Source organism: Polypterus senegalus, chromosome 1 (assembly GCF_016835505.1).
Source record: "Polypterus senegalus isolate Bchr_013 chromosome 1, ASM1683550v1, whole genome shotgun sequence".
NCBI classification, from domain to species: Eukaryota; Metazoa; Chordata; class Cladistia; order Polypteriformes; family Polypteridae; genus Polypterus; species Polypterus senegalus.
The window spans coordinates 3,081,759-3,370,116 of NC_053154.1; the positions used below are offsets into that span (position 1 = coordinate 3,081,759).

Consider the following 288,358-nt stretch of genomic DNA (forward strand, 5'->3'; position numbering starts at 1 on the left):
TCAATCAATCAACATTTATTTATATAGCACATATTCATACAAAAAAATGTAGCTCAAAGTGCTTTACAAAATGAATAGAAAAATAGAAGACACAATAACAAATAAACATAAATCAACATTAATTAACATCGAATAAGAGTAAGGTCCGATGGCCAGGGTGGACAGAAAAAACAAAAAAAAACTCCAAAAGCTGGAGAAAAAAAAATAAAATCTGTAGGGGTTCCAGACCACGAGACCACCCAGTCCCCTCTGGGCAATCTACTTAACATAAATCAAACAGTCCTCTTTGTATTTAGGGTTTTCATGGAAGGACCTGATGATGATGGTCACGTAGACTTCTGGCTTTCAGTCCATCAATGTTGGTGCATCATGATGCTTTGAGTAGGTGGTGGTGGCGCAGGCCACTGGACAAAGAAACCGGAAAAAGAAACAGAAGAGAGAGTAGGGGTCAGTACGGATTTTAGAGCCACTGTGAATAGTTATTATGAAGAATTGAACATACAGAGTATCAGGATTAAGTTAAAGTGAGGTTATGAGAAGGCCATGTTAAAGTAATGTGTTTTCAGCAGTGTTTTAAACTGCTCTACTGTATCAGCCTGGTGAATTCCTATCGGCAGGCTATTCCAGATTTTAGGTACATAACAGCAGAAGGCCGCCTGCCCGCCTCACCACTTCTTTTAAGTTTAGCTTTTGGAATTGTAAGGAGACACTCATTTGAGGATCTGAGGTTACGATTTGGAATATAACGTGTCAGACATTCCGATATATAAGATGGGGCAGATTATTTAAGGCTTTATAAACCATAAGCAGAATTTTAAAGTCAATCCTGAATGACACAGGTAACCAGTGTAGTGACATTAAAACTGGAGAGATGTCCTCGGATTTTCTTTTCCTAGTTAGGATTCTAGCAGCTGCATTCTGCACTCGTTGTCACTAATTTATGTCTTTTTTTGGTAGTCCTGAGAGGAGTGCGTTACAGTAATCTAGTCGACTGAAAACAAAAGCGTGAATTAATTTCTCTGCATCTTTCAATGATATAAGAGGTATGCAGCGTGTAAAACAGTTTGCTATGGTGCACGAGTTGTAACCGAAAAGTCGTTTCTTATTGACTGATTACTTCATTGTGCTTTAACCTCAGTTGTAAAGGATTGTTTTAAGGATCCCATGGGATACCCCTCGCAAACCGTTTCACACGCTGCATATGGCGATTCACCTCCGCGAGAAACACGCCTCTATGAACAGCCAACGTAGCTCGGAGGTACATGACATTAACCGGACCTGCACTGCATGTGGCCTCTACGACAGACGAACATAAATGACGCCTGAGTTGGTGGGCGTGGCCCTGCGAGTTGTTGTCGTATCCAATGGTCTTGGAGTTGGTGGGCGTGGCTCCTTCCTGCGTGCGCCATAGGTGTCTCACTTGTCGGCGGCTTAGTGAATCCACGCCCCTTCCGGCGTGCTTTCCATGGTTGTCTTGCCTTAGTGAATTATATATATATAGATATACACACAGTAGACCCCCGCCATGTCGCGGTTCAGGGTTCGCGGACTCAGTCGTTGGCAGATTTTTTTCTTAGAACCTAACTATTAATTGTTAGCAGAAAGCGCAAATATCCCCCGCAATTTTTTATGTCTTTTTTTGTGGCAATACTGTGCTGTAGAGAGAACAGGAAGCAACCGCGGTTTGGGATGGTGAAAGTAGCCAATCCGAGAGCGTTACGCATTTCTCCTGGTTGCTGATTGATTGCTGCTTTGTGACGCGTCTCCAGCGGAGTGTCCTCGTGTTTTCCATTTTGTTCTTCTTAAACGCACAAGATGTCGCCGAATCGCCCTGCACCTTCTAAGGCTTCTGGAACTGAGCCTAAGCACCAGAAGAAGTTTGAAACACTCCAGGAGAAGGTTGGACTACTGGATTTCCCCCGGGAACTTAAAAGTTATGCTGCAGTAGCGCGCCACTATGGCAATAATGAAAGCACCGTACGCTACATAAAGAGCAGCGATCTGGAGTACCGTATCTGTAAGTTTCTGTGATAGTGCCAACCTGGTAACGACCGTAAGGAATAAAAATATCTTCAGGATGGAATCTGCCTTGGCACTGTGGATCACCGACTGCAGGAAGAAGAATATCCCCTTGGACGGTAACATCATCCGTGAGAAAGCATGGAAATTGTACCAGCAGTTTGCTACAGGAGACAATGCGACAACTTCCTATCACAATGTCCCTGAAACCCATAAAGAAAAGCCAGCAGGAAACCCCACCAAAAGAAGACCCTTACAAAGATACGACTCCTCCTGAAGAGCCTGAAGAAGAGTTTTAAATCCTCTGCATCGTACTGCACATCATCATCATCATCCTCCTCCAAATCATTCATCATTGGTGAGTACCCGTACATTTGACTGTATTTTAATTAAATGGAATTATTATGTATTTACTCTACTTATAACAAAGAGAACTCGCTGGCATGAATTACAGTACGTATAGCGGTAACATCGGTATTTTACAGTCTAGCACCGCGGGAGTCATAGCAGTACAGTACTGCACAGTATACGGGTTTACCTTTACATTCTGTTTTTAGGTCATGTATTAAGGTATTAAGCTGAGTTTGCAACAAAATTAAAGTGCTTTGGGGGCAGGCATACTGTATTTAGGGTTGAAACTATAAAAATAGGCATTTTTGAACCACATCTAAAAGTCGCGGTTTTTCACAATTCACACCCCGCGAATTTTGGGGGTGTACTGTATAGGCTCTATTGTAGGCACGGAGCTGGACAGTTTGACATCCGTGGCGGAGCGACGGGCGCTGAGCAGACAGACTCCTGTCAATCATGGAGAATCCACTGAACAGGATCATCTCCAGACAGAGGAGCAGCTTCAGCGACAGACTGAGGAGACCCCACACTATGTGACTCGGGGGGGTAAACGTTAACATTATGCAAAGTTATTGTCTGTTATACCTTCATTGTTATCACTCTTTAATTTAATATTGTTCTTTATCAGTATACTGCTGCTGGAGTTTGTGAATTTCCCCTTGGGATTAATAAAGTATCATCTATCTATCTATCTGAAAGTTAGGTGATAACCGTGCAGCGCTCTGCCGTTAGTCTCTTTGAAGCCGAGCTCAAATGAAGATGGACGCTCCACCCTTGCTGTACGCCGCACCACAGGGAGGTTTCTGTGGGCAGAGGGGGTGAAACCTGCGTCATGCCATTCACCAGAGGATGTCGGCTCGGTATGGAAGTGAAAACAGCAAGTCAATGGAAACTTTATGAAGAGGAGAAAGAGCAAGTGTCACCACCGCAGCTCGCTCTGGTCGAGCATTGACATCGCGCACACAAGCCCACATCGACATGGCGGATGCCTTCATTGGAGAAGACCGACAGATATCGTTGCCCACTGTGGCTGCACATTTGGATGTCAGCTATGGATCTGCACACCCTGTGGTGTGTGATAACTTGGGGTACCATAAACGTTTCACAAGATGGATACCCAAACGGCTTACTGATCTGCGTCAAGCCAACATCCTTCAGTGAATTTCGGCAGGTTTCACCCCCTCTACCCAAAGAAATCTGACAGTGGCGCGTTGTTCACCAGTGGTGCCATCCTGCAGCTGAGTGAGTGTCCGTGATCCTTTGATCCTGCAGCGTGTGCGTCCACACTACTCGGAAGCCATCATACACGGGTTGTACTGTGTCAGCTTCTGCCCACTCTGGTAACCACTGTGAAATAAAGAGCCTCGACACAAAACAAAGGTTTGGGGGACCCACCCGTGTACTTGACCTTGGCTGCAAAATAAGGCAAAGTGTTCAGCACGACAACGTACAGTTCAACACAGGAGGGGAGTGGGGCTTTTATAGGGAGGTTTGCAGAAGTGACGTCGTCCTCGGGGGCCGGGACAGGAAGTGACGTCGTCGTATTCAGGTAAGATTCCCTGTGTCTTACTGCGGAGCTCAACGCCTTACAGTGGCTGCAGCCAGATGCTCTTGTCTGTGGGGCCAAAATAAAAGTGTTGAATGCAGCCCGCCACCCCCTTTCGGTCCCATGCACACGTGTGTGACGCCGCGTTGTTCTCGAGCTCACTTTGGAGCCCATGACGTCACTGGCGGCCTGTGGTCGGTTGACCGCGCATAGCGAGAGAAAGTGAAAGAGAAAATGCGAGCAGCGGCGCCTTAGCTCAGACCGCAGCTGCTTTGTGAATTCACTTTACTGGCACCTTTTATTGCTTTGTTTCCGTAGCGGCCCAATTTAGTTTTGAGAGAAGGGCGTCGCTGCCATGTCGAGAACTTGGGGGTCGTTTAGCACTTTTTGTGCAGCGCTTTGTTTCTGCAGGATGGTCTGCGGTGTTACTTGCATTTCACAGCCACTCTGACATTAACAAAGCAAAACAAAAGACAGAAAAGTAAATGGAAGACACCAGTGAACAAACAGCGAAGGGCCTGCAGGGAACAAAAAGGAAAAATCAAAAGGAGATGGGAGGCGGACAAATACGAGTCTGCGCTATTATTTAACATGCCAGTCAACATCCATGTTCTTATCAAGAGCAGGGGTGCGGGTAAGCTGGCACCTGTCTCAGCTGTCACTAAGTGCGAAGGCAGGAACAGCAGCCGGATGCCATCCCATTGGAGGGGGAACACAGTCAGGTGACCGTCAGGGACTGTGGGAGGAAACCCCTGCAGAAATGTGGGGAACGTGCAGACCCCAACACAGACAGCACCTGCAACTTGACACCGCTGTGCCACCTGCTTGGTAATGCTGTGACAGCACCGACCTGGGGAGGATGCCTAAAGAATTGTTGTGGCACAAAATTAGACAAAAAAGAATTATTACATTTTTAAAGAACTTCTGTAAAAAGCCACGTTTATCCCTTTGGGACAAATAAAGTTCTGTCTATCTGTTATATGGTGCCTTGTCTGTCTATCATATAGCGCCTTTCCTACTTTTCAGTCTGTCTGTTATCTAAGTGACGCATCACCACAGTCGCGAAAGCATTTTTTTCATTAGCTTTCGAGTTTTTCGTTTTAGTGAACTTTCGTTTTCATGTCGCCTTTTTCCGTTTCAGTTCAGTGCGCTCACCCCGTATCGCCAGCAGAGGGCGGCAAAGCTCTTCAAAGCTGCAACCGGTGACGTCCGTCGCTTTTCATTGCGCTGACATTTTTGTAGTCGAGAGGGCGCTGCGATGTCCAACTCCCGGAGAGGGATTTCTGTTTTTAGTGCTTGGCACTGTGTAATAGATCAATAGATATGCAAGATACTATATAAAAGATAGACAAATAGGTAGATATGAAAGGCACTATATAATAGATAGACAGATAGATGTGAAATGCGCTATATGATAGATAGATATCTAAGGCACAATATAATAGATCGACAGATAGATATGAAAGGCACTATATAATAGATTAAAAGGCACTATATAATAGATATATATGAAAGGCACTATATAATGAACAAATATATACATTTAAGTTCATTGAACACATGCACTGTATTAAGAAATTTAATGCAGGAAATTAAATCATAAAGAAGTTGTAATTTTCTTCCAGCTGGTGGCAGCAATGAATCCGTATAAATCATCCCAGTCTTCGCATAACGCTAGTCGGAAAAAAGTTGCATTTATTTTTTCAGACAGTCAGTCATTGTCCAACCCGCTATATCCTAACATAGGGTCACGGGGGTCTGCTGGAGCCAATCCCAGCCAACACAGGGCGCAAGGCAGGAACAAACCCCTAAAGACAATTTAGGATAGCCAATGCACCTAACCTGCATGTCTTTGGACTGTTGGAGGAAACCCAAGCAGACATGGGGAGAACATGCAAACTCCACGCAGGGAGGAGCATTTTTTTCCACCATTGTCAAAATCGTTTGGTGTTTTTTTTATTCTATTTGAAGGATGCTGAATCCAAACCTGGCAAGAGAATTGTTCTAACACATCCAGTTTTTAAGAAAGGAAGACTTAAAATGAAAAAAACAACACTTTTAAATTAATTATTTATACTGGAGGAAACTTTAAACTACAGATATAACTGTTTTCAGTGTCATTATTACTTGGTGGCTTTGTCCCGGTCTAATTCTCAGAAGGCGTTTCTAAGTGTCTGCTCACATCAACTCACTTCACTTACCACTATAACGCTCTCCATTTGAGCGATGCTCCGTCACCCCACGTTTATATGAGACCGCTGCCATGTCCCTGAGGAAATCAATCCAAACCTGGCAAAGCAGCTCCCTAGCAAGTAGCGCGGTGCTTCTGGATGCCTCTTGCATGTGCAGCCTCCCGTCCCCTCACCTAAGATGGCGGCGGGTAAAGCGCAGATCTAGTTTTGTAGATGTCGATGGTGTTCCGCGGCGGCGCGCCTGTGTAAAACCCGCCTGGCATTAAGTGGGCGGGGCCGCAACATGGCTGCGGAGACTGAGGTTCAGCTGATGATGAGCGTCGGGCTGATCGGTGAGAAGACGAGCAGGAAGTCCTCCGTCGTTACTTTCATTTTGTTGTTGTTCTTACTCGTTTTGTGAGGGTTCGAGCAACTTGAGCTCTGAGCTGTCGGACTGGCCTTTCGTACGCGGCTCCTTCCCGCCAAGTAAACCTTCTTTCAGGCTGACCGGTGGCCTCCGTTTGAGGGTGCGACTTGCAACAGGGGGAAGTAATGGGGGATTGAAGGTTTCAGTGATGGAAACTCATTTTGTATGTTTCATAACGGACAATTAAACGAGTGCGGTGAGGACGTTGGCCGTGTGGGTGGAGAGATGGCCCTTTGACCGGGAAGTGCCGCAAAGACCGGAGAGTCTCAAGTTCAGCCCCGCAGGCGTCCCGCCGTTAGTTGCCGGTTTAATCTTTTGAAGTCCTTGTTTAATTAGGTGGTCTTTTTCTGTCTGATTCTACATTTTGAAAAGTGCTGGTCCAGTAGTTGTGGTGTTACTGGACCAGCAGTAGTGTCAGGTTTTATAAGACGTTTAGAAAAGTTTCTATCACTGGGAAAGTTTAAAGTTCTTAACTCTCTTTTTTATTTTGGTCTTAATTAACCTTTTTGTGGTGTTTGCTCTTTTATCGTATTTCGGTTTTTAATCACAAATTGCTGTCTTTTTTTACTCCTCTATTTTTTCTCAAAGTGTGGCATGGTGGCACAGTGATTAGTGCTGCTGTTGCTCAGATCCAGTGTGGCATTCATGTGGAGTCTGCTTGTTCTCCTCATAACTGTGTGGGTTTTCTCCCGGGTGCTCCATTTTTCATTCCATGTCACCAAAGACAGTCAGATTTGGTCACCTGGTCACTCTAATTGAACCTTTTATGATCACGTGTGCGTAAAGAGGCCCAGCCAGTGCTTAATTTGTCAGATCTGATACCTCTGAATTTGAGTCTTCTGTTCTCCAGCAACTCTGAAATATTAAAAAAAAGTTTAAAATAAAAAAAATTGTAGCAATGAACTTTGTCACCAGGAAGTAAGCTGCCTTTTTACAGGAGCTCTTTAAATAAATAAATAGATGGATGGATAGACAAACACTTTTGCCTGAACACACACAGCAGAAAATTTAAAAAGAAAGGAAATTCCTGTCTTGGCAGTCCCAGTCCCAGTGAGGTGCTTTACTGGCGTATTGCTGTTGGTATGAAGGAGCCCAAGTCGTGTTTCTTGACACACTTCTACTGAATGATTGAAAGTCCTCAGTGTTGGTGTGTCATCGAGAGGATGTGCAGTATTGTTCATAATGGCACTCAGTTTTGTCTTCATGATCTCCTCCATTACTAACTCCAGGGGATCAAAAATTGTGTCCCATACCTAAGATTGCCATTTTAATTAGTTTATTTGGTGGGCTTCCCTTGAAGTGATGTTAGTGGACCAGCACACCATTTTCTTCTTCTTTCCTCCTGTTAGTGGTCACCACAGCAGATCATCTGTTTCCATATCATCTAGTCCTTGTCATCTTGCTCTGTCACACCCACCACCTGCATGTCTTCTCTCAGCACATCCATAGACCTTCTTTTAGTGCTTCCTCTCCTCTTACCTGGCAGCTCCATCCTTAACATCCTTCTCCCAATATACCCCTCATCCCTCTAAACCAACACAGTCTCGCCTCTCTGACTTTGTCTCCAAACCGTCCCACCTGAGCTGACCCTCTAATGTCCTCATTTCTAATCCTGTCCATCCTCGTCACACCCATCTTGAACTCTGTCACCTCCAGCTGTGTCTCCTGTGCCACCGTCTCCAGCCCATATAACATAGCTGGTCTATCTACCGTCCTGCTTGCTGTCACTAATCACTCCTGACACTCTTCTCCACCCTGCTTGCTCTCTCTTCTTCACTTCTCTTCCACACTCCCCGTTACTCTGTACTGTTGATCCCAAGTATTTAAACTCCTCCACCTTTGCCATCTCTGCTCACCTCTCATCCTCACCACTCCACTGACCTCCCTCTCATTCACACAAATGTATTCTGTCGTGGTGGTCCTACTGACCTTCATTCCTCTCCTGTCATATCTCCACCTCTCCAGGGTCTCCTCAGCCTGCCCCCTACTCTCACTACAGACCACAATGTCACCCGTAAACATCACCACAGCATCCAAAACTGCACTGGCCATCACAAGAGTTGTAGAAGATGTGAAGCATTGTTCATCATGACTGTCCACTTTGCTTTCATCTCCAGGGGGTCCAGAGCACATCCTGTAACTGATCCTGCTGTTTTAATTGTCTTGTTAATTTGGTGGTCCTCTCTTGAAGTGAGGTCCCCAGCCCAGCACACCCCACCGGCCATCACAGAGCTGTAGAAGATGTGAAGGATGTCACTTCCCAAATGAAAGGAGCACAGTCTCCTAAGAGAAAGGCGCCTGCTCTGCCCTTTCTTACATAATCCCACCGTGTTATGAGGCCAGTCCACTCTGTCATTGTTGTGGACCCCTAAGTACTTGTGAGATTTAGCACCTCCACACCGACTCCCTGAATTGTGACCGGACACAGAGGCTCTTTGTTGTGGTGAAAGTCAATCAGCAGTTCTTTGTTTTTGTGGGTGTTAAGTTGAAGGCAATTCTCAAAGTTCTCCCCCCTGACTCCTCTCCTTTATCTCAATAGCCCCCCATAAGTGCACAATCATCTGAGACTTTTTGTAAGTGGCCTGACCTGCTGTTCTGTTTCTAGTCAGAGGTGTACAGAGTGAAGCACAACGGCCTGTTCTTGTGGTGCTCACACACGGCCATCTTAACAGCAGTGTAGGCCCCCACCCGGGCCAAGCAGTGCACTGGGACCACTCTGCAAGTCACGACAGCCATAGATTAGCGGGGGTCCCCCAGGTAACTGCGCAGCGTGCCCAGTGTGTTAAGACGGCCCTGTGTTTACACAGTCCTCGAGTGTCCCAAGCTGCGGTCTGGGTGACAGAAAGTCCTTGTCATTGAGGAGACTCCCTTTGATGATTTCTGTGTGTGGACACTCGTTCATTTCACCGGGTTGGCCCCTTGCCGTCACGGACCCCTGGGAACACACCCAGATCCGCCCCTGAGAGTTTGTTACCACAGGCTTTATTAAACTGGAGCCCAGTTTATGTTACACAGGCTGATGGGAAACACTGACTGACCTAAACTGTCACGTGTTGACGTGGTTGAGGTGCATCAGGTGTAGGTGTGGGGTCTGAAAGAATAAAGGAGCAGGAGTGAGGCACTGGAAGACAGTGAAAGGCCCAATAGGAGTGAGCAGGTCCGAGTGTGGACAGCAGAGCACTCTGGGATTGAAGATAACCAAGTAGACTAATTCATGTGTGCGAGGACAGGACTGGCTCCGTCTCTTTGAAAGGCCAGTGACTTGCGTTAACCTTTAGAGGACTCCGCTCGGGCACCCCATCCCACTTGCAGACAAGCCCCTAGGAGCCCCCACACGTCATAGTGGACTGCCATGCCAATGTGACCTGGACAAGCTTCAGCTTCCTGCCAACCTGACTTGCATGACGTGAGTTTGAGAGAATACAAGGCATACGTCAAATTTTGCAAAAATATTTAGAGGCAAAACACCGGGTTCACCTCTCTTTTCATGTTTTATCGTTCTACAATGTTGAATCAATGGATTTATTTATTGCATTTATTACATTTATTAAAATCAAGTAACATTCCATACAAGCAAGTCAAGTTTTACAGATCTAGTTTTGAAACAAATCGACGCTCTCAAAACAATGGATTTAATTTGTCGTATTGGACACTCATCAACAGACAAAGACGCTGTGATGTCCATGTGACAACTGACCTAAATCAACACAAAATAATTGACGACGTTAGCGTCACGTGGGTGTTTAGTAGTTGTCAGCCATGACAGCCTTGTGTGCTCGGGCAACCCACCAACCCGTTAGTGCTGCCATCTTCTCCACTCTTAAGCTCTGTCTGGTGACGTCGTGATCCTGAGTGACCAGCTTTGGTCAAGTCCGGCCACCAGCCTCCACTGGACTGACATCTGGACTCGGCCACGCCAGGGGGTCAGATTTACAAAGCTGGCATACATACAAACAGGGGCCTCAGTTGTGCGTATGGAACGTTTCTTGCAAACATAATTTTAATTTAATTTAATTCAGATAACATTTAATTATTCAGAGAGCTGTAATATCACGACTGTAATGGATTCTGTGTCCTGTCAGAGGAAGAGAAAGCCCCAAAGTACAAACAAAGCATTTAATGTGCTACTTTAGTTACGATGGGATTTGAGAAACTAGTAAATGAAACGATTGTAAGATGACGTTTATGATGCTCTAATGACACAATAAACTACGTGATTAAAGTGAAATTTAGAGATTAAAGTTGACGCTTCATGCTGCTTTTCCCACTGTGTGCCTATTTTTTTTCTCTGTACCCTAATAAGCTTTCAGATGAGACTCGGACTCTGGGCTACGACTCGCCTCTTCACGCCGACTTTGATATGTGACTACTTTTTTATTTCAGGCACCGTGCGACTCTGTGAACTTGAGCTTTCGAGTTTCTCCGACACGCTTTGTCACTCCATCAACTTGCTTTTGTTGTTTATGTCACTGTTTACGTTTTCCTTTGCCTCCACTTGGTATTCGCTGAAATTCTTCTATTTTCCCCCGTGCTTTTGCCATTGTCTTTTCACAGAAGGCTGAGCTTAAGGGCTATTTTTATTGATTTACATATTCAAGGAGGCGTAATTCTGGCAGAAGTTGGGGTGGGACAGCAGGCGCGTGCACGAGCGTTACTCTTCACGCTGACTGGGATTTACGGAGCGAAAGAACATAGAAGTTGGCGTACGCACAGATTTATGCATCTGGATTTTTTTGTATGTAAGCACATTTCCAATTTTGTCCGTACGCCATGTTATAGTGTGAGTTCTATGCACGGCGTTATACATGAATCCCCTGTCTTTGTCCTGGTGGACTTCCGTATTTGATGGCCAACTTGAAGTTGGAGCTTCTTCCTGGTGCAGCAGCCATTCAGGCCATGGCAATGAAGCACTGAGGTCTACATGGTGAATGTTGATACTTTGGTACTGGATGCCCCCAGCTCGTCTGCCAGTTCCTTTGAAGTTGTCTTAAGGTCAAGTGTTGGACTGGCATTCAAATTCTGAGTTTGGTGATTTTACTAGCATTCAACAACAGCAAAATCAACATTTATTTCTAGAGCACATTTTCATACAAATGCTGTAGCTCAAAGTGCTTTACATGATGAAGAAAGAAAAATGTATAAAAAAGTAGGCAATACTAAATAACAAAGAATAAAGTAAGGTCCAATGGCTGAGAGGACAGAAGAAACAACAACAACAAAAAAAAAAAAACTACAGAGGGCTGAAAAAATAAAACAAAATCTGCAGGGGTTCCGAGACCACCTGGCCCCCCTAAAATAAATGATCTCAATCAGTCCTCCTGGTTTTCAGTCTTCATGTGGAAGAATTAGATGATGCTGGTCATGTGGACCTCTGGCCTTCAGTCCATCAATGTAAAGACATCACAGATCACACCACAGAAAACCAGAAAGAGAACAGCAGAGAAAATAGGGGTTAGTACAGATTGTGGAGCCATGGAAAAAATTAAAATTAAATGAATATACAGAATATCAGGGTTACACTAAAATGAAGCTATGCGAGAAAGCCATGTTCAAGTAATGGGTGTTTAGCAGTTTTTTAAAGAGCTCCACCGTATCAGCCTGGTGAATTTCTATCAGTAAACTCGTATTCCATATTTTAGGTGCACAACAGCAGAAGGTCGCCTGCCCGCCTCGCCACTTCTTTTAAGTTTGGCTGTTAGAATTCTAAGCAGACCCTCATTTGAAGATCTAAGGTTACGATTTGGAGTTTAAGGTGAGAGGCATTCAGAGATATAGGATGGAGCAGATGATTGAAGGCTTTGTGAACCATCGGCAGTGTTTATAATACAAGTCAATTCTAAATGGCACCGGTAACCAGTGTAGTGACGCTCAGACTGGGGTGATGTGCTCGGATTTTCTTTTCCTAGTTAAGATTGTAGCAGCTCCATTCTGCACTCGTTGCAAGTGATTTATGTCTTTTTTTGGGTGGTCCTGAGAGGAGTGCATTACAGTAATCTAGTCGACTGAAAACAAACGCGTGAACTCATTTCTCAGCATCTTGCAATGTTATAAGAGGTCTAACTTTTGTGAACAAAGTGGAAAAATGCCGTCCTAGTGATCTAATTAATATGTGATTTAAAATTCAGGTCCGAGTCAATAGTTAGCCCTCAATTCTTTACCTCTGTCATGGATCCTAATGGATCAAGTTTATTTTTAATACCCTCCCTCATTATATCCGTTTTTGCCAATCACTAAAATTTCTGTTTTCTCCTTATTTATTTTGAGAAAATTCCTACTCATCCACTCAAACACAAGTAAGACATTGTGGTCAGTGAACCAAGAGAGTCAGGGTCATCAGGCGCTATTGATAAATACAGGTGTGTGTCGTCAGCAGGGCTGTGGTGGATGATGTTATGCCCCGAGATGATCTGACCTCATGGTAGCATGGACATTGAAAAGAGCAGCGGACCCAGAAGAGACCCTTGTGGACCACCATATAAAATACCAGGGGTGTTTGAAGTGAAATTACCACAACTAATAACGCATTTTCTACCTGTTAATTAAGGCTCAGTTCAGACCTCCAAAGCAAATAACGGTTAACTCCAAAACCTGCCATCTTACTCCAGCTTTGGTGATGAGCAGTGCCACTGCACCGCACACATTCTGCATCCCTCTTGATAGCCACGAAGTCCTGATTGTGTCAAAGAAATCATTGCCCAGTGAAGCCATGGTCATGTCGAAATCCAAAAATGCTGATTCTGTTCTATTGTACAATTTGGGTTTCTTGGTACTTTTCCAATGCCGTTTTTACCGTGCAATCCTCCTTGAGGTTCAGGTGAACTTTTTGCAACAAAGTTTGCTCATCCCTAGGAGTTCATTTGAGCCTTCTTTCTAAACAACGCAGTGTTTGTGTGGTCCCTCGCTATTTGTATTTTTGTGCGGTTGTTTGGTCAGAAGTCTTCAGTTGTTTCAAAATAGTTCCTAAGGAGCTCCACCATTTGTGTATTTCTTTTTTTTGAGTTCTTGGCTGAGTTGCTTCAATTTTTTCAGAGGCAGCAAGGCACTGGCAGTAAGTGTGGACCCTCAAATACAGATACTGGTACATTCTTAGTGAACTCAATTAAGACAGTCAGAGACTTCTGTGACATTTATTGCAAATATCATCATGTTATATAAAAAAGGGTGACAGGGCAGATGAGAGCAACTACAGGCCAGTAAGCTTAACGGGCATCACAGGAAAATTAATGGAAGGAATTATTAAGGATAAGATTGAGCAACACATGGCAAGAACAGGAGTTATTAGGAACAGACAGCCTGGGGTCAGAAGAGGGAGGTCGTGTTTTACTAACAGGCTGGAATTCTATGAGGAGGAAACAAAAGGATACGACCAGAGAGGAGCAGATGAGATTATTTATCTGGACTTTCAGAAGGCATTTGATGAGGTGCCACATGAGAGGGTGGGCATCAAACTAAAAGAAGTGGCAGTTCAGGGTGTGGTGGGTGCAGAATTGGCTCAGAGACAGGAAGCAGAGGGTGATGGTGTGAGGAACTGGCTGATGTTAAGAGTGGTGACCAGCAGGGGGCAGTGATAGGGCAGCTGCTATTTTTAATATCTATAAATGATTTAGATAGGAATATAAGGAACACGCTGGTCGAGTTAGCAGATGATACCAAGATAGGTGGATTAGCAGATAATTTGTAATCCGTTATATCATCTCAGAAGGACTTGGACAGCAGACAGGTTTGGGCAGATTTGTGGCAGATAACATTTAATGTCAGTAAATGTAAAGAATTACACACAGGAAGTAAAAATGTGAGGTTTGAATACACAATGGGGGTCAGAAAATCGAGAGTCCACCTTTTGAGATGGATTTAGGAATCATAGTGGACTCTAAGCTATCAACCTCCAGACAGTGTTGAGAAGCCATTAAGAAGGCTAACAGACTGTTAGGGTTATATAGCGCCTTGATGTGTGGAGTACAAGTCACAGGAGATTCTGCTCAGGCTTTATAACGGTGCGTTATGTGATGATCTTCATGTCCTCGTGCACCGTTCATGTCACATCATGGCTCCAGTCTCACGCTGATCTCTTTTCTGCCTTAGAGAAAGACACCAATGGCGACTCCCTGTGGGTCTGGTGCTACCCCTCCGTAAGTGCCGAGCTGCGAGAGCTGCTGCTACGCAAGTGCTGCCTGACTGACAAGAAGGGGGCGCTGCACACCTTTGTGTTCGGCCAGTTCCGAAGGCTCTGGTACTACATCACTACGGCCGAGGCGCAGGACCAGGCCACTTTGAAAAAGGTGAGCGATGCCAGGGAGATGGTGGGTGTGCGTGTTAGTGTCCCCCTAGGTAGCATTGGTTTCTGATGGAGAGGTGGGTTGGGGGTTTCACCTCTTAGAGATGTGGGGTCAATAAATAATTGAACAACACTGGTAATAAATACCTAAATAATGCAAAGTATGTCGTTACAAAAGGCTTACATACAAATAACATTTATAAAAGGCTCACTCACAAAAATGGCATAAACCGTTTCAGTTTAATCCCGGTATCTTAATTATTCCAGTAAGTAGGACATTCTGAGCACTGTGGCTTAGTCTGCATTATCATTTCAATTATCGAGCAGTCGAGTTCAGTTCTATTGTGTCTGCTCTTTCTTTGCATGACCTCTTGGAACGGGTTGACAATAAAACAATACCAAGAAAAAGACCAACACAGCATGCCAGATACACTAAAGAGCCAAAGCATGATAACCTGCCTGGTACGCTGTTGGTCCTTCATGTGCCAGTCCACGTAGGCATGGACTCTACAAGACCACTGAAAGTGTCCTGTGGTGCCTGGCACCACGACATTAGCAGCAGATCTTCTGAGCTCCTGTAACTTGTGTGGTGACTTGGCTTCATTTCAGACTTGTTGTTCCAACACATCTCACAGATCTTTGAGTGGATCAACATCTGGGGAACTAGGAGGCCAGGGGGACACCTTGAACTCTTTTTTTAATTTTTTTATTTCGGTACTTGTGTACTTCTTTTTATTTTTTTTTATTTTTATTGATTTTATTGTCATCATTCCATACAGATTTTTACAAAAAATAGGATTGAAAACAAAAAACCCAACCCCCACCCCTGAGAAAGAGAGCATGGCCAACAGAGTAAAACTTAAAGCTGGTCAAAATACATAAATACTGTTGATAGATACCTTATTAATCCCAAGGGGAAATTCACAAACTCCAGCAGCAGCAAACTAATAAAGAACAATATTAAATTAAAGAGTGATAACAATGCAGGTATAACAATAACTTTGTATAATATTAACGTTTACCCCCCCGGGTGAATTTGAAGAGTCACATAGTGTGGGGTCTCCTCAGTCTGTCAGTGGAGCAGGACAGTGACAGCAGTCTGTCTGTCGCTGAAGCTGCTCCTCTGTCTGGAGATGATCCTGTTTAGTGGATTCTCCATGATTGACAGGAGTCTGCTCAGTGCCCGTCGCTCTGCCACGGATGTCAAACTGCCCAGCTCCGTGCCTACAATAGAGCCTGCCTCCCTCACCAGTTTGTCCAGGCGTGAGGCGTCCCTCTTCTTTATGCTGCCTCCTCAGCACACCACCGCGTAGAAGAGGGCGCTCGCCACAACCGTCTGGTAGAACATCTTCAGCATCTTATTACAGATGTTGAAGGACGCCAGCCTTCTAAGGAAGTATAGTCGGCTCTGTCCTCGCTTGCACAGATCATCAGTATTGGCAGTCCAGTCCAATTTATCATCCAGCTGCACTCCCAGATATTTATAGGTCTGCACCCTCTGAACAGTCACCTCTGATGATCACGGGGTCCATGAGGGGCCTGGGCCTCCTAAAATCCACCACTAACCTTACAGTTGTGCTTGAAAGTTTGTGAACCCTTTAGAATTTTCTATATTTCTGTATAAATATGACCTAAAACATCATCAGACTTTCACTCAAGTCCTAAAAGTAGATAAAGAGAAACCAGTTAAACAAATGAGACAAAAATATTATACTTGGTCATTTATTTATTGAGGAAAATGATTGAATATTACATATTTGTGAGTCGCAGAAGTATGTGAACCTCTCCTTTCAGTATCTGCTGTGACCTCCTAAACGTTTCCGGTAACTTCTGATCATTCCTGCACACCGGCTTGGAGGAATTTTCGCCCATTCCTCCGTACAGAACAGCTTCAACTCTGGGATGTTGGTGGGTTTCCTCACATGAACTGCTCTCTTCAGGTCCTTCCACAACATTTCGATTGGATTAAGGTCAGTACTTTGACTTGGCCATTCCAGAACATTCACTTTATTCTTCTTTAACCATTCTTTGGTAGAACGACTTGTGTGCTTAGGGTCGTTGTCTTGCTGCATGACCCACCTTCTCTTGAGTGATTCAGTTCATGGTCAGATGTCCTGACATTTTCCTTTAGAATTCTTTGATATCATTCAGAATTCATTGTTCCATCAATGAAGGCAAGCCGTCCTGGCCCAGATGCAGCAAAACAGGCCCAAACCCTGATACTCCCACCACCATGTTTCACAGATGGGATAAGGTTCTTCTGCTGGAATGCAGTGTTTTCCTTTCTCCAAACATAACGCTTTTCATTTAAACCAAAAAGTTCTATTTTGGTCTCATCCGTCCACAAAACTTTCTTCCAATAGCCTTCTGGTTTGTCCACGTGATCTTCAGCAAACTGCAGACGAGCAGCAATGTTTCTTTTGGAGAGCAGTGGCTTTCTCCTTGCAACCCTGCCATGCACACCATTGTTGTTCAGTGTTCTCCTGATGGTGGACTCATGAACATGAACATTAGCCAATGTGAGAGAGGCCTTGAGTTGGGGTCCTTTGTGACCTCGCCGACTATTACACGTGTGCCTTGCTCTTGGAGTGGTGGAGTCCAAACTCTTTAGAGATGGTTTTGTAACCTTTTCCAGCCTGATCATCAACAACTCTTTTTGTGAGGTCCTCAGAAATCTCCTTTGTTTGTGCCATGATACACTTCCACAGACATGTGTTGTGAAGAGCAGACTTTGATAGATCCTGTTCTTTAAATCACACAGGGTGCCCACTCACACCTGATTGGCATCCCATTGGTTGAAAACACCTGACACCTCACCTTCGAACTAACTGATCATCCGTGAGGTTCACATACTTTAGCCACTCACCAATATGGAGTATTCGGTCATTTTCCTCAATAAATAAATGACTAAGTATAATATTTTTGTCTCACTTGTTTAACTGGTTTCTCTTTATCTACTTTTAGGACTTGAGTGACAATCTGATGATGTTTTAGGTCATATATGAGCAGAAATATGAAAAATTCTAAAGGGTTCACAAACTTTCAAGCACAACTGTACATCTCAAAGTGAGCCTGGAAACGGGTGGACGCAACATTTTTGTTCATACATGAGGCCCCTGGTAGTCCCCAAGTGGACAGCTTAGCATTTTCTTTTGGATTATTGTTGTGCTCACTTATTTAGTACATCATATTCACATAAGTCCAGACCGCCTGCTGCTTTTTCCAGTCTGTCCGGTCGTATCTGATGTACTACGTCCAGCATTGAATATTTTGAAATGGCAGGTGTGATCCTCTTCTCTGCAGTACCCAAACACGCCATAGCTCGCCACGAGAGGTGATAGTTCTTTCAACTTAAAAGGTGATGGAGGCTGGCCAGTTCATTTCCATCATACGTTTTCCTGACTGTAGATCTTTGCCCCTGCCACCCTCGGGCGTGTTGTTCCTCCGATACGGTGTTAGATCGCTTCTTTGATGGTAGTGATTGCAGTGCCACCAGCTGAGTACAGGAATGTTTAATATGTCCCACTTTACGTTCCTCAAAGTCTCTCTTATTCTGAAATGTTGTGCACATAAGGTAGCCTTCGGATCTTTAGTGCCTACCAGGTGTGCACAGCTTGTCTGCTAGGCAATTAAGACAAGCCGAAGCTCAAGTCAGCGATGACAGCAGCATTTTTAAAAATCCATAATAAATGTATATTGTCACACACGTGCGACTAGGAGGCAGGAGTACAGTAAAACCTTGGATTGCGAGTAACTTGGTCTGCGAGTGTTTTGCAAGACAAGCAAACATTTTTAATAAATTTGAACTTGATAAACGAGCGAGGTCTTGCGATACGAGTAGTCCGTATATGCTTCGCCTGCCGAGCGTCACGTGATCACAACTGAGCCGACGGTGGTTCTCTCTTCATGGGATTGTGGGTAATCGTCTCCCATGCTCGGTCTCAGTCGGCGTGTCTCACTCATATAGTCAACATCCGTACGAGTGGACACTGTTTACTATAGCATGGTGACCACTTGTGTGCGTGCATAAAGCATTTTTTTAATTTTGTGTGCAAGCGATATGCAATGTCACATTTCCGCGAAATCCTCAAAAGGAGGCAAAAGCAACTGTCAGTGAGCCAACAGACAGCAGGAATTCCGTTAGTTAGGATGAAAGTCGTCCTGCACAATAACCCTCCTCCTCCTCTTCTCCCTCACTCCAGCCACAATTCTTTTCAAAGTAAAAGTGTCCGCTAATTAGTTTGATGTATTTTTACTTTATATTTTGTATTCGTCATTTTTATATGAATATTTTTGGGTTGTGGAGCAGATCATCTGAGCTTCCATTATTTCTTATGGGGACATTCGCTTTGATATATGAGTGCTTTGGATTACAAGCATGTTACCAGAACGAGTTCTCGCAAACCAAGGCACCACTGTAATTGTAATACCACCACCGACCAGGGGGCGGCAGAGTGTGCGGACTGTCTTTCTCAGTAACTTGCAGACCATTCCTGGGAAATCCCGACAGGTTCCGGCACCCTCGATGATGTCATTTCCAGTCCTGTCGACATCACTTCTGGGTCCGGCCCCAAAGCTGATGTCACTACCGGTTCCAGCCCTAATGATGACGTCACTTCCTGAATGGGCCTTTAAAGCTGCCATCTTTCTTGTCATTGATCAGTTCTGTTTTGGACATAGTCTTGTGAACATCTCTGTTCAACAATTTCAACTTTAGCAGCCAGGATGCATTATAAGGGTGGCTGCCCCTCACCTTTATCATGTCTTCTGGTATTCTTTATCACCTTGTGTGTCAAGGTACTGGTATTCGTAAAGTTCAGTTCTGGATTCTTTTTGGTGGCATAACACTGGACCTCCTATTCAAATACTCTGGGGGTCAGAAGTTATTAGGTTTCCAAATACTTCTGAAGATGTTGTTCATGATAGGCTTAAAATGAAAAGGTGCCAATGATGTTGGCCACATCTTAAGAACATGGCCGTGGAAAGATGAGGGGCTGACAAAGAGTTCTGGTTGCTGATGCTCTTGTCTCATGAAATTGCCTAATTGTTGTTCTCCTCCTCTCTGAACAGGTCACTCATTTTTCCGTCGTCCTTACTGCTAAAGATTTCAATCCTGAGAAGTATGCTGCCTTTGGCCACATCTTGTGCAGGTACCGTCTCTCAGTCTTTCTCTTTTGGGCTACTGCTCATGCTTCTCGTTACTTAATCAATGACGTGTTTTATACAGTACCTTGGGATTGGAACTGCGGATGACATAGATTTGCCAATCTGGGTGGTAGTTTCTGCCAGGCCTTGCCCACAGCCTGAGTTTGTAGCAGTCTGATTGATGAATTCTGATCTTGGTGTCTCCTTCACTCACTTCACCCTGTGTGCGCTTTCATGCCTTTGTCTGTTTGTGCCAATGTTTGTGCCATCAGGCTGCCACTCAAATGTCTTACTTACGCGTGTAAACCTGCATCATTAACAGCTCTTCTTTAAAATGTATCTCTAATCTAAGTTGCATGTGTTTATTATAAATACGTTCTTAGGTAAGGAAGACCGAAGATTTGAGGTCAGGGAGTCAACTCACTTATGTTGGCACTGGGAGAATGTGTAGAGAATGCAGTGAAATGTTCATCAACACGCGACACCATATGTCCATATGAATTTCACTGCACTCTTTTCAAAAAAATGACAACAAGCCTGTTTATTAGGCCTGATGTTGCCTTTGCAGAATGATTTCAGTAGATAGATAGATAGATAGATAGATAGATACTTTATTAATCCCAAGGGGAAATTCACATCCATGTCCAGGGAACGAGTCCACATAAAAGAAAGTGATAGGAGTGATCAGTAAAATCGAGAAAAAGGTAGAAAGATAAAGTCGTACACGGAGCTGCTGGAAAGGCTGCCACTCACGGCGGCGCCTGAGAATGAGAGGATGATTACAATTATTTAAAATAAGTTTGCAACACTTGGCACAGTCCACAAGTGGCCTGGCACTTAAGTCTAAGAGCGGAAGTGTCAACTGATTGAAACAAATTCAGTAGAGTGGAACTGCAGTCTGCAACATCTACGTCATCCCCTGTGACACACTCGCTCACTCAATGAATGGCATCATTCTCGACTTGTCCATTCCAAGGCATTTGTGGTGTGTGCTAATTAACTCTTTCAGGGCTCTTGTCGACTTTTGTCAAAAAGAAGAATGGTAATCAGCTGTAAACTGTGACAAAACCAACTGTTATGTTTTAGTTGGACTCTCGTTGTCTGAAGGAACATTAGATTCTTTGGTCTGACCGAGAGTTCCTGCGCTTTTGTGAGTAGCAAGGCACAAGCAACGGCAAAAATGGGACTAACATCTGGCGAGAGATCAAAGCGAATGCGTAAAACGAAATGCTCCGCAGTCGACATTTTGCATGTTATCACTGAACTGGACTATGACTTGTTGGACTCTGATTTTGATACAAGTGATTGAAAACGAATGTGAACTTCCAGCTTCAGCCGATTGGTCCCCAGCTAATCGTGGTACTGACAATGTTCACCAGGTAGAACTGCCACTTAACAATGATAAGAAGTAGAAACCACATTGCAATGCACTGTGACTGTGGCCACTGCTGCTGCTGCCGCCCTCCCAGCCACACAAAGACAGTGTGAACGATAGGGGGCGCTCTCGCTCCCTTGAACCCCTGTCCACGACTCCAGACACCAGGTAAAAGTCCTCAAGTTGACTTTATTTTGTCGCCACAGTGTACAAAGCACACTCTCCACCACAATACTCATATAAATCACAATAATTATCAATAAACCAATCCTCCAGCTCCCAGACGCGTTGCCACCCTTCCACCCAGCTCAGCTCATTGTCTGTGAGTTCCCATAGTCCTTTTATACTCCCTGACCCGGAGGTGTTTCTGCCCAACAGTCCACAAGTCCTTATTCCTTCCGGGTCAGGGTAAATAGTCCTTTTCTTCAACCCGGAAGTCCGTCGCTCTTCCTATGACGAACCTCCGGGTCACAGGGCACGAAGAAGCCCTCGGTCCTCCCTGCAGCTCCCTCCTGTCGCCCCCACGGCTGGTCTTCTGGGGACCTCCATGCTGCAAGGAGGGCTCCACCTGGCGGCTTGGGGGTATTGGCCAGGATAAATGGCCGGCCATCCTTCACAACAGTCTGGCTGCAAACCAGCTGGACATTCTTGGCAAACTGGCAGCCACAGCATGCAGCAACAGACGTTTTATGTTGATTTCTGTGTGAAACCGTTGCTTTTCAGAAACTGATTTTTGGAAAAAATATTCAGCCCTCAAAGAGTTAAAGGCACTATAACCCCGAAGAAGGTGAATGAGGTCATTTGTGGGTATCTATAGATCGCCTACTCCAAGTTAACTTGTATTTAAAATTAGCAGTCATCATGTTAACGACTTCAGGTAGATAGATGATTGGTTGTTCTGATTTATATTTCAGTCACTTATCTCCCCTCAGGGAATTCTTTACGGTATTTATCACCCTCTGTCATGTCCGCCACTTGCCCCGTATGGAATAGAATTGTTCTCACAGGATATCTTGAATGCCTCTGATTCTTTTGTCTTGCAGGATGTATCTGAGACATGGCAGTCCCGTGAAGATGCTGGAGGGCTACATCACCGTCCTCACCAAGGGCATCTGCCAAAGTGAAGAGAACGGCTCCTTCCTGGTTAAGGACTACGATGTCAGGAAGGCTTATTTAGCAGGTTCAATCAGAGGTAAGTCTGGCTGTTCCCTGGATGTGTGAGGAAAGAAGGAGCCAACTAAAGTCAAACCAGTTATAACAGACTGTCCACTGTGGAAGAGAACATTCGTCTTCCACACCCCCCCCTTTTTTTAGCAAACAAAAATATTTGATCAGGGGAGAGTTGAGTAGGAAAGGGTAGGAGAGGAGGATGGAGTGGAGCGGGCGGAGGAGTGTGGGGTGGCTGTGCTGATCTGAAGCATTTTTTCTTTGTGTAAAAAGTAAGCCTTTGCCATTGAGGCAGTAAAATACTTGGATACAATGTATCTTATCAAGGGAACAATACAGCAAGCTACAAGCAGGAGAACGATTAAAGCAACCGTAAGAGAGATGAAAACTGATTTAAGCCATTGGCCCCAGGACCCAAAAATGGACATAAACCATTTGTCCCAAGGATTAGAAATGCCAGAATTAGTAGCTAGTTCATGTCAAATCAGCTAAAGCACGGGTGATTGATCCATCAGGAGCTGTATTATTATCACCAAACATAGCACAAACGCCTCCTTTCTCAGCCAAGAGCATATCTAAAGCCAAACTGGACCCCACCCAACAGACAGGGTTCAGAAGAGCCCTGACGCTGTCATGTACATTTGATTGTCTGTTTTTCTGAAACTCTTCTCACCGTGACCCTGAAAATAAAGCTGCTTTGTATCCGCACCTGCTGTCGGGTTTGAGTTTTCGTCCACATCACTCAAAAGAGAAAATCTTTGGGGGTGCAGAAAGTTTGACGGCTGGACTGACCAGATGGTCTCAATGATGTCAGCAGCCAGAAGTGTACTTCAAACACACAGAGAAATGGAAAACTCCATTTCCCATTAGCCCTTTGGCTACTTGACATTTTTTTTTTCAATATACTTTTTTATTAATATTTGATTTGAGATTCGAATATTAGAAAATTTGGACAGGAACAGGCCATTCAGCCCAACAAAGCTCGCCAGTCCTGTCCCCTTAATTCTTCCAAAATAACATCAAGTCGAGTTTGATAAGTCCCTAATGTCCTTACTGTCTACCACACTACTTGGCCACTTGAGGCGCTTTTCCACTGCATAGTACGGCACAGCACGGTTCAGTACAGCTCACCTTGGTTCGGCTCAGTTCGGCTCGGTTTGCGTTTCGACTGCAGTTTAGTACCGCTTTAGAGTGGGCGGGATTATTCACGTGTCGTTAGAGTTGCGCCGCCTCTACTGCCGTGACACCGTGGAACTTTTACAACAACACGCAGACAACGACAACACTTTAGCTCGACGACGCGCAAGGGTAAGCATCTAAAAAAAGCACATCGCTAGCTAACTTTTATCACTGTTGCAAAGCATAAAATGAACTTAACTGCCAGTGTAACATTAAAATGCTGATTCTGTAGATTACAGATCTTCCACATTTTGCAAAAAAGTCGCCGCAACAGACCATCTGTTTGGACATTTAACCGTGCTTCAGAGTGGTGGGATGTGATTGTTCCCGGTTTTACAAACACTCAGTGGCTCCAGCGATGGAGAGACGGGACACAAACTTCCGCGTGTGTGTACCTTTAAAGAAAAGAATAGCCAGTGACGCAGTAATGACGATTTTCTCCGGCGAATCAGTGACCAGCAGAGTTTACACGTCACGTTTTGGTAACGAATCGGCGCGCTTGGAACCTCGGCTGAGGTGGTACTAAAAAAAGGACCAGGTACCAGGTACTGTTCCCAGTGGAAAACCCCCCAAAAGTGAGCTGAACTGAACCGTGTCGTGCCGTACTATGCAGTGGAAAAGCGCCATTAGTCCACTTGGTGTCTGTGGTTCTCTGTGTGAAGAGAAACTTCCTCATGTTTTTGTGAAATTTTCCAACGGTGTTCTCGATGAACTCATTTTAAAGTCACCGTCTTTATCCACTGGACTGATTCCGATTCCCTTCATTATTTTAAACACTTCAGTCAGGTCTCCTCTTCTAAATCTCCCTCTATTTGAAAGTTCAGCTCCTTCAGCCTCTCCCTTTGCTGAGCCATCAGCTGCCCACACGACTTTTGCTCTTTGGTTCCCTTTTTCGTGGTTCCTCCTTTTTGCCTTATGATTTTTGTTTCGATTGTCACTCAGATTTTTTTTAAATTGCTCTTGTGGGCTCCTCTAGTGAGTTAGGCTTACCTTTTAATTTGTTATTTTAGTAGTTGGTGTTTAGTTTTATTAAACTGAAATGTTAAGATTTCAGATTATTTCTTCTCTTTAATTAATGTGATGATTAAACACTTAATTGCTTTGCTCTTTGAGTTTTGGCGGTTCACCTGCCTCTTTTTGGGCTTTGTTGTTTTTAGGCCTCTGGCTTTTTGAGAGTTTAGCTCTTATTCCTTTTGTGAGAGTTTTAGACTTTGGCTCACTGGAGCTTCGTAACGCCACCCGTTTTTTGGACCCCACTACTGTTGGCACTTTCTGTCCTCCATTTATCATTTCTTCACTGCCCGATGTTTCTTTCATGTCTTGACTCCTGCCCCTAGCAGGTAAACCAAGCAGTAAGTGCTATAGTGACTGGTGCCAGCGGGCATTACTCACCTACGTCTCTTGTTCCAGATGTCGTCAATCAGTTTGGAATGGAAACTGTCATCCTGTACACTGCTCTGATGCTGAAGAGGAGGATCGTCGTCCACCATCCCAGGCTTGAAGCCCTACTGGAGTTCACACGGTGAGGAGGTTTCGCCACACAGTAGCGTAAGGGTGTTTTGATTTGCTCATCAGATTTAGGCAGTGTGGTCTAGTGGATTGGGTGTGCGACTGTAAACCACTGTGCTTTTGGTTTTATCCCCAGCAGTAATTCTCTATGTAACCCTTGTGAAAACAAGAATGGAAGCAACTCCTCAAAGTGATGGAGCTCCAGTCAGAGACCTACTGTAACCTCCTCTGGCGAGAGCTTAAGGCAAAAATAAGTTGACACAACAGCAGCTGGTTTGATAATTAATGGTGAAACTTGGTTTGTTGTAATCTGAGTGGACGGCAAATTGCGAAAAGGTATTGAGGCCTCTCTCAGACTTCTAAAACGGACCAGGACCTTCCCAAGGCAGCCTGACCCCAAACTGGGGTCAAACTGGCCAATTTTAGCCTCTTCTGGCCTAAAAAGGGGTTTGTCTTCAAAAGTTCAAAATATACTTTGATTCCCAAATTATATAAAGCACATATAAAGGGAGAAGATGGTCGTAAACCTCCGACTTGATATGCACAGGCATACTAAGAATCTTTGTAAATGAGTTTATTTATATAAACAAAAGAACAACAAAAAAATGGCTAAAAGGCGAAAGGGAAAAGGATTTGCCCAAGAAGGCTGTCTATGGCAAACAAGTCAAAATCCGAGAACACAGACAAATCAAAAGTCACAAGGAAAAGCAGACACTGCAGATGTCAATGGCTCCACTCTCGACTCCAGACTTTAGCAGTGACGTCAGGGGTGGTCCTGCTTGTTAGGGGTTACAGGCACAAAAGAACATGGAACCACAACACGTAGATTGTAAGTAATAACTAAACAGAGCAATGTTTACAAAAAATCCATAATTACAATAAAGTTCTGAAAAATAATTACAAATAAGCAAAGAAGGAACTGAAAAGGAAACTAAACATAAGCCACTGATGTGAATCCTGACCACCCTGACCCACTAGTGAAAGCTTGGCCTAAATAAACAGATCGGGTCAGAGACAGACTTGTATGACAAAATCCTAAAATGAACTTGTGATGGTATAACTGCCAATTCGGGAAATTTAAAGATTTAAAGAGTTGTTCTGTGAGCATTTCCATGTCAGACCACGGCAGAGGGAGCGGAACTTCTGAACTGTCATTTTTATCTTTAGGCCTCTGACAAATGTAGAACAGGAAGCTGATCTTTTGAGCATTCCGGAGTAACTAACCTAAAGGAAGTGGTACACCATCGCAGAAGGGGAAGTCCAGCGTGGGCACTGGGGCACCAAATAATTCTTCTATTAACACAGAGGGATTTGTAATATGGCAGTTGGATCTTGAGGACAGAGAGGAAGCTCTGAATCTGTGTCATCACTGCTTGACAGCTGTCAGAATATTATTTTTCTATCGCGTAACCTTCTGCATTTCATCTTTTTAATTTTGCATTTTATTTTGCTGCATTTAATAAATACATCTAGTCTAGATTCTTATATCTTTCTGGACTCATAGGTTCTGGTGTGTGTGCAGATGCCACCCTAGGGGTTTCATTGAAGGGTTAAGTTAGGGATGTTAAGTACATGGCTTTGAGACAACGGCCTACTAAAGGTAACCAACCAAACTTGTTAAAGTCTCAAAATCCAACAGGTGCTGGCACCAGAGAGATGGAACTGCGGGGTGAACCTTAAAGGGCCCTGAGGGGACCATTGCCTCCTCCATATCTCTCACCCCTTCACCTGAGAAAGAGTGCCAGATAACTCTATCCAGCCGCTCCCTGGTTGAAATGAGTTCTTTTGTAATTATAACCTGAAACTATCTCTTGTATATATTTCTCTTCTGGTTCGTCCTGCTTCCTCCTACATGAAGTAACATCGCCCTCTATTGGAGAGTCCCTGCAGTTTCACAGATTGAGTTCATTTTCAAGTCAGCACCCATACACGTTACGCAGCAGTGCTCTCTAATGGCCTTTTACGGTTACTGCATTGGTAGAACTATTAACCAGTTTCTCCTGGCTTTATTACAAATCCTATCTCTTATATATATATATATATATATATATATATATATATATATATATATATATATATATATATATATATATATATACTGCTCAAAAGAATTAAAGGAACACTTTTAATCAGAGTATAGCATAAAGTCAATGAAACTTATGGGATATTAATCTGGTCAGTTAAGTAGCAGAGGGGTTGTTAATCAGTTTCAGCTGCTGTGGTGTTAATGAAATTAACAACAGATGCACTAGAGGGGCAACAATGAGATGACCCCAAAACAGGAATGGTTTAACAGGTGGAGGCCACTGACATTTTTCCCTCCTCATCTTTTCTGACTGTTTCTTCACTAGTTTTGCATTTGGCTACAGTCAGTGTCACTACTGGTAGCATGAGGCGATACCTGGACCCTACAGAGGTTGCACAGGTAGTCCAACTTTTCCAGGATGGCACATCAATACGTGTCATTGCCAGAAGGTTTGCTGTGTCTCCCTGCACAGTCTCAAGGGCATGGAGGAGATTCTAGGAGACAAGCAGTTACTCTAGGAGAGCTGGAGAGGGCCATAGAAGGTCCATAACCCATCAGCAGGACCAGTATCTGCTCCTTTGGGCAAGGAGGAACAGGATGAGCACTGCCAGAGCCCTACAAAATGACCTCCAGCAGGCCACTGGTGTGAATGTCTCTGACCAAACAACCAGAAAGACTTCATGAGGGTGACCCAAGGGCCCCATGTCCTCTAATGGGCCCTGAGCTCACTGCCCAGCAGCATGCAGCTCGATTGGCATTCGCCATAGAATACCAGAATTGGCAGATGCACCACTGGTGCCCTGTGCTTTTACAGATGAGAGCAGGTTCACCCTGAGCACGTGACAGAAGTGAAAGGGTCTGGAGAAGCCATGGAGAACATTATGCTGCCTGTAACATCATTCAGCATGAGCAGTTTGGTGGTGGGTTAATGATTGTCTGGGGAGGCATATCCATGGAGGGTCACACAGACCACTACAGGCTTGACAAAGGCACCTTGGCTGCCATTAGGTATCAGGATGAAATCCTTGGACCCATTGTCAGACCCTATGCTGGTACAGTGGCTCCTGGTGCACGACAATTCCTGGCCTCATGTGGTGAGAGTATGCAGGCAGTTCCTGGAGGATGAAGGAATTGATACCATTGACTGGCCACCACACTTTCCTGACCTAAATCCAATAGAACACCTCTGGGACATTATGTTTTGGTCCATCCAATGCCACCAGGTTGCACCTCAGACTGTCCAGGAGCTCAGTGATGCCCTGGTCCAGATCTGGGAGGAGATCCCCCACAACACCATCTGTCATCTCATTAGAAGCATGCACCGATGTTGTCAGGCATGTATACAAGAACACAGGGGCCATGCAAAGTGCTGCGTACAATTTGGAGTTGCTGCAATTAAATTTTGGCAAAATGGACTAGCCTGCCACATCCTTTTTTCACTCTGATTTTTGGGGCGTCTTTGAATTCAGGGCTCTGTAGGTTGATCAGTTTCATTTCCATCAAACGATGTGGCATCCTTTCGTTCCTAACACATTACCCAGTCTATATCAGTATAGATATCCAGGAGGATTTCTTTTTCCCATTGAGATCTGATGTGTTTTCAAAGTGTTCCTTTAATTTTTTTGAGCAGTTTATTTCTCTTCTGGTTCGTCCTGCTTCCTCTTCAAAACCGGTCCCCTTCACATGCAGCCCACACGGCATTTCTCGATTCCTATTCCTCTTCTTCCAAACCCTTCCCCACGCTGCGTGCGGTCTCCCATACACCCACACGCTGCTTTTCTCAATTCCCATTCCTCCTTCAGACTACCGCATTCCCCACTCCTCTCTCATGACCCCATTGACCTTTCACCTCGGCCATGTGTGCACCTGGGAGTCTTTTCTGTAGCCTGCTACACAAAGGTACTTGGTACCCTTGGCATTGGTTTCGCTCCTTGCGATTTTCGTTATACTGCGACGGTTGTTTCCTAAGCCTGTTATAAAATGAACAACAGTATCTTCTATGTCGACGGGTTTTTGTACAACGTCATCTCTATTACGGGATCCGGCAAACTGCCTGTTCCTATCAGTGTGTTATTTCTTGACACAAATCGTCTCCAGCAAAACACCTATTCACAACTGCGTCTTTCAAGAAGTATTTCTTTCTTCTTGATTTCTGAATTCCTTTCTTACCGTTTTCCATTCCCATTCTTACACCACGTATGCTATGACGGGTGTCGGCTATAATATAAAAAGCTGATATCCCTCCCTTAGTGATACGGCGGTAAGAAATCACATAGGAGAAATAACTCCGCTTTCTTTAATGACAGTTTATGCGGCATAACAGATGAGGAAGCCATGAAAAGACTATCACCGAAGTAGGTGCCCGATGTATGCAGTCTGCAATTTTCGTTGTTGCGTTGGAAGAAGTTTCTGGATTGGATAACGGTATCTCCCTTCTGTCTGTCAGCTTCGAAGGTGTGCCGGGCAATGTGCCAAGGCTTTATATTCTTTCTCCATGTGTCAGGCCCCCACTTAGGTAAATCATGCCATTCCAAACAAGGAAAAGAAGATCCAATGTCACTGTGACTCTGACATGCAGAGATAGTACAATGCCCATTTTGCAGTTGTCCTTAACTTGTCTTGTCTTAGCATGCCTAGCAGTTCTAAATGATGAGCCCCTGTACTCAATCTAACTTTGTGTTAGCTTTACATACAATTTTTGCACAGAGCACAATGGCATATTAAACTAATATTCTGATTACAATAACCTGGGTATCCCTCCAGGCCCAAGTCTAGACACCACCCTGGCTGTAACATAGCAGCTGTAGGCTTCCCTCACTTTACTAAGCTAATTTCTATAAACCCCATCATAAGGTGAAGTTTTATAACTACAGAAAGTCCTCAGACCCCTTTCACATTTTGTTATGTATTAGTCTTTAATTAATTCATTTTTTCCCTTTATCAAGCAACATTTAATTCCCAGAATGACAAAGCGAAACAAGATTTTAGAAATTTTTGGAAATTTATTATAAATAACAAAACTGAAATTTCCCATTGGCACAAGAATCAGTAATTGTTGAAGCCCCTTTGGTAGCGATCACGACCTGGAGTCTTGCTGGGTCTGACGTGACAAAGCTTTGCTTTCTGCCGTTCTTCTCTTCAGATGCTGTTATTCTCTGTCAGGTTAGATGGAGACCATCGGTGGGCAGCTGTTGTCAGGTCTCTCCAGAAATGTTCTGTTTGGTTCAAGTCTGAGCTCTGGCTGAGCCACTCAAGGACATTCCCAGACAGGCTGACCATCAGCCACTCGTGTTTTGTCTTTGATTAGTCCTGTTGGAAGTTGAGCCTTTGGCCCGCACGGAGGTCCAGAGTGCACTGGAACAGGTCTTTATGAAGTATACTTGTGCACTTTGATCCATTCAGCTTTCCCTCAAACCTGACTAGTCTACCAGCCCGATGATGCCAACACCATGCCTCACCGTTGGAATGAGACAGACTTGACGCTTTGAATTTAGGACAAAGAAATTCAAACTTGATTTCATCAGAATAGAGAATGTTGTTTCACAAGCGTACTTTAGGTGCCTTTGTGCTAACTCCATGTGTTGTTGTCTTGTAGCGGACTAAAACCCAGCAAAGATTCACACCATCGATAAGACGCTGCTTTATTTATTTTTTTATTTGGGGAATCCTAGGAACGCACTCAACCTTGGCCCGACTCACACACACGCACACACACACTCCCTCACAGAGACAAAAAGCAAACAGTAGTAAAACTGAAATGGCAGAATGTATTAAACAATGATAAACAAAATATAACTATTGTGGAAAGATAGACACGGGACACACAGAAGTCCAAAACACGCACACACACACACGTTTCTTTTCTTCCTTTAGCTCAATGCACACAGTGCACAAACCCCACAATGCTTTATTCTTTTTCCTTTGTTTATTCTTCTGCCGCCTCCACTCCTCTCCTCACGTGCTTCGTCCTCTGCCTCCCAACTCCGGCTCCCTGAATGGAGTGAGGCGATCTCTTTTATACTTCACCCGGATGTGCTCCTTGATTATCTTCTGGCAGCGCTGCACACCAAGGCTCCGGAGCTGTCCAGGCTCAAACCAGGGGGGCTGCCCTCTCGTGTCCAGGGGGAGGTATTGCTGTTGAACTGTCCTTTCCTCAGAAGGGCGTCCCGGCCATGTGTCACACTATACAAACTACAAAGATCCCACCCCAGTTCCCTTACGGAGATAATACAATAAACACAAATTCAACAATAACAAACCACCAAACGAAAACCTCACACGATGAGGTCCATGAATAACGGCAACTGATGAAATGAAATGATGGAGGTCGATAGTCCAGAGAACAGCACGCTGTATGTGAATGTAACGGTCAGTCCAGCAGGGATTTCCTGATGTGATGATGACGTGTGGTGGGATCAGGAGCAATCCTTTCTTCACAGGATGACAACAAATCCTTAGACAGCAGGAAGACACTAGACAGTCCACACGCCCAAATCAGGAGACAATTTGAGGACAAGACAATCCACAGGTAGCAAACAGGCAGGCACCTCTGCACAACTGGCCCCCTTTTAAATGTCACATCAGCCTCCTTGTGCCCAGCAGCCCCTGCACAACTCAGCTGACGACCAATTAGAAGTTTCATTTGCCAGTAGCACCACTACTGTCTGGCCACTCTACCGTACAGCCCAGATTGGTGGAGTGTTACTTTGATGTTTGTTGTTCTTGAACAGAAGTTTCTCCCATCTTGACACGGCTTCTCTGGAGCTCTTCCACAGTCACCTCTGTTACCAAGGCCCTTTTTCACCTAGAAAGAGTTGTGGTCATCCCACATTTCTTCCATGATTGAATTATGTAGGCCACAGCAGCACTGCCGACATTTCTTTGTAGCCTTCACCAGATCTGTGCCTCGACACAATCCTATCCCTGAGCTGTTCAGGCGATTCCCTCGACCTCGTGGCCTGTTGTTTTTCCTCAACTGTGGGACCTTCTGTAGGCTGATGTGTGCCTTTCCTAATCAGTCCAGTGAGCACAGTCAGACTCCAAACAAGGCGTCTCAACAAAGAGCAATGAAATGGGATGCACCTGAGCCAAGGCAAAGGGTCTGAATACTTGTGCCAATGGCATATTTTAATCTTTTTTATTTCTAAAAAGCTGAAATTCCCAGCATTACCTGGGAGGAAAATAGTGTTTTTTTTATTGTTTGAGAAAAATATAATAAAAACAACCACAGCTTTAAAAATATAAATAAATGAACAAACACTGAAGACTCACAAATGTGCTTGTCGTGCGGTCTTATATGTATGTTATCATCCAGTTGACGCAAACTCTTTAATTTCAAAAGCAACAGGCGGGCGTGGTGGTGGCGCTCAAACATACAGAATGCTGGTAGTCACCTCAGGTTCGCCCTCTGGTGGTGGTTTCGAGTGTCAACTTGATGATGACATACTGTGAAATAAGGCGCTAATTAGGTGCCTGACCCGGCACAGATTCACTCTGAGGCACGTGTCAAACCCAAAACACTTTTATTTTTCTTCACCTGTGGGGCACGTCTTTCCCGTGAACCCCACAGGCATAACACAGTCTAAGCACTTAATCCAAACAACCAATCCATCTTCTGGCACCACCACTCCTCTCAGGCAACCTCGTCCTCTTCTTCCCGATTCTGGCCCTGAGTGGTGGTTGCCGGCCCTTTTTATAGCCCACCCGGAAGTGCTCCAGGTGCTTGATCACCTGCATCTGATTGCACCTCTGGGCAGGGCTGTAGAGTTGTCCAGTTGGGCTGTGGAATCCATGGAGCACCCTCTGGCGGCCACCCCTACCCCCAACCGGTCTGTTGAGGACCATCTCCCTGCGGGAGGTTGAGGCATCACTGGCATCCAGGGAGGCTTCCACCAAGCGGTGGTTGCTCCCCTGGAACATATGCAGCAGGGGCATCCCGGCCGGGGATAGAACCTGGCCACCTGCCACAATACATACAAGGCCACAAGATCACAATCACCCCCCACCCTACCCAGAAGGGGCTGGGTTGGAGGTGATTTCACCCTACCGTACTTTTAGTCAACCAATTGAGAAACGTGTGTACCAAGTTTCATGAAAATTGCTCCAGCCGTTCGGAAGTGACGCTGGGACAGACAGACATACATACATACACGCACACACATATACATTGACTTTGTGTATATATATATATATATATATGTATATATATATATATATATATATATATAGATAAAATCCTGTTTTTGCTTTGTCATTCTGGAGTATTGATTGTTGCTTGATAAAGGAAAAAATTAATTAAAATGATTTTAGAAAAAATGGAACAAAATGTGGGGGGAGGGAGTAAAGAGGTCTAACATACTTTCTGAAATGACAGCCATTTTTGTTCAAATGACACTAAGGTACGTGGCAGTTAGTTCAGTGATAGAATTAGTCATCCAAACAAACCCTTCATTAAGTGTTGTTTAATAAATTGGTTTCCCTGTGCACAATCAAACGGATGGACTTTCGATCTTTCTTAGGCTTTTCCATCTCCTTCATAATCTTTTTGGGAGCTGTGATGCTCAGGATAACATAAGAAGACATTTGAGCAATCTGACTGACCCACAGCACCTGAACACTCAAGTGCACCTCACTGGCGCTTGTGGGCCCAGCAGAGCACCGATTGGCAGCCTGTCACGAGGTCGATCTCTGCTGACTGACTGAAGGACTGGCGCTGGGTCTGCACGTCGCCAACCTCCTGATGGGGTCCCTTCTGCAGGCTGCAGTGACTTGCACTTGGAATCCGGGGTCTGATGAAAATAGCAAAACAATGGACTCCATTGAATGAATAGAAATGACAAAAGTGTGCTGCTGTTTCCATTGCTCATTGATAATTTATAGTTTACGGAGTCCAAACCTCGAGTCAAGTAGACAGGAATGGAGAACTGCAGTGTTTGCCGCACCCACCAAACAGTGAACAACCCGCATTGAGATCCGAGTGAAGTCGTGCAACGGGTGACGCCTCAACACCACACTGAAGAGGGTGAATTTTTTTTTTTAGACAGTGGCTGGAGTGCCAATCCTGCCACCAACCCCTAAGTTGTCCCTGTAGGGTGGAGGGCCTACTTGCAGGGCTGTGGATGTAAATTAACGTCATAAACAGGACAAGACAATTGCAGGGTAAGGGCTTTGCTCAAGGGCTCAACAGAGTAGAGTCACTTCTGCTGTTTACAAGATTTGAACCGGCAACCTTCTGATTACCGGCGCAGATCCCTAGCCTCAGAGCCACCACTCCGCCCAGGGTATAGCAGTCATGAAATGATGAAGTGGGCAGAAGGTTCCAGGAGTTTCTGATTTATTACTGTTAGGACAAATGACTTCCAAAATTCCTGAATATTCCCTGCCTTTGCTGGTGCACAGTGAGAACACACCTGAGTCCCTTCACTAATATTCTCAGGCGCCACCACGAGTGCCAGCCTTTCCAGCAGCTCCTTGTACGATTTTTTTCTCTACCTTTTTCTCTATTTTACTGATTAGTAAGTGAGTGAGTGAGTATCTATCTATCTATCTATCTATCTATCTATCTATCTATCTATCTATCTATCTATCTATCTATCTATCTATCTATCTATCTATCTATCTATCTATCTATCTATCTATTATATAGTGCCTTTCATATCTATCTATCTATCTATTTATCTATCTATCTATCATCATATAGTGTCGTTCTATCTATCTATTGTGAACCCGGTCCGGACACAGACAGGCGGACATGTTGTTCTTCAGACCACCACACGTTTATTTACAAATATTTACAAGTATAATGGGTCACACAGACCCCAGTCACGTGCACAAAACCCCAAATTAGTCCTGGCCACACAATGCCTTGTCTTCGGGTCGCCTCTACAGCTCTCCTGAGCTTCGTCCTCCTGACTCCAGCCTCGAATGAAGGGAGACGGCCCCTTTTATACATGACCCGGATGAGCTCCAGGTGCTTCCAACACTCCCCCATTGGCCACGCCCTAGCGTGGCAGAAGTGTTGGCTGTTCTCCCGGCAGCTCTCCGGGTATCCTCCAAAGTCTTCCCCCCAGCACTTCCTGGGGTAACAGGTCCCCAAGGCATTGGGGCGCCTCCTGGCGGTGACCACGGGCCCCTACAGGGTGGAGCTTCCATGCCCTGTACCCGTTGCCCCCAGACCAACCAGGAAGGCCACCCCCACGTGATCCAGGGTGGGCGCAGACCCACATCCGGTCCCTCATGGCATCCCGGCTGGGTCATGGCCCCTGGCATCCCTGACACTATCTATCTATCTATCTATCTATCTATCTATCTATCTATCTATCTATCATTTTTGGTAACCTTTTCACCATTCTCATTTACTCTCACTCTTACGTTGCACCCTGATTTGCTCTGCAGGTCCCTTCCCACTCTAGTATGGCATCGGAAAGACTGGTCGATTCTTCATCCATATGTACATCTCAATGACTGTGAACTGGACGCCTTGAAGGTTTGCACAGGTAATATTATAATAATAATTCTTATTATTCTTTACACTTCTATACTACTTTTCTCATCAGTGCTTCAGTGAGTGGGGAGCCACTTCAACCACCACTAATGTGTAGCATCCACCTGGATGATGTGACGGCAGCCATTATTGCGCCAGTACGCTTACCACACAGTAGCTGTTAGCTGGTGAGGTGGTGAGAGAGAGCGCCAATCAGAGACAGGGGATGATTAGTGGGCCAGAATGACTAGGCTGTGGTGGGCAATTTAGCCTGGACATCAGGATACACCCTACTGTGTAACTATGAAGGTTGCCCAGGGATCTTTCTCACCACAGACAGTCTTGACCTGGGTTTTACGTCTCATCTGAAGGACAGCACCATTTCAACAGCACAGTGTCCCCATCACTGTACTGGGGCATTGGGCACCACATTCAGACCACAGGCTTTGCCACCTCCTGCTTGCCTCACTAACACCTCTTCCAGCAGCAAGTCAAGCTGTTCCAAGATGGTCTCCTATCCAAGTACTGGCCGGCTTAGCTTCAGGTGGATGACCTGATCTGAAGTGCAGGTGGTATGGCTGCTGGCTATCCTGAACGAGCTCACTCGGTCCTACATGGCACCCTTGATGGCTTCAGTTCATGTCTGTCTCACAGTGTAGCCATGACAGGCCTGCAACCCCTCAGATCATGAAATCTTAGGGTTAGCCTTCACCTTCAAAGTCTTTTACTCAGACTTTTGTTTAAATAACCCTGAAGCTGTACTGGGTCGACTATGAAGTTGTGGTAACTGTTATGGGCATAAATGATGAGGCCAAACCATACGCCACAAATCAGTCAGTCAGTCACTTAGCATTTCACAGGCATTGATTTCACTTTGCCATAGGGCGACTAATACAGCTGTAGATTTCAATTGTACTGATTTCAAAACTGTTCACTGTGCTCATAAGGAGCCCTTAAGGTTTGGTCCGCCATAATCGCAGTACTTGGGGTTATTGAAAGTGAGTTTGTGAAACCTCATTGGTGAGTCGACTGCTTTTTCATTTCTGAATGATTCATTCTTTTTTGAGTGGCCCTTTTTAGGAAATCATACAAATCAGTTTGCAAGGCCGAACAAATCGATTCAGTGGAGCACAATGGGAGTACTGAACTGAATGTGTATCTGCGTGATGCATCAATACTAAAAGTTTGACTTTGGTATCAATGCCAGCTTTCAGTCCTCAGTACCAATACCAGGACAGTTCTAAAGCAAATAACAGATAAATCTGAAACTCCCTGGCGCGCCGCGCTATCGCACCACACCACTCGCCACCTCCCTCTTGGTAGCTGTTAAAGTCTCAATCACTTTGAAAAATTAAGTGGGGGAGAGTCTCGGTGAAGTTCAGATCGTGTTGTTTTGCTTCATAAAGTCTACTTAATGAACATTTTTTCCAGAAGTCCAATAGCGGGTGTCAGGTGAGGGTTTCTCCAAGGCCAATAACCCGATGTCTGTAATTGACATTTGGATTTACATGGCATTTCAGAAACCAGGATTCAGGTTATTGAAGCTCATGTAAACACGCCTACAGTACCAACAGAAATCGCACAACCCATCACCACTAGCGTCATACCCTTAAACAAAGCTTGGGATTGGCAGCCTCCACACAAACACCCAAACTGACGATGTTTGACTGTGGGCAGAAAGCACTCGGCACGTGAAAGAGGAGGTACAGATGGGTTTACAGGCTTAGAGAGTCACTATTGTCCCATCATCCAACACACTGGCATGTCCCCTTGTGCCAAAGAGTGTACTTTCATTTAGTGAAGTCTACCAAATGGCCATTTTTACACCGCGGCAATAGCGATAGTCAAGGGGAGGGTTGTAAGGAATTGCTGGTACAAATTTGGGTTTTTTGCGTACTTTTCCAATGCCAGCTCAGCCCTAGTGATGCCATCAGCATTTTTGATTTCGCTGATGCTGGTGGATGTTTACAGCACATGGATAAGAAAGAACTTGTCTGATTCGTGGGTCTCGACTTACTTCTCTTAAGATTCTTTTGAATTCAAAGAATATCAGTGTCGACGATCGAGAACTCTTGTCACTGATGATTCTCTCATTCATCGTAAAAGTACAATAGATTAACAACACATGTATTGTATGGTTTGTTATTGGAATTGTTTGAAACCAAATGTCTAAACAATATTAACGCTTTGAGGGCTGAATATTTTTTTCCAAAAAACAGTTTTCTGAAAAGCAATGGTTTCACACAGAAATCAACATAAAACGCCCGTTGCTGTATGCTGTGGCTGCCAGTTTGCCAAGAATGTGTGGCAGGCTTGCTGCCAGGTTGTCTTCGCTGTGGCGGTCACCGTCGCAGTGCATTGCAATCTGGTTTGTACCCCTTATCATTGTTAAGTGGCAGTCATCCCTAGCAAACATTGTCAGTACCACTGTTAGCCGGGGACCAATCAGCTGAAGCTGGAACCTCACATTCGTTTTCGATCACTTGTATCAAAATCGGAGTTCGACAAGTCATAGTCCAGTTCAGAGACATTAGGCAAAACGTCATCCACTGAGTATTTTGCTTTACGCATCCACTTTGGTCTCTCGTCAGGTTTGCTGTTGTTTGCACCTTGGTACTCACACGAGCGCAGGAAATCTCAGTCAAACCAATGACGCTAACTTTCCTTCTAGCAACGAGAGTCCAACTAAAACATAACAGCTGGTTTTGTCACAGTTTACAGTCGATTACCATGGTCAAATCCTCCTTTTCACAAAAGTCAAAATCAGCCCTGAAAGAGTTAAAACCAATATGTTTTCATTCTTTTGCACACTCAACAAGTTATTCCCACAAAACTGAACTTTATCAAAATTTGATTGTAATTTCTAACAATGACTTCCTTTCAACTTTAGTACACACCTTTTCACAACTCGTTGACTGAAGTGGGCATCTATCGTTTAATGATTATTTTGAGCTTGAACTGAATCATTACCTGAGAACGAGTCTTACGATTCTCTTATAATTTGATTCGCGAATGAATCATCACACGTGAACAAGAAGCATAATTCTCCTTTACTTGTGATTCTCTAACCTAGTTTTTCACATGCCAGTGTGTTTGCGACCCACCGTGTACCCTTTCTGTCAATGTAGCGTGTCAGTGTGTTCTGGTGGAGTGGGGTGGTCCCCTTTGGTGAATCGTGCGCAATCGTCAACCCCTGGGCTATCAGCAGAGCATTAGATAAGTCAAGTGTGATTTTCAGTGCTTTTCCAAGTATGACTGTCAGAGTGGAGGTTGGGACAGGTGGTCCTGGCTCAGCCACAATCCACCTGTAATGTTGCCAATGTGAGTCAAGTGCAGTCGCTAGACTGGTAGATGGGGTTTTGTTCGGGCTTGGTTGCGATCCACCTGCGATACTGCTGCTGTAAATCAAGCACGATCATCAGTGTTTGGAGGGTGGGGGGGACGCCATGGCCCACAGATTGGGAAATGCTGCTCTAACACATCATCTCTTATATATATTTCTCTTCTGGTTCATCCTGCTTCCACCTCAAAACCGGTCCCGCCCACACATAGCCGACACGGCATTTCTCGATTCCTATTCGTCCTCTTCCAAACCCTTCCCCACGCTGCCTGTGGCCTCCCATACACCTTGCTATTTCTGTTATACTGCAACGGTTGTTTCCTAAGCCTTTGTTATAAAATCAACGGCAGTATCTTCTCTGTTGACGGGTTCTTGTACAACGTCATCTCTATTCCACGATCCGGCAACTGTCTGTTCCTATCAGTGGGTTATTTCTTGACACAAACAGTTGAAGAAGGCAATGCACTCTCACTACGACATAGGGCGGTAGATTTCGTTGCATCACATTGGGACAGATTTGGAGACGTTCTTCCTGTTGTTCTTTCCAACAGAAATCAAATTATCACAACAAGTCAGGAGTACTATCAATACATGGCAACATCTAGAGTTTATGGTGGTGAAGCTGAAATTCAAGCTCTTTCAGAGATTCTCCATGCTACCATTGTCATTTACTTAAAACACGACCCAACATCTCACCTTGCATTTACAATTCTGGAAATACTCTGTTCATTTACCTTCTGTACTCAGGACAACTGGACAATGGCTGCTATGAAGCCCTCCTACCGATTCCGATCATGTCTCCACAGCAGCATATAATGAGTGATAACACCAACACATCAGTCCTCAGTCATTCTTCTCTTCCACTACAGTTTCGTCTCACCAAATCTCTCCACTATATGTTAACACTTCTACCTCTCTAGAATATGGGCAGTTGTATGTTTTTGACACAGCGCAAGCTACTGCAGTACGCTTACAAAATAAAGCAAACTCTGCATGCAGCGAAAATGTACTTCTCCAGCTAGATTCCGTGCTCAGAACCTTCAACCCCTTCGCTAAATCATACAAACACATGCATGAAATCACTCGGTCCAATCCAACAGCATCTGTACGAATGGTTTTCGAGGAAAACCCTGGGCAGGATTTACGACAATACAATGCCCCGACATGTCACACCGATGTTGCAGCGATTTTCGTTGCAAAAGATGGCATACTGCCTGCCGGAAGGGACATTTGCATCTATCACGGAAGCAACTCCTGTAAACAGATTTCCACACTCAATATGAATTGCGATCCTATGGTTTACCCACTTTTATTCCCTTACGGAGACATTGGCTGGCACAAAAGATTTACAACATGTTCCCGATTAAAGAACCGCCAACTGAGTTAGGCTTACTCAATGCCAGTTTTACGCGTACAGATTATCAATATGGAATGCATTTAGTATTTTGCACTCCAGTGGCAAACTATTCCTACAGTACGTCGTAGATGCGTATGTTAAAACAGAGGGCGCGCGTCTCAACTATCTCAGATTACATCAACAAGATCTGCGCGTGGAACAATACAAAGGACTATCAGACGCACTGCGAGCAAACGCTGAAAATAACAACATACGTGTAAGCAAAATGATCATATTACCCTCCACACTTCCAGGAAGTCCAAGATACATGCAACAAAACTATTGTTGTACTATTGTTGTACGTGGCATTTCCTAGGGTTAGATCTTTCGACTCATTATCTGTCGTCTCCAGCAAAACACCTATTCACAACTGCGTCTTTCAAGAAGTATTTACTTTCTTCTTGATTTCTGAATTCCTTTCTCACCATTTTCCGTTCCTATTCTTACACCGCGTATGATATGGCGGGCGTCGGCTAGTCTTATTATAATTGGGTATCTTAAACGTGTTCTCGTGGGTTGCAGTGGTAGCATTTGTCACACATGTGCGCTTCGGAGGCAGTCAACAAGCCCTAAGGTGAGCGATCTACTAACAGGTGAGGGTTTGTATCAGGGTACTAATGCCTCTCTCTCTGACCTTGTAGAATTAAAAAAAGAAAAATAATAGAATCATACCTGCAATAAACAATACTATCGAGACTAAGACATCAACCACTTCTTCATGCGTGATAACTCTTCTGCCTGCTGGCGATGATGTCACTTCCGGCTCCTGGTGATGACGTCACTTCTGGTCCTCCTTTGAGGACGTCACTTCCCATTTAATCATTTCCTGCAGCCATTTTGTCTCGTATATATAAAGCCACCATTACCCATCATTTTCTGTCGAATGTTTGAATATTTTTCATTTATTTTGACCAGTGATATTGCAACAAGGCAGTATATACGGGGCTATTCCCCAACTCTTTAAAGTTGTCTTGCAACGTTATTTATCACACACTGTTGCCTTGCAGTAAGGACACCAGGGTTTGTATCCAATGTCCTCCCTGCATGGTGTTAGCATGTCCTCCAAGTGTCTCAGTGGGTTTCCTCCCACAGCCCAAAGACATACAGGTTAGGTGAATTGGCGATAATAAGTTGGCCCCTGGTGTGTGTTTGGTGCATGCTGCATACATAGATAGATAGATAGATACATAGATAGATAGATGTGAAAGGCACTATATAATAGATAGATAGATAGATAGATAGATAGATAGATACATAGATAGATAGATGTGAAAGGCACTATATAATAGATAGATAGATACTTTATTAATCCCAAGGTGAAATTCCCATACTCCAGCAGCAGCATACTGATAAAGAACAATATTAAATTAAAGAGTGATAACAATGAAGGTATAACAGACAATAACTTTGTATAATGTTAACGTTTACCCCCCGAGTCGCATAGTGTGGGGTCTCCTCAGTCTGTCAGTGGAGCAGGACGGTGACAGCAGTCTGTCGCTGAAGCTGCTCCTCTGTCTGGAGATGATCCTGTTCAGTGGATTCTCCATGATTGACAGGAGTCTGCTCAGCGCCCGTCGTTCTGCCACGGATGTCAAACTGCCCAGCTCCGTGCCTACAATAGAGCCTGCCTTCCTGTCTCTCTTCCTTATGCTGCCTCCCCAGCACACCACCGCGTAGAAGAGGGCGCTCGCCACAACCATCTGATAGCACATGTGCAACACGAGTGTGCTTGTCCCCCCCGTCCCCATGACCCTGGTCTGGAGTAAGTAGGTTAGAAAATGACATGAAATGAAATACGTTATCATGCTTTGTATACTGAAACAGGGCAATGGTTTATGAATTCTCATCATGTTACATATATAATGAATTGTATATATACAAAATAATGTATGAAGTATTAAATTATATACTTGTGATGCAATCAGAGGGGGAACATCTCCATCATTGGACTTGCCATATGAGCTGTCCTCGAGTCCTGTTTATGAATCAAACGAATTGATTCACTTAAATGGGTGGTTCAAAAAATCAAATCCATGCAACAAATTGAAATGGCCATCATTATCATTAAGCATCTCCAATATGCACAAATAAGAGGCCTACGTCCAGATTGGTCAGGACTTTTAATTTGTACCTGTGCATCGCTCTCAGATTGTGTGAAGAGTCGCTGTAGCCAATGAACGAGCTATGACTGGGCAAGACTGACCAATGAATGAGGGGAGGCGGGTCTTCAGTTCAAAAGCTCAATTTTATTTAAAGGCACTCTGCTACTGTGTTTTATTTAACAACATGTTTGTCATATTACGTGTGTTTGGGACATTGTGCACAAAGCTGGATACCTGAAATTTGGATTAGGGGATTACTTTTTTCCAAGTTTTCATATTGATGTTTATGGTGTAAGCCAGGTCCCTAACAAAGTCCATTATATCAGGAATTTTCTTATCTTCGTTCTTCATGAACACATGAGACTGACTCAATGAGGGATAATGCGGTCATTTTTAGGTGGAGTATTCCTTTTAAGGCCTCATCCACAGGTGTGAGCCCAGAGGTTGGGTACCGCAGGGTGAACTTTAAGGGCCTTAAGGTCACCATATCTTTCACCCCCATGCCTGTTAACCTTGGTGTCCAGACAGGCCTGTAGCTGCTCTAGCTGTCCTGAAGTGTTGAGTGGCTGTTGAACATGTGATATACATGGCCACCGTAACCTAAAATATTAGGGGTTTCACTTGTAAATGATTTAAAAGATTGTGGCTGACCCGAGAATTCATGAACTTGAGCAGTTGCTCATGTGGCACTCCGTTGGGACAAACATTTTGTGGACTGCTGACTTTTAAAGCTGCTGCCATTTTCCTTTGTTCCTTGCGCTTATCCTTTATTATGCGGGTCTTTGGATGTTTACTTCATTTTCTTCATATGATAGAAGTTTGTTTTTACCCAGGATATATTGCAGGATTCACAGACCCTGAGATCGGGAACAGGTCAGAGCTGTACGATGTGTATGTGAATCTGCCGGAAAGTGAAATCGTCGTCTCCCAGTTTGCAAAAGGTATGCTGATGGTGACGCCTTGGCTTTGATTTGCCAGCCTCAGCCTCTTGGGCACCTTTCACATTGTGTGTCCTCTTTCTCCTCAGATGCGATGGCAATGGGCAAATTACATAAGGATGTGGGACAGCTGATCATTCAGGCCGCAGCGGATCCTGACAGATCTGACAGCCAAGTTGTCAAGGTAATTGAAAAGACAGGACGGTAAGCTCAGCTCCATGCTCTCCATTGTCTGTTCTCTCCTCTCGGCCTCGGCCTGATGTTTTCAGGGCAATTTAACCTGTACAGCCATAACCGATCTCTAAATAACAGTGGAAAGGGGTCGGGAACATTACAAACATTTGAACGGGAGCAGGCCTTTCAGCCCAACAAAGCTCACCAATCCTGTCCACCTAATTTCTCCAAAGTAACGTCAACTTGAGAGCTGCAGGTCCATAAAGTCCTGCTGTCCACTACACTACTTGGTCATTTATTCCACGTGTCTGTGATTCTTTTCGTGAAGACAAACTTTCTAACGTTTGTGTGAAATGTTCCCGTAACGACTTTCCACTTGTATCGTGATATTCTTGTTGATTTGAAGTAACAGCTGGGATCCACTGGACTAAATCCTTTCATAATTTTATTCACTTCACTCATGTCACCTCTCTGTCTCCGTTTGCTTAAAGGATAAGTTTGGTATTTTTCAAGTCCAAGTTATTTCTTCACAAACATGGTGTATGAGCATTAGCCACACAAAACTGTGTTCCAAACGCCAGCATTTTCTGTAAATTTAAAACAATTTCTTGCCTGCACTGGCATTTTACATTGGAATTAAGGGGGCACAAAACAAACGCCTTAACTCTTAACCGAATACGTCCATTTTTAATGCTAAAACAGTTGTCGAGTATTGACCCCCGTCATGTGATCAAACACACATTGTAAAATAGAACAATCAAACAAAACCAAATATATAAACTGCTCATAAAAATGAAAGGAACACATCAGATCTCAATGGGGAAACAACTCCTGCTGGCTCTCTCTACTGCTATGGACTGATATGGTGATGTGTGAGGAACGACAGGATGGAAATGAAAAGGATCAACCAACAGAGAGACACCCCGAAAATCAAAGGGAACAAAATGATACAGCGGCAGGCAGGCAAGTCAATTGGGCCAAAATTTTATTGCAGCAACTCCAAATCATACTCAGTAGTTTGTATGACAACCCCAATGTTCTAATGAGACAACGGATGGTGTCCTGGGGGATCTCCTGCCAGATCTGGACCAGGGCATCACTGAGCTCCTGGTCAGGCTGAGGCGTCAGATGGACCCAAACATAATGTCCCACCCAGAGGTGTTAGGCGAGTGAGCTTGGGGGCGGGGGGTGCAGTAAATGGGATCATCCTCTCGCCACATGAGGCCGGGCATTGTCATACACCAGGAGGAACCAGCATAGGCTCTGACAATGGAGCCAAGGATTTCATCCCGATACCTAATGGCAGTCAAGGTGCCGTTGTCTAGCCTGTAGATGTCTGTGTGTCCCTCCATGGATATGCCTCCCCAGATATACCATCACTGACCACCCACCAAAGCGGTCATGCTGAACGATATTACAGGCAGCATTAATGTTCTCCACGGCTTCTCCAGACGTCTGTCACATGTGCTCAGGGTGAACCTGCTCTCATCTGTGAAAAGCACAGGGTACCAGTGGTGGACCTGCCAATTCTGGTATTCTATGGCAAATGCCAATTGAGCTCCACGGTGCCCACTAGTGGACGTCGGGACCTCAGGCCACCTGCATGAAGTCTGTTTCTGATTGTTTGGTCAGAGACATTCACACCTGCCTGCTGGAGGTAATTTTGTAGGCTCTGCCAGTGCTCATCCTGTTCCTCCTTGCCCAAAGGAGCAGATTCTGGTCCTGCTGATGGGTTAAGGACCTTCTATGGCCCTGTCCAGCTATCCTAGAGGAACTGCCTGCCTATCTTCTGGAATCTCCTCCATGCCCATGAGACTGTACTGGGAGACACAGCACATATGACTAGGGCGCTGCTGCGAGTGGCAGCCTTTCCAGCAGCTTCGTGTACAACTTTATTTTTCTACCTTTTTTCTTTATTTTACTGATCACTCCTACCACTTTCTTTTATGTGGACTCGTTCCCTGGACATTTTCTACTACTTTTACTACTTGTGAATTTCCACTTGGAATTAATAAAGTGTCTGCCTGCCTGCCTGCCTGCCTACCTACCTACCTACCCTACCCTACTCTACCCTACCTACCTACCTAGCAAACCTTCTGGCAATGACACATATTGATGTGCCATCCTGGAGAAATTGGACTACCTATGCCAGCTCTGTAGGGTCCAGGTATGGCCTCATGCTACCAGTAGTGTCACTGACCATAGCCAAATGCAAAACGAGTGACAAAACAGATGAGGAGGGACAAATGTCAATGGGCTCCCTCCACCTGTTTTGGGGGTCGTCTCATTGTTGCCCCCCCTCTAGTGCACCAAAGCAGCTGAAACTGATGCACAAGCCCCTCTGCTACTTCACTGAGCAGATCAACAGCCCACAAGTGTCATTGACCTGATGCTGTACTCATTCAAAAGGGTTCCTTTCATTTTTTGAGCAGTTTATAAAGTATTATGAAAATTCAGCCATTTTTAAAGAAAACCAGCTGTACGCTTATAGCCAGAGGTTTAAAGTGAGTTTTATTTCACCTCACATTATTTTCCTTAAAACAGGTAGCTGAGGCCATGCAGACCAGCTGACAGAGAGAAAGCTTTACTGCCATGTGAGCAGATTGACAGGGAGAACTGAGATGGGAAGAGACAAGTGGAGGCGACTCAGGCGGGCTATTAAAAGAGAGGAGGCGTACCTCGTGGTCTGACGGTCAGTTTAAGGTCAACAGTCACTGTGTGCGAAGTAAATCTGAACAATGCCAGCCAAAGATTGTATCCCATGTTAGGAAACTGCATGTTCTTATCTTGGAACCAAAGACTGAGAGAAAAGTATAAAAGCCCATCTACAGACAGATGGAAGACCTCGCGCCTGCCTGTACCTAAGAACCGTGTCTCCCTCGCCCTCTTAACACTGTCTGCTCCGCCTCCACTTTAAGACGCACAGGGGGCTTTTAAGTAATCCACACCAGTTGAGGACACCTGTGCAAATTGTTTGTTTCAATGTGCGAGGGTCCATTTACTTGAATTGCTGCAGAACATCTGTAGCTTGTAACCCATTAGTTGTCCCCTGATGAAGGCTTTTTGCTGGGTCTTTGCAAACCTGAACTTGATTTTTAAACCTCTTACCCTTTCACCATTTTAGGTCATTCATTACATTTCAGCTGATTACATCTGAAGAAAAACTGAGGTGTTCTAAAACTTTTGACCGGTAGTGTAATAATTCTATTTATTAATACATGGAGATTCTAATGGGTTATGATGTGTGGCACACGTAATAATGAAACGATAGAAACGAAATAAACACCCTGCCTACCTTGATAGATGTGTAAACGATCCAATCACATTTGGTGTTGGAAATGGTCACCTCCTTCTTGCAAACACGCATCAACACGGCGCTCCATATTGGCAAAGGTATCTGCGAGCATTGTAGGGGGTGACGGCAGTAATTTCCTGTTCAGCGTTTCACTGTAATTGTTCACGTGTATGAGGCCTGTTCTTGTACACGTTTCCTTTCAGTGCTCCCCAAAGGAACAAATCTAGAGGTGACAATAGTCCCTTTGAAATGACCCAATTGCCAAAAAAGATTTAATTTATGCCATGCTGCGAGCTGACGTGTGACAGGTTGCCCCTTCTTGCTGGAAATAACCTTCACTGATCGCACGTTCATCCAGTCAAATAGAGTGGCACACTTCACTCGTGCGTACATTTATTAAGGAATACTGTGATCTTTATTTCGTTTGGATTTCTTCATTATTAAGCCAGTAATGCATCATAAGTCGGGGCTCTGCCCATTAGAAACCCCCCAGTATAATAGACCTTTGGTTTAGTAAATGCTGCAATCTCTCTGCTGGGCTCACCGGGATACCTCAGCACTTGTTGTCCTCCTCATTAACCTTTCAACGCCGCCCACCGTTTGGTTTCATCTCCAACAAGAAAATCAACTCTTTGTGCCATCTGCTTGATTTTTAGTTTGCTTTACTTCTGTAATTACGTGACAATTCACGCATGCAAATAATAGCAGGGTGTTGTACCGTGTTAGCCATTATGAATGTAGTGAGAGCTCAAGCCAAAGACCCCTTTTATTGGCTAGTTTAGAGCCCGTCATCAGACATATTCCGAGTTTTAATGTTGCTCGTCAACTGTGCCCCTCATGTCGGCCTTCTCGTCCATCCGCCATGTTCGATTGCGTCATCTAGGTCAAGGGTTGCCAAGTCCAGTCCGGGAGGGCTGCAGGTTTTCATTCTAACCCTTTTCTTAATGAGCTAATTAACTTCTTTTGAACTCATTTGAACTGATTTGCTCTTGAAGACTCCGACCCCTTAATTGTTTCTTCTTACTTAATTAGCAGCCAAACAATAATGAGATACAAAAATGAGCCGAAACAACTGGTGTCCATCATACAATACCTGAAAATAAAGAAAGGCGAAGGTCTCAGGAATGTCGATCTGCTCAGGTCCACAAAATAGTTTAACAAAACTCTTAGGAAGAGAAAATCCACAATTTCAGAAATGTCTGCTAATGCACCACGAGAGCAGCAACAAGCCATGAAATTAAAGAACGAGTTTAATTAACGACAAGAATCGGCACCTCATTAAGCAGCTGGCTGGAGTTTGAGGCCCTGACTGAGTTGGTCTTCTGTTGGCTCCCTCACTTCAAGTTTCACTTCTTGTCTGAGAGAAGAAGTTCAGTCAGCAGGAGGACGGACTTGGATGCTGCCTTCCGCTGAGCAAAGTACTGTGGGTAGCAGGAAGAAAGAGAAAGCAGGGTTGTTTTCACTGTCTAAGTATTTGCACTTCACAAAGTTAGAGAGTTCCTTAGAAATAGCGTGCGACAAGTGAAGTAACACAAGTTCTGTTGATTTGTTTTTCGTTTGTGTCATAATAGTTACGCTTGGAATTTCATTAACACTAGTGATGAGTGAGCATGCTTGGCCGAACATGTGTTCGGCTCGAGCATCGCTATGCTCGGAGCATGGCGCCACTCGAACAAGCACCACATGTGCTCATGCGCCATGCTCGAGTCTCCGCCCCGCACGTTCCGCGGGTTGGAGACAGTTAATCAAGGGGCAGGTAAGTACTGCCCTCACTGTAATGCCAGTAGCCATGTCAGGCGGGTGCTAAACAGCATGCACTCGCATATAACGTTTTAGAGCGTCAGCTCACCTGCAGGCACTCTCATATCATGTTTTAGAGCAGTGAAAGGCAACCTTTTTCGAGTTGTGGCGCACTAACTCCAAAAATTTTCTTTTGCGGTGAACCTAAGGGACTGCCCATAAATAAAGTCGTGACGACACAATCTACAGACAATCCCCAATAAAAACAGTACATTTTACAAGTTTGAAAGACATTTTATTAATGAAGGAATCAAAGGAAAAATCTTAAATTTAATTAATGTGAACGTTGAGGTTGTTTTTCAGCACATATGAGATTGATGCGAGGATCAACTTTCGAAAGACAGACGCGCATTTCCTTGTCGATCATCGCATTTCTTAGACTTCATTTCCGTAAGTGTTCCGTTATCTGTTTTTCCAACATAATTTTTTTTTTAAACATTATCTTTTTAATCAACCAAAAGTTCAAAAACACTAGTAATTATAAATATTTTACAAAAGTTTTCGCGGCACCCCTGGAAAATTGCGCACCGGTTGCCCGACAATGTTTTAGAGCGTCACCTCACCTGCAGGCACTGGCATATAATGTTTTACAGCATCATTTTTCCTGTAAAATTGATTTTTTGGGGGGTTTTGGGGCGTGTTTTTCTCAGTCTGTAAAAGTGGCGTACAACTCAGACAAACTGGTTCCCAGCTGTGACTTGGGAGTCCAAGATGCATCCAGACATCGTCCCCATGCTGTTCCCAGTCCATTTGGGTGGTGTTTCTGTCACTTTCTGACCTTTTCCAATGGGCCAGGCACCCTCCCCTCTTCAGAGCAGGGGGTGCCTGGTTGTCTCCCATTGATTTACATTATACGCACACGAACATCGCGATGTGTTCGGACCGAACACTTTGGTGCTCGCTCATCACTAATTAACACTAAACGTTTCTCAATAGTGCCTTTAGTTATAAGGTCCCACCTAGTGGCCAACTTCAGTATTGTAACTTTAAGATTAATATTCATGTAAGATTTGCGATGTGATTTTTCTTTATGTGTAGTTTGAGAACTAAGAATAGATCTACTTTATTTTTTATTGTAAACCACACACCCACACTGTTATATGTACCGCTTTTTTGATTTGGATTTGAAATCTACCTTCCAAGTGTTTTTATGGACACTCTACTACGAATGCCAACTATTCCTGCACAACCAGAAGAAGTCCTTTAGTTGTTTCTCTATTTCACTTCTGTTTGGGTGCCATTTAAGGAAAGAAATGAAGCAATTCAGGGGAACAAATCTTAAAAAAGCAAATCAATTAAAATGAATTCACAAGAGGTTAATTAGCAGCACAAACAGGGCACTCATTAAATAAAAGGGTAAGAATTAAAACCTGCAGCCACGGTGGTCCTCCAGGAGCAGAGTTGTCGACCCCTGATCTCGGTGATGCATAGCACGCATAACGAGAAAGATTACAATGTGCAAGCTTTCAAGTCAACTCGGGCCCAGCATCTCGCCTGAAGAAAGGAGCCTGAGCCGCATATTGTAATCTTTGTTGTTAGCCAGTAAAAGGGGGCACTTGGCTTGACTTCTCACCACAGGCAAATAGAAAATGTAATCCTTACCGTGAGAATAATAGTACCAGGAATATGTGATAAAAAGATTATTTCCAGATCCCTTTTGTTGTCACAAACATGCGTCAGAAACGTAGAAGGCAAGTTTTCTTTTACTGAAAATCCAAGAGGACATTTTCGCTAAGTTTTTAGTGGTGCTTCATGTCCCGTTGCTTCCATTGTAAAGTGCCAGTGTGGGCAAGATCTTTTTTTTGTATTTAATATATAGCAAGTGCTGGACTTTGGAATAGAATTTCGCGTGGCAAATACATAAATATCATGTTTGTGAAGAAATAACCATACTGATCCTTTAAAGTGGTCATCTCCTTCAAGTTATCTTAGTCCTGAGCCAGCTGGTTGCTCTTCTCAGTCACTTTGTGTCTGCCATGCAACTTTTTGTAGCCGCTGACTTGAATTTCATTCTTATGCCTTTTTTTTTTAGTTTTCTTTTCGACTTTTTTTTGTATTAACTGTTCTCTTTTGTATTCAACTACCGTATATACTCGCGTATAAGAAAAATCGATCACAAAATCAGACCCCGACTTGTACGCCTGTTCAAAAATGCGACACTTCAGGTTTTTTTTTTTATTTTTTACATCTTCTTACCTCCTCCAATCTCACATTAGTTTCTCAGACGCATCACATTTTGTTACCAATTTCTTTCGCTACTTCAATGACGTTTAATTTAAAACCAGCTTCATATTTTCTTCTGATCGAACGCTCCATCGTAGATAAGATGTGAGATGTGAGATACAAAAAACAGAGCAAACGTCGCTTCAGAATAGTTGGGGTATCACCGTGTGGTCCCGTAGGCACAATACGCTGTGGTGACTCTCTCAGTTGGGCGGCCGTTAGCATATCATCATCTCTTGGACCATTAGCATGAGTTTCTCACATTCGACTTATACGACTGACATTATAAAATACCAGAAATTAAACGGTAAAATCAAGCCCCAACTTATCCGAGGGAGAACTTTTCTGCGAGTATATACGGTATTTTTAATATTTTTGGAATTTTGAGTTTTTGAAGTGGTGGACATTTCTGGGCTCTTTTGAATTTTCTTTAATTTCAATGGCAAAAAATGTTCTTTTAAGTTTTATCTTCTTGGGCCTTTTAAGAGTTGTTAGGCCTTTTGCTGTTTTGACTTGTCAGGCTTCTGGCCATTTTTATTTTTTTTACTTTTAAGGCCTTTGGCTTATTTCTTGTGAATTGTGGGCCTGGCTCATAGCACATGTCTTGTAAAGTCCATCTGAAGGGCCAGCTTGTTGGATAAAAGACAAGAGGGAGCGGTGCAGCGTTTTTCATCTCAGGGTGTCCACCCCAAGTTTCACCAATGATTATCTGGCCTTTGGCCTACAAGCTTCCCAGATGGCTACAGCTGATGATAAGAACTCCACCTTGTAGGCTGCAGATAAGGAGCAGTTACTGCTGGGCCATCTAATTCTATTCAGAGAGTTCATTTTCACTCCTTTCATTTCAGTCTGATGATGTGTTGCTGATGGACAAAGCAGGGCACGTTCCCAGCTGGAGGCCTGGCATGGCCTGCAGCACTCCTTCAACAGTAGGGACGTTGTGATAAAGTTTGTGCGTTTCTTCTTTCCTTCTTTAGGATCTCGCAGCAAAAACGAGAGAAATCCTGAGCACCCTGACATCGCTGGCTGAATGTGCTGGATCAAAAATCACCCTCGAGCATTTGCGGCAGCGACGATTTCCACCCGCGACCGAGACTTTCCTTTACCACTTAGCGGCTGCGGAGCAAATGCTGGAGATCTGACTGCTGATTGGCCTTGTGGTAGCCCAGGTTAAGCAGCTCACGTGTAATCGTTTGGCCTCCTCCTGCCTGGATACCCATATGTTTGGTTTTTTTTTTGCACTTACAATACTAACCAGTGTCCATGATTCAGACTGTGTGGCACCAGAAAGGCTCAATGTATTGACGTGCACAGCACAGTGGCTGGTTTGCCCACCGTTGTCCCTGTCCTGGCCTTAAGTCAAGGATGTCTGGTTTGAGATCTGCCATCCAGGCCTGGTGATGCACTTATTCAAGCCCAATAAACCACAGAGGTTTGTATAATAATAATAAATATATTTACACGGCAGATTTCATACATTGAATGTAGTTTTCCAAAAGTTATACTTATTCTTAAAAATAATGTATAATGAATAATTTTTATTTTAAGATTACTAATCTTGTGCTGGACAGCTGGCTGTTAAGATTTTTTAGAGGATTAGCACAGTTTTGATGAAAACAGACCATTCAGCTCAACAAAGCTCACCAGTCCTACGTGCCTCAGCCGTACGTCCTCGAGTGACCAGAGGGCAGGGTCAGAAGAGTTTTGGGACCAGAAGATAGTGGGGTCAGGCCTGGGAGGAAAAACCAGGAAGTCAAAAAGTTATCCAAATAGCAAAGCCAAAAAAACGCTGAACCAGAATCGTAATAATCTGTGAGCAGACAGCCGATCCGGTGAAGCACACACTCCAGGGCCTGCACTGAACCGTTTCACTGCCGTGTTCAGTCAAAGGGAGAACGGCCGCCTCCACCGAGACGTGAAATCAGCATTTAGATCAGTGATTCCTAACCTTATTTGAATCACGGACCCCTTTAAGAATCAGATGGAAGCTATGGACCCCCTTCCCCAGAAATATTCACATGAACACAACTTTGCATGCAATGAATATCATGGACTTTATTGATCGACAGTTGATTGTCTCGTATGTATACACAGAGTATTATTAAACTTTAAAGTAGACAATCTAAAAACAAAAAAGTAATAATTGACACTCATTGTAATTATGAAATAACAATCCTATTGTGCAAATGAAAGCAGATCTACTGCTCTACTACATTAATCATTAAATACGGGGGTCTTCCCAGACTGTCTTAAGACTGCTGTAGTTAAACCCCTACTCAAGAAAAATAATCTTGACCCCTCTGCTTTTGAAAATTTCAGACTCATCTCTAACCTGCCTTTCTTAAGTAAAATTCTAGAGAAGGCAGTCATTATGCAGTTAAATGATCACCTCAATAAACCTGCTATTCTTGATAAATTTCAGTCGGGTTTTACAACAAATCACAGCACAGAAACTGCACTCGTTAAAGTAGTAAATGACTTGCGGGTAAATGCAGACAGAGGCTATTTATCTGTTCTCATCCTCTTAGATCTGAGTGCTGCATTTGATACCATTGATCACAATATTCTTAGAAATCGCCTTAGTCAATGGGTGGGCCTCTCTGGCAGGGTCTTAAATTGGTTTGAATCCTACCTGACAGGGAGAAAATTCTTTGTTAGTTGTGGTAATCACATCTCAAAGTCACATGATATCCGATATGGTGGTCCACAAGGCTCTATCAGGGTCCGCTGCTCTTCTCAATCTACATGCTTCCGTTAGGTCAGATTATCTCAGGGCACAACGTGAGCTACCACAGCTATGCTGATGACACACAGCTGTACTTATCAATAGCACCTGATGACCCCGACTCTCTCGATACACTAACAGAATGTCTGACTTGTATCTCAGAATGGATGAATAGTAACTTTCTCAAGCTAAATAAAGAGAAAACTGAAATCTTAGTGATTGGCAATAATGGATTCAATGAGGCTATTAGAAATAAACTGGATACATTAGGATTAAAAGTCAAGACGGAAGTAAAAAACTTAGGGATAACTGTTGACTGTAACCTGAATTTTAAATCGCATATTAATCAGATCTCTAGGACAGCATTTATTCACTTAAGAAACATAGCAAAAGTTAGACCTCTTATATCATTGAAAGATGCTGAGAAAAAAATATATATATATATATATATATATATATATATATATATATATATATATATATATTTGCAGCTGGAGATCCACAAAGGGAGAAAATAAATCACATATCATAAAGTAGTTTTTATTCCTGAGCTTTCAGCCCCTGCCAAGGGCCTTCATCAGAGGATAATGATTAGACTTCAAGAATCAAAGGCAATATATAGCAAAAATTACGTGGAGGTTGGGGGGCTAATTCAGTGTGATCGGGGAGGGTATTGGTTGTAAAGTTTTATTTATTATGAACATGTTCTTCTTAAGTTTGCATATGCTGGGTTTATGTCCAAATGTCTGTTGATGGCGTTCTCATTTGTTCTATATTATTTGTTATATATATATATATATATATATATATATATATATATATATTTATATACAGTGAACCCTCGTTTATCGCAGTTAATCCGTTCCAGACTCTACTGTGATAAATGAATTTTCGCAAAGTAGGATAAATCGAATGTTTTTGCAGTTAGAGTATAGAAAACCTGTTTACGACCTTCTAAATACGTTTTTTAACATTATTAGAGCCCTCTGGACATGAAATAACTCACTTTAGTCACCATTACACTCGTATTACCCAATATATTAGACAAAATAAGAGAAAATAAGATGTTACAAATATCATATTATTACTAGGCTCACCCGCCTTTTAAGGCGACCGACTTTTATCCTCAATTTGTGTTCGCTCCATGTGTACATCAGGCATGTAAGTGTAGGGAATGAGAACATCAAAGTGCCCATTCATAACATCTCCCGAAAACCTACGTTTATTTTTTACCCCCTCGAGTGCCTGTCCAAAGTCGTACAATGTCAGCCCGAATCTGTACCGCTAAAGACGGAGTTTCATGCACTAAATAAGCTATAGATGAGAATAAGCAAGCACCATCTCCCCTGACATTTACTACGCGGTGAGGCATTTGTACTCCATCAACATTCATTATTTCCAGAGACAGAATTTTTCCAGCACATCGTGCACAAAAGCAAGGGAACGATGAGAGCACCAGAACTTTGCTCACATCATGTCGCTTCGTACCGCAAGTAGTAAGTCTGTGATAAGCGGAATACTGCTACACTTTGCACTCATGGGATGGAAGAACAATTCCGACCCCTTTTATATAGTAGATTATTGTACTGTACATTTAATTACACACACACACAGTTCTTACACACAACCACTAACCTATGAAGGCACAACCTCAGTAGGAGAGTCTTCAGGTGGTGCAGTATCTTCAGCAGGTGCGTCGTTGTCTTCTTTCGCTGAAGGAGTACTAGGAGTAGGCAGTGGGTGTCTGGGTGCGCGACTGAAGAACATCTTGATAGGCAGTTGCTGGCGCTGTCTTTTCATATGCGTGAGGAGGCTTTTGAAGGGTATTGCCATCTTTGATCATATCCAAGAGTTTCACCTTCTCCTAGATAGTAAGCATCTTCCTCCGGTGCTTAGTTTTATTGTCAGAAGGCAGCAGAAGCAGAAGAAAAAGCAGCATGTTTAGGAGCCATCGTAGGGCTTAGATAAAAGTTCTCAGAAAGCGCATACGTAGTGACGTAAGCATGTATGAGAAAAAAAAGTGAAGCCGCGAAAGTCGAAGCGTGATATAGCGAGGGATCACTGTATGTATATATATATTGTGACAGATTAAGGGTAAGCTCACACCCTTGTACCCTCAGACACTACGTCAGACACCAGATAAAAGTCCAAATAATTATTTATTATAATAATTATGTGCACAAAGCACGCTCCTCTCCACAATACTCAATAACAATAATCAATAAACCAATCCTCCACTCCCAGATGCTTAGCCACCCTTCCACCCAACTCAGCTCGCCGTCTGTGAGCTCCCACAGTCCTTTTATATCCCCCGACCCGGAAGTGTTCCCAATCCAACAGCCCACAAGTCCTTATTCCTTCCGGGTCAGGATACACAATGCTTTTTCTCACCCCGGAAGCCTGTCACTCTTCCTATGCCGAACGTCCGGGTCATAGGGCACAAAGAACTCTTCGGTCCTCCCTGCAGCTCCCTCTCGTGGCCCCCATGGCATCCAGCAGGGCGGTGCATAAAAACTCCATTGTCCGTGATGCCCTGCTGGTCTTCTGGGGACCTCCATGCTGCAAGGAGGGCTCCACCTGGCGGCTTGGGGGTATTGGCCGGGATAAACAGCCGGCCATCCTCCACATATATATATATATATATATATATATATATATATATATATACAAAACCAACACCTGCCAGTCTGCTTTCACGAGAGAACTTCTTCACAGATTTAGATTGGGCCGTTTTCTAGAATTTGCTTGAACATTCCGGCTGATTTTGCGACTTCTCCCATCGCACTAAGTATCATAGTTTGCTTGCAGGAGTGATATATTTGTGCTAATCCGACAGGCAGGCTGCGGGCCGAGGGGAGGAGGAGGAGGTGGCGGCGGCGAGACCTCAGGAGTACGGACCCAGGCGGGACCCTCCTCACTCACGCGTCAGCCTCTGGGTATCTTATATCTGCTTAGTTAGTGAACGAGAAACTACTTAACGGATTTAGATCAGGTTTTTTTTTCTTTCTAGAATTTGCTTGAACATTCCGGCTGACTATGTGAAGTCTCTCATTGCGCTACGAATGATATATTTGTGATATATTTGTGCCAATCCATGACAGAGGCTGCGGGCCGAGGGGAGGAGGAAGCATGATGTCAGGAGTAAGGAGCCAGGCGAGACCCTCCGCACTCACGCGTCAGCCTCTGAGTATCTTACATCCGCTTAGTTAGTGAAGTAGAAGCTACTTAACGGTTGTAGATCTGTTTTTTTTCTGGAATTTGCCTGAACATTCTGGTTGATTTTGCGACTTCTCTCATCATGCCAAGTATCATAGTTCACTTGTGGTACCAATTTATTTGCGCAAATCCGAGAGAGACGCAGCGTGCGGGGCGGTGGGGCCCTCCTCACTTACACGCCAGCCTCGGGACATAACCTTAATTCTGCTTAGTTAGCAAACGAGAGAACTACTTCATGGATTTAGAACTTTTTTGTTTTCTATTCTAGAATTTGCTTGAACATTCCGGTTGATTTTTTGACTTCCCTCATCGCACTAAGACTCCTAGTTTGCTTGCAGGATCGATATATTCACACTAATCCGAGACAGAGGCTTCAGGCCGAGGGGAGGGGGAAGTGTGATGTCAGGAGTGGGGCGGGGCCCTCCTCGCTGTCCTGTTTTACTACTATGTGGGCAGGGCCGTGGGGTCATGGTGATTAGTGAATATAAATGTTCATTTTAATCTGACCCTCATGGACCCCCCCTCAGACCTCAGGTTAAGAACCCCTGGCTCACATTGTAGTGCGATGCTTTGCCTGGGCCTTACGCACACAGATTTGTTTTGAAGACCTGTGAAGTCGTTCCACAAATGCCTGAATCGTGAGCGCGCTCACTGAGTCCGACTAAGCCTCAGTCCAAATTATCACAAATACGTTTGAAAATGCCATTGTCCCTTCAGAAATGTCCCAGCCACGCTCACGTTTTCAGATCGTTTTGTAAAACTTTGTCACCCACTCTCAAATGCCCAAATCGTGACAGTCTTTCCTTTTGTGCGTTTGCGGGTTGTAAGCCAAGAGCACCATCTGTTTCCAGAGCAAACCTGACATGAACTGAAATGTCAAAAGAATGATGAAAGAAACAAAATGGCCGTGTTTGTGTGGCTGGGTTGATGAAGCACAGGAGCCTTTAAAGGTTACAAACAAGCAGTGTGGACCCAACAATTCACACAGAATACGAGGGATGGAGGGGTCAAGCTAAAGTTAGAAAATGGAACGAACCTTCACAACTGATCAGGTCATAATGGAGTCTTCACCCTTCTCAATGCACTGGACGTGCCAGCAGGATAAAAGCTTTTGTCTGGTCCTCGCCTCCAGTCGTGCACCACTTTCTTCACATCGTCATCCATCTTGAACTGATGACCACCCAGATGGTTTTTTAGCGGTCCAAAAAAGGTGGAAATCACACGGTGCCAAATCTGGCGAATAAGGAGGATGTGGCAATACCTCAAACTTCAGTTTCTAAAGACAAGCCTGAGTGTGACAGGAGGGTGGGCATCGTCTTACAGCAAAAGGATTCCTTGAGACAGCAGATTGAATAGCAGGCTTCACAGTGGCCTGCAGCAAGTCCCAGTAACTTGCACTAGTGACTGGAGTACCCCCTCGGGGTTTGACAGTAACTCGGGTGCACGAGGGGCGGCGAGGACAAGACAAAACCTTTTATTCTGCTGGCACTTCCAGTGCATTGAGAAGGCTGGAGACTCCATTGAGAAATGACCTGATCAGTTTTGTGAAGGTTTGCTCGATTTTCGAACTTTAGCTTGACTCCTCTTCGTAGAATTTCTGGTCAAAATGAAAGTTCTGGTTTGTATAAAAAAATTTTGCAAAACGCCATTTGTGTAATTCCTGCCATTGACACAGAAAGAGAGCTCCTCATTCCCAGTCTGGAGCTAATTTCCCATGCGTCCTTCAGTCATTTAATATTACTGAATAAAGTTCTCTCCTGTCACGTGTAGACTGAGCCATCGGCCGTGTGTTGTAGTTGTTTTGGTAGTACGATGCCCGCTTGCTGATCACAATCATAAAGATACGCCTGACCGTTGGTCCGTTCCTCCACAACGCTCGGAGTGTTCACATGCTCGGCCTCATCTGCACTAATCTGCTGTGAATGCCACTGTTATGCTGTTCCTGCCTTCCCTGGGTCCTTGTCACATTTTGTTCTTTTGGTAATCGTACTCTTCTCTATGAAGTGCCTTAGTTCTCTTGATTACTTTCGATCCTTAAGAACAGATTTACCTTCCGTTATGCACCTCATTGATTACATTGACGTTTTGTTTCTCAATGTGTGGCACAGTTCAGTGAATAGGCCATCAAGATGTTGCTCTATGTTGCCAGGGGTGTGTTTTTGCATGATGCAACTTGTGACGTCATCATTGCAACACGTCAAATACCGGAGCAGCGTGTACGTCCTTATCTGTGTTTTTATTAAAACAAACTCCTTTCAAGGTGTCGTCTACTTTGTTTGGATTTTCTTGCACGTCCTTTTCGACTACAAGGGTTGCCAAGTGATTTTCGGCTTCTCCCTTCACGGTTATGTCTTTTACTTTGATCCCCCTGTTTTCATTTGCTGGTCTCAGTCCTCTCTTTATCTCCCGTGTTTGGCTCAGCTAGAACCAAATTGAGAAACAGGAAGTGGTGGTTGCTAGGTAACAGCAAGGGACAGGCTCCCCGTGTAGTGTGCTTTGGCGTGGAGAAAAGCAGCAATGTGCATGTATGCTGGTGTGTATTTGTTTGGAAATGTGCAGCATGGAGGGCACCCGATTTTGCCACCATCCTCTTTTCCATAACAGCTTCCATTGTGTCCAGGGCTCACCCTTTCCTGATAACTTTGTTCCTTAGGAGGTTGCAGTGCAGAACACCACACAGGCTCCTGTGGACTGGTAGAACATTTCCAGCAGCGTGCTGCGCACATCAGAAGACCCGAGTCTTCTCAGCAAGTCCAGTCTACTCTGACCCTTCTATCCAGTCCAGTTTGCTGGTCCTTGTAGCTCTGCACCACTTCCACGTCCTCCTCCTGAATGGTGACTGGTCTCAATGGCCTCTTGGCATACCAGAAGCCCACCACCAGCTCTTTTGCCTTGCTGATGCCGAGTTGCAGGTTGTTGTCCCTGCACCACAACCTTCCTGTTCACTGACTCATCTCCATTATTAATGCAGGCTTTGATGGAGGATTCATCTGAAAATTTGTACAGGTGGCAAGCGCTGGTATTGTGTTGGCAGTCTGTCATGTGGAGGGTGAAGACGAAGCGAGGCAGGGTGGCTCTCTGAGGTGCTCCTGTATTACACTCCACCATTTCTGACACACAATCCCTCAGCCTCACAAACCGCTGCCTGCTGATCTAGCCTTCCATGAGCTAGAAGACTGTGGGGGCTTCAAGATTCAAAGGCTTCAGCTTTTTCCCCCCAGTCAATGAGGCAGAATGCTGTTAAGAACACTGGAAAAGTCCAAAAAGATGAGCCATTGTGACTATCAATACATTACAGTTGAACCAACATCTGTGCGGAGACTCAGGCTAGGATGAAATAAACAGCCAAGAACAGGCAGTCGGTCATTTTCTAACCCACTTATTCCTACACAGGGTCGTGGGGGTGCTGGTAGTGCTAGTACAGGGTGCCAGTCCAGAACAGAGGGCTATAATTCAACCAATGACAATTCTGATGGACAAAATATTGCACCAATGAGGAGGAGTGGATTTTGTAGTCCAATCACGAGAGGGTATCCATTCATTAATTCAACAACTAGCTGTACTCATCTGTCTGGACATTCTGAGGAAGCTCTTACACCCTCCAAAATGACAAGTTGCACCCTCTGAAACTAAGAAACTGATGAGCTGCTCCCTCCCCTGGAAGCTGCAAGATGACCAGCTCTTCTCTTAGTGGAACACAAAGCTGAGATCCAGTCTGCCGAGCAAAGTAACTGTGCCAGTGGGCCTAGAAGACGGAGGAGCAGCCATTACTTCGACCAGGGGACTTCAGCATGTAAACTCTTGTGTCGGTCTGGGAGGAGCCTCTTGAACCTGGATGGCCGACAGTCGTAACCGAGTTGAGCCTGGCAAATGAGGACACGTGCATCCAAACAAAGGGTAGGTGCAAACAGTGTCCATGGCTGTTGAAGTGAGCTGCTACAAGAACATCTCTGTTGCCATACCTGTGGAAGTTCATTCTTTGGCGGAGTGTTTGTCCAGTTTCTCCCACATAGAGTGCAGTGTCGGACATTTCATACCGAGAATTAGGGAGACCACATTAGATGGTCTGCAAATGTTGTTCTAGTCGGCAGTGTGGTACATCTATTATTATTTGTCAGTCAGTCAGTCAGTCATTATCCAACCCGCTATATCCTAACACAGGGTCACGGGGGTCTGCTGGAGCCAATCCCAGCCAACACAGGGTGCAAGGTAGGAACAAACTCCGGGCAGGGCGCCAGCCCACCGCAGGTATTGTTAAATTTTTTACATTTAAGATGTCTCACTTACAGCTTTTCCAATGCTGTGTCCATATAAACGCAGGGAACTCCGGTCTCTGTATTCCATCTCGCCTGAAGAAGGGGCCTGAGTTTCCTCAAAAGCTTGCATATTGTAATCTTTCTAGTTGGCCAATAAAAGGGCTCATTTAGTTTAACTTCTCACGACATCCATAATGGCTAACACGGTACAACAACCTAGCAGTGCATTCCAGCATGACAAATGTATCCCCCCTGTGAAAGATGGTGGCACTAGTATCGGGCCTCAGGCCTGTTTTGCTGCGTCTGGGCCAGGACGGCTTGTCATTGTGGACAGGAAAGTGGATTGTGAATTACATCGGCGAATTCTAAAGGGAAATCTTTCTAGTTCGCCAATAAAAGGGGCCATTTTGCTTAACTTCTCACTTCATGCTGGAATGCTGTGTTTTTCTTTCTCCAAACGTAACGCTTTTCATTTGAACCAAAAAGTTCTACTGGGGTCTCAACTGTCCATAAATCATTAACTCCTTCAGGCCTGTGCACATGCTCTTCAGCAAACGCTAGACGCGAAGCAATGTAAGTGGTGGCTTTCATTTGCATCCCCGTCACGCACACCACTGTTGTTGAGTGTTCTCCTGAACATGAACGTTAACCACCGTGAGAGAGGCTTTGAGATGCTTAGAAGGTACCCTTGGTGGACAATCACATGCCTTGCCTTTGGAGTGATCTTTGGTGGTCGCCCACTTCTGGGGGGAGAGTCACATTAGTCTTAAACGTCTTCCATTTGTACGCTGACTGTGGATCGGTGTAGTTAGAGATGGTCTTGTGGCCTGTCTCTGCATGACGAGCTCTTTACCTGAGGTCCTCTGAGGTGTCCGTGGCGTGATACACTGACACTGCACAAACGTGTCTGAGGATGAAGGCCGTGATAGGACCCCAAACGGGGGGCCATTCACACCTGATTGCCATCCCACTGATTTACAGCACCGGACTTGAATCTCACCTTCAGGTCTCCTGCTAGGCTCACAAATATGACATACTGAGGGATTTTCCTCAATAAAGAAATGACTAAACATGACATTTTGGTCTCATTTTTTATTTATTTTTTTTTAAGATGGGTTCTCCATATCTACTTGTAGGACTCTGATGATGGTTTAAGTCAAATTTATGCAGGAATGTGGAAAATTCTGAAGGGGTCACAAACTTTGAAGCACCACTGTATATTCAGTTGTCGTATTTCTATAATCCGTTGTGTTTATCAATAAACTCTATTATTCTGTTTCTTAAAATGAGTGGGCGTGATATAAATCTACAGCCTGGAGACCCCATAGCACAGAGAGATAAGGTAAGTTATTCCCTTGAATTATTTAATCAGTAACCAGTGTGGCCAAGGGCAAGGGCGATAATGAATTAACCAAAGTTAAATCTCTTCAGATTCCGACAACATTCCGCATGTAACCCTGCGGTTACACGTTTTTCTCGGCCATCACGACAAACTACATGGTGTAAGTAACATATTACAGAATATCATTTTGGGTCGAAGTATCTCTACATAGAAAAGGCAAAGCCCCCACTGACTCCTCACAGATTCTCCCACTTTCCATATTGGTGGGAAGCAGAACTCTCACCTGCTCATTCCTTGCAGTGTATTTACAAAAGTTAGGTATGTCCGGGTGACGGGTGTACCCCCTAAACTGTGTATATAGATAGGGAAACCCCTCCTCAGTATTTCTGCGACTTCCAATAAATGTAGGAAGCCCAAATTTCCCATCATCCCTTACACTGCACTTACAAACGTGAAGTATGTTTCATTTTGCGCCATGCCCCGTAACAAACTTTCCAAAATAACGTCTTCTTTTTGGCGGTTCTCACCATTATGCCATAAGGAACTTTCTGAACTGACCTCTCCTTTTAGCAGTTTCATTCCTTATTTCCGTTAACTGATGATTTATTTCACGACAGAAACGCACAAGGGCTGTCCCCATTCCCCCTTCCTTTTTCCGCACACATACCCCCCGTGGTTGGCTCCCTGCCTGTATACATTAATGCCATCCCGCGCTCAGGTGCCGCCTCACTCACTTCCTTACTTTCCTCAGCTGTTCATCGTGCTCCCTGCTCCCTTCTTCTTCACTCCACCGCTTCAAGCCTGTTATTGTTGGCCTTGCAGCCTCTGCATACTCTACTTTTAAAGGTCGGCGCACCAATTACTGTATGTTACTATGAAAACTGTAACGGTACCAGTCTTTGGATCAAATCTCTGTACCAGAACCTCACTGAGGTGACTGTCTTCACTGGCACTGACTCAGGAGAGACCCTCTCATACCCTCTGAGCTCCCGTTCCAATTCAAACGCCTCCAATTTCCAGTAAGGGTCTTCTTCACTGTGACAATAAATACGTCACAGGGCCAGACTCTAAAAAAAGGTTAGGGTGAGGGTGACTTGGCACAAGATGGCTTCTCACACGGCCGACTGTACGTTACACGCTCAAGAGTGAGCTCAGCAGACCAGCAGCCTGGTCATTTTACAGCCTGAGGGCAGAAAGAGAGCCTTACATCCTAAAAATGGGCATTTCTCATACACGACATTTACAATCCTAAATGAAACTCTTTACAATCATCAGATTCACTCTCAGTACTAAAATAAGCCCACGACAATTACATTGACGATCCTGTTACGTTACTTTTCAAATGTTTCCTTTTCTTCAACACACCACGTCTCTGCTGCGAAGCGCGGGTATTTTGCTAGTACAAGATAAACAAATCTGAACAATGACACTCTTCAAATTTCAGGGCTAGCGCCTCCAACTTGTAATGAAGTGGTAAAGCGCCGCAGAGCAAGAGTAACAAATGGTGAACAAAAACAAGGACACAAGCGTTTCCCACGGCAGGCAGAACCCAATGACACCTTAAATATACTGTAGGGAGTTTCTAACGCGTTGGCCTTTCCCAGACGATGTCGCTGTGAGTCAGATAGCAGGTCAACCTCAAATCGCCCTCGGACCCCTTCCTGCGATACCGATAGGTTAAATAATATGACTCTCACAATATGAACAAAACGACGGTGAGAAACAGACACGGTGAAAATAACTATGAAATCAATCTCATAAAAAACTTTACAAACGTAAATGGCAGCAACCAAATTTGTGAACGCACCTCCCATCCCACACACCCCAACTAATACAGTATGTGAATAACTTAAACGAAAGAAAACCCCTCGACATTGACAAACCCCAAAGTCCAGGCAGTTTTCAGACACGTATGATAATTTCTCTCCATTTTCCTTGTTCTCTTTTCCCCAGAGTCCTCAAACACGCTGCCCCAGGTAAGCAAGGCTCGCTCTTGGCTCTCTCACAGTAATTTCTCCTGACGTTTCTACTTCACAGTGGGTCGGCTGGTAAAATCTTCGAGGTGGCCACCTCTGTAGGCGGGTGAGGCGATCCTGTCTGTGGCCGTGGATAGTCAACATTTGGTCTTGTTGTCCCGTTTTAGCAGTTGGTGGTGTTGTCTTTCATTTTTTCTTTCCTTTCGCGGCCTCTCAACTGTATCCTGGTGCCCCTTCTCCATAAAACCCCCTGGAAACTACAGCAACAGATCACGTCCCCCCACCAAAGGTCCTCCTTACGACCGTCTGTCCAATATGCCTGATTTTATTCCCTCGCCACCTCAAAATTAAGGGTGCCCGGACAGCAACCGAGCTTAAATTGTGGACAGCAAAGAGACAAAAGCAAATCAGCGTTTATGTGGCAGTGCCACAAGTTTGCCCAAAAAAGTACAGCGCAATGCCTGAGGTAGTCAAAATGACACCCCGGAAAGTGGGAGACTGTGTCGGAGCGAGGGGCTGAAGTACGTACCATTGAAACCTGAGTTTGGTCCCTTTGGAGATATTTGAGAGTCAGAGAATGGGTATACGCCGCCACACAATGTGGGGGGCACCTGTGGGGCAGAGTTTACAATGGTCAAGAATGGATACAAATGCAGATAGCAGGGGAAAGAGTGCCAGGTGGATAAAAAACGTGTTTTATGTTGAGACTTTCTCGTATACGATGTACAGGGAAAGAATTGTAATCGTCCAAAAGTTCGATGTCAAGAGTTTGATGAATCTCGATGTTTTAGATCTCCCTGACTTTCTCATTTATGAAGTATAGGGAAAGTATTGGAATCATCCAGAAATTCCATTTTGATGAATCTCGATGTTTTAGACCTCCCTGAGTCCGACAATACCATCTTTGGAATTACGTCTGTCTGTGTGAGTAAACACGATAACCTGAGTACACTTTCACTTGGGTCATACGAGTATGAGGTACAAAACACAGATTCCTATCAACGTTTGGGCTCTTTCCCTTAACCAGAAGTGGTACTTGACCCTTTATTCACACATCTGCAGAGTCCGATTTATTCAACTTTTATAATAATCGTTCAATATATTATTCATTTGATTTGATTTATTGTTGATGGTTCTTTAATGTACGTAATATACAAATACAATCATTGGTTTGTGGTTTACTCATCCCCGTATCTGAGGAAACGAGAAAGTCGAGGGGAGAGCACTTCTGATTGTTCTTTTGTTAAAGAAGCCCCCCCAGAAAAGTAACTCAGGACAGCCAATGTTTGTTCTCACGGACGACAATCAAAAATAGTGCAGTTGGGGAAGAAAACCGCATACCTGCCAACACTGAGCGGGCCGATCAAGAAATGATTGTTGAACTATTGTATGTAAAGGCCATGTCACCTTAGACGACTTTTGTCCCCAAGTCCCAGGATGCACTCGGTTGCTCTCCTTTGCACAGCTTCAAATGGTACTACGTATTTGGTGTACTGTGGTGACCAGAACTGCACACAACACTCCAGATGTGGTGCCACTAGTGCATTACATACAGTAGTCTGAGCATCACGTCTCTTGACTTTTATTCAATAATGTTTATAATTCAACCTATCATTTGTTACTTTCTCGTATACAAAGTATAGGGAAAGTATTGTAATCGTCCAAAAATTTGATTTCGAGACTTTGATGAATCTCGACGTTTTAGAGTCCAAAAATGCTATTATTGGAATTATGTCTGTGTGTCTGTCTGTCTGTGTGTAAACACGATAACTTGAGAATGGTTTCACTTCGGTCAACCAAATTTTGCATACAAGTATTAGGTACAAAATGTAGATTTCTATCAACTTTTGGGCTATTTCCGCTAAGCGGAAGTGGTACCCATGATAGCCGATGTTTGTTCTCATGGGCGACAATCAAAAATAGTCCAGTTGGGGAAGAAAACAGCATACCTGCCAACACTGAGCGGGCCAATCTAGAAAGATTTTTTCCTCCTTCCTCCAGTTGAACTACTGTATGTGACGGCCGAGTCACCTTAGACGACTTTTCCAGTGATTTTCATTTTTGTAATCTTTGCAAGTCAGAGCAGTCAGTGGTGCGTCCCAGTCCAGTTTCCAGCCCACCGTGCCCACGATTGATTTTGTTTTTAGCCGTAACAGGTGGGCTGTGCGTGCATGAGAGCTGACGACCAATCAGTGCTCATCAGGAAGTAGAATGTAAAAAATGAAGCAGTGGGGAATTAGGAACACAGGAGCTGTGGACCTCACAAACAGAAGAGATGCTCGTCCTTCTCATGTCTCGTGTTTTATGTTCCACGACAGAAAGGATAACAAAAAGGGCAGAGACTGCGTCTGAACGCGCCACAGCTGTTAGTCCTTCGTGCAGCAGCAGCTCCATCAGGCACTATTGGCTCTCCTAAAAAGGGGAATGTGCTGGAAGGCTGGCACTCAGTCAGTAGGTCGGACTTGGCCAGCAATTTTCAGTTTTGTAAACGTGACATCAGTAACTCGATAATTCAGCAAGCCTGACACACCCCATGGTTGGAGGTTACGTCATGAGACGTCAACTTTAAGTGGGATCTTCTTGTAGAATGGCTTGTGTGTAGTTCAGCGTGCTGCCCTTAAACTAATCTACTGTGTAATAAAACCTTAAAGTCCCTCGGGGCCAGCTGATCGGTCCGTTTGGCTTTGGTGACGTGAAGAAAGAGGAAGTGCGAGTGTTGAGACGCACGAGGAGGAGTAAAGGCGCCCACCGAGAGACGTGCAAACCGAATCGGCCGCGGGTATCGCCTCGTGCTACCAGGAGTGACAAGGAGGACACCAGCAGAACTAGAAGAGAATCAGTCAGGAAGGATAAGGAGAGACAGCAACTGTCTGGTGCCACCATGCCCTTTTTGGGGGTTGTCTTTGCCGTTGCCCCTCCAGTTGTCACCTGTTGTCACTTTCATTTGCACCAAAGCAGGTGACGCTGATTCACAATCGCTTGTGCCTCCTGTCTGGACTGACTGACTGACTGAAGATATCCCTGAAGCTTCACTGACTTGGTGTTTGACTGTCCTGATGAAGTGTTCCCCTTCATTTTTATGAGCTGTGCATTTTTTCATTTCTCTATGCCCTGTCTTTGACAGGTGCCATGGCTAGTTGCTTATTAAAAGACATAGAAGACCGCCTTGATGTCAAAATCCCACCTAATTCACTAACAGCTGTGTTTGGTGGGCTTAAAGTGCAGAAGGACAAACAAACTGTCATGGCCTTTACTTCAGTATTGGCACGTAGACGTGTCTCGCTCAACTGGGTGAATCCTAACACACCTCAGTTAAGTCAGCGGGTAACTGATGTTACATCCATCCATCATGCAACCCGCTATGTCCTAACTACAGGGTCACGGGGTCTGCTGGAGCCAATCCTAACCAACACAGGGCGCAAGGCAGGAAACAAATCCCAGGCAGGGTGCCAACCCACTGCAGGGCACACACACACACACACCAAGCACACAAGCCAGGGACAATTTAGGACCACCAATGCACTAAACCTGCATGTTTTTGGACTGTGGGAGGAAACCCACGCAAACTCCACGCAGGGAGGACCCAGGAAGTGAACCCAGACGGGTCTCCTTACTGCGAGGCAGCAGCGCTACCCACTGCGCCACTGTGCCACCCTCTGTTGTTATATATTATCTAAAACTGGGAAGAAATCAAATTCTCACTTGGAGGATCTGATCAATAACTTTTTAGAATAAGTATTTATACTGGGGGCAGAGACTCCTTTCTCTCTTTACTACTCTTCCTCTCTTTCTCAATTTCTCATGGTTTGAATTTAGTTTTGTTAAGTTTTGACTTGAATGTATGGAATATTATAGGTTTTTAATAAATTCAATAAAAAATAAAACTTGCAGCCTCTTGTTCTGTGGCCTGTGCAAAATGCTACGGATGACTGGGACTCATTTGAACCCCCTCTTCAGTTCCTTGGCTTTTATTTTCTCCATGTGTTAGCTGTTTGAGTGATAGGGTTGTTATTTGGAGCTACTGGAAGTCTCAGAAGTGACAGCTGAACCCAAGGATGCCACCTGAGTCCTCCTGACCAGTCCGTGGAGCCAAACAGGGCCGCGCTGAACTTAGTGGTGTGCGCGGCTCTTCGGGGATGTCGACTGTGTTCATATTACGGTCGAGTGCTATGCGCTAATATACAGCGTAATGTTACACATCAACATCGCAGTAAGAGTTGCAGGTCACCAAAGTACACAAAGCTGGGCTAGCAGGTCTGCAAAGCTCGTAGGCCAGCGACTGCCATGTGCATTTACACTTTGTCCACCCCTTTATGTAGCAGTTTCCCTTTTCCATTGTGCATCACCTTTCGTGTACTTTGTTCCGATTAATTTCAAACCAGATTGACCAAATTTTTTTTTTTATTATTATTATTACATTTTACTGACATTAAACCAAAAAACAGAGCTCGCAACAAAATTAACAATATTAGTAACACTAAAAACACTGGCAGTTAAAAAAATAAAATAAAATAGTTAAAGTCACAGAATACCAATAAATGACATCGGGCTAACGGAGTTGTAAAAATATCCATTGGACGTTATTCCACGAATGAGTGTAATTATATTTTAGCAGTTTATTTTTAAAATCTGTAATGCAGATGAATAATTACTCAAGCCATTTAGAATGTTTGTTAAATAAGATGTAACTTTCAGACGCTTACATTTACGGGAATAAAAAGACCTAAACGATGCTCACTCTGTTGGAGCAACCTCAACCGACTACGACCAAAGAGCCCGCCCGTGCTATGCGTGCGTCGTGACGCACAGGCTGCGTGACCCCGCGTGGGTATCACGTGCTCCGGTCCTTTAGCCCGGATCTCGGCCAAGCGGGTTGCCTGTGGCCGTCGCGTGTTGGTGATGCTTCACTAAATCGCATTGCCGTCCCCTTGAAGATTTTTTCTTTTTCCAAAGCTGAGTAGTAAACTCCATCGCCGCGATGCCTGCGTATTTCCAGCGCCCCGAGAACGCTCTCAAGCGGGCGAACGGTGAGTGCAGAGGACGGTGTCCGTGTGTGTGCGCGCGCGCTCGCGAGGGGCCTGCGGAAGCCATGCTTGTCGAAGCCGGGAAGTCGGCGGGCTCGAGGAGGGCGCCTCATGACGAAGCGCGAACAGGCGCGGGGCCTTTGTACCCTCGATCGAGTGTCCACTTCGCTCGGCCGAGCCTCAGTTAAAGTGATATCGACTTGGAGGACATGTGCACGGCTCGGAAAAAGCGTGCGGCCCCAAGCCGCGGTGTCGTGCTGCTTTTGTGGTTGACACGCTTCACAATATGGACGAATCGCAAGTCCGGCGGGGCGGCAGACTGACACTGCAGTTGTCACTAAATGTGACTTTTTTTGCATTGTGTCGTTGTGTTTTCGAACATAGAGTGGTGCGCATCTCTTCCTTTATAACGTGTTATCAGATTTAATCATCAGCACGGTTATATGTTGTAACCATATGCCAGTTATAAACGGACATTTTCTTTTTAAACAGCTGTAACCTTTCCTTATCGCTCCCAGTCCCTTAATCGGTCACATTGTCAAGCCATTTCTTTGCAGTTTGTGCTTGACTTTCCTGAGACGTGCAGCTTTTGTCTCGGCGTGACAAATTCTTTCTTTTAACGCTTCATTTTCCCTTCTTGCAGAATTTCTGGAGGTGGGCAAGAAGCAGCCTGCCCTTGATGTTCTTTATGACGTGATAAAGAGTAAAAAACATCGAACATGGCAGAAGATCCACGAACCGATTATGCTGAAGTATCTGGAGCTCTGTGTGGATCTTCGCAAGAGCCACCTGGCCAAAGAGGGCCTCTACCAGTACAAGAACATCTGCCAGCAGGTCAGTTTGAATGAGAGAGAGAAAAAAAAAAAAAAAAAACTAAATTAAGAGTTGTTCGCCATGGGCAAAGTGCTGTTTGCTGCCCACTGTCAATTAAAATGTAACGTTTTCTGCAGTTGACTCCTATGCAGGATCTCATGAAATGCTGACCAGATGTCAGTCCCATAAATGAACCCCAATGTGGGCATTCCTGCCGGTTCCTAACGTGTTTTGTCCTCCATTTTAGAGATGACGAATTGCTCCATTTAGTAGCATATGCCCAGTTTACTCTTTATAGTTTATCAATAGAGAGAGACAATACCTTGTTCTCTGCCAAGAGAAAACTCAAACTTTATAGTGTGTGTATACGTATGAGTGTTTGTGAGATATATATATAGAGAGAGAGAGATAGTTGAAATAGTTTTACTGTCAAATAATGCAAAGAGTACGAGACATGTGTTTCGCCCTAATCTTTGGCTCATCAGCCGTATATAGAGATAGATATAGAGATATAGGGCAAATCAAATTATGTTAGCATTTAAATGGCGGAAACAATCGTGTTTGCCATCACGTTCAATACATGGACCATATGTGGCACATTAATTGTCCATAAAAATTGTATATAAGTGTATATATCTATATAGCAGAACCATTAGTGTTAACATAATTTTGACTCGCCCTGTATATAGATATACAGCAAGTCCCTCTTAACTGGCCTCACGTCAACCGGCCGACGGGTAAACCGGCCTGTTAAATAAAGTATCCGAGTTGTTCTTTATATGTATGCACTTCATTCTTTCCTGGAAGGTGAGAGGTATTTTAAAACCAGCAAACAACAAAACAGTGTTCAAATTAAATAAAGTGCAGTGTATCAAAAATCTTCTTTAAATAAATAATCCATTAAAACGAGTGAATTAGTGGAGGTTAAAATCCATTAGTAAAAAAACAAGTCCTTTAAAAACAACTCAACGAGGCTAAAACAATGGCTGAAAGCTGTCTTTTTAAATCCAAAGCACGGTGCCTCCTCCTTTCTACCTGGCGGTTCCCCTGCTTCTCCCATCGGGCTTCACATCAGGGAGTCGCTGGTGCGGTAGCCCTCTGATCCCTGGCTGCGTCGGGTTCCATCCGGACGGAGACTTGGGTTCTTTCCACAGTGCCCAGGGCGCTCACGCTGGGGCTAAACCAGCCCAAAGCCTCCACGACTGCCGCTGCCTTTCGACGGCCAGTCGTCTTCGTTACCGGTCACTCCGTGATCGCTCAGCTGGAGTGACTGCTTTCTTCAGCATCACGAATGATCGGCCACACATTTCATGCCCCCTTGCTAAGCCGCGAGTGTGGCGATTATTTAAAAAGTGGCCTTTTTGACTTGAGCTTTGGACCCGCCACACCACACTGTCCAGTTGTTGTACAAGGAAAAAAAACCCGTGTGCGAAATCGTGGGTGAAGCCTTGTGGGTATTGTTTCTTCAGGAATGTCAAAGAGGTACGCGTACATACCATAGAAATATTTTTCTAAATGAAAGTAGGTATGCGTCGGATTAACCGGCCATTGGTCCAGTCCCGAGGTGGCCAGTTAAGAGGGATTGTACTGTATATAGATATAGAGAGTGTGTAAAATGAAAATGACCTTCCCAGAACGTCTGATCTGAATAGTTGAGGTATAAGAAGTGCATTTAAGACTGAAGCCAGGAAACATTATTTTACACACACAATTGTGTGAATCTGGAACAAACTACCAAGACATGGAGTTGAAGCAGATATCCTGACAGCCTATAAGAAGCAAATCAAGAACAACCACCCGTTAATATAATGTATAAGCGGCAGGGCGACTTTGAAGCAGGTTATTGCTTCAAACAAACATTTTCGTTGTGTTTGGAAATAAACACTTTGACTATTTAACACAGATTTTAACAAAACCAGCATTGCCACAAATGTGAGAATATACAAACATATTAATACAATAAACGAGGAAGCATCCATATGTCTTAAGTCTTAAAGGAAAATCCCAGGATTGGGGTGTAATGGCTGGCAAGTAGATGGATACCTGCCTGAGCATTCTTCTTGACGCGTTTCGTGAAATCTTTACGAATTCAGAGCCAAGCCGCTAGGTGTGTACAATTAGGTAAATCACGTTTACAGATTTCAGTAACCAAGACCATATAACTAACATTCATTTATAGGCAAAGTAATAGAAAAATGTATTAAATACTGCGACTACGGCTTGTATCACAAAATTGCAAGGAATTGATGGATGCCAACGTCTGAAACTAAGACTAAAGAAACAAATTGATGAGAGTTAATAAGGATACACACTAAAACACAACTTGAAAAATGAAAATAGGAAGAAGGCCCACCTCATTAAAGTGTTCAGCGCATGGGTTAACAAACCGCTTCATTGGGTGTCGCCCCGTGTGCTGCATGAGAGGGGTTGTGATGCCAGATTGCTTCAAATTATTGGGCTGTTGTGCAATTCATGGAACTACTTTCATGTCAGAAATATCAGGCAGCCGCGTGTTAGTGTGATCAGTCTCACAAGCAGAGTTTTGATGTCGCCGGGCATATATTGTGCAGTTTGGGGCACTTTTTAAAATTGCAAACTGATTTTAGATAGATACTTTATTAATCCCAAGGGGAAATTCACATAATCCAGCAGCAGCATACTGATACAAAAAACAATATTAAATTAAATAATAATAAAAATGCATGTAAAAGCAGACAATAACTTTGAGTAATGTTAGCATTTACTCCCCCAGTGGAATTGAAGAGTCGCATAGTGTGGGGTCTCCTCAGTCTGTCAGTGGAGCAGAACGGTGACAGCAGTCTGTCACTAAAGCTGCTCCTCTGCCTGGAGATGATCCTGTTCAGTGGATGCAGTGGATTCTTCATGATTGACAGGAGTTTGCTTAGTGCCCGTCGCTCTGCCACAGATGTTAAACTCTCCAACTTTACTCCTACAATAGAGCCTGCCTTCCTCACCAGTTTGTCCAGGCGTGAGGCGTCCTTCATCTTTATGCTTCCTCCCCAACACACCACCGCGTAGAAGAGGGCACTTGCCACAACCGTCTGGTAGAACATCTGCAGCATCTTATTGCAGATGTTGAGGGACGCCAACCTTCTAAGGAAGTATAGTCATCTCTGTCCTCTCTTACACAGACCATCAGTATTGGCAGTCCAGTCTAGTTTGTCATCCAGCTGCACTCCCAGGTATTTATAGGTCTGCACCCTCTGCACAGTCACCTCTGATGATCACAGGGTCCATGAGGGGCCTGGTCCTTCTAAAATCCACTACCAGCTCCTTGGTTTTGCTGGTGTTCAGTTGTAGGTGGTTTGAGTCGCACCATTTAACAAAGTCTTTGATTAGCTTCCTGTACTCCTCCTCCTGCCCACTCCTGATGCAGCCCACCATAGCAGTGTCATCAGCAAACGTTTGCACGTGGCAGGACTCCGAGTTGTATTAGAAGTCTGATGTATGTTGGCTGAACACGACCGGAGAGTCCAGTCCCCTGTGGCGCTCCTGTGCTGCTGACCACAATGTCAGACCTGCAGTTCCTGAGATGCACATACTGAGGTCTGTCTGTAAGATAGTCTACGATCCATGCCGCCAGGTGTGAATCTACTGCCATCTCAGTCAGCTTGTCCCTGAGGAGCAGAGGTTGGGTGGTGTTGAAGGCGCTAGAGGAGTCCAGAAACATAATTCTAACAGCACCAGTGCCTCTGTCCAGGTGGGAGAGGGATCGGTGTAGCATGTAGATGATGGCATCCTCCGCTCCCACCTTGTCCTGGTATGTGAACTGCAGAGGGTCGAAGGCATGGTGGACCTGTGGCCTCAGGTGGTGAAGCAGAAGCCACTCCATGGTCTTCATCAGATGTGACGTCAGATCAACAGGCCGGAAGTCATTCAGCTCACTAGGACGTGATACCTTTAGGACAGGAGTGATACAAGATGTTTTCCAAAGCCTCGGGACTCTCCCCTGTTCCAGGCTCAAGTTGAAGATGCGCTGTAGAGGACTCCCAGCTCCAGCGCACAGGCCTTCAGCAGTTGTGGCGATACACCATATGGACCCGCTGCTTTGCTGGCACGAAGTCTCTTCAGCTCTCTGCTCACATGGGCTGCTGTAATTGTGGGTGGGGATGTCTCACCTATGCTGGCATCAGCAGAAGGATGGTTGGAGGGTGCAGTACTCCGAGGTGAGAGTGGGTAAGGGTGATCAAACCTGTTAAAGAAGTTGTTCATCTGGTTTGCTCTCTCCACGTCTGTCTTGATGGTGGCACCCCGCTTCGAGCTGCAGCCAGTGATAATCTTCATCCCATCCCACACTTCCTTCATGCTGTTATTTTGCAGCTTCTGCCCCAGCTTTCTCCTGTACTGCTCTTTCGCCACCCTGAGCTGGACTCGGAGTTCCTTCTGCACGCTCTTGAGCTCATGCTGATCACTGCCTTTAAAAGCCCCTTTCTTCTGGTTCAAAAGGCCCTTCATGTCACTTGTAATCCATGGCTTGTTGTTAGCCTAGCAGCGTACTGTTCTTACTGGAACTACAATGTCCATACAGAAGTTGATGTAGTCAGTAGTGAAGTCAACAGCCTCTTCAATGTTCTCACTATGTGACCCCAGCATTTTTTAAGTCAGCCTAAATTACATCTTCATCAGTCATCTTATGTGTGGTATGAGAGGGATTGTGATGCCCAGTGGCATCTTGTGATTGTGCTCTCATACGACTGGATGAATGTTACCGTCACATTTCTTGACTGCAGTGAGTGTGAGCATTGCACCAGTAACGGCAGACTTGGCCAAAAGGTCACACTCCCCGTTCATATCGCCTGTCTACACCAGTCAGCCACAACATTTAAAGCACTGAGAGGTAAAGTGAAAAACATCGGTTATCTCCTTTCAGTGGCACCTGTCAAGAGCTGAGGTATGTGAGGCAGTAAGTGAACAGTCAGTTCACAAGATGAGGTGTTGGAAGCAGGAAAAATGGGACAGTTGTAAGGATCTGGATGACTTTGACAAGTCCCAAATTGTGATGGTTAGATGATTTGGTCAAAGCGTCTCCAAAATGGCAGGTCTTGGGCAGTGGTTAATAATTACTAACAGTGGGCCGAGGAGGAGCAACCGGCGAACTGGCGATGGGGTCATGAATGCTCTTTGATGCATCTGGGGATTGAAGGCAATCCTGTCTGGTCTGATCCCACAGAAGAGCTACTGTAGCACAAATTGCAGAAAAATGTAATGCTGGCCATGAGAGCGAGGTGTCCGAACACAGCTTATTGTAGCTTGCTGTATGTGGGCCTGCGTGCACTTGCTGGCCCCCGTCCATTGCTGAAAGCTCCTACGTTGGTCACCTCAGCGTCAGAACTGAACCATGGAGCATTGGAAGAAGGTGTCCTGATCTGATGATGTTTTCACGTCGGATCATGTGGACGTCCGGGTGCGTGTGTGTCTTTTACCTGGGGAAGAGATGGCAGCAGGGTGCACTAAGGGAAGAAGACAAGTGATGTTCTGGGGAAAAGTTTGCTGGGAAATCGTAGTTTCTTAGTACCATCTACCCAAAGATTGTTTTAGACTAGTTACAGTCGTTCATGGCAACAATATTCTCTGATGGCGGTGAACTCTTTTAGAAGAAAAACACGCCCTGGCACATTGTAAACACTGTTCAAGAATAGTTTGAGAATCACGACCAAAGTGTTAACTTGGCCTCCAGATTCCTCACACCTCAATGCAATTGAGCATCTGTGGTATGTACTGGAGAAACGAGTCTCATCCATGGAGGCCCCACCTTACAACTTAGAAGACTTAAAGTACCTGTTGCTACCGTCTTTGTGCCAGATACCACAGGACACCGCCAGAGGCCTTGTGGAGTTCATGTGCTGCCAGAACAGCTCTAATGAGCTGAGGCAAGAGACAGGTGGATTTAATGTTGTGGCTGAGAAGTGTATATTATACCATGAAAAGAAACGAACACCGTGATTAAAAATGATGGGTCAGCCAGATGAGTCGTTGGGTTTGACTTTGAAGAGAAAAATAACAGCAGTGAGAAGTTATTGGTGTTGTATTTCAGCTATTGCCATTATCATGCTCGTTTTTTAACTTTTTGATTTCAAATACTGGTCATATCGCAATACCCTTACTTTGTAGTTGTATCGTAGGAAACGTTTACTGGAAGAACCTGAAATAAACACATACACGATAAATTACATTGGTTTGCGGACAGTCCTTCCAGTTCTCTCTGTAGAATACACAGATTGTGTTGTCGGCACCTTCCAAACTGTCCGTCTGTTTGGTTACGTCTTTTTACCCCATGGTGTTTTTGTTTTTGTACGGGTAAAGCTTTATTGAAATATGCTATTGGGTAAAACTGTCCATCAGGACCATGTGAACACGTACTCGGAGCGCCAATGCTGTGGCATGTCCGTTAGATTGAAGTGCTCATGTGGCTACAGCACACAATCATCTGGTGACTCGTATCATGCAGTGAGAGTAACCGCTCGTCTACGATTACTAAAAGACACAGTGTACGCCCAGACAAAGGGTTAGGTTTTAGTGAGGTACGTTGAAGCTGTCAGTAACGGGCCTCATTGGTTTTGATATTAAGTATTAGTTTTTTGATAGTTGTCTTGTGAGGTGGTGAGATTGTCTTCCTAGTTATCATTGTTGGTCAGATTTGCTACAAATCACAGTGCAGTATTGGCATGAAACTCTTAAATTAGATCTGCCCTATTATAAAATGGATTTTTCTATACAGTGATCCCTCCTCGATCGCTGGGGTTGCGTTCCAGAACCCCTCACGAAAGGTGAAAATCGGCCAAGTAAAAACCATATGTTTATATGGTTATTTTTATGTGCAGTGGAACCTCGGTTCATGAACGTCTCTGAACAATTACAAATAGGGTTACCGCCAAAAACTTTTGCATCTGTTCCCAACCACACTCTTGTGTGACGAACAAGCCAGTTTCTCTTCTGGTTTGTATGTGCCGATGATTTCCGCACGTGTTCAGTCTGTCTGTTGTCTGTGCAGTGAGCGAGCGAGAGAGAGAGGGCGGGCTGGCCACGGAAGGCCAAGAAGGCAGATAAAGAAGGCACCGGGCTTGTTTTTAAAGAGACTGAGTCGAGCATTGTCTGTTCAAGGTTTTCTCAGTGTTATTCAATGTTTTTACATTTAGTTTACTATTACACTCTGAATTCTATGGTACAATTAACTATTTTTGTGCTTAAAAATCTTTAAAAAAAATATATTTACATACACCTTGTTCGGTCCAGAACGGATTAATTGTATTTACATACAATCCTATGGGGGAAATTACTTTGGGTTGCGATCAGAGTTTTGGAATGAGTTACGGTCGTGACCCGAGGTTCCACTGTATTTATAAATAAAACTGATATCACATATGCTACAGCCATTATGATAGACAGGCCACCAGCAATAAATATGTGCAGTGCCAGAAAAATTGTATAAATTGTGTGTACAGTTACACTAAAGGTACCCTCATATACTAAGTACATAGAACATTAGTTCTGGGTACTCGCCAACAATGACACGAGGACTTGTCTGATAACGATGACATAAATCTTACTTGACAACAAAGGAGAGCGTTAGAGCTCTTCTTAAAGGAGCCTCTTCAGGCGACTGTGTAGCACCGCGGTGTAGCTGTTCCCTTCCTTCAACGTATCCAAATCTTTTACCTTGTTGGCAATCATTAGCATCTTCCGTTGTCGCTTGGGCAGTAGCAGGAGCAGATTGTTTTGGAGCCATAACGAAGGGCTTGACTAGACACAAAGAAACACAAAAGAGCACAAATGTTAACTCTTTACACAGCGAAACACGTTGATGCTGAATGAGCGAGACGAGATGCTGGCTAACGCAAAGCAGAATTGAATGCTGCTCTCCATCACTGAGCCAATCCACACCCAGAAACCTATCAGCATGCTCTGATTGGGTAGCTTCTCAGCCATCCGCCAATAGCGTCCCTTGTAAGAAATTAACTGGACAAACCAACTAAGGACGCATGTACCAGAAGTAAAAAGACCCATTGTCCGCAGATATCCGCGAAGATCCAAAAAATCCACAATATATATTTAGATATACTTACATATAAAATCCACAGTAGAGTGAAGCTGCAATAGTCGAAGTGCGATATAGTGAGGGATTACTGTAATTACTTTTACTCATTCAAACACTACATCCTAAGTTGTTCACTTCCATCTTTTGAACAAAAAAGTGACTCTGCATGCATCATAGGAAAAAAAAATGTACTTTGTTTCATTGTGGTTTGTCTCGAGCGCACATTTTGCTTTTTCCTCATCATGCGTGCAGACAACATGCCTCCGAAAGCACCTAATGCCGAGTGTTGATTGGTATTGTGAGCTTGCAGTGTACTGTGTGCATGCTGGAGAACAATGGCATAGATGTCACAGGCTTTAAAAACATAAAAGACCCTGCTTTAATATCGTGAACAGTGTAAGTGGTTTATTTTCAGATTTATTGCATTCCATTTTGCCCACAAGCATTGCTTTAAATGGAGCCAGATTACTGACGGTACTCCTTTTAGTCAGTGTCTTGTTCCTTCTCCTAATTTATTACCCTTGGAGGTCAAAGTGCGTGTATATTAGTAGATGATGTCAAAGGGAAGGGGATCCCCATGAAGTATTGAGCGCTGCTGGTGCCAGGCCACTTCAGGCACTGCCCACAAGACCAATGAAGCACCACCATGCCACCACTTGTCCTAATCTCGCTGCATAGGTTTGGTAAACTGTATAGACTTCAGTTGTGCCACAATACAGTTCTGGATGCACAGGTTAGCAAAACGGGTGGGGAATGAAAAATATTTTTGACATTGCTGTGTTGGCTGGGATTGGCTCCCAGCAGACCCCCGTGACCCTGTAGTTTGGATATAGCGGGTTAGGTAATGAATGGATTGATGGATGATAAGCTGCATTAGCCTGCCGATCAGTCACCCACTTTATGAGCTGACATTTCATTATATTGACAAGCTGCCACGGGGGGACCTTTTAAAATGGGCAAACCAGACTAAGGCTCCAAAGAATTCCAACTTGTGTGGTCATTTTAAGGACAGCGAACTACCTAAAAGAGCAATGTGAAGAGCGACAATCCGTGGGCACTCGGAGTCTATGAGCACCACAGCAGTACATTATCTGCGCTCTTCCTATTCAGTCTGTGCGCCCTGGTGCTAAACTCGGGGAATATGAGTGCCTGACAGCTTTTTTGTGGGTACACAAGCCTAACCACTAAAAGAAAAAAAGGCTGCAGTTTGGCAATTTGAGGAAATTGCTGCCAGTTGGCGATGTCGCTAACCTTCAGCTCAGCCCTAAGACCTGCGTCACTTCTTTACTACGTTAAAAGTTAAGCTTGCAGCACACATAATGCGTTAGGATATTCTAGAGTTGTATATTGCAGCCGCATCAGCAAATTCCAGAGATGTACCCAGGGTAGGGGATATGGAATTGCCTCTGTGTGTTGCCCCTAGGAGTGTGTGATACAGTATTTATCGCCCACGATAATGTCTTAATTGTTATTTTAACGACGTGCAAGCTGAAACTATCGATTTTATGTCCATCACTTTGCCAAAAACAATGAAAAACACACCTCGAGATTCCCCACATTCACTGTCTCATGTAACCTAACGGACTAAACTCCTGCTCAAAGTGTGCAGCTGCCTAACAATGAATAAGCAAACAGCAGGGAATGAAACAGCCTCTCAGTTGACGTTGTTCGATTTAACTTTAAGACGCAGCTCATCCTCACTCACGTTTTGGGTGGTTTGACTTTGAAAAGACTGATGTTGCTTAAAAGGCAGCAATCTGTAAACTTAATCGGAAATTGGTTGCCGTTAAAGACAGCTTGACAATAACTTTTTCACCATCTGCAAACTAACTTCTGCACAGGTTATGAAGAATATGAAAAGCTTGAGGAGTCGGCCCTCCAGGATAGGTCTAAATCACCCAAGGTACGGGCACAAAAACACACTTGAGCCAAATCACTCTGCAGAAAAGTGCTGTACGATGAGAAAAATGGTGGATGGCATGACATGGCTGCGAGAAGAACGCATGGTTTACATTACAATAGAGAGCTGAGCTAACGTCCGTGCACTATGGATTAACAACTGGAAGAGGCTTCAGTAATTTGGTTCCTCTAAAAAATGCCATTTAAGTGAAATTGACCTAACACAGAAACCCTGTAGGTGTCTGGTACCCCCCCCAAAAAATCTGTTTGGACAAATTATTAACCTGTTCAAACAAATTACAGAATTTGTTAGAATGGATTATTTTTATTCCCTTAAGAAGTATATGCCTATTGGGTGTGTTTTTATTTTGCAAGCCATCTTGGTTAGGCGTCCTCAGTTTTCTTTCATTATTTGAAACACTCACACATATCCCTGCCTCCTTGTCTCGCTCCATCTCGTCCCTATGGCTGTAGAAGTTGGATGAGGGGATGACACAAGGGAGGAAGGAAAAAAGGAAAGAAAGTCTTTTGGCAGCTACTGAAAAAAAACACACCCAGGAATTCCGAGAAGGCGAGTCTCTGCAGTGCACAGTGCCATTGAGAAAGAGACGAAGACGAGACCTGAGGTAGACGGTCATGTAAATGCTCTTGAGTGGTGGAAAACGCAACAGGTCCCAAACATTTCCCAAAGTTGGGGAAACTTCCAAAAAAGTGCGTGTGTGTATCCCAGACTTAAACAGTCCTTCTGAGTGGGCCTTCAGCACCGGAGGAAATGTAGTAACAGGTAGCCGTGCTGCTCTGAAGCCTCCTGCTGTGGACATGCTGGCCTTTCTGTCACACGACTTGAAGTTTCCTCAGTAAAATTTTGCAATTGTTTTGTCTTTTCTGATATTTTTTACTCGGTAGTGGATGGAACTTGAAGTTAGTAATTTGTTTAAAAATGTTATAGGTTTGGGTTTACTGTATCTTTGTGCAATATGACGGCACTTGGTTACAAATGCTATACTGTATTATTTTTCCTGCGCAGTATTTGACAGAACTTTGGATTTTTACATTACAGGGCAGGCTGTAAGATTTTCGTTCTTGCTTGTATGTTACACAGTTCACCTTGCAGCAGAGCAGTTTGTTTATCCGGACTGTAATGTTCAGACCCTGTATTTCTGTTAGGATTTTTTTCTTATTCCCTTTGGATTCCAATCTTGTCTCTCTATTATAAACAAAAAATCCTGGAGAGAAACAGTAGGGCGACGAGACGTGATCTTCACCTTAAGATCATGGAAGACACTTAAAAGGCCCGCGAGACTAGAGAGATTGGCCACGGAGCGTCTCACGGGGACCTTAAACATGAGACTTTGTGCCAGGACCATCTCGCCATGACGTAGAACATGAGATTCTTACAAGACACGCCCTACTTGCACATAAATAAGAGCGCGGGCAGCCACACACTCAGTCGTGTAAAGGCTTTGAGCAGACACAGATCCAGGGCTCTCCGCGCATATAAAGCGTAGAAGGACAATACGTTATAAATGAAATGTCGACGACTAAGAGAAGAAGAAAGCAACACGGAGAAAAGACTAAAAAGTGTTGAAGTGAATAAAAAAAGAATAATCGAGGTGCAAGCTCAGAAAATAAGGAAAGTAATTATGAGCTTGAAACAAGTGGAATTGGAAAAAAAAGCAGGCTCAGAATTAAAAGACAAAGTAGAATTTCATAAAGACGTTCACAAACGTTGGCGCTAAACACAGGTTAGAGATTAGGAAAACAGTAAAATTCAAAAGACTCAAAAAAAAATAGTGGGCGTGATATACACCTGTGGAGAAAGTTAAAGAATATGAAAGTAGGAAAATTAGAAAATATAAAAAAAGAAAGTAAAGATCACAGGAGCGCAAACAAATGGAAATTATTACTGGAAAAAGGGAAAATAATCAACACGAACCAGGTGTCATTAAAAAAAAAAAAGCAGGATAAAGCGAGGTCAGAAATAAAAGACAAAGAGCAGAAAACAGTCAAACATCATAAAGAGGTTTAAAAACAAAGAGGGCCAAACACCTGCAGAGCAGGTTAGAGAAAATGAAAAGTGGAATTCAAAAGACTCGTAGAAACACACGCAGAGCGAGAGACAGAATATGAAAGTAGAAAAAAACGACAAAACAAAGAAAGTAAAGATCACATTAGCACAAGGAAAGAGAAATAACAAAAAGGCGAATAGAGATCGAATACATGGACACCGGTGATCTGTCAGAAGTATAGAAATATTGTGAGGCTTTGAAGTTTAAGTGAGAGAATTTCAAAAACAGAGTTTACCTCACATGCTTTTATCGGTTACTTTGTATTAAAAATGATTTACTGCTGATGATGATGAAGATCGTGTTGTCTGTGCTGAAATTCCAAACGGAGACACCTGTCCTGAATTAGGGTACAAAGTCATCAAACACGCGTCTCACTGAGCTCATTAAAAAGATTCAGCACGTTGGGACTCCAAAGATTCCAAATGTTGTTTTTACAGAAGTTCTGAAATAAAAGCGACACTAATGAAGTAGCAACAATTCAAAGAAAACAGAAACTCTTAAAAGTGTGTATCCGGAACAACAAACACGGGGGTTGGCGAGCGAAGCCCCCCAGTCTACATTAAGGTTAAGCATCTCTTTAAAATGCCCCCATCAGAGTAGTTTTGTTGGTCTTGTGTAAATCCTGTAGGCCACTTGCACTGTTTGAGCTCAGTAATACTTTGACTGTTTGTGTTATTTTACTTCTATTTTTACTCAATAAAACCCGTTTTACTTAACTGTTGCTTCCTTTAATCTCATTAGTGAGCGCCTATTAACAAGACCAAGCTAGATCAATAAGACTTTTACAAACGCGTTATTAAAGGGTGCAAAATGTTATCTAATCATCATTATCCTCAAAGTCCCAGAAAATAATGAGAGATCATTTTTTGCAAATGTCGCACAGCCCTAGTTGCTCCTTGGCCCTCCTAATTTGAAGGTACTGGCTGTGTACACTTATCTAAGTTTTTAGTTTTGGGTTTAACCAAATACTTTCTGATAATCTACATTATGAGAGTTTTTCTGATAATTTTCCTTGCAGTCTGAATGAATGGAAATTACATAAACTTTATGCGAAACCAGCAGCAGAAAATCCCACTGTGTATTGCTGCCTGAGTGCCGTAAATGATAATATTGAAATGACAAATGACTGGCGTACAAAGCAAGCTACTGAATGTACTGTACTGTATGCATCACATTAAATACATGGACATAGAAAATGAAAATGACTGAATGAAATGTTGATTTCAGGCTGAGGAGTAGTAAAGGGTGCTATTCTGGGAACAACTATCAGTTCTTCCAGAATTTATTTTGGTGTGAGGCTATTGACCGACTATTGTCATCTGCGTTAACCACCGGCAGCAGCCAGAGCTGATGTGCATTTGTTTGTATGGAGTTTGCTCCACGTGAATAGATACATCGAGGCAGGATGCAAAATGCAACGTTAATAATGCACACAAAGCAGTAGTAAGCTAGGATGTAGAACGTATATAATGATTGATACGCAGATACCAGACTTCCTCATTGGCCCAGTAAAACTCTCACATCAACAAATAGATTCTGTAATCCATCTGCATGATATTTTATTGTGAAACAACCACGTCAGACAAGTGAGTATTGAGTGCTCTGAGTGATGCTTCGATTTCAGCTTTTTAGTTTGTGCATTCAAATTGATGACATTATTAGTGCACCTGTGACCCCACAATGGCCTCTGTGAAGTACATTTGGGAGAGTGGCGGCGTAAATGAATGAAGCAAACAGTGTGCGGTTAAGCCTGTGTCACTTCCAGGCCTGCATATGTTTGCTAAAACCTTGGACTTGTAACTGCAGACTTTATTCAAACCCAAGTATTTGTATGTACTGTTCCGTGGTTTGTGCTCAGTGTAGACGTGCCTTCATTTATTTTGTTTGAAAGTGTGCTTCACTGTACTTATTTGTACAATAGGTGAACATCAAATCCCTGGAGGATGTGGTCAGAGCCTACCTGAAGTTGGCTGAGGAGAAGACAGAAATGGCAAAAGAGGAGTCTCAGCAGATGGTACTGGACATCGAGGATCTGGATAACATTCAGACACCAGAGAGGTAGGTTTATGGTGATTACGTCTGTGCCAAACTACATTTTGTTTACAAATGTGTCCTTTAAGATCCAAGTTCTTTTAAAAAATACTCGGTCCAATTCAATTCAGTTTAATTTTGTACAGCGCAGTTTACAGGGCGCTGGCTGTACTTGTAATATTATATTGACCCACTGCATGCCTAACCTACCTGGATTGGGGTCTCTCTTTGAATTTCCTTTCCCTTTTAGAGAGTCAAGGCTGGGGGGCAATCAAAAGGTAAGGCCTGATAAAGCCCTTGTGTGATTTTCGGCCTATACAAAAATAAAATGGATTGGATTGCTGGCTCAGAGTGCTGTAACAGGTTTATAGGTAACATAAAATAGAAATTTTAAAACTTACTAACTTACACCTAAAGACACAGATTTGCATTAACAGACAGGAAAGCAATGCAATTCAAAACTGATTGCACGTAAATGAAACCTAACAGTATTTCTCCATTATTTCAGATGTTGAACTATGAAATTTATTATGTGAGAGTAGGGGTTAATCTGCCTGTTTTTATACATTGGCTTGTACAGTTCATAAAAACCCTTTCTTGTGTAGCTTACATTTTATATTCAGTCACACGAAGAGCAAAGCCACAGGTTCCAAGTGAAATAGTAGGTTTTTTTTTTCTTTTACCGTATGAATCAGTTAAGTTATAGGATTAATATCACATTTTTCTCCAGAACTAAACAACATTAATTTCTATAGCATATTTTCATATAAATAATGTAGCTCAAAGTGCTTTACATGATGAAGAAAGAGAAAAAAGGACAAAGTAAGAATTAAAATAAGAGATCACTAACATAGAACAAAAAAAAACAAACAAAAAAAACAACTCTAGACGGCTGGAGAAAAAATAAAATCTGCAGGGATTCCAGACCGTGAGACCACCCAGCCCAGTCTAGGCATTCTACCTATCATAAATGTCCTCAATCAGTCCTCATGGAAGGACTTGATGATGACGGTCACGTGGACTTCTGACCTTTAATCCATCAGTGTAGGGACATCACGGTGCTTTGATTAGATGGTGGTGGTGCAGGTCACCACTCCAGAAAACTGGAAAAAGAACAGAAGAGAGAGTAGGGATCAGTATGGATTTTGGAGCCACCATGAATAGTAATGATAATTAATTGAACATACAGAGTATCAAGATTAAACTAAAATGGAGTTATGAGAAGGCCATGTTAAAGTATTGTGTGTTTAGCAGTTTTTTTAAACTGCTCCACTGTATTAGCCTGGCGAATTCCTATTGGCAGGCTATTCCAGATTTTAGGTGCATAACAGCAGAAGGCCGCCCGCCTCACCACGTCTTTTAAGTTTGGTTCTTGGAATTCTAAGCAGACCCTCGTGTGAGGATCTAAGGTTACGATTTGGAGTGTAAGGTGTAAGACATTCCCATATACAAGATGGAGCAGATTATTTAAGGCATAAGCATTATAAGCAGTATTTTAAAGTCAATTCTGAGTGACACAGGTAACCAATGTAGTGACATCAGAACTGGGGTGATGTGCTTGGATTTTCTTTCCCTGGTTAGGATTCTAGCAGCTCCATTCTGCACTTGTTGCAATTGATTTATGTCTTTTTTGGGTAGTCCTGAGAGGAGTGCGTTACAGTAATCTAGTCGACTGAAAACAAAAGCGTGAACTAATTTCTCCGCATCTTTCAGTGATATAAGAGGTCTAACTTTTGTTATTTCTTAAGTGAATAAAATGCTGTCCTAGTGATCTGATTTAATATGTGATTTAAAATTCAAGTCAGAGTCAATAGTTACCCCTAAATTCTTTGCCTCTGTCTTGACATTTAATCCTAATGCATCAACTTTATTTCTAATAACCTCATTAAATCCATTATTGCCAATCATTACAATTTCATTTTTCTCTTTATTTAGCTTGAGAAAATGACTACTCATTCATTCAGAAATGCAAGTAAGACATTGTGTTAGTGAATCAGCAGAGTTGGGGTCATCAGGCGTTCTTGATAAATACAGCTGCGTGTCATCAGCATAGCTGTGGTAGCTCACGCTATGCCCCGAGATAATCTGACCTAACGGAAGCATGTAGATCGAAAAGAGCAGCGGACCCAGGATAGAGCCTTGTGGAACACCATATCGAATATCAGGTGTCTAACTAGACTAAAGGACAGGCTTAAGTCGTATTTGAATTGTGGGGAGTCCTGTTAGATCACAGGGTCTTCTCCTGCTTTTGGACATTTCATTTACATAACCTGTTACTTCATTAAGAGACTGATATTTGGGCTACACTTGTGCATCTCCGTTCTTGGTGTTTATAATGTTAACCTCATGACACTGATGCACACTGCTTAAGCTGTTAAATCTTTTGTTTAACATTAACTAGTTTAATTTTATGAATTGAGTGCATGCCAACTGACATTACTTCATAAGTGGCCTTGTGCAACTTTGCACTGTGCCCTTTCTAAACAAGGCTTGACAGCATGGCACATGTGAGTAAAATGTGAATATTATAGACGAGCGTTGAAAGTAGAAAGTGGCTTATGAGGAATTACATAACCTGCCTGATAAAAGGATTCGTGGGCAAACTTTATTTAAAGTGTTTGTTGAAAATCAACATTTAAAGAATAGCTGTGACGTATCATCATCGTCGACTGGTTCGTGTGGTGCTCATATTGATTTTGTTAGTGCTTGTCTGTTTTTCAGTTACTGAAAATAAAGCTAAATGAACAAACTGAGTATATGCATATGCTAAGATTAATATAACTAATTTATGATAGTCCTATCTCTGTCTTACTAAATTATTGAATTTTATTGGCATTCTTTAAATATAAATGCCAGTTACTGGCTACATGGTCATAAGTCAAAGTGCATAGTTTTAACAAAAAGTGTCCTGGCTTAGGCTACTGGCCATAATGTGTATGCGATCTTAATTGCTTTTTCTATTTCTAGTGTCCTCCTAAGTGCTGTCAGTGGAGAAGATACCCAAGATCGAACAGATCGCCTGCTGCTGACTCCTTGGGTCAAATTTCTGTGGGAATCTTACAGGCAGTGCTTGGATTTGCTCCGCAACAACTCGAAAGTGGAGCGTCTCTATCATGATATTGCACAGCAAGGTAAAAGGCCAATGTGGTGCATTTAAAAAAAAAAAAAAAACTTCTCTTTGGTTGATTATTTAAGTCCCTACAGCAGTAAAAACTCTTTATTGTGTTCTGCCATTTTTCAGTTTTTGATAACACTTTTTTTTTTTTTAATCTTTGTAAAGCCTTTAGATTCTGCTTACAGTACACACGAAAGGCAGAATTTCGAAAACTCTGTGACAACCTAAGGATGCATTTGGGCCAGATTCAGCGTCACCACAACCAGAGCACTGCCATTAACTTGAATAATCCAGAGAGCCAGTCCATGCATTTGGAGACCAGGCTGGTTCAGTTGGACAGTGCTATTAGCATGGAGCTTTGGCAGGTGAGTAAATTCACAGCTGACTGGCATGGGTACCAAAATGGAAAATTTCCAAATGCAACAATAGCATGCATGATGTGAAGAAATCTTTTATCAACATCAACATCATTTACTTACATACCACACTAGAGCGGTGTGCCCCTCTTGCCACCTGTGGTGACCCAATCCCCCCTCGTTAGCTCACTTTGATTGCATTCAGTCCACAGGTATATTCTCACGTGGTCAAAACTCTGGCCCTGAGATTTATCTATAGTTCTAATAAATGCCAGAACTATTGGAGATTGTCTTCTGTACAAGATGAATGGAGATCTACTCGCTGGAGTATTGCCAGTATTTAACTTAATGTGCGGACGGAGTACCGCATCTCCTGCATGATCACCACTCATGATTTTGACAACCGTTGAATGTTAATGCAGTTTTACATTTTGTATACATGTGCCATTACATAGGCTTTATTTAATAATAACAATAACTCTCTACCTCCGTATAGCACTTTCCTCACTACTCATAGTGCGTTCCATGCAGGGATCACCAGGGATGAGGGCCCGTGATGTCCTTACTGCAATGCAAGGCAGCAGTGCTACCACTACGCCACCGTTTGTCAGCTGCTAACACACACACACACACATACATACATATATATATATATATATATATATATATATATATATATATATATATATATATATATATATATATATATATATATATATATATATATATATATATATATATAGTACACCCCCAAAATTCTCGGGGTTACGTTCCTAGAGCACCTGTGAAATGTGAAAAACCGCAAATATTTTGGATGTAGTTAAAAAAAAAAAAGCCTATTTTTATAGTTTAAACCCTAAATATGCTCTGAAAACACTAATTTAATTTCAAACTCCACTTAATACATTACCTAAAAAAAGAATTTACAAAATGAAACGAGGTGTCCTTTGTGCCAGTGATGCGTGTACTTCTGTAACAGATGATCTTTTTCTGTTTTGAACACAGTCGACAGGGAAGCTGCTGTGTATAATCTGAGGGTAGCTTTTGGTCACATCTGTGTCGAGCTACAATGTCCTCCTGCTTAAGCTCTCTTAGAACCTCTGTAACCTTTTTAATTAATATACTGTACACACAAGCTGCTTTATATCCACTTTGCTTCTCATGTTTTCTCAGGAAGTGTGCAAAATTATTTGTGTCTAAATGTCCCTGTTTAGAAATGGATACTATTAAGATTTTACTTGTTAACTCTTGAATCTGTCTAATGTGCTTCAAAATATAGCGACTGTTTTCTATTGAGTTTTTTTTACACTCTGCTATAGGAAGCCTTTAAGGCAGTTGAGGATATCCATGGATTGTTCGCTCTTTCTAAGAAGCCTCCCAAGCCTCAGCTTATGGCAAACTATTATAACAAAGTGTCCACCGTGTTTTGGAAGTCGGGCAATGCTCTCTTTCATTCCTGTACCTTGCATCGTCTCTACCACCTGTCCAGGGACATGAGAAAGAATCTGACTCAGGAAGAAATGCAGAGGTACGGTGAGAACTGAACGTGATGAAGGGATTTGTGTTGGCATAAAGAGAGAGTGCATCTTGAAAACCAAGTTAAAAAAAAGTTTTCAGTGTTAAATGTAAGATTATTGTAGTTTTACACTTGTAAGCTTTCTTAATTTACCATTTTTTATTGTTCTAGTATTCAAATAACTTGTTAAACTTATGATCTAGAAGAATTTGTGCGAGTATGTATTGATCCACTTTGCATTTATCTGTCTTTTTTTTTTTTTTTAAAGAATGTCTACTCGTGTGCTTCTGGCCACACTGTCCATTCCCATCACTCCTGAGCGTACTGATATTGCTCGTCTTTTGGATATGGATGGCATCATTGTTGAAAAGCACAGGCGTTTAGCTACCCTTTTGGGTTTGCAGTCCCCTCCTACCCGTCAGTCTCTTATTAATGATATGGTAAGAGAACTGTAATGTTAACTTCTAACTTATTTCATTAAACAGAAACATAGTTAATTAGACAGATGGCTATCATCTTCTTCTGTCGGCTGCTTCTTCCAGGGGTCGCCACAGCGGATCATGTTCTTCTATATCTTCTCTGTCACACCCACCACCTTCATGTATTCTGTCACCACATCCATAAACCTCCTCTTAGGCCTTCCTCTATTCCATTTGACTGGCAGCCGGCACCTCTATCCTTAACATCCATCTCTCAATATACCCAGCTTCTCTTCTCTGCACATGTCTAAGCCAATGCAATCAAATCAAAATCTTTATTGTCCTTGTAGCAATGAGACGTTGTACAATGAAATTTAGGTGAAATTTTCCAATGCAAAAATAAAATATATCTATATCTATATCTATATATATATATATCTATATCTCTATATATATATATCTATATCTATATATATATATATATATATATATATATATATATATATATATATATATCTATATATCTATATATCTATATCTATATCTCTATATCTCTATATATATATATATCTATATATATCTATATCTATATATATATCTATATCTATATATCTATATCTCTATATATCTATATATATATCTATATCTATATATATCTATATATATATCTATATATATCTATATATATATATCTATCTATCTCTATCTCTCTATCTCTATCTCTCTATCTCTCTATCTATCCTCTCTGACTTTGTCTTCCAACCTGAGCTGACCCTCTAATGTCCTCATTTCTAGTCCTGTCCATCCTCGTGACACTCAATGCACATCTTAACATCTTTAACTCTGCCACCTCCAGCTCTGTCTCCTGTGCCACCATCCCCAGCCCATATAACACAGCTGGTCTTGCTACCATCCTGTAGACCTTCCTTTTCACTCTTGCTGATATCCGTCTGTCACAAATCACTCCTGACACTCTTCTCCACCCTGCCTGCTCTCTCTTCTTCACTTCTCTTCCACACTCCCCATACTCTGTACTGATGATCCCAAGTATTTAAACTCATTCACCTTCGCCAGCTCTACTTCTTGCATCCTCACCACTTCTCTGACCTCCCTCTCATTCACACACATGTATTCTGTCCTGGTGGTCTTACTGATCTCTACCTCTCCAGAAGTAGTCGTTATAAAAACAGATTATTATCTAGTCTCATTATTGATTTAATTTGTATCTGTCCTGCTGTTGCCAGTTTGGCTCTCTTTTCTTGTAATCATTTTACAGATGTGTTGTTTCAGTTCTATTAAGCAGATTTTGGCAATCACAGAATGTTTGCCGAGTTAAGAACAGGATCTTGAATTAGTACTGTTTCTGAAAATGTCATTAAGGAATGTTGTGTGCCTTTTACCAATTGGGCTTTGTCGTCTTCCAATTTAGGTTCGTTATAATTTGCTGCAGTACACTGTCCCGGAGGTGAAGGAGTTGTATAATTGGCTGGAAGTGGAATTTCACCCTTTGAAGCTGTGTGGCAGAGTAACAAAGGTAAAATAAAATTGTAGTCTAAATGGAAGCTAATTATAGATTACTGGGGTGTCTGATTCTCTGTAATTTGTTAATTGGAGCTAACAATTAAGTTGCTTTTATAAAGGTAAATGTTTTTTTTTTTTTTTGTCGTCCTTCAGACTGGCAGAAAGGAAAGGTGTTACCACCCTGACGTAGCCCACTTTGAGTAATCATTAGTTGTGTTTTAATATCCTGTCTTTGACTAAAGTACAGACAGCAGACAGTGTCCTTTGGTGGAGTTTATTACCCAACTTAAATTCTTTTTGCTTAGTTTCAACAAAGCCAGCAGATTTCTCACACTGGACCTGAATAGATGAATTGAGCAGGTCTGCTCTGCACTGCCATAATCTTACAGGACTTTTCACAGGACATTCCAGGGCACAGCTATATGTTCTGAAAATAGCAAGCAGATAATTGGCAAACCCTCTTAATACTACAATTCTCTGTGCAAAGACAAAGAAATGGTACTCACTTCTGCTGTAAGGATTGGTCTTAAAGGAACTTGAACTCACTGGGAGGAAACCAGGGCTGGGCGTTAAAATGATAAAGATGATTATTGTGAAGACCTTCACTCAATAGAAATATGAGACGGTCTATAGAAACTTGATAGCACGCACTCCATCCATGTTTTGATAGACAACATGAAAAGCCAATGATAATGAGAATAGTGCCGCGCCGAACCAATCATATGGCTGAAATAGAGTTACAGCCACATCGGGTTAGGTTGACACAGTCTTGTACTCTCCTTCCTAAATGCAATTTTGAGAAGGCTGCATGCGGGGCAGTATTTGCATGCGTCTTAATTGCTTAGACAAATGAAATAATGAATTCTATATATATTTATAGAACTAATATCATTCAGTTTTAATTTTATTTCCCAGACTCTAGCTCCTGTCCCAACATGGGAGTTGACTGCCTGCTCCTGCCTGCAGTACTGAAAACCAGTCCTTTGTTAACTTTTGAAAGCTGCTTGAGTTTGTTCTGAGGGTTTATACAGGATGTGCTTTTGTCTGTTTATCTGAGGGTTTTTTCTCAACCATTTAAAACCGCTTGAATCTGTGCATATTAAAGGATACAGTGAAGAGGTGGTTTTTTGAGATTTTATTTTGTATTAATACCTATGTTATTTATTTGGAACTGACCAAAGAATTTACTTTGAAATCTTTTTACTGGTCAGAAATGAGTGTCTTTGTTTTGTATTATCTTTTGTAGTCATTTGGAATTGACCAAAGAATATAGTTGTGCAGTTGTGTAAGACTTGAAGGTTTTGACTGGTCAGAAGATGTATGGACATATGTAACAGTACATTTGTCATGTTCAACTTCTCACAGTTAATAAGTAATATTTAAAATAAAATTAATCTTCTGATGTCTTCACACTTAGGAGTAAAAAGAAACCTTTAAGTGTGACAAAAATAGTGATTTGATTTATATCGTGATGCGTATCAATTTCGACTGATATGGAAAAAGACAATTGTGATAAGATTTTTTTCCCATACTGCTCAGCCCTGGAGGCCACTCTCAGACATTCTTGCTTTCAGTGCCGTAAAAAATACTTCTGAAAAGACGACTTAGAAGTTCGAGTATAATGTCCGTGCAGAAGTTCGAGTATAATGTCCGTGCTTTCAACAGCTCAAGGTGGTCTGATGTAACAAAACACAGGGATATTGTACTTTGCAGTTAATTATTGAACAATATTCAATTGGCGCACTCATTCCCTAGGGTGGAAGTCTTAAGTATTTCTGGCTTCAATGCCTGGTGATTCCCCATTTGGTTGAAACAGCGTCTAAAAATGTAAAATTGCTCAGGTGTTTGAGATTGTTCTTCCCTTGTAATAATTATGTTCAGGTTAGCATCATTCTTGGTTCAAGTGGTCTCACTTTCTATTGAGTTTTGTACCTGATGGAGCTTAGGGTTGTCTGTATGACAGCAGAGTAGCCTTAAACCACAATGCTTCAGTATGCATTAAACGCGGTGTCTCATTCAGACACTGTTGTTTGTTTTTCTCCTGCTTTCCCCTTTGCCAGCTTTCTGTTACTCTTCAGAGCTCATTCCAGAAGTCTTGTTCTGTGTTTCTAGCTTCTCTGAGAGCAGATCTTTATTCTGTCCTGTCATGCAGTCCAGGCTTGTACATTTCTTTTGGACAGTTGATCGTGTTGGTTGATTCCCTATTTGTAGACAGTTTTAAATCCCTAAACACCCTCCATACTTACTGGCCTTAAAAGAGAACTGCCCAAATCATTCTTTGCTTTTTTTGTATATGAACCGATTCGGCACTGCTGAATGAAAAGCCATGTCTCACTTTTAGCTACACCACAGCCCCAAGTTCTGTTAAAGTGAAAATGCATATTTCTCTGTGGAGAACTCGCACTATGATCACCTTGGTTTGTATAAGCCACATGAAGGCGACTATGCCAGTCCACGCATTTTGAAAGAGCATTTTTAATAAAATGTCACATACAGAACCACATGACTCGTAACCTCTCCCAGATTTGTCACCTAAAATGTTGTATTTGGGCGGACACGGAAAAGGCTTTAACAGTAAGGTTTGCTCAGATTTGTCAACACCAATGTATGATTGGCAGTGAAAAACACCCATAATTTGTGTTGATTTGGTTGCCCCTGATGCTGTGTATAAATCAGGATGTTTTTGTAGGTTTCCTAATCAAGTTACTCATCAGCAGAGTAACTGTAGTAAGAGAGGATCTCCATTTGAGACCCCCAAAAGACTGTTGCCAGACACCTGAGACATAGCAGTGTAGTAAGAAATCAAGAAACATAACGGAGTACAGTTTGTTCTTTCCTTACAAATGTACCATTAACACTGCTTTAAGTGACCTGTAAGAGTCGCCTCAGACTGGACACAGACAATGTGCTTGTGGTTCTAAGGCCAGTACTAAACTCGTATAATAGCTGGGATTAATGAATTTGTCAATAGAAACTAAACTGTTTGGACGAAGATGCATCTTTTTCCATATTGGATAATCGACTGTATAATAAAACACTAAGGTATGTGCATCCAGTTCCACTGAGCAGTCTGATTGGTCAGTTTGGCTTTGGTGACACAACAAAAGAGGAAGTGTGAGATGTACAAGAAGGAGTAAAGGCACACGCTGAGAGTCTGGAAAGTATAAAAAGAAAGACGAACAATATCAAATCACACAAAGTAAGAAAGGCGCATCGAAAATAACAAGAGTCTGAGCAGCGGGCTTTACAGGAACAGGCATGAGAGGGGGAGCGTCAATGAAGAGAGGTCCATACATGCAAATACGGAGGAAAGGCGCTGAAGATACATGTAGGGCAAGAGAGAGCAAATATTTCTAACTTGTTGTTACCTGTCTGTGTCGGCTGACATGGCTAGTAAAGAGTAATAAAGAGTAAAACCAGACCTGAGCTGCTAGAAAGAAAAAGTGAGGTTATTGTAAATGCAAGGGAGCTTAGTAAATTAAGGCTAAAGGTGAACCATCTTGTTGGCTACAAAAAGAGACACATGCGGTAGTAATTAATATTGGGACCCTTGAGTTTCACCAAGATCTCCCCCCAGTTTTAGGGTTTGTTTTCTTTGTTTGTCCTTATTATACTACTATACTGTCCTTGTGGTATTTTCTTTGTTGAAACCAGCATTTTTTTACATTTTTTTATTTTGTTTAAGTTAAAGAAAGACGGGCAAAATAGTGACTCTGGACACACCTGCTGAATTTGAAGTTAGTTCTTGGGTTAACTAAGTGAGGATTCTTTTTTTAACAGCTACAAATACAGGTAAAGTTCTGTTACAACGAACTCCCAGGGGCCTAAAAAATATTTCGTTGTAACGAAAATTTTATTGTAATTGAGATTCTGTATTTGTTACCATAGTGATTTCTTTAACTTATGCCCAGGCATTTGCAATCACTTCAATAGCTTCTTTCATGTTAATTTTAATCTCCTCCTGCCTACAAGTTATGCTGACAAGAATTTTTCTCAGCATTTCCTTGCCATAATACACTTTCAGGGTACGAATGATGCCCATATCCAAGGGCTGAAGCACTGCTGTGCAATTGGGTGGGAGGAATTCAACACGAACATTATCTAAATGTGGAATCATGTTGTGGGCAGCACAGTTATCAGTCAGGAGCCAAATCATCCTTTTCTTCTGCTTTATATTGTGAGGTTTCTGAACAATTTTGGGATTCCCCCCCACTCAACGTGAACGACACGCTAAAGTGCGTCCCGAAGCGCGATTGCAGCCTCTGTGGAAGATTGTTTGTCCATTGCTGTGGCAGGGCTATTACAGGCTCACAGTGCTACAGTGAAGCACCACAGAAGCAAATCCTAAAAGAACAGGGTCGCACTACAAGTCCCCGTCTTGCACCCCAAAACATGAGGCTTAGTCTCAGTACTTTAGCAAAACCAGCTTTATTCAGCTTGAAACAGGAACGACACAGTTATTTATTGTAGTGTGATCTGCCACTCTGCTATACACAGACATAGCAGTCAGGCAGGGAGGGTCGTGGCCAGGTCAGTGACCAAGTAATCCTGTTATCTGCATTTACAATGTCTGTACTCCTGACATTGCATCGCCCATCCAGATGTTTTCTGTTTACCTCGGTGGAGTGACACGTAGCATAGCTGTGAGCCTGCTATTGCCCCGTACAGACGCGGAGGTCGCACTTCAGGACACTCTTCGGCTTGTTTTCTAGTTAGGGGAGGTCCCAAGAGAATTTACAAACCTCAGATTTTCTTGAATGAGTGCTGCACTAATAGGAATGTCTCTTGAACGAGCATCACTGAACCACATAAAAACTGCTTTTTCGAGGTCTTCATATGCAGCAGTTCACATACGTTTGCAACCTGAGATTTTTCTTCTTTTTTTGCTCAGTCTTTCAAGAAAGTTGACCATGTCGATGGTGAAATTCCGACTTCACTGGCAACGCCTTTTTTCCTTTTGCCACAAATGAGACCCGCTAAAAATGTGTTTTTTTTTCTCTCTCTAATATGAACTGTTATTGTTTTTTCATGTCTGCCGTTTCAATAGGAGGGTGACAATGAGTTAAATTTCAATGGATGTTTTTCAAATGTTGATGAGTGATAAGCAAAAGGGTATCACTGAAAACTGCAGGAAACAAAAAAGGCAAAAAAACAGCATTAGGAAAGTTCAAAGAAAGAAAAAACAAATGACAGCGTTTGTGTTTGGGAGCATTGTGCACAACTGAGCTACGGCCACAGAACTAACTGCTCTGCGGATGATTCATTCAGGCATTTCAAGGGCACTTTGTTGTAATGAAAGTATCTGCCGAATGGACTTCGTAGTAACGAGATTTCTATAGACTCGCGTCATATGGGGAAACTGTCGGGACCATAAAAATACTTCGTTGCAATGAAAATTTTGTTGTAAAGATGTTCGTTGTAATGGAATGTTACCTGTATATTCTGTCAGTGCGTCTGTGGGTTTTTTTTTTTTTTTTAACCCTTCATATTCTGGTATCTTTTAAAATGCTAATTTGCATTCCCAGTTTTCATCAACTTTGATGGCCCATTTCTTCCAGCACTCTAATCATTCTTACATAGTCTGGGGAATTTAGTAGCTGCGATAAAAGCCAGTTCAGAGTTAACTGTTCCATGTTATTTCATGCAGTGCAGCTCCATTCTCTTCTCTTCCACGCCTACAGCCTTGTTACTACAGAACTTTTTGACCAAGACTACTTCAGTCATTTTTATTTTTGGTCCCCATCTCCTTTTCTTACCAACTGTCACGGCTTTTTATTATTTTTATTTTTTTTTTTTTGGATGAGTTTGCACCATTCCGCCAGATCCAATGACCCACAAGAAAGCAGTCAGAGAGGGTCTCTTAATGATGTTTCTCATTGCAGGTGTCCGCTTACAGGACCTCGTCATTAGCTAGTGGTTTCCATAAACCCAGCACTCTTAGAAGCTGTCTAAATGGCGACAGTGTGGTCGGGTGCATCCTCTTTGCTTTAGTTCTTCTTGATGCTTCTAGAACTTGATTGCAGTCCACCTGTGGCCAGTTGAATTAACTGAACATTTTTTTAGAATGGCCCACATGTACCTGTGGTATAGAGGGTCCCACAATTCACACTTCAGGTCAGGATAAAAACCAGTCCATGATGTTTGTGTCCTTGATGTACTCCTGAGTAAAGAATAGAAAGATGATTCATTTCTCAATAGTGGTGGAGTTTACAGGGCCGTTATTGCGGCTCGCACAGAAAACACGTGCAACATTTTAATGGAGGTGTGGCAATAATGGAAATGGCGTTTTTATCTTTGACTACACAGAAAATTGAAAATATTCAAATTCTAGTGAATGTTATTGTGAATATTAGGAATGCAGGGTTTTTGAAGTGAAACTGTTATTTTTGTTTTAAAATAGGTTTTGAACTGGGTGAAGGACCAGACTGAAAAGGAACCTGAGCTGCAGCAGTATGTGCCTCATTTACAGAACAACACCATCCTCCGTTTACTCCAGCAGGCAAGTTCTTGAAATATCAGGGATTAAGATTCAAGTGCTAAAAAACTGTTAGTTTGTCATTTGTATTTTGTTTCATATTTGTTAATATGTCAATGTCTCTTAACCCAAGGATCATATCATAGTAAACTGACTTGGTTTGGGCAGAATTGGACTTTAAAGTGCTTCTAAATGTCTGTAAAGTTACCTTTTTAGTTTAAGTACCAATAAGCAGCATTTGTGGATTAAATGACATATTGCCGTTGATGTAAAAATCTGTCTGTCTTTTAGGTTTTTTAGTTCTAGGGTGTTGTACCGTATTTGCCATTATGGATGTAGTGAGACGTCAAGCAAAATGACCCTTTTATTGGCTAACTATGAAGATTACAGTATGCAAGTCTGAGGCAGTTCAGGCTCCTTCTTCATGCGAGATGTTAGAAGGGCCCCGCGTTGCCTTGAATGCTTGCATGTTGTAATCTTTTTAGTTGGCCAATAAAAGGGGTCATTTTGTTTGACGTCTCCCTTCTAGTCTTTGCAAACAAATGTAATGCATTAGTCATTGATAGCTATTATCAGGTGCCTTAAGTTGCACAGGTGTGTAAACACACATTTAAATGAAAAGTCACCCCTTTGACCCACACTGAAAGATTTAACTGGCATTATTGACATGAAACATAAACGCCAGGCTAAAACTGTGTATGAGACCGGGCCCTCGCTCAATTGTAAGACATCTTCAGACGGGTTTTTATAATAAAACCTCACAGTTTGGGGAGGAGGCTCAGATTGAAGATGACATGGATAGAAATGGTAGCATGTTCCAGTACAAGAATGGTTTTTAACACCCAAGGATGGTTCTGAAGGGCCTACTCCCCAAACTCACTAAACCTTTGTGATAACTGAAAAGAAAGATTTGTTAAGATGAGGATTGTTTGTGGTGGGCCTGGTCACACAGATTTGGACAACTGCTTTCGAAGAGGAATGTCTGTGCTGCCTTAAACCTCAAATTCAGTTCCACTTATTTTTGTGTAAAGGCCCTTTCACCAAATACAGGCTCAGTGTGCTGTAGCAGTTTTATATTGAAAAATGCCATTACAGACTTCACTAATGAGAAGTCAAGCAAAATGACACCTTTTAGTGGCTAACTGAACAGATTACAATATGTAGCTTCTCAAGGCAGTGCAGGCCCCCTTCTTCAGGCTGGGCCTTAGGTGCCTTGAAAGCGTGCATATTGTAATCTGTTCAGTTAGCCACTAAAAGGTGTCATTTTGCTTGACTTCTCATTGTATCCATAATGGCTAACACAGTACAACACCCTACTACTACAAACTTTACTAATTAGATAATGCATACACATAGGTGTAGAATAAGAACACAGAGTAAAACAAAGCAGTTCTAAACTGATTAATGTAAATGGGACCAAACAAAAGTGTGTCCATTCATATTATTAATAGTTGAGGTCTGTCTATCTGACAAAGGAGGAGAGGAAAACAAACCCTAGTCATGAGCCTCACTGGTGAAAATGCATACTGTATCTGGTGGGCCTGTGTCAGACACTGGTAAAGTCCTGAAGACCATTGCCAAATGGTCGCCCACCCCTCCTGGGGCATTCTGCAGTGTAAGGCTTTTCTGGGCTGTCTTAAAAAGACAACAGAATCTTTCATCCTTTTGTTTCAAGGTTCCTAGTATCTCAGGGGGGTCTTCACCCAAGGATAACAAATAAGAAGTAGTGCAGTGATACCGAGTGCCCAAGCAGGATGAAGAGATAGTAGCACTTTATTTGGCAAGATAAGAAACGGCATAGAGGAAAGTTAGAAATGGTTAATAAACATTGACATGCTTGTATTTTTATGCAAATCATTACCAGAAATGTAATGTGCATAGCTAATCAGTGGTTCTAATTAGGTTATGCTCAACTAAAGTGGCGAGTTCCCAGCCTGGAGACCGAAGGGGCATCCCTTATATAAACAGGCAGATTGTTCCACGGCTTTGGGTCCCTGAAGCTAAAAGCTGGACCTCCCACTGTTTTTGTTAATCCATGAAATGCTTAGTAACTTGGCACCTTGATCTTATTGTTTGCTCCATCTGTATTCTCTCACTGTCTGTTGATTACCTGCAAGTTGTTCTTTAGTATGTAATTAATTCATTTGCCTGCGGTGACATCTTGAATAAAGCGGCTGAAAAGAAGCTCACTGGCTCCAGAACATGCAGTACCTCTTAAAATTGTGCAGAACTCCTACGTTAAAGAAATCTGTATACTCGCTGCCGGTCCTCATTTCTCTTGGCTTTATTAAATCAAGGAAGACGGGTGCTGTAGGTGTTCCTTTAAAAGACGGTGGGTTGTTTCTGTGTAGCATTACGTGAGGTACCCTACAAACAACATGTGGCGCTTGAAGTGTTTACCCCTCTGATTTTGTATTTATGTGTGTATTTCTTGTTACTTGGTACCCAGGTGGCTCAGATATACCAGAGTATAGAGTTTAGCCGTTTGGCTTCCCTTGTCCCTTTTGTGGATGCTTTCCAGTTAGAGCGGTCAATTGTTGATGCAGCAAGACACTGTGATCTTCAGGTAAGAAAATTTAAGCTTGGTTTCTAAGATTGAATTGTTCTTTAAATTGTTTCTGTTCTAAACCAGCGTCTAACGTGGGGAAAAGAGTGCGGCCTGCTCTCGGATATGAAGTGGAAAATGTATAAATATGTTAATTAGTGTAGAGTGTTCTTGTATGTTTTTTTTTTTTTTAAACTCGCTTATCTTTATTTTGCACTTCTAGGTGCGTATCGATCACACATCTCGAACACTGAGTTTTGGGTCTGATCTGAACTATTCCACCAAGGAGGATTCCCCCGTTGGCCCCTTCCTTCAGAACATGCCTTCTGAGCAGATAAGAAACCAGCTAACCGCTATATCTTCGGCCCTGTCTAAAGCCATTGACATTATCAAACCAACAAGTATACTGGTAAGGTTGACGTTACATTCCATACATTACAAGCCAAATTCGTCTTATTCCGGTAGTCATTCTCAGCTTTCTCTCATGCAGTCACTTTGTACATTAGGCAGATGGTGTGCTATGCTAATATACAGAAATTTCACTACATTACTTTGTTTGGAGAAGAGTGAAAAATTTCTGTTTTGTAGTTCTGCAATCAGGAATTCTTCATGTTTAATGTCCAGACTTCTAGAAAATGTGTGTGGGGTGGTATTTGAGTCAGTGGTGGTCTTTGTCAGAGCCTTCATGCTCCTTTGTTTTAGATGGCGTCAGGCGCCTTGGCCATATATTTAGCTCTGTCTAATTGGTTTCTATACTATTGCATGCACTTTATAGTTTAATGAAATTTGAGCTGGAGTAACTTGGTGTCCAAGTTAATTTGTCTTCATGTGCTGTCAGCAGTAGAACATTAGGACACTCTAGACGAGAACAGTCCATTCAGCCTATCAAAGCTTGCAAGTCCTCTCCACTTATTTCTTCCAACAAAACATCAAGTCGAGTTTGAAAGTCCCTAACGTCTTACTGTCTGCCACACTACTTGGTCACTTATTCCAAGTGTCTGTGGTTCTTTGTATGAAGAACAACTTCCTCATGTTTGTGTGAAATTTCCCCTTCACAAGTTTACAACTGTGCCCCCGTGTTCTTGATGAACTCTTTTTAAAGTCACCGTTTTGATCCACTGGACTGATGCCCTTCATCATTTTAAACCCTTCAGTCAGGTCTCCTCATCTCCTTAAGGCTCAGTTCTTTTAATCTTCCCTCATCACTTGTCCCCTGTAGCCCCCAGTAATCAGACTAGTCGCTCTTCTCTGGACCTTCTCTTGTGCTGTTATGTCCTTTTTGTAGTCTGGAGACCCAAACTGCACCCAGGACTCCAGATGAGGCCTCACCAGTTTGTTATAAAGCTTGAGCAGAAGCTCCGGTGACTTGTACTCCACATATCAAGGCACTATACAACCTGACACTCTTTTAGCCTTCTTAATGGCTTCTGAACACTGTCGGGAAGTCGATAGCTTAGAGTCCATTATGACTCCTAAGTCCTTCTCATAAGGTGAGAGTAGTTTGGAGTTTAAGTTGGTAAAAATGACTTTACAGCAGGTGTAGGGTAGGGACACACCAGGATGTTTTGCATGTGGACAATACTGACAGTAGGGCACACCAGTCGTGAGAGTGTTGGCACTCTCCTCTTCTGCACGTACACAAAGGGTTAAACCATTGCTGACAGCATATGCTCGGGACAAAAGCCGTCCTAACCAAAAAGCACATTTAGAGTTCATTTCAATCGGAGACTCATCCATTGTGACTTGCACCACTGCATGCTTCGAAGTTCTGTTTTTACTGAAGAGAAGAGACTTTATCTGGGTTGCTTTGTGAAGACTGAGGCAAAATGCAAACTCCTGAAGGTAGAAGTGCATCTCAGCAATGTGGGCTGTAGTCCATAGACTAGCTTCATGTAAAGATACAGAGTGAGGGGATGGAGTTTCACCCAGTATGCCTCAGAAGCACAATAAGGGTCATAGTGCAAAACTGACATGAAAACCATGTTTGGGAGATACTGGAACTGAAGGCCGGCCTAAATACGCACATTTTCATTGTCTCTTTCTCTGCCTATGAGGATGGAGACATTTCTTGTGTGCTAGAGCAACAGTGAAGGTTAATTAGCAGTACTGGTGCACTTTAATGCCTTTGCTGCCAGTCATCTTCGTACATTGTAATTTATTTCTTTCAAGCGGTGATTGTTTCAGGAAATACAATTTTTGATTTGTTTCGTTATTATTTTTGAAGTGGTGTCTGTTTTCCATTTGAATATGAGTGCTTCATGCTAATACTCAGGTAAATGGGTTCCTCAGTTTTCATTAAATTCACATTTTTCCCCAGATTATTGTTGGATTACTGTCACTTTCTCATAGTATGACTTCTTCCTTTTGCAGCAAGAGCGAGATGAGCGCCATCAACAGGCAATCACAGCCTATTTAAAAAACTCCAGAAAGGAACACCTTCGAATCCTTGCTCGCAGACAAACCATCGAGGAGCGTAAGGAACGCCTTGAAAGCCTCAATATCCAGAGAGAGAAAGAGGAATTGGAACAGAGAGAGGCAGAGCTGCAGAAAGTACGCAAGGCCGAGGAGGAGCGACTGCGTCTTGAGGCGAAAGAGCGGGAGAAGGAACGCATTATGCAGGAGCACGAGCAAATCAAGAAGAAGACCGTGCGAGAGCGCCTTGAGCAAATTAAAAAGACAGAACTGGGAGCCAAGGCCTTCAAGGATATTGACATTGAGGTACGGACATGGCTGTGTTTCCTTTTTGGAGGCGTCGTGTAGCTGACATTTGTTTTGTGCACAGCTTTCCATTTAAGTCCATTGCTTTAGTCTCAGATTCCACAGTCCTCTGAAGTTCACACTCAACAATGAATCCTACTTCAGGTCATCTACCATTAAAGGGGAAACCCATGAAGGTCCAATGATGGATCCGTCTTTGGATACTAAGAAAGGGGGTGAGGGGAAGGAGGGAGACTAAAATCCAGATCGTCGCAGTAGTGACCTGAACTAGTCAACCCTGTGCTAAATCTGGAATCTTGGCTTTTTTTTTTTTTATTTTATTCAAATCAAGTAACATTCCATACAAATAACTCCAGTTCCCGTCAAAATGGCTGCTATGAAAAAGGCCCATTAGTGATATGAAAGCCTGTGATGCCACCTATAAGTAATGATATCTTCTCGGCAGTGACCAGATTTTCCGGAGATGTTCATGACATCGGCTAGCTTTAGTAAAAAAATAAACCAATTTTAAAATGTATTTTTTTCACTGTTCAATTTTTAATGTTATAATTGCTCATAACATGATGATTTTTCATTCTGGGGATAACCTAATATTTACCCAAAATACAGAGCTGGAAAGGAGCTTTAAAACGATATGAGGACCATTTCTGTGCATCTTAAATTTAGAGAAATCTAGCCAGTCAACGTCATAATAATCCCCTGCCCCATTAAATTCAAACTTTGTTAGCTCAAGTCTCCCTTTTAATTGATCCAAGACGTGTGCAATTTCAATTCCATGGGTTACTCATATGACCAAATCAGCAGCGGTGACGATGAGGTCCAAAAGTGTGATGATTTGACATAGAATTACCCAGGTGGATCATTTCAAAATGTGGTGGTCCTGTAACTAAAGGGTCTGCCTTCTTCACTAATATGTTACATCATTTTAAGCAGGCCTGCATTATGAGATCGCAGTGTACACCTCCGAGTGGAAACATTAAGATCTTTATGAGGAAAGTCTATTGAATGAGTGAAAAAAATAAAAAAGAGACGGCAACAAATATTGAAAAATCTAATTATAAGCCAAAATAGTTAAACAAAAAATATCTGTGTGACCACCTCGCACTTGTTTGTTTGATGCGCCCCACGTTTGACTTTTCATTGTGCGATCCTGTGCTCCGCGTTGAGCAGGCTTAGGCTCTGCCTGCTGTATTCTGTTGCCTGTGCACCCTCAGCTGTATGTATTGTGATCGGAGAATGCCGTGGGCTTTAGTGGCATTGTAATCACGCAGCGAACCAAGCTTTATGAAAGTCCAGCGCCTCCTTGCTAACTTTGTCCGGGCGCTGACCTTGCTTTGCAGTCGACTTATTTACATTTGTGATTTCCGCAGCCAGTAGGTGGTGTGTGGATGACAAAGGAGTCCTGTTTGGCAGCATATTTTATGCTGCTTGTATTTATTAACTTAACAGTAGTAACGCAGTGTAGATTCTTATGCTTTTCAGCACACGGCTTCAGATAAGATGTCGAGTAACATACAATGATTACCTCTTGTACACAAACAGATGTTAAAATTACACCTCATATCTTTTTAGTACATACTGTAGCTTACTGTAGTTGCTTTTCGTGGAATAAATGGACTTGCTTTTCAGTCTCTTTCAGTTTTAGAAATTTGTTTTGAACTGGATTAAACTAAATTTCATGTTTTTAAGAGTATTGCCGCTTTTATTGTTTTTATCATTTACCAAATAGTGTTTTTTTTTTTTTATAAATTCAGGGCAGATCAGCAACACTCATCCACTGTTCTGTGTCAAAAATCCGTTACTTACCAAGTATAATTTGGTTTAATTGTTAAGCACTATCGGTGAATGTTTGTGTTTTTAAATCGCATCTACTAATGGAGACCTTGATGGCGAAAACAAGTTGGTTCTTGCATTAAAATGTGAGGAACAACCAATCAGACTGCAGACGTGAATTAAGGGAGCACTCAATTTACTGAAAATAAACGAGCCGAGTGTAAAGTCCGACAGTCCAACTGGACTCTCTTACCTGTATAGCAGTCCATGTGCCAGTACAAGTGATAAAGTGTAATGGTTACTGACTGAAGTGTCTCAAGGTGTGCTCCTTGTGCTCACTGTCTTAGGATCTTGAAGAGCTGGATCCTGACTTCATTATGGCTAAACAAGTGGAGCAGCTGGAGAAAGAAAAGAAGGAGCTACAGGAGCGACTGAAGAACCAGGAGAAGAAGGTGAGAAATACAAAACCCTGTCTGGAAAGGGAGATCTGATCTGCAGCGGCACTGCTGTCTGCACATTGCATTGTCTCATTCTCTGTTTGTGAGAGTGTAGATATTTCTGATGTGCCACATAATCCTTGGAGGTTAATTAGCAGTGAAAGCTGTGTGGTGCGTTTACTGCCAGTCTCCTTCATACAGTTCATATTTTAAGAAGTTACACCACTTTCCCACAATGCAATCAAATGACCTGCTCAGTCTAATTTAGCATGTCAGTCACCTTCTGTGCTTGACAAACATACTAGCAGTTATAATTTCTAGGCCCTAAAAGTATCTTTTTAAATAAAGGACACAAGGGTGACAATCGCAGCATGCAGTCTACGCTGCACTTGATCCTTTTAGCAGCGGATGTTAATAAGTTCTTAGTAGCTGTTTATTGAAAATGCAAGTAGGCGCAGAAGGTGTCTTCACAGAGAAACATTAATATTTCCTGAAATTGTAGGAGTTAAACTGAAACACGTTTGTTACCTTGTCCTCTTGCTTCATCTTGCCATATGAATAGGAAGGAAGTGCAAGCTATCTTGTCATTTAGTGCTTTGCTTTGCACCTGTTAAGTTTTAAAGAATCAAAACGTCTTCCGACAGGTGTTAGCGTTAATAGTCAGAAGCCACTCCGGTTATCATTTTAAGTTATTGATTGATTGATAGATGGGACTTTATTTGTACCCAAGGGGAAATTTGGCTTTTTACAGAAGTAGTTTAAGTACTTAAAGTAGACAGGTAAATAAATAAATAAACACTCTGGTCTGAACAAAGAAGAAAATTTAATAGAAAAAAATGTTCTGACTTGGCCATCCCAGTCATGCGCTAAACAGCTGTACTGCCATTTGTATAAAGGACCCCCCAGTCGTGTTTCTTGACGCACTTCTGCTGAATAATTTGTTGGCTGAAAGTCCTTAGTGTTGGTCTGTCACAGAGAGGATGGGCAGTGTTGTTCATAATGGCACTCGGTTTTGTTTTAATTCTCTCCTTTGCCATGACCTCCAGGGGTCCGGAGTGTGCCCCATAACTGAGCCTTGCCCTTTTAATTAGCTTGTTGAGTCGGTGGGCCTCTCTTGATTGGTTGTTAACCATGAAGTACTGTAGCATTAACAGTATGCAGCCACTGATTGGTTCTTCTCTCTAATTCATGCCGTTTCCTGTTTCTTCTCAAACTAATTGGTCCACATAGATTGACTATTTCGAAAGAGCTAAGAGACTGGAAGAGATACCTCTGATTAAAAAGGCTTACGAAGAGCAAAGAGTGAAAGACATGGAGTTGTGGGAGCTGCAGGAGGAGGAACGGGTAAGGCCATTTTCTTTACTTACATGCAGGCTTTTATAGTGTTTTATATTCATTTTTGGTATTTGTGAGAAAGCCAATATGTGTGATTTCCAGAACAGTACCTGCAAGGGGTCTTCAGTATATTTTGGAGTGTTGTGTTAATTCTGAAGAAGTACACACTTTTGAACTTTTGCTTGTAACTTTAAATAGACATATTTTAGGATAACTTTTCCCAGCTAGCACATACAGACGTATCTGAATAAACGCTGCTGTGAAGGAAGCAGCTCTCCTGCAGATATCTGGTATAGAAAGCTGAAGTGGGCTACAATGATTTCTTTATAGAGACTATTAAAAGTAGAGTCAGTTTTGTCACGTATGCATAACACAGTAAAATTGTTTCTTGCATGTTTCCTTTGGAACAGTTGACAAAAATACACTTCCCAGAAAAACAAAGGGCATATTGTGTGAATAATTTATTTATATGTTCAATGTTGTGTGTGGGCCTTCTTCAGTAAGACATCTCTCAAAAGAACAAGACCAGTCATTGCATCATTGCCTTGTGAAATTCATCCTTACACACACTTCAGGGTTGAACACAAGCCCTCCTCTCTATCTCTCACGCACACACACAATAATGTTTTGACATGTAATGTGTTCACCTACAGGGGAATAAAACTGTAAAAAAAAAAAAGGATAGTGCAGCCCTTTAGAGTTGATGAAAAACAAACAAAAGAGAACTGGGGAAATTCTGAAGGTCTGGAAAATGGCAAATATTATCCCCTCATATAAAAAGAGTGACAGGGCAGATACAAACAACTATAGACCAGTAAGCTTAACATGCGTCACAGGAAAATTAATGGAAGGAATTATTAAGGATAAGCTTGAGCAGCACATGGCAAGGACAGGAGTTATTCTGAACAGTCAGTGTGGGGTCAGAAGAGGGAGGTCGTGTTTTACTAACAGGCTGGAATTCAATGAGGAGGAAACAAAAGGATACGACCAGAGAGGAGCAAATGAGATTATTGATGTTGACTTTCAGAGAGCATCTGATGAGGTGCCACATGAGAGGGTGGGCATCAAACTAAAAGAAATGGCAGTTTGTAGATGGGTGCAGGATTGGCTCAGAACCTCCTGTTGGCGTGAGAAAACTCATCAGAATTGGCTGATGTTCAGAGTGGTGACCAGCAGGGGGCAGTGCTGGGGCTGCTGCTATTTTTAATAAATTATATATATATGTAATATGGAAATGCAAAGGAATATACAAAAAATGTTTGCAGGTGATACCAAGGTGTGTGTATTAGAAGATAATCGAGAACCCTCACAGGTGGCACAGTGGTAGTGCTGCTGCTTTGCAGTAAGGAAAATGTGGAAGACAGTGGGTTCACTTCCCGGTTCCTCCTTGTGTGGATAGCGCTTTGAGTACTGAGAAAAGCGCTATATAAATGTAATTTATTATTATTATTATTATTAACCTGTCAAATCATCACAGAAGGACATAGACAGCATGCAGGCTTGGGCAGATTTGTGGACGATGAAATTTAATGTCAGTAAATATAAAGAATTACACATAGGAAGTAAAAATGTGAGGTTTGAATACACAATGAAGGTCTGAAAATTGAGAGTCCACCTCATGAGAAGGATTTAGGAGTCGTAGTGAACTCTAAGATATCAACTGCCAGAAAGTGTTGAGAAGCCATTAAGAAGACTAACAGAATGTCAGGTGTTATAGCGCCTTGATGTGTGCAGTACGAGTCACAGGAGGATCTTCTCAAGCTTTATAACACACTGGTGAGGCCTCATCTGGAGTCCTGGGTGCAGTTTGGGTCTCCAGGCTACAAAAAGGACATAACAGCACAAGAGAAGGTCCAGAGAAGAGCGATGAGGCTGATTCAGGGCTACAGGGGATGAGTTATCAGGAAAGATTAAAAGAGCTGAGCCTTAAGGAGAAGAAGAGGAGACCTGAGTGAAGTGTTTAAAATGATGAAGTGAATTAGTCCAGTGGATCAAGACTTGTATTTTAAAATGAGTTCATCAAGAACATGGGGACATCGTTTGTTAAGGGTGAACTTTGCACAGACATTAAGAATTTTTTCTGTCCCTTAAGCCTTTCTCGTACTCTCTTTTTTTTTCTGTCCCATTTTTTAGTTTTTACTTTATTAGTCCTCTCCACATTCCTAAGACATGGTGGTTAGACATCACTTAGACCACTTTGGTATAAGATGTAAGCGTCACAAACTGTTTGTTTGTTTTTATGTGCTGCTGCTGCTTATTATGAGGTATAGTGAGAGTTTGGATGGTAATTTTTGTGCTGTTGGAGGCTGCTTATTATTATTTTTTTAATTACCATCTTCTCCTTTCAGCTAATCTGTGCTATTTTTTGCTTATCCTAGTTTGAATCTTTACATACAGGTACTGGTCATAAAATTAGAATATCATGACAAAGTTGATTTATTTCAGTAATTCCATTCAAAAAGTGAAACTTGTATATTAGATTCATTCATTACACACAGACTGATGTATTTCAAGTGTTTATTTCTTTTAATTTTGATGATTATAACTGACAACTAATGAAAGTCCCAAATTCAGTATCTCAGAAAATTTGAATATCAATTAAGACCAATGCAAAAAAATGATTTTTAGAAATGTTGGCCAACTGAAAGGTATGAACATGAAAAGTATGAGTGGGTACTGCACTCAATATTTAGTTGGCCTGGATTACTGCAGCAATGTGGCGTGGCATGGAGTCGCTCAGTCTGTGGCACTGCTTAGGTGTTATGAGAGCCCATGTTGCTCTGATAGCCTTCAGCTCTTCTGAATTGTTGGCTCTGGCGTATTGCATCTTCCTCTTCACAATACCCCATAGATTTTTGCTGGCCAATCAAGAACAGGGATACCATGGTCCTTAAACCAGGTACTGGTAGCTTTGGCACTGTGTGCAGGTGCCAGGTCCTGTTGAAAAATGAAATCTGCATCTCCATAAAGTTAGTCAGCAGCAGGAAGCATGAAGTGCTCTAAAACTTCCTGGTAGACGGCTGTGTTGACCTTGGACCTCAGAAAACACAATGGACCAACACCAGCAGATGACATGGCACCCCAAACCATCACTGACTGTGGAAACTTTACACTGGACCTCAAGCAACGTGGATTCTGTGCCTCTCCTCTCTTCCTCCAGACTCTGGGACCTTGATTTTCAAAGGAAATGCAAAATTGACTTTCATCAGAGAACATAACTTTGGACCACTCAGCAGCAGTCCAGCGGAGACGCTTCTGACGCTGTCTCTTGTTCAAGAGTGGCTTGACACGAGGAATGCGACAGCTGAAGTCCATGTCTTCCATACGTCTGTGTGTGGTGGTTCTTGAATCACTGACTCCAGCTGCAGGCCACTCTTTGTGAATCTCCACCACAGTTTTGTTTCACAATCCTCTCCCAGGTACAAGCGGTTATCTCTATTGCTTGTCCACTTTTTTTTCTACCACATCTTGTCCTTCCCTTCGCCTCTCTATTAATGTGCTTGGACACAGAGCTCTGTGAACAGCCAGCCTCTTTAGCGATGACCTTTTGTGTCTTGTCCTCCTTGTGCCAGGTGTCAATGGTCGTCTTTTGGACAACTGTCAAGTCAGCAGTCTTCTTCATGATTGTATAGCCTACAGAACTCGACTGAGAGACCATTTAAAGGCTTTTGAGTTAATTAGCTGATTAGAGTGAGTGTGGCACCGGGTGTCTTCAATATTGAACCTGTTCACAATATTCGAATTTTCCGAGATACTGAATTTGGGACTTTCACTTATTGTCAGTTATAATCATCAAAATTAAAAGAAGTAAACATTTGAAATACATCAGTCTGTGTGTAATGAATGAGTCTAATGTACAAGTTTCACTTTTTGAATGGAATTACTGAAATAAATCAACTTTGTCATGATATTCAAATTTTATGACCGACACTTGTAATTCATTGCAAAAAATAAATTAGCTACTTAGGCTGGTGCTGCAGCCCAGGAACTTGTAGCCTCACATTATCAGATGTTTTCCTGCCATAGAAATTTGTTTTCAGGCACCAATGAGTTCATGTACGATGTAAGTCCTGGGATACTGTCGGTCCCTGGCCACTTCTGTATGTTGTGTTCTCACCACACAACACGATCTGTAACCTGAATGCAAAATATGTGTCATGTAAAGTGAGCCGTGTTCAGAAGTTCACTGGGGACCCCCAAGACTTTATTGCTTTGATGTGATGCATGGCACAGTGCACCAGGGTGGCGACTATGAAAACTGATGCAGTGCAATCTGGTGTTGGCAGTCATTGCTCATAAACGTTTGTGGCCTCATGTAGGGGATCATTGCTTTGATGCTGCGCATAACACAGCGCATCAGGGAGGAGGCTAAGAAGATTGAGGCGGTGTGAAGCCTAGCGCTCCATCTCCACCAATGCATCTACAACGCCCAAACTACTAACAGATTTGTAAGAAGGCATCGGTGTTTGTTGTCAAACAGTCGGCACAATTTATCACCCAAGTCTCACCCACGATAATTCTTGGTTGAGTAAAAAGTACTCACCCTGGAGCAGGAGCTACAAATGGCCTGATTTTCCTGTGGTGGGAATACTCCAAAGGTTTCAAAAAGTCCCTGGGTCCTGACAAAAAAGTTCTCTTTGAAAGCACCCAATGCTAGCTAGGTTTACGTGGGCACTCCTGTAGTGTTAAAACTAATGGCAACTGTTCAGTTTTCTAAAACTCTCTAGAGATCACATTCTCTTCAGTTCCTAAACAGAAGCCTTTGTTTTCTTAGTTCTCTATATAATTGTTTTCATTGATTGATTGATTGATTTTCCAGCAGGTTCACTTTTACATTTTTACTTTATTTCTAATTTGCAGTTTTAATTAAACGTAATTATTAACCAGACTTTGAATTGATTGCTACAGTAATTTTGATCAAAAAGAGCCGTTTTCATTCACTCTGATTTTTGTCCGTGTAGATCAACATCATGAAAGTGGAACGAGAAAAAGCTTTGGAGCACAAACAGAGACTCTCAAGAATGCTGGAAGATAAAGAATACTTCTTGTCAAAAATTAAAGCTGCTCGCCGCTCTGTTTATGAGGTGAGTACAATTGGGTGCATGGTCTGGTAAATAAAGAACTGTACAGTAATCGAGTGAAGGTCTACTTTCTTACATTTAAAGATGACTTTCAGGAGTGTCAAACAGGTCCACCAGAAGTCTCCTCTCATATGATGAGTCGTGCTCTAGAATACTGTTGACATGTTGAGTCATAGTGTCGTGTGCAGAACACAGTGAAATTCAAACACATCTTCACTCAGCAGTGCCATGATAAATAAGAAGGTTTAAAATTACAAGTCCGCTTACCCGACGCACCCCAGTTGTGCCCTCAGTTCCTGGGGATTTGGGGGGGTGGCTGAGAAGTCTAATATAGTTTACTTGCATTATTGAAAAGAACATCTGACATAACTACATACATGTCTTTAAATGTCAATTAGCATTTAAACTTAAAGAGCTAAGAGAGTTTAAAATTGAAGTAATGGCTGCCAAAAATGGGGCTTTACAGCCACAGCAGGTGGAGTGGTGGCTCTGAGGTGAGGGATCTGCACTGGCAGTCAGAAGGTTGCCGGTTCGAATCCCATAAATGCCAAAAGGGCCTCTGCTCTGTTGGGCCCTTGAGGAAGATCCTTAACCTGCAGTTGCTGAGCGGTTTGAGTAGTGAGAAAAGCGATATAGAAATGCAAAAAATTATTAATTATTATGTGAATAATAAATTAAAAAACTGGACATTTCAAGCAGTAAAAGCCATTTGTAACACTAGTTTTATTTTTCTATCACTTCAATGGTACCTTCATTAAAATAAAATATCCATTGTATCAAACACATTGGCATTTCTGGGTGATTTCAGACTTGGAACGCTGGTGTATCCCAGGCTGTATGGTGACGCTGAATCGAGTCATTGCCAAGGCTGTCTTGTAAATGTGGCAAAGCCAGAACACAGTTGCTGTCTGCTAAGCGTAGAGCTGTTTTGACTATTTGTGTTTTGCATTCCACATCTGCTTGTATTTTATATGAGCCACACACAGGTTTGTGCAGGCAGCAGCACTTTTGGATAAACTTTGTTAATCCTTGAGGGGAGATTGCCTTTTTGCATGTCCTTTTGGGGTTCAGAACAGAGTCTCAGCCATTGTACAGTGACTCTGGAGCAATTTTCATGCTTAAGACTCACTTTTCAGACTCGACACACACTTAAAAATATTTGTGGCAGGCACCCGTATATTATCCCTGGCTGCAGTGGGTTTTGAAATTGAGACGGAAGTGTGTCTGATGGAGTCCAAACAAGAACTGAGGCTATTTGAAGAGGATGGCAGTTTTAAATTTCCTGACAGGAAGTGACATAGGGGAGCCAGAAGTGATGGGTTTCTGGGCCGTCTCCAGGGTTGATTCAGGCAGGTTTTTCCATTTTTGGTCTGTACAGATAGATAGATAGATAGATACTTTATTAATCCCAAGGGGAAATTCACATAATCCAGCAGCAGTATACTGATACAAAGAAACAATATTAAATTAAATAGTAATAAAAATGAAAAGAATTAAAATAAAATGAATGTTCGCATTTACTCCCCCGGGTGGAATTGAAGAGTCGCATAGTGTGGGGGAGGAACGATCTCTTTAGTCTGTCAGTGGAACAGGACGGTGACAAAAGTCTGTGACTGAAGCTACTCCTCTGTCTGGAGATGACACAGACAAGAGAAGAAGGTTTAGCGCACCCCGCCACCCCTTGGCCTGGCGTGGAATTAACTTCACTTGGTCCATACAGCTCCCTCCTATTCGCACGTGTGTGACATGGCCTTACTCAAGTGTCCAGTTCTGGGGCTTCACAATGTATGCAAAGCTTTAAACCAAGTATGAGCTGTTTTAATAAAACTCCAGTTCGAAAAAAACTCCTAATGTAGTCTGTAGTAGGCCTTTTGGTTACTGTTGTTGGTAATAATTTGTGGATAAAATAAACTCCACACATAAATTTAGTACAAAAAGCCCAAACTGAGGGACACAAATACAGTCGATTATACCTGTGTAGTAATTTTCATTTTACGTAATGAATGAAAAATTATCAGTTTATGAAAAATAAGTGTCCATGTCACAAGTATTGGAGCGATGAGACATTTGATGATATTGTGAATTTGTTCTTAAAGATAATAGAAAAATCTCAACTTTTTGTGTGCTAAATTTCACATTTTATATGAATATGTTGGCCGCGACGTTGAAGTTTACAGTTCTGAGCCCCCTTTCTGGATATTTTGTCTCTGATTAAACTAGGGATTTTTGAACCACCTTATTACAACATGGCAAGGTGTTGGTAATTAGAGCTGCGCAGCGTAAAAGTGTAAGTAGGAAATGTGAGGTGTGTCACCTTTAGATAGATAGATACTTTATTAATCCCCAAGGGGAAATTCACATACTCCAACAACAGCATACTGATGAAAAACAATATTAATTAAAGAGCAATTTAAAATGCAGTGCAAGGTGGCGAGTGCCAGGCAGGTGTAACAGACAATAACTTTGTATAATATTAACGTTTAAAGAGTGGAATTGAAGAGTCGCATAGTGTGGGGTCTCCTCAGTCTGTCACTGAAGCTGCTCCTCTGTCTGGAGGTGATCCTGTTCAGTGGATTCTCCATGATTGACAGGAGTCTGCTCAGCGCCCGTCGCTCTGCCACGGATGTCAAACTGTCCAGCTCCGTGCCTACAATAGAGCCTGCCTTCCTCACCAGTTTGTCCCTCTTCTTTATGCTGCCTCCCCAGCACACCACTGCGTAGAAGAGGGCGCTCGCCACAACCGTCTGGTAGAACATCTGCAGCATCTTATTGCAGATGTTGTAGGACGCCAGCCTTTTAATGAAGTATAGTCGGCTCTGTCCTCTCTTACACAGAGCATCAGTATTGGCAGTCCAGTTTATCATCCAGCTGCACTCCCAGGTATTTATAGTTCTGCACCCTCAGCACAGTCACCTCTGATGATCACGGGGTCCATGAGGGGCCTGGTCCTCCTAAAATCCACCACCAGCTCCTTGTTCTTGCTGGTGTTCAGTTGTAGGTGGAGAGTAAAGGGCTGTTGTTTTTCTAATTTATTTGCCTCTTTCATGGTCATTCATGAGTGCTTTTATGTTTTCAGGAAAAACTCAAACAGTTCCAAGAAAGGCTGATTGAAGAGAGAAAGAGGCGTTTGGAAGAACGTAAAAAACAAAGAAAGGAGGACAGACGCAATGCATATTATAGAGAAAAGGAGGAAGAAGCCCAGCGTCTGCACGAAGAGCAGCTAAAAAGAGGTAACCCCAGGAGATGTGTGCGTGTGTCATAACCGTGTGGTCACGTCTTCACAGAACTCATCTGGTTGAGGTGTTTGCTTTTATATATAGAGAGAGAGGAGAAGGAGCGCGTTGAGCGTGAGCAGCGCGAAGAGGAAGAGCGAATTTATCAGGAACGCCTGCGAAAGCTGGAGGAGCAGGAGAGGAAACAGCGTGCCCGCCAGCTTGAGATTGAGGAACGAGAGCGCCGCAAAGAGGAAGAGAGGAGAGTACCAGATGATAAACCCTTCTCAAAGGTGAATAGCCCACTTTAGCCCACTAATATCCTCCACTATTTCAGCTCACTGTCTCATTGTGTTTGCTGGGCATATTTCATTTAAGAAAATGACAGATTTTTTTTTTTTTCTTTTTTTTTTTGTTTTTACTTTAATGCCAAATTGAGCTGTAAATTAAGGTTCAGTGTTTTGTCCTGCGAATTGCACTTGATTTGTAGCACTGAGGGATTTAGTTTATTTTGTTTCAAAGGCCAGAACTTAAACCTGAAACTGAGTGCCAGTTCTTATTCCCATTGCCCAGATCAGGTGCTAGCTGCTGATATTAAGTGAGCAGGGTAAACGCCTAGAATGGCACCTGAGTTTGGATACTACCCTTAAATTATGTACCTTCGATGGTAGACCATGCCATTTCACCCAGCTCTCATCTTGTCGAATGGCTGAGGAATACGACTATCCCAGCTTGGGCCGCCAGCCCAGCCCCACACTGTGGCACAGGTGCCAGTTCTGATCAGTGGTGTGAGAGGACAGTCAGTTGACAGTGAAATTAAGTAAGTCTGGCTGTGGATATAAAAAGATAGACACCCAAAATAAAAATAAGTTGGCTCACACTCTGTTTTTCAGGTATTGATAGTCTGCCATGGTCACTGATTTCACAGATACTGTCCAGCATGTAGCGTTAGAACACCACGGGTGTCAATCTCCAGGCCAGGAGGGCCACAGTGGCTGCAGGTTTTCATTCCGACTCTTTTCCTAATCAGTTTTCACTGCTAATTAACTCCTTTCCCTTCATTTTAATAGCCCCCTGTTTTTAAGGATTCAGTCCTCTGAATTGAATCGTTTCTTCATTAAGTGAGAGCCAAACAGAAATGAGATTTGAAACAAGCTGACGGATGACCTGCTAAACTGGGATTTCAAACTCCAACCAATTGCCAATTCCTGCTGTTAATTAAACCCGCAGCTTGTTGCTGCTCTCATTCTGCAACAGCAGACATTTCCAAAGCCGTTGATTTTCTGTTTTTTCTAAGAACACCTTCAAAACGTTTTGGTGACTTCCGACTTCAATCTTAATGAGACCTTCACCTTTCTTTATTTTCAGATACTGTGTGATGGCCACAGGTGAGCTGATCGTGTGGCAGCTCGTTTTGGGTCTCATTGTGTGGCTGCTAATTTAGGAAAAAGAGACAACTAAAGGGTCTGAGTCAAGTTAATTAAAACTAAGGCAAAAGAAGTTAGTTAGTAGAAAAAGCTGGTCACTAATTAAGAAGATGGCTAGAATGAAAACCCGCTGCCACCTTCAACACCCCAGCGTTACAAGGTTAGAAAATTCAAGGTGATCCTAGCAGTACAATGGCACAGGATTGGCTCCAGTTTCCAGTTAGAATGAGCTCAGAACTTTGAGAGTGACGATGACCTTTAAAGGTTGGATCTGAAAGCTAAGCTGAGCTGCCAATCTGGTTTGGGTAGCTTTGCTCCTTTTTTGCCTTGTTTAATGCACATGAAAGAGAGAGACGGTGTTGCGTTGCTGAGAAATCTGCGCTGGTGCAGGATGAGCGTGATGTACCCTCAAAGTCGCGGGAATCTTACTGGACTCTGCAGCTGGTTACCATGTTTGTCCTGCGTCCCACCTTGTATTGGAAATGCTGCAGCACTACATTTACAAAGGGCCTTGACTTGTGAGCTTTATGACCTTACGACTACTACAGTGTCTTGTGGGCAAATGACAGGTTTTGCCGCGCCATAGGCTGTGACTCATTCACTTCGATATCAGTTTATTACCAGCAGTGGTTTTGACTACGTTCAGTTACACGTCTGATATTCAAATGGTCAATCTTCTTCTTCTTCTTTCGGCTGTTCCCGTTAGGGGTCACCACAGCCGGTCATCTTGTTCCATATCTTCTTGCCCTCATCATCCTGCTCTGTCACACCCATCACCTGCATGTCTTCACTCTCAACACATCCATAAACCTCCTCTTAGGCCTTCCTCTTATCTCACAGCTCTATCCTTAGCACCCTTCTCCCATTATACTCGGCATCTCACCAAACCAGCGCAATCTTGCCTCTCTAAGTTTGTCTCCAAACTGTCCAACTTGAGCTGACCCTCTAATGTACTCTTAATTCACGCAAAAGTACTTAAACTACAAAGACTGCTGCTTTATAGCGTTCTCAGTATGGAGTGGAGGCCGTGTGTCATGGACAGATGCGTGGATGACTCACTTTTGATGTGAAATAGTGGGTCGTGTAGGTACAGTGCCCTCTATAACGTTTGGGACAGAAACTCATTTCTCCTTGATCAGGTTATAAGTCAAGTTACAAATCCAACAATTCACACCTGTGATTAAAGTGCGCACTGCAGACGTTCATTTAAGGGAATTTGCACACATTGTGGTCACACAACACTTTTTCTTCATGGTTACACCCCCTAGTTTCAGGCACCATAATGCTTAGGACAGTTGGAGTCCCAGGTGATTTGTGATTCCTCAGGTGTGTTTCATGGCTTCATAAGATACCTTGCTGCTTCTGCCCTTTGGAGCCTGCAGTTTCCATTGTTCAACATTGGGATAATAGCTGTCCCACTGAGCTACATTTACATTGTCCTCACAGGTGGCGCAGTGGTAGTGCTGCTGCTTTGCAGTAAGGAGACTGTGGAAGATTGTGGGTTCGCTTCCCGGTTCCTCCCTGTGTGGATAGCGCTTTGAGTACTGAGAATCGCGCTATATAAATGTAATGAATTATTATTATTATGTAGTCACGCTGTGCCAGATGACTGGAGCCAACATGTGTAGCAGGAACAAGTGGACAGCTCACGGCGTGTTACATTTCTAAACCAATCCAATGCCATATGAAGGCAGTGCGATTTTTGAACTGCAAAGACCTGTGGTGCTCTCATTAATTGGATCTTCTGATTACGATAAACTGCTATGTTTGTTAAAAATATGAATCGCAAAATGGGCATCCAAAGTAAAGGATGTTTGATGCCCCATCCAAAGGAGATGAAAAGGATTGCAAGCATGAGAGCGGCCACACGAAATACAGATTCCAGTAGTCAGTCTGCCCAACGACAGCAGTAGATACACAGATGAGACTGCACAGCAGCCACCAGCTCACAACACATCAAAATGAACAACTGAAGGAAGCTGGAAATGCAAAGATGCCAATGCAGACATTATGGTGTAATTAAGAGCTGGTTGTTGACATTCAAATGTAAATACAAATGGATGTTCTTTGATTTTTGTGACGGAGCTGAAGCTGCTGGCTCATCATACCTTTAAGAAGATGAATGACGCGCTCTTCAAAGTCAAAGGTTCAGTTGTAGTAAACGGTTTATAGACAAGTCTACTGTCCCACAGATTCCCACTTAAAATAAGTTGCTGATTCTTTACAACAGTTGTTTGCATCAGCCATTTATTGTCTTTGCAGCACTGTAGGCTGCTTATTAATCTTGGAAAGGATTCACTGATTTGGTTAATGTTTTAGGACTGCTAAGTAAAAGGTTTATCATTAAGGCTGGGAACGAATTCATGAGGACAGCAGCAGCTTACTCTGCCACGTGTTTATTAATGCCATTTGTCATCGGAGGTTTTCTTGAGCTCCTGCTAAACTGGCTGTAGGTACCGTTGAGCTGTAACCTATGTGCCTGTATTTGGTGACAGTGACCCGGAGCTACAGGGATTAGAAACTTGGCAGAATTATCATGTTATCTTAGCTTTTTTCTGTTTTATTTAAATATCAAAAGAGTATGCATAAAACTGAGCAGTGCTCTCAGAAATGTTCGCTTTTGTTAAAAACAGTTATTTATGTGCAGAGTTGTGTATACCACCAAACTGGGCTTCATTCTGTACATCTGCCTCTAAGTCTTGGCATGCTGGTACTTCTCCTGCTTATGTGTACTCACCTTTACAGAGAAAAATATTAATAATTAATGACAAGCCATTGACCTGAGAGAACTGCAGCAAGGCTGAGGGTGCTATGTACCGTATGGCACTGAGCACTTCTGTTTGGTTACCTGTTCTGTTTTGTGACTGGAGGTGTTCCTTTATATTTAATGAGCCTTTCTGCTATTGGCTAGGAGACCACTCCGCGGTGGCCTGACAGAGATGACGGTGGCTGGAGAAAGAAAACTGAAGGTGGGGACTCTGACTGGCGTCGGCCTGGCATGGAAAGGTATGGCATGAGCAGAGTTTTAGACCATTTTCATTGTTTTTTGACCAAAAAGGGATGCATTTTTAATTTATATTTAAAGTGCCTCTTGGTTTACACCTTGAGACAGCTGATACTTTCAAGTCAAAATGAAGGACACTTTTACTTTAGAAGGGTTTTTGGTTTATATCACCTGCTTGGTCTACGGTTTAGCATTCACATTTCTGTTGCACCCTCACAGTAAATAAATCTTGTGATTAAAGTTATTACACACAGCCAGGCAGTCTTTGTTTTTCCCCTGAACAGTAAGTTGCTGTAGTGCATATGCATTTGTGGTATTTTTGGGTTTATCATGAAAGAAAAGTTTTGAAAAACTCTAAATGCTTCTGCTGTATTTAAGGGCAATATTCACAGCTGCCCTTGATTCTTCATTTGCACCACCATGTCCTTATATTGATGCATCTCAAAAAAAAAAAAAAAGAATTTGGTTTTATACAGTCCTGTTGATACACAGGGTGCCCCGAAAATCTGTTCTTTTGAAATGATTAGGGATAGTGTTTTAGATATTTTTTTGTTAACACTACAATTACCAGAGCCTACGAAAAAACTCGTAGATCCGGCCCACCTTAAATCCGTTCACACCTCTCCGTCAGCGTCTTTTGTCCTGTAAATGTGCCGATAAAGGCAAGCAGCCTGCTATTCCATTCTGCCCACTGCCGCAAAATGTGCACAAAGTTCTCCCAGTTCAGGCTTTGATTGATTATCTTGGAGTGAAGTGCTGGAGTTTTAGAGTGGAAATAATAGCTTATTTGGAACAAATGCATTTCATGTGTGTGCCGTTTCTACAGTGATCTGTGTAAACACAATGTTAAAACAGAAACATTTTTCATATTTTAGTAGTAAACTGGGCTGACCCGCCTTTTAAGTTGACCACTTCTTAAGGCAATTCAATATGTAGATCAATTTGATATTTTACACAAACTCATTAATTTGGTTATATTGCATTTGAGCGGTATTACTTTAATACTCGTAGTTTCTGTTATTTTTGTGATGAAATGTAAACTTATTTTATATATTGAGGTCGCCCTTTTGAACCCCCCCTGATATTTACTACGCGGTGAGGCATTTGTACTCCATCAACATTAATTATTTCCAGAGACATAATTTTGTCTATTTTTCCAGCGCATCATGCACAAAAGCAAGGGAACGATGGGAGCACCAGAACTCTGCTCACATCATGTCGCTTCGTACCGCAAGCCTCAAGTAGTAAGTCTGTGATAAGCGGAATATCGCTACGCTTTCCACTCACGGGACGGAAGGACAATCCCGACCGCTTTTATATAGAAAGAAAGAAGAAGAAGATATCGCACAGTCTGGAGTAGAAAATCATCTTTTACCTGGAAAAACGAAACTACAAATCCTATCGTGCATTGCAAAATGGATGGAGCGTGTGTGAAACTCCGCGCCTGCGTAGCTCTCACGGGACAGAAGGACAATCCCGACCGCTTTTATATAGAAGGATGACAAAATGTAGGCATAAACTATAGAATGTGTGAAACCTGAAGTCCAAAGATTAAATAAACACTTTCACAGTTCAAGGACGATACAACAGCTTTTGTGGTGTGGCGCTAAGATTTGCTGACTTGTGATCAAGAGTCCCCGGTTTGATCCTGATGGCCTCCTAGATTTGTCGTTTTCAGTAGTGAGCTGCTCTTATTGTTCATATTATTATACAGTACACACATACACTTGGTTTGTGTCTGTAACGCATTGAGTACATTTATAGGACTTGTAAAAGTTACCTTTTTACCTGTCACTTTTTTTTTTTTTGTCACTCACGATCACCATACATACTCTCGCCCTCCCCACCCAGGGATCTGACGCTGTTAGTTTTTATTTGAAACTCGGAGTAACTGTAGATGTGAGTGGTGTTTTGAGGCAATGGATCTGGACATTCTCTGATCTGGAGGAATAAAAGCCGACACACAGACGCTGGTGAATCTGCCGCCTTCGTATCTCACCATCGCTTGATTTTTTTTTTTTTTATTCAGTTTTATTGAGTGTTCCTGCTCACGCTGAATTAGTATGCACCTTATGGTCCATGATGTCAAAAAAAAAAAGAGACGTAGGTTTATATGATATTTGGAATTTTTCATTTTATGGCCTCATAGTACATTTTGGAAAACATGTCGGCTTTTTTACAAAGAAGGCATTCATGTTAAATTAATTGATTTTCATTCAGTTGTGCCTTTCTGTATCAAATATTAAAATACAAATAAAAATATTCTGCCCTTTCAGTTGTCACAGAGCGGAATCATGTGCTTTGCTGGACTCATGTGAATGTAACCAAGTTGTGACTGTGTGTGTCACGTACGAGTGCAGTAAAAATTTGGCCAGAATTATTATCCGAAGCAGCTACTTTTATTAATTAAAAACATTTTGGAGTTAGCATCTCAAGTGTCTGCTGTTAATGCGGCCCTTGATAGTTAAAGGTTTACGGCCCGTCCCACCAATCAAAAGACAGTACTCGTTAGAACCCGCCCTCTTAACTTTAATGATTGACAGTGACAGTTTTCATTCCATGGCTTGTTTCATATTGCATGTACAGTATGTCACAAAAATTAAGAAATTAGCAACAAAAATGTTTCATGAGAGATTCAGTTTATTCTCACATTTCATATTATGTATTAATTGTCCCATTTTGCCGCACTTTTATTTACTTGAGTATTCAGTTATTTTTGCCCAGATTCTTCTTTTTCTTCCGGCTGCTTCTGTTAGGGTTCACCACAGCGGATCATCTTGTTCCATATCTTCCTGTCCTCGTCATCTTGCTCCTTCACACCTACCACCTGCATGTCCTCTCTCAGCACATCCATAAACCTCTTAGGCCTTCCTCTTCCCTGGCAGCTCAATCCTTAGCATCCTTCTCCCAACATACCCAGCATCTCTCCTCTGCACATGTCCAAATCGACGCAGTCTCGCCTCTCTGACTTTGTCCAGAATATTCTTTCATATTTGCAAGGGGAAGAAAAAAGTGTCACTTCATGTGCATTTCTCATCTGAGTGTTCTGTCCTTCTTGAGACTGAGATGAATGTTCAATCACCTCATTCTTTGGGAGCTCCTGCACTGATATTCTGCGACACGATGAGTATTTTTTCCTCAACTAGTTCCTGATATCACCTTAAGTGAAATGCAGGGGGTGACTAATTGCCAGATTGTTTAGATTGCAAGTTAAGTGTAGTAAGAGACCCCATGAGCAGTATAGAGCAGGGTCATTCTCAAAGCCACTTGATGTGAAGAACACTTGAGTAAAGAAAAAGAGCACCACACAAGTAACTTAAGTAAAAATCCCTTGGAAAATTCTTATCAGTTTATGAACTGCCATATTTTTCACTCCGTAAGATGCACCTAAAACAAGAATAAAGATATTCTGAACCAAATGGTGTACTAATATTATATATATTTAATAAAATATAGCAGAATAATATTTCAACCTTGTAAAATCAACAGCGGTATTAAAAACCATCATCACTGTCATTAACAAATGAGGAGAGACTTTAAGGTTCAAGCGCTCTAGTTTTCTGCAAACCCCAAGAACTCCTCATTGCTAGTGTCAGAATTTATGAAGCTCAGTTGCTCACAGTCACTTTGCAGCAGCGTGTGCCTATCATCACGCGGCATAACCTGTCCAAAGCCATCAGGGGACGAAGCACGTTTGGACCAATGCTCCCTAAAGTTATATCACCAGTCCAGTCCCATTTCTATTTGTAAGGCCACAAAGCCCTTCAGCTCATCTTTTGTTCTGGGTTTCCACAATTTCATTCATTACATTTATTTTCCATTGAAAAGCAAGAATGCGGTGCAAGCATAGCCCACAATTCAAAAAATTGCTCTGCGTACTTGTTTGTCTCGTCTGGCGATAGCTAAAAGGCACCCTCAGGATAGAACAGCCTGCAGTAGTCCAGCGGCTGGTAATTTGTCGAGTCCAACAGCAAGCCATGCTGTCTTGTGAAGTCTGGTAGCCAGTTTGGCTCCCACGGATCAATGTCTGAGTATTCCTCCCACATGAACCTTATCGTAGGTGCATCGGCTGCGTGAATGCGCTCAGCTGGGGCGGCGTCGGCTGGTGTCTGATCAGCTGATGCCAGTTCCTCACTCACTTGCTCTATCTCCTGATCACTGTCAATTAAATCAGATTGTAAAAAATTAGAGTTCGACTCCGCTGTAATTGTGCAAAACATCGTCTGCTGAGTATTTTCTTTTCTGCACTCGCATCGCTCCCTCGTGAGATGTCATCTTGCCTTCGTTTACATTTATTTACATTTCGTAACTCCCGCACACACAAAGATTAGATGCCGTGTCAATGAGTAACATTCCTCCAAGCAGAAAAGGAAAGCCTGTAACGTAACGGTCGCCATTAACAGCTGATTGTCACCCTCTACCCCTGGATGCCAGCTTTTGTCAGGTAATACACATCACGGTCTGTGACGCAATATTTGCTCCATAAGAAAAATACGGTAATTAATGTCAAGACGATGGGTCCCCCAGTGCTTTTACTTACCCCAGTGTTCCCCAGTGATCAGGAGTACTGGCTGGCCTGCCCGCCCACACACTGTTAGGTAGAATGCCCAGAGGGGACTGGGCGGTATCATGGTCTGGAATCCCTACAGATTTTATTTTTTCTCCAGCCGTCTGGAGTTTTTGTTTTTCTGTCCCCTGGCCATTGAACCTTACTCTTATTCGATGTTAATGTTGATTTATTTTTTTATAATTATGTCTTTCATTTTTCTATTCTTTAATATGTAAAGCACTTTGAGCTACTGTTTGTATGAAAATGTGCTATAAAAATAAATGTTGTTGTTGTTTTCCCTCATTGCTTGTGTGGTAGGTGCAGACACCCATGACACGTTGTAGTCAAGTCCTGGAAAACACTTTTCTTCTACACGTTTTAACATGGAACTTACTGAAATGTTTGCATTAATGTGTTCGTTTATGTGATTACATTTACAGAAATGTTCACTCCTGGAGTTCTGTGTATTTTTTTTTCTTTTCCTATAATACTTTGAAAGAATTCAACATGATTTTGTGAAGGCTGTATAGTTTTAGTTTGAATATTTATTCAATTTATTTGTGTGTTTTGTTTCTGTTCACATTAAAAAGCTCCAACTAATTAGTATTTTTACTTGTGTTTGCTTAGTAAAGAATGGCGACAAGATGGTGGTGAAGAAGAAAAGCCAATCCAAGATGAAGACCAGGATGCAGGTCTTAAGCGTAGTGCTGATGAAAAACTACCAAAACGAGGCTTTGATGAGGACCGTGGCCCCAGACGAGGCTTTGATGAGGACCGTCCACCAAGGCGGGGCTTTGACGAAGACCGCGGCCCTAGGAGAGGCTTTGATGAAGACCGTACACCGAGGCGGGGCTTCGATGATGACCGCGGCCCCAGGAGAGCCTTCGACGACGACCGCGGCCCCAGGAGAGCCTTTGACGACGACCGCGGCCCCAGGAGAGCCTTTGACGATGACCGCGGCCCGAGACGGGGCTTTGATGATGACCGTGGCCCCAGGAGAGGCTTTGATGAAGACCGTACGCCGAGACGGGGCTTTGACGAAGACCGCGGCCCCAGGAGAGGCTTTGACGAAGACTCCGGCACAAGAAGGGGTGAGGAGGATGAGAAAGGATCTAGACGTGGGGAAGATTCCAGAGCAAGTCCTTGGAAACCACTTGGTAAACCAGGTATGGTAAAAATAAGCAACTTTTTCCCCATATTCTAATTTTTTTTCTCATTTGTTTTATTTTCTTTAAATTTGACACCGAGTTCAGACTAATATACCAATCTTAACTGTAATTTAGTCTGCTCATCAGCCTGTTGTATTCTATCTTTTTGTAACTGTGGTGATCTTATTAATGAGGTGATTATCAACGTGACATAAATCAAGAGAAGGTTAACTTCAGGGCTAATCTTTGCTTTACTTGACAAACCACCTTGATTCTCTGTAGGGGATTAATTGCCATGTGAAATTAACATAAAATGTGCATGTGAGGGGTCTCGATGAAATTCATTTAAGTTTAGCCTGTTTGTACTCCTGGTAGTGGAGTCTACCTGGATGGCAGTCCTCCCTTCCACAGGGCACAACTTGCCAAATTGTATCCTCAAACAGTTAATCAGCACATCAAAACCTGAAATTCTGGAATTTCACATGGAAGAATTGAGGCATATCCCTTATAGTACCTTTGGATGTAACACACTGTGATTGGCCAATTTGTGACAGTCTTTGTGTTTATGTTGGGAGAGGACAACGTCTTTAAAAGTATACTAGCTGTACCCGGCGGACAGACTTTACAAATCAATAGATGTTGGCACTCAATCTCTGGCAATCAGCAGCTACCCTCTAAAACACGTAGCTCTGATCTCTCTCTCTCTCTCTCTCTCTCTCTCTCTCACAAAAACGTCAAACGGTACTCCTTTACAATCTCTAGATGATAATGTCTGTTGAGCAAACAGGTATCACTAGTTAAGCAGAGGTGAGGAGCACTCCAACACGTGGCGAGACGTACACCATCTCGAACAGAGGCTGACGAATGAACGAGGAAGGCCCCGCCCCCTGCTCGTGGCCCACAGCTACTCTTGGATTTGCATAAATTAATGGGTACGGCTAGTGAACTCTGGTTCTTAGCACAATGAGAAAAGTCGCAAAATCAACCGGAAAGTTGAAGGAAATTATAGATCTAAATCCGTTAAGTAATTCTCTCATGAAAAGCAGACAGACCTACAGACAGAATGCACCTCGACCACAAAATTTTTAAATCTGTGACAGAAGTGAAAGGGTCTGGAGAAGCCATGGAGAACATTATGCTGCCTGTAACATCATCAGCATGAGCAGTTTGGTGGTGGGTTAATGATTGTCTAGGGAGGCATATCCGTGGAGGGTCACACAGACCGCTACAGGCTTGACAAAGGCACCTTGGCTGCCATTAGGTATCAGGATGAAATCCTTGGACCCATTGTCAGACCCTATGCTGGTACAGTGGCTCCTGGTGCACGACAATTCCTGGCCTCATGTGGTGAGAGTATGCAGGCAGTTCCTGGAGGATGTAGGAATTGATACCATTGACTGGCCACCACACTTTCCTGACCTAAATCCAATAGACCACCTCTGGGACATTATGTTTTGGTCCATCCAATGCCACCAGGTTGCACCTCAGACTGTCCAGGAGCTCAGTGATGCCCTGGTCCAGATCTGGGAGGAGATCCCCCACAACACCATCTGTCATCTCATTAGAAGCATGCACCGATGTTGTCAGGCATGTATACAAGAACACAGGGGCCATACAAAGTGCTGCGTACAATTTGAGTTGCTGCAATTCAATTTGGGCAAAATGGACTAGCCTGCCACATCATTTTTTCACTCTGATTTTTGGGGCGTCTTTGAATTCAGGGCTCTGTAGGTTGATCATTTTCATTTTCATCAAACGATGTGGCATCCTTTCGTTCCTAACACATTACCCAGTCTATATCAGTATAGATATCCAGGAGGATTTCTTATTCTCATTGAGATCTGATGTGTTTTCAAAGTGTTCCTTTCATTTTTTGAGCAGTTTTTATAGTAATCCCTCGCTTCAACACTTGCGGCTTCACTCTTGCGTATTTTATATGTAAGCGTAATACAAAAAATCACAGATTTTTTGCTGCTTCGCGGATTTCTGGACAGTGGGTCTTTTTATTTCTGGTACAGACTTCCTCAGGGAAAGGGCGCTATTGGCGGATGGCTGAGAAGCTACCCAGTCAGAGCACATGGTTAAGTTCCTGGGTGCTGATTGGCTCAGCGATGGAGCACAGAATTCAATTCCGCTTTGCGTTAACCAAGACATCTTATCTTGCTCATTCAGCATCAACGTGTTTCGTTACACTGCAAGTGGGCAGTGAGAGTGGAGATAAAGACGCTACATAGATTGTATACAACAGGCAAAAATAGCGACCACTTGATGACAGTATTAGCTATTATGAATGAAAGCATGAATTAATCAACAGAAATAACCGCAATCGACATTTTAAACTTAACGATTTATTTAACAAAAAAAAAAGAAAAACGCCTAGCATGCAGAAAGCCGGCGCTTGCAGGCAGGCAGAGTGGCGAAGGTTAAAAAGGAAAAAAAAAAAATAATCACTTTCTCCCCAGCGGTGAATCGAACTCTGGTCTCGGAGGCACGTGGGCCTGCTGCGCTCTGAGACAGCAAATCTTTCCGCTACGGCACAGAAGCTGTTGTATTGTTCTTGAACCTTTTGTGAACGTGTGTATTTGATTTTTGGACTTCAGGCTTCACACATTCTATAGTTTATGCCTACATTTTGTATCATTTATTATTAAAATATGAAAAAGTTTCTGTTTTATCAATGCGTTTGCACAGATTACTGTAGAAACGGAGCATACATGAAATGCATGTGTTCCAAATAACGATCTATTAGTTCCACTCTAAAACTCCAGCAGTTCATTCCCAGATAATCAAACAAGGCACGAGCTAGGAGAAGCTTGTGAACGTTCTGTAACGGGGCTTGGGGTGGATTGGTTGAATAGCCAGTCTGCTTGCTGCTCGTCTTAATCGGCACATTTAGAAGACAAAAGATGCTGGCGGAGAGGTGTGAACGGTTTTATGGTGGGCCAGATTTGCGAGTTTTTTCGTAGATCTGCTAATTCTAGTGTTAAGGACAGATGTGGGGTGGCCACCAGATTTAAGTCCATGTGACCTTTTTCTTTGGGGTTACCTAAAGGAAAAGGCTTTCAAACATCGTCCTTGATCTCTTGAGGATTTTGAAGGAAAGGAACAGACAGGAAATCAATGTCATTCTGCCTGAGATGACCCAGAGAGTGATGGAGAACGTCCTGGAACATCTTCAGCAAAGAAATGTATTGCCATCAACGGCCACCATTTGTCTGATGTGATTTTTAAAACCCATTTTAAACAAAACTGTTTTTATGTACTTTTCAGAAATATATATAATTTGTTTTTATACCCCTTCAAAATGTGGGAGATCTTTATGCCTCATGCTATATTTCTGTAAAGCGACAACATTTAGCATTCAGTGCGTGGGTGTCATGAACCATCAAGCCTTCCCTGAAATGAGACTTCCTCCCATAATATTAATGATCAGAGCAAGTTTACTTTAAAATGAGTTCATCAAGATCATAAGAAACACAGTTGGAAGCTTGTTAAGGGTAAATTTCGCACAAACATGACAGCTTTTGTCTTCACGCAGACACATGGAATAAGTAGGGCGGGAGACAGCAGGAAATTAGGGACCTTTAAAACTCGATATGGTGTTACTTTAGATCAGTTAAGTGCAAATGACCGGCGAACTTTTTTGGGCTAAATGGCCTGTTCTTGTCCAGATTGTTCTAATGTTCTAAAAAGTTCCTACTCACAAACAAATTTCAAAGGGCACCCATGAAAATTCAAGCTATTGTGGTGCTTCCTTGTGTAGCGTTATGGTCTGAGAGGCTGGGACCTTTTGTTGTTAAAATTGTAACGAGTTACCGTCTGCTCATTAAGAAGTCCTTTTGTAACGGCTGCTACATATTTTATGTGCTTTGTTTCTGCCCCTTGTTACCCTTCGAGTTTATGTCCTAGGGATTGAGTATTTTAAGGATATCTCTTTAAGGAGAACAGGAAGCCAAACCACACCTGTGAGCCCTTGCATAAACGCTGTGGTGTGTGTCGTAAGCGGAAGATCCTACTGAAAAAAGGACAAGGAGGCACGCATTTTGATAAAGGAGAGGAGAAACGGCTGGGAAAGAAGATTAGAAAGGGAGTGATCCGTAAGGCACGAAATGCTCCGTATCTAGATCGCTTCGTGTGCGCGCAAAAAACGACTGCTGGCTGACCAAGGGAGGACATTGGTGTGCACGCCGTTGCCTTTTATTTGTGATGCTTCCATTGAGGGACGTTAACGCCATTACACCTGGGTGAGACGGACCGGTGAGAATGCACACTTTATATCGGTAGAGGGCAAACGTGACAGTGGTATATTTGAGCAGGGTGCTGGATTTAATAGCAAGACACCGAGCCCAGCTGGATCCAAAGCCAAAAAAAGGTTTGATCTAAAAGGCACTGGGGAATGCGTATGGGGTGCGTGTTTGATTTATTTATTTATATATATATATATATATATATATTTTTTTTTTTGGTCTCATTTCCTTTTCTGCTTTGATGTTTTTCTGGGTAGTGCATTATAAAGGGTGGGTTCGGGGTTTGGTCATATTAGTTAGTATCAGTTTTGTGGAATAGGTCTATAGTTTGGTTGGGTTTTCATAATACGCTATATACTCTTGTTTGTTTAATCAACATAATTGGTCTGGTGGTTATTTTTCACAATACATAAAGGACACCTCCATCAAAGGAAATCAAATTAGGGCTACGGTTCTGTCTGTTTCCATACCTGATATAATTAGTCTCTTACTAAGAGTAGGAGGCTCTCGTGTGTGTTGGGCTCCTCATCTTAGGTTTGGAGGAACTCGCTGCACTTTAGCGTCATCACTTAAAATGTATGTCCGTATAACTTAGTTTACAGTGCCGCTATCTTCAGTCTTGGATGACCCGTTTGCAGATTATAAGGACCTTTCAGCAGGATTGCTAGAGCCTCACCATTTCAGAATTTAGAGAGCTTGGATTTTCTTTCCTAGCTAAGATTCTGGAAGCTCCGTTCTGCACTCTTTGTAACTCGTTGTCTTTTTTTGGGTGGTCCTGAGAGGAGTGCGTTACAGTAATCTAGTCGACTGAAAGCAGAAGCTTGAACTCATGTCTCAGCATCTTGCAGTGTTATAAGAGGTCTAACTTTTGCTAAATTAAGTGAAAAAATGCTGGCCTAGTAATCTGATTAATATGTGATTTAAAATTGAGGCCAGAGTCAATAGTTACCCCTAAATTCTTTACCGGTGTCTTAATGGATCAAATTTATTTTTAATACCCTCATTATATACATTTTTGCCAATCACTAAAATTTCTGTTTTCTCCTTATTTGAGAAAATTCCTACTTATCCAAACATAAGAAAGACTTTGGGGTCAGTGAGACAAGAGAGTCGGGGTCATCCGGCGCTATTGATGAATACAATTGTGTGTCTTAGCATAGCTGTGGTGGATCACGTTATGCCTTGAGATGACCTAATGCCTGGGTACAGTAACTTCAGCCATTTGCTTTCTGGTTGGTATCGCATACCGCAGTTTCACAACCTTTTATCATTTGTCGAAACCCTCATTTTCAACAACAGTGTAAGGTCTCATGTCTTCACAGATAAAAACTGCTATAGATTCTGATATTTGTTTGGATGTGTGACAAGTTAAATGGAAGCTTGGAAGTACCCGCTCTCTCCAGTGCAGAGTGTTTAGGCTCTCCTTGTTTGGATGTCAACTAAGGTTACGTCTCTGGGATAAGTTGTTTCTCCGATTTAAGTGCTGTTATAACACAAAAACTTTGAGCTGCACAGATTACCTTTGCTTTTATCAACTTGTGGTTCTTCACATTGTTTAAATCCATAATAAGTGCGCACATCTAATTTAAGTGTCGAAGGTGCCAATTCCAGTTGAGGAGCACACACCATTTTGGGCGAGGTAGTAAAGTGCTTTTTCTGTACAATGAATTTTTAGAAACCCTGCCAGTAGTCATTTCCTGTGTGCTTTAAACACTGTGTGGGGTGGGGGGAGGTAAATGTGGTTGGTTATTGCCTGAAGACCACCATATGAGATAGTAAAAGACTACTCCTTTATTTAGAGACAAAGTGACTTACGTTAACATTTACGTGTTTGGTTCAGGCTCTGTAACATGCTGTAGAGTTCTGCCTTGGATGGCTCAGCGTAGCCTGTGCTTGTTGTTCCCACAGGTCTTCTGTGTCGAGTCCACATAGTTGTCTCTTCTAGCCGGGCTCCTTACGGCTACAGAGTAGATCGTGATAAGAGCATACAACGATTGCCAGGGATTTTAAAGCTGGCTAAACATTGCATTGTGCTTTTTGTTTTCTTTCATGCAGGTGGCTGGCGAGAGCGAGAAAAGGCTCGTGAAGAAAGCTGGGGTCCCCCACGTGACATGGGCGGCTCAGAAGATGCGGACCGCAGTCAAGGAGGAGAAGAGGATGAAGACAATGATCGTTTCAGAGAGCGGCGGGCACCAAGGTGAGAGCCCAGTGGAGTTGTTCAGATTTAAGTTTAATTTACTGTGGTATTTCATGTTGTAATTCTACCAATTCAGTTATTGTGGCTTTGTTTTCCAGTCCCACTTTGGGTGGCGCTTGTGTCGGCGCCTGAGGCCACCGGTTTTTCAGTCCTTTATACCTTCAGCTCTTTGCTTAACTGGCTGGACTTTTTTTTTTTTTCATTATTTCCTACTCTTAACCTGCATTAAAAAAAAACAGGTTTACATTCATAAGAAATTTACAATTGTTTGTATTTTTTCTATATTTTAAAATTATGAAAACTCTCATTGCTTTCTACGAAGTTATAAAAGACAAGGTGTATGTAATATAAATATGTATGTAAGTGAGGGCTGGCCTCGGTACGGTAGGCTGGTGCAGGAAAGGCGGGTGAGATAAAAGTCTGAAAGGCAGTAGATGCCATGAGATGTCTGGCCGCGGGAGGTGCCCTTCCAGGTGGTAGAGAAGTAGGAAATCACTCCAGACGTAGCCTGTGCTCAGAAAGGACTTGAATTCCTATTGCTGTGGTCTGCAAACAAAGTGAAATACATACGCTAAGTCACAACGTTAGGGTGACTCCAGATCTAATTATGCAATTTTCATTACGCTATATATAACTTATTAAGTTTATTACATAGAAAATCTCCCGAAAAATCCCAGACCATCGAGAAGTGTGCGACCTGATGACATGAAGAATCGTCTTCGTGCCGAACTGGAATCGTCCCTGCATAAATCAAAGTCATCCAGACAATCTGGATCTGCATTAGATCTGGACCACCCTGTAGACATTTTAACTACTCTGCTTCAACCTCTTTATATTAAATTATCTACAACAGGAGTGGCGAACTCCAGGCCTCAAGTGCCATAGTGGCTGCAGGTTTTCGTTCTTACCATCTTCTTAATTAGTGACCAGTTTTTGCTGCTGATTACTTCTTTTAATTCACTTGGCTCAGGCCCCATAGTTGTCTTTTTCTTTAATTAGCAGCCAAACAATAATGAGACACAAAACAAGCCACCACATGACCAGCTCACCTGTGCCCATCGCACAGTATATGAAATTAAAGAGAGGTGAGGGTCTTGGTCAGGTTGATCTCTTCTTCTTCTTCTTCTTTCAGCTGCTCCCATTAGGGGGTTGCCACAGCAGATCATCTAAACAAATGTGGTCCGCATGTTGATTTGGCAAAATTTTTCACCGGATGCCCTTCCTGATATAACCCTCCCCATTTATCTGGGCTTGGGACCGGCAAGAAGAAACACACTGGTTTGTGCATCCCCTGTGGCTGCGTTGTAAGGCTGATCTCTCAGGTCACCAAAACATTTTGACATTGGTGCTCTTAGAAAGAACAGAAAAACAACAATTTTGGAAATGTCTGCTGTGGCAGAATGAGAGCAGCAACAAGCCATGGAATTAAATAACGGGTTTAATTAACAGCAAGAGTGGGCTTCTCTTTAAGAAAGTGACTGGAGTGAAATTGGTTGGAGTTTGAAGCCCCAGTTTAGCTGGTCATCTGTTAGGTCATCTCATATCTCATTTCTGCTTGGCCGTCATTTAATGAAGAAAGGAGTCAATTCAGAGGGCTTAAACTCTTCTAACAGTGCTATTAAAGTGATGGGGAAAAAGTTAATTAGCTGTGAAAACTGATTAGGAAAGGGGTGAGAATGAGAACCTGCGGCCCTATAGGCATGGATTTCGCCACCCCTGATCTAGAATAAACTTACTTTTCCACAAGGAAGCACAGCATTAATGGCTCAGGTTGCAATGGAAAAGGACAAACACTTCTTACAACGTGCAGTAAGTAAAATGGAAAAATAACAAATCATAAATTTTCACATGGAAGTATGTAAGAAAAAAAGTTCCACAAGTGCTTTCTAATGTTCTGCCATTGGAAATCACCATTTAACCTGGCTAAGGACTTTTCTGACAGTGTACTATATATATATATATATATATATATAATATAGTAAATCTGGGAAGGTGGCTGATTCAAATCCTGTTACTGCCAGTAGGGATCCTACTCTGTTGGGCCCTTGAGCAAGGCCCTTAGCCTGAAAAATTGCTCCACGGGTGCTATACAACGGCTGAGCCTGCAATCTGACCTCCACATTTTTGATAGTTTCTCATCAGGGATTAAGAAATCCATCCATCCATTATCTGACCCACCATATCCTAACACTGAGTCCTGGGAATCTGCTGGAGCCAATCCCAGCCAACACAGGGTGCAAGGCAGGAACAAGTCCCGGGCAGGGTGCCAGCCCACCACAGAACGAACACACACACACACACACACACACACACACACACACACACACTAAGGGACAATTTAGAAACACCAGTGCACCTAACCTGCATGTCTTTGGACTTTGGGAGGTAACCTACGCAGACACAGGGAGAACATGCAAACTCCACGCAGGGAGGACCTGGGAAGTGAATCCAGGTCTCCTAACTACAGCGTTACCACTGCGCCACCATGCTACCATAGGATTAAGAAATTGTATATATATAAAAAAAAAAAAAAAGAGATGAACAGTAGGATTAGTTAGAGGAAACCAAGTCCTAGTCCGTCAGGAGACTGTGCAGGGGCCACTGCTCTTTGAATATACACAAACGACCTGACAGGAATGTAATCAATCAGCTGGTTACGTTTATTAAACTAAATGGAAACGCACAGGATGGAGAATAAGCTGTTAGTGAAGAACTTGGACAGCTGTAATACCGGCTTGGAGAGACTTGTGCCAGGTGGAGTTTAATGGAAACTATACACGTAGGTCTGAGATTTGTAAGCACACTTCATGGAAAGGACCTGGGAGTGTTGGTGGTGGTCTGAGTAGCGTCTTCATCAAGGTAGTGAGAGCACTGAAGGGATCAAGAAGGCTAACAGCACCTTTGGTTACATGTTACAATGTGTGGACTACAAGGCAATGGAGGTTATGCTGAGAGGCCTCACCTGGAGTTCTGGTCTCCGTATCACAAAAAAAAGATATAGTAGTGCTAGAGGAGGTCCAGAGAAGAGCAACTTAGGGCGATTCCAGTGCTAAGACTGAAGGAGTTGAACTGTTAAACCAAATGGAGATTAAGAGGTGACTCGATTGAAAGAATTCACGCTGTTACTTTAAAATACATAGGGACACTGTGGGAAACTTGTTAAGTGCAATGTTACAAGAGAGAGCACCACAGACACACAGAATAAAATAATCACGTGGTGTGATGGGGAGCAGGAAGAGTTTAGGGACCCTGAAATGTCCACTTGGTGAATTGGATGGATAAGCGTGTTGGTCTGAATGGCCCGTTCTCTTCACGGTTTCTCTGATGTTTTAAATACAGTCTGCCTCCGGGATGGAGGTTGAACGCCCCTCTATTTGGCTTTTCACCGACTTCCCACCTGGGTATCCATTGTGGCTGTGAGATTTCACAATCCTTGCATCATTCTTCAATTTCCTTGATCTCATTGTTTGAGTTGTCCTGTTGCCATTCTACAGTTGTGAGAAATGCTGATAGTTGTAGTTTTCGTAGAACTTAAATTAACTAAATTTGCTCCTTTCTGTGCAGTTGCCTCTCTTATTTATATCTAACTGTTGACAGCACTGAATGTTCAATGGGAGCCATTACTTGAGTGGCATTTTCAAGGAGTATTTCTGTGGTCTGCACAGCCCATTGCTACTCTACAGCATTTGGACGCAATATTGGGAGAAAACCCTTTGGAAAAGGGACAATGATAAAGAATGTGGCAAATAAAAAATAAGCATTTAAAGCTATGGGTGAAAAACGATTCAAAATTTCTTTTGAAATAAATATGGAATTTGTATACCGAATAAATAAACGCGGAGTTCAGTTAAAGTTAATAACAGCATGCTGGGAGTAAAAATGTGTAACCCCCCAGGAGTGAACTGATTTAAGGAGATTGAGAAGAGTGATTTGGTTAAAGTGACTGTCAAAGGTGCGGTGTGTGCTGGCTGAGATTGTCACCGTTCTGTCATCGAACTGTTGAGCTACAATAGTGTTGTATCACGCGCGGCCCAAACTCGGACTGTGCTCTGTGTCACTAAAAAAATGATATTCGCTTGAGTGAGGGGCTTTAGTGTAAAGCTGGTTTAATGCCACAGAGGCACTTTTAGGGGTCACCATCTTACCTGACGAATACTCTCTTCCTGGGTACGTCCTGAGACCACAATGTCACCTTTGTGATTACAGCTAAAAGTGCAGACTAGAATTAAACATTATGTTGTATTATGTGACTAATCTTGGTGCCCCGATGCGAAGTGATATGGCCACTTGACGTTATTCCTTCAGGCGCTTTGTTTCAAACCCACCGCTTTTGCCAGAACTGCATACTTCACTCCAATTTTTGTTGCTCTTATTGCTGGAATGTTCTATTAGATCAGCAAGATGTTTGCTTTTTAAGTGTTACTGAAAATGTCCTTTGTAGACACTTGGATACATTTCAGGTCTTTAGTTGAGTGGTTTGAGTAACCTCATCTGTCTTTTCAGTTCTCCATTCCATTTAATTCAAATGATTAAACGTATCCTTCTTTTGAACAATCCACTTTAATTTTGCCCCTAACTCTATAGGGAGGAAGTTGGCAGTGCCTGGCGACGAAGTGGAACTGGGGAAACCAGCAGCTGGCGAGACGCTCCTCGGAAGGATGACTGGGACCGTGGTGACCGTGAAAGACGTGACGATCGTGACCGACGCGAGACAAGAGACAGACGAGATGACCGTGAAAGAAGAGCTCCGCCAAGAGACAGTCGGGAAGAGGGTAAGTTCTGGAAAGAAAATGGCTGCTGCTTGTGAAGCCTATATGAGGCCTTTCAGAGAGACTGATGTGTGCTGATTGCCGGCCTACCTTGAGTACAGTAAGAGGGGTTTTGTTTTCCGCCCCTCTGTTTCAGTAGCTCAGTGCAATAGAAACTATAAATAGCCCTGTTATTTATTTCCCAGTGTTACTGCCTTATATTTGTGGGTGTGTGTATTATACAGAGCATCCGGAAAGTATTCACAGCGCATCATCACGTTTTTTCACATTTTGTTATGTTACAGCCTTATTCCAAAATGGATTAAATTCATTTTTTTCCTCAGAATTCTACACACAACACCCCATAATGACAATGTGAAAAACAATGTTTACTTGAGGTTTTTGCAAATTTATTAAAAATAAAAAAACTGAGAAAGCACATGTCCATAAGTATTAGCAGCCTTTGCCATGAAGCTCCAAATTGAGCTCAGGTGCATCCTGTTTCCCCTGATCATCCTTGAGATGTTTCTGCAGCTTCATTGGAGTCCACCTGTGGTAAATTCAGTTGATGTGACATGATTTGGAAAGGCACACACCTGTCTATAGAAGGTCCCACAGTTGACAGTTCAGGTCAGAGCACAAACCAAGCATGAAGTCAAAGGAATTGTCTGTAGACCTCCGAGACAGGATTGTCTCCAGGCACAAATCTGGGGAAGGTTACAGAAACATTTCTGCTGCTTTGAAGGTCTCAATGAGCACAGTGACCGTCATCCGTAAGTGGAAGAAGTTCGAAACCACCAGGACTCTTCCTACAGCTGTCCGGCCATCTGAAATGAGCGATCGGGGGAGAAGGGTCTTAGTCAGGGAGGTGACCAAGAACCCGATGGTCACTCTGTCAGAGCTCCAGAGGTCCTCTGTGGAGAGAGGAGAACCTTCCAGAAGGACAACCATCTCTGCAGCAATCCACCAATCAGGCCTGTATGGTAGAGTGGCCAGACGGAAGCCACTCCTTAGTAAAAGGCACATGGCAGCCCGCCTGGAGTTTTGCCAAAAGGCACCTGAAGGACTCTCAGACCAGGAGAAACAAAATTCTCTGGTCTGATGAGACAAAGATTGAACTTTTGGTGTGAATGCCAGACGTCACGTTTGGAGGAAACCAGGCACCACTCATCACCAGGCCAATACCATCCCTACAGTGAAGCATGGTGGTGGCAGCATCATGCTGTGGGGATGGAACTGGGAGACTAGTCAGGATAAAGGGAAAGATGACTGCAGCAATGTACAGAGACCATCCTGGATGAAAACCTGCTCCACAGCGCTCTTGACCTCAGACTGGGGCAACGGCTCATCTTTCAGCAGGACAACGACCCTAAGCACACAGCCAAGATATCAAAGGAGTGACTTCAGGACAACTCTGTGAATGTCTTTGAGTGGCCCAGACTTGAATCTGATTGAACATCTCTGAAGAGATCTTAAAATGGCTGTGCACCAACACTTCTCATCCAACTTGATGGAGCTTGAGAGGTGCTGCAAAGAGGAATGGGCCAAACTGGCCAAGGATAGGTGTGCCAAGCTTGTGGCATCATATTCAAAAAGACTTGAGGCTGGAATTGCTGCCAACGGTGCATCAAAGGAGTATTGAGCACAGGCTGTGAATACTTATGGACATGGGATTTCTCAGTTTTTTTATTTTGAATAAATTTGCACAAACCTCAAACGTTTTTCACGTTGTCATTATGGGGTGTTGTGTGTAGAACTCTGAGGAAAGAAATGAATTTAATCCATTTTGGAATAAGGCTGTAAAATAACAAAATATGGAAAAAGTGATGAAGCGCTGTGAATACTTTCCGGATGCACTGTATATGTGTATAATTTACGGTTGTGCTCAGAATAATAGCAGTGTATTAAAAAAAAAAAATTGAATATCATATTCTTATCATAGCTTTTATTTCCATACACACACTTGCATTGGGAACGCTGCACATTCTATTTCAAATCAAAACATGAAGAAAAATGAATCAGTTGTCTTATTTCTTTACAGAAAGTGAAGAAAAAAACTAGCAGTGTCTGCATTCTTCTTTACAAACTCAAACACTCACCGACTCGCTCGACTGATACTGAGTTGTGTGAGTAAGCACTGTTCCTGAGACCTGCTGCACATGTGTGTTGCACGGAGTCGACCGACTTCTGGCACCTGCCAACAGCCCAGGATGATTGGACTCCATTCCGCAAGTCTTCTGCATTTCTTGGTTTTGCCTCAGAAACAGCATTTTTGATGTCACCCCACAAGATTAAGGTCCGGCCACTCCATAACATCAATGTTGTTGGTCTGGAACCAAGATGTTGCTCGTTTACTGGTGTGTTTGGGGTCATTGTCTTGTTGGGCATAAGGCAACACGACCTCTTCAAGTATTTTGAGGTATTCAGACTGATCAGTGATCCTTGGTATGCGAGGAATAGGCCCGACACCATAGTATGAGAAACATCCCCATATTACGATATGTGCACCACCCTGCTTCACTTGTCTTCACAGTGTACTGTGGCTTGAATTCAGTATTTGGGGGTCGTCTGCAGCGCCTCGACCCATAAAGATATTGCTTTCATCAGTCCACAAAATGTTGGGCCAGTTCTGTTTAGTGTGTTCTTTGGCAAATTGTCACCTCTTCAGCACGTGTTGGGTTTTTTTTTTTTTCTCCCTTTTCCCCAGCAATGGGATTTTGCCAGGCTTCTTGCCAATAGCTTGGCTTCACATAGGTGTCTTCTAATCGTAACACAGGTACTCGCATATAACGTTTAGGCCAGTGTTTCCCAAACTCGGTCCTGGGGAATCCCTGTGGATTGTTCCCTTTTGGGCCTAAACATGCACCAAGATCAAAAACGGCACTTGGTGACGACTTTCCAAAGAGAAAGCACAGGCTTTGACAAGGGGGCTGACGGTTTGCTGTGCTGGTAAAGATGATCAGCCAGGAGAAGCGCACTGCTGGTCTACTTTTAAAATGGCTGTATTTCACAAAAATGTTGTGCTGTTTGCTTTCCTCCCATTCTTGTGCAGTTTTAGACTGTGTGTACAATTTCAAGATGCGGACCAATACCTGATAACTCTGTTGTCTGGGAAAAATGGACTACCACCTCATGACTCTGTAGGAATGTGTTCTTTATTATCTTAAATTGTTAAAAATATAAAATACATTCATGAGCATCTGTTCAGAATTTTTTCAGAACGCATCTGTTCAGAATTTTTTCAGAACTTGACAATCTGATCCAGTTAGGCCTGTGACCCACCTTTTTATTTTACTTGCGGCTTTATCCTTTACAAAGAACCATTTCAGACGGGACTGTCTAGTCGCAGTGCTCTGTCAGCCGGCTTGTGTGTTAAGCAGACTGTGTGATGTGCTCCATTAACTTCTGTTTGTGTTCTGATACGGTTTAGTTTCCAAAGAATTAATTAGTTAATGAAGTACAACCTGCTTGTGCAGCTCAATTTGGAGAGTGACCAGTGAGGGTCTCCATCTTCACAGACACTTGCTGGGGTCCATATTGTCCCATCATCACTGGCCAGATACACACAACATGATGACTTTAGTTTTTTTTTTAAGCCTGTTTTCATTTTTGTTTTTTCGCTAATAAACCTCCTAATGAATGTTCTATGGATGTTTGTTTTGTATGTTTTGTTTGACACAATAACTTTGTGTATTGTGTTGATTTTAACCTTTTTTTAATCCTGTGGATTTGTTCAGTGATTGAATTAATGGTAACACTTTACATTGTGTCCCTAATTACACTGTAACTACTGTGTAATTACCTGTATTAGTACAGTGTAACTATGAGTTATTACTCCGTACTTACTGTGTAATAAAAAGTAACGCTAGAGCTGATTACTCAGGTGTCATTGTTATTCCACAGTTTATGGCGGTGCGAGGAACCTCATCAGAACTGGCTGATAAGAGTAGTGACCAGCAGGGGGCAGTGCAGGGGCCGCTGCTATTTTTAATATAAATAAATCATTTAGATAGAAATATAAGGAACAAGTTTGCAGATGATACCCGGATAGGTGGATTAGCAGATAATTTGGAATCCGTTATATCATCACAGAAGAGCTTGGGCAGCATACAGGCTTGGGCGGATTTGTGGACGATGAAATTTAATGTCAGTAAATGTAAAGTATTACACATAGGAAGTAAAAATATTAGGTTTGAATACACAATGGGGGTCAGAAAATCGAGAGTCCACCTCATAAGAAGGATTTAGGAGTCGTAGTGGACTCTAAGCTATCAACTGCCAGACAGTGTTAAGAAGCCATTAAGAAGGCTAACAGAATGTCAGGTTGTATAGCGCCTTGACGTGTGGAGTACAAGTCACAGGAGGTTCTGCTCAGGCTTTATAACACACTGGTGAGGCCTCATCTGGAGTCCTGGGTGCAGTTTGTGTCTCCATAAGGACACAGCAGCACAAGAGAAGGTCCAGAGAAGAGCAACTCGGCTAATTCAGGGCTACAGGGGATGAGTGATGAGGAAAGATTAAAAGAGCTGAGCCTTAAGGAGATGAAGAGGAGACCTAAATGAAGTGTTTAAAATGATGAAGGGCATCAGTCCAGTGGATCAAAACGGTGACTTTAAAAAGAGTTCATCAAGAACACGGGGACACAGCTGGAAACTTGCTGAGGGTAAATTTCACACAAACATGAGGGAGTTTTTCTTTACACAAAGAACGATAGACACTTGGAATAAGAGACCAAGTAGTGTGGTAGACAGTAAGACGTTAGGGACTTTCACAACTCGACTTGATGTTTTCTTGGAAGAAATAAGTGGATGGGACTGGCGAGCTTTGATGGGCTGAATGGCCTGTTCTCGTCCAGAGTGTTTAAATGTTTATATAATTACAATGTAACAATTTATCACTGATCCAAAAAGCAAGTGTACTTACATAGTTACATCGTATCTGTACTTTCAAAATGTAATAAAAACATCCGGGTATGTAACTACAACTGTGTAACAGATGTTTCATGGTCTGGGCAATTTTACTGGAGAGTTGCTGGTTTTCAATGATATTTCAAGATGCGTTTTAAATGGCGTGTACCTTGATTGAATGATGCGAGTTTGTCAGTATTGTGTTAGGGATGGGTGTAATAATAGCCCAGGAAATTGAACAATAAACAGTGTAACACAACTAGAAGAATGTGACAAATGCCTGTTTAAACAAAACATGTCAAGGAGGTGCCCCTCTAGATTTTGGGAAGAAGCAGTAACCATTTTGCAAAGGTGTTTTCACCATTTAAAAAAGGTCTTGAAATGTAATCATTTTGAAAGTACAGATACGATGGAACTTTGTAAGTACACTTGTTTTTGGATCAGTGATAAATTGTTACATTGTAAGTATTTTAACTGTGGAATAACAATGACAACTGAGTAATGAACTATAACGTTACTTACAGAGTAATAAGTCATACTTGTACCGGTAATTATATAGTAGTTACAGGGTAATTTTGGACACTTAATGTAAAGTGTTACTGAATTAATTTTTTCCAAAACTACCTTACTAGTGTCGGCAAGAAACGCACCAGAGGTTCACACCTTGAAAGAAGGCACTAGGAGTCGGAGGATAGGCAAATGGAGTAATCAGCTTTATTGCAATAATCAATAACACGAGCTCAACCCAATTCAACCAGAGTTGAGCCCCGAACAAGCCAAAAATCCCAGTTTCTATAACCAGTTCTTATCATCGTGACCTCGCTCAAGACCGCTCATTTGCTGCTTGTTTTGCTGGCCCCTTTCAAGTTCTCATGCAAACCACCAACATTTCTCGTGTTTTGCTACTCATCTTCACCTTTTGCTCTGCTTATTTTCTAGCTGGCCTTCAACTTGCAGGTGTTCCCCCCCTCTCCGATCTCGGGCGGTCTCTGTCTATCATTCTCCCCCTTCTCTGTACTTCAGGTTGATAAGATATTGGTGGTTTCAGCTAAGCTTTAATTAAAAAAGAAATGTGGCATATGCCTTTATTTAACTATTTGCTTGGCATTCCTGATTTGTGTTAACACACACACAAGTTTTCATATCTACGTATGCTAATACAAGTTTCAGTTGACTTTTTATTCTCCATACTAGCTCCTGTTTTTATGACGTACCTGACTGTTTTCTAGATATGTCTGCCCCCGGGCACAGTGACAGTTGTCACCACCTCTGGCTGTGACTTTCTGAGAGCTACAAACCGTTGAACCTCTGACATTCTCGTGTAAAGTTTGGCTAAGTAAGAAGTAGCATTTGGTGCTTCTGAATTGTCACCAAGGAACTCTTCTCTTCCTTTAAAAGTTCATTTAACATTTTTGGACTAAACTTTGAATTCTAATGACATAAAGATTTTGGTCAGTTTTATCAAGACCATTAAAAAAGCAAACGTCTGAAGCTACTTTCACTGAATGATACTTTGCTAATTGTCTCTTAGGGAGTACCTGGAGACGTTCCGGAGAGGAGCGAAAAGAGGAACTTCAGGAAGAGCGAGAAACCCCCCGCCGAGGGCCTCCACCCTCACGGGAAAAGGAACAAGAGCGAGATGGAGAGCGAAACGCCTGGAGACCGGAGAAAGACAAAGAACCTCCGCGGCGCAGCAAGAACGAAATCGATGATGATGGCTGGACTACTGTCCGCCGTTAAGAAAACTCTCCCCCTGAAATTCTCTTCTTTCTCCCTTTTGATGTCTATGCCAGAACCTTAGTCTCTTAAGTCCCTCAGCTTCATATTTTCAGATTGTGTGCCATTGGAAAGCAGAGGGAGCTCTTATAATCATGTGCCGTTTAGCCACTGGCAATGGGTAAGGTTGGCACAGATGGTTTGCTTTGTGTAGACGTTGCCTTTTATTGATAAGTGAAAAGCTCTTACCATCAAAGCCCTCGCACACATCATTTAAAGATTTCTGCTGCTTGATTGGGGAGCGCCGGCTCCTGGTGCAAACCCTTCACGTGTGGGAGACGGATTGCTCTCTGCTGATTGATTGGATGCAGGAGCCGAATGCAGTGTTTGGTCCGGTCCGGGGGGGCACTTTTTGATATGGTTGGTAGATACACTTGTTGTTGTTATGCAAAGCGTGTGGCACGTGCATTCCCAGACTTCCTCTCTGGCTTTCAGATTATTCAAATCATTTTTCATCAAGTTATTTACTTGCCTAAGGATATCGGTAAAATAATATTTTATATAAAGTGTGAAGGTCACACATCGTATTCCAGGCTCCTGTGTTTTAACCGTACGTTCTTCAGCTTCACATGTGGCTAGTAGTACTTGTGTTGGCATTAATAAAATAATAAAAATGAAAAACTGACCAGGCTGCATGGCTTCTAGGTGTTTAATTTAAAAGAATGAATAAAGCAATGTGGTAAATGCTTGATGCGCTTGAGATATTTTTGTGTTTTCATGCTGATTTAAAAATACAAATTGTTTAAATTGGCAGTCACTTTGATGTAAGTGGGTCTGCTTCGATTTCACACCAGTCGGGGTGGCACGAATCTCAGGGTAGCTCTGGAAGGCACGGCCTGGTCACAAACATTGGCACCCGTCTACTTAACAGTAGTCTGCCCACCCGTGCTGTCCATGACAGCCCCCCTCAAACAGAGAAGAGAATAAACAAAAGTCCACCTTTACAAGCCAAATTTGTACAGGCGGTGAAGTGACAGTTTGTTAGGTTAGATGGCAGACACGTCTTCGTCAAGCATTTCTAAACTTGTGTTCTGTTTATCCTGGTTGGTCTCGCCCTCCCACTCTTCATACATCTTGTTTTTCAGAGTTCGTCGGGTAAGTCGACTGGTGGACTCCACATCTGACACACGCTGAGCGAACTGAACAAAACCCATCAGCTGTTAGAACGCGTTGTCGGCAGGTCATCCTGGGGGTCTGTCAGGGGTCTCGTCTGCTCTGTGCAGTGTGTGTGATGGGAAGGGTATGGCAGGCATCTGTTGGTGACTATGCTGTGATCTTCAATCGAGGCTCCGAGTGTCTGGGCTTGTGAGGGTCCTGATAAAAATCAAAGAGCCAGGCCACCGTGAATGACCACTTGGGCACGGCCATCAGCAGTGTGTCTGTCTGCGGAGAGAGTGTCACCTCGTCATCGAGAGGTTTACTGACCTCGGCAGTGACATTCATGTGACTCTTCCTATGAAGTCAGATGGATTGGGAGAGCAATGTCATGAGATCACTGGAAAGGGGTGTGTGGTGGTCCCGATATCTCTGTAAATGGATGAAGGTCCAAGTCTTTAGAGTCCCTGGTGTGCCCTGTTTGTGAGACATGCATGCTGTCCAGTGACCAGAGACCAAGACTGGACTCCTTCCTGTGGGTCTCTTTAGAGGGTCCTTGTGTCCCGCTGGTTTGACTTTGTGTTGCTCACAGAGTCCCGAATGAGGCTCATGACCTGCATTATGCGGGGGCGTCCATTACAGCACTACGGCCATGTGGCGCCATTACCTGAGGGTGATCTGGCCGGCACGGTCCTCGTTGAGTGGCTGCACCAGGCCAAGGGGTGCCCTCGTAACACCTGACTGTGGCAGATGTAGAGGGTGGGACTGGACTGCATGTCTGCGTGGATCCGGAGCTGATTTGTAGCTCCCCACCCTGACCTGACGTTGAGATGGCCAGTGATGTGTATGCCGCAGTACGACTGAACCACTGTGATATGGCGGATGAATTTCATTATGTGAAGCTTCAGCATGGCGCAGTATGTTATGAACAAGAACAAGCAAAGACGTTGCCCCCCGCCCTGTTCACCATCAATGTGGACGTCACTGTACCTTGCACCTTGGTAGCCCACGTTGACAGTGCTGATCAGGCACTGCCATTCTACCCTCATGTCTGAACAACAGAAAAGATAAAGGAGCAGTGCACAAAGAGACGCGTGTCTACTGTCCCGATTGTGACTTCCAAGTGGTCACTGGTGGAGGTCTCAGAATGTGTCACCCAAAGGACATGTACTAAATGTGCAGCACTGGACACTCGACGGGCTGATCCTGCTGGATTTGGGTTGGTGTTTTGATATTTGCACATTTCTGTCACTCGTCATCACATTTTTTGCTGTCGTTTTTCCAGGGTGAATGCTAAGGAGCTCGATGAGGTCGAATTCAGAGCTAAACCAGTGATGGCTGAGTAGCACGGCCTGCTCTCGCTTTGCTATGATTGAGGCTACTGGGGAGCAGCGGCCCCCAACAACACGCCTGCTCGCTTCTCCGGAGGGGCTTCACCTGGATGGTCCATAAACAACATCCACATGTGAAGCTGCACATCAGGGCCACCAAGAGAGATGTCTGTGTGCAGCGAGAGGCTCTTCAAAAGTGCCCACCAAAGCCTTTTTCCTCTTGGCACATGTCTCCGTTGGCAGAGAATTCATTTTTAGGCACCACCGCAGCGGTCTCTGTCGCGTCTTGTCCCATCAAACGCTGCGTGCCACCAAGCGAGCCCTTCCATTTATAGAGTGCCTTGGTGGCCAATGACACAAAACTCTGCAAAGGTTTCACCCAGTGGTGGCTCTGGGGGGGGCAGCATTTAGGGAACTGCAATCCAGCAGCGGATCTACCAGCAGGGGGTTCTGGGTGCACAGCCAGGGGCCTCACACTGAAAACAGTTGAGTGCCCCGAAGTCACCCAGGGGGACAATTACCACCAAGCTCAATGAAGGTGGACCCCCCTCCCCAAACAGTGCTGTTCTCCCGGGGGGTGGGGGAACCAACCGCCATGCCATACTCGGAGTGTTTGTGCGCTTAGGTCACTGACAGAGGACCCCCCACCCCGCGTATGACTCGCGTGAAACCCCAAAGTGGGACCACCATGGACCTCACCCAACCCTCAAAGGTCCAAACTCTGCAGTTGTGGTTTGGCTGCCCGGAGCTCGGGCATTCCTGGAAATCAAGCGCCACAGAATTCTCGATGTTCTTGTTACTTGTCAGTGAAGCTCCTTTTAGTCAAATATGAGAGACGTGTTGAGTGACTACAGGCGTTCGTTCACATGGCTTAGTTTAGCTGCGCCCCATAGACGTGTGCCCTCTACAATGATTTGCTTTGACATTTGCATATCTCCCATGAGTCTTCAATTTATTTGTATAAATCTCAGCATTCCCAGCCCGTGTGATTATCCTACGAGTCACTTAACGTGTTTTCATGCGCTTCAATAACTCGGATTTCTCCCGGGTTATTGGCCTCTGAGACGCCTGATTAGCTCGCGGCGGTCGATTCCGCTGCGGTCCGCCACGTGTTTAGCGATGTGCGAGAGACCGACTCCACACTGCCTTTCAGACCCCTTCCTGCTGTGCCAACAAATTACACAAAATGGATTTACGGAGAAGCAACATGCAAATAACGAACTGTACACAAATCACAGCGATATTCCGATTCTGTAACTGTGCATCCCCTTTCATGTAAATTCGTGAAACCAAAATGTCCCGTGGTGTCCACTCGGGTTTGTCTCGTCATACAGCAGAGTATCCCACCATGTCTTCAGATCTGCTCAGTCAACCTCGATCCTCTGCAGCGTCCCGTCCTTTTCTTTCGGCGGTGGCCGTCTGCAGACCGTGTAGGACTTCGGTGTTCTGTTCTCTGGCTTTGAGCAGCTCACGTCTGTCACTCCCACCATGAAGCTCGGCTCTGTTATTCCTGTTCTTTTCCTGACTCTTTTTAACAGTCTCTAGTCCCTAGTGACGTTGTGGTGGTCCGGTGTCGCTCAGATTCACGCCATCGATGGGCCGGTGATTGTTTACATTTTTTCGGTGGGGATTCCGGGAACCCACCCAGCCGTGGCCTGACCAGCACTCACTCAGACGGAGACACAAATCAAACAAATGAATAAATGAAATAGAAACGTCAAAAACCAGACAAAGCAATTGACTCTCACGCCATTGTCCTTATCACGGATGAAATGTTATGGAGTGAAGATGCCGTAATAAGTCCTACCGGTGGTCCTGAGATTTGGGGGAACGCCCCCCTCACAGACGCACCGCTCGCTATTCACACACCAGACAGTTCACTCCTCCTCATTGACTTCACAGGGGGTACACAGAAACAGACCGCCCTCTCTTGCTGCTTTGCCGGACCCCTTTTTTAAGTCCCCCAACACCTGTTTCAACCCTTTGGGGCTGCTGGGAAATGGAGTCCTCCCAGTGGTAGCACTGCTACCTTCGCCACCCCCCAGGCCGAACCAAGGCTTGAGGTTGGCGATGTTGACGGTGTCAACTTTCTTGCTGGACCATCGTCGGCGGGCCGCACCACTCCGGTGCCAGTTCAGCAGTGAACTTTTCTGTGGCGTTGGAGAGACGGCGAGTCGTGATCCAGACTCCATCCATCGTGCTAACCGAGGACTTCACAGGCCTACACCTCTGGTTGTACGATTGAGCTGGCCGGACGGGAGACCCCGTCGTCCTCTCCTTCAGCCTTTGAGAAATGCGTTGGACGACTGGAGATGTTTAGGAACGGGTGCATCTGCTTTGGGTGGTCATGGCTCCGTACCCGTTCAGGAGCGGCAGCACTGCTACAACGTTTCCCCAATGCGGCCATCTTGGGTCTTACTGATGAAGGCACATTGGTGAGAACACAACTGAGTGACCAAACAAGAAAATAAAAAACAACGCAGGCAGATCTCCCAGCGAAAAACGCGCTTCTGTCATCACGTAAACCCTCGGCCACGTTACCATCACGGGTCCTGTAGGCGGTCAGCCTGCGTCACACGCATTTCCAGAGGCGATTGTGGAATTCCTGCTGGCTGAAGTGTTTTGTTTTACAAGAACTGAAATCGCTGAATTGATGTCGATGAGCTGAACGTTTGGCGCTGAGCTCCGCAGTGTCACCCCCCACAGCCCCCAAGTCTCGAGAGCATCATGGTGTTAAGTAAGACAGAAGTGTACAGGCCGAGTAACAAATGGAGGGTGACAGGTAACAGGATGTGACAAGATAGAAGAGGAAGATTTACTGCACCCTGCCACCCCCTGGCCTGGCGTGGAATTGCCCACTTTTGGTCCTCTTAGCTGCCTCCCATGTGTGACACTCTACAATATTTGACGAAACCAGTAGATTTGGACACGAATGCGTGTTTTGCCATTTCTGGGTTTTTCGAGGACACTGCAGTTCCCCATTTGACACTGTCACATCTCCGGTGGCACGGGCCTATGCCTGGGAACAGGAAACGCAAAGCAAAGTCAACGCAGAAAGGACTGAGGGACAACTCTGGGAATGTCCTTGAGTGGGCCCAATTGACTGACCATCTCGGCAGAAATCTGAAGACGGTTGTTCACCGATGGTCTCCATCCAGCCTCACAGAGAAGAATGGCAGAGAGTCCCCAAGACCAGGTGTGTCAAGCTCGTCTCGTGTCACCACAGAGACTCCAGGCTTCAACTACTGTAAGTATGGATGGATGTGTCGGAATTCCTGCGTCCACGTGATCCTTCAGTTTGTTGTTTTTAATAAATTTACAAAACTAACTTTGTGCTTGTGCTTCGTCATTCTGTGCGCTGCTTGAGGATGAAAAACTGAAGTGTAATAATTTTAGATAGATAGATACTTCATACTTTATTCACAAACTCCAGCAGCAGCATACTGATAAAGAACAATATTAAAGAGTGATAACAATGCAGGTATAACAGACAATAACTTTGTATAATGTTAACGTTTACCCCCAATTTTGGAATTGAAGAGTCTCATAGTGTGGGGTCTCCTCAGTCTGTCAGTGGAGCAGGACGGTGACAGCAGTCTGTCTGTCTCTGAAGCTGCTCCTCTGTCTGGAGATGATCCTGTTCAGTGGATGCAGTGGATTCTCCATGACTGACAGGAGTCTGCTCAGCGCCCGTCGCTCTGCCACAGATGTCAAACTGTCCAGCTCTGTGTCTACAATAGAGCCTGCCTTCCTCACCAGTTTGTCCAGGCGTGAGGCGTCCCTCATCTTTATGCTGCCTCCCCAGCACACCACAGCGTAGAAGAGGGCGCTCACCACAACCATCTGATAGAACATCTGCAGCATCTTATTGCAGATGTTGAAGGACGCCAGTCTTCTAATGAAGTATAGTCAGCTCTGTCCTCTCTTACACAGAGCATCAGTATTGGCAGTCCAGTCCAGTTTGTCATCCAGCTGCACTCCCAGGTATTTATAGGTCTGCAACCTCTGCACAGTCACCTCTGATGATCACAGGGTCCATGAGGGGCCTGGGCCTCCTAAAATCCACCACCAGCTCCTTGGTCTTGCTGGTGTTCAGTTGTAAGTGGTTTGAGTCACACCATTTAACAAAGTCCTTGATTAGGTTCCTGTACTTCTCCTCCTGCCCACTCCTGATGCAGCCCACCATAGCTGTGTCGTCAGTGAACTTTTGCACGTGGCAGGACTCCGAGTCATATTGGAAGTCTGATGTATGTTAGCTGAACAGGACCAGTGAAAGTCCAGTCCCCTGCAGTGCTCCTGTGCTGCTGACCACGATGTCAGACCTGCAGTTACCAAGACGCACATACTGAGGTCTGTCTGTAAGATAGTCCACAATCTATGCCACCAGGTATGAATCTACTCCCATTTCTGTCAGCGTGTCCCTGAGGAGCAGAGGTTGGATGGTGTTGAAGGCGCTATAGAAGTCCAGGAACATAATTCTAACAGCACCAGTGCCTCTTTCCAAGTGGGAGAGGGATCGGTGTACCATGTGGATGATGGCATCCTGGTATGAGTCTTGGGTGTGGCAGACCTGTGGCCTCAGGTGGTGAAGCACAAAGCTGCAGCAAAACAAAATGTGACAAAAGGGAAGGAAGACTTCCTGAAGACGCAAGCCAAGGTGGGCTTATGGAGAGAGGCACAGCAGGATTTCTCTTCAGCATGGGGAGAACCCACCCATCCAAAACTAACAATCACTTCTTACAGCGCGCCTAACAGTCTCTTACTATACTTACAGCTGTGGTGTGTCCTTTAATAATTTAAACAAGGGCATTAAATACAAGTCCAGTCTGTCCATGTCCACACGTCCAGCTGATATCATCGTAAAGCCCGTCCTTAAAGCTTCTGAAGTGTGCACGTGGAGACGAGTCGCGCTTCGCCTGGCCATTTGGCAGAGGGCGGGGTGAGCGCCGACAAGACTACACTTCCCAGGATGCCCCGGGCCAAGCAGCCGCAAAACGCCGTCGTAAGAGCGACGAGAACGATTTACGACGTCATCAAGCAGCAACAGGCGTCGGAGCTGCGAGTGGAGAGTCTGAGGGTTTGAGAAGATGTGAGGGTCCGGCCGCCGGACACACCGGGAGAGCGTGCTAGTGAGAAGGAGAGAAGACGCACGAGCAGCTGGATGCGGGGCGGCCGCCTGCGGTGAGCACTGAGGCGCAGCCAGGATGGACGACGTGATGGAGGAAGACGGCAGTTTCGACATGATGGATGACCACAACCATAACAACTGGGAGGCCAAGGCGGATGCGTACGGCGGCCAAGCGCCTCCGCCCGGGGAGCCTAACGCCGTCGGCCGTTCGAGCGGAGTGCCGGAGTCGGAGAGCGCAGGGGCGGCCGCTGGCAGAGCCGCCCTCAACATCAACAGCTCCGCGTCCAAGTTCTGTAAGTGTCCGTGTCCGTCCGTGTGTGTGTGTGTGTGTTTAGTTCAAGGAGTGCACGGAAAAACAAAATCGTGGAAAGACGGCCGCCGGTGGACTCGCGGTTTGGTGGGCTGGACCGCCCTTCATGTCGGGGACTTTAAGTGACAGTTTGAAGCCCCGTCGCACAAATGACACGACCTAAAGCTGTGCTCCGCGGTCTTCCCCCCCGGGGCTTCTGCACGTCCGCAAGCCGGACACCCGGCTCGGGCTGATCGTGATCTCCCGGTGGTGGAGCCCTCGGCATTTCATCATATAATAGAGTAGCCAGGCTAGCCGCCCAAGTCCGTTACAGCAGTACTTTAAAAAGATTGGCCGCCGTGTGTGTGTGTGTCTGTCTGTGTCCCTGCATCTCGATGGCCACTGGCATATCAGACTCCGACATCATCATGGAGGCGCCTGTCTCGCCTGCTGTCTGTCCGCTTTTATATTTGTCGTCTTTGAAGTTCCTGTGCCGCTTTTAGTCCTTGTGCATCTCACTCTTGTCACCAAAGTCACCACCCACAGAGCAATCGGATCGCTCAAAACAAACCTTTTATTGTGTTCTTCTTATGTATTCGAACAATCTGGACGAGAACAGGCCGTTCAGCCCACCGAAGCTCGCCAGTCCGATCGACTTCATTAGTACTGAGACGGGGGGGGGAGAACTTTGAGACATGTCTGCAATATCAGCAAAACCGAGGAACTGCTTATTGAGTGTCACCGCAACACCTCCATGTCAGGTCACCATTCAGGGAGTGGGTGTGGAGGAGGCTGGAGTGGTCTGAGGAACTTTATGAGGCGGACTCTTCATCCTTAGGAGACTGAGTGACCTCCCTCACGGTGACATCACTTCACGAGGGGACAACTGAATCAACAGACTCATTAAAAGGGCAGGGTTATTTATGGGATCCCTGGAGGTAATTCAACAAAAGTGTGTGTGTCAAGAAACACGACTGGGGGGTCCTTATTATAATTCTTTATAGCGCCTCACTGGGACTGACATATCAGAAGTTTTTATTTCTTGTTAGGTCAGGTCAGGGGGAACTGCTTACTGAGTGTCACCGCAACGCCCCCATGTCAGGTCACCATTTGGTGAGGGGGGGGTCCACATCACTGACAGGCTGGGGTGGTCTCAGAACACTGAGGAACTTTGAGATGGGGCAGAGCGGACTCTTCATCCTTGGGAGGCTGAGCTCCTTTAACGAGAGAAGTGACATCCGTCACGCCTTCCACAAAGACAAATCTAATTGCAGTAGGAAAGTAGAAAAACAAAAGACATTGTTACAGAGCAACAACAGATAAATAAATAAATAAAGACGCATCATTTGACAAAGGAGTGATACCGCATAAACACACACTCAGCATCAATACAAACAGGAAGAGCAGGCAACATATAATAAGGCAGAACTGGACATTCAGCAGCATCCCTGCTAGTCCTTCTAGTCAAAATGGTGACGAGGTGAGTCGCTGTGTCCGTCTGTCTATACGTTTGTTCCGATTACATCAAATACGTCCATCAGACGTCCGCTGATCTTTATTCTAATCCATTTATTGAGTTCACGGTCGTGGAGAACTCTGCGCCTTGGCAGTGCTAACAACTGTTGTAGCAGTAAAAATGGACGCACCTTTCAGATGATGGGGCTCTTTGGTGCAGAAATGAGCTTCTCAGTTTGTGAGAACCAAAATAAAATCAGCTCTGCCATTACACCAGTGAGCCGCACGGGCCAAACGGCTTCCGTCACTGGTGACTGTGACTACGCAAACACTCGACTGGTGTCATTTCTTTGGTTTTTGAAGGCAAACTAACGCCCAGTGGTGCTTCACCTCAGGCATGTGACACGTTGGTGAATGTCCTGACTCTGGACTGCTGCACCAAGAAGAAGATCTGAAACGAACGAGCAGAACAACGGGTGGGCTACACGAGTTTAAAAACCGCTCATCAGCTTTGGGTACATCGAGAAATAACCCATAAAGCACCAGGATTGTGCGACATTTGAAAACTGAATCCATTTGACTCATCTGTTAAAATTATTACTCTTTGTTTTAATATATATTATATATATTTTTATATATATATATATATATATATATATATATATATAAAAGGTGTGACTGGGTGGAGAAACCATAAAAAAAACAAAAAAAAAAAAAACAAAAGTGTTGTGGCACCAGCCCAGTTTAATTGGCAAAGTGGAACATAACAGAAATGAGTGCCCACGGCACAAAATAACGTTGGCTTCTACCAGCCTGGTAACTGGAGCTGCATATCATATAGTGCCTTTCATATCTATCTATCTATCTATCTATCTATCTATCTATCTATCTATCTATCTATCTATCTATTTATTATATAGCGCCTTTCACATCTATTATATAGCACCTTTCACATCTATTATATAGCGCCTTTCACATCTATCTATCTATTATATAGTGCCTTTCATATCTATCTATCTATTTATTATATAGCGCCTTTCACATCTATTATATAGCGCCTTTCACATCTATCTATCTGTCTGTCTGTTATATAGTGCCTTTCATATCTATCTATTATATAGTGCCTTTCATATCTATCTATCTATCCATCCATCCAGCTGTAGAGTCTGATTTATTCCACTTGAAATTTTATAATAAATTGTTCAATATACAGGGTGCCCACTAAAACACTCCTTGATTTTAAATAGTTACAAAATCTAAACTTTATTAGAATATATTTATAAATAAAACTAGGGGGTTTCGCTCGCCATCCCCCATTTTTGTTTTTCCGGAGACACACTTTTAAGATTTATGTTTTCTTTGAATTGTTGCTACTTCATTAGTTTCACTTTAATTTCAGAACTTCTGTAAAAACAACATTTGGAATCTTTGGAGTCCCATCATGCTGAATCTTTTAAATGAGCTCCATGAGACGTGTTTGATGACTTTGTACCCTAATTCAGGACAGGTGACTCCGTTTGGAATTTCAGCACAGACAACACGATCTTCATCATCATCAGCAGTAAATCATTTTTAATACAAAGTAACCAATAAAAGCATGTGAGGTAAACTCCGTTTTTGAAATTCTCTGACTTAAACTTCAAAGCCTCACAATATTTCTATACTTCTGACAGATCACCGGTGTCCATGTATTCGATCTCTATTCGCCTTTTTGTTATTTCTCTTTCCTTGTGCTAATGTGATCTTTACTTTCTTTGTTTTGTCGTTTTTTTCTACTTTCATATTCTGTCTCTCGCTCTGCGTGTGTTTCTGCGAGTCTTTTGAATTCCACTTTTCATTTTCTCTAACCTGCTCTGCAGGTGTTTACCCCCTTTGTTGTTTAACCAGTTTATGATGTTTGACTTTGCTTTCTGCTCTTTATCTTTTATTTCTGACCTCGCTTTATCTTACTTTTGTTTCAATGATACCTGGTCCGTGGTGATTATTTTCCCTTTTTCGAGTAATAATTTCCGTTTGTTTGTACTCCTGTGATCTTTACTTTCTTTTTTTTTATATTTTCTAATTTTCCTATTTTCATATTCTTTAACTTTCTCCACGGGTGTATCGCTTTTTTTTTTTTTTTTTGGGCCTTTCAAATTCCACTGCTTTCCTGATCTCTGATCTGTTCTGCATGTGTGTAGCGCCAACGTCCAGATTAGACCTTTTTTTTTTTGTTTTTTTTCTTTTCAGTTCCACTTGTTCCGGACTGATTATTACTTTCCTTATTTTCTGAATTTGCACCTCAATTATTCTTTTTCTTTTTTTGCTCTTTTTTCTCTCCAGTGCTTTTGAGTCTCTTTTCTCCTCACTGCTTTCTTCTTCTCTTAGTCGTCGACGTCTCACTTATGACGTATTGTCCTTCTACACTTCATATGCCCCGAGAGCCCTGATCAGCGTCTGCTCAAAGCCAAAACAAACATGACCGAGTGTGTTGCTGGCTGCCCGCGCTCTTATTTGGTTGTAAGTATGGTGTGTCTTACAAGAATCTCGTGTTCTACGTCATCGTGAGATGGTCCTGCAGGGTCAGTCTCTTGGCACAAAGTCTCACGTTTAAGGTCCCCACAAGACGCTCAGTGGCCAATCTCTTTAGTCTTGCGGGTCTTTTAAGTGTCTTCTGTGATCTTGTAAGATCACGTCTCCCGTCTTTCTCGCCAGGATTTTTTTTATAATACAGAGATGACAGCAAATACATTAACTCAAAACATTTCTTCTTTTCCACAACTTACTGAGGTCGGTGACTGTCTTTTTCAACAAGATGGCGTACCACCGCACTGGCATCTCGCTGTCTGTAATTTTCTCAGTGAGCGCCTGCTAAACAGATGGATTGGTTGCACTGGACAAAATGACCTGGGGCCTCATGTATAGACGGTGCGTATGCACAAAGATGTTGTGTACTCCCGTTTCTACATTCAAATCACGATGTATAAAACCTACACTTGGCGTAAAGCCACACACATTTCCACGTACCTCATGTCTTGTCGTACGCAAGTTCTGTGATCGGTTCTGCAGACTGGCGGCACCCAGCGTCAAAGCAGTGCTACTCTTCCAGTGTGGTTATTCTTTCTATTTTAGAATCACATCCCTGACGCGGCTTTATAAATACGCTGAAATTAACTGCTTATTGTTTATTAGTTTAAGGCATCTGATTGTAATAAACCAGTAACAATATAATGGTGCACGGAATGGCCAAACTATTCCAAATACCATAACTCCTTTAGCGTTGTTACACTCACTGCACCTTCCTCTTCTTCTTTCAGCTGCTCCCGCTAGGGGTTGGCACAGCAGGTCATCTTTTTCCATATTAGTCTCACTGCACCACTCGGAGCAGCTGATTATAAAGAGAATTATCGGTATACAGCATCAAGCACACGCTGCCTCAGCCATGCGCACAGTCTATTTGAACTGCTCCCATACGACAAACACTTCAGAGCCTTTCCTGTACGGACGTCGCGGTTCACAAACAGTTTCATCCCAAGAACTCTAAACGCAGTCAGTCAGTCCATCAACTGCTCTCCTGTTAGGACTTATAAGTACAATCACCTCACTGGAAATGTGCGATACAGTTATAATATTACACAACCTGCGCCACTTTATAAAGAGTGTATTTACATATGATGACGATATCATTTGTAAGATGAAATGCAGCAGAATATGTTTATTATATTGTACAGATAAAACTTTAACTTCATTTAAATAATCTATATTGTTAATAATTAAACATCTGAGGACACGGTGCCACTCCGCTAGGCAGGATCTGGCGCTCCGTTCACGGATTGTTCCTGCCTCGCGCTGTATTCTTGCTGTGGACACTGGAAGGATAGACGGATAGAATAATTAAACACGTACTATGAAGATATTTCAATGTTCCTTCAAAGTTTTGAAGAATCGTCGTTCTCAGCTTACAGATGGCTTAACGTCTATTACAGAGCTGATTGTGCGGCGATTGGGTACCTGGAGAAAGAAAAGGAAGGACAGGAATTGGAGGTTAATACGTTTGAAAGAGAGAGGACTGCTGCAATAAAGTATTTCATCGAAGGTCGCGCAGCAAGCATCTTGTGTGAGACATGAACAATTTCTGGACGGGGCGCCAGCTCGTCACTACCACTGTGCCACCGTGTTCCTATGTTTAGTAACATGCTTTAACTCCTATTGAAATCCTATTTTTATCTCAACTTCACCTTTCCAGGTCATGGTGGACCACTGCCATGACCTCCACTCTCCCCTGATTTGACACCCTGTGATTTCTGGTTATGGTGAAGGAGCGCGCGTGTGGATAGCAGGAAAGTTCAGTGATATCAGTGACCTGAAGGACAGAACACGAACTCTGGTGTCATCTAATCCCTGCGAATTGTGAGTCTGGGCTTTAAATGGTGCTGTTGAACGTGATGGCGAACAGCTTGAGACATTCCTGTGAATCATCAGGCACATACGAAGTGTGTTTTGTGAATAAATAGTTTCTGCCATTGAAATGTGAACATAATTTTGACTCGCCCTGCATAATCCTTGTCTGGCGGTTTACTCCTCACGTCTCCATCCCCATATCTGAGTACTGTATATACTTGATGCTCATAAAATCAGACACCGACTTATACGCCCCTCAAAATCGACACTTCCCCCATCTTCTTGCCTCCTCCAATCTCACATCACTTTCTCAACGACGTCGACCTTTGTTGCAGCAGCACAGTTACCAATTTCTTTAGCTACTTCAACGACGTTTAATTTAAAACCAGCTTCATATTTTCTTCTAATCGAACGCTCCATCGTAGATAAGGGACGCTCTTACAATAAAGGGGTATGAGGATGTGAGATACAAAAAACAGAGCAAACGTTGCTTCTAAATAGTTGGGGTATCACCGTGTGGTCACACGCACAATAGAGAGACATGGGGTTGGGGGGTTAGGAGCACCCGCTGATACAGTGCATTGCCACACCCACATAGAAAACAAAAGGCCATGTGCCCCGTGGTGGCGCTCTCAGGTGGGTGGGTGTCAGCATATCGTAATCTCTTGGACCAATAGCTTGAGTTTTCCCACAGTTGACTTATACGACCGACATTATAAAATACTGGAAATTGTACAGTAAAGTCAAGTCCCGAATTATTCACGGGAGAACTTAAATGCGAGTAGATACGTTATACGAGATGATTGAGGGGAGACCACTCCCAATTATTTATTTATTTATTTAAATGGTGCCTGAACAGAGGAGGTGGAGCTAAGCATTCTCCTTGGGTGTTTCCTTTGGAGTGGCAGTGCCCCTCTTGACTTCTTTTTTTTTTTACATTTTATTTATTTTTTTAGAACACTCTAGACGAGAACAGGCCATTCAGCCCAACAAAGCCCACCAGTCCCCTCCACTTATTTCTTCCAATAAACATCAAGTCGAGTTTTGAAAGTCCCTCAAATCTTACTGTCCACCACACTACTTGATCTCTTACTCCACTTGGTGTCTGTGGTTCAATGTGTGAAGAAAAACTTCCTAATGTTTGTTTGTCCCCATGTTCTTGATGAACTCATTTTAAGGTCACCGTCTCGATCCACTGGATTAATTCACTTCATCATTTTAAACTCTACAGTCGGGTCTCCTCTTCATCTCCTTAAGGCTCAGCTCTTTGAGTCTTTCCTCATAACTCATCCCCTGTAGCCCCCCATAGTCAGCCTCGTTGCTCTTCTCTGGACCTTCTCTTGTGCTGCTATGTCTTTATGGAGACCCAAACTGCCCACCGTACTCCAGATGAGGCCTCGCCAGTGTGTTATAAAGCCTGAGAAGGAACCTCCTGTGACTTGTACTGCACACATCAAGGCGCTATATTACCTGACAGTCTGTTAGCCTTCTTAATGGCTTCTGAACATGGTCTGTTAGTCGATATCTTAGAGTCCACTACGACTCCTAACTCCTCCTCATAAAGTGGATTCTCGATTTTTCAAACCTCACAATTTTCCTTTCTATGTGTAACACTTCAGACTTCCTGACATTACATTTCATCGTCCACAGATCAGCCCAAGCCTGTCTGCTGTCCAAGTCCCTCTGTGATGATTCAATGGATTCTCGATTATCTGCCAGTCCGCCTGTCTTGCTATCATCTGCAGACGTCACCAGCTTGTTATTAGTATGTAATCCCCCCAAGGCGTGTGCTTGTCCATTAAAGGCGCATTCTGTGGGGTCAGCAGTCAATGATAACATAACCCACAGGTGTTCATGGAAGAAGATATTGTGACCGCACACAGTCTGGACCCTGGATGGGAATCAACTCGGGTTCAGGTGTGGCGAGGGACTTGGGCCGTCTCACCGTTTGCAAATTGTGGCCTGTGTTTATTTAAATGAGTGAGTCTTTTTTTGGGCAGGTGTCCACCCTTGAGTCAGTGTGTGTTACCGCATGTGCCCACCCTTGGTGACACCACCATATAGTCAATTCGATCTGACATGGAGAGTGGTGTGATGGGGTCAGATTCACTGAGATGTGGGATTTGGGGGTTTTAGGGTGGTGGTGGTGGTACCCGTACTGATGAAACCCTGGGAGTGACGGACCACAGATTCAGAAACCCCCCCACCCTGTACCGTCACCCTCAAGTGCTTTGTGCTCACTGACGCTTTGCTTCCTTCCCTCCTCAGTGATGAACGTGATCTCTCGGGAGGAGTATCAGAGCACGTACTGGCCGAAGCTGGAGAGCGCCATCGAGCAGCTGCTGACGCAGAGCCCCAAGGACTACATCCCCATCTCCTACGAGCAGATCTACAGGTGAGTGTGGTGACCACCGATGAGCCTGCGCAGGCCCCTTCACGTGGTTGGCGCCCCGCTCGACTGGTCACCAGGTTTTTGGGCTCCTTCACTTCAGTTGTGGACGTGCTGCATGAGTGAATTCTGGTTTGGTGTCATATGCATGTGACTTGTGACAGCCACACCAAAACACAGAAGAAGCACACAACAAATCTAAGCTCGGCCTATGAAGGGGACTCATCCTCGCATTTCTTGCACTTTCATATTGTGTTGAATCCTGATGGGTTTAATTTGACTTTGTTTAGGATCGATCTTCAGGAAAAGACTGTAAAGGTTAAGGTGGAGACGCATGGATGAGCGTCTTTTCACGTCACTTAAGGCCATGTCATTTATTTGCTCTGCACGGTAGGCACAAGGAGGACAAAGACGCAGCCCTCTTGTGTTTTGTGCCCTCTCGCACCATACAGCAGGGGTCATTCCTTCATCTTTTAGGACCAGCAGTGGTGTATGGAGTTGAGACACACGGGCAGGTGTGGCAGAAATGAGCTTGTGGGGTTACAAATAAAGGGCAGAAGAGGTATGGGCGTGTGAAGAGAAGAGACAGTCACTGAATATGTGGGCAAAAGAGTACAGGGGGCGAGAAAGCAAATGTGGATGGGTAAAGAAAAGGGCCAGACTTGGGGAGAAGGAGAAGGCTGGTCAGTAGGCCTGGGCAAAAATATCACTTTCCCAAAGAATCGTTATTTTTCGTTTAAACAATTCAATATCAGTTGTTAAAGTCTCAAGATCAATCTCGTGAATCCTCTCTGGCCTGCTCAGTTGCTGCATGTCGATCTTTGCTTATCTTCGTTTTTCCCTTCCAATCCAGTGGATGTCGCAAATGCGCCTGTTAAGACTTTCTATGGGAGAAGCTCTTTACTACCTCACTAAATCGGATGTGTGGACTTTTACTGCGGATTTAAACCGTGCGTCTGTAAATGTCGATGTCAATTTATTTATACAGCACATTTAAAACAACATAGGAATGCTGTGGCCAAAGTGCTTTACAATAATCGAATAAAAGAAAACAAACAAATAACATAAAAGAAATAAAGAAATAGAAGTAATGTTACATAATCACAATGAGGAAGCCATCAGTTTTACTGAAGGTCATGTAATGCAAGTGAATAGAAACGAGTCTTTAATGTCGTTTTGAATTGTCGACGACTCCTTTATGTGACGAGGTGAAGAGTCCCACAGGTGAGGTGACACAGTCCTGTCGGTCCCCCTTAGTTTGACACTCGGTACGAGGGACAACAAGAGACAAGTGACCAGAAGATCTCAGCACTCTGGATGGCTGGTGTAAAACACACAATTCAGATAAATAGGCAGCAGCGAGCCCATGTGAAGATTTAAAAACTAGCAGCAAGATTTGAAAATCAATTTGAAAACTGACAGGCAGCAGCCAGTGTAAAGAAGCTAATATCGGAGAAACAGAATCAGACTTTCTTATCCCAACCAGAAAGCGAGCGGCAGGATTCTGGACCAACTGTAACCTGCGGATCAGAGATTTGCTAATCCCAGAATACAGCGAGTTGCAGTAATCGAGAAGATAAAAGCAGGAGTAGCTTTCTCAAGATCCCTAGAAGATAATAAAGACTTGATCTCACCTAATAGACGAAGCTGGAAAAAGCAACTCTTGACTACAGAACTGACTTGTTTCTCAAAAGAGAGGTTACTGTCAAAGATAACACCAAGATTGTGGACTTGAGAGGTTTGCAAAAGACAGAGAGAGAGCCGAGAAGTCCAAGACCAATGTGGGCTTTAGCTGATGGACCCGCTATAAGCACCTCCATTTTATTTTGTATTTAGATCAAGAAAATTATCAGCCATCCAGGATCTCAGTTCAGAAAGTCAGTCGTGCAGTTGACTTATTGCAGAGTTGCAGACGGGAATATGAACTTGAGTATCATCAGCATAGCAGTGAAAAGAAATGTTACATTTCCTAAAAATCGCTCCAATAGGGTGAAGGTATATACAGTTGTGGCCAAAATTATTAGGCCCCCTCATGAAATTAGGCAACACTCCTGATTCCAATATGAAAATGACCATTAACAACAAGAGTTTGTTTTTTAAAGCGTATCTGTGTCCAAAATAACAAGGTCCACTAATTGTAGTTTGGATATTTTATTGACACACTGAGTGGAAACAAGAAAGGGCAAAAATGAGACCTCCAAAATTATTAGCCCCATGCCCATTAATAGTCAATACTGTACCCTTTTTGAGCCACAACTGACAACAATCTATTAGAGTAGGTCTTTACTAGATTAGCACAGGTCTCCTGAGGGATTTTGGTCCATTCCTCCATTGCAAATTGTTCTAGCTGGTCCAAATTGCGTGGTTTCTGAGCTTGGACATTCACTTTGAGCACTCGCCACAGATTCTCAATGGGATTGAGGTCTGGGCTCTGTGCGGGCCACTCCAAGATCTTGGTTTTGGTATCCTTGAAAAGCTGTTGAACTCATTTTGATGTATGCTTTGGGTCATTGTCTTGTTGGAAGACCCAGCGACGACCTAAGCCTAGACTACGAGCAGATTTCTGCATATTCTCCCTCAGAATGTCAACATCATTTCCTTTTTTCATGATGCCATGCACCCGAACAAGGCTCCCTGTGCCTGAGGCTGCAAAACAGCCCCACAGCATGATGCTCCCACCACCATGTTTAACTGTGGCAACTGTGTTCCTAGGGTTGAAGGCCTGTCCCTTTCTTCACCAAACATAAGCAACATCCATGTGCCCAAACGGTTCCAGTTTAGTCTCATCAGACCAAAGCACAGACTTCCAAAAATCATCTTTACATTTCAAATGTTCACGGGCAAACCTCAGTCGAGCTGTGATGTGCCGCTCTTTGAGTAAAGGGGTTCTTCTGGGACGATGGCCGTGAAGCCCACCACGGTGAAGAGCCCTCACAACTGTGTTCCTTGAAACATCAACTCCAGAAGAGGCCAGGTCAGCAACAATCATCTTGGCAGATGTCCGGGGTTCCTTGCTGACATCTCTTGACTATTTTTGTCTCCAGAGTTCTTGAAATCTTGCGCTTACGGCCACGGCCAGGTTTGTTTCTAACAGAATTTGTCTCCTTGTACTTGGCAATGATGCAACGTACAGCAGTTCTAGACACTGTGAATCGCTTGGAAATGGCAGGGTAGCCTCTAATGTCTTCTTTCTGAGCTCCACACTGATTTCCTTTGTCTCTGGCATGGTCAGTAACAGAAGTCCCTCTCATGTGTTCAAGAGTCCTGTTCCTTGGGAGTCTTTTGATGCTGATTGAGTGTTGTTAGGAAGCCAATTGACTGCAGGTGTGGTTTCAAAGCTGATTGGTTAATTAGTGTAGGTGTGTTTTGAAAGCAAACATTAACATGGGGCTAATATGTTTGACCACCCCATTTTTTACTATATTTGATATAAAGCAAGACTAAAAATATATTTTATATTACAAAATGTATCAAAAGCTAGTAAATAGCACTGGTGGATGTTTGATTATATCAAGTTTCATCAATGTTGCAAACTTTGGGAAGAAGTTTAGGAAAATGTTCCATGATTCCAGGGGGGCTAATAATTTTGGCCTCAACTGTAGAGAATAAGATAGGACCCAAAATGGATCCCTGAGGAACACCACATTTAAGAGGAGCAGTAGGTAAAAAAGAGGAATTTAAAGTCACTGAAAAGTGTCTACCAGTTAGATCTGACCTGAACCAGTTAAGAGCGGCCCCTTTAAGCCCAACAAGATGTTCAAGTCACAGCAGGAATATCTCATGGTCAGTCGTGTCAAAGGCAGCGGACAATTCAAGGAGGACAAGGACTGCAGCGCCACCTGAGTCAGTAATAAGAGAGATGTCATCGAATACTTTAAGGAGGGCCATCTCAACACCATGAGAATGCCTAAAGCCAGATTGGTAGATCTCAAATAAATTATTGGAGTTAAGGTGATTGACCAATTGATTATAAGTAATTCTTCCTAATATTTTAGCCAGAAATGGCAATTGGGAAATCGGGTGAAAATTGGCTAAAACTCCAGGATCTAATTCTGCCTTTTTTAGAGTTAAAAGAACAAGTTGATAAGCGCAAAGGCATCTGTACACTGTGCAGCTCAGAAGTTGAAGTTCTGTTATAACACAACAAACTTGTGTATCCCGCCGTCACCCAGAAATGTAATCTCAGTCAACATTCAAACAAGGAGAGCCTAAACAATCCAGACTGGAGGACGGTGGGTAGCACCAAGCTTCTGTTCAGTTTGTCTTGTGCCCAAAATATAACAATCTATAGCAGTTTTTAATTTGTAAAGATATGAGACCTTACACCAGGGGGTCCTCAGTCACGGTCCTGGAGGGCCACAGTGGCTGCAGGTTTTTGCCCCGATCCAATTGCTTAATAAGAAGCCCTTATTGCTTCACTTTAGTGGTCTCGCTCATTAAGATTGTGAACCCTTATTGCTTCTTTGAGTCCTAAACAGCTGATTTCTCGATTTTTAATGGCTCCTGATTAGCAATAACATGCAAATGAGACAGGAGAGCAGCATTTCTCCATTTTGCTTGTTACCATTGACTCCTGTGTGTATTTATCAGGCACTGTTGGGTCGAATTAAATACTTGGAAGGAAAGTGAAGAGAAAAAAAGTGAAGGACTGGGAATTCCTCCTCCATTTTAGCCTTCAAATCATTTGGATGAGATCCTTAGAAAGGGGAAGAAAATCCAGGATATGAGAAAGACCTGACATAGCAGAGTTAAAGCAACTAGCGAGCCATGAAATTTAAATTATTGGCAAAGAATTGCTTTCTAATTAAGCAACCGGGTTAGAAGAAAAACCTGCAGCCACTGCGGCCCTCCAGGGGCCTCGTATAAACAGTGCGTATGTACAGAAATGTTGCGTAAGTCTGTTTCCACGTTCAAATCGTGATGTGTAAAACCTAAACTTGGCGTAAAGCCACGCACATTTCCACGGTAGCTCATACCCTGGCGTACGCAAGTTCTCCGCTCGGTTTTGCAGACTGGCGGCACCCAGAGTCAAAGCAGTGCTACTGTTCCTGTGTGGTTTATCTTTCTTTAATAGATCCACATCCCTGACACGGCTTTATAAATACACTGAAATTAACCGCATACTGTTTGTTAGTTTAATGCATCTGATTGTAATTAACCAGTAACAATATAATGGTTCACAGAATGGTCAAATTATTCTAAATACCCTAACTGCTTCAGCGTTGTTCCTCTCACTGCACCACCTTCTTCTTTCAGCTGCTCCCGTTAGAAGTTGCCACAGTGGATCATCTTTTTCCATATTACTCTCACTGCACCACTCAGAGTATTTATATCACTGTATCTGAGTGTGAATCATAGATCTACAGCAGCTGAGTGGAAAGAGAATTATTGGGATACAGCATCAAGCACACGCTGCCTCAGCCATGCACACAGTCTATTTGAACTGCACTCATACTACAAAGTCTTCAGAGCCTTTCCTGTGTACGGACCTCATGTTTCACAAACAGTTTCATCCCAAGAGCTCTAAATGCACTCAATCAGTCCATCAAGTGCTCCTCATAGAACTGTTTGGACTTATTAGTACAATCGCCTCACTGGAAACTTGCACTACAGTTATAATATTACACAACCTGAGCCGCTTTATAAAACGCATAATTACATATGATGAGGATATCATTTTAAAGATGAAATGCAGCAAAATACGTTTATTATATTATACAGCTAAAACTTCATTTAAATAATCTATATTGTTAATAATTAAACGTGTGAGGACACGGTGGACAGTGCTAGCGAGGATCTGGCTCCCTGTTCACAGATTGTTCCTGCCTCTTGCTGTATTCTTGCTGGGGCAGGCGTGACACTGGAAGGATAGATGGATAGAATAATTAAACATGTACTACGAAGATATTTCTATGTTCCAATGCGATTGGGTATTTGGAGGATGAAAAGTAAGGACAGGAATTGGAGGTTAGTACGTATGAAAGAGACAGTACTGCTGCAATAAATAATTTCATCAAAGGTCACGCCTGACACAGCAAGCATCTTACATGAGACAGGAACAATCAGTGTGCCACCGTGTGTCCATGTTTAATAACATGCTTTAACTCCTATCATCATGAAAATGATATCACATATACATTTTCAGTATTTTAGATATTCAGAGAGCTGTAATATCATGAATGTAATGGATTCTGTGTCCTGTCGGAAGAAGAGGAAGAACGTTGAAGAAGCACATAGTGATTCACACACACAGAAGAACACATACAAAACAAAGCATTTAACGTGCTACTTTAGCTACGATGGGATTTCAGAAACTAGTAAATTAAACAATTTTAAGGTGAAGTTTATGATGCTCTACTTTAATGACAAAATCAACTATGTGATTAAAGTGGAAATTTCGAGATTAAAGTTGACATTTCGTGCTTTTCCCCCCCCCCACTGTGTGCCTATTTGTTTTTCTCTGTACCCTACTAAGCTTTCATGTGGCACGCAGACGGTAGGCTACGACTCGCCTTTTCACGGCGACTTTGATATCTGACTTGCCTTTTCACAGAATGCTGAGCTTAAGGGCTATTTATATTGATTTGCATATTCAAAGAGGCGTAATTCTGGGAGGAGTTTGTGGAGTGGTAGCAGGTGCGTGCACGTGTGTTACTTTTCTCGCTGATTGGGATTTATCGAGCGGAAGAATGTGGAAGTTGGCGAACGCACAGATTTCCACATCTGGATTTTTTTGTGCGTACGCACATTTCCGCTTTTGTCCTTACGCCATGTTTTAGTGTGAATTCTACGCACAGTGTTATGTATGAAGCTCCAGGACTGTGACTGAGGACCCCCTGCCTTACAACATTGTTGAAAATGAGGGCTTTTGACAAACGCTAAAGGTTTTGGTACTGCGGTACGCGATACCAACCAGAAAGCAAATGGGTGAAGTTACTGTACCCAGACATTATGAAGATCTTAAGCATCGGCACGTCTCCCAGGTCAGTGGAGAGACTGGCCTTAACTTGAGACAGCTGGACATTCAGAACAGCAGATTCCTAGGTGACAGTCACATGTCACTACATTAAAAACGTCTGGGCACCTTTGGCTGATGTGTCGCAGACAAGTGCTCTGCATGTCAGCCACACCGGGAGCAACCTTGCTGTTGAGATGGCTGGCTGGTGTCCCAAAGCACTCTGAGTATACTGTTCCATCATGTGACCTCATCAATGACACGATTATGTTCTGGCAAGTCCAATAAATGTTAGTTGTCTTTAAGCACACGCCTAGTTGTACTGCTACGGTGGAAAAAGTTTGCAGTGTGCCTCACCCGACAAAGCAAGTGGGCAATTGTTGGACTTCTCAGAGCAGCCTACCATACCAAAGTGAGCAGCGGACATGAAGGAGCTCCATAGCTGTACCGTACTGATCATATTAGTCACGATGGCAAGTTCTTTGTCTTTTATACTCCATCCAACGCCACTGTCAAATCAGACCTAAATCCGTGAGGAGACATTTTCAAGAATTTTTAATGTGACTGCTACACTCTAGCAACTCTAGATAAGTGTAACTTGTAGAATTATAGAATTATTATATAAGACATGAGTCTTCCCGCTGTTCTCTTTCACTTCAACTAATTCCAGATTAGTTTAAATGTCCAATAGGAGAATACATTTGGCTAACAGTTTAGATGAAGGGTGTCTTCATGGAGTTTAATGATACACAAATAGGTTATTGAGTAAAATTTATTAAGCAATATTAGATTATCTCTGTTATATTAAGAGTTTTCTGTCGTGTTTACATTGTTCTAGCCATGACCACTCACCCAATCATCGCTCCTTCTGCACACATCCTCCCTCCGTCCCACCCCGCGACGCTCTCCGTGCCGCTAACTCGCACTTTGACGCAGTCGGTTATAATGGCGAGGCAGAAAAGCAAACTATCTATTCAATAATCTTGAATTTTAGATCGAGAGAGGAAAAAAAGTGGCGGGAGCTGAAAATGAATGTCGTGGCAAAAAAAAAAATGAAAATGAGTAAAGAAGGGCTGCACAAAATCAAAACCAAGAGCAAACGAGAAAGAGAAAAATGTTCCAAACAATAAAACAGAAGTGCAGCAAAGTAACATTTATAGAATGGAAGTTAGAGGAAAAAGTAATTCATGATATTGTTTTTGACGAGGCGTTAATGTAATGTAAAATTTTTTAATTTACTTTTTGTTACGTTTTACTCTTTTATTACGTTTTATAATTCATTGGTATTTAAAATAGACAGTTTTCGTGAAATACTCAAGTAGCTGATTTTCTCTCTATAATAACTAAGGACCAAAGCGGCATACTCTTCTGTATGCCATCACTTTAAATAGAATCGCATTCTTTAACAGAGGGGCACACTGACGCCCTTTGAGCGGCTCAGCCGCGAGACCCTCTGGGGTTGCTGAGCGAAGTGAGCAGGAGGTGGATCTCGGCCCCGCCCAGTTTAATAATAATACCGTTCACCAGATGATGCAGACATTTTATAAAGTAGAAGCCATGGTGTTGTATTGAAACAAGGAGCCCCCCATAATATGTTAGTTAAATTGTGGAGCGTTTTGAAGGAGTGCAGTTTGTTTTTTTTTAAACAGAACAATATTTTGTTCTACATCTTCCAGATACTCATATTAACTGTTCATTTCTAATTGCGTTTTTCCATTCTTGTGCACGTGTTGTGAAGTCACGGTGTAGACGTCCTTCAAGTCAAGTGTTACTGAAATTTGTCACATTATTTTAATGTTCTCTATGCACCACTTCACATCTATCAATGTCCTGATTAAATCCAATCCAATTCAATACACATCAACCCCACATAGAATTTGAAATGATGAAGACGAAAGAAGAAGATGAAGACAGCTCACCATGTGTTTCGTTTCCAGCGTTCATGTCAACCAGTTGTCTGTCGTATTTCAACTCTGGCCATACTGAACTGAGACCAGAAACTGCGCAGCGACTTAATGCAAGGAGCCCACGTTGTAGGACTCGTAAAGTGATTGAAAGTTTGTTATGCATCACAAGTCAACTGATGGAAGCAATTATTCCATTTATCACACATTACATATCAAGTCAGTGAGGGGCAGGGTTGTGCGATATGCTGATACTGGAAAACCCAGAATTTGAACCGGATGGTACCAGCATTTCAGTATTTATGGTACCGGAAGTAAACGTCCGCTTACCTCGCAGTCCCCAGCCTCAAAATCTCCTATTGTGTTTGTGGATAAAAACGCTCGATTTGAAGACTCCACCTGCCTTCACGCGATTGGGACTTTATAGGGTGCACCCCCCTCCCCAACCGCCATGGCTTTGACGTGATTGGTGGAATAAATGACCAAGTAGTGTGGCAGACAGTAGAACTTCAGCAACTCTCAAAACTTGACGTTCATTTTGGACAAATGGGGCAGGTGAGGGCTGAGTGGCCTGGTGACTCTGTGCAGGCCTCTCCAGTTGTTCCACACCATTTCTGTGGTGACCCTCGCATTGACATGCTGAAACAGCAAAGGTTCCCCTCCGGACCGGACACTCGCCATCCTCAGGGCCGCAGTGGCTTCAGGCCAAGCAGATATTGAAACTTGCTATTCAGTCATCTTTCTTGTTTGTGCCTTCATTCTTCACAGACAAATCTTGATCACATTTTCTGAGAACATTGTCCCTATGTTTTGTGGTCCAGAATCGATTTGGTCCCTGGATTGACTGCAGCTGCCATTAACCCTTTCTCGCACCCAGATCTGTCAATAGTCATGACTGAGGATGAGCCAGAGAGAAAACGAATGTGAGACGTCCTTTGCAAATGCTGTAGTACTAGGGTGTTGTACCGTGTTAGCCATTATGGATGTAGAGAAGAGCCAAGCAAAATGGCCTTTTATTGGCTAACTAAAAAGACAACAATAAGCAAACTTTCAAGGCAACTCGGGCCCCTTCTTCAGGCGAGATGTCATACAGAAACTGAAGATTCCTGTGTTTATATCCACACACTAGGACAAGAAACTGGCACACATGGACAGCGACATCTTCTTCTTACCATTGTTGTTTCAATTCGGGGATGCGCCCATTCCAGCAGCATCGGCGCAAGACAGAAACAAAATCTCTGGATGGGCCATCTTCTCATCGCAAAGTGAACACAAGCACACACACATACACTGGCGTCATCGTAGCTTCACCAAATCCCCAAACCTTCATGTCTTTGGATGGAAAATTGAGCCCACTGTGGAAACCCAGCAGGAAAACATGCAAACTCCAGGCAGGGATCACAAGGGACGTGACTTTCTACTGTGAGACAGCAGGGCTACCGCTGCGCCACCGTGCCACCCCATATGTGTACCTATTAGCAGTATTCATTATTTAAATGAAATTACCGATTTATCTGTAAAATGTAACACACATACTTTAATGCATTCCATCATGAACGTGATGTCAAGTATACTGTAAATCTTGGGATTCTAAATGTGCAGATAGTTGGAATATCATAATGTAATGTGTTCTGTGTGGTGATGCTGCCTGCTGCTGCTGTCAGGTCAGGAGGAAGCCCCAGAAGTGCGTAGCGATTTAACAACTGGGTTGCTTTTAAGGTGACATGATTGATGGTTTCCTTTAATGATAAAGTAAACTACGGGATTAAAGAGGACATTTTGAGTTTAAAGCTGAAATTTCCACTTTAATCACAAAATAGACATTTTCACTGTGTCCTTATTTTTTTTTCGCTGTGGGTCAAATACGCTGCTGTACATTCTGATGGTGTTGTGAAGGTGCAAAAAAAAAAAAGACGGTACAGGAGACGGCATGTGAGACTTTTAAAATGTATCGTGTCATTACGTTGGGGAATATGCGACGGTTGAAGCACCACGAATGCATTTGTATGTTGGCATTTTGCTTCACCACATCAAACCGTTCATCAAACATTGAAATGCGCACATCGACCCTGTTGGACCCTAAAAGTGGATTTCTTGCTGGAGTCACAAGAATTTCGGGCAGGAATTCAGGGTTTGAATGTGGAGAGTTATGACGATATTCCAGAAGAAGATGACATGACTGTATTGTTGTACATGAATAAATATATCTACTGAAAATAAGCCCTAGTGCATCTTTTGGAGCAAAAATTAAAATAAGACCCGGCCTTATTTTCGGGGAAACACGGTAGGTAGTCTTTAGTAAAAGCTTACAAAAAGTAAAGATGACAAGGATGAATGTCACAGGCGTCTTGTGATCTTAGCACTCGTATTTGTTCATAAGATGCTTTTCTGATGATCAGATAGAAATGGCCGCACATTGCCGGCGCCCTCTTCTGACGTCACTCTTTTCCCTTCTCCTGACGTCTTCGTCCCTTCTGCTTCTCCTCCAATGTTGCTCTTCAGACGAGGCATGTTTATTTTAAAGTTCTACTTGGGGGTTTTTACAGGATGTGATTATTAGATATTCTGATTGGCTGGCTGTCAATGTGATGAATGAATCCAATGTCCATTTTCCCAAACAAACTTTTTTTGATGTTGCTTAGTGCCTACTGGCATGTCTTCCTTTCCCAGGCTATAAACCCGTTTAGCAACTTGTCCCAGATGTCCAGCCTTTCTCTGGTTATAAAGTAATTGAGAGGCATCGTCTTGTCTTCATTTCTTTGTTGGAACAACTGTTTTAAAAGTGAGGTACAACTGGGAGGAGGTGATGTTTTGATGTGTCCTCTGTTTATCTGTTGTTGACTTGAGCAAAATAACATGAAAATGCAGAGCAAAGATTACAGATTTTGTACCCCATAACATAAGACAAGGAAGAATTTCCAAAAAAAACCCTTGAAAGGAAAGAAAAAATGGGTGAAACTTGGGAAAGACAATTCAAAGAGAGACACATTTCCAGGTAGGTTGGGTATACAGTGGGTGTCAAAGGGTACGGAACACAAGTCCTCCTAAATACAATATAATAGTACAATAGAAATATTACAAGTACGGTGCAGAAAGTCAACAGTAGCTGATATCCCATAATAGGATTTGGATTTGTTCAGAGTCCTGGAGACCTCGGCCATCAAGCTGCCTCCCCCTATTGGCCATTCCACAGCTGAGTTGGCGCTGGGCCAGCCAATCCAATGAAAGGACCCCTCTACTTGATGATTTCTGTGATCCTCCATCAGAGATGATTTTACCTTAGGCAGGCAGAACAATTTGGCAGGTGGGCAGTTGGCACCAAGTGCCATATTTGAGTACAGAGAAGAGAAACAGAACAGGTGAGGGCTAGTAACAAATTCTAACTGTCATGTTACTTATGTTTTAGTGCTAATGACTGACAGCAGAGATGCAGTCTGCACAGTTGATCAGCAGCCCTCACAGTTGATCAGCAGCTCTAGTCAGGGTGTGCTAAACTGAAGTCGTGAGTCTTCAGCCGGGATTTGAAAGCTGAGCGTTGAGGGGGTGGAGGATGCACTGGCTGAGCCACTGAAGAACTTGGTATGGGTGGAGAGTTCCAGTTCATTGAAGGATATGATGAATAGCAATCAAAGCCGCTTTATATAGTGCCTTTCATCTTGACCTCTGTCCTGTTCAGTTCAGCAGATGAGGCCTTTCTGTAGTTTGGACACGTGTGGCTGAAGGTCAGCGAATTGAGGGATTTGTAGCCTGTGATTGGCTCTACGGACAGACTGATGTGCTGCCACCTCCCAGATGCCCTCACCGGGTGCACATGAAGTCTGAGACCTTGGCCACGCCATTGTGATTGTTCACGTGTGGTGTGTGAGACGTCTGCACAATACCGCCACTTGTCTTGAACCCGTTTAAGTGCTGCACCCCTTGCTTGGACTTGAAGTAGATGTGCCACAAAATGTCACAGAGAAGTTGTCGCTGCATGTCACGTGGAGTCCTAACTCTGCCATCTTGGCTGTGGACGAGTGGGCTGGTGGCTGTCCTTTTCTCACTCGCTGTGCTGGCTCACTTGGGAGTTGCTGATGACGGCTCTTCCACTGCTGCCTGTTATGTCAAACGAGTCACACACAAATGTGACTTAACGTCTGTAGCTAAGCCTGGTGAAAACTGTGCCAGCTGGGCTACAGTGCCACCTAGTGAGGGATTTGATCCTCAGCTTTGGTGCAGGTAAGCATCAGGCGCCTGCCTCACTGCAATAAAAGACACGCGTTGGTAGAGTTGGCCTACCAGCCTGTCCTGGATATGTGCGTCATAGAACTTGGCTGTGGGACACTCCGGCCACATTATGTGACTTGTCTCCTTGATGATGGCCTCCATGTTCTCCCCTCTCTTTTTCCCACAGCTGTGTATACAAGTGTGTCTGCCAGCAGCATTCCGAGCAGATGTACACGGACCTGATGGGAAAGATCACCCGGCACTTGCAGCACGTGTCTGAAGAGCTCAAGGTATGTGATGCCCACCTTATTGTATCGTCTTCACTTCATTTCTCTGCACCCTATAATGGAGTCCCATGTGAGACGCACGTTAACGGGAGTAACGGCTCACCACAGAAGGTCAGTGACTCAGACCTGACGTAACTCTTACCTGGGGAGGGCCGACATGGCTACATGTGTGGGGCAGTAAATGAAACCACTAGTACGGAAATGGGGGCCAGCGTAATAGTAAGCGGGCCTGGTGGCGGGGATGTTTTGCAAACAGCTGGACTGAAGGTGAGCCTGTGCTTGTAACGGCCACGGATCCTTAGACATTACAGATACTGAATATCATTGAGGGTGACGTCGAGTGTCCATACCCTGCTGTTTGCTGTTTGTGGTTTGTAAAATCCAGTGTAGCATAGTAAGGCTGGCACAATTCTTATATATAATTTGATACTCTCAGTATGTATGGTGTTCGCGTCAATACCTCGACTCAGTACAAGTTAGAACCCTGCAATGGGACTCTGCCTCTGTAGTTAGAACATAACGTGACACACGTGGACGCAGTATTGCATGATTGGCTAAGAATGTTCAAATGCTTCAGGGACACCGCTGGACGGCCGAGTATAGTAAGTCGGTGTTGGTTCGAGCAGATAACAGTAAGTTTGGTTGGTTTTTGGAATGTTGGTTTGGTGGGGCGTACTTTGCAGGACTAACATCGTCGACGGACTTAAACCCTTCGACAGCTCCAGAACCGTAAGTAATGTAGAACGTATCGTCATTTGCTTGGTCTGTTGAAATCTATCTTTGGGCAGTTCGGTTTTGGCATCCGTCCTTCTGACATCTATTGGCAAACTGAGTAATGACGGCTGGGTATTAACAACGGGCATTGTTTAAATTTTAGCCGATCTAAAATGACCACGCCAACATAATTATTACTCAGACTCTCATTAGAGTCGTAAAATACAGTTTGTTTTGAAAATTTGTTTTGCCAGAAAAAAATCAAATGAGGTGCGCCGAAGAGCTGAGTTCACGTCTCACAGCCCCGTTTAAACAGGAAACTCTTCATTACATCAGCCAAAAAGGTTTATTTGAAGCACAAATTAGTGCCATGATAACAAAATCATTTCAAGGACTTAAAAAAACAAATAATTCTTTCCAGAGAAAGTATGGACTTCACAAACGTAGAATTTGTAGCCCAATTTGTTTGGGCTCCCAGTTGCTAGTTGTCTATAAATCGCCATCATGGCTGTGCCTGATTCAGAAGTAGCGATTACTACTTTCTATGTACTCCTCAACTGCATTAGTTTGTGTAGTTCAGAGGGCTCTAAATAGCACGAGTACATCATAACCAATCACAGACCTATCTGCTTTGTGTGTCGGTGCCTTAGTGTATCCAGCAGGGGGTGCTAGCTCCCTTGTTGGAATAACCCAAAACTATATAGATATCATATAAAAAGGCAACACAGCGGTAAGACATAACTTGGCTTTCTTTAATGACGGTTTACTCGGCATAGCAGATGAAGGAAGCCATGACAAGAATGAGGGCCCGATGTGTAGAGTCTGCCATTTTCATTGCTATGTTGGAAGGATTTTCTGTTTCTGATAACGTTATCTCCCATCCATCCATCCTTCCATCCTTCAGCTTCAAAGGTGTGCCGGGCAATGTGCCAATGCTTTATACTCTTTCTTCACATGCAGGCCCCCATTTCGGTAAATCATGCCATTCCAAACAAGGCACAGAGGAGACAGTTTCATGCTGAGTTTGACACACAGAGATAGTACGCGATGCCCATTTTGCAGTTGTCCCTAACGGTCTTGTCTTCTAATGCTTGCCTAGCAGTTCTAAATGAGGAGCCCCTGTGCTAAATCTGGCTTTGTGTTAGCTGTGCACGAGAATAGAAAGAAAAGTAGATTTCTAAAATTACATTTGTACAGAGCACAGTGACATATTAAATATTTACACTTCTTACACTTGGCGAGAGAGGCCTTCATGTCATGTGACTAATTCGTGAAATGCGTTTTAGGACTCGGATTCTTAACAATTTATATTTTAAGTGTTAGAGTGGCTTCAATTTTGGAGTCCCAGCAGTGGTTCATCTCTCTTTTTTGCCAAACTTGTATAGTACGTGTGCCTTCTTGAGCAGGGGGACCTCGCGGGTACCATGGTGTTACCATTGGTGTTCTTGGTGACTGTGGTGGTCCCAACTGCCTTCAGATCATGAATAAGCCTGTAGTGTTGGGCTGATCCCTCACTTTTCTTTTCATCATCATCATCATCACCCCATGAGGCGAGATCTTGCATAGAGCTCCAGCTTGAGGGCGATTGATTGTCATTTTCTGTTTCTTCCATTTCCTAATAATCTCACCAAGCTTCTTGTTGATGGTCTTGTTGCCCACTCCAGCCTTGTCCTTGACGTCCTCTGACAGCTCTTTGGTGTTGTAGCCCACAGTGGTGGAGAGTTTGAAATGGAAGCAGTTGATTCTGTGGCCAGGTGGGCTTCACACACATTGCGAGTATCTGTGATTGATTGTAATCTGTGGCAGTCAAACATCTAGCTGGTTGTAGTTGATCAAATTCATATTTCACTCAATGATATGCAAATCAATTTATAACTTTTATGTCAGGTGCTTTTTCTGGATTTTTGGTTGATATTCTGTCTCTCTCCATTAAAATGAAATGACCATAAAAATTCAAGACCCTTCATTTCTTTGTTAGTGAGCAAACTTACAAATTCAGCAGGGGATCCGATGCCTATTATGTCCCCCACCTGACCAGCACACCAGTATACAATACAATACAATACAATACAGTTTATTTTTGTATAGCCCAAAATCACACAGGAAGTGCTGCAATGGGCTTTAACAGGCCCTGCCTTTTGACAGCCCCCCAGCCTTGACTCTCTGAGAAGACAAGGAAAAACTCCCAAAAAACCCCAGTAGGTAAAAAATGGAAGAAACCTCGGGAAAGGCAGTTCAAAGAGAGACCCCTTTCCAGGTAGGTTGGGCGTGCAGTGGGTGTCAAAAGTAGGGGGTCAATACAATACAATACACAGAACAGAACAATTCCTTAAGACAGCATAATAAAAATTTTAGAAGTACGGTTTAACAGTAGATGATATGACATAATTAGGTTTGGATATTTTTAGAGTCCTGGAGACCTCATCCATCTAGCTGCCTCCCCATTTGGCCATGCCACGGCTGAAACGTTGCTCCGATGAAAGGACCCTCTTTCCCATGATTCCTGTGATCCTCCATCAGGGATGACTTTACCATAGGCAGGCAAACAACTTGGCAGGTGGGCCGTGGCACCAGTGGCCACATTTGGGTACCGAGAAAAGAAACAGAATAGGTGAGGGTTATTATTCAAATATAATTATCATGTTACTTATGTTATAGTGCTAATGACTAACAACAGAGATGCAGTATGTACAGTTAATCAGCAGCTCTAGTCAGGATATGCTAAACTGAAGTAGTGAGTCTTCAGCCGGGATTTAAAGGCTGAGACTGAAGGGGCATCTCTTATGGAAGCAGGAAGACCATTCCACAGTTTAGGGGCCCTGTAACTAAAAGCTCGACCTCCCACTGTTATTTTATTAATCCTTGGAATCCTAAGCAGACCGCATCTTGAGATCTTAATGTGCTCAGGTTTGTAAGTCATGATAAGTTCAGACAAGTAAGCGGACCTTGGCCATTTAATGCTTTATATGTTAAAAGGAGGATTTTGAAATCTGCCCTAAACTTAACTGGGAGCCAGTGTAAAGATTTAAGAACTGGGTTATGTGTTCATATTTTCTTGTTCTTGTAATAATTCTTGCAGCGCATTTTGGATTAACTGGAGGCTGTATAGAGAACAGTTTGACCAGCCAGTGAACACCGCATTGCAGTAGTCAATCCTACTAGAGATAAATGCATGAATTAATTTCTCACAATCCTGTTTATTTAGAAAGCCTTAATTTCCTAACATTTTTAAGATGGAAAAACATGTTTTGGACGACTTTGTAATATGTGCTTTAAATGACATGCTAGAGTCAAAGATAACTCCTAGATTGCGGGCTGATTCAGTAAAATTAATTGGGATTCCAACTGAGTTAAATGACGACAAAATATTGCTGTGATCAGCGTCATTCCCTCCAACAATTAACATCTCTGTTTTATCTGTATTTAAAGACAAGTAGTTCTCATTCATCCATTCCTTTAATTCACTAACACAACTAATTAAAGACAACATCGGAGAAACTTCATTTGATTTAAATGAAAGGTATAACTGGGTGTCATCTGCATACAGTGAAAATTAACATTATGTTTCCTAATGAGAGATCCCAGTGGAAGCATGTAAAGTGAAAACAGTAAAGGTCCCAGTACTGAGCCCTGCGGACACCATATTGAACTTCTGTGTATAATGATGGAGTACTGTCTGCACATTTCTGTACATACTGCAATCGATTTGATAAATAAGAACTGAACCAAGCGAGCACGGGCCTGTAAGCCCAACATCGCTTTCTAGCCTGTGCAGTAAAATAGAATGGTCAATGGTGTCAAATGCTGCACTTAAGTCCAACAACATAATTACAGTGGAGTTTCCTTCATCAGAGGATATCAGAATGTCATTTACAACCCGTGTTAGTGTATAGTGTACTATGACCAGTGCGAAAGCCAGACTGGAATTTCTCAAATAAATTGTAATGCGTAAGGTGTGACTGAAGCTGACTGGCGACTACTTTCTCTAGTATTTTAGAGAGAAATGGTAAATTTGAAATAGGCCTATAGTTATTTAGTATGTGTGGGTCTAGGTCTGACTTTTTAAGTAAAGGTTTAATGACTGACACTTTTAGTGCATCAGGTACTGTGCCATGCAGTAATGAACTATTGATAACGGTTAGAATAGGCGCTGCAAGAACATCCATTGCACTTTTTACTAGTTTTGTTGGCACTGGATCTAGGGAACAAGTAGTGGGCTTCATTTTAGTAATTAAAGTTAAGACTTCCTGGTGAGTTACAGGATTAAAATTACTAAAGTGCTGAATGCAATGTGCAGGGTCTGCTAAGCTAGTATTTGGTTTGTACTGTGATGCTGAGATCTGGGATCTTATATTTTTAATTTTCTCATTGAAGAAGTTCATAAAGTCTGTACTGCTAATATCTGTTGGTATTTTGCACTGTAGATCTGAATTCCCATTTGTTAATTTAGCCACTAGGATTTTTATTATTGCTATCTATTATTGTAGAATAGTATTCTGAGCGAGCTTTAAAGAGGGCTTTTTTATATTTATTAACACTCTCTGTCCATGCAATTTGAAAGACATGTAGCTTTGTTGTTCTCCATCTGCGCTCCAGTTTTCGACACTCTAATTTAAGAGCTCGAGTATTTTCATTAAACCAGGGAGAGTTTCTATGTGCTTTGATCACTTTTGTTTTTAGGGGAGCCACTGTGTCCAGAGCATCTCTCAAGGTCACATTATAACGTGATATTAGCTGATCTAAATTGTATTCCACGTTTACATTTGATGTTAACTGATCTAAATGGTTTTCCACAGTATGAGGTTATTTTACATCCCATTCCAAGGCTAATGGCACTAATGTGGATTTGCATCCCCTGTTCAGCCCTAACAGCTGCCACTCTTCTGTGATGGCCTTCTAAGAGATCTTGGAATGTGGCTGCAGGAGTTTGTGCCCAGTCAGCTGAAAGAGCCTTTGAGAGGTCGGGTACGAGAAGATCGGAGCTCAGTAGGGTTGAGGTCAGGCCACTTGGGTTTCCTCCCTGTCTTTATGGACCTCTCCTTGTGCCCGGGGTGCAGACATGCTGGCACAGAAGAAGGGTCTTCCCCAAACAGGAAGTGAACAGTTTTCTAAAAATGTCTTTGTATGTTTTAGCTGGAACCTGGGGGGCTGAGACCACACCCTGCCCGCCACCCCTCCTTCACCGAACTTTACGGTAGGCACTGTGCAGACCGGGAACTGGTGTTCTCCTGACACCCGCCAGATCTAGATAGTGACGCCTCGGAGATCACGTCTCCACTGCCCCAGAGTCCGAGGGTGATGACCTTCACGCCACACTTGGCCTTACATGTGGTGATCTTGGCCTCGGTCGTCTGAAGTCATTTCATGAAGTTCCTGGTGCGCAGTTCCTGTGCTGATGTTGCTTCCAGAGGCAGATTGGCTTTCTGTTTTGATTGATGCCACAGACGAGAAGCCATTTTACGCACTTCCTTATAAGAATACACAAGACATTTGACAAACCAGAGGAGACCATTCAGTCCATTTGTCGCCCGTTTATTTAGCTAATAGCCCAGCTGGTCCAGTAGCTCTTCCAGATTTTTCTAGCAGGTTGTCGAGGTTTCTGCTTCAGCTCCATTCTCTGGGTTTTTTTCCCAGACTCCCATACCTCTTTGTATAAAGAAGTGTTTCCTCACTTCAGTCGTAATTGCAGTTCCCCTTAATCTCCTCTAGGTGTCCTCAAGTATGTGGTTCAGCGTTAAGCTGAAGGAATTCTGCCGGATCTCCTTTATCTGTGGCCTTTGAGGATTCTGAAGACCTGATGAGGTCCCCAGGCGGTCTCCTCTGCTCCAGGTATAATTCTCAGAGCCTGTCACAGCAGGAAATGTCCTTCAGTCCCATGATGCACCTGGTTGCACAGCTTCATGTGCTGCTATGTCACTCTTGTACTGTGGTGACCAGAACTGCACACACAGCACTCCAGATGTGGTCTCACCAGTGCCACCTACAGTCTGAGCATAACGTGCCTTGACAGTTGGGCACTCGGCAGGCCCGCTCTCTGAGTTGGTATGGGGGCTGCCACTTTGTGCTTCTCAGCCTTTCCACTTCACAATAATGGCACATGCAGATTGAGCCGAGTACTAATTGCACTTACTGACTGGTGATAAAGGTGGCATCCTCTGCCAGTGCCAGTCCCTGACCTCCATTCTAATGCCAATGGAGACCATGTGGCTATGTGCCGATTTGATGCACTGATTGAACACCTCAAGTCAGTCATTTGGGGGGCTGGCCATCGACAGACAGACAGACAGACAGACAGACAGACGTACCTCACTGAAGACGCCGGCCGGCTGTTCGTAGTTTTTCCAGGGTTTATTGATTATCCAAGCTTTTCAGATCAGCATTTCACTTTTGAGAACTTTTAGTGCCACATTGCAGTCAGCGGGGCCTTTGCTTCAATGTAGATGAGCATTTGTAAAACTTTACACTTGATCTGGTGTGGTCATGAGAATGTCCGTGTCGGTGAAGCTCCAACGGCGTCAGGATGACTGCTGGTGGCGATTCTGGGGTCTCTAAGACACGGAAAATAAAAAGGAAAACTTAGGTTGTGAGGAAAAAACAGTTTAAGAAGCACCGTGTCAACACCTCGATGGAATACGCACTCGGCTGACTTCAGAACAGGTCATCCACCTGAAGCTAAGCGCATCTGGGCCTGGCCAGGACTTGGGTGGGAGTCCACCTAGGAAAAGCTTGGCTTGCTGCTGGAGGACAGCAGGGGGGCATCTAGCCTGTGGTCTGAATGTGGAGCCCATTCCCAGTGCGACTTTTTCAGTCGGAAGCCTTAGTTTACTTGATCATCGGTGACGCGGTCCCATTAGGCCACTCACATGCTGTGACACCCAGTGGCTCTGCTCAGTCCAACTGGGCCACAACTCGCCCCTCAAACCGGATTGACGTTGTCTTTAGTCGAGGTTTTGGTGAGGCCAGCAGGGGGCACTGTGTGTATCCCAGTGCCACCAGTGCAGTGATGGGGGGGCACCGTGATGTAAAAATGAAGCCATCCTTCAGACGAGCTGTTTAAATGGAGGTCCTTTACTCTCTGTGGTCATAAAAGATCCCTGAGCATCCTTCATAAACAGTAGGGTGTATCCCGATGTCCTGGCTAAAATGTCCATCATGGGCCTTGTCACTCTGGCCCCTAATCATCCCCTGTCTCTGATTGGCGCTCTCTCTCTTTCTCTCACCCCTTGCCCACCTAAGTGCTAATGTTTGGTGAGCATACTGGTGCAAAAATGGCTGCTGTCTCATCACCCGAGTGGATGCCACACATTAGTGCTCGTTGAAGTGGCTCCCCATTCACTATGAAAAGTGCTTTGAGTAACGAGGAAAGCGCTATATCCAGTAAATGTAAAAAGTTACTTCTTATTGTTATAAAATGTTAAAATCTTCAGGATGAAAACCTGGATTATGAGGATTGCAGTAACTGCCCACCAGATGGCAGTATGAGGCTGCTTTACAATAGGAAAGGGGCCAGTGCTGCTTGAGGGGTGGGAATTGTGACAGGCTGGCATTGGGGACACCACCTTTAGCCCAGTTATTTACCAGCCAAAGGCAACGTGATGTCCAGTCCAGAGGTGGAAGCCACCTTTGAGGCACAGACGTTCTCCTCTGATAGCCCGTTGTACCTTCAAGGTGTGATGTGTAGGTGGGTACAGAATTGGGTCGGGCACAGGAAGCAGAGGGACCTTGTTAAAGAGTGGTGACCAGCAGGGGGCAGTGCTATCATTAACATATAGAAATGATTTGGACAGGAATTTAAGGGACAAACTGGTGAAGTTTGCAGACGATACCAGGATAGGAGGGCTGGCAGATAATCGAGAATCCATTGAATCATCAAAGAGGAACTTGGACAGCAGGCAGGCTTGGGCAGATTTGTATCTTTGAGGCACAGCTCTTCATGAAATTGTTACATTTGGGGGTCCGAGTTTCCTTTGCAAGTAGTTCCTAGAAATACTGTGTGGGGGGATCTACCAAGTTTTGGACTTTGTAGTGTCAGTGTACACCAGGCTGATCTTCAGACTTCAAGGCGTTTTTGAGGACACATTGAGAAATGCTGAAAATGGCACTTTGGGCCAAAGTACAGACTCTTCAGTAGGCCAGCATTTCTGTGTTAAAAATCCTTTTTATTTTTATTGGTCTTCTGTAGTATTCTAATATTCTGAGATACTGAATTTTGTGTTTTTATTACCTGTAAGCAATAGTCAGCAAAACGAAAAGAAATAAACACTTGAAATATATCACTCTATCATGTGAGCAATGAATCTTTATAATATAGGAGTTTCACTTTTTGAATTGAATTACTGAAATAAATGAACTTTTCGATGGTATTCTGATTTATTGAGATGCACCTGTCGTGGTCACGTGGCATCAGGGCAGAAGTCTGTAAAACTGAAAGTGGGCAGAATGCGGACGTTCACAAGCGATCCTTTCCATAGTGCCGGTCACTTTAGTCTTGGAACGGGCCCTATAAAAGTGAAGTGCTTTATTATTTATTATTTCACATTATTGGATATTTACAGAAGAGACTACTACAATGTTTGAGAAACCGGTGTGCCAACTGAGACCTCTGTCATGTAATAATAATAATACATTTTATTTAAAAGTGCCTTTCAAGGTGCCCAAGGCCACTGTACAACAATACACGTAAAATCAAACAGTCCACGTCCAGAACAACACAAGGCCAGTATTAAAAAGAGAAACGGAGGCACACGCCAAAGGCAGGGCACTTCACAGCCATGGTGCCCATAGGGCGCAGTCTGTATAATGGAATGGCTGATGGCACGTGATTAAGGTGGGCCAGGCCACGGAGAGCCTTCAGAACTCAAGGGAGAATACAGAAGGGCACAGGAAGGCAGTGCAGTTTTAGAAGAGTGAGGGTGATGCCCTGCCAGGGTTCCAAGTGGGTCACCACTCTAGCACAAATTGTCATTTATTTAGACCCCGAGCAGGGATGCCAAACAGCACTTCATGGCAGTAGTCGGGTCGCGAGGTGACGAAAGCAGGAAGAAGCGTCTCTGTTGGAGTGTCAGGCAGCAGAGGACGCAGCCTTAGTGGAGAAAGGCACCGTTGGTAATGAGGATCAAAGGAGAGGAGGGTAGGGTTGAGGATCGAGGATGGAACAAAGATGGGGGGCTTTGTGCCTGGAGACGCTATCTTTTTTTTTTTTCTTTCTTTCACTTGAACCCCTCTCTGGGGTTGTCTATGTATGTGGTGGTCCGCATGGACGGAGATGACCGTGTCTTCTTTCTGTCTTACAGAGCAGCCCTCCAGAGCACTACATTGAGAAGTTTAACGCGGCCCTCACACAGTATATGGGGGCTCTGCAGAGCATCGTGCCACTCTTCATTTACATGGTGAGTAACAACGTCCCAGCAGCGGTACATGGAGGGGCAGTTTTGTTCCTTGGCCATGTCCTCTCTCTTCATGTGCTCTGATCAAGTTAAGAATACAATACAAGTTATTCTTTTGTAGCCCAAAATCACACAAGATGTGCCGCGATGGGCTTTAACAGACCCTGCCTCTTGACAGCCCCCCAGCCTCGACTCTCTAAGAAGACAGGGGAAAAAAATTAAAGAAACCTTCAGGAAAGGCAGTTCAAAGAGAGAGCCCTTTCCAATATAGGGTGGGTGTCAAAAAGAAAAAGGGGGTCAATACAATCCAATACACCAAACAGAACAGAAGAAATCCTCAATACAGTATAAAAATAAAAATTTTACAAGTATGGAGCAGAATTTAACAGTAGATGATATCCCATAATATGATTTGGATTTGTTTAGAGTCCTGGAGACCTCATCCATCAAGCTGCCTCCCCCTATTGGCCATTCCACAGCTGAGTCAGAGCTGGGCCAGCCAATCCGATTTCCCACGATTCCTGTGATCCTCCATCAGAAATGACTTTACAATAGGCAGGCAGAACAACTTGGCAGGTGGGCCGTGGGCACCAAGTGCCACATTTGAGTGCCGAGAAGAGAGCCATAATAGGTGAGGAGGGTTAGTAACAAATTCTAACTCATGTTACTTCTGTTTTAGTGCTGATGACCAACAACAGAGTGCAGTCTGTACAGTTAATCAGCAGCTCTAGTCAGGGTGTGCTAAACTGAAGTGGTGAGTCTTCAGCCTGAGAGTGAAGGGGCATCTCTTATAGTGGCAGGCAGACCACCCCACAGTTTAGGGGCTCTGTAACTAAAAGCTCGACCTCCCACTGTTATTTTATTAATCCTTGGAATCCTAAGCAGACCGGCATCTTGAGATCTTAATGTGCTCCAGGTTTGTAAGTCATGATAAGTTCAGACAAGTAAGCCGGACCTCGGCCATTTAATGCTTTATTTGTTAAAAGGAGGATTTTGAAATCTGCCCTGAACTTAACTGGGAGCCAGTGTAAAGATTTAAGAACTGGAGTTATGTGTTCGTATTTTCTTGTTCTTGTAATAATTCTTGCAGCAGCATTTGGGATTATTGAACATTTATTCATTCATTTATTTATTTGACGGATAACTTTATCCAAGGCGACTTGCACCATTTGAGATGCAGTTGGTCAGATTTCTTTTGTCCTTCAAATTGGAGTACAGTTAGGTGACGTGACTCGCTCAGGGTCACAGAGTGGTGTTGGCAGCAGAATCTGAACCCACAACTTCCAAAGCCTTACCCCGCTATGCCACCCTTGTCGAGGGTACTTTTTTTTCCCTCTTAATGTTCTTCCTGAAGGCCGTGGGCCAATGTTGGCGCCACCTAAAGACAGTGGTAGTGCTGCCCTTCCACCACCACACTTCTTAATTGGGCATTCTGCTTGTTTGCTTCCATGATGGAGAACTTCTGCCACTTCCTTCTCCTCCTTCCTCCTCAAAGCAAGCGACTCATGTGGGCACTGAGCCAGTTCGGCAGGGCTGATTGGTTTGTGTGTGTTAATGCGGGCACGGAGGCATCTGAGCTTGGGGTACTTTGACTTGTCTGCACATGGAGTTTCAAGGTGCCGGACCACCTTCTCTGTTTCCATCCTTCTGCCTTCTCTGCCTCTGTCCTCTCGACCGGCCACTGTTGTACATTTTGGCCGCTTCCCTTTGGGCACTAAAGAGTTAACACATGCTGCGTTTGATAGCCAAGACCACCATATCTCAGTGAACATCCTGCCTTCTGTTGGCTACCCAGTGGCCGTTTGATGCCAGCCTTCGTTGGATTGATGAAGTGCCAGGAGTTTGACTGCCAAAACTGACTACCTAAAACCACCCCCCCGACATTCGAGGGTCTTTGTAGCGTTTTATGTCTTCCTGTTTCCCAGTATAATTTAGTGGTGGCTTTACTGACCCTCAAAGATGAACCATAATTAGGGTCCCTATAATCCCTCAAGCTTGGACTGGGGGTCCTGGGTGATCAGATGTTTAATTGAATTAGATCATACCGTTAAAGTGGATGGAGGAACCTTCTGGAACCTTCTCAGGTGTCCTTCCTGGAATCCCAGTGTGCCTGGCACATCATCTCGTCACGTGTTGTCCTTCTCTTCATTTTCATGACTTGGCTCTTGTCCTAATGACTTGTTTGCCACGTTCAGAACTTTGCTTCTCCTCTCCTCTTTTGTCTCCTTCTCCTCCTCGTCTCATTCTCACGACTTTCTCACGTCTCTTTGTTGCAGAATAAATTTTACATCGAAACGAAGCTGAACCGAGACCTGAGGGAGGACCTCGTCAAGCTGTTCACGGACTGCGTGGCGGAGAAGCACGTGTGCACTCTCATGCGTAAGTCGCCCTTCCGTGTTCGAGGGTATGCACGATGCCACCAATTCTCGCTGGTGACTGCCTTTTTGCAAAGAGCTATATAAAATGGAGATGGCTGCCGTGCTGTGGGGCAGTGGAGTGGGCCCAGATTGTCAGTCCCCAGACTGGTGAGTGATCTCTCCTCTTCAGCGTTCTCGCCCCTCACCCTGTGAAAGGTGCCATATAAAGTGAAGGTGGATGGTGTGACTGTAACCTGGCATTCATGTTGGGGGTGCCCATTGACTGTGGAGTCGACTGCCAGTCTCATCCCTGCCATCTTTGTTTTGCAGCTTTACTCTTACAAGCTCACTCCACACCGTTCCAGATAACGCCGTCCACCATGGCGAGCATCATCAAGGGCCTGTATGCGCTTAGACCTGGTGAGTTGTGCCCACCTCTGCCTTCTGTTCTTCTTTTAAGGTGGTGGCTCTAGAAATGCAGAAAAGTCATTGGAAATGGGTGGGAGAAGGATTGGCATCTGATTTAGGATAGAGAGCGCCTGTTGTACAAGGTGGGCTGATCATTGCCGCTCGTGTGACAGGCAAGGCTGGTCAGCACTGACCTGATGTGACCACTATGGGGTACTTCATTTAGATTTTCTGGCCCTCTTATTGTTCAGAACACAAATGCCCATGGTGTCCGTCCTGCCTCATGTCAGGGTAGCCCATCCAGCCTTAAAGAGCCAGCTCAGATGTTTTTTAGGTATGGCCAGCATTGCTCTTGATCTGAATTCTGTTCTCCTTACATAGACTACAGATACCCACATGCCTGTAAAAGAAAAAGGGTCACTGAGGAGGCCGAGTGCAGGGGCCTAGCGGTGTCCATGTCCGTGGGTCACAAGCTGTTGTTGGGTCAGTGGTACAAATGTCAAGGTGAATAGGAGTGAGGCAGTATTGACGGCACTTAGAAGGGGCTGTGCTGGTGGAGGAACCAATCAGAGGTCTGCGAATCAAATAGCCAATGAAAGGCATGCTTTTTTTTTGGGCTAGTGGCCAGTCAGACACATGACTATCTCAGGGCAGTAACCAATCGGAGGTGGGCGTTTTACTTGTGACTTATCAGTGGCACTTTTTTCTATACCTGACCAATCACGGACACGATGATCACAGGGGCATGACCAATAAGAAGCATTCGTCGTCTTCTTTCGGCTGCCCTCATTAGGGGCTGCCACAGCAGATCATCTGTCCGCATATTAATTTGATTTTACACTGGTTGCCCTTCCTCCCCATTTACCTGGGCTTGGGATCGACACCAAGAAACACACTGGCTTGTGCATCCCATGTGGCTGGGTTTGCATTAATAAGGAACAAATGAAAAGGGTGCTGTCTACTAGTGACTTACCAGAGACACAAGTGACCAATCAGAGCCATGACTGTCAGATGGTAGTGACCAATCACAGGCATGACTTTCAGATGGTAGTGACCAATCTGAGCCCATGAGTATCAGACAGTAGTGACCAATCAGGGCCCATGACTATAAGACAGTAGTGACCAATCAGAGCCCATGAGTATCACTGTCTCTCCGCTGTCCTCACTTCCAAATGTACACAGGTTCCTGTTGTTGCCCCTCTGTGACTTCAGTCCTGGCCCTTTAGGTGCCCAACTGAGCGCCAGGCTGATGGCCGATCCTGTGTCTGTGTACACGTAGAGCAGGTCGATGGCCACTTCAGAGAAGGGACTGTGCAGCCCAGGCTTGTGAGAGATGCGAGAGGCCAACTGTGTGAGGTCGTTTGTTCTCCAGTGTGGCCGCAGTTGACCACACAGGGGACCGGGGGCAGCGTCACTGAAGATGTCCGTGTGAATTTGTCCAGGTGAAGTCAGGAGCATATGTGCGTTTTCAGTTTCTTCACTTTGCCGTCTGGTCACGTTAAAAGCAGATCCTGTGACTATAAGACGAGAAGCCCCCTGCTGCAGTAAAGATGCATTTGCCGCTGATCTCTCCTCCTCCATGGGTTTGATTTCAGAGTGCAGATTGGAAAGCCTGCCGGGCTGAGTGAAGTGTGATGGATGCTAAAGTGCAGTAAGGATGTCATAACCAGAAGGGGGCACCACAGCTGGAAAATGAGCAGTTATGCCATCTGCACAGGTCTGTCACCCTCACAGTGTGTTGTGGTAGACCACCTAGTTAAGCAATGTTGGAGGGGCCCCTTGGCCATCTGGACGCACAATCGATGGGGTGCCTTCCAGTTTTGTGTCCACTCGTTGTCCTCGTCTGTGGCTGCGTCCTGTGATGTTAAGCCTCTTGTTGGTGGTCGGAGGGGACTGAGACCTCCGTGTAATGGAGTGCAAGGATGAGAGACAATCGGTGAAGGTGAGTGGGGGGTTTTATTTAACATGGGTGGTCATGTTAGACCTGAGGGTGTTTCAGGACGGGGATACTGGACTGAATCGGACCGACGGCAGGACTAGTGGGACTCTGCAATTCGAAAAAGTGTTCACAGGAGGACCTGCGCCCGATATGTCAGACATGGTGGGCTGCAGCCCCTTCTACTTGAATCGCTTTACATCTGTTTTCACTGTTAACCCTTTGAAGTCCACCTAACCACACACCTCTACTTCAGGTCTGGCTGATTTTATGTGTGCCTCTATTATATAGTGCCTTTCATGTCTGTCTGTCCCTATCTATCTAGTCTTGTTGTATTTGCCTTCATCTGTTATATGGTGCCTTTCATTTCCAAACATATTTTATGTCATGTCTTTTATAGTTCACTATCCATCCCATTATATATAGTGCCTTTTATTTCTGTCTGTCTGTGTCTTATGTATCTCCATCTATTATTTAGTGCCTTTTCTTTTCAATATGTCTATGTCTTATACATCTGTCTGTCCATCCCATTATATACAGTGCCTTTGGTTTCTGTCTGTCTGTCCTTAAATCTTTTGGTGTCTTGTCCTGTCTGTCTAGCTGTGTAGATAGGTTTTATGTACCTCCATCTATTATATAGTGCCTTTCATTTCTGTCTGTCTGTCCCACTTATTTTTTTTTTGCAGTCCCTTTCCTGTTCATCCGTCTGTCTTTTAAGATGAAGTCCCTGATTTTGCTGTTCGGGCATCCGTCTGCTCTGTGCACTCCACAGTCCCACCACTACTACGTGCCCACCTCTTGCTCACGCCTGCTCCTCTGTATGGTTGCTGACCCCATTGGCATTAAGGCGACTCCACAGCCCTCTAATTCAAGGATGTCAAAGTCCGTTCCTAGGGGACCGCAGTGGCTGCTGGTGGCACTCTAGCCTGTACTCCGCTGGTTTTTGAAGGCAGCTGGCATGCCATGCCAAACGCACCTTTCAATGGCCTGCTGATGTTCGGCTCCTTTATCAGGTTGCTGGTGCCACTTGTTTGGATTTCTCACAGTTTTGTGCCCATCTTGTGACTGATGTTCCAGTCACAGTGTGACATTGACGTACACTGCCCAGCCTGTGGGCATGATTTCGGAGTGGAGTTGTTGCCATGCTGCCTGCCGCGGTGTTGCTCTTCTCTAATTAAAACACGTCACCTCTGGGGCTTTGTGCACCTGAGCCCCGCCGCTCTTCTATCTGATGGCACACCGCCAATTGCTATAATCTCGTGCGAGACACGGCTCTTGATTTGAGGTCCTGCTGCCATATTGATGTGTTTATTTCTTTGATGCCCGCTGCTTATTGCAGGCGTGGAGACGAGGCCCTCTGTGCAGATTACCAGTCTCTGCAAGTGGCCTCACCGCTGCTCGGCCTTCCCTCGCTTTTTCCAGTGAACTCTCAGGTGCGCCACACGAGATCGGCTCGATGTTGCAAATGTTTCTCGTTCAGGTTGGAGAATTCTGAGTCGGCAGCAGGTACTCGGTATGATTTTTTATTTTTTTTTATTCTATTTTATTGAAGTGAATCAAGAGCCTTGAAAGTGCAGCGTGCCGAAGGAAACTGGTGAGACGTGTCTGCCGTGCACAAAGCCTGCTACCCAGTGTGCATGAAGTGGCGACGCTTCTGTCCGTGTAAAAGTGTGTAACCCAGAGAGAGAATTTGTGTGTGTGTGCGTGTGCCCAAGTGTATTTGGTGGGCTTAAATAAAGTTTAGAAGAAAAGATCTGGCCCGGGATCAGGAGGAGGTGAAATGCGAACAGCGTGGAGCTGGCATAACCGGTGGGTATGCAGTAAGAGACGGAGAGAGGGGGACACATGGAGTGAGAAATGCACATGCGAATAAGTCCCTCGGACGGGAGGTGCCACCTTACGCCAGGGCGACTAGTTATTTTGTACCCCAATCTGTTATTTTTGTCCAGCATCCTTTTACTTGAACCTACCAGCAGCATCCGCCATCTCTCCTCAGCTTGATTGCGTACAAGTCCACTGTCACAGTGGTGTCCCTCCAGTGTGCCCCCAGTCGGTTTTATGAGTGGACGCACAGTCGCCAGTTGATTATGGTGTATTTTGGCTACTTACTTACGTATGAATGACCACAACGAGATGATGTTCTGGCAATGACTTTGTCTGCAAAGGACATTCAACAACTGAAGTGAAATGTGCCACACGTGCAAATCCTGCAGTGGATGACAGTGTGAGTGACCGGTGACAAATGAGCGCCTCAGAAGTGGGTCAGATTATAATATGGGATTAAATTCCATTAAAAAAATGTAAATGTATTGCAGTATTTGATATTCCAACCTCACAGCGTGCAGAGAAGTAGCCATTTTAACACTGGTGCGTAAAGTACACGGCGCGAGAGCTTATGGGATACGGAGTGGCGCGATGAGTTAAGGGTTAAAACTGAAGTGTGCCGTTAAGACCCCCAGGATTGTCAGTGTGCTGCTGTTTTAAAGTTTGATTGAACCGTTGAGCACTTGAGGAGGCTCTTGGGAGTTAAAGTTGAGTTTCATTGCAGCAGTGAAGCTGAAGGCGCCAACGTTACACTGTGAGGCCACAAAACTTGAGGTGAAGCCGACGCCATGTGACTCGCCTTCTGCTCGTGGGGCATGTCAGATTTATCAGTCTCGTCGTCGGACCCCTGTTGATTTACAATTGCTGCCCATGTCATGTGTACCTGGCTGGCAGCCGACCTTCTGGCACAACATTTGCTTGCCCATTTTTCGACGGCCAATAGTGTGCTGCCTGACGGTGCCCGTACTTTACAAAGATTTAAAAGGTGCGCCAACTCAGACCTTTTTATGATACATAAAACGCGAGACCTCAGGCAGACGAGCTGTTTGTGGGCTCCAAAACATCCTCGTCATCCTCATTCTGTGCATTACACCTAATGAATTCTTTACATTTATGTGGGGTTTTTCCTCACTTCTCAAAGAGCTTTAGTGATTGGGGGCACTTCAACCCCCACTAACGCGTGGCATCAAACTGGGTGATGTGATGGCGGCCACTATTGTGCCAGTACGCTCACCACACATGAGCTGTTAGGTGATGAAAGGGTGAAAGAGACGGGGGCCAGGATGACTAGACTGTGGTGGGCGATTTAGCCAGGACATCAGGGTACCCCACCAACTCTTTATGAAGGATGCCCAGGGATCTTTTATGACCACACAGAGTCAGGACCTCGGTTTTTACATCCCATCCGAAAGATGGCAGCCATTTTTTACAGCACAGTCTCCCTATCACTGCCCTGGTGGCATTGGGTGACACACAGTGCCCCCTGCTGACCTCACCAACACCTCCTCCCGCACACTCACACAGCCGCCTCACCTGTTTGAGGGGCAGGTCTCGGCCCAGTTGGACTGAGCCATTGGGTGTGTCACAGCATGTGAGTGGCTTCATGGGATCGTGTCACCGATGATCAAGTAAACTAAGGCTTACGCAGTGTGACCGGCCTTATGTGATCTGCCGTGACGTGGGTTTGTTCTCCTTTCGGATTTTGTAAATTGTATGTCCTGTGCATTCAAATATGAGTTAAAGTTTGTACGCAGTTCACATTATTGTACTGTGTTGGCATTAAATCTTAGACATCTTTTACATTTTGAACGTACGTTTGCTCTTTGTTAGAACTATAGGATAGAGAAAAAGATTTATTACATTGGCATGGTATGCTTGGAGCTTGGTGGGAGTGTTTGAAGACCCCCCCTGCCCCATTAACCACCTAACAAGGTGACACAAAGTCTTCTGCTAACCAGCGCGCTTTTTACTTGGACAGCTGGAAAAAACAAAATGGCCGCCTCTTGGCAGGCAGACATGAGCCCGTGCTTGACACGTGGCACTGGCCAGATTGCTGTCACATGCTGACCATATTTAATCGTATGTGTCCTTTCTCTTCCAGACTGGGTACAGCTGGCGCCTGCCCTTTTCTCCAATTTTATCCCTAACATCCTTCCTCCGGCCATGGAGTCCCAGCTGTCTGAGTATGCAGCACAAGACCAGAAGTTCCAGAGGGACCTCATGCAGAACGGCTTCAGCAGGTAAGGCGGCTCAGGCTGTCTTGGTCATTTTGAGTTTGTTTACCATGGGGCTAGTGAGTCGGTGGTTACGACAGCACGTGGCGGGCTAATCTCTGCCTACGCAGGCCAAGTGGGAGTTGAGCTGATCTGCAGCCCCACCTAATCGGGTGTAGGTAAACCAGAAGGACATCCGCAGACTTCTCTGACTGAATGAGCGACAAGGTGTGGCATGGTGGGTGGGCATGCAGAAGTCCACCCCTACAGTTCATTGTATTGTGATGAGATGCCACCTAAGGTTTCCTGCCGTGTCCGTGTGAGTAACGCTGTGCCGTACAGCCGTGCGCCGCCACTCCTTTCTCAGCAGGAGTTGTGCTTTGCTGTTCTGTCTGTCCGTCCGTTTCCTTGGTCTTCCACATCTTGCCTTGACCTCCTCGGTTCCCTTTAGCTGCTGTTCCAATATAGTAAATTAATCAGAATCGTACAGAACTCGAATCCTGACGACAAACGCACACCCGCTCATCCTGAATCGGGAGGCATGGAACTCCCAGAATCCTTCACAAGCAACAGACGCCCAGGACTTAAGGAGTGGACAGCAGTAGGCCATCCCTCAGTAGTTGTCATTTATGCTTTGTTAATTTGAGATGTGATAAACTGTGCAGTTTAGCTACCTAATTATCATGTGCGACAGTCTTGGGGGGGGATTTCCACTGCAATGCAAGGTGAATTTTAGCAGCAAGACCACCTAAACAGGCTGCAGAGGGCGGGAGTTTTAGGCCGTGTGTTGAATATCAGCAGAGAGAAGAAGACAAAGGAGTAACATACAAAGAGGGGCAAAAATGTGATGGACTGAACCAGAACATGTGGGGAAAAGAGGACCCCCCGGTTTAAGACCCCTCAGGTAACACTTGCAGGGAGTTGAGTACAGTCTGGGAGAACGGCCGGCCACTACACTACCAAGACTGTTCCTTGGATCACCTGAGGTTTCTTCCTCTAATAACAAGCCGTACTCCTTACAAGTTGTCTTACTTTTCTCGACACGACGAAATAACCAAAAAACAGTAACAGGTATGTAAAATCAAACACGGATCTACTGCACATGGAAAAGACAAACAAATACTCAGTAACGTATATGTTACAGCCAAAGGAGGAAGTGTCCGGCCAAATCGGGAAATGACCAATGCTGCTGTGAACTGACCGGCCAATGTCCGATCTTTTCCTTGATTTCGGGATTTGGCCGGCCAGTTTGCAAAATGGTCGGCCAAAGTCGGAAGAAAAAAAGGCATGAGCAGCGATTTGTTGCACACTTAGTAGTGCAATTGCATCGAGTGTAGCCTTGGCCGCCGGTCGGTGATTGGGAAGACACGACTTTTCGTAGTGATTTTCCTTCTGTGCCTATGGATTCCAGTGTGAGCAGTTTCTCGTGCAGAATGGAAAACTCACTTCTAAATCCATCCATCCATTATCCAACCCGCTATATCCTAACTACAGGGTCACAGCAGTCTGCTGCTGCCAATCCCTGCCAACACAGGGCGCAGGGCAGGAAACAAACCCTGGCCAGGGCGCCAGCTCACCGCAGGGCACACACTCTAGGGACAATTTAGGATCGCCAACCCACCTAACCTACATGTCTTTGGACTGTGGAAGGAAACCCACGCAGACACGGGGAGAACATACAAAGTCCACACAGGGAGGACCCGGGAAGAGAACCCCAGGTCTCCTAACTGCGAGGCAGTAGCGCCTACCCACTGCGCCACCGTGCTGCCCCATTTCTGAATCGATATCTGAATTTTTAAGCATCTTCGCACCTTAAGCGGACAGTCTTATATCAGCCAGGGAGTTCTCGCCACTTTGTGAAATGGCCGGCCAAAGTAGCATGCAGTGAATCCCCGCTACATTGCGGATTTATTAATACTATTATTATTACTAGGGAGCTCCGCCCCCTGTTCACTTCGCTCACCCACCCCCAGGTTTGGTTTACCGGATAAACAATTTAAAGAGATTGTTATTTTCATGGGAATTGTTACATATGCATTATTTTCATTTCAACTTTAAAACTTTTGTAAAAACAGTATTTCTCCTTTATTTCCTGCCCCGGCGTGGTTAAATCTTATAACGCTGCTCATGTTGTGATGGGGGGTCTGAACGCACACTAAAGAGAAGCGATGGGTTCAGCTGGTGTTTTGCTGCCGCTGGCCGGCAGCTGTGTGTTCTGCTGGTCGTTGTTTTAAGAGCTGGGACCACCTGAAGTATGTCTGCCAAAAGCATTCCAACAACCGCCAGGTTAGATGTCCGTGAACTTGTTTTAAATTAGTAGGGCGTGACGTGCACCGTCTCACGGGTTTTGCTTCCTGAGGTGGTAATGCCTAGTCTTGCTTGTCGTCAAAGTGTCTCTCCGAGATGATCAGGTCGCGATCGCTTCGGTACGCTACGCTCCTGCCACTTCTCGTCTCTCCTGCTCTCGTTGTGAAGGGGGGAGAGAGCTGAACGCTCGCTAAGGAGAAGTGGATGGATCGGCTACTGGCTTTGCGCTGCTTCTGCCAAGATGTCTGTTGTGCTTGTCGCTCTGCGCGTCGACCATTTTAAAGCCTGTACAGCAGCTGTCCTTCTGTCTCACTGCTTTGTCTTGCGTGACCGTTAAAATGTCTCTCGTGGGACGTCAAATTGTCTTCTGAGAAGATCACGCCTCGTCTCCCTCATCTCCCTGCCAAGATGTTGCTCATATCCTTAGCCTGACATCCACATATCACATGTGTTGTGAAATGCACGCTATATAGCGCCTGACCTGACACAGACTGACACAGAGGCACGTGTAAAAACACTAAGACTGTTATTTTTCTTCACCTGTGGGGCACGTCTTCCCCATGAACCCCACAGGCAACACACAGTCTCAAAACACAGTACAGTCACCAAGCACCACCTTCTCTCACCACCACTCCTCCTCCTCCTCCACCCGAACTTCGGGTTTTGGCCGTAACATACAGTGGGTACGGAAAGTATTCAGACCCCCTTCAATTTGTCACTCTTTGTTATATTGCAGCCATTTGCTAAAATCATTTAAATTAATTTTTTTCCTCATTAATGTACACACAGCACCCCATATTGACAGACAAAAAAAAGAACTTTTGAAATTGTTGCAGATTTATTAAAAAAGAAAAACTGAAATATCACCTGGTCCTAAGTATTCAGACCCTTTGAACCCTCAGTATTTAGTAGAAGCCCCCTTTTGAGCTCATACAGCCAGGAGTTTTCCAGGTAGTGGAAAAAGTAAGTGAACCTTGGGATTTCATAACTGGTTGACTTCAACCAGACGCCTCCTTTAACTGCAGATCAGACCTGCACATCGTGCGTATGGGGGAATTTTCGCCCATTCTTCCCAGCCGAACTGCCTCAACTCTTCCATATTCTTTGCTTGTCTTCTGTGTGTGGCTCTCTCTCTCTCGTCAAGTCATTCCAATAGGATTGAGATCTGGGCCACTCCACAAGGCCGAGTTTGTTCTTCTGAAGCCATCGTGCTGTGGATTTGCTGCCATCTTTGGGCTTATTGTCCTGTTGCATCACCCAGCCTCTTCTGAGCTCAAGTTGACGGACAGACACCCTCACATCATCCTGGTGAATTTGTTGATAAGCTTGGGAATTCATTTTCCCCTCAATGATGGCCCTGATGCAGCAAAGCAGGCCCAAATCCTGATGTTCCCTCCACCATACTTTACTGTAGTGATGATGTTTTGATGTTGATATGCGGTGCCCTTTTTATGCCAAATGAAGTTCTGCTTGTTCCTCTCAGATAGTTCAATTTTGGTCTCATCGCTCCACAAAACATTTTCCAAGTCCTGTTGTGGAGTGTCCAAGTGCTCGTTCGGCGATGTTCAATTTTGATAGCATTGGCTTCCTGCCGTGGACTTTCTTGTTCTTTGTTTTGCGTATAGTTGACTCGTGAACAGAGATGTCAGCCAGTTCTAATGTCTTCTTCAAGTCCTTTGCTGTCACTCTGGGGTTCTTCTTGACCTCATTGCTGACTTTGTGTTGTGCTCTTGGGGTCATCTTGGCAGGGCGCCCACTTCTACCAAACGGTCTCCATTTATAGACAACTTGCCTGACAGTAGACTGATGAAGATCTCAAATCTCTGAGATGACTTTGTCGCCCTTTCCAGCCTCGTGTAGATGAACAATTCTCCATCGTAGTTCTTCAGACAGCTCTTTAGTGAGAGGCGTGACTCCATCTGGATGTGCTTCTTGTCCAAAACTCAAACTTGATCGTGTTTTTGATCATTCAAAGTCATTCAGGGCCGCACCTCTGAACTCGTTTCATTAAATGGACTCCATGTGTGAAATTCGGACTGCAGTGAGCTTTTTAAACAGTCCTTGGCTTAGGGTTCACTTACTTTATCCAACCTTCAGTTTCACAGTTTGAACGATTTACTCAACAATTCTCTGAAAATCGGTGTCTTTAGTTCTAGGAGACGGTGTGTGTTCATTATTGGGACTGACTGACTGACATGACGATACGACCAGGTGTTATATGGGAATTAGACACAAATAGAGGGCTTCACGTAGGGTTTTACTTTGACTGTATATATTATCGAATATTTGCCTGTCCTCGTGTATACTTATAGCTATCATTTACTATCTATCCCTGTTTGATTTTACATATTGCTTTACTGTTTGTCTTATAAAAAATAAGACAATCCGTACGGCTTATTATTAGAGGAAGAAACCTCAGGTGATCCATGGAATCGTCTTGGTAGCGTATGACCGGTGTTAGTAAGGGGTCGGCCGTTAAAAAGTCTTAACGGGATAGTTGAAAAATGGAAACCCGATAAATCCTGTTGTGTTAATAACCAGCTGTTCTATGCAGCTTTGCTCAGAAAAGTGACAAAATATACATTACATGAGTAAAATAGATAAAAACAGATGTGACCTCCTCATCGTGGCACAAAGACGTATCTATCTATCTATTTATTTATTTTTTGCACCATTACATCAATTTCCGTTTTCTTTCTACTTTTCCTAGTGACTTGGCCTTGGCGGTGGTCATTGCAGAACACAATTTTACAGTAAACGTGTGCTCTTTTGAATCGAGACGGGCCGCCAGTAGGAATGGTGTGAACTCCGAGTGTAGATTGTAATGAAGCGCCGAAGTCGGGTGAAGATTTATTGGAGTTTACGCCAAGGGCCTGTGCCTTATAAATGAAAATTGTAATGAGCTGAGGGCCACTTCCATCAAATTGCTGTCTTCCATTTGAGGCAGGGTGGCCACCACTTAAAAGCTCCAACGTTTTGGACTCGCCGCAAATGTCTCTGTTACCCGCTCTGGTGTCCTGGCGCTGGAGCGCACCTTCAATGTCTCTGCGCCCCTCTCCCTGCTCTGACGTTACGGCCTTGGGTGCGAGCCTGCCGTTAAACGTCTCTTGTAATAAAACACAAAGAAGCTCATAACGTGTCTGGGACACCCAAAGGCAATCCCCGTATATTATAAAGAGCAGAAAAGGCATGTTAGCACAAAGTTCAGACTAGGCCCGTTGTGTTGGCTGAGTCTGCCCCAAGATGGCCTGACCCCAGAAGTGACGTCATAGATGGTGGCACATCAGTCTTCCTTTCTGCAGAGGTGGAAGAAGAAGAGATATCGTCATTGCTTAGTGCCCTCTCAAGCGTGTAAGTTGTTCCCCAAGCACACTTGTGCCATTTTTGGAGGGCATTGAAAAAGTCAGGACTAAAGGTGGTGGGAAAGCCTTAGGATTTAGGCTTCAGAGGAGCAAAGAGAGCCCCTGCTGCACTGTGAGGAGCGACAATGAAGCACTGAATAAGGAAACACTGCGGAGGAGAGGACCAGACAGGACAAAGGCCCCGTGGTGGCATTGTGACGATAGTTTTAGTCTCGCTGGTGTGGCGGTGCCGTCTCGTACGCCTGGCGCTATCACCTGGTCTGATGTTTGAATTTGTTTATAGGAATTGCTTACTGGGAGTTTTGCACCCCCAACTGCTTGCCTGTCTGTCTCTTATTTTCTTCCTAAGTTCGCTGTGGTGGTCTTCAAGTTTTGGGGGTGCTGATCGGATGTCTCGTGGGTTTATTTCTCGGGGTTCATCAGAGAGAACCGAGGACTCCTTTCCTTGCGTTGTCAGGCTACAAGATGAGTTAATGTGAGAGCGAGAGGCCTACGACACACGGTTGGTTTTCCCAGTTAACGGACATCAACGAGATGAGCAGACGTATCGTTGTTAAAAACTGTGGGCGACGTTAGCAGCAACAGTGAAAAATGGGTGGACGGACGATTATCAGCTGGTCGCGTCTTCCGAGGAAATGGCAGGCAGTTGAGCGGCCATGTCAGGTTCAGCGTAGACGATAGAAGTGCTTGAACCAAACGAAATAAAGTGGTGAACACACACGTCGCACCCAAAATAAACCTGCGTGTCCATTTTCGCCCACTCGGTCAGACGAGACGTTGGTGAACTTTTATGTTTTCTCCTCTGCCTGCCTGCCTGCCTGCCTGCCTGCGCCGCTGGCTTTATTTTTGTAGGCGGTTTTAGCGCATCAAACTTCATTGCTTCTTCATTATGTCTTCCTCTCGTACAGAAAGTGTTTTTTAAATTGGACTCGTCTGTTTTTTTTTTTTTTCTTTTCGTGTCACCTTTTATTTGACAAATGTGTGAAAGAAAGCACCGGCTCATTCGCCTCCCACGTTTGAGCACTTTTAACGTTGTCTTTGTGGGACGTGTGAGCCGTTAAATGAGCTTCATGAAGGCTGCGTTTGAAAGGAAAGCCGCGTGTGCTTTATTAACAGAACAACAAAAAAAAAATAAAATCGGCCGGAGCACTCGATGTGAATGACGAGAACTGGCATCTCGCTTCTAAAATGAAACAATGAAAACGCTGCCAGTGGGTGCCGCCTGTTGATTAAAACAAGTCGGTGTGTGACAGCCTGGTGACTTTGATTGGAAGGAGGGCGTCGGGGTGTCAGGGCAGCACAGACAATTCAAAATTGGGGTTTACACCCAAAGTGGTTAAAGCGACCGGTGCGAGAATAAATGCCATGATGGTTGAATGGTCACCCATTGGCATGGTTTTGAGGGAATGTGCCAATGGTGTGTGGCCATCATGGACCTGACAAGGAAACGGGACCATCCTGAGGAAACTCGCTGATCGGAATTAACTTGACATCGAAGTACAGTCAGCCCTCCGTGTCTATGGGGAGGACTGGTTCAAGGACCGCTGCGGATGCTCGTGTCCCGTATATAAAATGACCAGCTGCACTCTGTGGCTCCACCCGCGTCGTAGTGAAAGAGGACAAACTTTAAAAATCAATTACAAAAAAATGTAGTCCTTTGTATTGAGAAGACGTTCTATTGATTGATAGCTTTCATATCCAAGGGCCTCTTTATGTCCAGTATGTTTGGTTTTGCTGTCGGGTGAGAATGTCGCTGTGATCTCTTTGGCAAAAATGTAAAAAGTTGGCAAAGTATCTCTGGCCAAGTGGAAGGTAAGTACGCGCCAATGTCAAACGCTGGCACTGTATCTGATCGTGTTCAGCTCTGACGGGAGAGCGTCCCCCGTGTGGCCGTGATATCTATGCCAGTCAGCAGGTACCCTCTAAAACACACAGAGCTCTGATCTCTCTCTCTCTCAAAAACGTCAAACGTTACTCTTTAATAATCTCTAGATGATGATGTCTGCTGAACAAACGGGTACCGCTAGCTTAGCAGCGGCGAGGTGCGCTCCAACACGTGGCGCGAGGTAGAGCAACTCATACAGAGGCTGGCATGTGAGTGAGGGGCCCCACCCAGCTTCTGGCAGTGACAAGCACATGGTATTGATGTTCCTGCCATCCTGGAGTAGTTGGACTACCTGTGCCAGCTCTGTAGGGTCCAGGTCTGGCATCATGATACCAGCAGTGACACTGACCGTAGCCAAATGCAGAGCGAGTGACAAAACAGATGAGGAGGGAAAAATGTCAGTGGCCTCCCTCCAGCTGTTAAACCATTCATTCCTGCTTAGGGGGTCGTCTCAGTGTTGCCCCCCACCACTGCACCAGAGCAGCTGAAACTGATGAACAAGCCCCCCCGTTACTTCACTGACAGATCGATAGCCCAGGAGTGTCACTGACTTGATGCTATACTCTCATTAAAAAGGGGCTCCTTTCATTTTTGCAGCAGTATTTATACAGATGTAGTATTAGCATATAAACTTACAGACGTCCTCGCGTATACTTGAAATCCTCTCTAGATTACTTCTAATACCTGATACGATGTAAATAGTTTTTATACCGTATTGTTTAAGGACTAATGGCTTTGGCAAGTGATACGCCACATTTCAGAAGATCGAAGATATTGATTTTTCTCGTTGAGAGGTAGCACTTTACCCTCTCGCTTAGCCCAGGAGGAATTGCTTTGACCACCAAATTGCTTTTTAGGAACAGAAACACACACACACACACACACACAGAGTGCGATGCCAAGGGCCTCACAGTGCCTTACAGTCGGATTTGTCGACTTTTGTTTAATTAAATGTGAGGCAGCTGTCCCGCTGTGCGCTCCTGTCAATAATAACGGTTTCATTGGCTGACTCTTCACTGCGTAGTTTCCAGTGTACTGATCACCTACAGGCAGTCTGTGTGTGTCCAAGCCATTTGTAGCCTGCACAGCTTCTCACACACACACACACACACACACACACACACACACACACCCCTCAGTTTAAAGCTGGCGTCCAGGCCCCGGTGTCTGTGGGCTGATGGATGGACTCCCTTTAATTGGCTTGACAGGGAGCGATGGTTTAAGGAAGTCGGATTTCAGTTGAACTGAATTATAATTACCAAGAAGAATCAGGCAGGAGGAAGCTTGTCAGAAGTCCCTGCAGCTAACGGAAAAGCAGGAGGGATGGTCGGTCCCTGAGCAGAAGTATGGAGCTCACATAACAGATTTGCATATCTCTGTTATAATACAGAAGAATTCATCATATTGGCTACGGAAATAAGGCACCTGATTGGTTAAACCACATGCCGCACATTCCTTACTCTAATTCTAGTTAAAGCTTCCTTCTCCTTTGTCTTTTACGGCCTCCCCCAGGCAGCCTGCAGCTGGTCATTTAATCCCAAGTGATTGCGAACTGTTATAATGTTCAAAGTTTGAGTTTTCTTTCACAAGGACAGCCCACCTTTTTCCATCGGAGGACCAAGACCACGGATTTTCAAATGGCTCATGTCACATAATCCAAATGCCAGCTATCTAGGTGTGTGCCCACCATGTTCCAAACACGCATTTTTGCCAAATTTACTGTTAAATGAAAGACCCCCACCCCCATCCCGTGCAGAAAAGTGATTGAAGGTTTGAATTTTAAGGGAAGAGCATTTAAGACTGAAGCCAGGGAGCACTTCTTTACTCCCCTAAGTGTTCTGGGAACAAACTATGGAAACATGGAGCTCAAGAAGAAACTTTTAAGAAGAATCTGGAGGAGATGTGGGGACAGCGTAACTATTAGCTAAACAAACAGGTGACAAACGGACTGAATGGTCTTCAGTCATTCGTCACATTTCTCATGTCATTAGAACATTAGAACATCTGGACGAGGACAGGCCATTCAGCCAGGCACACGGGTTTATTTTGGGTGCGACGTGCGTGTTTACCGCCTTATTTGGTTTGGTTCACGCACTTCTATTGTGTACGCTGAACCTGACACGGCCATTCAGCCCAACAAAGCTTGCCAGTCCTGTCCACTTATTTCTTCCAGTCCCTAAAGTCTTACTGTCCACCACACTACTTGGTCGCTTATTCCAAGTGTCTATCGTTCTGTGGGTAAAGAAAAACTTCCTAATATTTGTGCGAAATTTTCCCTTCACAAGTTTCCAACTGTGTCCCCGTGTTCTTGATGATCTCATTTTAAAGTCACCATCTCGATCCACTGGACTGATGCCCTTCATAATTTTAAACACTTCAGTCAGGTCTCCTCTTCATCTCCTTAAGGCTCAGCTCTTTTAATCTTTCCTCATAACTCATCCCCTGTAGCCCTGAATCAGCCGAGTCGCTCTTCTCTGAACCTTCTCTAGTGCTGTTATGTCCTTATGGAGACCCAAACTGCACCCAGAACTCCAGATGAGGCCTCACCAGTGTGTTATAAAGCCTGAGCAGAACCTCCTGTGACTTGTACTCCACACATCAAGGCGCTATATAACCTGACATTCTGTAAGCTTTCTTAATGGCTTCTCAACACTGACTGCCAGTCGACAGCTTAGAGTCCACTACGACTCCTAAATCCTTCTCATAAGGTGGACTCTCGATTTTCCGACCCCCCATTGTGTATTCAGACCTCACATTTTTACTTCCTATGTGTGATTCTTTACATTTACTGACATTAAATTTCATCGTCCACAAATCTGCCCAAGTCCTTCTGTGATGATATAACGGATTCCAAATTATCTGCTAATCCACCTGTCTTGGTATCATCTGCAAACTTCTCCAGCTTGTTCCTTATATTCCTAATCTAAATCATTTATATACAGTATATATTAATAATAGTTGCGGCCCCAGCACTGCCCCCTGCTGGTCACCACTCTTAACATCAACCAGTTCCTCACACCATCACCCTCTGCTTGTGCCTGTGTCTGTGCCAATTCAAACATCACCCTGAACTCCCACTTTTAGTTTGATGCCCACCCTCTCATGTGGCACCTCATCATATCCTTTCTGAAGGTCCACATCAATAATCTCCTCTGCTCCTCTCTGGTCGTATCCTTGTGTTTCCTCCTCATAGAATTCCAGCCTGTTAGTAAAACTCGACCTCCCTCTTCTGAACCCACACTGACTGTTCCTAATAACTCCTGTCTTTGCCATGTGCTGCTCCATCGTCTCCTGAATAATTCCTTCCATTAATGTTCCTGTGACACACTTTTCTTATGAAAGCCCGCCTTCCCCAAGTTTACACAGTGGGCTACCCTGATGGTCCTCGTCAGCTGCAGGGCTTCGGGTTACTGAGCGTCAGTTGACCTTCTGCTTGTGGAAGCGCCTCAGTTACGCAGGAGTCACCTGATGGTGTCTTCACTCGCCTTTCTTTAACTTTTAGGGCCCTTTCACGCTTGAGCGTTGTCAGTTTCCAGCGTGCGTTTGCCGTTGTTCATTTTTTTGGAGCGTTTTCTGAAGAAGCGTTTTCTAGTGTTGTAAGGTGGTTGATGTGCCTAACGATGACAGAACTGACGAGGAGGTGTTGCCAGTGCCGTGGGTGCAGCAAAGGCAGTCTACAGGACGACGTCTCTGGTAATTCAGGGCGGTTATTCCCATCTCTTCCAAATAAAAATCATTTCATTATTTGGCTAAAAATAAAATAAAATTGCCTGCCGCTGCAGGTGGGACACCATGGAAGCGTGAGGTCTGGTTGTGTGGTGACCGCTCATGAAGAAGGGGTTAAACTCGTGCCCAGTATGTGATCAGGTGAAAAGCGAGCAGTCGTGTTCTTATACACTTAATCTGCCCAGTTGAGGGTCACCAGGAGCAGGTGACCGTCATATCAGTGCTGGGTAGAAGGCCACTTGTGAACCCCACAGTCCTGTACAGGGCGCAGTCACACGGCCAACCCGCAATTGGGTCACGGAAACCTATAAATAAGGAGCGGTTTCATTTGAATGCAGTTATTTGCCATAGACATTGTGATCTGGTGGCACAGCAGCCAGGCTTCATACCCAGGAGCTCAGGCTGGTGAGCTGAGAAGAGGTTGGATGTTCACAGCAAATGGAGGACTAAACACATTTTTGTAATTGAGAGATATCACTGACCCCCATTCAAGTATTCTGTGTTAAAACGGATTATCATATCAGCGAGGGGGTTTAACTGCAGAACAGTCTGTCCACAAACGCATGGGAAGGCCCCCAAACCCCCTGGCACACCCTGGCACGGTGAGTGAGGCCGGGATGACCGTTCTTTGCAGTACATAAAAACATGTGGACGAAGCGTATTGAAGTTGAACCCGCCTCTGACTGGTGGCTATTGAGTCCTTGTCACTTGATGGCAGACTGCGTGCCTACTTAACCTCCCGCTTGATAGTCGTCACAAGACGACTGAAGCGGGCGCGGGCAGCACGACCCTGGCACACACCTGCCTGGAGAGTTTCTGTAGCGGCCCTTCAGAAGCTCTCTTTGTTAGGGGCATATGGCTGAAATCGCTCAAAAACGTCTGTGTGGGGGAGTCCGCCGGACCCCTCGCTGCTTAAACGCTTGGGTGGGAACGGTGCCGCTGAAAACTGGGGCAGATAACTTTACAAGTGCTTGAGGAGCGCCAAGCTGCGAACGCGCCCTTAGTCTGTAAATTACACTCTTTGGGGGGCTTGAAGTGGTAGACGGGCACGTCGGTGTGTCACTCACAAAGTCTTCCCTTGGTGTTCTCTTAGAAGTCTTATCTGTAAGAGCCGTATAGTGTGTGTGTTTAGTTCTGGAATGTTCTGGGGACTCCGCCTTCGTTCTAGAACGTTCTTTTTTTATCCTGTCCACAATTTACTAACAATATGAATAAAATGTTGAGAATGGAGTGACCTTGAAACGATTCCCAATCAGGCTGAGATCTCACCGGTAGGCAGCCTGGTGGAGACATGGCACCACAAACGTCAACTCTTTGCATCGGTTTGTGGCCCACTCGAACATGCAGGGTGGGATGCTTTCGAAAATCTGTGATTTATTTATTTATTTATTTTTTTTTTGCATTAATCTTGTAGAAAGTGCAATAAACAGAAAAGCAACCGCAGTGAGCTCAATGGGCCTTCTCTCCGCTCCACTGAAGTTCACTGCAGACTTTGGTGGTCTTGCTTGTCATCCCAGACACTGAGAATCGGGGCTCTCTGGAAGCCAATGCCATGTGTTTCAGGGTCCCCTGTCCCTCTTTTTATGACTTTGACGGTGATTGGTTGTTTTTAATGCTGAAAAGGGCAGTTGGGGCCAATCGGATGCCTCCCAGTCTGTGATGCATGATGGGTAAGAGTCTGGTTAGACTTTTCAGAGGGGAGGAGGCCATCGATTTTGATCGAATCCCCACCTCAGGTTCCCACAGATCTGCAGGGAAACCCCGCTGCTGTGCGTGTCCGTTGCCTGCAGACGCTCATCCATGGCCCCCTCATCATGGCAACTCCTCAGTGCCCCAAGTCCCTGTGTGTTTGCCTTTCTTTCTTCACCCCCTCATAAGAATGGCTTTTTGGTCGTGGCGACACTTTGGAAGGCCACTTCGGATGAGGTAGATGGGGGGGTCCCAGGTCTGAGCCAATAGCAGTGCTGCACATGTCCCGAGTTCAGAGGGGTGTAAGCTTGATGTGTCTCTCCTTTGGCTGTGTTTTCGGTTGCCTGCCTTGCCCAATTATTTGAACAGCACATCTGGAAACGGCTGTCTGCTTGAGTGAGACCCCAATGGTGGATTTCTCCAAAATCAGATTCCTGCCTTAGCCGGGTGGTCCCCCTTAATCCGGTTTTGTGTGCATGTAGACGCTCGCTCTCATTTGTTTGTTTGTTCAGATGTCACAACGGAGTGTTTGGAACTCTAAAAGACCCCAAATAAGCGTCTCTTTGTGAACGCTGTGAAGACTTGGGCAGTACTGTGTGTGCGTACATCAAGCGAGGAGCTGATGGCGTGTCTGGGCCTATTGTGGCACCGGCGTGCCCAGTGTACAGAGAGTGTGTGTGTGTGGAGGTCACAGTCACTTCTTCCCATCACTGAGCATGTGGGCAGCACCCGTATATGGCCAGCCGTCGTCAAGGCGCAGTGGGCTCAGTGTGCCCACGCTGGTCTGGGGGTCGTATCTGGAAGAACGGCTTTCTAAAAATAAACGGCATTTTACTGAAAGAAGGGAAAAAAAATCTCATTTTCCCGTAAGGCCATTTGAGGATTGAACTGAAGCCCCCGTCTCGCTGCGTTCTGAACTCAAGGTCCTTCGTTTTGTCATTTGTATTTATTTATTATTCTCTTTGTTTTTCTGGTACTTTTTAAAGACGGCCTGATGTTTTATTTCGCCGTGTGCGCGGCACGTCTATTAATATGAGACTCTCCTCTTCTAACACGAGGCTTGGAGGGGTCGGTGTGAACGCGGACCCCCCTGCATCATCCGAGCTGGTCGTGTGCTTGTCCATCGTCCCAGATGAGCTTATCTGTGCCCTCCTTGGCAAACCACAAGGATATTAAGGGGTGCTGGGCAAGGCCCTGGTGAGTGTGCCACTGCATGTCCAGCTGAGACGCCAGGCTATTATTTTAATGTTCTAAATGAGGGTCCCGAGTTGCAGTGGTTACGCTGGCCCTCTTGTTCTTTGTGCGTTACAATTTGATTTCAGTTTCTTCTCACGACCTCGCAGTCTTTGTCTTGAGTCTACTCTTGTGAATCCCAAGATTTTATTAGCTGCTCTTTCAATGAGATACGGAAAACTTTTGTTTTGCCCTATTCGTGTTTCTCTTCATTGAGAATGGGAAAGGTGCTATATAAAATATTATTATTATTATTATCAATAGATTTTAAAATGCACAATCCATTACATTACAATCCATTAGAGGGTAAGGATCTGGCCTGGCATCCGGATGGTTGCTGGTTTGAATCCTGGTTACTGCCACAAGGGCTGGACCCTTAACCTGCACTTGTACAACGGCTGACCCTATGCTGTGGCCCCCAGGGGTATTACGAAAACTAACAAATTCCCAATGCAAGAAACGGTATGAGGAGAAATAAAGAACAGAAATAAAAGCCCCTTTTCATTCCCAGTAGGCCATTCTGGTGTCAATAATCAACTTTGCTCTTGTTTTCTTCAGATCTGCCACATTGAGGTTGCACCCAGAACCACAAGGGGGAGCTAAAGTAGCATAAACAGTAAGAGAGGCCATGGCAGTCCAGTTTGGGGCTACCAGAGGTCAAGGCCTTTCCTGGCAGCATAGAGTGCATGGTCGGAGCCGAGTGCCAACTCTAAACAGAGATGCCAGTCCGTCAGAGGGCCCACTCGAGTATACACACGGTCACTCACCGGGGTCAGGTTAGAGTCACCCCTCTCTGAGATTGTGGAAGGAAGATTCACTCAGGCATGAGGCGGACGATTTGTGAACACCACACAGACGACGAGCACCTATGGGATTTGAACCCAAGGATGCCAGACCCGTGGGGTAGCGGGCTCGCCAGTCTTAGTGAAAGTGTTTACTTCTAGTGAAATAGATCCGTCTCTGAAGGATGCTTGGCTGGATTCCATAGAGGTTGGCACTGCTGCCTGGCTTTCAATTAAATTTATCTGCAGGTCCTAATTGATGAGGAAGACGGACATTTCATGGTCAGAGTGGTCCACTCACTAATCATCGTTCTGGAGAGTGGTGACACGTGGCATGTTAACAGATGCAGGGCAGAAATTCACTGAGCTCTGTGAACAGGGCAGCAATGAACCTATAAACCCATAGGAGAGTTCAGACACTGGGGGAGACATAGGCAGGGGTGCAATCAGTAACAGTTCAGACACTAGGGGGCGATGAAGTGAGGGATACAGTCAGTAACACAGTTCAGACACTAGGGGGCGATGAAGTGGGGGGTACAGTCAGTAACACAGTTCAGACACTAGAGGGCGATGAAGTGAGGGATGCCATCAGTAACACAGTTCAGACAGCAGAGGGCGATGTCGTCAGGGATTATCTTGCTAGTCACTGGTAATTTCGGTTGTAGAAGAGAGAATTTTCAACGTCCAGTAGTTGTACCCTCTAACCCTGACGCTGGAGAGTGAGTGGTAAGTTGTTTTATGTCGATGTCACCGTCCTCTTCACGAGACAGTAAGGACCCTGTAAACCTAATTTGGCTTCTTCTAATGGAAGCTCCACTCTAACCTCTAGAGAGCCCTCCTTATGTTCCAACACCCCAATTATAACTGCACTCCACCACGAGGTATCCTTGGTTTCCGGAGCTGTGGTCGACATTAGCCCACCACACGTGGTTGGCCAGGATGAGAGGACAGCCTCCATCCGTTTCGTGTCCTCTTGTTGGAGTGTCTCGACCATTACTGCTGGTTCCTTCTCCATGTCTTCTGCCGGACTCCTCCTGCTCCTTCCAGAGTTTTTACTAATCAGGTCAGGACTCATTGCCGGTTGTCCAATTTTTCTTTTTTGTTTTTGGGGTCCCATCTCATTTTCTGACCCTGGGTAGCTCATCCTGCTATAAAATGCCCTGGTGATCCTCACATCTCATCATTACCTTAATATGTCCAAGACCAGAGGCAGCCCCTCTGCTTTACGGGACCCTCTGCCACATTTGACTGGTGGGTGGCTCCTCTGTTCCTTGCCAACATCATATCCTTGACGCTCTGTATGGCCAAGGAGCTCCATTTTGGTTTTATCAGCACGTGTACCCTGGAGGGGGATTTGGTTTCTCTAAGAGGGTTGGAATTGGGGTCTGTTGTGCCCATAAAGCCCTCCTCTGTGCCATGTATCTGGACGGGTCACTCAGGCCATCTTGAAGCCTTTTATCTTTTTGTCAACATGTGCTGAGTGGTCCTGTTCTTGACCCGTCCGTGAGCAGCAGACCCCTTCGTTCATGTTCGTGTTAATTAAGGGTCTGAACTGTGCAGCAGTTTTGCAGGTGGTCTCGGATGGCCTTCTCTCTCGCCTTGGCCATTGTGAAGAATGAACAGGGACCGTTACGAAGTGTTACAGTCGAACTCGTATTGGTTAATTCGCGTCATGTGACTTGTGACCCTCTGTTGATTTCCTCTAATCAAACCGATTCATTCACAGGGGCGGCCGTAGGTGGTCACTTACTAAAGACTAACGTGACGCCTGCTCGGGGTCGGTCGTAAAGCAGAGCTCCCAGTTTGAATGGCTGCGCCGGTTTACTCCACTTTATTAAATTAGGCTGACTGGTTGCAGTGGGCTCGGGCTTTTCCATGAGCACCAGACAGCTCAGGCCCCAGCAGAGCCCCCCACCCTCCGCCCCCCCGGGTATTTTCTGTGGCTAAACCCATTTAGAGAGGGTCTGTCCCTGTGCCCGCTTGACTCACAGCTGTGTCTCCTTTGTTTTGTCCTTCCAGGGGTGATCAGTCGCGGAAGAGGGCCGGCGAGGAGCTGACGTACAGTGAGTATGGGCGCGGCCGCGGGGGTCTGTCACGACTCACGCCACACGTGGCTGAAGGAGGACGCAGCTGGCCATCAGGTGGACAGGCTTGACGGAGGAAGGCCTGGCATCTTCCCAGAAGTCTTTAGACTCGACCATTGAGCGTTTGGCGCAGCAACCAGCGCTGTCCTGTCACTTTGGCCCGTCCGCCAGTGGCTTTGTAGATTTTTCTGGTGGCCTTTCGTTTTTTTCCAGTCTGCCTGGGCATCGTAAAGTGTGTGTGAGCAGCCCTCTGCCATCTTGAAAAGGGGGTCATGTGACCACTGTTACCAGTTTAAACTTTCATAAGAAGTTTGATGACCAAGCCAGTGCAAACCCTCAACCCCTAGTAGCCGTATTTGTGATGCTGGAGGTTCATTCCCATCATGCCCTTTGACTCTAAAGGGGCACCTACAGCCCTCCGGCACAGATTTTAGTTGAGATGAAGTCTGCCCACTTGTGCCCAGTGGCTGTTTGCTTTTGCCCATCCACCTGTGGTCTTTGTCTGCCCACCTGTAGCCAGTGGTCCTTTGTCTTTTCGCCATCCACCTGTAGCCTTTTGCTTTGCCCGTTCATGAGGGGCTTTGCCTGCCCACCTAGAAGCATGTAGGGGTGCGTTTTGATTAATAAACGTTCTGCTTTGGTTTTGTTAGCTGAGGGTCCTTTGCTCTGCCCATCTCTGGCCGTGTGCTTTTGCCCGACGCTGTGTATCCTTTTGATCTCTTTGCTTTTGCTCTGGCTGCCCACCTGTCCATCGGTGGTCCTTTGGCCTCTTCTCTAAGGTGTCTTTTTTTTTTTTTTTTGTCTTCCAGGTGGAGCCTCGTTGTCCAGTGCCACCTCCCGTGGGTACAGATAATGAGGGGGCACACAGTCAAGCTGGGACTGCAGTCTGTGGTGGGCTCACACTTGATTACTGGACCCTGGTGCTGAGCGGCTCCCCTGGCTGGGATGTGGACAAGTGTTTGCCGCTCCGAGGGGCGCGCGCGTCGTCTTAACGCTGTGAGGAAGGGGCCTCGCTCCTCGCAGTCTTGCTCGTTTGGAGAGACCCTTTGTGCTGTAGCCGTGTGCCAGTGTCGGGCATCGCTCTTGAGGCACCCCTGCCAAGCTGGAGGCGGTGGGTGGGGGACATTTTGCATTTTGTTTTAAAAATGTTCCGATGGGCTTTGTTTGTCACACGGGCGCCGCTGTGGCGACGCCATGGCATTTTGGAATTTTTTTTTTTTTTTGGTCAGTCTTGGACTTCCAATCAGAACCTCGGTGAAAAGCGGACTGGATGGCATTAAAGACCCTTTTTGCAGAGACGTCGTCTCGTCTTTTCTGTGGCTGCCTGTCCCAGGATGCTGTGCTGGCCAAATGGAATCTGTGCAGTGCATTGTGGGATGAATGAAGTGGGCGGAGCAGGCTGGCTGGCTGGCAGCTCTTAAATAGGGTGGGGTGCTCTGTTCTGGCGCCCCCTCCTGGACATTATTTCATTTGTGTCACATGAGTTGCTCCACTCACCCAGTTAGCCATTTGTCACATGGGGGTGGCCCTGGGTGAGGACACCAAAGCCACAGTGGTCACTATTTAATCAAGTGGAACCTGCAGGGTGGCAACTCACCCAATGGGCAGTTGTGTGACTTACAAGCAGCAGCTGTCAGAACGTCTCTGGTGCCCCTGCATTGGGCAGCCCCATTCAGTCCTAATTGAAGCTGAAGCCCCCTTTTTCCATGTTTCATGCCAACACACATCATAGGGGGCAAAAAAAATGGGAAATGATGAAGACAAGGATAAGGGGTCCAGGAAAGGCGTCACGGGCATTGGGGCTTCAAAAGGGGCATGACAAGTGAATGTGGGTGGAGCCTATGGAATGGGAGGGGCCTACGTAAATATGCAGTGAATGCCACTCGCCAGCCTCCGATGTAATACCAATGCCACGGCCACCAACAAGACCCACTCTGATTGTCACTCTCCACATCTGGCTCTTTATAGCGCCTTTGAGTGGCCCGGCCTCTATAAAGTGTCATGTGTACGTACGTACGTGTTAGTGATTGATGAAATGCACAGCAGCTCTTCAAGGAGAGATTAACTAGATTTAATGCTTCCTAGGCTGGCACTACCCATGCCAGCTTTGCCCCAGGGTCACTTTTACATTTAGTTGAGGGCCTTCCCAGCAGTGACTGACTTCACAGTTTTATTCAAAGCAGTAAGTCACTTCCTAGCTGGTGCTTGATGATGCCAGTGTAGTTATGCCAGCGTGTGCCACCCTGAATCTGATAATGGCAGGCGTACAGATGAGCTGAGCCCACTGGTCTGGGATGTCACTTGCACAGGACATGGTGTGAGCGACTGTGGGTTTCAGATCTCGCCTTTGCCCCCCACTGTGTGACCCTGGGCAGCCCGCTTATCCTGCCTTTGCTCTAAACTGGTGGGCTAAGAATCTGAAATGGCGTTTCAGTGTTGTGTGGCACTATATGGTGAGGGTCCGGACCCCTTCTACCCCAGTGGGCCTAAGGCTGCACTGATTCTTGTGTAAGACCCAATGGGTTTGTCTGTACAGTATGCGTGAAGAGGCCTCTGCCATCTTGGTGGTTGTCAGCCTGGGCAAGGGGTCATGTGACCACTCTGGCCGGCATCCCATTTTCAACAAAATTCCGAGGTGTCGGTGGAGGGCACTTTGACCCCTGGTGCCCTTTGACCTTTAACAAGTGCCTGCCGCCCTCCCAGCACCGATGAGGTATGTTTGACCTCTCGGGGCTCCAAGATGGAGGTGTCACTTAGGACCCTCTCAGGCCCCATGCCTTGTTTGAGGGGTCAACCTTTAGAACCAATAGTGAGATCTAAAAGTGGGCTTCACCCCCTTTTGAAATGGGACCACCTTGAATTTAAGGTGGTTAAAGGGTGCACACTCCCTCCCTTCTTTTAAGAAGCCTCAGGGTGACCACAGGGGCGTTGGGTGGTCCCAAGCTTCGTGTCTTCAGCTGCTTCTCCATTCCAAGCAGCTTCACCGTTGAAGTTCCTGGGTGCCACATGTCAGCCTTCCGTAGCGGCGGGAGGGCAGTCGGTGCACTTGTAAAGTCAGCAGGCATAAATGGCAATCAGAAAGGCGGCCATTTTCAAAAGTGCCTGACCTTTGAACTGCTTAGGGTGGTCACATGACCTCGCCCCATAAAATAGTTAAGTTGAATTTGCGATGGTCGCCGTCAAGGTGGCAGATGCTTAACAGTGTGCCCTGTACATCAACTTGATGGCAAAAGAGTGTGGGTGCAGACATTGAGACCCCCAGGAAAGTGGGTGAGTCCCCCAAAAAACAGACTTCAGCATTGAGTTTGAAGTTGATTGGAGGGCTTGAAATGACCAAGTTGGAACTCAAGATGGCAGAAGGGGCGTTCACACCAACCTCACCAATGCGTCTCCTGCTCTAATACAAAAGTGGCACAGCTTATAAAGGCCCAACGCCTGGCAGCTGAAAGACGAGACTACTGAGCCCCCTGGGTGTAGCGTCATCTGCGGGTGCTTCACAGTTGGGCAGAAGGGAGCTGCGCAGGGTCGTGCAGTTAGGCACCCACCGTCACTTGTAAGGGACAAAATGGAGAGTCTGGGGACAGAGCTGTCACTCTGGTAAAGTAACACGAGAAAGCCACGAGTGACACATCACAAGACTTGGAGGCTCAGCCAGGGGGGCAGCATGTGTGGCTGTGACACGTCTCTCCACCACTGGGACATGTTCATTCCTATAGATGGCGCGCTTTTCTGTCATTCAGTTTAGTTACCCACTTGAAGGGCCAGTGATGTGGCATAACTGTGAGGGGATTTGGGTAAAGATGGCATGGCGAAGAAAAAAGTGAAATGGGGGCATGAAAGGTGGCCAGGATGGCAGGAGAACCCAGCCAGACGGGGCTGTATAGGGTGGTGACCTGGCATGCCTCCGGGCTGCCCCTGTGCCAGTGTAACCTGGATGAATGAATGAGACTGAGCCCACAGGGGGCGCTGGAGGACCACCGGTGAGAGGCGGGCTGGCATTCTGCCATCTTCTGGCCCGCTTCGCCCTCAGCAGGGTGGCAGGAGGTGCTGGCAGTTCCCACACTTTATAGATTTATGATGAATGGCCCCCTGGGGTGCTTTGAAGACCCTCGGCATTGTCCTCAAAACACTTAGCAAAGAGGAGTTTGTGAGGCTTTACAGCTCTCTATGCACGCTTATGTCTCTCAACGCTCCTCCTCTTCATCTTCTTTTTATTTCTTGAGTTGGGTGGGCCGTCTCTTTGAGTGACCCCTCTCTGCCTACCACAACTTCACATTTGTGCCATGGAGTGACTCAAAGTCTGACCTCGGTGGTCTCCACATATTGTTTCAGTTTCGGGAGTGACGGTTTGTCCAGTCAGGTCACTGGGATGCCAGGACGTGTTGGTGGTGCCAGCCTGATCTCGAGTGTTCATTCACATCTGAACTCTGGACCTTGAGGTCACCCCCCCCAATGCTGTGTTCGGTGCCATTCGGTTCTTAGAGGTTTAGACGGGCCCACTCATGAAGACGTGACGGAGGGCCCTCGAGTCACCTCTTGACGGACCCTCGCTGGCTCGGTTTTCAACATTGGTTACCTTAGGTGGGCTTCTTCAGGCCTCTGCCACCTGATGACGTCTGATGAATGCCACAGCGGTGACGAGTGACAGGCAGGGCCTGCTCTTGAGGTTCACTTTGATGTTGATGTCATTACAAGGCTGCAAATTGCTGAGTTCATTGAGCCGCACGTCCATCATGAGGGTCATTTACACAAACTGGCACTCAATGGCTTTCAGGTTTGTGACATGCAGTAACGCACACCACTGAACATTGGCACACATTGGCATACATTAACGCCACACTCACTTTGTTACAGCACCACTCTACTAGCAAACGGGAGCTCATGAGGCTGTTTTTGGGGGGCTGCACCCACTAACTCTTACTGCTTCTTGATGTCTCACATCTCCCATGATCCCTCACTGCACCCGAGGTCCCTTCACTTCTCCCATGATCCTTTACTTCTCATGTGACCCCCTCACTGTACCTGTTCTCCCTCCACTTCTCCCATGATTCTCTAATTCTCCCATGATCCCTCACTGTAGCCTTTCTCTGTTTGTTTTTTCCCATGATTCCTCACTTCTCCCCTGACCCCTCTCTGCCCCCCAGGACCCCTTCCCTTTGAATTAGGGGTCACTTTGCACTGGCCTGCTGCCCCCTTCTAGCCAACCTATTGGCACCTGTGCTTCCTGTTGATGAGGTGGGCTCTCTGATGGCCGATGTGACCCTCTGCTCCAGCTGACGACTTGCTGAGCGGGCGACGCTGAGGAGCTTTGATCTTTTTAAACGGGTACAGAAATGTTGTTGTGATGCAGAAGGCCTGGCCCCTGGTCTGTAGGGGGCATTGGTGGTGGCCTTTTAACTTTGGGGGCTGAAGGAGCCTGTAGGGGACACTGGCACCCTCACAGTGCATCCAGCTCTTCATCATCTGTGGTTACTTATTTAATTCCAGGTTGGCATTGAGCAGATGGCAGACACGGCCTTTAGCTCGGGTGCCAATTCATCATTTAGAGTCGTCAGTGGGATCAACAGTGGGGCTTGTGTGCCCACACCTGGGTGCCACATTACAACAAGATGAACTAAAACCTGTGCTGGAAGGGCAGTGGGTCCACAGTCAAAGGGCAGGAGATGACTGGCCCCCTGCCACCGCAAAGGGGGTCTTGATAAGAAGTCTGCTCACATGACCTGCTCTCTCTCTGAAATGAGTCACGTGAATTTGGGATGGCAGACGGCTGTTCTGACCTTCCTCACTGGTGTGCCCACTGGCCTGTTATATTGTTAGATTTATGCACCATTTGGCACCATAAAAGTATTGGGGGGGTTCCCATCTGTTGACTCCTGTATATAGCGCCTTTCTATAAGAGGTGTGGAGGTACAGCAGTTTATAGCACAGGCTCCTTTGGTCCGCATCCCTGTGTAAGTGACAAGATGGACAGAGGTGGTACAGGTGACAAGTGGGAGGGGCCTGAGGGCCGTGCATGTAAGGGTGTGAGAAGCCGCTCAGTTGTGACACGTTGTGTCCTATAGATGGCGCTGTTGGGTGTAATTTAGCTAAATGCCAGCAACATGGCAGGCCTGTGAGGGGATTTGGGCAAATTCAGCGTGGAGCAGCAGGGGTCTCACAGGCCCAGACGCTGGGCCCTCCAAGTGAGCTGCTCAGGGTCACACAGAGGGGCAAAGGCAAGATTTGTGACTCTAGTTCTTCAGCCCCTCCACTGCACTGCCCACCAAAAGTAAACAAAAAAAAAAAGAATTACAGTGCAGATCAGTGGGGGTAACATCCTTAAGCCCACCTATTCCAAGTCATGGTCACAAGGGCTGGCATCTGCTGTGGCATCATCAAGTGCCAGCCAGGATGCTTCTTACTGCTTTAGATAAAACTACAAAGTCTGGATGTTTATCTGCTGCTGGGTGGACGTGGAGTTTCACTTAACAGTAAAACTGGCACAATGATGATGGGCTCTTGGGCACTGTGTGTCCAGAAGCAAGACAGTGCCAGCCTGAAGAGCCACTCTGCATACCATCAACTAACTGATACTTCTTTGAGTGTTTACCCTTTATATAGAGCAGGCGACTGCAAGGCGCTATAAAAACAGTGGCTAGAGTGCCAGCCAGGCTGTGCCCCTTGGCCTGCCCCATCTGTTACATGTCTGATGCCATTTGTGCTGAGGTCCCTGCAAATTTAACTAAACTCCTCCCACTCCTTAGGCTCCTCCCATACTTTGTTATTTTTTTTGGGGTCATTCTGTGAAGTTCCTGATGCCCATAACTGTTTCCCGAACATTCATCCTCATCTTCATCACTCTGCGTTTTTTTTTTCATATCTGTTGACACATCATAAATAAGAAGTGGGCGGGGCTTCAGCTTCAATTAGGGCAGAAGGCGTTTCACCAGGCGAATCTTCCACTGGGGGGGGCCAGAGGAGCAGCCCTCCATATTTAAGACCAGACGTCGGCCCACCTGGTGTGCTGATCTCGTTTAGGGGGCACATTTCCGTGTCCTTCAGCTGCCAATCCAATAGATCTTTAAATGGCAACCTCCGCGGCTTTCACTCCTTCACGAAGGGTCATCCATGTCATGTGACGAGTGGTTAACTGTGAGTGACTGAGCAGAGGGGTTCATGTTGCCAGAGGGTGGGCTTCAGCTTTCATTAGGGCTGAAGGGGCTGCATGTGACAAATCATCCAGAGTAGGGGTTGTGCTTTGCCAGAAAAGTACCCTGTCATGCTGAGGAGCTTCTAGAGACTGAGAATGAATGATGAATGAGTTTAAGGGTCTCGGGCATTCAGTGAGTCACATTGGTGCCACCTTCCTGTCTCCCATGGGACGCCTGACTGCTCAGTTCTGCTCCACACGGTCTGGTGGGAGTAACAAATCCTAGTCTGGGGGAAGCCATCAAAGATGGGCAACTACTGACGGGTGACATGCTGGGACGAGGGGCTGGCTGAAGGGCTCCTTTAACCTTACAGGTTGCCCCCCGCCATACACATTCCAACACAGCCCCCCACAGCGAGCCTTCAGTGCCTCGTATTCCTGTCACTGCTCCTAATTTGCATGAATAATTTAATTCCATTAATCTGGTGGTCAACTTGACGAAGTGCCTTCATAAAAAAGCTCCTTGAGAGGCCAGGACACTCCAGATAGGGAGGTGACGTCACGCAGGACGGTGACAGAAGCCCCAATGAGCCTGGTTTAGGAAGAAGCTCACGAATGTCAGTGCTGCCAACACATTGAGGGGCATCTACTGGGCACCACTGCGAGTGAGCAGCATAAGAGACGCCCACAAGGCCACATGCTCTGGATTTTAGAACTAGATGCTTTATAAAGTCTGGAGATTTCTGGGCTGGCACCCTGCTTTGTGCCTGGTGCCAGCTGCTGTGGGCCTTCCCCGTGGCTCTGCTCTGGTTGAGTGGACAGTGGTGGATGGATGATTTCTGCTCCGCTTTTCCGCATCTCTTTTAAGTTTATTGCCACCTGCTTGACCGTCCCTCGATATGATTGGCAGACAGACGTGAAGCCCAGTGTAGAAGGGATAAAAACAGATAAATGTCAAAGGCACCGTTAATAGATGGAAAGGCGCTATACTCTAGAGAGCTGGAAGTCAAAGACACTCGTTAATGGTTTTGTGATTGATTGATTGATTGATTGATTGATTGATTGATTGATGGGCCTGGAGCTCTAAAAGATGAAGAGGTCTTCTTCAGACAGGAGCCCACTCTACATGTGAGACCAGCAGTCTGACCGGTGGGCATTCGGTGCACGGCCCACAGCCCAGCTCCTCCTCCTTTTAATGGGGGCCATGGTGCCCCTCACCTCTGCTCACCCACTGTGCCCATGTAGCGCCTGCCGTCCAGCCGATGTGAGTGCATAGTGGGAGCATTCAGACCAGGAGAGCTCCGTGTTGCCATGGCGACTGTTGTCAAGAGTAACCACAGACGCAGTGGTCCGGTGCGCGGAGGCCCCCTCCACTCCGGGTGCTGCCGGATTTGTAAGCTCACTTATTCCTGGCGGTGGCGCCCGTTCAGCTGGCTCTTTATATAGCGCCCTTCCTTAGTTTCCAGTGGTGACCCTCTGCTAGTCTTAGAGGAGCCATTTTAGACTTTGTAATTGTCACATTAGTGATTAGGAGGAGTGAGAGGAGTGAGCCGTGTGTTACTGGGTTGGTCTGCTCTCACACCTGAGGACACACACACACACGAGTGACACTTTTAATGCCAGTCCTGCCCTTCAGTACTCCACATAGGGAGGGGCGCATTGTCACATTCAGGTGGCACTGAGACACATGAGGCTCAACACCCTTTAATTACACGCCACACACCAACCAACACGGGTCTTACATAATAATAATAATAATAATAAGTAATTCATTACCTTCACTACTCAAAGCGCTACGTCCTCCGCTCCAGTTGTTCTTTCGAGGTGCCCCCCCGGTGCCCCCCCCTAGGCCTTGATAAAGCTGCAGGGTGATCTCCCCCAACCCTGACATTTACTTTATGACTCAACTCATTCGACTTACAAAGACTTACAAATAGTTTAATGACACCACAGAGGACACACAATGGCTGGCAAACATCTGGCACTACGTCCTGTGTGCCGTGCCAGGAGGCGAACTGAAAATCAGCCGTGGCGAAGGTGCATGATGATTTAGATTGCAGCGTCTCTGTCTGTCTGTCTGTCTGTCTGTCTGTCTGCAGCGTCTCGGGCTCTGATGTCACATCCCACGCTGGTCCCCCAGATGTGCCACCGGTCATGTTAAAGTCACATGTGACGTTACACACATAGGACTGGCTAAGAACATTAGCACTGAGAACAGGCCGGTGAGCTCCCCCATACTATCAAGTCGTCTGGTCAGACCCCCCAAGACAAACTAGCATGAATGGCCGAAATGAACTATGATCCTACTCAGGTGTCCAATTACATCCTAATCATCATCATCATCATCATCATTATAAAGTGGTGGCTTGAGGCCACAGCACTTCAGCACCATGGACAGATGGCGGACTGACAGGGCTGAGGCCCAGCTGATGGGATTTTCCACGACATTAAGAATATTAGGCCACCGAGGTCATCAGGTCGGACCCCCAACACAGACTAGGACTTCTACTGTATGAAGAACAAATGGTGGAAATAAAATAGAATCCGACTCCGCAGTCCAATCACAGAGAAATAATGAGAAGATAATAAACCCGATTCAGCACCATGGACAGCAGAAGCAGGCGGGCTGGCAGGGCTGAGCCCCAGCTACTGGGATCGGACGGCTCATGCGAAACGCAAACCAGCGTCTCAGAAATGGAGGAACGGTAGAAATGAAATGTGGCCCGGCTCATAAGTCACCAAAAGATCGGTGAGTCACAGGTGCCCCTTGGGCGGGCATTACTTCAGATCTCGAGGCACCACGTGGCGCTGCTCGGCCCCCTCTGTTCCTTGGGTTTTTTAGGATGGAGGACTTCGTGGACAGAAGCAGGAAATCACAAATCCGGGGAAGTGGCCGACGCTCGGCCCTCAACGTGTCAGCTCCACTTTCCTCTCTAATTCTTCCTTCTCTTTTCCTTCTCTAATTCCTCTCTCCTCGCTCACAGGACGGCTTCCCCTGGCACATGGATGTGTAACTCGTGGGCACACCAGGACCCCTGAATGCTGCCGCCCGCCTGTTTGATTTGCCGTTTTGTTCTGAAGCCTCGACTCTGTACGCCTGGTGGCCCTTCAAGCCTCCTTCGCGTGGGATTAAAGAGTCCGGTCGATTGTCCTAATCAATCAACGACCACAAATAAAAAGATAAAGCGGCTGAATGAGAGCACAAGCGGGCAGACAACGCAAAGCAATTAGTGGAAGGTAAAGGGAGAGACAAAACCCCTCGGGCCCCGCGCCGTTTTGGCTGAGTCTGCCCGCTGCTCTCATGGTTTCATTGCTTTTGTGTCTTATTGTATGGCTGTTTGACAGCTTATACCATCCAATGCCCAAGAGGGTGCCCATTAAATCTGACAAGTGGACTGTGAGCCCTGCCGCTCACCCCCTCCATCCCACGCCTTGCTGTAGTCTTACACTCTCCGTGTCCATTTGTGATGTCGTCTACTCCATACGTTTTAATAAAGACACATAGAATTAAGGAATCGTTTCAGCAGAACACTCCGTCACCGGGCACTCGGGGGTCTACAGCTTATATACCAGTGGTGGCGAACCTATGGCACGCGTGCCAAAGGGGGCACTCAGAGCCCTCTCAGTGGGCACGCGCGCCGTCGCCCGAGCACAGAGTTCGTTACTATAAAGCCAGAGGAATGGGGGGCCGGGCTGCTCCCCTCGCCGCTCCCCCTCTTCACGCGCGCTGGAGGACTTTTCTCACATCACCCGCCCCTCTGCCCAGCAGCCTGCTCTCCTGTCTGGGGTAAGGCGGGCGGCACACATGCTGCTTGAGGGTGTGGCACGGACTGCAGCCTTTTGAGCCTGTGATTCCCGTGGTGAGGTTGGAGGGGATGTGGTATAGCGGGTCCACAGCTCAAAATTGAAAAGGCCAGTTTTAACAGATAATTGCCGCACTCGCGGGGTTATGGTAGAGTGGCCGGAGCGGTTTCCGGGAGCTTTGTGATGCGGGCAGTCCTCGCTTAAGCGCACAGGTGAGGAGTCGTCCGCATCTGTAATTATTGCCGGGAGTTGCTAATCGCCACACCTGATCCACGACCCAGTAATATATAATGGAAGCTTTGGGGCGGAGCTTAATAGGGAAGACCTGCGTGAAACACTTGAGAGGATCGAAGGGATGACAAAGGACAGCACAGTTAGTTATGAAAATGAAATCCTTAAAGTGTGGAATTCTCTGCCAAATAATCTTAAGTCAATGAAGGCACTTGAGATTGCTTTCCTTACTTTGTTTGGAACATCTTATGCTTGTGCGCAGCTGTTTTCAGCTTTGAATTAAATCAAATCTGACACCAGAAACAGACTAACAGATGACCTGAGTGCTGCATGTGTTGCTCTCAAGCTTACAAAGTATGAGCCAAGGTTAGACAAATTATCAGCATGCATACAACAGCAAAAAGCACATTAATTGTTCAAAAGCATACCGAATGCAAACTTTTACCTTTCAACAAAAAGTTGTTTGTATCATTGAAAGCTCCGTTATTATGTTTTTCTTTTAAGACAAAAGATGTTAATGTATGAGTGGCTTTTCTAAACTAAAAGCTCAGTAGATAGACAGACAGACAGAGCATCAGTATTGGCAGTCCAGTCCAATTTATCATCCAGCTGCACTCCCAGGTATTTATAGGTCTGCACACTCACCTCTGATGATCACGGGGTCCATGAGGGGCCTGGGCCTCCTAAAATCCACCACCAGCTCCTTGGTTATGCTGGTGTTCAGGTTAAATTGCCATGTTGGCACTTTGCGATAAATAAGTGGGTTTTGGATTGCAGTTTGGGCACTTGGTTTCTAAATGGTTCGCCATCACTGTTATATACGATGGCAGTAGGCAGAGGGCAGGGGACTGGGCATGTGTTGAGAATCACTGCCTCAGAATGCCAACACAGGCCTAAACGGCAGCAGTTGTTAATCGTCTTCAGTGCCCAACAAGTCCAACGATGTCGGTGACTCAGCGATCGGAATGAAAGTTGGAGCATTTCAAGCTTTGTATTTCCTTCTTCCAACAGTCACTCATCACGTTTTTGATAATTAAATAGTTTTGAGTCGTACTTCAAAGTAATCTCGATAATCGAATGCAATTCTGCGTGTTAGTAGACGACACTACATTTGTGCTTTTTAGCGACACTTTACAATGTGGTGGAGGTCAAAACGGAGCACAAAGGGACTTGTGGTGGCTCAGTGGCTTTGGCAGTGACAGGCCCACCTCCCGGAGAGTACATGATGAGAAGGGGGGACAGAATCCTGTGATCATTCAGCACGGTTGTCTTCTGTGGTGGTCCAGACCTTCTACTGTTGCTGAGCCCACCGGTGTGTTCCTTCTGTTTAAGAATCTACTAAACGGTTGAGTTGACCACTCCTGGTGTCTCTGCCGTCTCTCTGGTGGGTTTGTTTTACCTTCTCAGCCTAATGATGGCCATCCATCCATTTTCCAACCCACAGGTTCACGGGGGTCTGCTGGAGCCAATCCCATCCAACACAGGGCACAAGGAAGGAAACAAACCCCATGCCGGGTGCCAACCCACCGCAGGGCACACACACACACACCAAGCACACACCAGGGACAATTTAGGATCGCCAATTCACCTGACCTGCATGTCTTTGGACTGTGGGAGGAAACCCACGCAAACACGGGGAGAACAAGCAAACTCCATGAAGGGAGGACCTGGGAAGTGAACCCTTAAGGGTCTACTAACTGCGAGGCAGCAGCGCTACCCACTGTGCCACCGTGCCACCCCTAATGATGGCCGGTTATATATAATATCATATAATATCTACAGTGGGCTGGCACCCTGCTCAGGGTTTGTTTCCTGCCTTGTGCCCCGTGTTGGCTGGGATTGGCTCCAGCAGACCCCCATGTCCCTGTGTTCGGATTCAGCGGGTTGGATAATATAATATAATATAATATAATATAATATAATATAATATAATATATGTGCCTGAGGACCTGCACTGGTATCCAGAAGGCCGACTCTTGAGCGAGGCCCTCACCCTGCACGGCTGACCCCAAGGGCTATGTGACAAATAACAGTTTCCTAAATCTTACAAACCACAGAGCTCGACTTCTCTTTAGACGGACAGATCGTTTGTTTTATCTTGTAGGGTCCAAGGTGGCCGTATTATCCCCTTTACGAGAAATCACGAGAATGTTTTTTTTCTGGAGGTGCGTTAGTTCCGCCGTTGGCCACTAGGTGGGTTTACTCGACTGCCCTCTAAGTCGTTTGGCCGAGTGGCGCCCTGTAAGGCCTGTAAGGTCCGTGTGATTTTTTTTTCTTGAGCCCCTCTTACCGTCTTTGTCGATTTTGTGATGGCAGACTAAAAAGAATAACGTGTTTGCATCGAGTTCTGTTTACTGTTGGGGAAAACAGCAGCAGCTTGGAGGGGCTTTGAGAGAAGAAGACAGGCAAGGGGGCTTTTACTTTCAAGCGCTCAAGCGATTGTGGAGAAAATGACCCGAATTGTGGCTCTCAGGCGAGTGGCTTCTGCATCACGACAGCATTGAGTGGCCGGCGGTTTCTCATGGAAAGCCGGATGACAGCGGCCCCCCTCCACTCCCTGGACTTTGCACCCTGCGATTTTTTCTTATTTCCAAGAATGACGAGGGACCTTCAGAGAAAACATTTTCAGGATGTAGAGAAGGTCCAGAAGCAAATGACGGAGGCACTGAAGGCCATCAGAACAGTTTGGGACAACAGACAAAGTGTCTTGTGTCTCAGGGACTGAGTATTCTGAGGGTGATCCAATTTTTTTGAAGTGTTCACTCAGCACTCGGTGGTCCGATGCACCACTTTGGTTCTGCGCTTTCTCTCCCCTTTTCCTTTCTTTACCCCTATAACCTCAGGCTTTCAGAGTGAAAGAATGCCATATTAGAGGTAATAACTCTGTACCTGACGAGTGCCATGCAGGCAAACAGAAGGTGGCATTGCAAACCCGGACCACACAGATGTGAACTTTCAGATGGCACAATAACTTTGAGTTGCATTTGATTCTTCCTGGTCAGCTGACCGTCTGCTTTCTTCTGGTCATCATCTGCTCTGCTTTCGTAAGCAAAAAAACTCGCCTTCTGTGTCACTGGTGGCCAGCAATTATGTCTTATAAAACAGCACGCCGGGCATGAAGGAGCTGCAAAGCAAACTAAATCCCAGCAGACAAACCCAAGGCCAAGAAAAACGAGCAAAGACGACCAAAAGTCAAGAGAAGGACACAAGAAAACTCGCCGACTCCACGGCACAATCACAAGGAATGGGAAATGGGCAAGACCCTCCAGGTTTAGGGGGCACGGCCGGAAGGTGAATGGCAGGTCTTGGGGGACCACCCATTAAACATAACAGGCTTAGATGAAAGAAATAATAAGACATACAAATAAATGAAAAACGAGGGACAAGCACAGCAAACAAGCATCTGAGCCCCCCGGTGACATTGGTGACAGGGAGGGGGAGGTGATGATGGTGGCAGCGGCCAGCGCACAGGAGAGAAGCAGGCAGCAGCGTCAAATATTCAATTACGCAGTAAATGCCCCTCACTTTCCCCAATTCCCAGACCAAACACAATTCAATGGCTGCGCCCCTTCGTCCTGATTATCTGCACCGCGACGGCGCACGGCGGTCCGCTAAACAACTGAAGAAAAATGAAGAATGAGGGCCGACTCGTCCTCGGTAATGAAAAAAAGAAAAATAAAAAGATGAAAGAAACGTCTTATTGTGAAAAAGAAAAAAAAAAAAACAATCTGAGAACTCGTGGCATCAGTGGGGGGGTTTCAAGCCCCTGATCTTCAGTAGCCCCCCCAACCCAAACCCAAACCCAGCCTGGCCAGCACTTCACTGGAGGAACCACAACAGCCGAATCCGAGGGGGGCTAAGCCCCTGAAAATGACTTGAGCTAATGACACGCCTGGGGACAACTGCAGACCTCTGTGGAGACTGACGGCCCCCTTAGTGCCACCGCTGGGTCTGCTTTTCTCTGTCAAGTTTCTGGTCATTTTAAACTGGGCCCTCCACCAAACTGGACGTTGTAGTCACAGGAAATCCCACCTTCATGCTGAGGCTGGTGGGGGTCCTACAGAGTTTGTTTAGAAAATATAATATTATAATAAAAATAAAAATAAAACACTTACAGAAAAGAAAGGGCTTGTTGGGGTCCTGAGGTGACCGAGGGCACCCCCTTACACTCTTTAGTGTGCAGACCTGAACCTGAAAATGCCCCCAAATTCCTACCAAAGACCCCAAATGTGACACTACATGCTATTTCAATGACCTCAGGCCACCAGACAGAGTGCTGGAGAAAATGTTACACCTTTAGTGAGGTATAAGAAATTATAAACCTAAAATCCAAAATACAACCTGACTGCAGCCTGCCGGGGGGCTGGGGGTCTTATGGACCAGTCACTGCTCTGGCATGAAGCAGGCAGCAAGACCGGTCTGAATGTGACCCCCGAAAGAGGTGGTCTCCTCCTTCTCCTCAGACAGCCAGTCAGTACATTTGGTTTATTGAATATTTAGAGACGTCCAGAAACCCATCCACTCATCCATCCATCCATCCATCCATCTTTCAAACCCACTCATCCTAAAGAGTGCCACGTGGTACCTGAGCCCCTCACAACAAGCATCAGGCGCATAGCAGAAACAGCTCAGGACAGGACGGCAGACTTTCTCAGGGCAAAAACACCCCCAAAAAAACACACATCACGACCACCGACCTAACCAGCATAGTCATCATCAAAAAATACAAATATATTAGAAGGCGACTCCGTGTGTTAACAGAGGACATAAAATCCAAGCTTTAAAATGCCACCCTCCTTGACTCTCCTTCTGTGTATCATCAAGGAGTCCACAGCATTTAGCAGCGGTCTGCTGGTGGGCCATTAAGGAGCCCCCCACGCTCACTTGTGACCTGATAATTAAACAGCACAGGCAGTTCAGCTTGGCAGGTAACATCTAAAAGCCCCCCACTGATGAGGGGCACAAGGAAAACACCTCTGCTGCCGCCTGAGCATCGGCTCCACGGACCACCCTGTGTGTGTCAGCACTGTGGATGAGCAGAGGTGCAAACAACGCAGCTCTGTGGGCATTCAGGTGGGCAACATCTGGAGGACATGTGAAGAAAATGAACAGGAAAGAGAAGAGAAGGAGCAGGTGGTGTAGTGCAAGTGGCCCTGGAATGGAGGGATGGAGAAATGTGAGAAAGAAAGTCTGAACAACGATAAGGCAATGAACGGCCAGTCTACAGCTGACTTTGAAAAGTACACAGAAAGATAGATAGATAGATAGATAGATAGATAGAAAGGCACTATATAATAGATAGATAGATAGATAGATAGATAGATAGATAGATAGAAATGAAAGGCACTATATAATAGATAGATAGATAGATAGATAGACAGATAGATAGATAGATAGATAGATAGATGTGAAAGGCACTATATAATAGATAGATAGATAGATAGATAGATAGATAGATAGATAGATAGATAGATAGACAGTATGAAAGGCACTATATAATAGATAGATAGATAGATAGATAGATAAATATGAAAGGCACTATATAATAGGTAGATAGATAGATAGATAGATAGATAGATAGATAGATAGATCTTAACATTTACGACAGAAACACAAGTTGTTGTTAAAACTGCAGTATTTACCTTAACCCTAATTGAATAAATGACAACACATTTTGTCACTTGTGCTCATTGTAAAGGACGACATTTCAGTAACTTCATCTAAGGCTTTACTTTTCTAGATCCCCCGTAACTCCAACTATAAGGTATGCAGGATTTTATTTTATTCCCATCAGTGACTTTGACTTGTGAGACAATCAAAAAGAAAACACTGAAATCAAAATCACTAATGCGGCGCTTACATTTTTTATTTGTGGTGATCTGTCCTGAAATGATATAATAGGGGTCACCCAGACATCGTTGGGACCCCCAGAACAGTTCAAGCTCCAAAAATGTCACTAAGGGAGCTTTACTAAGGGTCCCCCTTTTGTAGCAGCCCCCACATTGGGCCAGGCTCGCAGTTATTCTTTCTTTTATAAATCCTGACATTTGCGTGTAAAGCAACGCGCGCTCATTTCCAGCATCTTTCTGTGCGCCTGTAAGTTTTAAAGATCGGACCCCAAGAGCTGCATTGCCGGGGTCTCTCGGTGGGAGCAGAAAGAGTTGCTCACGCACTGATCTGCTCGAGCTCTTAGTCTTCACCGCTTTGTGTGTTTTATTTTTTTGAATTGCGTTTTCCCATTCGCGGTCGTACTTGAACGCCACCGAGTTTAACGTGACGGCACATCAGCAACAAAAAGAGGCAGACGGACCTAAAAAGAGAAGTTAGCGCTTTTCGCTCCGCTGATATTGTCAGAAGGGCCGTCACCTCGACCACCCAAAGTCATCGACAAACCAGAACGGAACATTCAGGCGGACCACGCAGCGAATGAAAGGACGCCGAAGAGGACATTCCGTTCACGTCACTTTGAAATCCGTCACCTTGGAAACCGTGGCTGCCTTCACGTGGACGCGCCGACTTCCAAAGGTCGACTCCACTTGGCTCGCGACCCCTCTCCCTAAGCTGTCAGCCCTTCCAGTGCCTCCTCCATTTGCGACTTGTATTGAAGGGGCACATTTGAATGAGCTCAAATGAACCGTCCCGCCCCTCAGTTTTGGGGCACTCGTCCCGTCCCAGCTTTCCTTCCGCCAGTTGACATCATACCAGTTGCGTGTTATGAGCGCGCCTAGAGGTGCGACGGCCGCCAGTTCACACCTGACGCGACACGTCCACGCAGCTTCAGCCCGATAACAACAGCCTTACCGTTTCTGAACAATCGGTTGCGGTATTTTATTTAACGTTCGTACATCACGTAGAGGGTGAAGAGCAGTTCTGCCGAAGTGCCGGTCCTCTTGGGCGCGTATTGTTGGTTGCGCAGGCGCGTTCAGCTTCAGCTTAACATGACACGAGACGAGAGCCGGCGGTTTCGGCTGTGAAGAAACAAACGGCCCGTTAAAGAGCTAAGTGCTGGACCACCGATGTAGGCTTGGGGGGTCTGCTAATTTACTACCCGCCAGGCCGTTTCAATCAAGAAGATCGATTAAGCTGTTATGAATTAATTCAATAAATCTGACCAAACCAGTGCTAGTCGGGAATATTAGATGTTACTTATTTGCTTAGTTTCTACAGTTTTTCCAGTTTTCAGAATTATGCTGGATGCCCCAACTTAACAGGTATGGAAACTACAAGAAAGAATGTACAAAAGCAAATGGACCTGGAAAGATGTGACAGGGGACGGGGGACATTGCTGTTAACGATGAAGTGCCACAGCGGATTATCAGGATGAGTATGGGACCCTTATCGATACAAGATAGGGGAGCAGTAAGGGAAAGCTTTTCATTTTCTATATTTTTACCATACCCATCCACTAGATGGCAGCATCCTAGGACAGCAGTAACCACGTGGAACCTTGAAGGGCATGATGGGAGTTGTAGTGCTGAGAGTCAGCCCTGCCTGGAGTGCTGCAGGGATTCACGAGTCCTACATTTTGGGACTTCTGCCTGCCTGACGTGCAAGTGCTTTCATGGGGCGAAGGCCTGGCACCGGAAGTACTTCTGGGTCTGACATAAAAGAAGCCGTCCAGCCTCCTCCGGGGACTCAGAGTGGGAAGGAGAGAAGAAAACACTCACTGGAGGGAGGTGGACGGAGAGAAAAGGGAAGGAAGGAAGGAAGGAAGGAAGGAAGGAAGAAGAAGAAGAGTACTGTTTGTATTCATACTTGTGCAACCCTGGAGAGACCCCTGTCAGGTATTTTTTGAATAAAAAACTCGTGACTGTTGTGTGTCCAGGGTTTGATGCTCAGTGGCGCCCCCTATCTGTCACAATGGTTTTGTAGAATGAACTTTGTTATTATTGCCATTCTACTCGCCATACGTCATCATTGGTGTTTTCTTTGCTGATGAGATGTCATAAAGAATTACAATTATGGCTAACAGAACACCATGAAGATTAAGCTGAGTTTCTCGATGCCCTTTTCGTTAAATTTGCTGTAGTCTGTCAAAGGGGGTGACACGGTGGTAGCACTGCTGCTTCACAGTTAGAAGACCACCCTCTGTGCCCAATGGGTCCACATTGTGTGGAGTTTGCATGTCCCCACCGTGTTCGCGTGTTTCCTCCCCCAGTCCAGAGGCACGTGGGTTCAGCGGGCTGGTGCCGTGTTTTGTGCTGGACTGGCGTCCTCTGCTTGTTGAGATCTGCTGCTGCAGCCCCCCATGACCGGGAGTAAATGGGCACAGAAATGAGTGTGGTGTGGCTGTCAAAGAAAGGAGCACCCGCTAAAATGACAAGAGCGATGGGACACTTCAAGTCACACCAGATCTGCGTAAAGTTTCTACACTTTGTGGGCTCAAAAACACGGCAGCCATTCTGAGCTGACAGACATTATTAGTCAATGCGTTTCAGAGATGATTCGTTCTTTATGGGCAGTCCAGTGTAAATCGTGGTGGTGGTGGCATTCTGGGTCCTGAGGTGCAGTGGCTGCTGCTGTCACTCCTAGTCACATGACGAGAATAAGGAAAGGTCCTTGTCACTGTCCCTTACTTCTGCCGTTAATCTAATGACTTCAAATCATTTTGAAACCCGATGAATCTTAAAGTGCTGCCACATTTTCTTCCTCATTGTTGAGTAACCAAGTGGCTGAACCAGGCCAAGGGGTCGCCCGCATAACACCTGGCAGTGGCAGACAGAGGGTCATTTCCCCTTTACTGCATGTTTGCCTGGGGGGTTGGCCTACCAGGATCCCGAACTGTTTCCTCATGTGGTGGGGGTGGCATTGCACTGTACCAGTGCCTGCTCCCCAACCTGACCTGACTGACACTAGCGGGCATCACTCCTGTAACAAATGGCGGTGTATCTGTCTTTAGTTTATATGGTGCCTCTGAAAACTATTTATATATAAACAGTATCAATTAGAAACAGACTTCATGAGGGTGGCCTGAGGGCCCGACGTTCTCTAGTGGGCACAGTGGAGTTTGATTGGCATTTGCCACAGAATACCAGAATTGGCAGGCCCACCACTGCCGGGCACCCTGTGCTTTTCACAGATGAGAGCAGGTTCACCCTGAGCACACGTGACTGAAGTCTGGAGAAGCCATGGAGAACGTTATGCTGCCTGTGACATCGTTCAGCATGACCGGTGTGGTGGGGGGTCAGCGATGGTCAGTCTGGGGGGCATATCCAAGGAGGGACACACAGACTTCTACAGGCCAGGCAATGGCACCTTGACTGCCATTAGGTATTGGGATGAAATCCTTGGCTCCATTGTCAGAGCCTATGCTGGTTCCTCCTGGTGCACGACAATGCCCGGCCTCATGTGGCGAGAGGACGAAGGAACTGATACCACTGACTGACCCCCCACACTCACTCACCTGACCTCAATCCAGTAGAACACCTCTGGGTGGGACATCAAGTTTGGGTCCATCCAACGCCTCAGCCTGTCCAGGAGCTCAGTGATGCCCTGGTCCAGATCTGGGAGGAGATCCACCAGGACACCATCCATTGTATCCAACTGGGATCCCGAGCTGGTTCATCATGTGGTGGGTACAGTAACAGGTCAGTACCAGTGCAGGCTGCCCAACCTGGCCTGACGTGTATCTGTACAAAGTTGCAGCTTTCTCCTCTTTGGGGTCTTGACGACACGGGAATATGAATCAAACGTGGACGGTCAGTATTGTTCTAATGTTCTGATATTCCAAAGGAGGACACACAACCATGAAGGCCACCACCAGAATGAATTTCTTTTTGATGACAGACAGTGTACAATGAGTTGACATAATCAAAGACAAAGACGATTACAGCCAAAGTGGGACATGTCGAAGAAAATCAGAATGAAGTGGAACATCGCCAACTAGAGTGGACAGTTGGATAAGAGAGGAAAGTAAGGAAAATGGTTGGACAAACTAGAAGAACGTGACCCAGCAGGACAACGTAGGGAAGAGCTGGACATGGCAGACTGTGTGCAGAAAAATCCATCATCCATCATCCAGAAGCAGAACCTGCGGGTTGAGACTTAAGGAACTCAGCAGGAGAGACGCACATTGAGCTGTGGGCACCGTCTCTGGTGCCAGCTTGTTCTCTCTTGTTCTACTGGGCAGCATCTGAGATCACAGGGGTGGGGTCATTAAAGCTCGCCTGACACTCGGGAGCAGCGGTAATGAGTGTGACAAGTCGCAGCCCGGCTCTGGCTGTCTTGTTTTTGATCTAATGGCCTCTGAGACGCGTGACGGAGATTGATTGAAATTGTTTGCTGGGACCGGGAGTCACAGCCGTGTATTCTGTTGGCAGCGAGGAGCTGGAGAGGCCACTGTGCTGTCATGGAGAGCCGCTCGCAAGGTCCATGTGGCTCATAAATGCTACCAGAAATTGATGAATGTTGTGAAGATCTCCGTGAAAGTTTGAAATACAAGCATTAGGAAAGTTCCTCCGTCTGTGCCATCCCAAGACCAACTGGATTTATTGAAAACAGACACTTAGTGTGCAGTCCTCACTGCGTGTTTAATGTGATACACTCTGCTACAGGATCTTAATTTATAGGGACTACTTGGAATTATTTTAAATGAGAAAGTGGAATCAGACGAGGGTGTCCTTTATCACCAAAGCATTTTGAAACTGCCATTGAACCACTAGCTATCCAACTCCTCAGGAAGTCCACAAGAGGAGATAATGTAAGGGAAGGGCTTAAACAGACAGCATCTCAATGCGGGCGAGGTAGAGCTGTAAATCTCAGACCCACATTCAACTATGGCGTCAAAACGCCTCATCAAATAACAACTATGCACTGGGAACCGGACACGGCTACTCTTGTGCTGCTCCCTCAGCCGCTGTGAAGTCTCCACCTGCAATCTTACACTTTGACATCCAAACCTTCCTGAAGCTTATGGAGTGTCTGAGTGGAGCCGCTCTCTGTCACTCTCCTCCCTTCAGGGCTGTCTGCTGGCTGCTATAAACTTTAATTTAGATTCCTGGTGTCACACACGTGTGAGCAGGAGGACGTTGCACGGACCAAGTGAGGGTAATTCCATGCCAGGCCAGGGGGTGGCGAGGTGCACTCAGCCTTCTTCTGTTGTCTCTGCAGACCAGCCGCGGGGAAAAAAAACCTGTCTGGCTCATCCCTGAAGATGTCACCTCCAGTTCCGGCACCTAGGACAACGTCACTTCCAGTTTGGAGAACCTGGGACGATGTCACTTGTGGTTGCGACATCAGAAGAAGGTCACTTCACATTTCAAACCGCCATCTTTACAAACTCACTTTTGGACTCTTACGAAGGCACTTCTGTCTCCTCCCAAAACCCTTGGCGGCCAGGCATAATCCACGGGCGGGTGCCTCAGACCTTCTTAAGTGTTTCGAGTCTGATCTTTTCACAGCGTATAAACTAAGTAGCCGAATATAATTACAGAATGAATGCCTGGGCAGGTTTCTGACATTTATGAACCCATTATGCTATTTCTTTAAGATGAATGCTGTGTTACTCTAAAATTATTCTTCCACACCATGTACTCTGTAGGCAGACATCAAGGATTTGAACTTAATATCCGCCTCTACAGGGCACCAATGCAGTGGTCTAAAGAGATGAGTGACGTGTGCCCACCTCGACTGGCTCAACACCAGACGTGCCACTGCACTTTGAATCATCTGCAGTGGCTTGGTGACACAACCCAGTAGAGAGCTGCAGTAGTCCAGACATGACCAGACCAAAGCCTGGACCAGGAGTTGTGCTCCATACTCTTGTCAGATCTTACAAATGACGTCTAGAGTGAATCTTCAAGAACGAGAGACCATAGCTACATGGACAGCACCCCAAGGTGGTGACAGACTTGTCAGGTGTTGGCAGTAATGAGCTGAGCAGAAGAGAGAGATATGGGGTACTGAATAGACGGATGAACCGGCACAACAAGAAGGTCCGTCATTGCCACGTTGACTTAAAGAAGGGGCTTCTTCATCCAAGTTGCATTATCAGCGAGATATGCAGAGATTCTAACTGAGGCCATGTGGGCCTCTGGAGGGAATGACAGGTGCAGCTGTGTTTCATCTTCACAGCACTGATATAAGAAACCATTGGACTGAGTGACTTGGCCTTGTGGCGAGGTGGAAAGAGAGAAGAGGAGAGGAGCCAGCACTCATCCTTAGGGCACCCCTGTGCTTGCCTGATGCCCCCTTGACATCTCTCCATGCCAAGACACACGGTGGGATCTGCCCAAGTGGCAGCAGGATGAGGGGAGGTGACATGTTGACAGCTCTGGCCTTCTGTAACATGTTGACGGTGGTAAGTAGAGCATTCAGGGTGAAATGGCCCTTCTTGAAGCTTGGCTGCTTATGATGGAGTTCTACAGAAGAGAAGAAGACACTTGTTTGGAGGCAACAGTTTCCAGTGTTTTGGATAGAAAGGAGAGGAGAGAAGAGACACAGGTCTGCACACTCACCGGACACTTTATTAGGTACACCTCTTCAACTGCTTGTTAACGCAAATATCGAATCAGCCAATCACAGGGCAGTTACTCAATGTAGGCGTTGTCAAGGCGACCTGCTGAGGTTCAATCCGAGCATCAGAATGGAGAAGAAAGGGGACTGAAGTGACTTTGAATGTGGTGTCATGGCTGTTGGTACCAGGCGGGCTGCCCTTAGGATATCACAAACTGCTGATCTGCGGGGATCTTCACACCCAACCATCTCTAGGGTTTACAGAGAGTGGTCCGAAAAAGGGAAAATATCCAGTGAGCGGCAGTTGTCTGCTTGGAGGTCAGAGGTGAATGGCCAAACTGGTCTGAGCTGATAGAAAGGCAACAGGAGCTCAAATCAGCACTCGTTACAACCGAGGTGTGCAGAAGAGCAGCTCTGAGCACACAACACATCGAACCTTGAAGCAGGTGGGGGGCTACAGCAGCAGGAGACCACCCCGGGTGACACTCCTGTCAGCTAAGAACAGGCAACTGAGGCTACAATTCACACGACTCAACAAAATCAGGCAACAGAAGATTGGAAAAATGTCACCTGGTGTGACGAGTCTTGCTTTCTTCTGTAACATTCGGATGGTACCAGCTGAGCATTGTTTAAATGTCACAGCTGACCATCCCTTTATGACCACAGTGTCCCCATCTTCTGATGGCTACTTCCAGAAGGGTGATGTGCCATGTCACAAAGCTCAGATCATCTCCAACTGGTTTCTTGAACATGACGATGAGTTCACTGGACTCCAGTGGCCTCGTTAGTCACCAGATCTCAATCCAATAGAGCACCTTTGGGATGTGGTGGAACGGGAGATTTGCATCACGAATGTGCAACCAACAAATCTGCAGCAACTGCGTGATGCCATCACTTCAAAATGGATCAAAATCCTTGAGGAATGTTTCCAGCATCTTGTCGAATCTACACCACGAAGAATCACGGCAGTTGTGAAGGCAAAAGGGAGTCCAACCAAATAGTGGCAAGGTGTACCTAATAAAGTGGCTGGTGAGTGTGGTGACCTACAAGAGATGGCTCAAGAATGGGCTTGTAGAGGAGAGGAGTTGTGAGGGCCTGTGTGAACAGTGTAGTGCTGAGTGAGGTGTTGGTGTCATGGGCACCTGCAGAAATGACTGAAGGAGAGGCAGTGTGAGGAGACTGGGCTCAGGTGGGCGGGTCGTGAGTCGACTAGAGAAAAGTCCGGAAACATCAGTGGCGGAGAGGGGAGAGGAAGAGGAGAAGGTTGTGGTGTGTTCAGGAGGGAGGAGAAGCATCAGGCTGCAGTCAGGACAGTTTTAGGCCTCCGACTGATCCGACCACTTCAGAGCCTGTGAGTCCCAGAACTGTGTGAGAAACACGACGGCGTTTATTGTTACTTCTTGTACAAATGTACAATTAAATAATTTACTAATTAGATTCAGTAGACACTTTTAATGCAATGTGTTGGTTTACCTAGAAAATTGATCATTTATTTTTCTCACACAAAAAAACTTATGTTGATTTCTGGAAAACATATATATATATATATACTGTATGCATAATAGACCTAACTATTTCACATTACAGTGAGTAATTAACCATATTAAAAAAATAGTAAAAGGTAATAATTTGAAAGAAAATTATGTTTCATGTTGCATTAGAGTTATTCGCTATTTTATACGATTTTGTTCTGTTTAAACTTACACTTTTACTATAAAACTTCAGTAAAACAATTTTTTGAATTACGTTTTCTTCAATGTCACATTGAATTTTGATTCTGTGTTTGGACTTTCATCGTGACAACTCAACATATAACTGCCCGTGAGTGAATTTTGTTTCTTTCGCTCTAATAAATAAAACAACTTTTTCGAATGTTTGTCCCTGTGATTTGTTATTTGTCTTTGCCAAAGCTATTCTAACGGGAAACTGTTAACCTTTTAATACGAATGGTGTATCAAGATCTCTTTTGGTGTCCAATGTCATTAGTGAAGATGGACTACATTACCTTTCTTGGATACATCAATCTCTTTCAACAGTAATTTGTGCGGAGGACCAGACCAGATGGTGTTAACGGTTGTAGATATTCTTCATGATATTGTAAGTTGATGTTTTCATCTTCTTCACCATCACCACCAACTGTTTCAGCTCAGTCTATTGATACGCATTTAACCAATCTGCCATGTAACCGATCAACAATTTTCACATAAATTTGTTTGACTTCCTCGTTTCTCCGTTTGCCTGTGTACTCATTTCTTCTGTTGATAACCCTTCGGGATGAAATTCTTCAATAAGATTTGGACATAATACGTCTTCTTTAATTGGGAACTTAAAGTAAGGAAAACTTTAAAATTTATAAGAGCTGAGAGCGCAGGAAGTGTGTCTGACCAAAGCATTCACACCAATGAGAGGTGAGAGGTTCGTAGACGTGGCTGAATATGTTTGAGAGGAGGGCGGGACTTGAAAAAATCTCATGGCCAAAGTCTTGTCTGGTCGCAGGATTTTTTTATATAATAGAGAGATATATTGTAAGGTTTCTAAACTCTTTTGGAGCTCCCCCCAATGGGACAACATGCTGAAGAGCGTCCCGAAGCACAAGCGCCACAGGCATCTCGGTCGACGGGGCACCTGCAGGCTCTTAGTGCTGTCGCAGCTCGCCATGAAAACAAATCCTAAAAGATTGCAGTCACGTTATGAGCGGTAATGCAAGGAATATTGTCAATGCAGGGGACAGTATCACTTGGTCACCAACCTGGCCATGACCCTCCCTGCCTGCCTGACTGCTGTGTCTGTGTATAGCAGAGCGGCAGATCCCGCTACAATAACTAACTGGGCTCTTCCTGTTTCAAGTTGAATAAAGTTAGTTTAGTTAAAGTACTGAGACCCTGCCTCATGCTTTGGTCACGCGTCACAATATATATCTATCTATTATATAAAAAAATTTTGGGGTTGAGACGTGATCATCTCGGGGAGACACTTTGAAGTCCCGTGAGACTACTTGCACGTCACACCCCACTTACAAACAATTACTCAGAGTCACTTTAATGTCCCGAGAGACAAGGAAGTGAGACAAAAGGACAGCTGCTGTTCAAGCTTTTAAATGAACGACACGCAGCTCGGTAGCAGCAGCTGCAAGCCAGCAGATGATCCGTCCACATCTCCTTAGCGCGCGTTCAGCCTTCACAACACGAGGAGCAGAGACACGAATTGGTGAGTGTGAAGTGCACCCCAGGAGAGAGGGGTTGGGGGGTGGGCGAGTGAAGCCAGTAGGGGGCTAACTAATAACAAAAGACACTTCCATTCTGTGGTTTGGCTTCAGTTGCAGAACTGAAAGACCTCGATGGTTCAGAAGTTTCATAAATGCTGAATACACAGGCCTCAAAAATACTGAATCCACTGGTTTGAGAGCAGGAACTAGAAAGGAACTGAAATCGACCTGAGAGGCGTGTAATGTGGGCATCAGTACACTGGCGAAGCAGGGGTGGGTGGGTCCTGGAAAGTGGGCGTAGTCAAAAGAGATGCCACTAACAGGGGTGTCGGCTTATGGGCTTCCGAACATCTCAGGTCACTGAATCGGTCTGAGGCTTCAGACTGTCTTGTCTGCAGCTGGAGTCTATTGGGAGGGAGCAGACTGTCTAGTAGGGGTGACAGAAACGGACTGCTGATGACAGCCACCTTTTCCTGATAAAGTCATCAACAGTCAAGGAGGTTGAGGGTGGAGGTGGTGGAGGGCTGAGCAGGCAGGTGAAGGCAGAGAACAAGCCAAGAGGATCAGACGGGCTGCTAATTCCTGTTTTGAAAGAAACTTAACTTGGCAACTTGTAGGAGCAGAAGAGAAGCAAGACAGGGAGGGATACTCGTCCATGTCAGCCTAGGCCTTAGGCCTCCTCCATTTCCATTCAGCTTTCCTAAACCTTGTCTGTAGACTGTGTGGTGCTTCACAAAGTTAGAGGCAGAAAGCCATGGGCAGGCCTTGAAGAAAGAGACATCAAGACAGGAGAAGTAGACGGGAGGAAGGAGGGTGGGAGAGAAGGAGCAGAGGTGATGGGGGACGGACATGGAAGGAGGAGTGGGAGATCTGAATGTACTGGAGGGACAGTTGCATTAGTGGGTATGAAGATCATGGAGAGAACAAAGTCCAGCAGTTGTCCAGCTTTGTGACTTGGTGAGATGTGCAGCTGTGAAAAGAAGATAAAGGACATGTGTAGCAGGAGGGCTGCCCTGGTGGAAGTTCAGGGGCCCCAAGCATAACGCTGTGCGTAGAATTCACACTCAAACATAATGTATGGACAAAGTGTTAATGTGCTTACGCACAAAAAAATCCAGATGCATAAATCTGTGCGTTCGCCAACTTCCACGTTCTTCCGCTCCATAAATCCCGGTCAGCATGAAAAGTAACGTAGTAATCACTAGGTGCTTCCCTTCTTTCTCTTCCTCCGACAGGACACAGAATCCATTACATTTGTGATATTACAGCTCTCTGAATAACTAAAATACTGAGATATATACGTGATATCATTTCCATGATGATAAGAGTTAAAGCACGTTATTAAACATGGGAACACGGTGGCGCAGTGATTGTGCGACCTTCGATGAGATACTTTATTGCAGCAGTCCTGTCTCTTTCAAACGTACTAACCTCCAATTCCTGTCCTTCCTTTTCTTTCTCCAAATACCCAATCGCCACATAGTCAGCTCTGTAATAGACGTTAAGCCATCTGTAAGCTGAGAACGACGATTCTATAAAACTTTTAAGGAACATCGAAATATCTTCATAGTACGTGTTTAATTATTCTATCCTTCCAGTGTCGCGTCAGCACCAGCAAGAATACAGCAGGAACAATCTGTGAACGGAGCGCCAGATCGTCGCTATCGCTGTCCACCATGTCCTCACATGTTTAATTATTAACAATACAGATTATTTAAATGAAGGTAAAGTTTTATCTGTATAATGTAATAAACATATTTTGCTGCATCTCATCTTAAAAATGATTTTGTCATCATATGTAAATATGCGCTTTATAAAGTGGCTCAGGTTGTGTAATATTATAACTGTAGTGTAAGTTTCCAGTGAGGTGATTGTACTTAGAAGTCCTAACAGTTCTACGAGGAGCACTTGATGGACTGACGGAGTGCGTTTAGAGCTCTTATGATGAAACTGTTTGTGAACCGCGAGGTCCGTACATGAAAGGCTCTGAAGCGTTTGTCATGTGAGGGCAGTTCAAATAGACTGTGTGCATGGCTGAGGCAGTGTGTGCTTGATGCTGTATACCAATAATTCTCTTTCCGATCAGCTGCTGTAGATCTTTGATTCCCCACTCAGATACAGTGACATAAATACTCTGAGTGGTGCAGTGAGAGTAAAAGATGATCCGCTGTGCGTAACGGGAGCAGCTGAAAGAAGAAGAAGAAGAAGAAGGTGCAGTGAGAGTAACAACGCTAAAACAGCTGTGGTATTTAGAATAGTTTGACCATTCTGTGGACCATGATATCGTTACTGGTTAATTACAATCCAATGCATTAAACGGTTAATTTCAGTGTATTTATAAAGCCACGTCAGGGATGTGAATCTAAAATAGAAAGGGTAACCACACAGGAACAGTAGCACTGCTTTGACGCTCGGTGCCGCCAGTCTGCAAAACCGAGCTGAGAACTTGTGTACGACAGGGTATGAGCTACCGTGGAAATGTGTGTGGCTTTACGCCAAGTTCAGGTTTTAAACATCGCAATTTGAACGTGGAAACGTTCTTACACAACATTTCAGTGCGTAAGCACCGTTTATACACGAGGCCCCAGGTCTCCAGGTATACTGAATGACAGGTCATAAGGGGAATGGAATCAGGAGGACAGGGGATGCACTTCCTGGACAGATCCATGTCTCAGTCAGCGCCACAACTTGGAGTCTACTTTGGGTGGCCAGTCAGTTATTTCAACATGTCTACTTTCTAAATCCTTCTCCTTCTACACACACGATTCTGTCAGTGAAACAGAGTCCCCAGTGCAAGTTATTGAAATGCCAGCAGGTGGCGCTCAGCATCGTTTTGTTTCTGAGGAGCTCGGTGGCAGCTTGGGCGACATCTGCAGCACCAACTCACTTCTCACCCTGAGTGAAACAGTTGAAGGTAATCGATGAAAGAAATCGTAGAAAGTCATCACATGATGGGTGGTCCCTTTGTTTATTTCAACGTCCTTGAGCCACATGGGAGCGTCTAGAGCTGACAGCACGTCTGGTGACACAGGGGTCCTCAAACACAAATGTCTTCAGGGCTCAGCGGAGTGCATAGGGACAGGCTAAAGTGACATCTGACCAGAAGCCACCGGCAATCCAAGACCTTCAGCCTCACCTGTTACACGCTACATTGCCATGAGAGGTGCCATATGGCCAACGCTCACAAGGCAGTGCAGAGACTGCAGACAAACGAAAGACTTGGCATCCGAAGAGGAATCTGGAACTGCGTGAGACCGCCCAAGAACTGGAAGTGCTGCATCACAGAAAGTAATTTTTCCTTTTTCACCAGCGGCATCAGAATGCATAAAGAATCAAAGCCCGCTGACCTCATGTTTAATTCAGGCTCGGGGACCGAGGCACTTTATATAGGAAGACCCTCAAAGAGAGCCGTTGAGAACAAATTCAGAATTTCAAATGAAATCAGACCGGCGCGCCTTTGACTGAGAGGGAGACGCGGCTCAGCAGAAAGCACTGGCAGGGGAACAAAAGGGGCTAATGGGGGGATTGCTGCTCACCCCCACGCTGCACCGGCCTCATGGCGGCCATCGTGACTCTCTGTCGACGACTGCTGATTTTGAGAGGTTCATGTGGCAGGGACGACAAGCATCCTGATAAACTGGAAGGGGGTCCACATATCAGTATCATTAGGGGTGACACCAGCTTAGAGACACACTGTGATGCCAATGCTCTTCCCAGGTGCAAACACTAGGGGTCTTTAATGACCTCTTGGGCACGGTCTGTCTGCAGAGAGAGTGTCGGCCTCATCGAGAGGTTTACTTACCTCGGCAGTGACATTCATGTGACTCTGGTGACTCTTCCTATGAAGTCAGTTGACGGATTGGGGGAGCATGAGGGGGGTCACTGGAAAGGGGTGTGTGGCACTCCCTCCTGATATCTGCAAATGGACGAGGGTCCAAGTCTTTAGAGTCCTGGTGCCCCGAGACATGGACACCATCCAGTGACCTGAGATGAAGACTGGACTCCTTCATGTGTGTCTCTCGGGAGGGTCCTTGGGCGCTGCTGGTGTGACTTTGTGTTGCTCATGGACTCCCGAATGCGGCACATGACCTGCATTGTGAGGGAGCGTCAGTTACGACATGTGGCACGATTACCTGAGGATGATCCAGCAAACAGGACTCTCATTGTTGGGGACCAGAGTGGCCGGACCAGGCCAAGGGGATGCCCACCTAACCCCTGGCAGTGGCAGGGTGGGACTGGACCGTGTGTTTACCTGGGGGGTTTGGCCTACCAGGATCCCGAGCTGTTTCCTCATGTGGTGGGGGTGGCAACGTGCTGTACCAGTGCCTGCTCCCCAACCTGACCTGACTGACACTAGGGGGCATCACTCCTGTAACAAATGCCGGTGTATCTGTCTTTAGTTTATATGGTGCCTCTGAAAACTACTGTATATATATATAAACTGCTCAGAAAAATGAAAGGACCCCCTTTTAATGAGAGTAACGCATCAAGTCAGTGACACTTGTGGGCTGTTGATCTGCTCAGTGAAGTAGCAGAGGGGCTCGTTCATCAGTTTCAGCTGCTTTGGGTCACTGGGGGGGGGCAACAATGAGACGACCCCCCTAAACTGGAATGAATGGTTTAACAGCTGGAGGGAGGCCACTGACCTTTATCCCTTCTCATCTGTTTTGTCACTCGCTTGACATTTGGCTACGGTCAATGTCACATGAGGCCATACCTGGACCCTACAGAGCTGGCACAGCTAGTCCAACTCCTCCGGCATGGCACATCAATTCCATGTGCCATTGGCAGAGGGTTTTCTGTGTCTCCAAGCACAGTCTCATGGGTATAGAGGAGATTCCAGGAGACAGACAGGCAGTTCCTCTAGAAGAGCTGGACAGGAGCCCTCGTAGAAGGTCCTAAACCCATCAGCAGGACCGAAGAGATGAGCCTGGCAGAGCCTACAGAATGACCTCCAGCTGGCAGGCAGGCAGGCAGGCCACTGGTGTGATTGTCTCTGACCAAACAATCAGAAACAGACTTCATGAGGGGGGCCTGAGAGACTGACAATGTCCTCTAGTGGGCACCATGGATCTCGATTGGCATTTGCCATAGAATACCAGAATTGGCACCCTGTGGTTTTCACAGATGAGAGCAGGTTCACCCTGAGCACATGTGACAAATTTGAAAGGGTCTAGAGAAGCCGTGGAGAACGTTATGTTGCCTGTAACATCGTTCAGCATAACCGGTTTGGTGGGTCAATGATGGTCAGTCTGGGGAGGCAAATCCATGGAAGGACACACAGACCTCCACAGGCTAGACAACGGTGGGCACCGCAGGACTGCCATTAGGTATCGGAATGAAATCCTTGGACCCATTGTCAGACCCTATGCTGGTTCCTCCTGATGCATGACAATGCCCAGCCTCATGTGGCGAGAGGATGAAGTAATTGACCCCATTGACTAACCCATGCTCACTCACCTGACCTCAATCCAGTAGAACATCTCTAGGTGGGACATCATGTTTGGGTCCATCTGACGCCTCAGCCTGTCCAGGATCTCAGTGATGCCCTGGTCCAGATCTTGGAGGAGATCCCCCAGGACACCATCCGTTGTCTCATTAGGACATTGTCAGGTGTGGGGGGTGTGGGTGGCATACAAACTACTGAGTATGATTTGGAGTTGCTGCAGTGAAATTTTGGCCAAATGTACTCGTCTGCCTGCCTGCTGCATCATTTTGTCCCCTTTGATTTTCGGGATGTCCCTCTGTCGGTTGATCCTTTTCATTTCCATCCTTTCGTTCCTCACACATCACCATATCAGTCCATAGCAGCAAAGAGAGCCAGCATTGAGATCTGATATGTTTTCAAAGTGTGCCTTTACAGTTTTGAGCAGTTTATATATACATATACTATATAGATATAATAAAGCAATAGAGGATGGGATGGCATTCACTGTGGAAAGGCGCTATATAGCATCAAAGGGGCATTTAGAAAGGAAACACAAATACTGCAAATGAGATACACATGAAAAAGAAATTCAAAATATATGAAAACCAATCAAGTTAGAAATGATGGAACGCTATAAAAAATGTAATGCAGCGAATTTTATTTCCGCTTACTGTGAAATGTTCAGCAGGTAGAGGGGCTGCCCAGCGGCTCAGAGTTTGGGCTGTTAATGGCACACCTGGAAGCTGGAATCCCACCGCTGGCAATCTAACTTTCACAACTTGCATGGCACTGGGCTTTATGAAGGACCTTGGCATTGTGGTCAATGGGAGGCGCTACATACAATTACCAGGAGACCCAGCAATGATCACATGGTAGACACAGAGCTAAATCATTGGGCTGTTTCTGTTCCACGGGTCTAAAGGGCATTGGCATGGCGTCACTTCCATCTCTTACAGCGCGGTGATATAAAAAGCAGACGAGTGGGCTTTTATTTATTAAAAGGGTGTGTGTGTGTGTGGGGGGGGTTTAGGTAGACGTACTTTTTGTGTACAGTTATCAGTCTGCACGCTCTTACTAAGCCCCCGAGGGGACATGGTGTATTTTTTTTTCTGGGAAATAATTTGGTGCGTACAATGTACTTTCGCGTGCCCACCATGTATATATCTCGCGCCCACCGCTTCCCAGTAGGTACTTCAAGGTCACACCAGCTAGTATTTCGTGTGCGCCGCGTACGTTCAGATGAGCATCAAATACCACCGCGTGTGACTTGTACGTCATTTTCTGGAAAAGCAGAACAAGTCGCTAGAGAGTTGGATGTTTTACTCGCACAGTTGCGGTCCACCAAAGTGGACATCGGAAAGTTCATGAAAGCAAATTTAAGGCCAGGTCTTGGGACAGCGCTAAGCGCTAAGCACTGCACTACTGTGTAGTAAAAGGAAGTGACCTCCATTAGCGAACTACTCGATCGCGGCTTCTTACAGCCCACAGCCGGCTGAGGGTTACGACAGGAAGTCATGTTGCGCAAATGTGAAACCTCCTCAGCCCAGTGCGGGCGCGCTGTCCTCTGGGAAACTTGGTACAGTCACCGTTTAATGCATAGACCACAAAATGTCAGAGCTCCACTTATTAAAGCAGGCAGGGGCCTGTTGGGGGGGTCTCTTAATCCGTCCTTATCCAAAGCCCGCGAGCTCCCCCTGAGCACTTCCACCGACTGCCGACCACCAAGCCGATCACGTTATGATGTTCCCAGTTCGCACTGAACACAAGAAGTCGGCCGCCCACACTCTCTGTGATGACCACGAAGGACTTCACGGTGTGTGATGACAGCGCACAAGGCAGCCCTTTTTATAAAACCCCAAAGGGGAGGACAATTTCAATGCAATGCTTCGGTTGGGGGGTTCGAAAACAGATAACTAACTAATAAAGGAATAATGAAATAAATAAATAAATGAATGAATGCGCGGTCAGACAAGGCGTCGGAGCGGCGCGGACGGCCCTGCGGTGTCCCCGTCCGGCCCCGTGAGTCGCGCCGCGCGCTCGCCGCTTGTATTTCGGACTCGTCTGGCCGAGCGACACCAAGCGTGGGCGAGCGTCTTCCTCCTGCCATGTTGACGATAAAGCCATTTCCATCTCATTAGCCGCTCGCATTTGTCCGTGACGTTAATAGACGAGTGGCCTCTTTGTCCGCCGTGTCGCCATGTTGACAGAGCTTATCTGTGTCCCCCTCGGACGGCTCCTGATAAGAGGCGCTGTCCCGAATCCAGATGTGCTCATCTCCGACCTGGAAGTCACCAATGAGTTGTCATGAAGACAAAACCTGAACACAAACAAATCAAATCAAATAAAGAGGGTCCAGGACTAAAAACCATCCGCGTCCAGTAGGCAGTTCGAATGGGGTTTCCTTTTGAGACCCTCGGCGTTCGCTTTTACTACGGCAGGCCGCGTCATTCCCAATCCTGCTCCGTCCTCTGAAATGGCTTTGGTTGCTTCACGCAGTTCCACAAATCCTTTTTTATTTTATTTAAACTGCCATCTCTTCAACAGACTATCATTTTATATAGCGCCTTTTCAGCGGGGCTGAGGCTGGCGGTGGCTGTGACGTCATTGGCTGGCTGCCACCTCACACTGTCCTATTTAGTGGCGACACTCACAGTGACCTTAGCAGCGGGAGCCTCCATTGGCTGGCAGGGGGTTTTGCGGGCCACCACCGTTCAGTGTGACATCATCAGGAGGGAGCTGACCACGATGGTCACTTGATACGGCTGGCTGTCCACTGTAGTGCTCGTAGAGACAGTCGAAGTTCATTCGGTTTTAAACTGCTGGCAGGGGACATCAAGCTATGCCAAGTGACAAAGGGGGCAGAGGACAGCCATCAGCAATGACCTCACAAAGACCCCTTTCACTTATTTTTTCACCTTCTGTTGAAAGTTTAAGGCGCACTCCTGCCTCTAACCTCGGAAACAACGGACCCCGTCTTACGTGCAGCGAAGGCGGACCCTTACAGCACCTTCAGAGCGTCTTCAGACCCCTCCACTGTCTTGCATTTTGTTCTCTTGCTGTCTTTTGTGTTTGTTCCTAACATCAAGCAACACTCCGTACCCCCGAATGACAAAGCAAAGAGAGGACTTTAGAAATGTCTGCAAACGTATTAAAAGTAAAACACTGAAATATCCCATTGACACGGCTCAGGTGCGTCTTACTTCATTGGCCATCGTCGAGATGTTTCTACACCGTGTCTGGACTCCACCCTGTGGTCAGTTCAAATGACTGGACTGAATAGGAAAGGCGCCCACCTGTCTATTGAAGGTCCACCAGATGAGCAAAAATGAGGTTCAGGCCATGAGGTCAAAGAGCTTAGAGATGTGATGGTGTCCAGACATGGGGCTGGGGAAGGCTACAAAGAAATGTCTCCAGCATTGAAGACTCCCAGGAGCTCAGTGACCTTCAGAATTCTTAAATGGAAGAAGATTGGAACAACTGCGACTCTTCTTAGAGCTGCCAACCTGACCCAAACTGAGCAGTCAGGGGAGCAGGGCCTTGGTAAGAGAGAGGTGACCAAAAGCCCGATGGCCACTCAGGCTGACCTTCAGAGAACTTGGGTGGAGATGGGAGAAACTTCCAGAAGTTCAGTGGCCACTACAACACTGCACTGATCAGGGCTTTATGACAGACCGACCAGACAGAAACCAGTCCACAGGAGAAGACACATGGTGGCCCACCTGGAGGTTGCAAATAAGGCACCTAAGGGACTCTAGGGATTCTCAGGTCTGATGAAACCAAGACTGGCATCATGTGTGGAGGATACCAGGCCTGGCATGTCACCTGTGCGATAACATTATGACGGTGAAGCGTGGTGGTGTCATCATCAGGGACTGAGAGACTAGTCAGGGTTGGGGGACATCCGAATGGAGCAAAGTACAGAGATACTCTTAATGAAAACCTGCTCAAGACCACCCTGGACCTCAGACTGGGCCTAAGGGTCACGACCCCAACAGGGCACACGACAACACAGGAACACAGGAGGGGCCGAGGGATAACTCGGTGAATGTCCTCAATCAGATGTACCTGGAGAGACCTGAAAACAGCAGTCTGATGGGGCCTGGGGGGTCTGCAGAGAAGAACAGTAGAAAATGTCCAGGGGTGTGTAGCTTGTCACGCCAAACCCACGAAGACTCCAGACTGGAATGGCCGCCAAAGGGGATTTCAATGACGGGCCGAGAGAAGGGTCTACATTGGTGCCTGAAGTGGAAACTCAGAATTGATGGAAATCTTTGAATTTATCGGCTTGCTGGTTGGCATTGTGATGAGGTGTAAAATTGACTATTTATGGGGGTCCCACTCGGAGTCTTGAGCACATTGTTATACGGTTATTTCATCAGTGAATGGGTGGTGCGATATTGGGTCAGCCTTAGTGTTTTGAATGCACTTATATTTTTATGGAATGGCGGGGAACACCCTGAGTGTCACACATGCACGCCCGGGGGTGCCCGTAGTTAACCATTTACCGCTGGTAGTCAGTGACTGTAGAGGAGTAGAGCTGGCATGTCGCACACTCTGGTCGGAACACTTGTCATTTTCTAAGCCGCTTAATCCAGACCAGGGGTGGGGTGGAGCCTATCCCAGGTGGCACAGGGCACAAGGCAGGATAGGGGTGGCACCAGTCTGTTGCAGGGCAAACACACACCTACCAAACCCACATTAGGGCCAATTTAGTGCCACCAGTTTTCCTCAGCTGCATGACATTGGACTCTGGGAGGAGAACATTCAGACTCCATGCCACTTTGGTCTCCGTACTACAAGGCAGCAGTGCCATCTCTGTGCGACAGTGCCACCCTAGTGGGAATACATGTGTGACACAATGTGATATTTCTGTTTTTTTATTATTAAATATATTTGCAAAAATTCCCAAAATCGCTTTGTCATTCTGGACTTTTGCTTGATTAGGGGAAAAACATGAATTGAAATCATATTTAGCAGTAACAGAACAAAACGAGAAAACGAGAAGGGGTCCGAAGACTTTCTGAAGGTGCTATAAATGGACACCGAGGTGACTGACGCACTTGGGTGACCAGTCTCACCAACCCGAATCTGGGACAAGCAGCACCTGGCAGCATCTGTCAGGACCGGCTAGACAGGAGCCCAAGGCGGGCATCGACTCTCACGCACAGAGTGACCAGTTACGTAACCCGCCTGGCTTTGGGGACGTGGGAGAACAAAAGAAGAAAAGAGACCACCGAGGTGTTAATGCTTACCTTGTTTAAGAGTCCATAATGAGCAGCGGTGAGCGCGGCCGCTTCTGTGCGTGTCACAAATGCAGCTCTCCTGACGCGCCCGCCATCAGCCTCTGATCACCGAGCACAAAACAAGCAGCGGCCGCCTCGTCCAGCTTCATTTAAACAGCGAGCACCATTACCGCTGCCCTGGCGCTACATCGAGATAATGGGCCATCTTCTCTTATTGCGCTCCCTGTGTGCTCACTAATGAGGTCTGCTCCACAGCGAGGGTGCAAATCGATGAGCGCTGCAGAAGATAAAGCCGACGTGTGCCCACAAACCCAAAGACGCCATGCTTAGAGCTCTCCTGCCTGACCGACTCCATAAATTCTCTTTTTAAAGGGGAGGGGGGGCACTAATGGAGGTCACTAAAGGGGACTTCTTTCACACTCGCATTGCTGCCCGAGCCCCTGTTTACTGCCGTCAGGCACCAAAGACGAGCCGGAGGTCCATCCTTTACAAACCAACATCAAAGTGGGCACTTTTACTGGACCCTCAACAAAATGCCGATATCTCCACACCTGGGGAATGTAAGTGTGGACCCGTGAGCCAAGTAGCTGTATATAGCGCCTTACCGCGGTGGGCACTATACCACAGTTACACCATCCACCTGAAGCTAAGTCTGCTCGGGCCCAGCCAGTACTTGGATGGATGGGAGACCATCTGGGAAAAGCTTTGGGTTGCTTCCGGAAGAGGTGTTGGGGAGGCCAGCAGGGGGCGCCTAACCTGTGGTCTGAGTGTGGATCCCCAATGCCCCCAGAGACACTGTGCTATTAAAATGGTGCCGTCCTTCAGATGAGACATAAGACAGTGGTCTCCTGACTCTCTGTGGTCATTCTTAGTAAAGAGTAAGGTGTATCCCGATCTCCTGGCTAAACTGACCCTGATGGTTTCGCCCATTCTGCCCCCCTAATCATCCCCTGACTCTAAAAGCTTATGTGTGGTGAGCTTACTGGCACAATAATGGCAGCCATCGCATCATCCAGGTGGTGGTGGCTGAAGTGGTTCTCCTCTGCCTATGTATAGCGCTTTGAGTCACTGTAACTCATTATTCTTATTCTTATTCTCATCATATGTATTTCTGCACTGAGGACAATGAGCAGACAAGTCCACTGCTGGGGCTAAACTTGCCAGCCTTTGCTGCTATATGGCGACTTTTCAAACTGGACGCCTTCTCACGGTGCTTTACAGATGGACTGCAGTCATTTCCAGGTGGGCTGATATGTGAAGTGACTTACCAAAGGCCACATATTGGTGGTGGGGGTCTGCAACCTTTAGTCTTATATAGTGCCTTTCGACATTAGATATTACATATAAGCTGAAGTTGTTTGAGCCACCGAGCCTGAGCTGAATTAAAGAAGTGAAGTTCAGTAAATGAGAACTGACATGCTGGGAGGCACACAGAGGGGAGGGAGAACCTCAGACGTGCTGTTGATATAGCGCCTTTCCACAGAGGAGGAGGAGGCGTGGCTGGGAGCATTCACTGATAGTGTGTTGCCACGGCCACCACACGACAAACCACCGGATTGGGACCCGAGTGCAGGGGTGACACCTCAGCTCCACACTGGGACAATGGCAGGTTTCTTATGGTGGCTAGAGTGCCAGTCTTGCCACCAACCCTCAAGTTTTCCTTGTAAGTTCTCAGACCTGCCCGCAGGTTCACGTCATACTCGGGACGCAGCCATTGCAGGTTAAGAGTCCTGCTCGGGGCCCAGCAGAGTAGGACGTTTACAGGATTCAAACAGGTGACCTTCTGATTGCTGGCGCAGAGACCCGCACCTCAGAGCCACCACTCCGTCACAGAGGACATCGCTTTAAATTGCTTTACGTTTACAGCACTTTCATATTAAATCGATATTAGAGCCCCGTCCTGTATCTCTGAACTGGGTGAACTGGGTTTGGTGGGAGATATGAAGTGTTGTGTTAATGGAGCTTATAGTGTTAGGTTTATATAGCGCCTTACCATGCTGGCCACCATTTCAAGGTACAGTTCATATAGACTACAATGAGTTGCGATTTCACAGCACTGCAAAGCCTTAGTACAACTGACATCATAAAAAAACAAAATAGTAAAGAGAAACGAAAATACAAGCGAAATGACAATAGAAAAGACGAACAACAAAATCAACAACACAAAAGCACCCTGAATGACAAGAGCAGTGACAGAAAAAGAGCAAACGGAGAGTGCGGACTGGCTGACACACTTGAGCGCACATTCACACACACACACACTCACACTTATTCACACACACACTCACATTCACAAACTCACACACGCATTCTGAGGACTGGCCGTGCATGTGAACACACTCACTCACACAAAGTCACTCGCTCATGTGCACCACACACACACTCACACTTATTCACACATACACACAAACTCTCTCAAAGACACTCACACACTCATTCATTCACGCATAGACACACACTCATATTCTCACTCTCATACACACACAGTCGTATTCTCACACACACACACACACATTCACAAACATTCCAAGGACTGGCCATGTGTGTGAACACACATACACACACGTGCTCACACACATATTTACAGCGACACACACTCATATTCTCACACCCAATGTCACTCCCATACACACACATTCAATCTCACACACTCACACACACACACACATGTTGGTCCCTCCATCAGAACAGGATGCAGGCCTGAAATGAAGAAGCTCCACCCACCACGATTTGCATGGACACGCCCCCTCCACACACACATGTGCCAAGTGGCTGAGCCCGCGTCTTCTGGTGCCCAGTGGTGGTTCGTGGCACCAAAAACCTGTCAAGGCCGATTTTGCGACGAGTGAAGTTTCTTGTCCAGCCAATCAGTAGCTTTAGTTGGTCTGAGGAATGAAAATGAGTGTCGGGGTCGTCGATGACATGAGTGACACCTGCAGCTTGTCTGCAACTTCTGCCGTCCATCCTCACCTGCCTGTTTCACAGCTGAACTCTAAGTGTAGTTTCTAAAATGTGACTTTCAGGACCACATAATGAATTAGCAGTGGGACTGATCTGAGGACCTTGTGTTTTATTAAGCACCGTGAACATGGGAAAGGCGCTATATAAATCAAATGTATTATTATTACTATTGATCTTCTTATCAGTGCCACCTGACGGTGTACACATGATAAAGGCTACTTAGTGCAGTTGCCACAATTCCACTCTTAGGAGAGCACAGGGTGTCAGTGGTGGGCTACCACAATCCCGCTTCTAGTTGTATATGGCGCCTTTCCGTGGCGCACACACAGTCAACGTTCCTTAGTGCAGTTGCCCAGAGGGTTCAACCCACAGCCTCGCGATTCACAGCTCCGCTCCTCACCAGCCGCCTGTCCGCGAGGAACTGAAATTGCGTCAGGCTTTTGTTTGCACTCCTTCTTAGCTCCACACATCATCACGGAGAGTGGCGTCTTGTTATTTCATTGAGCTGTCAGAATGTCCTACAGCTCAAATCAGAACCGAGGAGGTGATAATCAGAAGATGGCGATGAAGCCGCTTTCAATCTCCTCACTATAGTGCCTTGCTTAATACAATCCTGCTGTCCTGGGCTGGATTAATGAAAGGCACCCAACAGAGATCTGGCAGCGAGGCGTCACTCGCCAATGAAGTGCTGCCAACACCTCGTCTGAGGAAACTGGCACTCAATCAGAAACTTGAGATGGGCGGAATGAGCTGATGGCACGTGTCTGCACAGAGCGCCCTCTGCTGGCCTTCTACAGAACTCTACTGAGGCAGAGGTGGCCAGTGCAGCTTCAGTTCAACCCTGTGAGGATGAGCACTTAGGGCCATCTTGAAACACGTCATATAGCGCCCTATACAGCAGGTGTCCTCATAGTCACAGAGACTAGAAATAGAAAACAGCTCTTAGTGGGCGAGGACCCTCCTCACGTCCAACGGGAGACATTACTGCCTCGCTGAGACTGGGTGTCCCCAACAACAAGATGGAGTCATGGCAGCTGATGAACAGCACCACGTTAGTTTACTTCTCTGTGTTCTTTAAGTCCTACGCATAAGAGCAGAGAACATGAAGATTATGGTGCAGAGCGCCTTTCATACCAAAGGTCACCTTAAAACAGTTTGGTCCTGCACACCTGTACTGAGGCATCAAGCTGAGGAAGTGACTCGCTCAGGCCTAGTGGATAAATCAGCCTACAACTTGTCATGTCCAGTCCACTAGGGAGCAGCACTGCATCTCCTGAGATCTCCTACAGGACCCGTAAGATCGAAGATGCTGTGTTGTTCTTATTGCTTCTGTAAGGGGCCATGTGATGGCACACGCCATGTTACGCAAAGTCAAGACTGGCAAAAGAGCCATGGGAATGAGGCCTCCCACCTGTGGGGAAAGGTGAAGTACAATTAGGTTTACAGTAGTTACAGATGCCACCGTAGGATCTGTGACCTCAACCTTCAGGGAAGAAAGTATGGAAATCTGTAGGACCAATACACACCACCAGGGCAGGCTGGGACACCCACAAGAGCAACGGGAAGCCAACACAAGACAGGGCCCAGTGCCCCCTGTTGGCTGCCACATCTACATCAATGAACAATAGAGTACAGTTATTCATTTTGTTCTTCAGAATATCTATCTATCTGTTATAAGGTGCCTTTCATTTTTATCTTTCTATCTATCCTTCCCAATGTACTAAATGTAATCTACCTGTTATATAGTGCCCTGCCTATCTATCTATCTATCTATCTATCTACATTATATAGTGCCTTTCATATCTATCTATCTATCTATCTATTGTGGCAGATGACCGGGATACATGCCCGGTTGGGACGCCCCTTTCATACTAGATCTGGGGGCGCAGCCATGGGATGCACACTACGTCCCTTGGAACACTTGTTGGCAGCCACCCTGGGTTGCATCAGGGCCGGAGCTCATTCCTGTTGAGCTCTGTGGCCACCGCCAGGGGGAGCTGCACAGCCTAATGAGCCCATCTGGAAGGGAACGCAGCCACACCCGGAGGTGCAGCCAGAAGTAGGTCAACGAGCACCTGCAGCACTTCTGGGTGGGCTATAAAAGGAGCCAACAGTCACCACTCCGGGCACCAGAGTTGGGATGAGGATGAGGATGAGGATGAGGATGAGGATGAGGATGAGAATGAGGATGAGGATGAGGATGAGGATGAGGATGAGGACGACGACGACGACAAAGCTCCCTTGGAGGAGTGGATGAGAAAGAAGAATGTTTTGTGGTGGTGTTTTGCTTTGTGCTTTTTTGTGCTTTGGGATTGTGTTAGGGTTGAGGGACACAGGGAAGATATGGACCTCAGCTGTAGAAAATAAATCTTATATTTATATGTGTTTTATATTTATATGTGCCTCCATTGTCAGTCTGTCTGGTCGAGGCCTATATAGCGCCTTTACCACACTATCTACATGAGCGCATTGGAGACAACTAAAAGGGCCTGAATGAGAGTAATTCCATGCCAGACCAGGGGGTGGCAGAGTGCAATGACTCTTTCTCTTACTTCTCTGCAGAACAGTTATGAGAAATCCTGCTGGCCCCGATGACATCACTTCCGGTTCTGGACCCACTGATGACATCACTTCCTCTGCTCACCTCTTTGTGCTGTCGAGTCAGTTCTGTTGTGGACTCCAGTCTGTACACATCTGTACATATCCGTTTTTGCAGCAAGGAACAGTATACGAGTGGCTGACCCAAACCTTTTTGAATGGTTATGGCACTATCTGTCCATAATAATGAGTATTTGGTGTCACAACATGCACATTTTTTCTTTCAAAAAGCTGTTCAGCCAGATCTATCTATTTATCCTGCCTACTATACCAAATTGTCTCTCTCTCTCATAGTGCATTTCATTAGCATTCAGGTAGGAAAAGCAGCACAAAAACATCAACATCAAAGACCCAAACTTGAGAGCCATGCTGTTAGTTCACGGTGGAGAGGAGGACTTCAGAGGTTTTCAAATGTCCACTTGATATTAGTTTGGACAGTCGAGGTGAATAGGATGGGCAAGCTTGGCTTCTCATCACAATTGTTCTAATGTTCAACCTGGAAGAATAATTTATCTGTCTATTATACAGTATAGTGCCTTTAACTTTGTCTGTCTATCTATATATCCTGCCTACTATACTAAATTCTCTCTCTCTCTCTATCCATCAGTTATATAGTGCCTTTCACATCTCTTTATCTAGCTATGTATCTTTTCACTACCTATCATATAGTGTCTGTTATATATGTATCAGTTATATGCATCAGGTGCTTAGAAATCCAGGCAGTTCTACTTACTAATCATGGCACTGGAGAATGCCAGTCTATGCCATGTTGTTAAACACAAGCAGTAAGAATTTCATTGTGCAAGTGACAATAAAGGCCCTAAAAACCTGTAACAGAGTTCTGACACTAGAGGGCGATGTAGCTGCTAGCCAGGCCTGCCACCAGTAACCGTTCAGACAGCAGAGGGCGATGTGTTCAGGAATATCAATAAGAGACTTCAGACAACAGGGGGGGTCAGTGATGCAGTTTATTATACCATCAGTAACAGATCTCAGCCACTAGAGGGCGATATATTTGAGGACACGGTCAATGGTGCCGTATACTGGTGACACGCTACATGCTGATTAGTACATGCAAGTCTGGATGTCACCGCACTCTTTACATGTGACAATAAGAACTCAATGACTCTACAGGGGACACTAGAGGGCGATGTACCGAGGTGAGAAGTGATTAGTTCAGTTAAATATGGCAGACATTTTGAGGTCTGGTATTTCTGTTCTCTAGTCAGTGTGCTGTAGAGAGGGGTTGCATGTTAATTAGCACTTGGCCGTCCGTTTTTCATTGGATTCTGTACACATGACAATGGACCCCCTAACCCTATGAGATGAGGGCTGCAGGCTGTGCTGTCCTTGCTGGCCCAAGATATACTTCTGTTTAAAAGGCGCCATTCACTGAAAGGGCCCCAGAAAGCCACTCAGTTTGACTTTATTAGAAAATGGCCGGAGTTCCTATGACTTCATTCAGGTGTCTCCGCCCCAAAGACAAGGCCCACCGGTCGAGTGCCCTCCAATGACTCAATGAGTAATACACCTCAAACAGGAGGGGCCGACGTCAGCTCCCTCAAAAACAGTAGCCTGTGATGGTGGCTTTAATGACATGGATGCCCACATTGACCCAAAGTGCTGTCACGTAAAGAACATGACGTGCTGGCCGGCTCAAGGAGGACATGGTGATGCCACTCTGAGACACAGAATATACGGCTTTGTGCTGATTGAAGGGCTTCAAGTCAAAAACGGGGGGCTTTATTGGCGAGCGGCCATCCTGCCACACATGGGCTAACAAACAAAGTCAATAAAATCAAACAAAATAAAGAAATGACAAAAGCACACAGCGCAGAGTCAACATGGCTGGCAATGCCTGGCATGGACACGCTAGAGAGCGCCACCAGGGAATGCAGTGGGCATTCAGATGGGACGAGTAGAAATGAAAAAGAACACACAGACAGACAGACAGACAGACAGACAGACAGACAGACAGACAGAGACAGGCAGTACCCCCTCCCCCCCACCAACAAACAGTTAGACAGACAGGCGCACACACACACACACATAGAGACAAGCAGACAGACAGACAGACAGACAGACAGACAGACAGACAGACATGCAGCCCCCCACACACACAGAGACAGGCAGCAAAAACACACAGTTAGACAGAAAGGCATGCACACACACACACATAGAGACAAGCTGACATACAGACAGACAGACAGACACACACAGACAGACACACAGAGGCAGGCAGGCAGACAGACAGACAGACAGACAGACACACACACACAATTATACAGACACACAGAGGCAGGCAGACAGACTGACATGCACCACCCCACACACACACAGACAGGCAAGCACTCCCCACCAACACACAGAGTAAGACAGACAGACAGACAGACAGACAGAAACACAGGTTGAGAGACACACACACAGACAGACAGGCAGTACCCCCCCACCAACACACACAGTGGCAGACAGACAGACACACACAGGTAGAGAGACACAGACAGACGTGCGCCCACACACAGACACACAGAGTTAGACAGACAGACAGACAGACAGACAGACAGACAGACAGAGACAGGCAGTACCCCCAAACACATAGTCAGACAGACAGGCGTACACACATACACACATACACACACACACACATAGAGACAAGCAGACAGACTGACAGACACAGAGTTAAACAGACACATAGACAGGCACAGACACACACAAACACACACAGATAGACAGGCACTCCTCCCAGTTAAACAGACAGGCAGGCACACACAGACAGACAGACAGACAGACAGACAGACAGACACAGAGTTAGATAGACAGACAGACCGACAGACACACAGACAGGTTGAGAGACACACACACAGACAGACAGGCAGACGTGCGCCCACACACAGACACACAGAGTTAGACAAACAGGCAGACAAACACACAGTCAGACAGACAGGCGTACACACATACACACACACACACACATAGAGACAAGAAGACAGACTGACAGACACATAGACAGGCACAGACACACACAAACACACACAGACAGACAGACACTCCTCCCAGTTAAACAGACAGGCACACACAGACAGACAGACAGACGTGCGCCCACACACAGACACACAGTGGCTGACTGACAGACAGACAGGCTGGCACACACACACACACACACACACACACAGCAGGCTGAAGTCACAAGTGCCAGGCAGCAGGTGTCTTTGCCAATCCCCGTTAGGAGAGCCCATGAAGCACAAGCGCCAATTCAGGAGGACGAGAAGCTCAAGTTGTCTTTTCACCTTCAGGCTTCTGAAAGAAACTCAGAGCGCGTCGAAAGAAGAAGCCGACACTTTTAAATGGCATTAAAACAAGGACAGTCGGGAGGTGTCCCTGCCACGCGCCCCCCAGCATTGACTTAAAGAGGCTCGAGACTGAAATGAAACGAGAAGAAGTACGTGGAGGAGAAGCGCTTGGCGCGGGGTTCGAGGGGCACGTGACGGAGGAGCCGCGTGATTTTCAGTCTTTGCCATCATCTCCATAATCTTAGCTGTGTGACGTACCCAACGACTCACTCCAGCTAGTCCGTCACTCGCCGCTTCAGACAGGTTTGAGTTTGTCTTTAGTCACAGGGTGGGCTTTGTGTGCATGAGGACTGACATCCAATGAGTGCCCACCCAAATGCACAATGCATAGAATTCAGTGACTTTGGGATATTTTGGGCGACCACGGTTGCCTACATTTTAACTGTTCGCACAGCACCGACGCCATCAGGCAGAGCCATTGGCTGTCAAAAACGGGGCGAGCAGACTGTGCTGGAAACTCGTCACACTTTTGGGTAATTTGACATGGCCAATGATTTTCAGTCATGTAAACTGGTGACAACTGAAGCTGGCAAGTCTGACATGCCCCCTGACTAGATGTCCCGTAATGTGACATCGGCTTAAAGGATAAGTTTAAAATTTTTCAATTCCAAGTGATTTCGTCACCACCCTGGTATACATACAGTTGGTGCACGAGGTTGTGTTTTATATTCCAGTGGTTTCTATAAGTTTAAAAAAAATCTTACACTCACTGGCACTTTACACTTCAATTAGTGGGCACGAAGCACCACTGGAAAACAAAAGCCTTAAAACTTACTGAACTTATTATCCTTTAACCTGGGCAGTAGTGGGCCACGGGACCATGAAAATTCGTATTGGCAAAAATAGAGCCATCAATAACTGTTTGTTTGGGGTGGTGGCAGTGGTGATGACGACCGGTGAGGAAGACGGCGAGACGTACAGCCATTTAAAGGTAAGCTGGACACAGGGAACCGTGAGGGGCCAGCACTGAACTCTGCGCCATCAGGGCACTCCTTCCATTGAGGATTAAATTCCAAGGAGCCTTTTATTTAAACAGAAGATGTCAAAGTATGTGACGTACGAGGCGACCCGTCATCTCCAGACTCTCTGCCTTTGCCGACAAAGCACAGGAGCGGATAAGAGTTCCATTTAGAACTGAAATAGAAAAACCCGTTTGGCTGGAATGAGTTACACATCGTAAAATCAAAGCAGGCAGCCAGACGGGCAGAGGGAGAGAAAGAACAGGAGAGAGAGAGACAAAGGCAGACGGATATATATATATAGAGAGAGAGAGAGAAAAACAGACAGACAGACAGACAGACAGAGAGAGAAAGTGAAAGAGACAGACAGACAGAGGGACAGACAGAGAGAGAGAGATAAAGGCAGACAGATATATATATATATATAGAGAGAGTGAAACAGACAGAGAGAGACAGACAGACAGAGAAAGTGAAAGAGACAGACAGAGAGAGAGAGAGAGACAGACACAGAGAGACAGACAGACAGACAAAGAGACGGGCAGAGAGAAAGAGACAGACAGAGAGAGAGAGAAAGAAAGAGAGAGAGAGAGATAGTCATGGAGGCATAGAGATGGAGAGAGCGAGAGAGAGAGACAGACAGACAGACAGAGAGAGACAGACAGACAGAGAGTGAGTGACACAGAGAGACAGACAGACAGACAGACAGACAGAAACTGAGACAGACAGAGGGAGAAAGAGAGAGAGACCGACAGGGACAGACAGAGACAGACAAAGGCAGACAGACAGATTGACAGACAAACAGACAGCACATCGGAGGAGTCGCAGTGTCGCGCCGGTCACACAGCTCTCTCTCTCTCGCCACGGCCCCCAATTCGTCCGTCCGCTCATTTAATTGCCTCTTCATTTGCCTAATTGCCCTCATTAGCATATGACTGGGGACGGGCGCGCCCACCAGCGGACAACACATAAAAGCGCCGGCGGACTCTTCAGTCACTCGCAGCGCCCGTTCCCTCCTTGCCTTTTTCTGCTTTTATGTGACCCCTTTTTAAAAATGCGGGGCACCGACCAGTTTAGGAGGACTCGACACGGCCAGGTGTGATTTAGCAGAAGGCTTGAAGATGGAGTCAGTGAAGCCACTCTCGGCAGCACATCGGTGTGTGTGTGTTTTTTTAGGAAAGATTCCGCCACGGCACAAGGAAGAGGGATATTAAAAAAACTATTTTGGTTGCGTGTAAATTTATTTTTTTTCACTCGTTTTAATGTATTCTGAAATTGCCGTATCTCGCTGACCTGCACGCTGCATCAAGCTCTAAATGAAGGACACCGAAGTGGAACGCCCATCTCATTTATCCAAGCCCGATAGGAGCTCCTGAATGAAATTGGTCCTATATTTAACGCGATGGCACGCTCGAATGCCGCCAAGCACTTATGAATATTTCAATGATTGCATTGGCCAGAGCAGGTTATGAGGCAGAACACTTCATGCCTGCTTCTCATTTGCAATCAGCCGGGTTCATATGGCAACGAAAACAAAAATCTCTGAATGAAGTTCTGCGACCACGCTGAGGTGGACAGGATTAACAGAGAACAGGCGCCGCCTAGCGTCCGCACGGCAGATTTATACTGAGCGGAAAATAGAAAAGGACGCTTCACCTGCTGAAGGATACTCCGTTGAAACGAACGTTTAAATGGCACGGAGAGCCGCCGGGCGCTAGTTAATTGAAAGAAACCTGGCTGTGTCCGTCTTTATTAGTTACTCCTGAAATGAACAGATTAAATTATATGGAGATAGGGAGAAACGAAAGACACCGAATTTTAATACAAATGGTAATCATTTTCGCTTGGAAATCGGAATCGTAATTCAAGCATGACAGTTTTCAGGAAAGAACGAGTGCTTTTTTGGCATTTAGACTTCATCTGATGTTGTGCTCTTGTCGGATTACTTGTCTGATCCTCCTTAGAACACGAAGATCACTTGCGTCTCCCGAACCCCTGCTAGGAGCGCCAGCGCAGTAACCAGCGGTTAAGGAAAACGACAACCTGCTGACTCCTGCTTTGAGACAAGCACGGCAACGTCAAAGCAACTGCAGCCAACGGAAAAAAGCTGGCGCACCGGAGCCTGTCCATCCTGGGACGAGCGCAGTCGGAGTTCGTGGGTGGGACGCAGATGGCAGAAGTGACTTTAGGCGTCGGCGCCTTCACTCACGAGAAAGAAATCTTCAGCGTTTTGTCGTTCGGCCATCAAAGGTGAGTAAATGGGGGAAAATAATAAACAATACAACAGTGAACGCGACCATGCTACTCGACACCGCTTCATGTTAGGATAAAACGATCGGTAAGTCTGACATACCATAGACTATAGTCGTGTAATGTGACGTCGGCTTAACCTGGCGGTACTGGAATCACAGCAGGAACCGACTGGGGGAACACGAGTCCATCGCACGACACACAGCAGCATTCATTTATATTTGCCAATTTGGAGTTGCCAATTAATTAACAGTTGATGGCTTGGGTCTTGTGCGCAAACACGACGAGAACTTGCTCACCCCGCATGCGCAGGTTTCGGGCCAGTATTTAAGCGTGGACTGGACCTCGAGGGAGCAGCGCGAGAAATGTTACTTCTAATTAAGAGTGAAATGTGTCAAAAAACGGAAGAACCGCGATAGAAGATCCATCCATCCATCTAGTGTATTTTCATATTCGCTTAACCTGAGCAGCACCGCAGTGAAGCTGGAGCCTATACACCCTTAGAGATCCTGGTTCTTTCGTGGCATTTTACTGGGTTGGGTGGTTCTTTCTAGATTTAATTGTATGGAAGATTCGTTGCATGTCAAGGTAATTCTTTGGAGCCTCGAAAAGGTCCCTAATTTGTGGGCAAAGCTGCAATCTGAACTCTTCAATATACGTAGCTGCAGGTTACCTGGCAGGACATGAACAGATCTGGAAAACCTGACCAACGAGAGTCCTTTTAAAAAATCAGGAATCGGGAGGGATTTCGCAAATCCGCTATCATATATTCAAGGTAATTTATGGACTCCTTGATGGATCTAAATATATAAAGCTTCTTTTGTGGATGGTTCTTTTGGGTACCAAAAATGGCTCCTCTGTGGCATCGCTCTGAAGGCACCCTTCATTTTAGGCAGGAACAACTCCCGGACAGGACACCAGTCCATCGCCGGGCTTGATATAAGATATGAAATTAATTTCGCGTTATAATGTATCTCTGGGACCAGACGCTCAACCCCCTTTTCTGGGACAGGCCCGTTTTTATGCACTGCATGCATCCCGTTAAATAATTAGAATATAACACAATGTCCTGTTTTTAGCAGGCTGGTCATTTCCATAAACGTGCGCGGAACTCAAAGGCCATCTCCACTTTTCGATTATCGCCCGTCTAAATAATATAATGACACGTACTTGGTGGCCTGATTACTAAACGGTGTCCCACTTTGGGACTATGAAAATCGGGCCAGCCCACATATATAGCGCCATTCCTGTGTATCTTCGGCATCTCTCTCTTTTCCTCCCCCTTTTGCGCTCCCCCATTCATCAATGTGACTTCTCTTCTCCGCAGGTGCGTCCACCATCGGACAGCAATGTCTTGCGAAGCAGCAGCCTCGTCCCGAGTGGTGGGCTCAGCGTCCTCAAGATGAACCTTGGCAATCTGTCTTCCACCCAGAGTCTCCTGGCCGGAATCAGCTCCAATAAAACATGGCACCAGTTCACCGGCCTGCAGCTCCTGCAGTCCTTCAAGCCGCTCATCATCCCGTGCTACTCCTTCGTCGTGGTCATTGGCGTCTTTGGGAACTACCTGCTCATTTATGTCATCTGCAAGACCAAGAAGATGCACAACGTGACCAACTTCCTCATCGGTAACCTGGCCTTCTCGGACATGTTGATGTGCGCCACCTGCGTGCCTCTCACGCTGGCCTACGCCTTTGAGCCCCGCGGCTGGGTCTTTGGGATGTTCATGTGCTACTTCGTGTTCCTCATGCAGCCGGTGACCGTCTTTGTGTCTGTGTTCACCCTGACGGTCATCGCGGTGGACCGGTTTTACGCCACGGTTTACCCCCTTAGACGGCGACTCACCATCCCCACCTGCGCCTACATCCTGACGGCCATCTGGCTGCTCTCTTGTGCCTTGGCCGCTCCGGCCCTTGCTCACACCTATCATGTCGAATTCCCGCAGCTCGATTTTTCCATTTGCGAGGAGTTCTGGGTGGGCATGGAGAAGGAACGCCTGGCCTACGCTTACAGCACCCTGCTGCTGACCTACGTGCTCCCCCTGAGCGTCATCTCCTTGTCGTGCCTGCGCATTTCGGTGAAACTCAAGAACAGGGTGGTGCCCGGGAACTTCACCCAGAGCCAGGCGGAGTGGGACCGGGCGAGGAGGCGCAAGACCTTCCGCCTGCTCGTGCTGGTCGTGGCGGCGTTCGCCGTCTGCTGGCTGCCGCTGCACATCTTCAACATGATGAAGGACATCGACATCAACCTCATCAACAAGCAGTACTTCAACCTCATCCAGCTTCTGTGTCACTGGTTCGCCATGATGTCTGCCTGCACCAATGCCATTCTGTACGCGTGGCTACACGACAATTTCAGAGGACAGTTGAAAAAGATGTTCGCCTGGAAGAAGAAAAAGATAACGCCGGCCGTGAACTGCGTGATGACCAGCGTTGTCCTTTAAATCGGACTTTTTTTTTCTTTAATTTTATGGCATTCTTTCATTTTATGTTTCTAAAGAATATCAGAATCCAAAACTGTACAGGCTATGCACAGTGGGCTCATTATCGGTGGGAAAAGACATCTTGTGCCATAAAGAAATGACAGCAGGAGCGAAAAGAAAAAGTCGCAGGAATACCTCGGAATAACTGGAAGGAGAAAGCGCTCGTCTGACAGATCAAAGACAAGCCGCTGGCCCGCACGTCGGCGGCCCTGCAAAGCGCATTCAGCTGGTAACGAGTTCACATCCCGCAGCTTCAGAATGTCAAATTAAATCGGATAGAGCAAAGGACAGCGGAACACTAAACACCTGTGGGGGTCATTCATCTGAAACTGACGGACATGTTTCTTTGTGTATTTACGTGTTGCTTCAGTTTCTACTCGGGTAACACTTTAGTGTGGTTACTGTAAAAATGAACCTATTACACTCTTACGGAACAAGACGTTAAATAACGCTTCTTTTGGTGTTCGTAACACTTTTAAAATATCGGTAAAGCGGTTTTTCGTCTATACAATATAATCTTCTGAAATAACTTCACTTTGGAAGGGCCTGAAGGTGCTTAAGTCAGACTCATGTCCCTTGATATTGCATACTTCATTATAAGCCTGGTGAGTCTTTAATATTCATAAGTAATTTTAGCAGCATATCAGATTGCACACTGCATGGTGGTGAATAATCACTTTACTGATGCTTTATATCCCAAATTAAGACTTACAGAAGACTTTGTTAAGGTCTTGCTGCATAAGAGTTATTATTGATACACTTTGTTACTTCCTGATGGGAAATTGTCTTTTGACATGAACTTTGGGGTAGGGGGGTTGGGAGAGCACAGGGTTACTCATTGTATGCCCCCTGCCCGGGGCAATGTTCACATTAAAGACCTAGCTGAAGGGCCCAACAGAGTAGGATCCCTTCTGGCACTAATAGGATTTGAACCGACAACCTTCCAGATACCACCGCAGATCCTTAGCCACAGAGCCACCACTCAGCTGATGCGTTTTTGTAGTACCTAAACTAAAGTGTTACCTTTACTCTTTTATAGTTTAAAACGTTTCCATGAAATCGGACAGTTTCACCCTCTTGTGTGTACAAGTCGGTCAATAAAGCATTTTGATTAGAGAGCCTGCTGCTGTCTGTCTGATTGATTTCAGCACCGTGGACAGCACCACGAGCGGACGGCGCTTCTCTCTCTCTCTCTCTCTCTCTCAATGTCTGCCAAGTGTTCCGATGGCTCGGCGGGTGACTGATATGCGCAATCGGCCACCCACGCACATGCTCAACAAACAAAACTCAGATGAGAGTGGCACGATAAGACGTCGTAAGGCGCTGAAGAGGACTGGGACATCCACTGAAAGTGACACCCTAGGAGATTATGGTGGCTTGGGAAAAAAAAAAACCAACAATGCTCCATCTGAGGTGGCCAATGAAGTAAAGTCACGGAGGTCAGGCTGGCAGGATTCATGTTAAAAATAATGACGGAAAATAAAAAAAGAAGAACAAGAAGAAGCAGGAACCAGCAGCTAATGAGTGTTCGTGGTTACTTGAACGTATTGTCTCTCTGGCCTTTTTCATTAGCATTCTCAAATTCTGTGAACTGATGCCAGCACAATAGTTCAACGTTGTAGCACAGAATCTCGTGTTAATTAATGGAATACTTCACCCATATATATATATATATATATATATATATAGAGCCAAATTTCCCCATGAGGACAAATATCTATCTATCTATCTATCTATCTATCTAATGGACAGATATATAGATGTGAAAGATACTAAGTAATTGACAGATAGATAGATAGATGCTGATACTTATGAATTTGTCTGAAAATTGAAAGATATGAAAGGTACTATAAATAAATAGATAGTGTGGCAGGAGGTTGGGGGCCAGACCCAGCCAGAATGCCTGGATGGACTGGGAGGTGGTCTATACATCCCCCGGGCCACGAGGGGGCAACCACACTGGATGATGAGGGGGCCATGGGGATGGAGCAAGGAGGCTCAAACCCACTGGGGCCTGTGGCCTCCGCCAGGGGGCGCCCCGAGTGTCGTGGAGCCCGGGAGATCGACACTTCCGCCACACCTGGGAAGGTGGAGGAAGGACCTTCCAGGGATTCCCAGAGTGCTTCCGGGTGCTAGTGCGGCACTTCTGCCACACCAGAAAGTGCCGCCGGAAGGTCATCAGCAAGCACCTGGAGCACATCCAGGTGGATATTAAAGGGGCCACCTTCCTTCCTTCAGTCGGAGAGCTAGAGTCGGGAGCTGGAGGTGGATGAAGCTCCAGTGACGAGAGGAGGAGAGGAGGAAAGGCGGCCCATGGACAGTTGAAGGCCTGAGTAAGGGTGTTGTGGTGCTGGAGCACTGTGTGTGTGTGGGACTTGCGTTTGAGGACACTTTGAATAATAAAAATGTGTGTTTTATGAACTGTTGGTGTCCGTTTGGTTGTGCCCGGGCTAAATATCTCACAGTCGATAGATAGATAGATGCTGATTCTTATGAATTTGTCTGAAAATCAGTTGGGACAGCCCTGCTATATACTTTATAAGTTTATATTCAGTTAGACTGACTGAGTACAATTCCAGCCACTGGATCCTTATTATGAATTCTTGGTGGCGGTGGAGCCATTAGTGTGCCGTGATAGAAGTAGATAGTACAGGACACCTGTCTCCATTGTTTTATCAGGGCAAAGCCATCAATTACTGTCAGATGGCACAAAATGGGTGAGTGTAAATGTAGAATCAGTACGGTGTGTTCAGCGGAAATGACCACTCGTGTCTTAGTGGCTATCAATTTAAAAATCAGAGCAGAGGAAAAATGAAGAAGACGAATGGTAGACTGTGAACCTTTCTTTCTTTCTTTCTTTCTTTCTTTCTTTCTTTCTTTCTTTCTTTCTTTCTTTCTTGTCTGCTATTTCCCATGTGGTAATGTCAGAATCTTCATGCTAAACACACCACTGTTCCTAATTTCTTTTCCTTCCTTTCTTTCTTTCTTTCTTTCTTTCTTGTCTGCTATTTCCCATGTGGTAATGTCAGAATCTTCATGCTAAACACACCACTGTTTCCAATGTGCCCAAGCCAATGGGTTTAAACTGTGGATCTGATCTTGCAGCGGTTGCTCTTGAATCACTCAATTCTCCTTCTCATACAAAATATTAAATAAAATTTGCATTCATAGAGTGCCATTCACAAACCCAAGGTCGCTTCCATACAGAGTAACAAAAAAAAAAAAACCCCAAAACACACGCACCATCCATTCAGTGATTTTCAAGACTGCTTATCCTGTGCAGAGTAATGGGGAATCTGGAGTTAATCCCAGAAACCATCAGGTGTAATGCTAGAAAAAACAGAAAAATGTTATTAGATTAGCTATTAATTGTCACATAAGCTGCTTAGTGAAATTCTTCCATGAAAAAAGAAGAACCCACAATTGTCTCTGAAATAACTTCAGACTGACAAAAGTCCCCGTCACCCATCACTATGCTTTAAAGTTTTGATTCAACAGAACATTTCAAATAAGAACACAAATGAAAATAATGTAGAAAATAATGATGGGACCCTTCACCTGATATTTGGTTGCACAACCGTTAGAATTTCGATGAAAGACAAGCGTATAGCGGTCACAGTGACGCCAAGATTCACACTGGTGGAAAGACGGTGATTTATTTATTTTATGATGGGGACTCCAGGAAGACACCCAGCCCTGACCCGGCACGCACACACTCACTCACAGAGACAAAGTCAGAAGCTCCATAAATCAATAAATAATAATGAAATACATTAATCAAATGACTGCGGTGGGTTGGCACCCTGCCCAGGATTGGTTCCTGCCTTGTGCCCTATGTTGCCTGGGATTGGCTCCAGCAGACCCCCGTGACCCTGTGTTCGGATTCAGCGGGTTGGAAAATGGATGGATGGATTAATCAAATGAATGAAAATAAGAACATGCAATATATCAAAAACTTGTACGCAAAAGACCTCCCCAAATACCCAACGGCGATTATAACACAGCTCAACAGCAATAAACACCCGACAATATACAATAAAGACCAAGTCCAACACACAGTCCAGTATAGCAGGAGCAGCTGATGATGGATGAGTGAAATAAAAGCCCAGTGAGCAGCTATCTGAAGGAAATGTTAAGTTTTGTCCTACCAGTTCCTGATGCAGTGTGAGGTGATTGGGAGTGCTCATCAGACAACGACGTCTCCAATCGAGATGAACTCACATGGACAGGCAGGCACAGGACAACACAGACATCCAGAGGGAGACTGTAATCCAAATTGGTGTGAAAGGTGTATGATTAGGCAGACAGATGGACAATCACCCACGTTTGGCATCTTTCTGGTTCTCTTTTTGAAGAGCTTTTTCCCAGCAGTCCTTGCACCCTTCGAAACTTTCCAATAGTGTTTTACCCACTGGGGCCGCTGGGATATGCGGCAGCTTTTTAAGTAGCTCCGCTATAAGTGATTCCTGGAGCTCTCCGTAAGACTTTGCTCCTGTCCACAGGTTGTATGGCCTACTCTTCTTTAACAAACCGCTCCTGCTGGGTCAGGTCTGAAGGGGGTCTTCCCCAGACTGCATGTTTCTGTTCTTTCCATAGACGTTCAATGAGATTCAAATCAGGGCTCCACTTCACAATAGTCCACTGTTTTGTTCTCAGCCATTCTTGGGTGCATCTCGTGTGTGTTTTGGTCCATTCTCTTTTTGGATGATCCATGAGCAGCGACTGAGGCAGAGCATCCTGACACTGGGCAGGACGTTTCACTCCAGAATGTCTTGATAGTCTTGAGATTTCATTGCTCCCTGCACAGACTCAAGGCACCCCATGTCAGACGCAGCAAAGCAGCCCCAAAACATACGTGAGCCTCCTCCATGTTTCACAGGAGGTCTGCTGTTCTTTTCTTTGAAAGCTTCATTTTGTCGTCCATGGATGTTGCATTGATGTGACTTGTCAAAAAGCTCCAGTTTTGTCTCATCTGTCCAAACGACATCCTCCCAGACGCACTGTTGCCGGTCAATATGTGTTTTAGCTGGTTCCAGACTAGCTTTTTACATGGAGTCCTTCCATTGAGCCCACTGTCACTCAGATTGTGTGATCAGACATTGATGGGCCTCAACCTTGGAGTTCAGCTTGTCTCTCTTTTTGTCTACCATTCTAACTCTCCATCTGCACATTCTTGGGGTTTTTTTGGAAGTTGGCTACAGTCCTAGGAACCTTCAACTTCTTCCTAATATTTGCAACTGTTGTCACGGGAACATCAAGCTGCTTGGAGATGTTGGTCTTCTAGCCTTTCCCTTCAACACACTTGACTATCAATTTCTTTCTAATCTCCTCAGACAACTCTCTGTTTTGCTTTCTTAGTGTGGGACACACGAAGACACCAAACAGCAAAGTGTGACAACATTTCTCCATCTCAATTGATTGATTGAACGATTGTGGACAAGTGTAATGTGAATATAAGAGAACATTGAGTTTGAGAACATCCCTCAGATCCAGGGGTCCCAACGAATGTGCCCAGGCCATTTTAGAAGATCGTTGTAGAATAAGACATACTTGATCTCTTGTCACACTTGCTTGGCTTTATGTGATGACATGCCAAAGGAATACAGGTAGACAGGGGACAACTGCTTATCATCTCCTCACTTTTTTTTTAATTTATTTATTTTTTAATTTTTATTTAATTTTATTACAATCAATACATAGCAATCAAGTTTTTACAAAAAAAAGAATTATGTTAAGAACAGATCAATCCCCACCCCTGAGAGAGAGAGCAAGCCAAACGGTGTAAAATTTAAGGCTTGTAAACATACCTAAGTTAATAAATTCTCTGTGCTTTATAAACTTATTTTAAAATATTACTGATTAGATCCTGCCATGTTTTGAAAAAAGTCTGTACGGATCCTCTAACTGAGTATTTGATTTTTTCCAATTTCAAATAATATAACACATCGGTTTCCCACTGACTTTAAAAGAGGAGAGTTTGGGTTCTTCCAGTTCATCAGAATGAGTCTGCGTGCCAAGAGTGTAGTGAATGCAATCACAATTTGTTTGTCCTTCTCCATGAAGTAATTTTTTGACTGCTTAATTTTTCTCCTACAGGGTAGCTGCTATTGACATGACTTGGAGCCTAGGAGTTGTTCTAATTCCCTTGTAGTCAATTTTCAGCTCGTTCTCTGTTGCTTTTGATGCTTGCACCTTCATGTTTGTATGAATATAACCTGCTTTGTAAGTTGACTTGGATAAAAGTGCTAAATAATAATAATAATAATAATAATAATAATAATAATAATAATAATAATAGGAGACACCGCTCTTCTTCCTTCAGCAGAGTCTCGACATTATTAGCTATGCGACACTGACTAGACCCTGTCACTTATTGACTAGGGTAGGCAATCGAATGAAGTAGCAAAGTGTCTCGGTTTGCTCATTGCGCATGCGCTGTGCGGTGCGGTCTGCTCGCCGGCTTCACACGGTAAGTCGACACGGCTGACTTTAGGCGACACTTTGGTGAAGACGGCATTATCATTTAACTTTTTATTCCTTTCCAGATAACAAAAAACCAAAACGTTCATTGTGAAGCCTACGAATTACATACACATCCAGCGCCTTATTTATATACTCAACTACAATAATAACGACATGTATTTCTATAGCACATTTTCATACAAATGATGGAGCGAAAAGTGCTTTACCTGAGAAAAACACTGAGCAGTGCTTCATATGTAAAATGCGCAAATAACGAAGGTGCCGAGCGTAACCGTCAAGTCATCTATGGTGGTGAACGCTACAATATAAATGCCGATTATACCATACTGTAACATTTTGTTACTTTCTGGGATCTCTTTGAGGCGTCAGTCAAAATGTCTGTTTCTGTTGGAAGTTTGCAGCGCACTGTGTAGAGCAGTTAGAATCGCAGCTTGAAACTGCCAAGCCATTTAAGAGAAGCGTGCTGGAGGAGCGGAGCGGCAAGTTCCTTCTCGTCTTCAGTTTCCTATTATACGGTATTGTTTTTGACACCACGTTTGTATGTTTTATTGCTTTAAAGATAATTATTTTTAGTGTTCTACATTTTTCTAAAAATATAATTCTTTCTTTCTTTCTTTCTTTCTTTAGGTTTGCTGTAAGATGGGTTAAAATCTCAGTAATCAGTAAATTACTGTAAATGTCCAGGCTACATTGCCCACCACGGCCAAGTCATTCTGGCCCCCTGTCTCCGTCTCACTCTCGCCTCTTCACCACCTAAACAGCTAATGTGTTGTGAACGGCACAAAAATGTCTGCCATCACATCATCCAGGTGGATGCTACACATTAGTAGTGGCTGAAGTGGTTCCCCACTCACATTTTTTAAAGAGCTTTGGGTTTTAATAAATGTAAATGTAAAGAATTATTATTATTATTCATCCATCTATTATCCAACCCGCTATATCCTAACTACAGGGTCACGGGGGTCTGCTGGAGCCAATCCCAGCCAACACAGTGCACAAGGCAGGAAACAAACCCCAGGCAGGGTGCCAGCCCACCGCTGGGCGCACACACACACATGCCCACACCAAGCACAATTGAGAATCGCCAATGCACCTGACCAGCATGTCTTTGGACTGTGGGAGGAAACCCACACAAACACGGGGAGAACATGCAAACTCCACACAGGGAGGACCTGGGAAGCGAACTCGGGTCCCCTAACTGCGAGGCAGCAGCGCTACCCACTGTGCCACCCTATTATTATTATCATTATTACCAAAAATGTTTGTGATGGGCCATCTGTTGAAATGACAAATGCAATATATTTTATTACCACAAATGTTTGTAATGCACCATCTGTTGGAATGACTGAAACATAGCAACTGGACGGATGCACAGACACTTACCTTTGTACTAGCTGTGCTACCCGTTAAATGCATTACTACAAATGCTTGTGGTCCACCATCTGTTGGTTTGACAAATGCAATGCATATGCCTCTGTTATATGTCATTTGGGATAGGATTTGTAAAAGAAGTGTTAATGTTTGTGATGTTCATCTGTTGGCATGGCACAGGCATAGCACCCAGGCCGACACACAGACACTTGTCCTTTTCCTATAGTTGTGGTACCTGTTTAAGACCAGCTGAAACTGCACCATCTATTGCACTTTTCATTCCACCAGATGGCGCATCACACACACTTGTAGTAATAAACTGCATTAATATGAATGTTTACGCTGTGCCATCTATTGGAATGACAAATGCAATGAATCTTTCTCTGTTATATGCCGTTTGGTATGAGATTCGTAAAAGCAGTTTTAATATCTATGATGCACCATCTGTTGGAATGACAAATGCAATGGGTTTTATTACTAGAAATGTTTGTGACATGTCACTCTTTTGGCATGACAGAGACATAGCAACCAGATGGACACATGGACACACAGGCACTTATCCTTTGATTAGGGTGGATAGTCCGGAGTTCGGAAAACACAGCGTTTCATTAAACCTCTATAGTAATGCATATTAGATTGTAATTATGTGTACCATTTCATGCCTAATGAAGGTACCTAGCGGTTGGGGCAAATGGGCAGCAGCAATGTCCCTTGCACCAGGCAGCATTATAGCACTGGTATTGTTGTGCTCCCCAGTGGAAGTTGCTTACTGTGTCGCATTATGTAACGTGCAGGCCCTCCTGTTACATGATGGATTTTTAGAGCTTTATCACACCATGCACCCCCTAACATTTCAAATGCCCCCCTCCCCTTACTATTTTGGGCTGCTAATACTTGTGTAATGAGCTCAGAGGGACTCAGGTGGTGGCGGACTTTCCGAGTGGGTGGGAATACCTGGAGAAGCCAGCTGTTGAGCAGCTTTGGTGGGGGGTTTCAACACAGCACTTAAAGGGCACTTCGATCACACGTATCTCATGGCTACCGAAGCCCCTCGGCTTAGAAGTGTCACCTGGATTGGACCCCGGTCTTTGGTTCACGCGCAGAAAGCTCAGGGAATAGTGTGACATATGAGTCTCCTCTGCCACCAGTTGCATGAAGGGACAAAGGGACAAACATCTGGGAGTGCGTGTCACTGCTGGACACCCACGCACTGAAGATGCCAACAGACCCTTTTAGGGCCACTTGGCAGCACTCAGTGTTAAGACGCTAACTCCATTCCCCCATCCTTACCACAGGACACCATGCAGGTGGGCCGTTTCGTCATGTCCAATGAATTCAAGTCCTGTTTTATTTTTTGCCCACTGCGGCCGCCCGAGCCCACTAACTGGTGAGAAGGCAGGTTTGCTGAGTTGGGGTCCAGCTGCAGACCATTGCATCTCTGCGATTCAGAAGCTCGGCTGGACAGCCAATTGGACTGCAGGTTTTTGTCACCTGATTTGCTTGACTTGAGTCACATAACCAACTCTAATCTTAACCTTAGCATAAGCAGGCATTATTAGTGACATACGTGGAATAGAAATGGAGTCGAGCTCTGGAGGTCCGCAGCTAGAGTCTATCAGATGACAGAAGAGCAGCCATTTCGTGTTTTATATTGGTAATTAATTTAGGCCACTTGGCAGAGGTCTGTTTTCAATGTGACATTAAAGAGTTTGTGTCTGTTGTTCAGTGTCCAAAAAGAGAATTGAAATTCACTGTGAGTCAGCGTCGTATAACAAGAAAATGTCTGACCTTCCAAGGGGGTGAAGACTTTTTATAGACCACCATAAATCTGCACCTCAGGCGCTCATTAATAAAAGAAATCCTTAGAGAACAGGTGTCAGCACCACAGTGTTAGAGGGCTGCAAAATCCCAGCGACTGGCGTCATGAAGGGCTGAATCCAAAAAAGTGAATGGCGGCTTTGGGGTCCATTTCAGTAGCCTGGTTTCCTTTTGTCTCTTTGTGAATTCTCTCATCACTCACAGAAAGACTGAGTGCCTTCCATACTTCTTACTAGGATTCCAAACACAGATAATGGGAATTGTCTCAAAAATGAGCCAAGTTTAGCCCACATGTCCACCCATCCTTGGACTTGTCCATCCGTCCATCACACTCCATGTTCACTTTATGAACGGTTGGCTTTGTTGCAGATCAGGGTTCCTCGCCCTTTTTTAATGTCTTTGAGATCCACTCCTTGTTGAATGTCTGGATGATTGTCAGAGCTTGGGAGATGTCCACCTTGGAGAATCATGGGTGATCATCAGAGCTTAATTGCTTAATCGACCCACCGTGACCCATCACCACCCAATTTGCAAACCACCCGTGCCCCATTACCATTAAATAGAAAGGTAACTTGAGACTCAACAGTGGAAATGTGTGACCCCGTAGTGTAAGAAATCCTAGTGCAGTTGGATCTGTCACATTGGCATCAGGTGACAGGTAAGAAGTCCCCTTTCTGGGATGTTGGTCCATTTTTCGGGTTGCATTTGACAGAATTCAGTGTTGTTATGATGGCAGCTCATACGAACATCAAGAGATGATGCAAGTTACAGGGCAGCACTATTAGAGCCTGCAGTTCCTGGATCTCCAGGGTGTGAGTCCCAACCACTGGGGCACTGCACTCCACATGCCATGCGCTCCTTTGTTTTGGTGTCTTAGCAGGCAGGTCACTGCCATCTAGTGGGTGACATTAATGAGTCTTACCTCTCATGAAACGTGAAAGGAGCTCTCGGTGCGGTGCTTCTTTGACTTCCTCCGCAGAGCCCATTAGATGGTGGCACTTGAGGACTAATGCGCCCAATTAGAGGGTGGCCTCGTACGAGAGGCGCTTTCTTGATCTCTTTGTTTTAATCCTGCCTCGTTCACAGTACGTGTAATTAACATCGACAAGAGCTTAATGGAGAGTGCCGAGCGTGAGATGAATAACGAGGTGCCTCCGCAGGCCGGCCTGCCAGTTTCTCGGGAGATGAAAGCACCTCAAGCTACCCCCCCGGTCTCCCTCTTGGTCTTTTTGCCCTGAGAAGCTCCGAGTATTGTCATGCTAAATGTCATCTGGTGGTCTTTTAAATGAATTGGGTTTGAACGTGACCTGCCCAGATGCATAGTCACCTTTAATTCCAGTGAAGGGACATTTGAACGCTACAGATGACAATGTGGTCTTCCAGCTTGGGGCAGGCCCTTTGCTACTTCAACTTGGCAATGCCAGGTCCATACAGAAATGGTGTGGAAGAACTTGAGAGCCTTGAGCTCCATCCTATTGAGCATCTTTTTGGATGACCTCAGGGGCGGCTCTAGGCTTGTGGCGGCCCTGGGAAGAGAAAGAATCGGTGGCCCTTTCGCCCGCCATTGTCAATATGGTATCGTATGCACGGCGGATGGCCACGTCCGTTGCGGACACTGCATAGCCGCCTCGTGCTCATGACACAAGCGTTTAACTTATGATAAAGTTCAGGATTGCTCCTTCCTGTGACGCAATGAACGCCTCCTGAGCCGCCTTTCTCTTTCGTTTCGAATAACCAGATTGGTGCACTCGAAATCGCTTCATTTTGCTTAGGCTGGGTATGCGAATGTCTTGTGCCCCCTACCCGACCAGATATTCACTGTGACTATTGCACTAATACTAATACTTTATTAAAACTAGGAGAATCATTAACTTGTAAGACGACTCGCCCACTTGCACTAGCTTCGCTTCAGCTGTCAGCTGTCTATTTATTTTCTCTTTCTGTTTTATATTCAATATATATTGGCGTGGCGGCCCCTGGGATTGGTGGCCCTGTGCAGGTGCACAGTTTGCACATGCCATGCCTAAGGCCGCCCCTGATGACCTGGAGGGATACCTCACTGAATGACGGTGGGATCCATGCCCATGGAAAGGATAGTGGAGGCGGTTATAACAGCAAAGGTCGGGACCACCACCGTATTAACGAGATGTTCAACAAACACCTGTAGGTATGACGTGTCGACGTCCACAGATTTCTGGCCTTGTTTGTAATATGATGGTCCCCCAAAAAAACAGAAATATCCCTGGTCTTCAGTGCCCTCAGTCATTTCTTCTACTTTTTATTGTTCCCTGCAGGTCATCAATTCTCAGACTCTTGTCTTTTATGATTTTTAGTACAAGGTGCCCGTTTTCCAGATTCTTTACCCTTCCCAGCCTCCCAAGATGTTTGGCGTCGACCGCACCTCACGTCTGTTCTGCTTTGCTTTTAGGAAATCTCGAGACTGACATACTCCCCTTCACCACTTAGCGTTCAGTGATTGCCTCTTCCCTCAGTCATCCATACTCACTTTACCTTCTCCAGATGCCGTCTTTCCTTCATTATCTGTGATTTCTCTCTACGTTCCTTCCTTTTGATACCGTAGACGCTAATGAGAGGTCCTTCAATGCTGGCGGCAGATTGCTCTTTCTGTTCTACTTGATTACACTTGAATTCACCCATCCCATCATGCACCAGGAGAGCATTTGATTGACAAATAGACTTTTTTTTTCCTTGGGGATGCACATCAGACTCTTGACAGCCATTGCTGAGCTGCTACGCTTCCTTTTAACTCTTCGGTGGTCGATGTTCCTCCACTTAAGGATTCGATCACAAGCGTAAGAGAGAAAATACTGGTGTCCAAGCTGTAAAATGTCGGTAAAAATTGTTATGAGCTGTGCTCCTTGACTCCACATGTCCCTGTGCCAGTCTGACTTTCAAGACCCCCGCGTCACATGCTTGCACTCCTCATTGTCTTTGTGTCCTTTCAAATATTTTATCCTTACCACGATGGCATTGCCTCAGTGTCATCCCTTACGGGGTTGCTGGTCATGTCATTGGCTGTCACGGTAACTTTTTTTTTTATTAATCTCTCAACTTCAGATGTTAAATGGATTCATTAAAAAAAATTAGTATTAGTGGGGACTGAGGACCAACGGTCATTGATAAGAACTTTGGCTTGGTTTTTGACCACAACTTTGGCTTTTCCTTACTTTTTCCTCTTTTCTCAGTTGGTGTTCTGATCTTTTCCCTGCCCCTGACCTCATCTCCGATCTCTCTGGCCGTTTGACTCTTTAAAATATTAGATTTTAGGCACAGAAGTGTAAGTGATGACATTCTAGTTATGCCAGTATCTGTAATGGGAGTTACAAGAATGGAAAACTCTAACATGTCACACCAGTTTGTTCTAATGAATTGTACTCGTACATTACGCTTATGTACCGTGTTTTCTCCAACTCTGCACTGGAGGTCTTAAGAGTTACACGTGACATCATCGATATCTTCCATGTTTTAGAATCCACAATGAACCAACTCACCTCCAGCTTACTTTAAACCTGACTGACCCTCTGATTCAAAGAGTCCTGCCGACTACTCCAAATGTGCCACAGTGCTGGTGCTTCATGACTGAGTAGAGCAGTGCCATGAGAAGAGCAACACTGGCACCTCACTGCACAACTTGTCCAATGATTCTCAGTTGTAGTCTTCCTTTAAAACATATTTGTGAGTTTTAGACAGTTGAGAGCAGAGTGGTGGCTCTGAGGTTAAGTCTTGTGGGGTACGAAAGCTGTAAATTGTGGCCTATATTTTCATTATATTTTGCCCAACACAACACTAGATGAACTTAAACACAGGACACATCAAAGCATATCCCCTTCCCCAATTGTACCTCACTTTTAAAACAGCTGGTCAAACAAAAAGAGGAAGACATGGCGATGCCTCAGGCTATCAATCTATTGTCACAAGAATGAGACATACTCAGATAAAGGTTTGGGGCAGCCACCCGTATAATCTGGTATCCTGGCTGCAAAATCATTTTATAGAAATACAGAGCACCGAAGTGCATACAACCGAGTCCAAAACAAGGCTGAGAGAAAAGGGAAAAAGGGCAGGCTTTTAAAGGGGAAGACAGGAAGTGAGGTCATAAGGATCGGGAACGTGTTCATCACTCATTGAATCAAGCCCGGGCGTGACATCAGAGGGGCCGGAGCTAGTAAGGTCTCCTTCCATTAGCTCGGTCCCGGAAGTGATGTCAAGAGAGCCAGGTGGAATCTCCCAGGAATGGTCTACAGGGAAGGGAGAAAAAGAGTCAGTGCACCACATCCCAGCATGTCTCAGAACTGCCTTCACTCAAGCCCTTTAGCTGCCTCCCATGTGCACGTGTGTGACACTATATATCTATACTAATAAAAGGCAAAGCCCTCACTGACTCCCACACTCACTCACTGACTGACTGACTGACTCATCACTAATTCTCCAACTTCCCGTGTAGGTAGAAGGCTGAAATTTGGCAGGCTTATTCCTTACAGCTTACTTACAAAAGTTAAGCAGGTTTCATTTCGAAATTCTACACGTAACGGTCATAACGGTCGATAACGGTCGACAACGTCCGCCATGTTGAACTTTCTTATTTATGGCCCCATCTTCACAAAATTTGGTAGGCGGCTTCCCTGTGCTAACCGAAACTGATGTACGCACTTATTTCGATGGTATGACGCCACTGTCGGCCGCCATATTGAACTTTCTAACGTCACTAATTCTCCAACTTCCCGTGTAGGTAGAAGGCTGACCCCATCTTTACGAAATTTAGTAGGTGGCTTCCCTGCGCTAACCAAAACCGATGTAAGTACTTATTTCGGTGGTATGACGCCACTGTTGGCCGCCATATTGAACTTTCCAATGTCACTAATTCTCCAACTTCCCTTTAGGTACAAGGCTGAAATTTGGCAGGCTCATTCCTTACAGCTTACTTACAAAAGTTAAGCAGGTTTCATTTCGAAATTCTATGCGTAACGGTCATAACGGTCAACAACGTCCGCCATGTTGAACTTTCTTATTTATGGCCCCATCTTCACGAAATTTGGTAGGCGGCTTCCCTGTGCTAATCGAAACCAATGTATGTACTTATTTCGGTGGTATGATGCCACTGTCGGCCGCCATATTGAACTTTTCAATGGTCTTTGTTATTTATGGGCCCATCTTCAAGAAATTTGGTACGCGGGTTCCCAACGCTAACTGAATCCTACTTACGTACATATATACGTCCATAGCCTGCAGCTTGGTCACCGTGTGAGGTGGCATTGGGTCCCCCATCCCAACGCCTCCCACGTTGTTGGCTGCCTGCCTATATAAGGCCATCCGTCGCTCCAGTCTCTTCATTCCCTTCCTTGCCTCGCCACGGGATTCACGTCTCCCTGCTGATAACTGCTGTCTTTTTATTTAATCCACGGCTTCTCCACTCTTTTATTGTTCGTTTATTACGATTATAGTTATTGTGTAGGTATTTTAGACTTACTTTACATTGTTCAGGTCCCCATTTCCTTTATTATTCCAACCGTACCCCCATTAACATGTCTATCGAGGTGATCACCATCGATCAGAGAACTTACCGAGTGGTTTCCATGCCCAGAGATGGCACCTGCCTTTTCTATTCTCTGTGTTACATATTGCACGGCCATATCAGACTCACTCTTGATATCCATTGTGTCTTATGTATTGAATGACTGGACAGGTTCAAGGTGTGGACTGATGACGTACAGGAGATAATTAGACTACACAGGAGCACTAGAAGAGTGAAATGCTGAAGCCCTTCACCTATGGATCTGCATGTGAGTTGATTTCTGCCGCTGAATTGTTTGGTTGTCGCTTTCAAGTGTACTGAAATGGCCAAATATTTTACACCTTTCGACAACCGCCAATGTCTCTTAAACATCTTAGACTGACAGGTGACGATTTCAGTAGTGGACACTTTGATGTTTATGAATGTTTAAACTCTCAAAAGCTGGATGTGAAGTTATCAATGAAACTGGTTGTGTACTTACAACACTTGACAGATGCCGAATGTCACTTCAACACAAGTCCTATAAATACTGTCGTGATTGAAACAAACCATGAAACTCAAACCGATTATGACAACAGCAATCCAAGCTGTGAGATTTGACAAGATTACTGTTCACATGGCCGACTGTACGTTACATGCTCAAGAGTAAGCTCAGCGCACAGCTTGGTCATATTACAACCGGAGGGCCGGACTCACAATGTGGTATACAATGAGATCCTTAACAAATAATTATTGATATATTTTCCCTGAGTTTAAAAAGGTTTAATTTTCTTCTTAATAAAAATTTTAAAGCAGTACTTCGCTCTGAAGCTGGTATTTGCTAGTATATATATATATATATATATATATATATATATATATATATATATATATATATATATTTATAAAAGCCAAATCCCTCTGACTCACTCATCACGAAATCTCAAAAACCATGAGGACTTGGGACTTGAAATTTGGAATGTAGGTTACCCTCGGCCCATTGGTGCTAGCTAAGAAACGGTTTTAAAACTTTTGTGGTCAAAGCACATTCTGTCTGTATGTCTGTCCGCTTTATGTCCATCCGCTTTTCATGAGAGACTTACTTAATGGATTTAGATCTGGTTATTTTCTGTAATTTGCTTGAACTTTCCAGATGATTTTGTGACTTCTCTCATTGTGCTAAGTACGACAGTTCTCTTGCGGTACTAATGGCTGTGGGCAGAGAGCAGGCGGGCAGGTCCTTCCTCATTCACTCGCCAGCCTCTGTTCAAGTTGGTCTATGTCTTGTCACGTATTGGAGTGCTCCTCGCCTCCTTAGCTAGCGATACATGTTTGTTCTACAGACATTATCATCTTGAGATTGTTAAGGAGTAACGTTTGACGTTTTTGAGAGAGAGATCAGAGCTACGTGTGTTTTAGAGGGTAGCTGTTGATTGCCAGAGATATCACGGCCATGTGCTTTTCTCCCCACGCGGGTAGTACTAGGTTGTTGTACCGTGTTAGCCATTATGAATGTAGAGAAAAGCCAAGCAAAATGACACCTTTTATTGGCTAACTAAAAAGATTACAATATGAAAGCTTTCGAGGCAACTCAGGCCCCACGCGGGGAACGCTTTCCCATCAGACCTGAACACGATGAGATATAGTGGCAAGATCTATTGATTTTTAAAGTTTGTCCTGTTTCATTACTATGTGGGTGTAGCCACGGAGTAGAGCTAGTTAATTTATAAACTAAGAATAAATGGGCATCTGGGAAAACAAGTTGCTAAATAGGTTGGGGTTAGGGTTAGGAAAGGAAGACATGCTAGTAGGTACTAAGTAACATCAAAATGTTTTATCGTTTAGATCAACGGATGAGTGAATTCATTTATTATGTTGACAGCCAGCCAATCGGAATATCTAACAATCACGTCTTGCAAAATTCCCCTGTAGAAATTTATAATAAATATGCCTTGCCTGAATAGCAACATAGGAGAGAGGATGAAGAGAGAAGAGGAGAACAGAGCAACGTCAGAAGAGGGCACCAGCAACGTGTGTCAGTTTCCATCTGATCGTCGGCAAGGCATCTCATGAACAACTACGAGTGCTCGATCAGAAGCCGCCTAGGACATTCATCCGTGTCATCTTTTAACTTTTTGTAAGCTTTTTCTAAGGACTATATACATCCAGACTTTACTATCAGTCCTATTTTCTACTATTCTTTGTTCTATTTGGTATTGTTATTCCTGTAATAAATGCCACACTGCTTTTAACTTTCTATGCTTTGTCTTCATGTCTACAGTGATTGAAGTAATAAGGTAGATTTCTTTGAACACCTGAAGCAGCTGGAGGTTTGCCATACGCTTTGTGCTGCGAGGTTTATTAAGGCTGAGGGTGTGCGCTCCACCCAATAGTAGGGAACAGGACGTCAAGTGAGGCATTCTTGGCTGATAAATGGTTGATAGACAGGGATGTTGAGCCTTTGTACGTTTAAATGTATTCTTGGAGACCAAAAGTAATATTTAGGTCTGAGATATCTTTAAAACATTGTATGTTGTTCGTGCCGAAAATAAGTAAGTCTCTTGAAGTGCTGAGAGAGTGACAGGCTGTGTTATTCCCAAGGCACTTGTGTGGTTTAAAGTGCTAAAGGTTAACCAGCTGTGTGTGTGTCGTTCATGGGATACTGTAGTGGTGAGGGTCTGTGTGCGTGTGTATATCTATGTATGTGTGTGATAATCTTAAGGTGTAACAGTAGATCAACCCAGTAACGGACCTGATGAGTACACTTACCTCTAGGTAAAGGGTAAGTAGAAGGAAATATCATGATAATACACTAAGGGTCTGCACCGGTATTCAGAAGGTTGCCCATTACTGCCAAAGGGGGTCCTACTCTGCTGGGCACTTAAGCAAGGCCCTTAACCTGCAATTGTTCCAGGGGTGCTGTAAATTGTCAAAGTCAATGTCAATGTCAATTTATTTATATAGCACATTAAAACAACAAAGGAATTCTGTGGCCAAAGTGCTTTACAATAAAAGAATAAAAGAAAACAAACAAATAACATAAATATCAAATAGAAATATAATATATGAACATAAAAAAATAAATAATAAATAGAAGTAATGTTACATAATCACAATGAGGAAGCCATCAGTATTACTGAAGGTCACGGAATGCAAGTGAATAGAAATGAGTCTTTAATGTCGTTTTGAATTGTCGTCGACTCCTTTATGTGACGAGGTGAAGAGTTCCACAGGCGAGGAGCAGCAGCTGACAAAGCCCTGTGTGTCCCCCTTAGTTTGACACTCAGTACGAGGAACAACAAGAGACAACTGACCAGAAGATCTCAGCACTCTGGATGGCTGGTGTAAAACACACAATTCAGATAAATAGGCAGCAGCGAGCCCATGTGAAGATTTAAAAACTAGCAACAAGATTTGAAAACTGACAGGCAGCAGCCAGTGTTAAGAAGCTAATATTGGAGAAACAGAATCAGACGTTCTTGTCCCAACCAGAAAGCGAGTGGCAGCATTCTGGACCAACTGTAACCTGTGGATCAGAGATTTGCTAATCCCAGAATACAGCGAGTTGCAGTAATCGAGGTGAGAGGAGATAAAAGCAGGAGTAGCTTTCTCAAGATCCCTAGAAGATAATAAAGACTTGATCTTACCTAATAGACGAAGTTGGAAAAAGCAACTCTTGACTACAGAATTAACTTGTTTCTCAAAAGAGAGGTTACTGTCAAAGATAACACCAAGATTGTGGACTTGAGGTTTGCAAAAGACAGAGAGAGGGCCGAGAAGTCCAAGACCAATTTGGGCTTTAGCTGATGGACCCGCTACAAGCACCTCCATTTTATTTTGATTCAGATCAAGAAAATTATTAGCCATCCAGGATCTCAGTTCAGAGAGACAGTCGTGCAGTTGATTTATTACAGAGGTGCAGACGGGAATATAAACTTGAGTGTCATCAGCATAGCAGTGGAAAGAAATGTTAAATTTCCTAAAAAGTGCTCCAATAGAGTGAATGTATACAGAGAATAAAATAGGACCCAAAATGGATCCCTGAGGAACACCACATTTAAGAGGAGCTGTAGACAAAAAAGAGGAATTTAAAGTCACTGAGAAGTGTCTACCAGTTAGATCTGACCTGAACCAGTTAAGAGCGGCCCCTTTAAGCCCAACAAGATGTTCAAGTCACAACAGGAATACCTCATGGTCAGTCGTGTCAAAGGCAGCTGACAAGTCAAGGAGGACAAGGACTGCAGCGCCACCTGAGTCAGTAATAAGAGAGATGTCATCGAATACTTTAAGGAGGGCCGTCTCAACACCATGAGAACGCCTAAGGCCAGATTGACTGACCCTGTGCATCTGACCCCAAGGGGTATGCGAAAACGAACAAATTCCTAATACAAGAAATTGTATAAGGAGAAATAAAGAACAAGTAAAAGTGTACGCCTGTGACTATGTGTAGCTTGATATACCCCTTGACCTATTATTATGTCTTAGGAAGGATTTGTCCTCTGGCTTCTGTTTGTTTTCCCCTTTTTAGTTATTTGTTTTGTTCTTGAATTGTTATTTCTCGTGTGTGTTTTTTTCTTTTATGTCGCCTCTGATTTTCAAAAAATCGCTTTCTTGGCAGCAGGTCAGGATGGTCAGCCCAGACTTCTCTGTCCCCAGCTGTAGATTTCAGCTCTTCTTGGGGAATTCCAAGGCGTTTCGGAACCAGCCGAGGGATAATTTCCCTCAGGAGTGTCCTGGGTCTACTGTAGGACCTGTGTCCACTGGGACATACCTAGAGCAGCTCCAGGGGGAGCCACCGGGGGGCATCTTTATGACTGACTAAAACCATCTCAGCTAGCTGCTCCTGATCCAAAGGAGAAGTGACTCTACACTGAGGCTCTCCTGAATCTCTGACCTCATCGCCCTATCACGGAGACCATACATGGCAGCCACAAGTGTGTGTTGCTAATGACAACAGCTGACTGATCAGCAGCCACCCAACAGTCATGACTTTGCTAGCAAAAGAGGACATTGTATGTAAAATTCTCAAGGAGAAAATTGCAGTAACACCTTCAGCCAGAAGGTGGGACCAATCAGAAGAAGGAGAAGATCTCGTTAACAGACAAAGTGCGCTGAAGAAATTCCACGTGTCTGTCGAAAGGCGACCAGGAAAGGAACAAAGCATCGCCTCCACCAAACTACGAGAAGTACTTTGATGACGAGAACTGATAACTTACAAGTTAGGAAAAAGGCAGCTAATGTAGTACGGTACTGGTGTCCGTGTCACTGAAAGCGAAAACCTCATTAGCTGTTATAAGTTTATTATTAAAGCCAGTAGGAAAATTCAGAGCAGCATCTCACAACAAAAATACGCTTACTCAGAAACACATTCGCTGGACGTGGTGCAATACTTGGGGTGCCAACCCAGCCACAAGCCCGTTCGATGATAATAATAATAATAATAATAATAAACAGTTCCAATACAAACTTCCATCCCAGAGGATACAAAATTAAGCAAATGTGTGCTCCTCACACTCCGTGAACACAGAGAGTTCAGTCCCGTTTCCTGGCTTGGGGCTCAAGATGCCCTCCATTCTGGTAACACGTTGATCTTCCATTTATACTGACGTCAATGTCGACATGTCGACTTTATTCTCGATATTTCCACATTAATCTTCCATTTATGGCATGATTAACATTGACATTTCCATTTTATTCTCGACATTTCCACTTTAATCTTGCTGTTTATGTCGTGATTAATGTTGAATTTTCCACTTTGTTCTCAACATTTCCACATTAATCTTCTGTTTATGCCGAGGTCAGATTCGACATTTTCAATTTATTCTCGCCATTTCCATGTTAAACCCTCTTTCTCTCTCACTCTCTAGTTTAACTTCGCCATGTTTCGTATAAAGTCAATGTTTAAGTTATTAGATTTTCTCAGACCTCGTCACGACTAATGTAGCACATTAAATGCTCCATGTTAAGTGTTCCCCGAGCCAGTTGTTAATCACTATGTGCTTCTTTAACTGACTTCAGTTCACTTGCGCTGACAGGAGCCGCAGGCAGCGATCGCCACACAGAATCCATTCATTTCATGATATTCCTGCTCTCTGAACATTTTGAATGCTAAGATAAATTCTTGGTATCACTTTCATAATGAAATGCATTAAAGCGTGTATTAAACAAGTGGGGACACGGTGGCGTGGACAAAGTTTACAACCTTCTATTTTAATGATAGAATAAACTACGAGAATAATGTCGACTTAAATGTTGATATAAGCATCAAGATTAAAGTGGAAACGTCGAGAATAAACTACGAGCATGTTGACTTTTTTCTCATCATAAACGTTTTTTTCTTCACTGTGTCCATATTTTTATATTCTTCTCCGTGCCCCTAATACGCTTCTGTACATGCGCACGTGTGTGACACTGTATGTAGATACTTGCATAGATCCATTTTCTGTTATCGCTATGTTATAAATAAATTGTATTATTCGGTTTACTGTCAGCAAGTGTGTTTGGGTTATTTGTTGAATGTAAGTGATCACCACAAACAGAGAACGTGAAAGTATTTAGTGTGGATGCTCGCCAATTCGTTCTTAGATTGTAAAGATCTCCTCGCATTTCTGATGTCCCCGCTGGAGGCTGAGGCACAGATCTCTCACGTTCTCCTACACATCTGATATGCTCTCCGATGCAAAGTCGCGTGGTGTGTCACTGACGCTTTGGCCCACCGGTTAGACAAGTGCAACTCCCCCAAATGCGTTAGACTCCCTTACTTCTGGATGCTTTGTTTTTTTGCCCTGTGGAATGAGTGCTCTGTTTAATCAAACTCAAGGCGTGAAGCATTCCTAGACACCAAGACACTCTTGGGATACAAAGAGTTTAAGAAAGGAAATTGTGTGATTAAAACTGAAGGATTAAAGTGAGACAAGCCGCCGGGGAGCAGAGAAGCCGGGCCGACACGTTCAGCTGTTTCATTTTCAGCTCCCCTCGGCTCATCGCTCTGTCATTTCGCATTTGTCTGTCGCACTGCGGGTTGTAAAAATGTAATTTAGAGCAACAAAGTCGAAATCAATCATACTATCCATTCAGTAAAGTTAATTCATTGTTAACATCCTTCAGATCCGGGGTTTGTCACGGCCCCCAAATGGACACGCATCTCCACACCGACTCATTCAGGGCCAGTTTAACGTGACCTGTGTGTCTTTGGGGTGTGGCAAGAAGGACCGCAATGACACGGGCAGAACATGCCAAGACTATGCAGGCTTTGAACCCTCAAGTCGGGTCTTATAAATCACATGTCAAAATGCAGAGACGACCCACCTAAAAACGATTTGTGACAATGTGATGCCAAAGGGCGCGTACAGCCAGCCTAACCGCGACATGGCATGCAGTTTATTTACAGTTGGGGGCGCTTTTCTCTGCTCCCCACAGCACAGTACATAAAGCACAGTACGGTACACGGACAATTCACAGCCCCTTCACTCAGCCAGTCCTTCCACCTCCACTCCTCCTCACAAGCTTTGTCCCCTTCCTCTCGACTCAGGCCGATGACTTCCGGTGACCAGCCCCCTTTTTAAGGGCTCCAGGTGCCCACCAAACTTCTTCCAGCAGCACTTCCGGGTGTGGTAGAAGTGCTGCCAAATAGGACCCTGAAAACAGCCATGCGCCCCCTGGTGGTGGCCACGGGGGCCCCCCCAGGATTGAGCTTCAATGCTCATGACCCGTAGTCCCGCTGGAAACCAAAGGAGGCTGCCATGTGTCGTCCCAGGGTAGAAACTGTCCTGGAAATACTTTCTCCCCTGGTCCTGCCATAATCAGGGCGTCCCGGCCGGGTAACAACAATTAATGCAAAATGCAAAGGGGCTGCACGGTGACTCACTGCTGTCTCTCTGCTCGGTTCAAGTCCAGTGTGTCATCTGTATTGAAGCTGCATGCTCTCCCCAGCTCGGTGGATTTATCTCTGGACATTCCATTTTTCCTCCTATATGTCAAATGTTCTAATTTTCTGCCCATTTTTACGAATGTAAGTCCAATATATTTTAAAGGGTTAGGTCTACCTATTCCAAAACCTGGCCTGAAAAATACATGAGGTGCGCCTCAGTAACACAAAGTGAGCCTGGACCCCAAACTCCAGATGGAGACTTTCACACCCAAAGGAGAAGAATCTGTAAAGTCAGAAAGGGAGAGGGGAACCGCAAAACCCCTGCATACTGCCCAGAGGCCACAAGCAAAAATAAGAACAAGTGAAAGAATAGACGTAGAGAAAAAAACATAAAGGAAGCAAGGGTCTCAACTAGGAGGACAAAAACCCACCGATTAGCAAAGACGGAAACTTCAGGACAAGAAGGAGGCCAAAAAGAACTGCAGAGTTCAAGATCAGCGATGAATCAAACACACCACTGACCAAACCAAAGTGCACGATGGGATTTGGAACCCCAGTAGTCGGATCAGGAAGTGAACCTAGAATGAGCCTTTTATCCTGTTGAGTGATGACTGACAGGGTGACGACCTCTGAAGCCACACCCCTTCTTCCTCTTCTTTCGCCTGCTCCCGTTAGGGGGAGCATATCTTTCTGTCCTGCACCTGCGTGTCCTCTCTCATCACATCCATACACCCCTTACTGGGCACAAACCTGACATTTTAGAGCAGCTTCAGCAAAAGGTGGTGGAAAACGATACAAATCAGAAAATTGAGAACAAAGCAACAACAAGTGGCTTTTATCAGATTCCTCAGTATCCAAAAACCCAATCATGACATGTAGCTCAATACTCAAGGAAGAAAATCGCCTGTGTCACACACGTGCGAGTTGGAGGCAGTCAAAGAGCCTAAAGGTGAGTGAAATATCGCGAGAGAAAGGGTCATCACGTCGTGCTTACCTAAATCTCTTTTCACCTACAGAAAACCTGAAGAAAAATAAGAATCTTTAATTCCGGATTCAAAATGGCGGTGATGACGTCACTTCCGGTTCGTCAAGATGATGTCACTTCCGGTTCCACAAGCCATTACTTTATGTCGACTGCTGATGACATTGGTTCCATTTGCCCGCCTCCAAATCATCACTTCCTGCCAATCATTTCCGTCCCATAATTCACTCTGTTATAAAAAACATCATTTTGTTTGCAGTAAAACATTCAATATACTGAAAAATCATCTTTTTCCATCGTCTGGACGACAATATATGGGGACGGTCCCCAAACCTTTTTCTGTCTTTGTGGAAGTATTCTTTGACTCAAAAATCTTATCACACCTGTAAATAATTTACAAAAAGTCCTCAGGATCCTCAAACCCTGGCCCACAATAACCACAGCAATGATTCTGAACTCTTTCAGGGCTGATGCAGGGGCAGAGGATGGTAATCCGCCGCAAATGATGACAAAACTAGCCATTATGGTTTAGTTCAGCCCTCTTTGCTAGAAGGAAAGTTAGCTTCGTTGATTTGGCCCTGATTCCCTGTCCATGAGTGAGTAGCGGAGAGCAAACAACCTCTGAAATGGCATCGACTTCTAAGGAGAAACCAAAGTGAATGCACAACACAAAATAGTCTGTGGACCACGTTTTGTGTATTATCACCGAATTGGACTTTGACTTGCCCGTGATCTGAAGATGGAGATTGAAAACGAAAGTGAGGTACTGGCTTCAGCTGATCGGTCCCCACCTGATTGTGGTGCTGAACACGCTTGTGTAGCCGATGCACCAACAGCAACGTTCGCCTGGACCGCCACTTATGGTGGCAAGAGGCACAAAGCAGATTGCGTAGCACTGCCACACAAAGACAGGCCAGGCAGACGGCCCGCCACGCTTTCCTGCTGGCCATCATGCTGCCCCTACACAACCACCAGAGACGCTGAACAGGAGCCGACAGCGGCCACAGCAACAGACGTTTAACGTTGATTTACATGCGAAACCTTTGCTTTGTGCGCTTTTCAGAAAACGCAGTTGCCTGCAAAAAATATTCAGCCCTCAAAGAGCTAATAGTGAAGAGTTTATATACAAATAAATAATAAAGAGCAGAAGAAGAGGCAAAAGGAAACCAAAAAGGAAATCCTAAAAAAGGCAAACCTGTTATGATGGACATGTTGTGTCAGGAGGGAGAGACGCGAAACAGAAAAAGGTGCAAAACACGACATCGATACGTGCTGAAACAACGTGTTATACTAGTAACGTTAGCAATGGGGAAGAGACAAAGTCAGAAAGCCAAAGAAATTCAATCCGGAAAGACAACCGCACAGTCTCACACCCAAAACCTGAGACAAAAAAACAAATTCAAAGCAATCAGGTACAAAACCGCAGTGTCAAGGAAATCGATTATTTGGCAAAGCAAGAAGGGTGCTTGGAATCCATCCGACTGGATGAGTACCTAGGGTGACCTTTAACCTCATAGTGTCATTTCCCATGGGTCACCACACTCTAACGACGAGAGCACAAATGAGCACCGGCTGTGAAAAATCAGACTGGTGGCTGAACTGCCCCCCAAAAACCCCCACCAATAATTATCTGATCTCCTAAAACATTGGAGAAAAGCGTTGTGGAAATAAACAGAGAGAGAACGATAAAGGTTTGGTGGATCCACCGCCTATAATCTCAGCACAAGTCGAGACTGCAGAAAAACGAGTAGCCATAACAGACTGAGTCCCAACATTGACTGATCAGGGGAGTGCTGAGTCTGGGCTTCATAGGTGTAGGACGGGAAAGGGCGGGGTCTCGGGAGGAAATGAGGTCGGTGGAGGGTGTGATGCAGCAATGGAAGTGGGAGGAGCCTTAGCTGTGCTTTCCTTCTGGTGGTCTGTGGTAGAAGGAGAAAAGGCATTCGTACCGTTCATCAACCCTTGACTCTGCTGTTTTCCCCCAATTTAGCTCTTCAACTGCCCCCCATGCACGCGTGTGGGACGGTATATAAAAAAATTGTTTTAAAAATCCAATTAGAGCAGAACAAAGCCAAAGAGTGACATGAAAATCGAGATCAGAGGGACAAATCAAAAGTCGGGAACCCAAGAGATCGTTTCGGAAAATAAAAAAAATGATTGTGAGAAGTTTAACAAAGGATCGGATAAAGACAAACACGGCGAAGTGGGTGATTAGAAAAGCACTATATAAATGCAAAGAATTAATATTATCATTATTATGATTATTTAAACCCACCTGCAGGTGGTGGCAATGGACCGGATGCCCCCTAAACGACAGGAAAGGTTGACCTGACAACTGTAACAAGCTGGGGTACACTCCAGGCACACAAAATGGCCGCCAGTAAAAATAAAACTGAAAAATACAGCAGAGGATTATTATGAGGAAGGTTAAATAACCAGAAGGTGGCACGAGAGATAATAACTGAGCCAGAGAATCGAGGTCCAAAGCAAATGAGACAAACAACTAAAACATGGGGGAAAACGAAATAAAATATCAGTAATTAGAAGGGAAAAGGAGTTCAATAAACCAAGAAACGACAACTGGACCCCCCAGGGCTACATGTGGGGGGAGCTGACTGGCCTTTGAGTTTATTGAACTGAGGGATAAAGTGGCACAGAGTCAGTACCGTATTTACTGTGTATTATCGTATCTGATGACATACTTGATACAACAAATGTGGTCACATGACAACCGTGGTCACATGACCTTTCCCACCATGTCACATTAACAAAGAACGTACAAAAACTCTTAAAATAAACCAAAAATACTGGAAAAGCCTCAGAACAGAATCTACACAATTAAAAAAAAAATAACCAAAAATACACAGTAATGTGCAAAAGTAAGTACACCCCATGGAGATGGTTGACTTTTTCCACATATCTGGAGGCACACACTGGATCCTCAAGCAGACAGTGCCGACAGATAAAGGAGATCTGCTTGGACGAATGACACTTCAGATTGTCACGGTGTATTCATTTTCATAATCTAAATGAACAAAAAGGGCGGCACAATGGCGCAGTGGGTAGCGCTGCTGCCTCGCAGTTAGGAGACCCGAGTTTGCATGTTCTCCCCGTGTCTGCGTGGGTTTACTCCCACTGTCCAAAGACATGCCGGTTTGGTGCATTGCCGATTCTAAATTGTCCCTAGTGTGTGCTTGGTGTGTCTGTGCCCTGCGGTGGGCTGGCGCCCTGCCTGGGGTTTGTTTCCTGCCTTGCACCCTGTGTTGGCTGGCATTGGCTCCAGCAGACTCCCGTGACCCTGTAGTTAGGATATAGCGGGTTGGATAATGGATGGGTGGATGGATAAATGAACAAAATCGTTGATTTGTCATGTGTTTAAAATATGTAGACCCTGTGACACTAGAGGGCACTGTTGCTCCTCCAACCCGATGGACAGGCACTGACAACACGAGTTCAAAGCACCAAGAATTGATTTATTTCTTTTATTTTCTTCATAGTGCTCACCAGTCACCACAGCCACAGGTAAACAGGCAATAAAGCACCACAAACCTCACAATTAGTTCTTTTCTTTCTCCTCCACTCCTCCCAGCAAGCTCTGTCCTCTGCCTCCCAACTCCGGCTCATTCACTGGGTGCAAGGCAGTCCTTTTTATATTGGCCAACCTGGACGTACTTCTGGGCTTACGCTCACGTGACCTGCCAGCACTTCCAGGTTGGGCAAGATCCTTGTCTCCCATTGTCCTTCAAGTTCCATGATGCCCAGCGGGAATCCGGGGCACAGCGGCACTCCAAGGAAGCTGCCATCTAGCATCTCGGAGGAGGCAGTGCCTTAAAGACAGTGCCATCCCCCATCCTTCCATATTTTGGGGGTCCCATACCTTACGACCCCTACATCTATCACCAATTCAAATCTATCAAAATGGCATCAGGTGCTCCAGATGAGATTAGAACTTCCTTAGGGAGTCAGTAGGTGGATCTGACTGTCTTATTAAAACCCCACGTATCAGGGGGTCTGGTGTCGTCTTTGATGTGTGTGGTGTCACCGTGCCAAGTTCAAA

At 44.9% G+C, this 288,358-nt stretch overlaps 4 protein-coding genes and 1 non-coding gene across 7 annotated transcripts; all 5 read left to right on the plus strand.

The window, feature by feature from the left end:
• Window positions 1–6,359: 6,359 nt before the first annotated feature.
• Window positions 6,360–52,407, plus strand: dennd10 (DENN domain containing 10). The gene is made up of 9 exons (XM_039743733.1): window positions 6,360–6,440; window positions 14,597–14,793; window positions 19,860–19,939; window positions 22,353–22,501; window positions 25,066–25,177; window positions 35,585–35,685; window positions 43,344–43,451; window positions 43,538–43,632; window positions 51,918–52,407. The coding sequence occupies exons 1-9, from the start codon at window positions 6,392–6,394 to the stop codon at window positions 52,080–52,082; spliced, it is 1,056 nt and encodes a 351-aa protein (XP_039599667.1). The 5' UTR covers window positions 6,360–6,391; the 3' UTR covers window positions 52,083–52,407.
• A 16,879-nt stretch (window positions 52,408–69,286) lies between these two features.
• Window positions 69,287–143,484, plus strand: eif3s10 (eukaryotic translation initiation factor 3, subunit 10 (theta)). The gene is made up of 22 exons (XM_039743745.1): window positions 69,287–69,482; window positions 70,123–70,313; window positions 84,238–84,374; window positions 87,315–87,478; window positions 87,628–87,827; window positions 89,138–89,346; window positions 89,603–89,774; window positions 91,183–91,287; window positions 97,675–97,773; window positions 100,199–100,315; window positions 100,518–100,703; window positions 102,665–103,012; window positions 105,133–105,237; window positions 106,453–106,566; window positions 111,519–111,641; window positions 114,715–114,868; window positions 114,959–115,143; window positions 119,189–119,283; window positions 124,458–124,996; window positions 131,281–131,422; window positions 136,007–136,194; window positions 142,609–143,484. The coding sequence occupies exons 1-22, from the start codon at window positions 69,434–69,436 to the stop codon at window positions 142,815–142,817; spliced, it is 3,831 nt and encodes a 1,276-aa protein (XP_039599679.1). The 5' UTR covers window positions 69,287–69,433; the 3' UTR covers window positions 142,818–143,484.
• Window positions 105,296–105,425, plus strand: LOC120520123. Its single transcript, XR_005631773.1, has one exon. It is a non-coding gene; the product is annotated as a small nucleolar RNA SNORA19 (small nucleolar RNA).
• A 6,786-nt stretch (window positions 143,485–150,270) lies between the features above and the next one.
• Window positions 150,271–209,474, plus strand: cacul1 (CDK2 associated cullin domain 1). Of its 2 annotated transcripts, XM_039743754.1 has the most exons (9): window positions 150,275–150,700; window positions 158,800–158,926; window positions 172,173–172,275; window positions 182,280–182,375; window positions 184,649–184,751; window positions 185,060–185,149; window positions 190,999–191,137; window positions 208,114–208,157; window positions 208,988–209,474. In XM_039743754.1, exons 1-9 carry the CDS (start codon window positions 150,484–150,486, stop codon window positions 209,029–209,031), a joined length of 963 nt encoding a protein of 320 aa, XP_039599688.1. In that variant the 5' UTR covers window positions 150,275–150,483; the 3' UTR covers window positions 209,032–209,474. The 2 variants fall into 2 exon arrangements, with proteins under 2 accessions (XP_039599698.1, XP_039599688.1); XM_039743764.1 differs by lacking the exon at window positions 185,060–185,149 and having other exon boundaries at window positions 150,271–150,700.
• Window positions 209,475–256,535: 47,061 nt separating this feature from the next.
• Window positions 256,536–261,196, plus strand: LOC120522954 (prolactin-releasing peptide receptor-like). 2 transcript variants are annotated; one of them, XM_039743791.1, is made up of 2 exons: window positions 256,536–256,692; window positions 259,114–261,196. In XM_039743791.1, exon 2 carries the CDS (start codon window positions 259,189–259,191, stop codon window positions 260,224–260,226), a length of 1,038 nt encoding a protein of 345 aa, XP_039599725.1. In that variant the 5' UTR covers window positions 256,536–256,692; window positions 259,114–259,188; the 3' UTR covers window positions 260,227–261,196. The 2 variants fall into 2 exon arrangements, with proteins under 2 accessions (XP_039599725.1, XP_039599714.1); XM_039743780.1 differs by lacking the exon at window positions 256,536–256,692 and adding an exon at window positions 256,952–257,786.
• Window positions 261,197–288,358: the final 27,162 nt, after the last annotated feature.

Coding starts and splice junctions, on each gene's coding strand:
- LOC120522954 (XM_039743791.1), top strand. CDS start 259,189: ATGAACCTTGGCAATCTGTCTTCCACCCAGAGTCTCCTGGCCGGAATC.
- dennd10 (XM_039743733.1), top strand. CDS start 6,392: ATGGCTGCGGAGACTGAGGTTCAGCTGATGATGAGCGTCGGGCTGATC. Junction 35,686..43,343: donor CGCCTTGAAGGTTTGCACAG/GTAATATTATAA, acceptor GTTTTTACCCAG/GATATATTGCAGGATTCACA. Junction 43,633..51,917: donor CTGACAGCCAAGTTGTCAAG/GTAATTGAAAAG, acceptor TTCCTTCTTTAG/GATCTCGCAGCAAAAACGAG.
- eif3s10 (XM_039743745.1), top strand. CDS start 69,434: ATGCCTGCGTATTTCCAGCGCCCCGAGAACGCTCTCAAGCGGGCGAAC. Junction 84,375..87,314: donor AACATTCAGACACCAGAGAG/GTAGGTTTATGG, acceptor TTCTATTTCTAG/TGTCCTCCTAAGTGCTGTCA. Junction 136,195..142,608: donor AAGAGACAGTCGGGAAGAGG/GTAAGTTCTGGA, acceptor ATTGTCTCTTAG/GGAGTACCTGGAGACGTTCC.
- cacul1 (XM_039743754.1), top strand. CDS start 150,484: ATGGACGACGTGATGGAGGAAGACGGCAGTTTCGACATGATGGATGAC. Junction 150,701..158,799: donor CAGCTCCGCGTCCAAGTTCT/GTAAGTGTCCGT, acceptor TTCCCTCCTCAG/TGATGAACGTGATCTCTCGG. Junction 208,158..208,987: donor CGGCGAGGAGCTGACGTACA/GTGAGTATGGGC, acceptor TTTGTCTTCCAG/GTGGAGCCTCGTTGTCCAGT.